The following is a 288358-nucleotide window of genomic DNA, read 5'->3' on the forward strand; positions in this document are numbered from 1 at the left end:
AGGGAGACGCAAGAGGGAGGGGATATGGGGATATATGTATACCTATAGCTGATTCACTTTGTTATAAAGCAGAAACTAACACACCATTGTAAAGCAATTATACTCCAATAAAGATGTTAAAAATATTGTAAATCAACTATATTTCAGTAAAAATTAATTAAAAAAAAGAAAAAAACACAAAACAAGATGTGACCATTCTAAAAGCAGAATGTGGTACAAGAAGTGTGCCATGGGGACTGGGAGGGGAGCGACGACTTCTGGCTTCCTGGGGATGGCATCGCTTGAGAAAGACCGTGGGAGACGGCCGGGCAGGTGTAGATGTGGAAAGAACGTTCTGGGTGGAGGGGGCAGTGTGGGCAGAGCCCAGGGTGGCAGGTGGCCCTGCTGCATGGAGGGCAGAGCAGACCAAGAGCCCCAAGAGAGCAGATGGTAGGAGCTGGGTAGGTTGCTGGGAGGCGAGGCGGGGCTGCAGGCAGCATGGGGGGCGGAGGAGGGCATCCCGCTGTGGTCACAGGACCCGAGCAGCCCCAGGAGGAAGGACCAGAGACCCCACCCCTGCTCCCCACTCTCCTGCCTCTCCATCCACTGGGACTCACGTTGGCCACTGTCCGTCGGGGACGCACCATCTGCCCCCGGCTCAGGAGTCACACGGGCCACCCTTCCTGCAGGGCCCTTGCTCACCTGCTGTGCGTACTTCACCTCAGAGGAAAACCTCCGCTCCCCTGATCAAATGGGGTTGAGGTGCGACAGGATCCCAGGCACTTAGCAAAGAAGGGAAAGCGGGGTTCATGAGGTACTGTGAAATTAACCTTTGAAAGGGCTTTGGGAGACAGGAAACCACGACTCAGCTCTTGTACTTGGCACTTTGATAATTTTGACCTTGTGACCATATCTTGATAACAGACGTGCCTGTGAGAGACATCAGATTCGAGTATTTTCATGGCTTACTAATCTAATGCCATTGATCATAGCATGTGTTTCATGGATTGTGAAGAAATTAACTATTCCAAAGCTGAGATAAACCTTAATGTGATGGATTTAGTGATGAATTTTGGATACTTCTTTATGACTGTTTTTCATTAAAGATTGACATGATACATACTGAAGGAAGTCCAGACATAGCAGGGTGACTGGATATACTCACATGTATCTATGTATATATCCAAGGGCCAACACCGTAGTCTTGAAATACTATTACTCACTAAAAAGAACCGGAGCTCCGTAGAGAAACAGCTGATCTGGGCCTGGACGTTTACCAGATGACCCGAGGACATTTCGTCACACCACTAATGATGGAGCCAAATTAAGGAGGCGTCCACTGACCAAAGAAGGGACAATATGATCCCCCAAATACCATAACTGCAATGGATCGAAACACAACACATATGTTTAAATCCATGAGCTCTCAATGAAACTAAAAAAAATTAAATGGTACCACTGGAGGATGCTAATGAATAATTCATTATTTTGAAAACTAGTAAACAAAGGGAGGACATCAAATATTTATCCCACCTTTCCAATATAAACTATACCCTGGGCAGCCAGATACGATATGAGGAAATTCCCTTTTTATAGAATTAGAATAGGACCACGTTCCAACCCTAAATGTATTAGTGTATCTCGACACGGAGCAACGGCAGCCGTTACCGTGACAAAGATGGACAGTCAGACATTCCCTGTCTTCTGACCTGACAGGTAGAAGAGGCACCTCGGAAGTGGTCTTGCCTTCCCCCAGTAGAGCAGAATCTGATCACAGCCCCAGATCTGGTTACAATTTACAGGAAACACAGAGGAGTGTTGGACTAACCACTGGAATGCAACTGGGAAAATCTCCAAAGTGGGAGACCCTGTAGATCAATGACTGTCTCCTAAACAAATAATAAGGAAAAAAGAAAGAAGAAACGCAGTGAGACAAACTGATTGAAATAGACTGAAGACACATTTCAGCCAAACACAGCATGGGGAGCCTTATTCTGGTCCTGGCTCGAGCAAATTTTATTTTTTAAACTGAAAAAATATATTTATTTATGACCTCCATAAGTCAGATACATGACATTAAATGAGACAATTAGAAATTGTCGGGGCTTCCCTGGTGGCGCAGTGGTTGAGAATCTGCCTGCCAATGCAGGGGACACGGGTTCGAGCCCTGGTCTGGGAAGATCCCACATGCCGCGGAGCAACTAAGCCCGTGAGCCACAACTACTGAGCCTGCGCGTCTGGAGCCTGTGCTCCGCAACAAGAGAGGCCGCGATAATGAGAAGCCCGCGCACCGCGATGAAGAGTGGCCCCCGCTCGCTGCAACTAGAGAAAGCCCTCGCACAGAAACGAAGACCCAACACAGCCAAAAATTAATTAATTAATTAATTAATTTTTTAAAAAAGAAAAAGAAATTGTCAACAATGGCTAGGTATTTTATGATATTAAGGAATTATTGTTACATTTTTAGGTGTGACGGTATGTAATCGTCATTTAAAAAAACATGATTCCTTAAATGTTAAAGATCCACACCTGGAATATTTACATGTGAAAATATGTGACAGTTGAGATTTGCTTGGGGACAGGAGGTGGGAGGTTGGGAGGGATAGACAAGATCCTTATGAAGTGCCAGTTGTTGAAGTTGGGTGGCGGGTACATGAGGGTTCATTATACTATTCTGTCCACATTTACATGTTCATGTAATTTAAAAAATAAAACATGTACACATATATGTACACTCTCAGATTCTTAGAGAATAAAATCACTACTATTGCTGAAAAACCAAAGATTTTCTGCTTCTACCTGCAGCGTTTCCACGTGCACACACACCACACACACACGTAAATGTATGTCCCTGCCAACGTCCGTAAGGATATGTATTCGAGGATAGCTATTCTAATTGCTTTCCCTGCTGAACAAGAAAATGCATTCTGGAGCCACTGATTAAAAACATGAAGTGAACTGAAAATTATGCTGTAAAGTTTAGGAAACTTTCAGAGGTTACATTTGACAAACCGGGATCTTGCCTTTAACAATGACAGGAAGCCGCACAGAAATACCACGTTTCATCTGGTGTGGGTCTTTATCTTATCTTGACAGATTATTGCTGGTTAAATTGTAGTGCTGACTTAAAGGCAGGACTCTTCAAGGGAGTCAGAAATTAAGGCTTCACCAAATGGTAATAAAGCTATTAAAAATGCAAACAGAAAACAGCGACACTGTACAGGTTAGACAGCTAATCCAAACTAGCAGTTTAAAAAGCAGAGCAATTACACTTTTATTTAAATGCAAGGAATATGAGCAAGAATAGAATGAGCAGCCTTGTTTAAATGCATTCTTTTGAATATTTATTAGAAATAATACATGTAGTTAAGCCACTTATCTGATTTCAGTGAATAAGTAAAATGCAAAAGATCAATTTTCATAATTATACCAAAGAAGTCTGTCTTTCATAAAAATCTCATTAATAACACCATTATTACTGAAAAAATATCTCGGTATTATTATTGTTATTCTAATTATCAGCAAAATGCTACTGATAATGTTGTCATAAAATTCCCTTTTAGTATCCTATTAAGAGAGATAGTCTAAGTAGTGGTTTAAGTTAAATCTAGACCCTAAGTGGCATTATGAAAATCTTCTTTGTGTATTTGGTTAAAATACATTATGTGTATGATTACAGAAATTACCACGAGTTTGGCAAACAGGACTGTATGTTCACTTATGTCTGTGTTGGGCGCGTGGTCCCCGAGCCCACGGATCCCACACGCAGGCCTCCCAGATGCCTCCGACTTGGAGAGAAGGTGGGGTGTTCTTGGAAGTCATGACATTGAGCATCTTTCCATGAAATAGTCTTACTTATTAGCCAAGATCGAATATTACTTTGGAGAGTTCACGTATTATTTCTACTTTCGCTCCTTAACGATAATCCACCTGTGCTTACTGAACATCCACCTTTAGAAGCAGCTCTTGCTTTTCCTAGTTTGAGAATCCATCGTGCCTTTGGCCTGGATGTCGGGGAAACGACTCCACTCCTCTGGGCCTCCGTTTCCGTCTCAGGGAAACGGTACCCTAGAAGCAGGACCTCCATGACCCTTTGATTCCTGATTGTTTAGCTCAACGTCAAACAATGGTTGCCTGAATCTTTGGCAAATATTGCTGCAACAAAAAAGACAAAACAAAACAAAAAGCATCTCGAGACTTCTCTTTGTGTAATGAGCTCTATGAAGAATAAAAGGATTTGAAGCAAAATTAACTCTGCAGTTATTGTTGGGACTTTGTTCCTAGTTCCAATAAAAAAAAAAAAAAAAGATTCAGCAAACTCAAGTGTCTTTGTTTAAGCAGCGTGTTTTCCTCCTAACCTACTCAACCCAATAATCTCATGCACAGGCTATAGATAGCCCCGAAAATGTGCAGGACTGCTTGCATTGTGGAAGTTAAATTTCTCTTCTTACTAGACTTATGAAGATGTGAGCAAGGCCTTTTTGAAAATGATACAGATGACTGAATAAACAAACCAAATAAATCCTCTTTTTAAAATTGAACTATAGTTGATTTACAATGTTGTGTTAGTTTCAGGTGTACAGCAAAGTGATCCAGTTATACATACATATATTTTTTGTTTTCAGATTCTCTTCCCTTATAGGTTATTATAAAATATTGAACAGAGTTCCCTGTGCTGTACAGTAGAACCTTGTGGTTTATCTATTTTATATGTAGTAATGTGTATCTGCTAATCCCAAACTCCTAATTTATCCCTCCCCCCCTTTCCCCTTTGGTAACCAAAAGTTTGTTTTCTATGTCTGTGGTAAACCCTCTTATTTTAATACCTGTTTGTGAGCATATCTGAATATCTTTGTGCTGCTGTGACTAAAGGTTGTGAATACTTAAAGCATTTAAATGGTAAGCCTACTGAGCAAATTAATGGTAACATAGTTCTTTGAACTGGAGGAAGTAATGCTTTTTTGACAATGTAAATGAGTGGAAGAAGCCACAATAAAATAAAAAGCTTGTTTTTACCTTTAGCTCAAAGCTGAAAACCTAAAGAAATTTTGGAAGACGAAAGCACGAGGCCAATCCAGGCCCCGGCCTGCCTTTCGTGATCATCCCAGAATTATCTCCATCCTTAAGCAGAAGGCCCCCTTGGCCAATGGCTGTGACGCCTCCACTCCCCTCTCCAGGGAAGAAGTTCCAGCTCTGCTGCCAGACTGATGCCAGGGCCATCCTCGGGGCACGAGCTGCCCCAGGAGGTGGGCCAGGGGCTTCCCTCATTTCAGTGGGACAGGAGGTTTCAGGTGTAATTCCACACCGTGGAGGGCAACCTGCCACCCAGACAGCCCTCCTCCGGCATCCCCAAAGGACGCCTCTGGCCACTGCCTGTGCACCTCCAAGAACAGACCTGCTGACAGTTGGGGTAGAACGTTCTGCACTAAACCAAGTGAAGCTGCATCTTAACTCTTACCTAGGGATTGTAGCTCAGCCTTTCCAAGCTATAAAAATTCAAACTTTGTTCCTACGTGAGGGACTCGAAACCTCTGAAGACGGTTATTATGATGCTCAAGGTTTTCTGTTTCTTGTGCTAAACTCCCCAGTTGCATCTCCCATCTTTGATGTGATCTGGTGTGATGTTCTCACCACATTCATTGCCCTGCTCTGCAAAGATTCAACTCGTCCCAGTGCCTTTCAATTTGATCCCATTCAACTGAGTCTCTGCTGTGTGCCAGACACAATGCACAGTGATGGACTGACTGAGATGGGGGAGGGGGGGAGAAGGAAAAGGAGAAAGAGAGGAAGGGGAGAGGGGGAGGGGGATGGGGAGGAGGAGGAGAAGGAGAAGAAGGGGAAGGGGAGGGAAGGAAGGAAGGAAGGAAGGAAGGAAGGAAGGAAAGGAGGGAGGAGAAAAGCAGAGTTCCTGGCAACAGGATGGATTCCAGGACAAGGGAAGTTCAGGGTAGAGAAGGATCTTACCTGGAGGCGGGTCCAGGCGTCAAGAAAATCTATCTGAGGAAAATTCCCTTAAGCCAAGACCTGGTGATCAGACAAAGGGAAGTGGAGTTTGATAATCCAGCGGGAGGACCGAGGGCAGAGAGTCCACCCTCCTGGGAAGTTCCCTCCAGCTCTGGCGAATTTGCCAACCCCCAGGGCAGGTGAGCAACTGGGCAGATGTTTGGCCCAAGGGAGCCCAGGAAGGTGCAAGGCAGGCAGGCTGGGCAGAATTAGCTCAGAAACATCAAATTTAAATTAAACTTAGAGGCACTTCCCTGGTGGCACAGTGGTTAAGAATCCGCCTTCCAAAGCAGGGGACGCGGGTTCGATCCCTGGTCGGGGAACTAAGATCCCCCTGCTGCGGGGCTCAACTACAGAGCTCACACCCTGGAGCCCAAGCGCCACAACTGGAGAGAAGCCCGCACGCAGCAACGAAGAGCCCATGAGCCGCAGTGAAAGATCCCGCATGCCTCAATGAAGACCCCGCGTGCCACAACTAAGACACGACGCAGCCAAAAACATAAATAAAATAAAATAAATAAATAAAATAAATTTAGAGCATAGTTAAAAAAAAAAAAGAATCCACACATCCCATTTGCCTTGGTACATATACTTTCTACAGCCCTCTCTTTTTTAATTTTTATTTTTTATTTTAGGGGAAATGTATGTTCAGCATCAAAGAAGTAAAAATTATAGTTCTCAACCCTGAAAAAAAAAAAGAAGAAGCATCTCTGGCTGCAGTATGAAGGATAATCTGAGTGAGCAAATCAGGTTGGGGCAGAGTGATGGAGAGGTACTGTCAAGCTTAAGAGACATTTGAAATAGTTTTCCTAAAATATTTCTGTAAAACTTTAGCCATGTTATGGGTTAAATGGGCTTTGATAGGCTTACCTGGGACCCTAGTTTCACCGTTTAACATTATTTCCGTGAAAAGTATTCTAAGGTGCTGACAACTAATGTAGAATTGCACTTGGGGTACAACCTGTTTGGAAGCTGAGCACTGCTTACACGCCCACCCTGGCAATGCTCAGAGCAGAGGGCTCTTCTCCTTGGTACAAGCCAGGTCTCTCTTGGACCCGGATCAAGGGCGGATCCTTTCCTCAGCTGACCAAAAACCTCTAGGACAGTTTCCCAGCTGGGAGCTTTGGGACAGAGTTTGTGAATGCTGCACAGGGGCCAGTCGTGGTAAGACCTGAGCTGGTTCCCATGACTCTCAAAGTTAACCAACAAAAAGGGACAGAAAAGCTAATGCCTGGAGATGGTCTCCCCAAAAAATTTTTTTAAAAGCCCTGATGTTAGTCCAGCTAGGAAGGTAGGTCTTGTCTCATCATGGGTGTTCTCCAGTCTTAAGGAAGAACTCAAGGGTCCAGCCTGTGTGACTGAGATCACGTAGCCTGCAGTGAGGGACCAGTATTTTATTTTTAATTTCCAGTCTGTCATGGAATGACACTTTTGTAAAACGTAATAAAAACAAATTACTGTAACTGAGCAGGACCCTGTGGGGCTTTCCCAGGAGAGACCCCTTTCCACCACCACCTGCCTCTTGTTTGCAGGAAAGCTTTAGCTTCCTAGGCCTTTTCCAGGTTCCAAAGAGCAAATTTAACTAGAGAAGTGAGAAAATTCAGAACCAAAGGAAAACAGTCAAGCAAAACAAAATAATAATAGTTTAGCGATAAAACAAAGTCAAGGACTTTTAGTTCCTCCTCAAGGGCTGTAGATAGTATCCTGAGCCATAGCCTTGAGCCGTTTTGCAGATACTAACTCCCTTGCCCCCCACCAAGGGGAAGAAGTTAACTGCATGCTGACCACCGGCACATAGACCCCAGACTGGTTGGAACCAGAGGTTGATGACTGAGATGCCTGAAACTTCCCCATTACCTCACCATCAGTCAGAGAATTGTGCACGAGCTGATCAAGCACCATGTGACCCTCTCCCTTCATTTGCCTTTAAAATCCCTTCCCTGAAAGCCATTGGGAGCTCGGGTCTTTTGAGCACGAGCTGCCCGTTCTCCTTGCTTGGTCCCATGTGGGGAGCCTGCAGTAAACACTGCACTTCCTTCACCACAACCCAGTGTCAGTAGATTGGCTTTGCTGTAGACCCAAGTTTGGTGTGATAACATTACTAAAAAAGTGAAATAAAAATAACCATCAGGATACAAGCTGATTTTTTAAAATTGTGAGGCTCAGCAGACACAGCATTACTTGTGAAATTGCTACAAAAGTCCCTAAATTCTCACTCTGCAAGCCAGCCCTCTCCTCCCAGACATGGTCACCCATCTGTGGGTCGGCTGCTCGACCGCATTGGGGTTGGAGACGGTGTGGATTCCAACCTGCCTGTAAAACTAGTGCAACAGCCTGACGCACACTGGACGCTGTGTGGAGCCATAGTAGTTGGTTCGTTTTCCTTTTGCTGTGTTTCCCAGAAATGGACGTGACGTTGTGGTCATTTTAGATCCAAAAACCAAGGCTTCAGGGTCCTTCTTCTTTGGGGGGAACATTGTTATTCCTGAAAACAAGCGGTTCCTGGGACATTCAGGGAAAAGGGAGAAAACGGTTGTATCTTAAGTCGCAGAGTGGTCTTCTGAGGGATGAATCAGGATGTACACACGGTACCGGTGACAATGCAGGTTTCCCCATCCCAGCCGGTAGGCGTGAACCCCTGGGGATGAAGTCACGATTTCATCAGCCACGAGATGCCTTAGTTATCCTCACGTCCACCCGTGCAGTGGAAACAGGCCTAGGGAGGCTCTTCTCTCCCTCTTCACTGGGGCTCCACTTGGTTTTCTGTTCGTCCAAACACCTACCATGCGGCCCCTGCATCTCGACAGAAGCCCGAGAACAGGTTCCCTGGCAACACCGTGAACACTGGCTAGGTTTCTAGAACCAAGCAGAGATCTGGAATTCTTGCAGCATTTTGCGGGCAGCGGGCAGAGGCTTCCTCCCCTGGGGCTGAGCCCACGTCCTGGGGTGACCCTGGCTCTGGCCTGGCAGCCTCACCTGCTCCTTCCTATGTGGTTATTTGTGAAGGGATGTGCGGAATCAATTGGATTTTCTTTTCAAAGAAAGGACCTACTGACAAAAGTGACGCTAATGAGTGTCATTAAGGCAGAAGTGCTGTGTTCTCCGCGGCCACCGAGCCAGCCCTCAGGACCAGGAAAAGCCCAGGCTGTAAACAGTCCAGTGTCTCCATGGCAACAGGCAGTCAACGTTTAAATTTTCAGTGTGTAAAGGAGGTAATTACTTTCTTCTTTACATTTGTATAGTTTATAATCGCAATAATGCTGCCCCCACCCCCAGGTTGGACAACTCCGGTGATTAATGACCAACTGGCCATTTGCATTTACTTTTCTCCTTAAGGGCCTTTGATTTCCCTTCAGGGTTTTGAACTCCTCTGGTCACTTGCTAACTGCCAGAAAATGTCCTCCTCGTGGGTCACGACGGCCACCCCAGGCTTGGTTTTAAAACAAAGGCAAATGGACCAGCATCTCTTGCTGTGTGGCCCCAGGCTGGTCAGTTAGAGGCGCTGTTTCACTCCCATCCTGTGTGTGTTTATGCAGATGGATCTGGGCATTTGAGGAGCAGTGTGTGAGGATGTTGGTGGCACAACAGGTATGTGCTTGTAAGGACCCGTTCTGTTTAATGCCACGGCACTCAGGCTCCATCATTGAGTACAGTTCTCTGTGTTCTACAAATGAAAACAGCAATACCTCCCTCCATTCACTCACCGTCCGTGCAGGGGTTTAAGCTTTATTTATAACACAAGAAACATTTATCCATCACCAGCCAGGGTATGTGCACTAGGTGATGCACGATTACAGAGTTCCTTTTTGTCCTTATCGGAAACGCATCATGCCTTTGCTACGTACCAACGTCTTTGCTTTGGGCTGCGCACAGGATGTGTTAAAGTCCGTTGAAAGGGACAGGTGTAGACGGCAACTCATGCCACAGAGCACGCTAATGAAGCAGCGGTGAGGCACCTCGAGGGTATCTAGATATGCCAGCGTCTTTGTCGTCTGCAACCACGGCACGGGCAGCAAGAGGACAGCACCGCCCACTGAATGTCTGACTGCACAGGTGCTCTTTAAGCATCTAAATGATGAGGCATTTGCCTGCGCTCAGGGCAAACCTCACGGTGGTTAAAATAGGCAGCACTCGATACAGAGCTCGAGACACTGAACAGATGCAGGGAGCACACAATTCTCCGTCGTGTGTGAGCACAGGGTTTGGTGTAGCTGGTGGTTTGTGGAGGGGGAGAAATTTGTAACCCCGAAAGGACATCTGCTGTGGCTTTGAGATGTGAGGGCCCCTGATGACGCAGGCCCCGGGTCTGGACATGTCTGGGGACCTGGTTTTGGGTGGGTTCATGTCGCCATCGCTTAGTACTGGAGGATCTTGGATAACACGCGCCTGCCTGTAGTGGGTGCTGAGGGATTTTTAATCTACTCAGTAAAGCCCTCTCTTTGGTTGTAGCAGTCCTGAGATCCCAACAGAGTGTCGTGCGCATGAGTACATCTGCTGCTTTTACTTTTAACTCATTCAGTGTGTGTCGTGTGCCACGTGTAAGGACTTCAAATGTCAATCGTACAAGTGGTAGGTGTCTAGGTGTCCAGCACGTGTGGCCAGCTGTCCGGCAGTGTGTCTGATGCCCTCATTCTGGAAGGTGGGGCCGTGACTCGACCATGACCTCTGTGTGGCTCACAGGACGGGAAGGCCCGGGTCCACCTGTCTGAGCTGGACTTGCTGGACGGCACGCTGATGGCTTTGCCCCGTCCCTTCACGATTCACCAAGGCTCATGGCTCAGAAAGCCACGGTGGGAAAGGAAGGGTGTGCGAGTCACTGCAGCCGGGAGCCCACTCCCCGTGCGGCTGCTCAGCTTCCGGCCGCCTCGCTGGCCCAGCCTTCTGTCCTGCCTCCTGCTTGCCCTTCAGGGTCAGTCGCTCTGTGTGTTCCGTCCCCGCCCTGCGGTGAGGAACCGCAGTTGCCGCCAGGCCGCAGCCGCTCGGATGTCTGTCCTCCCAGCTCTCTACACACGTGACAACCCTCAAGCGCTGTACTCTAGAAGCAGTTCAAACCACCCTCATGCTCTCTTGGCCGGAGAACGGGTCCCTCTGCCACGTAGGAGGCGGTGTTTTGCTTCTTTGGCCCACGAGCATTGTCAGGCACCTGCCACATGCCGCGCCTGGCCCCGGGGGGTGAGCCTGTGTTGTCCCCTGCACACGGCAGTCAGACTCCAGGGGCGTCCACGGCAAGTGACACCAAGGCCGTGTCCCCTGCTAGGTGGCCTCTGCAGAGGTGACACTGAAGGCAAGTCCCAGTCGTGGACAGAGCACCCTGGGCTGAGGGACCAGCAAATGCAGAGGCCCGGAGGCTAAGCCAGAGTGACCTGGACTGACCAGGGTTGGGGGTGGTGTGGGCAGGACCCTGGAGACCGCGGTCGGGGGAGGGTCTCACAGAGGAAGTGTCCTGATGTCACCAGTCATCTTCAAGGTTCTCTGATGCTCTATGGGGACCAGAGGGGACACAGGCAAGGAGGGAGGGGAGATGAGTGTGGAGATGGTGGTGTGGGCAGGTGAGAGGGGGGATGGAGGGGATGGGGGTGGGGATGAGGGGGAGGGAGATGGAGGGATGGGGGATGGAGGGGGATGGGGATGGAGGGGGATGGGGATGGAGGGGGATGGAGGATGGAGGGGGAGGGGGATGGAGGGGGGATGGAGGGGGAGGGGGATGGAGGGGGATGGGGATGGAGAGGGATGGAGGATGGAGGGGGATGGAGGATGAGGGGGATGGAAGATGGAGGGGGATGGGGATAGAGGGGGATGGGGGAAGGAGGGGGATGGGGGTAGGACAGGGGGTGGGGGATGGAGGGGTGGAGGTAAGTTGGGAGCCCTGGCCTCGGGCCCGAGTGGGGTGGGTAGGGAAGCCCTGACTGGGCTCATGCTGGCCAGGCACCACGCTGAGTATCTGGGCCCGTGGGGGTCACCAGCCCTGGAAGGAGCAGCTGCACTGAACGTGATTTGATCTGATGTTAAAAAGATGCCTGGTGACCTCGCAGTGTTGTGAACAGCAACTATCACTCTCCTACAGACAACACAAGTGGCAGTTAATTGCAGTTCTAGAGTGACTCATACACTAGTTTTTACCCCAATATTCCCCTAACTGCCATGATATACTTTGAAAATGCATGTGGAGGAAAGAATGATCAGATGTGGGTCGCTATCACTTGACCGAAAAGAGTCACATGCAGGGCCCCACCTCCTTTCTGCTCTGGGGGGTTGTCTGCAGATAAAAGCCCCGCCCTCCATGTACCAACCCTCCTTCAAAGGTGTCCTGGTAAATTTCTGTGGCCCAGTTTCCAAGAACTTAATTAACTTTGTTCCGTCTAACCAAGAATGGAGCAAGTAAAAGGAACGGCCTTTAAAGGAGCTTTTCTCTCAGCCCAAATTGTAGGTGAGCTTTTTAATTAATTGAACAATTTAACTAAAACAGATGATTTCAGTTAATACGAGGCAGGAATTTCTGGTGAGTTTTTCTGTATTATCTGTGTGTCATCGGGATCACGTTGGCACTTTCTATTTGATTTTAACCATTACTCACCTTTTTTGAGTCTCTTATTTTGTACTATGCCCCCTGCAGACGCCTCACCCACTTCCTTGCAGGTTGTTTGCTGTTGACTAGTGGCTGCCACTAACACAATATTCCTCCCCAAAGCTCACACCTATGGCTTCACACCCCTTTCGCTTCCCAGATAAAAGAGGGCATTGCAACCTTTATTTCTATTCAGGGCCTTATTTACTTCTATTTGTAAAGTGTGTTTTTAGGATCTGTATAGCATGTTCTTCTATTTAAAAGAAAACTTCAGAGAATAACTAAACAGAAAGAACAGGTTTCAGGCAGGTTTGCTGTCGAGAAATGGGGAAAAGGAATCTATTTGGAGACAAGGAAAAGAGGAAGGAGGAGGAGGGAAGGAAGGGAGGGAGGGAGGAAGGAAGGAAGGAAGGAAGGAAGGGAGCAGAGTGTAGCAGCGGGGCGTGGAGGGGCTGAGAAGGGGTCCTCCAGGGCTGGGGCAGCCGAGTGCTGGAGGGAAGAGCCTCTCCATCCAGCTTCAGGAAGAACCTGAGGTCCGGCTCAGGGAAACAACTATGAAAGCCCCCTGCCCCAGAAGCAATCAGGGCATTGACTCTTCAGGCAGCTGGGAAGAAAGGAGAGTGAAATGGATGGGAAGACCCCAGCTGCTTGAAGAGCTCGGAGCTCTGTCCTGTCACCTGGCCAGCTGGAGCCCAAGAGGTCTCTTCATCAGGACCCCGTTTGGGGCATGGAGACCAAGGGAGCCCTCTGGTCAGAAGGGCCTCCGACCCTTTGATGATCCCTTAGATGCCAGTCAGCAGCTAATGCACCCAAGGGACCGATTACCAAGGGGAGAGGGGAATCTGACCAACACTGTGAACCAACTTGACCTTGACATTCGTAGAGCGTTCCACACAGGACATTCACCAAGACAAACCACATTGCATGCCGTTAAACAAACCTTAACCATTTTAAAGAATTGAAGTCATAGATATTATATTGTTTGAAATAATGGAATGAAGAAGGAAGTCAATAACAAAAAGATACCTGGAAAATCCACAATGTTTTGGATATTAAACAACACATTTCTAAATAACGCATAGGTCAATGAGAAAGTATCAAGGAAACTTAGAAAATATTTATTTGCTGAATAAAAATTAAAACACAAAATATCAGAATTAGAGGGATGTAGCTAGAGCAGTGCTTAGGAAAAAATAGATTTAAATGTTTACATTTGAAAATAAATAATGTCTCAAATCAAGAAGACTCTAGCTAGAAAAATAAGAACAAACTAAACTGGGTTTAGCAAAGAATTATTAGATACAACATCAAAAGTATAATCCACAAAGGAAAATTAATAAATTGGTCTTTATCAAAATTAAAAATGTTGTTCTGCCCAGGTCATGCTTGAGAGAATCAAAATACAAGGTGCAGATTAGGAAAAATATTTGTAAATCACATGTCTGGCAAAGGACTTATATATAGAATACGTAAAGTACTCTCAAAACTCAACAATAAGAAATCAAGCAGCCCGATAATAAAACTGCCAAAACATTTGAACACATTTTTACCAAAGAAAATACGTGGATGGCAAATAAGCACATGAAATAAGTGTTCCATACCATTCGTCATTAGGGAAATGCAAATTAAAACCACAGTGAGATACCACTCTATTTAACAGACTTAGTATTCGTGTTAAACAGATTAAAAAATTCAGTTACTAAGTGTCCATGAGGATATGGAGTCTCTGGAATTCTCATGTAAACTGGTTCAGGCATTCTGGAAGACAGTTCAGAAATTTCTTATCAACAGTCTTACCATAAGAACTAGCAGCCCTATTCCCTTGTATTTGTATTTGCCCAAATGAAATGAAAACCGGTGTTCACAAAAACAAACAAAAAACAAAAACACTTTCACACATGCTTTTAGTAGCTTTTTTGGTAATTGCCCCAAACTGTAAAGAACCCACGTGACCCTCGAGTGGGAATGGAGACTCAAACTGCTTCCTCCAGACGATGGAAACCTAGTCAGCAAACCAACGGAACAAGCGCCCTGGGCTCACAGTTACACGGGTGACCTCAACTGTGCGTGCCAAGTGAAGGAAGCCAGGCCAAAGCCCGCATTCGGTGTGATTCCATTTGCGTGACATCAGTTCTGGAGAAGGCAGAACTGCAGGGTCAGAGGACAGAGCAGTGGTTGCCTGTGCTGAATGCAGGGTCGGGGCTGACAGCAAAGGGAGTCTGAGAGAATTTGACGGGGGGGCGGAGTGGTAATGATGGAACTGTTTCGTCTTTTAATTGTGGTCATGGTTACATAGTACTTTGCATTTGTCAAAACGTACAGGACGTGCATTAAAACCAGTGAATTTTAGTGTGTATGAAGTTTTTAAATGTTTTAATAAAAAGAGTGTATATTAAAAATTGACTTGTTCTTCCCATAAAAAATTTAAACATGATTTAAAGAACAAAACAAAGCTAAAACTTAAAAGAAGGGATAATGACCTACGTCCTTATCCAGAGATAACTACAATGGACATTTTGGTGGATTTCTTCGTATTTTTCTATGGCTGCGTAGTCCTAGTTTTTGATTTTTGTCTTTAGGTTGTCATGGATGTCGTCCAGAGTCAGCCTCTTGGAGGCTCTAAGTTCTCTTTCCTTCTAGGATAAAACTGAGGTGTCTTGTGTCCCCATCCACCTTGGCCCATCACACCCTTCCTTCACTTTCCGGGTGTCTTCACACAGCGGGTGTTTCTCCCGTTCACATTTGCCCCAGGGTCCTTCTTGACAATAATTCTTCATCCTCACTCAGCAGCTTGAGGTCAAGGGCCAGCCTCAACTTGAACTGCATTTCCCACAGTGATGTTCCCTTTTTCCCTCTTCCTCCCCGAAGCCAGGCACACGGACGCTGTGCGCATCAGACTTTCTGAAGGTTTAGTGTCCCAGAGCTTTCTTTTTTGGGTATTTCCAATGTTTTCTGGTTTATAATAACACCTCTATAAATATCTGTGGCTCTGAATCTGTATCTGTATCTAAAAGTCTCCCTTTGGAGTAGACTGTGTACAGCGTAGGGAAGGATTTGAAACTGAACATTAAGTATCACCTCCTCAAGCATCACTGGCCATTTTTCCCATGAGGAACCTCCCAGCCAAGCCTTCGGATGGCATCAGCCCCACTGTCGTCTTGACGATGACTCAGGAGAGACCCTGCCCAGAGCCACGGCGTGGAGGGCTTCCCAAGTGGTTGATTCACAGAGCCCGAGAGGATGGGTGTTTGCTGCTAAGTTTGGAGTGGTTTGTTACACAGCAATTGACAGCTAGTGCAGCGCTCAGCAAAGCAGGACAGTGAGCCATGGGCTTATCACCTGTGAGTGAGATACTCTTACTTTTGACAATGTGAGATATGAAATGCAAGCTTGGGAGAAAAAGACTCTTCTGCTATGTCCAGTACTGAAATACATGGGAAACTAAGACAATTAAGAAAATTTGACGTGGTAACTAAAGTAATCAGGTGACCCACGTCATCACCAGGAGAATGGAAGTCCTCCGTTTCAAAACCTGCTAACTCCTAGGAAACGGATGAAAGCGTTCAGTACAAAAGTATGCTCTTGGGTATAAAGAAAAGTCTTTATTCTAAGGAGTGACTAAGGATTATTGTTAACACTCCATTTTGGTTTTAAAAGTCATGTTCATTGATATGTATATAAACAGTGAATAATAACCTAAGGGTTGAAAAAGATGATTTTTTTTTGAAGTCCCTAACTGGATTGAAAGAAATAAATTATTCCATACATTATGAACCTTAATGTGAAGTTCTCAAATAACGGTGTTGCAGCTTAACCAGAGATATTACATTGGCAGATGTCCTGTGGGCACACAGAACCCTGTGGACAGGGGAGAAGGACGAGCTGTGGCTGGGATGGAAAAGGTGATTCCAGAAGGAAAGAACTCCATCCTCTGCACCGTCTTAAAATTCTGTCCTTGTGTCCTTGGTTTCAGCACAGCGCACACTCTGTTTTGCTGGGAGGGCCTTGTGCATCAGGGCGGGGCCTGTCTCGGTTCCCTGGGGTCTCCAGTGGCCCAAGCTCTGCTCCTGTTCCCAGAAACGACAGGATTTTGAAGACCTGGCTCCTGTAAGTGTCACTCATGGGACATACAGTCTCCAAACAGGTTTACCTGTCTCCCTCCTTCTCCCATGTGATGCTCTCTTCTGTGATCAAAAATGTTTAAGGAGAAAAAGACTCCTGATTTCACGGCACACACACTCATGCCCCATAGAACAGAGCTTGCGTTTTTAAATCTGCACCAAAAAAGCAGTCGTTCATTATATTAGTCATTTCTTCCAGCTATTTCCCAAAATAGTTGCAGAATGAGTCTGGTACTTCTTAATTCAAATAACCAAGCCCAGCAGTAATTATACTGTATTTCCACGTACCTTGATAAATTGAGCATGATCACAAAGCAGTTTTATGGCCGTTTTCCCTTAAACAACTGTTTTCATGAAATCTGAAAATGACTATAATTAATCTTTGTATTTGGGAATTTCTGGAACATCCCTGAGCAATTATCTCCAACACCATTTCTCTGAGAACAGAATGATGGCTCAGTTTGTCAACGCAAGCAGAGCTGGAGAAGAAGCAAACGCTGCTTATGCCCCAGAAGAGCAACAAGTCAGCGAGCGTCTCCGCGTCACTGGCTCCGTTCACGTCACACACGCCGATCCCGTGAACACCCCGTTCGTCCACCTACCACGCAAAGACGGCGAAGTTGGAACCGTCCAGAGCTGCATCGGTGAGCTTCCGCTGAACACAAAATATCACATCTCCCTTGGTCAGGAAAGCTCTTTGCAACCAGACTCGGAGCTTTTGGCTCAAGACTTTAAATTGGGGATGTTACAGCTCTTGTCATCAGATCGTCTAGCTACAGACCGGGTGCTGACCAGTCCGTACGCATGGCAAGGCCAAGGGCCTTGGGCCGTGTATGAAGGCCACAGGAAGGCCTCACCTTTCTAGGAGTGTGGACCAGCCGTACTGTCTACAGCACAGACACCTGCCCCTGCCCTGCACTTCCCAGAAGGGCTCCTCATGCTGGCGTCGGGCGGCCCACGTCCGTCTGGGTCTAGAGCAACTGTGCTTAAAGCACGACCGGGGCTCCCAGAGGATCCCGCCATCCCATGGCATGGGGAGAACCATTTATACTGTTCACAGTCATTTATTTATTCAGCCAATCCTGAAAGATGGTCTTTTTTCTAAAGAATGAAATTCAGGGATGGTAAAAATAAAAATAAAAATGTTCACAAGTCGTGCCAGTCAATCCCTGGAACAGCCTCTGATTTTAAAGGGAGAAGCTGGTCTTCACCGTGTCCAGTTGGAGGCAGGGACACTGGGACCGCGGTGAGGAAGGGGGCGGCCCTCGTTGGCACCCCTGCCCTGGGCTCAGCCCCTCACCGCCTCTGCTCGGTCCCAGAAACGGCCAGTGCTCTGCGGACCCTGAGGGGAGCGAACCCCGCTCCTGCAGATATTGGCTTCGTCCTCGCCTGCCCCCCCCCAGCTCTTCCCTCCCCGCTCCCACAGCCAAGTCCAGCTCAGGCCGGCACCGTCCTCAGTGCTGAAGACACAAGTCAGAGGCAGGGCTCCTGTGCCAGAGGGGTGAGAGGGACAGAGAAATGGACCCATGACTGCAGTGTACCGTTACAAGCTCTAGCTGAGAAATACCCTCAGGGAGCTTGGAGGAGCCTCTCGGGCCCTGGGGCTGGAGGGGACCGAACGGTCCTGCAGAAGGACACGGGCTCCGGGCACCGAGCGCCCTGTGGGAGGATCAGGCCGGGGAGCCCGTTCCCAGTGGCTGAGCGGGCTGGCGCTGCTCCCCGAAGGCCCTGATGGCACTGAGTCTTCGTATCCAAATTGCTCAGTTTGAAACGTGTCTACGTGAATCTATTTAGCACCCTGTCTCCTGCTCAGTGGTGCGTTCACTATATGAGGAGTTTTTATTTTGCTTCTCATTTATTATTGTTCATATTCAAATTCCAAGCATATGATTTCACCCTGAGAGTGCTGAGGAGGGCAGGAGTGAAAGGGGGACAGTCTGTCATCCCCAGCGGGAGCTGTTATCTGAACCGGCCCAGCGGCCTTGCTTCCCAACCCCTCTGGGGCCGGGCCGCGTGGCCGGCGGCCGCTGGTCTCACAGCTGTGAGCCCGAGAGCTCCGGGGGTCTGCGGGGGACGCCCCCGGCTGCCGAGCCCATTAGGGCCCCTGAGGTCGTCCCGGCCTCGAGAGCAATCTGGGCACAGGGCAGCATCGGATCGCCCCCGACAGCCCCCTGACAGCCCCCTGATTGGGGCTCGTCGGCCCAGCAGGGCTCCAGGAGCTGAGAGTAAAACACGCCTGAGCCTCTGTGTCACCCCAGGGGCGTCGCAGGGTCCGGGACCTGAGTGGCAGCACCATCGCTGCCTTAGTTTAGGATAATTGCAAGGTGGGATCCAGCTACGCCGCTGCGGCTTTGAATCTAATCTCCTCCCGGACTGATTGGCAATCACGCTGCCGCGCGTCGGTCGGTGCAATCAGATCTGAAATCATCTCCATCCCAACCGCTGCCGGCACCGAGGCCTCTCTTCCTGCGGCCGGTGCAGCGGCCTGCCAGCCCGAGAAGTGGGGACGGGGAGGCAGGCTGCAAACTCAGGCCCTGGACCGAGTGCGGTTGAGAGACGACAAAGTGGGAGGGTCGGGACCCCAGCTGTAACTGGCTGGGTCCGTGGGAAAATGAAAAAAAAAAAACAAAACTGAGAAGGAAACTTGAAAATTCAAACCAAGTGGAGAGCTGGGCCCACTGGGTGTTGCTTTTGTATACAAAGAGTCTCCTTGTCACCCTTCTGTACGGCACGTGGATAAGGGGTGGCCGGGGGCCCTCCCACCTGCACCCGGCGGTGCCTGCTGATGCCCCCCCGCCCCCGCACCAGAGGCCTGGCTCTGTCTGCTCTCCCCGGAGCTTGCACCGTGTGAACGGAAGTGACGGATGCGCAGGGGAGGCTCCTGGGACACCAGCCAGGGCCCCCGGCCCCTACTCCCCTGGGAGGCTGCAGGACTGGGGGCCGGAGGGATGGAGGGGCGTCCACTCCCCTGGCTGTGGCCCTGGCTCGCGACTCTTCATACCACCGCCTGCCCCGGGTTGGCTTGGTGACACGGCCTCCTTTGTGCCTTTGGGCCTGGGAGTGAGAAGGGCTAAGGGGTCATGATTCCCGAGACCCACGCCGCAAGCCCCAGGCCGTGCTGGCCCCCAGCGCCCCCAGCCCACGGGCTGTTCTCTGGTGGAGGAGGTGCCTGGCCCCCCAGGCGCGTGTGGGGAGGGGTAGAGGGCCGGTTCCCCTGCAGGGCTTGTTCACGGGGGCGGCTCCGCCCCGAAGGACCACACACGGGGACCTGCCCAGCAGACAGCTCCCTGGGAGCTCTGGACCCAGAAGCCCAAAATCAAAGGTCGGCAGGGCCAGGCCGCCCTGAAGTCCCCATGGGAGGTCCTTCTGCCTCTTCCTAGACTCTGGCTCCTGCTGTCCGTTTTCGCCCTCCCTTAGCTCCTAGACCTATCCCTCCCATCCCTGCCTCAACTTCCCGAGGCCTCTTCCTTCTCTGTCCTTCTTATAAGGACGCCCTACCCCAGTGTGACCTCATCTCAGCTAAGTGCCTCTGCTACGACCCCATGTCCAAATTAGGTCGCGTTAGAGGTTCTGGGGGTCAGGGCTACAGCATGTCTTTTAGGGACACAATCCAACCCCTAGTGGGGCTGTCCGGCCAGTCGGGCCTTCCCAAAGCCCGGGCTCCCATTCCTCTGCTCTCTGCACACATCAGGCCTCCATCACCCAATGCCCAATGCGGTGTGACCAGAGTGCAGTGTCCTCTTTGTTTCAGGGCTGTTCCTGACCCCCCGTCCCATCGTACAAATTAAGGATGTGACATAATTTTCTCAAAGTGTGTGTTAACCTTTAAGTCTTGGATATTTCAAGGGCCACTTTAACAAGATTTAAAGTGGAAATAATTTTCCAGACCAGAATAAGGAACATACTGAGATTCTCTTAGATGCTCTGTAGCTTCATTTTCGTTTCTTTGATGCTTTTAAATTGACAGGAAACGACATCTATAAATATTTAAGCATTAGTTATGTGTTTGTATCTTTATTAACAACTTTTAATTAAAGGCTCATTATAGCGGGAGAAGCACTTTATATTTTATCAACGTTGGCAAACCAATTATTTATTATTATTTTTTTTAATCAAAAAGTGCCTGGGAAACTATCTTCACCCAACAAACCTTGCACGTGTAGCCTGCTTGCCTTTAGTGCACAGGCTGTCCCTTGCCTTGCTCAGCCGCCTCTCCGCTGCCCCGTCCTCCACGGGCATTTTCCGTGGGTCCCGGTCATCACGCCGACTCCCCTAAGATGCCCTGGGGCCTGGCTGCCCAAGGCCCGGCCTCCGTCCCGCCTTCGCCTGTGCCCAACAGTGTGAGGAACACACATGAGCTGGCCTCCTCGTGTGGCCTCTAAATGCTGCCCAGCTGCTTCCAGTGCTGCCTGGACTTGCGTTTGCCTGGTCCATTCACCCCCCAGCTGCTCCTGATTCTGTCTGGCCTTTATCTTCATCCTGCCCTCGGGCACCTACTCTTCCCGCCTTCCTTCAACAGATACCCGTGAGCACCTACTATGTACCTGGCCTTGTTCTAGGCACTGAGGATATTGCAACAATCCACACGGCGAGGCCCACGTCCCGGAGGCTGACATTCTGGGTGGGGAGACAGTCATCAGAATGAACCAGGCGTACTTTGGGGTGTCCCGTGATGGAAGCGCCATGGAGACCAACAAAGAAGAAACAAGGATGGGAGGGGGGCGGATCCAGAAAAGGCAGCCCTGACAAGATGGCCTTTGAGCAAAGAGCTGCCTGAGATAGGAAGTGAGGCTGCCTAAGGGAGAGGAAGCAGCTAAGCCAGGGCCCTGAGGGGGACCAGTGTGGCGGTCACTCCGGCCAAAAGGGACTAACCAGAGAGGAGTGTGATTCCAAGATGCGACCAGAGAGGTAGCAAGGGGCCAGACGGTGGTCCACGCACAGCCGGAAAGGGGCAGCCGTCCTGCTCCGTGAATCAGAGGTTGGCTGCTCTCCACCCGCTCTGATCCCTCTGTCTCTGTCTCTGATTGTCTCTCTGTCTCTCTGTGTGTGGCTCCCTGGCTCTCTTTCTCTGGCTCTCCGTCTCTTTCTGTCTCTGTCTCAGATTCTTGTCAAGGACAGTTCGATTCTCACGGACCCAGGAGCAATCAAGCAAAGCCGTTTAGAACCCTAACTGTCCCCAAACAGCCACAAACCCAGACGTGCCCACAAAGCCCTCACGTCTCCTCCAGCTCAAAACCATTCACTGGGTCCTCCTCACGCAGAGAATCAGGTCTCCGCTCGCTCCCTGCTGCCAAGGCCGCCGTGCCCAGCCGGACCCCTGCCCAACATCCTCACCTCCTCTTCATGCGCTGTTCTGCTCCGACCGAAGTCAGGGATGCCCCGCCCAAGGACGCTTGAACACCCCCAGCTCCTTGTGCCCCGGGATGGTACCTTCCACTCGGCTCCCCCAGGTGTGCTCTTGTTCCAAGATCCTGAGCAAGTCCCACCTCCCTCCGGGAGCTTTCCTGACCACCCACCCCAGCTGCTCCTCCTCCACGATGCCCCTGGGCACAGGCCGCTGGCACCTCCTGACACCACTTCCTCTTTGTCAATGCCCTTCCCCGCCTAGAATGCCTTTCCCTCCCCCTCGTCTTTCTCCAGGACTGAGGTCCCTGGACACCGTGATGTCAGCAGGCACAGATGCCCACGGAACGGCCACATTGTGCGCTACTCAACTGTTCACGTGCTCTTCCCGCAAGGTTGAGAATTTCTTAAGAGCGTGAATCATAACCATTATCTCTTGTAGTTTTGTCTCTTGCACTTTGTAAAGTACCAGACAGATAATAGATACCTAACAAATACCTATTGAGTTGAACTCTTACCCCGCTGCTGTCGCCTTTCTTCTGAGAAGGACTCTGTTACTATTGCTGCTTGTGAAGGTTTGTTAGTTTTTGCAGACTAGAAATGCATCAGACCTTCAGAAAGATGCGCTCATGGGCTGAGCCTGGAGAGTCCTTCCCTCCCTTTGTTCCATCTTTTCTCCTCAAGAGAGGACATGAAACAGAAGCTTCCAAAAGCCACAAACCCAGGGCATGCTCAGACCCAGGAGGAAGGAGGTGTGAGGGGGGGTCTGGGTCGTGGTCGGGAAGGATGCTACCCCATCCTCCGGTCTCACAAGATGTGGCTTCCCTGGAGCAGCTCCAAAGGGACCACAGACGTGCTCTTCTTCAGAGCGGACAGGGCGCCACTGGAAGGGCGTCTGCTGCTCTGCAGACACGACCCTGGCGCTGGGCACATGGGGGTCTGGAAGGATGACAGCCAGCAGGCGTGTGAAAGGCCAGCCAGACACAATGCCCAAGGGACAGCGAGCCTGTCAGGCGAACCAATCCCCCAAACGCTAAGGTCAAATCATCCCAACGGGAGCTTCTGAGACTCAGGTAAGGAGGGTGAAATATTAAGGGCCACATTTGTCCCTGTGACCCCATCTTCCCATGGACACGAGTGGCCCTGGCATCTGGAGCGCTCTGGTGGCCAAAGCACAGATGCTGGGCTTTCTAAACAGACCCCGGGACCAAGAACACGTCGGGATGGGGGTCCTGTCAGTTCACCCCGACATTCACCCCAGACCCACGGGCAGACCTGGGTGGTCTTCAGCCCTCATTTTCCTGTGAAATTTACTACCCTAAATTTTGAAGAATTCTTTATTCCGGACCTCAGACTCCGATTTATTTTGCTTTTCTATTTTTGTTTCGGCAGCTGTTTTTCCAGAGTTCCTCTCTGCCCACAGCTGCTGCTTGCTGCGGTTTTTGAACGACCACGATGTTCTTCGGCAAAGCACTCACTTTCCTATTAGAACGCAATCAGGAATTTTCGGGTTTAGGCCGCTGGATTTTCTCCTTGGTTTTATCTCATTACAGTTTATTGCATGCCTGAGCCAGTGCGTTTGCATTAGAAATGAAATTTAAACCCGAAGATAAAGGCTACCACAGATATCGCCACCCAGAAATACATTCTAAATACAGTCAATTTTAAAAGGGGTGGCATCGTCTAGTTGTTAGACTAGTCTGTGTCTATTTTTGAAATACATTTTCTAACAGCCATTCTGTTAATCATACCAAATTATCAACGTATTAAGTATCTTTTGTGTTAATAAATAGGGTATAATGGTAACAGAAAGGACAAGTCAGTGACCTTTGATAAAAGAACCATGACCAAGGATCGGATAAATGTAGCACCGCCAACCCCCAGAAAGTGGCTACAGAGGCTGACTGGGGAAAATAAACTGAGTTATGCTACTGACTTCAGCAAATGTGGTTTCTGTGCGAAGGTCTCAAGAACCTTCTTTTCCAACCCTTGGTGTTTTGGTCTCGTCCTAAGGAATTTCATCAGTATCAATAGCAGTTATCAGAAAGAAAGAATGTGTGAAGTTAAACAGTGAAGAGGCAGGAAGGGGCCCGCCCACAATGATTCTTGGGTGTCACTCTCCGGGACCCCCTCCATCCCAGAACGCAGTAAACTGTCCAGACAATGTGCCCCTGAATTTGATAAACTTTGGGCTTTCTATGGAACATATCTTGAGGAAAAGAACAATGACCCCACCGGCAACGGATGGGTGTGCAAACCATCATGGCTGGCTTAGAATTCTAGAAACTTTAGAAATGCCTGCTTTCCCATACAAGTTGCCTAACTTGCAAAAACCTTCACAATTTGCTTACGGCCATATTAAAATCTAGATAAGACCCCTCATTTACGAGCAGGCGCCATTGCTTTCTTATCTGCTTTTGAGACATGTTGTAATAAGTCTTGTATTTTTTTTTTTGGTCTGTAGTGCTTTTTCAATCACTGTAGCTGACACCAGATCATTTCAACACAAGGGACATATCGCATTAGCCCTGTATGAACGTTGACCTAATTTTGTTAATCTTAGATTATTTATCCAGAATATCTTGCCCGTGAATATTTGAAAATGTATAACCATTATAGTCTTTAGGGGAAAAAAGAAAAATGGGAGCATCAATGAAAGTGTTGTCTCCAGTTTTATAACATGATGAAGCACATGAGGCCACACAACACACAGATTAAATAAGCCAAAGAGTGGATTCACTGGGACCTTTGCTGGCACATAGAATTCCCACAGTGCCAGTCTGGGCACCATGAGCCTGAGCCTCTATGCTTGTTTATCATAGTTTGTTCTTTTACTTTGAGGTGATTCTGAAAAAGTACAAGAAGAGTGGAGTTGACAGTAAGTGGCTAAATTCTGAATTCTGGCACTTCACTTCCTACAGTTATCTCAGTAAATTTAATGAGAGCAAACATGAGTCATCTCAGAAATAAACAACCTCACCTATTAATAAATACACCATCCTACACATCCTAAGTGAGATTACTTGAGTTTCTAATGGGATGTTGATGGCTCTTTAGCAGGCTACATGCTAAATTTTCAGTTATTTCCTTGGAAACTCTGAAAAAAAAACCAGGCAGTCCAATTAAAGAATTTAAATTTCTATTATTTTCTTATTAATTGAGCACAAGCCTTGAATAACAAGAATGACATTTTCCAAGGAATTAGTACAAAGAATAAACCATTTCAATGAGCTTACCCACAAAAACCTTGATCATTTTGGGTATTCTACAACATTTTCTTTTCCCCTTAGTTAAATTTAATTTAGCCAAAAATAGAACAGTAAATGAACATACTAATATTGAGTAACAGAAAGGTTCTTTTTATGATAAAAACGAATTTTTAATTTTATCCAAAATTATCATGAGATACTTCCAGTTACTGGTGACATAGACCCATCTCACATTTTTGCTGAATTGTTTTTTCACTACATATATAACTCTGAAGATAAATATGTAAAAAATATAATGTGTGTAGAGCAAATATATAGGCATGCAGACTTTTCATATTACAGTTATACTGAATTTATTATAAACAATATTCTTGGAGCATTCTCCTATCTCTTGCTGTCATTAAAAGATGAAATACAATTTCTAAGTTTTATAACTTTAGTTTTAGAACTCTTGTCTCTAAAGTGTTAAAGTAGACTATTTTGAAAAATCTTATTTAAAATTTAAAAAGCTTGCAAGCAGTTTATTGTAGTCTCCTCGACCAAGGTGTGACTTCACAGATTTTTAAACCTATGGGTCAATCATAAAAAAAAAATCTGGAAGGAATTTCCTTCCTGCTTAGTAGAAAGCATTTTCACTGGGTGTAAATTCCAGCTCAAGCTTTCTGTGTTGTTTGTTTTGTTTGGGGTTGCAGTGGTGGTGGGTGGTGGTGGTAATACCTGGCAGGGGGAAAAAATAAAGCAGATAAGTACCAAAATGCTGACCTGAAATTTCAAAATAGCAGGAAAGGGTTTGCTTCAACCTGTGTAGACCTCAGCGGATAACCTGCTGTAATTTACATCTCATCACCACCCAACATTCGTAGCACGATTCTTCCAAAGTTACTTGAGAGTTCATTTCAGATTGCTGACTGAGATCACAATACAGTAATTAGGCGGGATTAAAGTTAAAATGGAAAGAAAATGAATCAAGCAATAAAATACAATGCGTGATGCCACCCCACCCCCACCACGAGTTCTCATGAAAGAGAAGAAGCTTGGAGAATACGTTATGTATTCTAGAGTTACAACTGCAACTCTAGCACAGGTGGTCCTGCGCCGCCTCCTGCTGAACCACAGGCCCAGCTCCTTCTGCCATTTTTGCTTTTCCTCTTCCACTTCCTGAAGGATGCCTGGGAAAGTCAGAGGCTGCTCTGCAGTAATACAACGCAAGCCACACACAGGAGCCATGTAACTCAGGCTGAATTTCCCAACAGCTACATTTTTTACAAGTAAAAAGAAGCAAGTGAAATTAATGTCAAGAATGTATTTTATTTTACCTACTATATCAAAAATATAAACATTTCAACATGAAAACAATATTTTAAAACCATTAGTGAGGTATTCTGCATGCTTTCTTTCACACCACGTCTTTAAAGCCCGGTGTGCGGTGTGCACTCAGCATGTCTCCACCTGGACTGGCCACGTGCGAGGTGCCCAGAAGCCACATGGCCCGTGGCTACCCTGTTGGATCAGAGCAGTCTAAGCAGCAGCCCAGGGAAACACCTTGGGGTAAAGTGAATTTGGACACAAACAAAGTGATGTCTCAACCCACTCTAGCTGGGGATGGGAATCCGGCTCTGAGAGCTCAGAGGAAAAGGGACGGAAATAAACTGCCCGGTCCCTCACTGCTGTGTTTGTTGAGTTCCTACAAGGATTAGCTCACTCGTGCCGTGTGTACCTGGCAGAGCTGTGTGACTTCTCCCCCCAGCCACCAGCCACCCCCAGAATCAGCCAGTCTGTGACTGTGGGACCCCAGGGTGTGTGTGTGTGTGGTGTGTGTGTGTGTGTGTGTGTGTGTGTGTGTGTGTGTGTGTGTGCGCGCGCGCCTGCAACTCAGGTGTGAGTGAGCATGCATGTGGTCCTGGGTAGCATGTGTGTGTATGAAGGAGACTCTGGGCGATTGTGAGGGTGGTGAGTGCACAGTGTGTGTGGGTGTATGAGTGTGTAAGAATGTGCATGGCGCGTGTGAGTGAGAGCCGAAGACGGCGTCAAGGGCAGGACCAGGCTCCCCAACTCTGTGGACCTGGCCCAGCGGGCCCTGGAGCCGCCTCTGCCGGGAGGCCCCCCACCTCCCCTCAAACTTGACCAGGGCCACCACCTCCAGCCACGCGAGGGCCCCTTCAGGGCTTCAGCAAACGTGTTTTGGACGCCCACCATGAACCAGGTGCTGTCCACACCCTGGAGAGACACTGGTGATCCAACCCGGCAAAAACCCCACTTCCCTGGAGCTGGCGGTGTCCTCCGCCAGTGGTCCGGTCCGGGGAGCCCCCTCTGGCCTCGGCCCCGCCCCAGCCGGGCTGGTCCCGCTGCACTGGGCGCCAGGGCGGGCGCGGGAGGGGCCCGGCGGGCTTGGGGGGTTAGTGGGAGGGGAGGGGGTGTCCCAGGCACGAAGAGACTTGGAAGAGCAACTGTAGGGTCCAGGCCAAACGCATACAATTTTCCGGGGGAGAAAAAAAGAGTGTTCTAGTCCAATTCCCTCCAAGGTGTCCGCACTTGGGCAGAGCCCCCTATAGCGTTTCCGTGGGGGGCGATCGCAGCCTCCACCTGCACCCCGCCCCCCACCAAACAAGACACAGCCTCTGGGGGCTTTTCTCCATCTATTTCCCTGTCCTCCTCGCCGTGTTTGCAAAACCTTTATTTGGTTGACTCCCCGTCCAATCCTCCCCGCCCAGCTGGTCAGGAGAGTGGAAGGCGCCGGCCGGCCTAGGGCCCGGGGGCGACCTCGGCCCCCCGCCGCTCGGCCTCCGCCGTAATCCTCAGCTCCGGGCTACGAATTGGCCTGGTGGCTTTCTCCGTGTTGACTGCCTTTTCCTGGGGACAATTTCCAGCCCACGGATGAGAGAGAGGAGAGCGGGCACGGAATCCTGTTGAGAACAGCAGGGCAGGTTGACACCGACCGCTGGGCCGCGCGTGAGGAGCGGAAAGCTGCCTCGACCTGCGCCCTGGGGCCTCCGGGAGCACAGCCCCGCGTGGTCCCCGCGTCCCCACGTGCCCGCACCCGACCCGCCCGCGCCGCAGGTGAGCCCAGGGCGTCCCTCCGCCGGCCCGTTTCAGGAAAACAAGGTCACCCTGGAAGATGGGGGGCGGGGGCGCGAGGCGATGGAGAGGGAGGAGCGTCGGCGGTCGGGGGTGGGACAGGCACACCGGTCCCTAAGACGCGTGTCGCGTGGGCGCCCAGAGTCACGAGCCGTTTGTAGCGGCGCCAAGGGGCGTCCCCTCGTGTAACCACCTTGTCGCTTTAGGGCGCACAGTGGCCCTAACAGGCATTGTTTTGAGTTCAATCTGAAGAAAATAACTTCCAAACCTCACACTGGTGTTATCAGGAGAGCAGAAGATGGGGTTTTGTTAAATTCACTCCATTTGTTACTTTGGTTGCTCTCAGGAATTTAAAACTTTCAAGCAACACTTAAGAGAAAAAGTGGAAAGGTCGACATCTCAGAGTCGCTTCAGTCACACGTCCAAGCTCAGAGCTCCAAGGACGGGGGGGTTTAAAGTCCTCAAATCCACCAGAAAGAGGAAATGACATGAGCGGTTGTCACTTGCAAAACTCCCCCCCCCTCCCTTTGCTCCCCCCAACAGAAGGGGATCTGGAGTTTGCAACTTGTCACGGAGAAGAGAAGCCTTCGCTGAGGAGGCTGCTAATGAATTCGGATTGTATAGTTTTCAAAATCTGATGTTTTGCAATGATGACATTAGTGTGGCAACCGAGGGTCCGAGAGGACACGCCTGCGCAGCTGCTCAGCGCTTTGAAACGCTCAAGACAATGGGGCCAGTGTTCCCGGCGCTGCGCCTCTGCGCTGCATTTGCATAGTCTGTTCTGCCTGATTGACCACCGGGGCTGTCGCGGGGATCAGCTTTGTTCCCGGATCACTTCGAGATGCCCCGGATGACAAGGCTCAGGTGAGAGGCTAAGTGGGACGTTCCCGACCGCCGCACAAAAAGCAGCCTGGGAAACCCGCCTGGGCCGCCGCCGCCGACCTCAGAGTGGATTTACTTGCTTGCTTTTAAAGACCTCATCAAGCTGCTGGAGAGGAAAGGGAAGGCGTAAGGATTTCAACAGTACTTTACCACGCCTTATTCGGGGAGGGGGTAATTTGGAGTCCCCCTTTATCTAAAAATCCATTGATTTCATGGCACTTCGTTTCCCTGTATTCTTTCACTCTAGAATTTTAAGAGTTTTGCTGCCAAAAGGGAAACAAATAGTTCCATTCCGTGTGGCCAAAAACTGTCACCAGTTGAGACTGACTTTGCTCTTTTCCGGAAACACCATTTTGAAAAGTTGCGATGGTGGTCCCTTGGCCAGCCCACCTGAGTTGCAGCAGTGAGTGGAATCCAATGGTTTGCTTCCAAGCGACCAGCCACACCAAGTGCTTGGGTTCAGAAGTCGATCGTTTGCACTTCATCCTGCACATGGCGGTCACGCGCTGATCACTGCCACCGCCGCTGCTCGGATTTCATCTGAACTGATGTTCTGACTTCAGGTCAAAGGCAAAATCTTTGCCACTCAAGTGCCTCTTCCCCCGAGGCCTCAAATCCATCTGCCACCGTGTTTTCCCCCTAACACAGGAGCGCCCGGGGGCTGCGGCAGTGGGACGTGTTTCCACACCCAAGATCTTCTCTCCCGGGGATTTCAACCTCAGGGCGTGTAAATATTGCCTATAATTTGCAGAGATGGGGATCCCAGAGGAGGGGTATCGTGGGGGGAGGGACTTAAAGCAGAACGGGTGGGTGGGGCAGGGGATGAAGCTGGAGGAACCCAGGCCAAGAGAGGGAGAACCTTTTCTGCAGAAGAAGGAGCGGAGGGCATCCTTTTACCCAGGTCGAAAGACCTGATTCTGGCGCTGACAGCTCCTGGGCTGCGTGGAGCCTGAGGCCGCGTCGGGATTCGCGAGGGCCTGCCGAGGCCCCGCTGGGCCCCCCGCCGCCCCGCCCCGCAGCCCTGCCGGTCGCCCTCACCCCTGCCCCCGCCCTTCCTCTGCCTCCTGCTCCCCCCGCGCCACCCACGCGCGCACAAGCAAGTGCTGGGTCAGGCGCCCTACAGCCGCGCACGTGGGCACCAACCCCCGGGCCACCGGGTCCCGGGCAGTAGCCGGAATGGCCGGCACGAGGGCCCGCAGGCGCGGGGGAGGCGTTTTCCTGTCCCCACCCGCGTTCGCTGCGCATTACAGCGACGCTCATCTCGGGAATATAACGATTAATCCAGCCGCAGGTTTCCAGATAAGTGATTGTGATGGAGATTGTTGGCGAGAAAATAGACAATTATCCGCTGTTGGCTTTACATAAAGATCGCATTAACTCAAATTAGTTATTAGACAAAAGAGCGTCGGCGCGCGCGCCCTGCCCGCGGGGACCCCCGGGCGCAGCCGGGTCCAGCGCGCGGCCGACCGGGCCGAGGCCAACGGGACGCGGGGCGAGGGGGTGCGCACGAGGGGGACCCCCGCCCCACGCAAGGGCTGTAACGCTGCGCTCGCCGGGTCGCAGCGCCCGGCTGCCCGAGAGCCGCCGGCGCGCCAGCTCCGCCCCCCAGCTCCGCCCGCGTCCCCCCACCCCCGCGCCCCGCTCCCGGGCCCTCCTCTCACGCGCGTTCCCCGCGGCGCTGCCCTTCTCTCTCCGCCGCCCGCGGCCCTGGTTTTCTGTCCTCCAGCGCAGCCGGGGACGTCACTCATCCCCCGAGGGGGGCCGGCCCTCCTCCCGCCGTGGAGTCCGACTCGCGGCGCGGGCATCCTCGGCCACGCGGAGCGCGCTCCGACGGGGCGGCCCGGTGACCCGCCATCCTGACTCCCCGCGCGGACGCTGTCCCTGCCACCTTACGGCGTCGGGGTCGCCCTACGCGGGACCCGGCTGCCACGAGGACAGATGGGAAAGGCGGGCTGGGGGAGAAAGGGCGCAGAGTGACCCTCGGAGGTGACGGTCGGTGGCCTGGGGGAGTGGCCGGGCCCCGCAGCGCCAGGCTGGGACAGAGACAGGGCGGTGCGGTCTGGACGCTGGTTGAACAAAGGTTGGGCGCCGTCCACACACCGGGCTGCATCCTCTGTCCCTACTGGTGTTGACCCGGGCCTGTCCGAGCACGGATTTCACTGGCGCCGTCGGTGCAAATGCACAAGGCGCGGGCGGCCAGCGTCCCAGCCCAGCCGCAGGCCCGTCGGGGTGCCCACAGCCGCCGGCTCTCCCTCGCGAGCTGGCCTTCCGGGCCCCCAGGGTCCCCGGGCCCCGCTGAATAGGGCGTATAATGACCCCCGGTTCCCAAGGCAGGCTTTCTGCTGCCTGGTGCGCTTGGATTTGTGTGGTCCAAGCCTTTCCCAGCTTGTCCCATTCTGTCACCGGGATAAGGGGCTCCCTCGGCTCGTTTGCACCTGCGTCGCTTTTGGCTCCTTCAGGAATGCGCTGAAGCTTGTAATCAGCTTTGTGAAGCCATTGAGTGCACGGCTGAGTGAAACTTCCAAAGCTCGAGGAGAACTGGCCCGCTGAATAGCAGCCAGCATGGGGCTGCTCTCCAAGCCAACGGGCTGCCAAATTCCAGCAGAGCCCCTCACAATCGCTCCGCGCGGGCGCGCCGCTTCCCCACACTGAGAAAAGTGAGAAAAGAAAAGCGAAAATCCCAGTCACCGAGCTTGACCGTTTGTTCCCAGATTAATGGCAAACGGCTCCCTCTCACCGCCCCGCCCCCCCCCCCCAACTTAGCTCACCGATTCAGGAAATATGACACAGGGAGTTACTAATAACTCCTCATCTGATTTCACACTTCGGGCTGGAGTTTCCCCCAGCTCCGGTACCCGAGTCCCAAGTGCGCCTGAGCCTCGGGCTGGGCATTTGCTGGCTCTTGGCTTCGTACCGTCCTGGAGTGGGGACTTAGGTGGAGCCACGCCGAAGGGTCCCCGCCTCGGGAAAGGAAAACAACTCGGTCCTGTTTCTTCTCTAGGCCCGCTCGCCCCATTCATCAGGACCCCCGGCCCCCTTGGGTGGATTGCAGTGGCTTTGGAAGGGAGGACGATTCGGGGAAAGCAAAGCAGAACTGCCCCGACATCAGTGTGGGGGAGATGTATTTGCCTATTTCTGGACGGATACCAGGACTCGAGGCGCGGGCAGCCTGGAGCCGCGGCTGCCACCTACGGCTGTGTTCAAGGCTGCCGTTCCAGCATGACAGGCGTCCTCCGAGCCACTGGTCCTACAGAGAGTGCAGTTCCTTAGACGAGGGCCTCCCCAGAGCCTGCTCGCAGGCCTCGGTCCCTCTCTCCCTCTCAAGTGAGGGAACGAGGTTCCAGTCTGGCTCCCTCCAAAAAAGGAAATCCTTGGCAGCCAATAGATGGGCCGTGCTGCAGACGACAAACCCGTCCTCCTCCGAGTCGGACTTCCCAGCATCCGTAACCGTCAGCTGGTCGGGGCGGGCCTCTTCCTTTGTGTTGTTACTCGGGGGCTCCGTGTTAGAACAGGGCCTGGCACACGGGAAACACTCGGGACACATTCCTTGCACGAACGTTGTCCAGTTTTGACTCTGGACTCCAAGCCTGGAAGCGGGTCTTCTGAAATGTGGGATCCTTTCTTTCTCCCCGTCGTGCCTGAGGCCCTAACAGACAACACTTGCAGAAAGCGAAGTGCAGGCACGTCACAGTAAACACTCTTCACAACTGCTGCGAGTCTCTTTAGCTGATGAATTCTTTGCACAAGGACTTAGCCTTTCTCGTCTGCAAGCGCCAACGTTTTGAAGATTTGATCTGGATTTCCATTGCTTCCGGGAATCATCACCGCAGGACTGTAGGGTTTTCTCCTGCCGCAGCACCTTGATTTTGTGGGTGTATCCGAGTGCCTGACTGCGGCTCTGGACCAGAAAGAGTCCCCTGGTGGATGGAAGGGCTTAATGAGTCTCCTTAAACACCTAACTATTACAAAGCGCGGGGAGAATAACCTTAACAGGCAGAGCAGGGAGAGAAAGCTCCCCGTGTGGATGCCCGGGGACAGGTCTTGGTTACACTCTTATGAGACACGGCGGTTGGGGGGGGGGAAGACTTCTCCCGTTTATACAAGTTGACGTGCCTAAGGAGCTGTAACGTGTCAGCCCCAGGAAAGGGGGTGGTGGCGCTGATTGTGAAAAAGGCAGTTTGAGGGGGCAGACTGTTCTCATAGGGGTCAAGTGACCGCCCAGGGTACCCAGGGCACCACGGCTGGCATCAGCAGCGATGATAAGAAAATCAGTGAATGCTTTGTCCTGTTTTAAAATGCATCCGATCGTCTGTTTAAGAGAAGATAATCCTCCCGTTCATCCAGTTCTGAACCCCCAAAGTGGCCTGTGAGAGAATCTGGGGCTCAGAGGGCAGTTAGTGTCTCTCCAGGCCAAGGCTTTGTAGCAGCTAAAACGCTGAGTCATCCCAAGCCACGCCGCCCTTTCTGACATTTCAAGTTTCACGCTTTATTACAAAGTTGGTTGTGTAGTTTTCGGCAGCATTTCTCCTTCGAACCATTCTCGGGAGCGAGTTGGGAGGCGATGCAGTAATTCAGAAATTAGTGAAATTTTATTCTTGGTGGGGTGTTGGATTAAGAGGCTGGGAGAGTGTGATGCGAGGCAACGTGTAATTGCATGATAAGGCTCTCACGAGGAATTTATTGGCCAAGTTGCTATTTCTATTCCTTCCTAATCGCATCGAGCACATTCATTCTCTGCAATCCGTCTCCATAATCTTCCGCGGCACAACAGCAGCCGATAGAAGCATGCATGTTTGGAGAGAAGAGAAAATATGCAGAAGTGTGATAAACTGATGCTAATTATCCATATTTAGGACACCGAGTGCAGAAGATCAAGGCTTACAAATAACGAACCACAGCCAGTGATGATGGCTTCTGCGTGTGGAGTATGTTGGAGGGGCCCAGATAAGGGTTTCACGGGCAGGAGAGATTTATTGGTCAAAGGGTTCACCTTCCACTTTTCCACTTTTATATAGCAGTAAATTATTTAGGCTAAATTCACCAGAACATTACTCTTTTATTTGGCCGTGTGCCATGACTTGCTCTTTCTTTCTGGCCTTTGAATACAAATCCTTGTAGTGTAACATCAGTTGATAAGGGACAAATAATTGAAGTAATAGGTAATTCCCTTTAAATCGGATGTATAGGACGGTGAGGTAATGCTCCCAGGAAGAGCAAGACGAGGGAAAGCGCAGAGGGCTGCAAGTAGAGCAGTATCATCTCTGCCAGAAAAAAATGAACACGGACGCTCACTATATGCCCGTGTGTCCACATCTCTGTGTCCCACAGGCCAGCAAGCTTGTGCATAGAGGCTGGTGCTGGGGCACAGAGGCGATAGGTCCATTTTTCCTGTCTGGAATCCTTATCATTTAAAAATTTAGAAGTCAAAACAAATTCTTTCTCTTCTCTCTTACTGTCCCCACATCACCTCAGACTGACCTAGTAGTTAAGATTGGCTCCCAGGGATTCCCTGGTGGCGCAGTGGTTAAGAATCCGCCTGCCGATGCAGGGGACACGGGTTCGAGCCCTGGTCCGGGAAGATCCCACATACCACGGAGCAACTAAGCCCGTGTGCCACAACTACTGAGCCTGTGCTCTAGAGCCCGCGAGCCACAACTACTGAGCCTGTGTGCCACAACTACTGAAGCTCGCGCACCTAGAGCCCGTGCTCCACAAAAAGAGAAGCCACCGCAATGAGAAGCCAGCACACCACAACCAAGAGTAGCCCCCACTCGCCGCAACTAGAGAAAGCCTGCACACAGCAACGAAGACCCAATGCAGCCAAAAATAAATAAATAAAATAAATAAATTTATAAAGAAAAAGAAAAAAAAAAAAAGGATTGGCTCCCAATCCTCCCCAAGACTTCTGGCTCCGAGAAAAGACGCAGAAAGACTTTGGGCTGGAACTATCGCGTGACATGGCTGTGGGCTCAGTGGTAGAGATTTTCCTGCATTACAATAATTGCCTTGTAAAGGTTCCAGAAAACAAGCACAAGTGTAGCTTAGTATTTTGATGCACAATTTGTGGGCTCATCTTGAAATTTAAAATATTAACTAAATCCCATTCAGTGGCACTAACTTTGATTTTTCTTTTTTGACTCATCATCAGCTTGGGTACCAATTGGGAAACTGGCCTCCTTCCTTCATCCTTTGAGAGTCTTCTAGAGTTTTCATTGGGAAATTTTTCAGTTGGTGCTGGACCACCTCTGGTCCAAGGCAATAAGGCCCCTCTGTCAAATGCACAGAGCGATCTAGTGCGAACCACTTATTCTAAATACAAGACTTTTTAGAATAAAAAGAGCCATGCTGAAATTTGGGCATGTAATTTATAATCTCTGTGTAAGGAAGTGTTCAGGAAGAATAGCTGATCCTTGACCACATGGATAAGAAATTATCTGTAGGTTACGACCACTCACATGCACTTTTTCTTTTCAACAAGACTAAGATGCCAGTTACTGTAAGATGCATCTTTATTTTACAAGCCACTGTGAATGAAAAAACTCTGCCACTTATAATTGTGAGCTGTCACTGAGGGTAATGGTGCACTTAGATTCCAGAGATGATAAAACTAAAAATGTGTGTCTTAGAACCAAGAAAACGTGGTGTGCACAGTTGTGTTAGTCAAATAATGAATTTGTACCATTTTGCCCCAAATATTTTCACAATTATCCATTATTCTATAGAAATTAACTTTCTTAAAATGAATGGATGTGTTAAAATAATATGCAGTCAACACAGGCAACAATTAATCTACAGTTCTATATAGTTTAAAAATGTAGAATCAAGATGGTTATCCATTCAATTCACCAAAGAAGAACAAAAAAAGAGAAAAAAGACAAATGTTCTTTCATCAGTAATACTCTAGTCATTGAGGCTAAATATGTAGGTTGCTGGCATTTCTAGAAATTACCTATGCTAGAGAAAAAACCCAGTTCTTCAATTTATTTGATGCATGCAGATTCCAAAAAATCAATGTGTTACTTCACATACGTACATGTCCTGCTAAAGTAAAGTGACGAACCGAGTCTGGTTTCATTTGGTTGGGTTGGGTGTTGGTTCTAGAGGCTGTTAATCTGGATAATTTGTTTCCCAGGATCAGCTTTTCTTCCCGAATTACAGAATTTTTACTGAAGTGATCCGAATAGTGTCTAAACTCTTTGCCCTACATATGCTCTCCTGTCCTCAAAGCCCCCTTCTTCCCTAACAACCAGTAATCCATCCACGGAAATTAGTGATTATAATGAAAACAGGATTAAATTCAGAGACAAACCAACAACTATTTTTAAGCTAACCAGTTAAGTGCAAGGAACTAGTTAAACTGCGTATCAGTTTGAAGGTAATTTTAAAATTTAATTTCTTTTTAAGATTAAATTCAGTGTTTTTTAAAATGAGCCTGCGTTCATACACTTGGACGGTGGCAGATTTTCACCCCACTGGCAGTGGGACTTGGCAGAATGTGGAAGAGTAAAAAAGGGGGAAAAGTTACCCAAACAACAGACCTAGGAATTCTGAACGTGGCTGCTGTCCTTGATGCGCCCTTCTGGGCTGCAGGGTGTGTGTGTGTGTGTGTGTGTGTGTGTGTGTGTGTGTGTGTGTGTGTGTGCGCGCGCGCGTGCGTGCGTCCCACGTGTGTGTGCCTGGCAGGTAAGGGAGCAAACGTGGAAGGTGGGGACGCCAGGAAGAAGACAGGGGAAGCGGGAGGTATTGCAGCCCCGGGTTAGTGTCCTTCTGGAGACCAGCTCGGTCCTTCCTCAGAGCTCAGGATGACAACGCCAGGTGTGAATGTGAGCTCCGTGCCCAACTCCCACTATTGGTGGAAAAGGCGAGTGGTTAGTTTGGTGCATGGCTATGCTCTCTTACTCCTTCTCCCCAGAACCTTCCCCCCACCCTGTATCAACCGACATCAAATATATATTCAGTGCATGCAAACTTCACTAGGCAGCTCTGTCCGAAATACCTCGCCGCCACCGAGCCTCCCAATAAAGCAGAAGAAGAATGGCTTTGTGTGCTCGTCTTCTGGAGTCGCACTCCCGGACCACTTTCTCGGGGGCGTTGCAGCCCCTTTACAAATGTCTCTGAGCTGGATTCCTATCTGCGGGTAGTATATATTGAGGTATCTGAAATAAACACAGAACTCCAATTATTGTTTGCCTGTGGACTCGTTAGCAAGATGATTACGGGATAGCGTAAATACGCTTGGCATGTTGAAACGTACTTTCAGCTCCAACGACTTCAAATAGCTTCTAAGTAAAACAGATAAACAGAATAATGGTGGGATTTATTTGGAATTATTCATTATGAGGCGACCCGAGCCGTGACATTTCCAATCACGTCTTAATTGTCTTTTTAGGAGCAGGAAGGGTTTCCGTATCTCGACACATACCTCACCCTGGGCCCCAGGCAGTCTCTCTCTGCCTCGTTCTACAGCTCCCGGAGCTGATGGGATGCTGGGGGTCTTTTGTGGATCATGCAGAGTTTGCTCTGGTTTCTACACGTTAAAAGTGAAATAAATACCCAGGCTGACTGTCCTAGATTATGATCTCTGAGTTGATGTGTTAAATGAGCCCGTTGCTTTAAAGGTTCTAAATGACAAGATTTTTACTATTACAAGTAATTTATAGCTATTTCCTGTTTGACATGACAGATCCTCATGGAGAAGTCCAAATTTGTCTGCTTGACATACATTTATTTTAACACTTTCCCCTTCTCCAAATTCTAGCGTGTATTAACTACTGTTTTCCTAGGTGTCAATTTGCACCTGTGGGGTCTACCTCTTGAGGCTTCAATGAGGTCCCGGGCCTCCCCTCCAGATGGCTGCCTGCATTTCAGCAGCTAATGTGGGTGATTACTGCATATTTACTGTAATTTATAAAAATCGCAGGAAATGACATTTTTATTAGTCACTGACTCCACCATCACCAGCTGCAAATGGATGTTACGCATACAAATCCGTTTTTTAAAAACTGTTCTTCCCAAATCACAAGCTACCGGGCACTGTGCTGTTTTACCCTCACTGCCTTCCCTTCTTCCGTCTTCCTAAGAATCCTCTCCCCTTTTCAGAGTTGAAAACCACACAGAAGGCGTCAGCCTGGGGATCTGGACCCAGGCTGCTGTGACTCCAAAGTGTGGCGTTAACCGCTGCCTGGAAGCAGCTGGCACCAGGAGGAAGTGACCTGAGAACCACGCGGAGGGAGAGCCGTGACCTTGGACGGGGCGAGAGGGAGGGGGGACAGGGGCCCAGCGGGGTGTACCCTCCGAGGTGTGTCAGGCACCCACGTGCCCAGCACTTACCGCCACTAACGAGCCTCAGAACAGAGAGGCAGGTGCTTTCATGTCCGTTTCAAACAGGGAAACTAAGGCTCAGGGGACACGGCTAATACACGGGGACGCTCACATCTTAACTTACATCCGCACAACCGAGATGCTCCAGGCTGCCCACCACGCCCCCCTCGGTGCGACCTCTGAGGGCTGAGGAGAGACACGAGGCCCGAGCGCCGGACGCGGATGAGAGACGGTGGACGAGACACTGGTGAGAGATGTGCGTGAGACGTTGCTGAAGCGCATGCAGGCTGCGAGCATAGGAACTACCCCGAGGGGCAGCTCTGCTTTAGAGAAGCCGCTAAGTCATCAGAAGGGAAGGAAAGGGTGTATGGGGGTTGAACCGCTTAGGGGGGCAATTGAAGGGCCAGGGTCGCAGCTCTTCAAATGGAAGAGGAACCCAGCCAGGCTGGTGCACAAAGGGAAGCCTGAGGGGCTTGGAGGGCCCAGCTATTTTTCGGATGAGCCCCGTGAGCGTGTGCGGATGGACCGAAACACAGCACAGATCCTCCCGTTGGACCAGGGGTTCGAGCAGGATACGGGCATTTCAAGCCCAGGATGGGGGGGGTGACAGCTGTGTTGGAAGGTCATGAAGACCAAGGGAAGAGAGGGGACGTGTCCTGTTGTGGGTGGGATGTGGTTCAGTGCAAAGGGCATTTCAGAGTCGGGCGCTCCCATCCCGCAGATCACCCTGCGCCTCGAACAGGAGAGAAGCGAACATGGGAGCGTGTGGGGGAGAGGGTCAGAGGGAGACCAAGACAGAGAGAGTCAGAGGGGGAAAGGGGGGAGGAGGGAAGAGGGAGAGAGGGAGGGGAGGAAACGGGGAAGTCAGACAGGGAGACGGGGGGAGAGCTTGGTGGGTAGGGATGTGTTGTGACTTACGGGCCTAAGTCAGGGGTATCTCATGGTAAACATTTTTTCTTTACTACTCTGGCTGCTACCAAAGATCTAATGAACAAGCCCCCTGCTTTGGGGGAACTAAGAGTCAGGTTTCACAAATACTTGCTGAGGGCCAACAATGTCTCAATCTTTCAGGAATGTTTCCCTCTTTAGTTCTCAAAACAATTCTTCCAGTGAGGTATCATTTTTGCCTTTTTTTTTTTTTTTTTTTTTTTTTTGCCATCTGCCTTATGAAGAAACTGAGGCTCAGAGGAATGGAGAACGGACCCAGCTAGTAAGCGGCGCAGCCAGTGTCTGAACTAGACCATCGAACTTAAACTTGGTGGCCCCTCCGACACCACAGCTGCGGCTGCAGGATTTGTTTACGTGTGTATATCACAGCACAACCCAGGGTGGAGTCTCACCAAACACCAGCATGTGTGAGATGGAGATTACGGGTGCACGGGAGGAGAAACGGCCATCACTGAGGTTGGGACAACTGGACAGGAGCCCAGATCACCCTCTGCATCTCCCGGGATGGTCCACGACAGGAGGCCTTAACTGTTCTGTGACATCAGCCCAGTTTCCCTCTGGGTGAAGCCCACAAACCCCTTCTCAGGATAATGTTTTTAAATGTATAAAAAGGAACTTACTCATTGTTTGGAAAATTGGTAAACAAGGGGAAAGAATCTAGAGTGTGTATTCCATCTTTCTATACTAACTGTATCACTGGGTAACCGAACAGTTGATGAGGCATATTTTTTTCTTGAAGAAATATTACAGATAATAAATTACAAGAATGATGGAGTTAAAATAAAGCATTGTGCAACTCCTCCTTAACTAATGGATCTAAGTATTGAAAACCAATGGCTTCCTTCTGCCCCCAAACCTGATGGCATCAGGCCTCTAGATGAACTCTCAGTTGACAGGAAACACAGAGGAAAGAGGGACGTGATAAACTATGACCCGGGCATGCAACCCACAACCCAGATGGGGAAACTCTGCAGGATAAACAACCTCTCCCCTTTTTTAACTTCAAGAAATAAATTGCAAGAAGAGAGAAGAGATGAAGGCAGAATCTAGAAATTACGAGACTTAAAAGACATATCAACTAATTAAAAGTGTGAACCTATTTGAATTCTAATTTAAAAAAAATTTTTTATAAGCTAACACTTATGGATGCTTAGAAACTTGAACACTGATGGGCTATTTGATGCTATTTAAGGATGTGTTGGTATTATGGTTACCAACCATAATACCAATGGTATTACGGTATTATGGTAAATGGTATTATGATTATACTTCAAGAAAAAGACCTTATATTTTAGAAGTACATACTGAAATAGTTACAGATGAAATTATATGACATCTAGGGTTTACTACAAGATAATGTAGCATTGGAAAGGATTTGGGGGTATAGTTGGCTGATGGGTATGTGCGCTTCTATATATCATTTAATCTACTTTTATGTATGTTCCAAGTCCGCCACAATAAAAGGTTAAAACTAAGATTTAAGATTACCAAGGAAACAACTCATATTGAAATGCAAATATCAGAATATATTTTTAAAATATTTTGTGATATAGTAATAATTTTCCTCCATAATGCACTAAGTAACAAGTTCTGTGGCAGGTCCAAAAACGACTGCAATTTCAGAGTGGTTGGGAGCATACATGATATTTTGAAATATTTGTAACAAGTGTACCGTGACATGAAAATACTGATTATTTCAGTTGGTGACAAGGTCATAGGGAATGCTGATACTCCTGTGGTTTGTGGACTTACATTCATAACCAAAGGAAATGCTCAATTTCAGTTAAAGGCTAATAAAAATAAAGCTGACTATTTTTCTGTCCAAGTTCAATGGACATTCTGAGTTTTCCCCATGGAGTTCTTTGGCCCCAGGTTAGCGTGGTGGACCAGGTTAATGGCCGTGTTCTCAAGGTGTGGGAGTGTTCTGAGGTGAATACCGCGATGTTTTCTGGATTAGAGCCAGGCCATGTCTGACGTGGGGATTGGAACTGATTTTAAAATCCTGGTTCTTAGCTGCTTGAGACACTCATGGATCTGTCTTGGCTTCCTCTTTTTCTAGGAGCCATGGGGACCCTTGCTTCAGACAAGTTGGGAATCTCAGCATTTCTTCTTTCCTCCCCCGATGGAAAAATGGCCAAATTAACATTCCACATTCAAGGGACCACTTAGGGATCAGCTGTCACGATACAGAAACACATTCCTAAAATGTTAGAATAAAAAGAGAACTTGAGGACAATTTACCACAACCCTTGCATCTGCAGGTAGGAGCAGTGGTACTCAGACAGATGAGCTCTCTGGTCCAGAGGCCCCCAGACTCGCCCAGTTCATGGTGCCCTTCGTGTCTCGGGCAAGATCCCACAGCAGCTTCGTCCAAAAGAAATACTTAAGTGTTTGTTTATTAAGAAGTTAGGTTCAGGGCTTCCCTGGTGGCGCAGTGGTTGAGAATCTGCCTGCCAATGCAGGGGACACGGGTTCGAGCCCTGGTCTGGGAAGATCCCACATGCCATGGAGCAACTAGGCCCGTGAGCCACAATTACTGAGCCTGCGCGTCTGGAGCCTGTGCTCCACAACAAGAGAGGCTGCGATAGTGAGAGGCCTGCGCACCACAATGAAGAGTGGCCCCCGCTTGCCACAACTAGAGAAAGCCCTTGCACATAAACGAAGACGCAACACAGCCATAAATAAATAAATTAAAAAAAAAAAAAAGTTAGTTAAAAATTTTTATGTACTAACAACTCTGTAGCCAATTGAAAAAAGTAATACATGTCAGTTGAAGAAAAAAAGTGATATTTTAATTACATTCTTAAATAACTATACTGTATTACTAAAGGCATGTGTGTCTGCTACTGGAATCAGATTTAGCTGCCATCACCTTCATTTCATGTTCTACACTGATTTTTCTGTGGGACTTTGCTTTTTTTTTTTTTTTTTTTTTTTTAATAAATTTATTTATTTATTTATTTATTTTTGGCTGTGTTGGGTCTTCGTTGCTGCACGGGGGCTTTCTCTAATTGCGGCGAGCCGGGACTACTCTTTTGGGGTGGCTTCTCTTTGTTGCGGAGCACAGGCTCTAGGCGTGCGGCTTCAGTAGTTGTGGCACGAGGGCTCAGTAGTTGTGGCTCACGGGCTCTAGAGCACAGGCTCAGTAGTTGTGGCTCACGGGCTTAGTTGCTCCACGGCATGTGGGAATCTTCCCGGACTAGGGCTTGAACCCGTGTCCCCTGCATTGGCAGGCAGATTCTTAACCACTGCGCCACCAGGGAAGTCCCCCAGGGACTTTGCTTTTTTAAAAAACCAGTTTGCATTTTCTTAATTTATTTATTTTTACCACGGTGTATCCATTTAATGGTATAGTACAATACAAGGGGGGCCCACATGGAACAAGGCAGTCCTGCTGAGCTGCAGAGATGCAGATTGGAGAGTAGGACCAAAGAGAGAGCTGGAGGGTAGGATATAAGGAGTGCCTGGAAATCTACACAGATGTCCCCTGAGTCCTTGACTGAACACTTGGCTCTGCCTGCAAAAGGCAAGGTGCTGACAAAGCAGGCAAACTACCAAGGAGAAGTGAGCTGAGTGGAAAGCCCAGAACTCATGTGGGGCTGGGAAACAGTGCAGTAGTATGGAGAGACCTCATTGAACACACCAAGCACTCAACTGACTTCCCAAAAGAGATATGCCTTAAGAACAGGGTTACTCTAGCCCAAGAGTAAAGACTACTGCAGGCGTGCCCTAACAAAGCTTAAAAACAAGACTTAAAAGATCAAGCTGAAGTGCCTCAGAATTAAACGTAATTCTCTTTAAATGAAGGCAGTCATGTTTGGACATTCAACAAAGGGGCATCTACTAGCCCAGCATACAATAAAAAATCACCAGACACATAAAGAAGAAAAAGTGAGAAAAATATGAGTAGGAGAAAAATCAGTTAAAAATAAAAAAGACCTGAAATGGCAGACATGATGGACTTTAATATGATCAAAATAAGCAGTTTGAAGGATTTAAATAAAAATATGAACATAGTGTGGAAACAGATGGGGAATATCAATAGAGAAGTAAAAATGATTGAAAAAGAACACATGGAAATTCTAGTACAGAAAAACACAATCTAAAATGAAATATTTGCATTCATCTGTAAATTCTCCAATCAAAATATCTGTCTTGTTCATAAACTTAATAAAGTATACAAAAATGTATTGTCTCTATAAACAAAGTACAATATTAGACGAGTAATACTAGGTTTTACTCCAGCAGCTTTTCGGCAAGGAAGTCAAGGAACTTTATGAACATATCCAGCTACCCTTTAATCAACTGGGCACCACTGGACACCGTTTTCACTCTCTAAGAGAGCACTGTTTAATCACTTTCTGCGATAATGGAAGCAATCAATATCTGCACTGTTCAGTATGGTAGCCACTAGCCACAGGTAACTACTTAAATTCATTTTAATTAAAAACCGTGCTCCTCAGTCGTCAGATTTTCAGGGACTCAGCACAGCTCTAATCTCTTAAGGAGGGTATTTATGTCCTCACACTCAATTTTGTTAAAATCTAATTTTTTGTATGTTAAAGGAATTAATTCAACTTCCTAGGCTTAGAATAACTCAGTGAATCCATTTATGCCCTGTAGTAGTTTATGCCCTGGGGAAATTCAAGTGGAAATTGTTTTCTCATTTTATTGTGGTATATCTGTGCCCTATATATGCTATAATATATACATGTCCAGATTATATAAGGACTATCCAAGTAGTCCCAGTATCAATCATAATGCCATTTTGTCTTTGTGTGTGTGTGTGTGTGTACATAATGTACTGGTGAGGAGGAAGACACAGTTATATTTAAGTGTAGCTGTAAATGTGTATTTTGAGAAGACAAAATATTTTCCTTATTTATTCTTTATCCAAATTCTGAACCTTATAAAATAGCCTGCCATAAAGTGCATTTTTGAGGGTTTGATTTGTAGGCTCCTGAACCCATTCCCTGTTTTATGTTCGAGAATTGTATATACTTTTTTGTTGAGATGAATGAATTAATACCTTAATAAAACCTGTGTGTATTTTCCTTTTTCTCAGCGTTTCTGAATAGGGCCCAGGAATCACTTAATAATTTTGTGAAATGGTCTTTCCATGGCAACTCTTTGGCTATCTCTAACGAGCTGGTAGATCAAAGTCCATGTTTGTGGAATAAATGGAATAATTACCCTAAATATCTGTTACATAATAGCTCTCAGATCATGCAGCTCACTGGGGAATCACACAGGGCTGGGGGGGGGGCGGGCATGGTCTCCTTGTCACCTTAGTCTCAATGGGTGGCTGACCTCGTCATTACTGGTCATTACTGTTCGTGGTGGTGGTGGGGTGGTGGTTGTCATTGTAGTTTCACTTTTCTAAGGATTCGAAGAAGGACTCTTTGCAGAAATGCTTCCAGATTCTGACTTAGTTGCAGTTCTCTCCTCCTCGGTCTGCTCAGGGGTGCAAGGGCTCCCATCATCTCAATAGGAATTACATTCCCTTTCCTTTCCCCATGTCAAATGGATAAAGTCCTCAGATTGAAAAGGGAAATGATGGGGTCACAGGTAACTTTAAACCATAACAGAAAACTAAAAACAATCACAACCGGTACTGGGGCATTTCATCTTTTGAAATAAGAACCCCACCGACCAGGAACTTCTCAGTGAGCATTCACAGTTGTCTAAAACTGTGAATCTAGGGGCAGAGATGAGAAAATGCAGGAAATCAGTATATTCGAAACCTTTTTTCATGTCTAGATGCCCATACCTCTAATGTACACCATAATTGTCTCCTAAAGAGTTCAGGAAAAATGGATTTCATCGAATGTATTTTGACTTTGCAGAATTCCACTCTTACCTCTTAACTCTTCTTATGTGAATCCATTTGACTGTGCTCAAAACTCAGTGTTCAGTACGATAGTGTCACTTGATGTTGGAACAAGAAAGAGGTTTGAGGAGCTAAATCTAGCTCTGCTTTCCTATAAGAAGCCAACATAGGGAGGCAAAGCAGAAAAAGAGAGAATTCTGTGAGACAAGACAGCGTGTCCAACACCTGAAAAAAGAGAAAATTCCAATATCTTTAGCAATGTGAAACCGCAAGCCAAGGAAGGAAAACTGCAGAGGTATTCTTTAGGATTCTAATAAGGGAGTATTGTCACTAATTGGGAGCCAAGAGATCAATGTAACTGAATAAGGAGTCCAAAGGTAGGCCCAAACATATACAGTTAATTGATTTTCAACAAAGGTACAAAAGCAATCTAATGGGGAAAGAATAATCTTTTCAAAAAATGATATTAGAACAATTGAGTAACCACATGCAAAAAATATTAACCTTTACCTCACACCACATACAAAAGTTATGCTCAAATGCATCACAGACCTAAATGTGAGAGGTAAAACTATAGAATGTTAGAGCATTATTCAATAGAACTTTCTTGACGAAGGAAATATACTTTGTCTGTATTTCCCAAAATAATAACCACATATGACTGTCGAGCATTTGAAATGTGGCTACTGTGACTGAGGAACAAAGTTTTAAAAAATTAATTTTATTTGATGTTAAATTCAAATAGCCATTTTTAGGCAGTGGCTACTTCATTGGGCAATGCGTTTCCAGAAGAAATCATGAGAGAAAATCTTAATGACCTTGAGTTTGGCAAAGATTCCTTAAATACAACACAAAGTGCATGAACTATATGAAAGAAAAACAAAATCAATAAACTGAACTTCATCAAAACTTAAAACTTTTCTTCTTCAAAAGATATCGTTGAGAAGATGAAGAGGCAAGCCACAGATTGAGAAAATATTTGCAAGACAGTGATCTGACTTGTGTCTGGAATATATAGAATTACCAAAATTCAATAATACAAAAAAATAATAAAAATGGGCAAAATGTTTTAATAGACAATTCTCCAAAGAAGGTATATATTTGGATGGCTAGTAAGTACCTGGAAGGATGCTCGACATGATTCGTCATCAGGGGAAGGCAAATTAAAGCCACATGGGATCCTACCACACACCCAGTAGTACGGCTAACAATGAAAAGCAAGTGTTGATGTGGATGTGGAGCAACTGGAACTCTCATACACGCTCGCAAATTCCTGATATGTTTAATCTTGCAAATTATAGTGTCAAAGGTGTTTATGATAGTGATGTAGAGTATGGAAGGAATTTGTGGTAAGAACAGAGAAAACTAAGTGTATGAATAACAAGAACTCTTGCAAAACAAGACCATTAATAACTTCAGGGGAAACAAAAATTTTGAACGAAAGGAAATATAATCGTAGTTTACCACTCTGCTCAGCCATGAGCAGTACTTCCATGTTCAGACTAAGGTATACCCTGAATATTTAACAGAAACAATGACATACCTACTTTGGGAAAGAGGGAAGTGGGGAAGAATGTAAAAGAATGTGGAAGCTTTATACTTGCTAATGAATAAGGTCCAAATAGATAACGTCTAAAATTAATAAATCAAGAATAAGCAATATAAAACTATAATTCAGAAATACGGAGATAAACAGTGGGAAAAACAGCCAAAAGGCTTATAACAGGTCGCTGCTGGGGAATGGCCCTGAGAGCTGGGGATGCCTGAAACTAGGGGGGGGGGCTACTTTCCTTATAAGCCTTATAATACTGTTTGCCTTTAAAAAGTACAATGTTCAGCAAAACTATGGAGACAGTGAAAAGATCAGCGGTTTCCAGGGGAGGATGAATAGGGGGAGAACAGGGGATTTGGGGGGCTGTTTGATACTATAATGGTGGATACATGACATTACGCCTTTGCCCAAACCCACAGATGTGCAACACCTAGTGTGTGCAAACGTAAAACTGTGGACTCTGGGTGATAATGATGTGTCAGTGTAGGATCACCAATGGCAACAAATGTACCATCTGGCGGGGATGTTGATGGTGTGGAAAGCTGTGCATGCTGGGAGGAGGGGGTACATGAGAACTCCCTGTACTTTCCACTCAGTATTACTGGGAACCTAAAACTGCTCTAAAAATAAAGTCTATTAAAACTGTTCCTATGTACTATATTAATTATAAATATTAGAATCTGTCAGCACTGGATTTTTGTCCTGAATTTTATGCTCATTAATGATATGCCCTTTTGTAGATAACTTAACCTCTCAGGTTCTTAACCTATAAAAAGGGGGAAATATAATAATTATAAATTGGAGATGTAGTGAGGATTAAATGAGATTATATATGTGAACTTCAATAGTGATTAATCTCTTTATACATTGCATTCTTCGCAAAGAGATAAAGATGGCGTACAAAGATGCATTTAATATAGCAAGATAAAGTGAATTAAAAATAAGTAAGAAAAATAAGTCTGGCACCCAGGAATTGTTCACTTTTCTTTCTCCTGTAATTGAAGCAACACGTTTTGGGTAAATTTCATGAGTTCCTGTGCCCGCTACATGCTGCCTTAAAGTGGCTTCAGTAAATTCTCTCTACTATGCTTTTACGTAAATGATTAGGTCAAGATGGACTCCTGCTTGGTTGTATTAAAAGGTCCTATTTACAAATAGCTTTTGGGGATAATTGCACATAGAATATTTGAAAGCCCGCAAGACTAAACTATTCAATTTTCTAGTAAACCAGGGCCCTCAGAATGTGCACTATTCACTAGGCAAGAAAATTTATTGGTGTCATGATCAAAAGAGTGAATGTTATGGCTTGAATGGTGTCCCCAAGAAGAGGCTGGCATCCTAATGTGACCTTATTTGGAAATAGGCTCTTTGCAGACAAACAAGTTAAGATGACGGTGTCGGTGTGTGTGGTGTCCTTGTAAAGGGCAAATTTGGATACAAAGACACACAGGGAGAACTCCAGGTGAAGATGAAGGCAGAGATCGGGTGATGCTTCTTCAAGCCAAGGGACGGCAAGGATGCCAGCACACCACAGAAAGCGGGGGTGGGGGGGTGGGGGTGGTACCTGGGACAGACCCTCCCTCACGGCCTCAGAGGGAACCAGCTTGCTGGCACCTTGATGTCTGACTTCTGGCCTCCAGACCATGAGGCAATACATTTCTGTTGTTTGAAGCCACGCGGTCTGAGGCACTTTGTACGGCAGCCCCGGGAGAAGATGTACGACAAGAGGGACTATTTAGTACACAGGAAGGTTAAAAAGGGTTCCTTGCTTAAAAGAATCCGACCCGAGTAAAGGACGTGATCTAACAGTTGCACCCCATCTCTGATCCTGGCACCATGCACAGTACACAGCGCTTCTCTGAGGCAGGGGTTGGAGGGCTCCTTGCAAACTCTTGTCTTTTTAATACTTTGCTCTTTCCAATGTGACCCCTCTCTGACCCCCTCTGCTTTGGGTCCACTTCCAGCTTCTGGGTAACCCCTCGTTCCTAAGCATTTTCTTAATGCTCCGTGTATTTCTTGGGCTGAATTACGTTCTCCACTTGTTCCCATGTTCTACTCACTGTCATGAATACATCCAACCGAAATATTTCAATCACGTCCAGTTCAAGCGCAATTGTATGTTTATAACAGAATCCTGGCTTCCATGGGCGAGAGGTTGTGTAGGAGTATTTTTATAGTGAGCTTCAAAAGCCCCTCACGTATGTCCCCTGAGCTGGGTGAAAGCAGCATGGAAGCCTGAAGTCCTTCCTCTGTGGCTCAGCACACAGCTGGTCACAGGCGATCTGCCTTCCTGCCCTGCCGGCTTCCTTTCCTCATTGCTGTCCCGAACTTTCCTCGGTCTTTCTCAACTTCCTCAACAAAACAAAAATAAGAAAAATGAATTTTAAAATAATAAAAAAACTTTAGAAGAAAGTAGTTTAACATGCATACTTGAGAGTTCTCTCTTTCAAAGGGAGCGTGTTCTCCTATTCATAGATATTGAACAAGCCTATAAGATAAAAATAATTATTTGACAAAATAAAAATGGTAATCAAATGTTTGGATTTCAGAGTGACGGTAATGACTCATACTGACGCCCTCTGCTTTTTGAACTGCCGCCTTCAGACACTGAATTGACCCGCCCCTTCCAACATTATCACGTGCTGTTAAGGCCACGGCGGCTAGGATGATGGTTACGTGCAGGCGTGTTCCTTGTACGTTGTCCCCAACACCCAGGACTATAGACATTGTGTCACCATGTGGTTTACAAAGAGAAAAGAAAATCCTGTACAAAGATAGAAAAAATGTCCTGGGACAGAATAGTTGACACTAAGGTGAATTAAATAGAGAAATAAAATCCAGGGCGACTCTTAAAGCAGTCTTGTCCTTGGTCAAAACTAGTAGACTAAGCATCTTTTTAAAAAGTTGATAGAAATCCTGGTGCTGGGAGCACTTACAACGAAAACAGACAACAAGCTGATGAACATGTTTCAGCAAGTTTTTGCATATGTTTACATGTTTGTAGTTTACCATCTCTAATTCTCTCTGAGTTGCATGGATTTAAATTTGGTTATGTTAATCTGAGGAAGATATTAATGTAAAACCTTTCTTCTCATTTAAAAAAAGGATAAATCATTTATATTACTCTTTCAAACTGAGATTACTAGCAGAAATGTATTCTCAGTTTTAAAAAATGTGAAATTTGGATAACAAGCTAAATTACCCACTTACTAAGGGAAATTATACAAAATTCTCAAAATAATTAAACCAATACTTTATTATCTAAATGAATACATCACCTGTAGTAACTATTTGCAGAAAAATAAGATTGTATTTAAAGTCGCAGCTCAAATTAAATGATGCCATTGTAGTGACATAATATAAGCAAAAATAGATCATTTAAAATCAATCTACAAGCTGCAAATTCAATGCCAACTTGAATCGTGCACGTTTTTACCATACCCTTAGTATTCTGATAATTTTTTACTGTGCCCCAGGCCAAAAGAAATATCTAACAGTTCCATTTGTTAAGTAGCTATGTAACAATATATATTTATATCTGACAACTTAGCAGCCATTTTTTAAAAATTACATGAATTGGATGAAAAAAATAATACTTTTACTTCATTCCCTGACTAACCACCGTTGCTGAGTAAGGCTCAGCTGTACGAGGTCCCCTCTGCACAGCTTCTCTGACCTTGGAATCACGTGGTCCCCAACACCTCACTCCTGACCTACCTTACGTCTCCCACGGGAATTGCTTTTGACACAGCAACTGCCAAAAACCCAATTTCATGAAGATATGATGTCATCAAGAGGGATTCAGCTACAAGCAAATGTTGAGACTGGGAGCTACCATAAGGTACAGCTCCCAGGGCATCTGACCAAAGTCCAGCACTGCTGTGTTTCCCCCCAAATTCACAAGTATCCTGAGCTGTCTCTCTGAGTTCTGTGACACCCCTGGGAAAGCACAGGGCGGGGACAAGGCTGGGACAGGTTATCTGGCACTGCCCTACTACCCAGTGGAGCTGCCACGTGCTTTCCTCTGCTGCCACCATCATTCTAACTGTAAGAAATCAACGTCCAGTTTTATACATTTCAACCATACAAGCAAGTTACACAGTCCAATTCACACTAGAACGAGGAGCATTACAAAGAAGGATAATAAGGCAGCATCCGGAGACAGACCTGGCTGGGACTAACTGTCAACCTATTTCCACATCAAGGTCACCACCTTCAGACTTATACCCCTCGCGCTCCCTGCTAGATTTCTTGATGGTTCTACGATTAAAGCGGAAGAGGTGAATTCCCACCCTGTGCCTCTTCACAGTGCCTCTCGCAGTCTAAGAGGGTGGCCCCTTTCCCCTGCCCGCCTCCTCTGTCCAGGTGCCTGAACCATCTCTGCACCAGAGCTGGCTTCATCCTTATGGTCCTGGGAGGAAACTTACCTTAATATCACATGAAACAGAGGGGCTTGGTACCACACCGCACCGTATGATACAGTATAACACAACACAGCACAACTGTAACACTTCACTGGCAAACCAAAGCTCCTTGCACCCCCATGTGTCAGATTATGGAGCAGGTCTTGGGGAATCGAGAGTTGGAAAACAAGCTCCCGCAGTCCAACAGTCCCTTGGTTTGGGGCTTATGTACACAAGCTCTGGGGTCCACTCGCCCAGCCACAGGAGGAGGCCCGCGTGCCACTCTCAGCACCGGACTCTGCTTTCCTGTCTCCTTAATCACCACCAGGACTATAGCCAGGGAAGCACGCCGCGCCCAGGGCTCCGGGATATGCGCCAGGCACTGTGCTAAGCCCCAAGGTGCCTGCTCCCTGCACCGTTCCCTGGGGGTGCGCGGGGGTCCTCCAGGCGGAAGCAGGACGGCTCCTCTGGGCTGGTCCTTGACAGCAGCTTCCCAGCAGCCCCCCGAAGCCCCTGCATCTGCTCCGCTGTATGGATTCAGTTCAGTAAATGGCTGTTGGTCCCCACAAGGTGCCTGGAACTGTGCTGATGCTTGAAATCAAACTTTAGGACAAATGAACGGATCAAGCCAGACACCGAGCCTGTTCTCCAGGAGGCTGGGGGCTACTGGGCATGCTAGGTGACATGCGGTCTCTGCCCGGGGGCGCGTCTGCTCCCCGGAAGGTGTTCTAGCAAAGGCAGGCCTTCATCTGCACGAATCTGCAGGTGGCCCAGGCTTCGCAGAGACTGCACAGGGAAGCGGGAAGGGCCGACCCCGTTCTGGTCAAGATTTTAAAAAATCCTAAAGTGAAGACTTCGCCTTAAAATGTTGTAAATGTGCTACTTTCCTCAAACCTGATTTAATATAACTGTTAAAAATTCATAACTGTTTCAAATTCATTTAAAACTTAAGCTGTTTAAATTTATATTGAACTTGAAGCTTATAGATTGATTTAAATTATCTATTTTTAATGCAAATGCATGATTACATTTGAGCTGTGACTTTAAAGGCAATTTTAGTTTTCTGCAAATAGTTGCTACAGGTGATGTATTTATTTTAGACAATAAAGTACGGTTTAATTATTTTAAGCCTTTTACATAATTTCCTTTAGTAAGTGTAGAAATTAGTTTCTTATCCAAATTTTGTAGTCAATGTTTTAAAATTGAGAGTATATTTCTTGTAGTAATCTCAGATTGAAAGACTAAAATAAATGATTTATTTTTTAAATGAGAAGAAAGGTTTTACATTAATGTCTTCCTCAGATTAGCATAACCAAATTTAAATCCATGCAACTCAGAGAGAATTAGAGATGGTAAACTACGAACATGTAAACTCATATGCAAGGACTCGCTAAAACAAGTTCATCAGCTTGTTGTCTATTTTCGTTGTAAATGCTCCCAGCACCAGGATTTCTATCAACTTTTTAAAAAGATGCTTAGTCTACTAGTTTTGACCAAGGACAAGACTGCTTTAAGAGTCACCCTGGATTTTATTTCTCTATTTCATTTCATTCACTGTAACATAAACATTTCTACTCCAGCCCTTCCCTCCTTCCTTCCTTCCCTTCCCTCCTTCCTTCCTTCAATTCCTTCCTTCCCTTCCTCCCTTCCTTCCTAGTACAGGATTTTCTTTTCTCTGTGTATGTAAATCACGTGGTGACATTATGTCTATAGTTCTGGGTGTTGGGGGCAGTGTACGAGGAACACGCATGTAATCATAATAACCACAGCAATTACATTTATAATATGCAATAATGATCAAAACAAGAGAGTTTAAGAAACTCTTCCCTGCCCACTGTTCACAGGGGCCTGATTATCTGGACTGACATCCTTATCCATTAGAATGATGAACGATTTAGACAACAAAGAGTGTCATCTTCTCCAAAAGCTACAGTTAAAATGCATAGGTTACCAGATTTCCTGAATGATGCCCTGCGTCCTGAAATTAGCTAAAAACCCTATTGGAATTCCTGTATTATCAAGATAGCTTTGATTCTTTCTAGAGAATATTTTCTCTCATTTTACCCTACTTAAAATTTATTTTCTTGCATGTTACTGAAATAGATACGGATTTCTTCCATTACCACACTTTTATCTAGGTCTGTATCTATAAATACAATGAATGCTATCTTTATTATGATCTGCAGTAACAGTCACATGCGTCATGCGGAACCCTGTGCTTTCTAGGTTAAACATTGCTGATACATGATAGCTTATTCTGTTTACAACAGCAGCCTCTCTATTTGTCCAACCTCTTCCTCTCAAAGACACTTAAAGTACTTAATGTATCAAGGTTTTTGTTTTTTTTTTTTAGACAAGATACTCCCGTTTTACAGATGACAACATAGAGAAACTTGATAGTTAAATAATATTGTGTTATTATGATTACAATTACGATATATTCAACAAAACCCATTTATTCCATCTCACATGTACTATTAAATGCCCTTCTCCTACTTTCAAATACCATTAAAATAACGCTCAACTATTTATGTGAATGTTTTGGCCCACACTGCATTCACGAGGGCTGTGCAGACCTGGTCTACGTAAATACAAATTAGTTTGGTAAAATCAGAGATTGATAAGGCACAACGTGACTTTGCTTCGTCCTTTAATCGCCCATCTTTAAAACAAAGATGCGGGTGTGGAGTCCGCCTCCTGTGTCTTCCTGACTGCCCTCCAGGAGAGGCCCAGTGCATCCACAGGCAGCCAGGACGGCCGGTCCAAAAATGGAAAATAAACTCAGTAAATCGGTCAGTCCTCTCTACTTACAAGATTCTACTAACAGAGCTTAAATTTTTTCTTCTCCCGCTAATTTAATTTTTTCAAAAATCATCTAAACTGAACAATTAAGTGAGAGTACTTTATAAATAATAAACTGCTACTCAAATTTAAGTGATCTAGACACGGTCTTAATAGCTACTTACCATAAAATTGTTGGGGCCCGTGTCCTATCACGGGTCTCCCGAGAGCCCTGCTGGACCTGCCTCAGCATCTTCTGGAGGGTGCCTAGGAGAGGGCCAGGTCCCTTGGAACCTCAGGAGCAGCCTGCCCGGGGCGCTCGGTCTGAGAACCTGCGTTTGTCACAAGCTCTCCTGGTGTCCTGTGCACCCAGATGAGAGGCCGCTGCCCTCGTGAACCTCTAAGTCTAAATCTTTGCCAACTCAAAGCCGATCTGGAGCAGCCATTCGCTGAAAAACAAAGCCGTGACCAGACCTACTCTGCTCAAAGTTATTCCAACCTTCCTCCACGCAAAAAAAAAAAAAAAAAGAAAAGAAAAAGAAAGAAAAAAAAGAAAAGAAATACAGTGTGTGTGCACGCTCCGTGGGAGGACCCCACCAGACTCAGCTTCCAGCCGAGCTTTCACTTACTCTGAGGAGCCTTCCCTGACCCCCCAAGATGGGCATGCACAGTCTGTCCCACAACTGTGGCCCTCAGTGTCACACTCTTTCATGTGATGACCAGGCTCACCCGCTGGGCAGTGAGGCCCGTCATGTCCACCACTGCATTCTCAGCACCTGCGCACAGGCCACACATACAGCAGGTGCTCAGACAGTAACGCGGACCCACCATGGACTTGTAATCAATGTCTGCTGGGCAGATGGACCAATGACGTGATGATCGTCAGGTAACTCTCAAGAGAAACCGTTATTAATACGATGGAGGGGACACTGGTTTGTATAATTATCACTGTTTCCCACCCAGGCCACACTTGGCAACTGACGTCACAATTCCCCACGTAATCCCTGCCTGAACGGACACAGGCTTACGTGTCAAATCACCATTTCTTGGGAGGTTACTATTTGCTGGGCACAGCATACTCTTAGATCCTTAATCCCGACTACATCCTTCTGAGGTTGGCTTGATGATTTCTGTTTCACATGTGAGAAGATGGACTCAGAGGTAAAGACAGTTACCCAGGACATGGGGCTGCTATGTGACCAGCCATGATTCAACTTCAGTTCTGACTCCAAATCTTGCATCCTTTCCCATCTTGCTGGACAAGGCTCAACAGAGATTAGAAACAATATAAACATCATCTCACCTCACCGTGATTCTTCCTTTTCTTTGAGCACAGGTGTGTCATTTCTCCCTGAGGTGAACATGCAAATGGCCAGTTTTTAGAAGGATAAATGTCCCCCCCCTTCAGTTCAATTGCTAACACAAAGAACAAAGCTCCTGCTTTTTCATCTGTGTGGATATTCATGCTAAATTGCCTGCTGAAGTCTGGGCTTTCCCACATATCTAAATTTCCCCCTATAGTATGGATGACTTAAAAGCATGAGGTTTCTAAATCCTTTCCCAGGTTACAACATGCTCACCTGGATTTCCTCCTGTTCTGTTGCTTAGAAATAAAAAAGAGAAGTTGGCTTCTGCTTGGAATGTCTTCAGGCCGACCTTACTCTGCTACCATACTGTTTATAGGTGTTCTGTACCTATGAGGCTCTGTGCCCTATGCGTTCCAGTTTTCCTCCTGTGAAACCCGAGGTCAGTCTTTTCGATGCTAAGATTCTCATCCCCATGTCTGTGAGCGCGGAGGACTATTGCTGCCACTAGATACCGTCTCTACTTAGCGTTTCCGGGGTGCGCAGAGAGAGAACAATGTCTGGGTGATAACTCTTGTCAGTCCCCCCATTGTCAAACCCAATCTTACATTCCTCCACACTCTCACAATATTTCCCCATTGGGAACATGCCTGACATTGCAATTTCTCAAAACTGCAGCTCTGCAGTGAATGCCTAATTCCTGAAACTGCAAAATCTAACAAAAGCTGATTTTTTCCACTGATTTGACTGGCTGACTATTTCGAGGCTTTGCATGTGATGCCCTGCTGTTCTTCACAAACAGCGTCTTTAACGTCCCCACGCGGTCGTTCTGAAGTGGCTGTGGGCAATGAAGTCCTTGCGAGGGACCTGCGGGGCGTTCAGACTCACTCACAATGTCCGGCCTTCCTGCCACAGACAAAATTTCCCCATAGGTTACCTTTAGCAATTCAGGAGTAGCAATCGGTTACTTGCTTTGAACCCGGAACCCACTCACCAGGAGAGCCCAGTGTTACCCAGGGCGGCTGTGCAAACACATCAGCGCACGTGGAGGTATCTGTTTGCGGTGTTTTAAAAACTGCTTTCTCTCCCTCTCTCTCTGGTGTTGGTGTTTTCACATTTAAAGATGAAAAGCCAATTTAGAGGAAAATATGGCAATTCTGTTTTGTTTTCACTATCAAAATAGATGATCTTTTTCTATCTTTGGATATACCACTAGTTTGGGTGCTTTATCTATTTTTCATATTTGTTAAAGCCCCTCGTGCTGTTACTGCAGCGCAAGTTCCCAGCTTGACTGGCGAGGAGGACAATTGTATCCTCTTCCTTCCTTCTCCCCTGACCCCCGACCCGATCCCTCACCGCAAACTCCAGTTTTCCTGACTTGCCAGATGAGCCGTGGGGATTTCGCTCCCCATGAGCTACGCCGGATTATCACCCAGATTAGCGCCTCATTCCCCCGCCCTGATGGAGAATGGGGTCTGGCGACAAGCAGCCTGAATGTATTCCATCGCCCACCCCCCAGTACTGCCCCCCACCCCCTTCCACACACGAGGTTTGCAGGAGCCCAGGTCGGGCAGCGATTCCTGCAGAGCCTGGGGAAAATCGGAAAGGCAGGGCGCCCGAGGACCTGGTCTTTCAGCTTTGGTCTCTCATGCACACACAACTGCCTCGGCAGGACGGGCCTCTCCGGCCTTCTCCGCCCAGGCTCGCGTGCGGAGGAGCAGCCGGAGGCGGCCCAGGAAGTGGAGCCGGGCGCTCTGGTGGCGGAGAAGGACTCGGATGGGCCCGCAGTCCGCCCTGCGGTTGCCGTCGCCTCGGCGCGGGCCTCCCGTCTCCCCGCCCCCAACTTGTTGCGGCCGAGCCGGGAGACGGCCTGTTCCGCTCGCTGACTGTAAAAGGGTTTGACTTGCAGCTGACCCCGGGTCAGGACTTTCTCTGCACTAATCCCGCTCTCTTTAGACACAAAACACGCTGCCCTCTTCCCTCGCATCAGTCATCTTAATCCCCCCCGGCGGCTGACACCCCGCGCGGCCCCCGGGCCCCGGCTGCACCCGAGTGGGCTGGGGGTGGACGCCCGGGACCCCACGCCCCTCCCGCGCCGAGCCCGCGGGGACGCGGCGGAGCGGACGGGGGACGGGCCGCCCCCGGCACCTGCCGACCCCGACCCGGACTCCGGGGGAGCGTCCCGGGCCGGGCCGCGGGGGGAGGCGGGACGCGGCGAGAAGAGACAAAGGAAAGGCCGGGAGCGCAGGGCAGGAAAGCGGAGGAGACGGAGCGGGAGGGGCGGTAGAGGGGAGGGGGAGAGCGAGGCTAACGGGACGGGAAGGGACGGCTGGGGAGCTGCCGAGAGAGAAGTGAGCGGGAGGAGAGGCGGGGGCCGGGCCGCGAACCCGGCGGGAGGAGGGCGACGGCGGGCGGCCGCCCCCGCCCGGAGGGGACCGGGACCCGCACGCCGGGCGCAGGGTGCCGCCCGCCGCCGACGCTGCCGGGTTCCCGCGGGCGGGCGGAGCGGGGACCTGGCGGGCGCGCAGCTGGGGAGGAAGGGCCGGGAAGGAGGGGGGCGGCGGGGAGGGGAGGGGAGGGAGGGAGGGGCAGGGGAGGGAGGAAGAGCTCCGCGCCCCCCGCGGGGCCTCGCCTTCGGGCTGGGGGAGGCGGGCTGGGGGCCGGGAGTGGGGGCCGAGGGTGAGGGGTCGCAGGTCCCCTCCTCCAGGGCTCGGCCTCCGCGCGCGCGCGCGCCGTCCCCGCGCCGCCCCGACCCTGCGGGGCTGGGGGGCGGGGACCCGGGCCCACCTCCCTCGGCTCCTCGCTCCGGGGGGCCCGCGCCTCCTCAACCCCTCCCCTCCCGGCCCGGCCTTTCAATCCCGCCAACTAGTCACGCTGGGAAAAGGGCTGCGTCAAGGCCAAGTCTGCTTTTCACTTGAAGTTTCCAAGGAATCAAACCTATTATTACGTTCTGCCGCCGATGTTTCTGGAGCCTCTGCCCCGCGGGCCGGTCTGCGGAAGCAGGGGAGGGGACGCGGGCGAGCGGGGTCGGGGTCGCCCCGGAGCGCGCCTTTCCGGGGCCCGCAGCCCGGGAGGGGTTTCTCGAATTAGCTGGAACTTTTCGGAGACAGAAATCTGCGTTGGCCGGTCTTTGTCGGGAAAATGAAACGCGCGAATACGCGTGTTGTTCTTCTCCCACATGCAGGATTTTAATAGACCTATCAGTCACCGCCGCCCGACGCGCATCTGCACATCAGGCGCGCTCTACGCGCTACCCGTTTTGAAATTAATTCACTTCTCCAGCTACCGGTGGGTTTCTTTGGCGGGGAGGAGAGAGTAGGGTCAAAGTCTTAACAACAACGAAAGGGGCCTGTGAGTTTAAAAAAAAAAAGGGGGCGGGGGGCGGAGGACAAAAACGAGCAAAAAATTCCTCCAGCAAACAAACCGTGCTACCCTCAGCCTGGAGAGCCGGGCGGCGCACAGAGGCCGGTTCCTGAGCTCCCGCGGTCGTCCCGGCACGAAGTTGTGCAAACTTTGCACAAGGCCACCAAAGACTGTCCGCGCTCTCCACACGGTTATCATACAAAATTGGAATAAGCGATAGAAGTACCGCTCTGGGATCTGGAAGTGGATGAGGCCATCACAGTATAATGATGGTCACATAACATTTCAGTTCGTGAATAGGGTGAGGGGTACCTCGGCAAGAACGGAATTCACAGTTGAGTGAGGCGTCTCAGGAGCCTTTTGGAATATTCTCCCCGCGAATTTAAATCGAAGAAACAGCGCTGGAATGATAAGATCTCAATCCTGAAGGATGAATCCTAGCTAATTTCTACTCCCCCATCCCAGGTTGTTTCAAAATTGAATCATTAAAGAATTTATATTTGCTTTTCTTCACATTGTTCTAGTCAACAAAACAAAATTGCTGGATTTCAGGAGTTCCTCTTTTAAGATCTTCCTGGGTTTTTAACAAAGTGGCTTGGGCCACCTGGCATTGACTATTTCTGCTGACTCTGTATGAGACACATAGGGGAAAATGCCACACTATAAGTCCACCTTCCAGGAAATCGACAGCCAGCTCTGCCGAGAGTCCCCCGCATCCTGCTAAACTTTTTATAGTCAGAAACATTTCAGGTGTTACCCACATTACTAATATTGTTATGCCAATAGTCGAGCATAGATACAAGTTTGGTTACACATATATTCGAGCACAACCTCACATCTGCCTGCCACCTTAGTAAGTGCAGGGAGATGCTGCAAGAGCCAGACGGAGTCCACTGAACTCCGTATATTTCAGAGTAAATGAGGCCTGCACCTTAGGCTGCATGTGGAGTTCACAGAACATCACAGAATTTCCTCTCCCAGAGGGGATTGTGTGTGGCATTTATTCCCAGACTATCTCACTATCTGAAGATGCTGTTCTGCTCAGCAGTCCCTATGTATCCAAACACATCAGATTGCTAAAGCAAAAAAAAAAAAAAAAAAAAAAAGAGAGAGAGAGAGAGAGAGAGAGGGAAAAGAAAAAAGAGGGAGACTTTATTATCTTGTTAGAAAGAAGCAATTGACGTCGTTCTTGAAATTTCTGCAATCACCTTAAGGAATGAGTGGTTGAAGCAAAATTATCAAAGTGACTCCAAAAATTACACATGTCAATTGTCAGGTGAGCATTTTACTTAAAGCTATTCTCCAGCACAGCCTGAATGTAGTTCTCATTAACCTGCTAGCATAGGCCCATGTTTGGAAGGATAGTCTATACTCATTCCAGTACCAAAAAAAAAAAAAAAAAAAAAAAGATGTTCAGAAAATGAGGGGTTGATGAAATCAACATATTTCCATCTGGCCTAAAAGTTTGTTCTTTTCAAAAATATTTCATCTTTATGCTGTGACTAATGTCAAAACGTATTTGCTACAGTATAACTTTTAAATGCAATATTTAATGCTGTCAGATTACTTGAAGACAAAGTTTTACAGAAAACTTTAAAATCCAGAAAATAACTGCAATGTACCAATAAACACCTAGAAAAAATATAATTAAAAAATTTAAAGCATCAAACAACCTCAGATCTCATTAGGAATAATAAACACCGCATTTTGCGTTCACATCGACTAGCAACTTGCATCCCAGTGTCACGGCGGGGCATGTGGGGGCGGTCGGTTCTGTGTGTGTGAAAATCCAACAAAATTATTTTGTCCCTTTCCAAGGAGAAATATACCAGAGGGAGGGGCTGAGGACAGACGGAGGGGCCTCGGTTGCAGTACATTTTAGTTTAGAGAGTGCGTTTCCTTGCGCCAAATTCAGAAAATTCCACTCGAAATCTTGTTAACTGCCCGGGAGTCGGGGGCCCCCGCGCCCCCGCCGTGGTCTCTGTCATCCATCCTTGGCCTGGTCCCGCCATTGGGGTCTTCTCTCCTCCCTCCTCCGCCCCAAACTGCACTCAGGTCCCGGGCCAGCTGCAAGAGGCAAAGCCCGAAACCAGGGATCGCAAAGCCCGCCGGCAGCGGCCGGCAGCTAAAAACTACACACCCAACGGCCGGACTACAAAACTAAATTTTTTTGGGGGGGGGGCAATTATTTCTCGTTCCGTAATAACACTGTAAACGCTACAAAATAATCTACCGATTTTAACTTCCCTCCGTTCCTCTGAATGCAGCTCCATGAAAACCGTACCCTCTCCCCTGGGGTTCCCTCAGTTTTAGTTCATGCTGATAATTTTTTTTCTCCTTAGTCAGATTTACTGATTGTGTTTTGAGCTCATAAAACATGAATCTAAATTTAGCACGTTTCAAGTTTAGGGGGAAAAACCGGACTTCTCTCTCTCAAATTTATTGACTCAAAGCTCGATGCATTTTCAGGGTGGAGGTTCCTTTACCGTTTCGAGAAGAAAAGCTTTTCAGGAAACTATGTACATAATCTGACTCCTCCTGCCCACACCGCAAGGCCTCCAATAAAAACTTCACAACGCGTTTACATGAAATAATACAAAACAAAAAACCGGAAATGCTCAGATACAGAAAGTTTTACAAAACCCAGAATAACGCTGCCGTCTGAAAGGGGTACAGGTGGGGATCTCTTGGTATAAGTTAACCAACCAAGCCCCCAAGGCGGTAACGACCACCAAAAGCGTGTGTTTGGCTCTGGCTCACTACACCGATAACAAATGAGAGCAGCTCCCCGCGTCGCCGGCACCCGACGCCGTCAGGAGGCGATGCGGGCGGAGGGCGGGCGCGCGGCCGGGATCGAAAAAAGCTGGCGTCGCCTCTCGCTTGGTTTGGTCTCTGTGTCCCCTCGAGCAAAGAAAACGCTTTCTGCCTCCGCGGGTGATAAATACTGTACAAAAAGTCTCAAGAAAACACCGAAGTTCAGTCTCAAACGCACAACGGTCCCGCCTAGCGGTCCCCAGGAGCTCCCGGTTAGGGGGGCCGGGTGTCACCTGGTGCTCGGCGCCAGTGTTTGCCTGTTTACGAGAACGTGGAAACGTCTGTACAAAAGCCAGGCGGCGCGTCGCCGGCCGCAGGGCCCCCCGCGTCCCTAGATGTGCGTCAGGGGCACCGTGCCGTTGACGCCCGCGCCCGCGCCCTGGTAGTGCTGCGGCAGCGAGTGCAGCCGGCTCTGCGCCGCGGCTGCGGCCGCCGCCGCCGGGTCGCCGCCCTCGCCGGCCGGCAAGTACATGCTGATCATCTCGCGCAGGTCCCCGGGGCACGGCGCCCGCGAGTGCGCCGGGGCCGGCGGGCTGCCGCTCGGCTCCGACTTGACGAGCGAGCCGAGCGCGCCCAGGGCGCCCGACGACGCGGCCGCCGCCGCCGCCGCCGCCGCCACGGCCGAGTTCTGGTGCGCGCCGCCCGCGGCGGCGGCGGCGGCCGCGGCGCCGTAGGGGAGGCCGCCGTAGCCCGAGGGCGAGGCGCTCATGTAGCCCTGCGAGTTGGAGATGGGGCTGTACTGCAGCGCGCCCATGTCGTAGCGGTGCATGGGCTGCGGGTTGTGCGGGTGCGCGTGCGGGTGGTGCGGGTGCGGGTGCGCCGGGTGCGCGTGCGGGTGCGCGCCGCCCGCGCCCGGATGTTGCCCGTAGGCCAGCTGCGCCTCCTGCATCATGGCCGCGGCCGCCGCCGCCGCCGCCACCGAGCCGGGGTAGGCGCCGTTGGCCCAGCCGTTGACGTGCGCGTAGCCGCCGGCCGCCGCGCCGCCCGGGCTCTCGAGGCGCTGGCCCACGGCCGCCGCGCCCACACCCACGCCCACGCCCATGGCCACGGCCGCACCGCCGCCGCCCGCGCCTGCCGCCAGCAGCCCGCCGGCCAGCGAGTACTTGTCCTTCTTGAGCAGCGTCTTGGTCTTGCGGCGCGGCCGGTACTTGTAGTCCGGGTGCTCCTTCATGTGCAGCGCGCGCAGCCGCTTGGCCTCGTCGATGAAAGGCCGCTTCTCGGCTTCGGACATGACCTTCCACTCGGCGCCCAGGCGCTTGCTGATCTCCGAGTTGTGCATCTTGGGGTTCTCCTGGGCCATCTTGCGCCGCTGTCCGCGGGACCACACCATGAAGGCGTTCATGGGCCGCTTCACCCGGTCCTGGTTGGCCTTGGCTCCCGCGCCGCCGCCGCCGCCGCCCCCGCCCGCCCCGGCCGGGCCCGACAGGTTCGTGGGGGCCTGGGCGCCGCCGGGCGAGTGCAGGTCGGTCTCCATCATCATGCTGTACATCGGGGCGGCTCGCGGGTTCACCGGCACCGCGAGGAGGGGGCCTGGAGCATAGACAGCCGGGGGGCGGGGGGGACGGAGAGGGGCTCAGACGGAACGAGACGTGGGTCGCGGGGAGAGGTCCTGGCAGAGAGAAGAATGGGGAGAGGTGGAGGCGACAGCAACAAAAAAGAGGCAAAAACACACGCACTTAGCGCCGGTCCGGCTCACAGGTGGAAAGTTTCTCTGCAGCACAAACCACTTGCCAAAGAGGCCGAGGGCCGGGATCGCCGTCGCCGCCGCAGCCGGGTCGCCCTCGGCGGAGCGGTGCAAACAGGTTCAGTCGCGGCCAAGTTGCAGCTCCACTTTCCGGGACGCGAGCGGTAAGCGGGGCCGGGCCCGGCCCGGGGCTCGCCGCCGCCGCCTCGCCCGCCCGCCGCCGGAGCCTCCTTCCTCCTGCGCTCGGTCCTCGGCGGCCTCCAACTCCGGGGCTGCAACTTCTAGCAGCGCGGCGTGCCGCGTGCGCTGGGCATGTGCCGGTCCCAGGTGCCCGTGGGGAGCGAGCCGCAGAGGGGGGAGCGGGGGGGGGGCGGGGGGCGCTCACGGTGCCGCCGGGGAGGGGGGCCGGGGGCAGCTGAGGGAGGGCAGGCGCGCAGAGAGGGCCAGAAAGCAGGGCGGCCGAGCCAGGGATGGGCTGCCCGCTGCCTGCCCGGGGCCGTGCGCTCGGAGCGGAGGCGCACGCGGGGCCGGCGGCGCGCGGGGCCCAGCAGCCATACGCCCGGCCCGGGCTGCCATTAAATGAGCGCGCCGCGGCCAATGGGAGCCGGCGGCGGCGGTGATTTGCATGGCGCGCTGGCGAGTGACGTGGGGAGGGAGTAGAGGCGCCGGGCGCGGGCGGCGGAGCGGGGAGGAGGGGGAGGAAGGAGGGGGAGCGGGGGCAGGAAGGAGGGGGGGGAGGAGGCCCGGGAGGGGGTCACAGCCACGCTGCTTCCTGAGCGCGCGCGGCGGCGGCGAACCCCGAGCTCACCCTCCTTGCCTCTCCCCGCCCGCGCGCTCCGAACGATTAACGATTGGGTTTAAAAGCGAAGACGAAGAAAGAATCCTGCGGGGCGGGGGGGTGGTGGCGGGGGAATGCAGCCCGGAGCCTTGTTTAAAAGAGCGCAAAGGAGACCCGGCTCCTCCTCTGCTCCCCTGCCAGCCAACTCTGCGCCTGCTGGGAAGGGGAAAGTTGGAGGCCGAGGCGGCATCCTCGCCCTCTGCTCGGCCCGAGGGCTGGAAAGCAAGGGCGCGCCCTTGGGAGCAAGGGAGACCGTCCTAGGTACACAACCGGAAATCCCCCCTCTCCCCGCACCCCGCGGGCTCTCTTGCGAGGCCTGGACAGCTCAGCCCCCCTCCCTCCCACGGTTGCACGCTTCCCCGCCGCTGTGCTGAAGTTCTCCAGTGCCCCCTCTCGTAGGCCAGGCCTCCGAGGTCCAGGCCATGATAATCCCGTAACGGGGAAGCACTTGTGTCGGGCTCGGCTCCACAGCTGCTTTTAGCCTTAGCCCCGAACTCTTATTTTGGAGGCGGGGGGTCTTTTAATGAGCCTAGGGGTTGTAATCACGTGCTCTTCTCAATTTGGCTTCTTCCTCCTAAAAAGGAATTTCTGGGAAGGTTGAAAACAACAAGATCTATCTGGAATCTAGTTACTCAACGACAGTTGAAAAAGTTTGTTGAAATCGCAAAAGAATGATCTAGCCCACGCTCTCTTGGAGCGAATCTTCCACAAGCCGTTTGCCTAAGAACTGCGAAAACTCCGTGAACGGAGTGGGGCCCACCTGAACCCGAATCGAAAAAGTGAGGCCTCGGGACCGAGCGACAGATGCTGTTTTCCTGCATTATGCAAACGAGAGGCCTGTTTCCTGGAACGATTAAGGCATAGACCTGCGGTTACAATTCTTAAACCTTGAAGGATTCTCAATACCGGGAAGTACAAGAGATTTCCAAGCCCATTCTCAAACACCACTGCGCTCACGCTGCCGGTACAATCCCAGTGGAATGAAAGTGGCCCAAAGACTTGCAGAAAATTCCTGAGAGTCCAAGCATCCCTCCAGAGTCCTCATGGAGTAACGGGGGCGTCTCTGTGCGCCGCAGAGGGAGGTGTTTAGGAGATTCCTGGTGGGTAAAGTGGAGCCTGACCAAAGCGGCCCGGCTGACCATACTGTAGTAGAAATAAACATATAATGATGATGATGGTCATTACAAGAGGAGTAATAGTGATGTTTAAGTGTGTTGGTCAGTGAATACATGACGCCTCTTCCCTTTCCCCCTCTATTTAAAAAAAAAAATGCTGCCGTTGTGAATTTCCTGACCCTACTGCTTGTCCAAGGTACAGGAATAATGCTTTCTTTCCTCTCAATTACTATGATTATTACTGTAGGCTTTTTTTTTTTTTTTATTGCAGGGTTGCTACAGTATGCAGTGCAAGAGCAAATTGGTCTCTGCAGATTAAACTGCTTTCATTTCAGGCCATTCAGCATTTAATAGTGAACTCATCAAATAATATATAATTATATTAGAAAGGAAACGTCATTTCATATTTATTTTTCACTAAAAATCTAGGTTATAAACTTGGTTTTCAACTGCCTTCTTATTTCACCAGTCGAGTTTGTTAAACCTTTTGATTTGTTTCAGGCACTACCTCCAAATATCAGTTACATTGTGAATGAACAAAAAAAGAACAAGAATACTGTTTACGAATGCTACAGATCTGTTTCTCCTTTGATAATTTAGGAGGCAATGGGTGTGCCGTGTGATCCAGTGTGTTATGGAAAGTCAGCAAGACTGAAATAAAGGAAATGGTTTACAAATTATAAACTATATTATACACTTAGCAATTGAAAGATTTCTTTCCTCTGCTTTTCAATTTAGATTTTAAAATAAATAGCCTAAGCCCCCCTGAAAATGCTTTGTGTGAATCAGGCTTGGCACATTCTTTTCCATATCAATGGAGCAATTTATTTTATAAACACCCTGCTCTCCAGTGCACACTGCAGGAAGGCTTTATGCTTTGGGGAGCTTGGATAGCTGACTTTGAAATGGTCTGGTTTCTTTCTACCATAGTCCTGAAAATTGTTTCCAAATACAAAGTTACCCTTGTTTTGCAGAGCATCTAAATAGGGGGTAAATGGTTTAGCCTTGTGTGAGATCGTGCTAGTGTTCAGCGTTCGGGGCGCTCTCCATAAGCCCTTCTTAGTGACGAGGTGTTCCCTGGGCCCTCGCGGGTGCACACACTATGGGTGTCCAAGTGCATCAGTATTAAACCCGAGCTGCAGGTGTAACTTGTTGCCAAGCGATAGATGATTGGCAGCCGCCGCCTGTGCCAGTCAGGCAGTGGCAGGGCGCTGCTTGCCAGACCTCTCAGTGCCTTCCATCCTGGCTCGGAGATTGTGGAGCACGATATTAACTCCTGCCGGCGATGGCTTCTAGGAGCCTCAATGCCTTGCTCCTTGTGACTCCCCCCACCCTCAGCCACTCTTTAAAAAGAGAAAATCGTTCAAAACGGCTTGAAAAACACCTCCTCTCCCCGATTCTCTGTTTCTCCCTCCTGCCCCCCACCAGGTTGGCAGGGACCTTCTTTACGCGGAGGACTTTCTCCAAGGCCAGGCACTGGAGAATCTGAAGACAGACTACACTAGGTCCTAGTAACATCAGAGCCCAGACCCCCAGCAAAGGATTCGTTCACTGTTGAGTGACCACATTTGCTCTCTTGGCAGCTCAGAAACTTCATTGTGCCTCTTTGTTCAAAGCGCCAAAGAGAAGATCAACTTAGAAATGTGCATAAGTAAAGATGCTTTCTGTTCTTTTATTTAACTTGTAGGCATGATCCTCAAAGAAAATTCAGATCCAAGCCATCATTGGAGGAAATTATATACACACACCTTGCATATGTATGCATACATGTGTACCCACAGAATATATGCATGTGTATATACATATGAATATACACAGAATATATACACATGTTTATATCCATGTGTATACACAGAATATATGCATGTGTATAAACATACATATGCACACACAGAATATATGCACATGTTTACATACATGTGTGTACACAGAATATATGTACATATGCATACATATAAATATATGTATACACACAGGACATATACATATATGCATACATATACATACTGGTGCACACGATATAGGCACACCTGTATATACCATGTATACCACAGAATATAGGCATACAGATACATACAGGTGTGTACACAAAGCATATATGCATATATCTTTATGTGCTGTATTTAGGCAACTATACAAGAGCCCTTGACTTTCAAATAACTTGAGTTCTGGACTTTAAATCTAACCCCAGTAGCTTATACTGCCTGTATGGAGTGACTGAAACTTCTTTGGCGTTTGCTTTTCCCCTCCCCTTGGCTGCGCTCAGGAGAATTGTGGGAAGCACAGACGGTTACTGTGGACAGCAACCCCGGCCCTAGCAATCTGTAAATGAAAGCTAGCTTTCAGGCACACAGAGGTGACCTTCTGTACCAGTGCCCGTCTCAAGCTCCAAGAAGCAGAGAGATGGACAGATTAGGGGTTCCAGAGGACAATCAAAGGTCACTCTGGGGAAGCGAAGAAGACCAATACTCTCCCGTCTTCCGAGGCCCTGGCGCAGACGGCCTGTCTTGATGACACCCTCCGGGGGATGTGCCCAGACCTCCGCCTGCGGCCCTCCCGTAGTTCAGCCCCAGCGGCTTCCCGAGGCCCCTGAGGACGGAGGCCACGTGTAGGCGCTTCCGTAGACCGCCCAGGGCGTAGTCCAAAGGACTGAAACCAGAGTTCCAAGAGGCAAACCACGACGGAGCCGCCAGTTCCTAGGCAGGACTTTGGGGAAAGAAAGGAGCGATCTGAGGAGAGCAAGGAAGAGAAGGCGGAAAGAAAGCGCGGGAAAGAAAAGGAAAGAAGAGAAAGATAGTTCAATTGGAAGAGGCGTCCGAGGTCATCTCGGCCAACAGGAGGCGCAGACGGAGAAGAGGCGGAGACGCGCGCGTGTGGGAGGGGACCGCGGCGCCGGGCGGCGTGCTGGCCGGAGGGGACCTCGCGGGGATGCGGTGGGGGGCGGGGAACCGGCCCGGGCGCGCGCCCCGACCCCGGCCCCGGCCCCGCGCGCGTCTGCTTGGACCTGGCCGCCGCGCGGGCCGCGATCGCCGTCTGCTGGCCGCCGCCGCCCTCGCCGTCCGGGCGGAGCTCCGGGGCCTCGGGCCGGCGCTCCCCAGCCACACGCCGGGCTCCGGGGCTCGGCGCGCGCGCGTTCGGGGGTTTGCGCGCCGGAGCGCGCGGGCGGCGGGCTGGGGGTCGTGTGGGCGCTCGTCTCTCCCGGTGCCCGGACGCTCTCGGTCCCCCCTCTGCTCCCTGACACGGCGACCTTGACCCCACTGTTGCCAAGGCCAAGGAGCCAAAGTAACCGAAAAGTTTTTTTTGTTGGCTCGTTTTTGTGTTAAAGGGGAAAAAACAGTCGTGGGAAAGGGGGAAAGAGAGGAAGGAGAAGGGAAAGAGAATCGCTGCCGATATGGAGCTTCGAGCGACTTCGGTCATCACAGAGCAGGAGGTCTTTGTAGCGGCTCGGAGCGTGCAAGGCCCCTTCCTCTCCTTCAACTAGAAGCGTGGGGTTTGGAGGGCTGTCCCAGGACCGTCTACAGGAAAAAGGAAATAAAGCCCATCCCCTCGAAGCCAAGCAAGACTCTGTCTCCAGCGATCGGCGTGGAGATCCGTCAATTCACAGCGAAGATCAAACAACCCTGCGTGTGAGCGCGCGCGCGCTGTTTGTGCCTCTGGCGCTCTGGGTGAAAGCGTTTGGAGAATCTCTGGGAGCTTTCGAGTAGGGGCTCACCCTGTGCGCAGTACTCACACATATAATTCAAATTTCACAGCTGACCTGCTCTGAAAACCTCAATCAGCTTCTAATTGAAGGGAAAACAAAATATTGCTTCCCTACAGCAGAGCTAACGATTTAATCATTATATCAGACATTATAGCTTTTAATTAGGCTAATGCTGATACTGTATGGAAAGAGATAATTCAACACAGTTCTTGATGAATTCTGTAATTGGGTTAACGGCGGAGCAGTTGGGGGAGAGCCGTCAATATTCAAGCCGCGTCTGTAGCCACCAGGTTTATGAATGAACGGGAGAAGACAAGGGGAGGAAAACACTGGGACCCGAGGGGAGCCTCGCGCCCTCCGCCCGGGCGAGCTGCGGGCGCTCTGGAGGGAGGGCGGCCGCGGGGTGCCGGGCGCCCAGGCCTCCCCGCCAGCTCGGCTCCTCCTGCCGCTCGCCTGCCCGGCGCTTCTTTTGCGGGAAACTTTCCGAGAAGAATCTCAGCCAGGCCTGTCTACTGTCCCGTCCGCTTGGGCGCTGGGGTCTCCTCGAGGGTGCCCACCCTGCCCAAACCAACTGGGGCGGAGGGCTGGGCCGAGCGCGGCTTCAGCGCGCACTTCTATTGGGTGGCCGCTGAAGGCGGGAGTCTGCCCCGGCTCCCACCCCGCCCCGCTGCGGCAGGGCGCAGGGCCACCGGCCCAGGGCAGCCCTCGCCGGTCCCTGGAGCTGGAGGTGGGGTGAGCGCGTGGGGAGCCAGGCGCCTATGGGCGCCGCAGGCTGCCCGCATTCTCTGTGCCCGCCGATTACGCAGGGCTGGGCGGGAAAGTGGTTCGAGTGGGAACCCCGGCTAGCGCTCAGTGGCCTGGCCCGGTTGGCCCTGGCGAAGCCGCTGCCCGACCCTGGGCAGAGGAAGATGGGCGCAAGCCGGGCCGCGTCCCTTCCTGGACCATCGCTGAAGGCCCCAGGAAGGAGAGGAAGGGAAAAAGCCGTTAGACTCGCCTGCAGGAAGCGAACTGGGCGAGGCGACGTCGCCGACCCCCTCCCCACCCCGCCTGGCCGGCCCGAGCCTGGGCTCAACGCGGTTTCAGGGTCACCCGGGAATCCCGCTCGGCGGCCGGGCTGTCCAGCCTCTCCTCCCCGGGGCGCGAGTCGGGCGGGAGCCGAGGCAGAGCCCTCCTTCTGCCTCCCAGATTTCTAGGACTCGCGAAAGTTGCGCTCAAGGCGAGGAATCCGCGGAGCTGAGACGACGATGCCAGAGCACACGGTTTAGGAGCCTTGGATTTTAGGGAGAAAATGCCGGAACCTCTAAAATTTGCATGGGCTTTTCAGAAAGCCACCTGAGCCGCGCCTTCTGTGCTTTGAACCCAAATGGTTTGAGTGCAATTTTTATGTACTTTTTATATTTCTGCAACACCCCATTCTAATTTTTTCTTACTCCTTGGCTTAACTACACCAGTGCAATATTCTCCTTCAAGATAAATATACCGTATTGTGATTCATCCTTGTCTTATTTTGTCAGTAATTACCACAGAATTAAATGGGTCACTGCTAAAGTTTCATTTACACAACCTCCGGTAATTAACAGTTTGAATACACCTTTTTACGTTGTACAAAAGTTGTAATTTTCTAACGCGTGTAGATTTTACTGGTAAAGAATGCTTGTGTTCAATGTGATAATGAGAATACAAAGCTCCTCGTCTGAGCAGGAGGTGTGCTTGGCTTCTTCCAAAGCTCCGGTGAAGACTCAGCAAAGATCAGACTTTGCCGAATGGGGGGCCTTCCTAACTGTTCAAATTAAAATTTGCAGAAATAAAGGCCTGTGAATACAGTACATCTGATTAAGCTAACTTCGAAAGCCAACATCCTTGGCAGAAACCGATCCAGCCTCTGCAGTTAAACAGACAAGCCTGGCAGGCCCCATCCAAGTGTGTGTGGGGGGGAGGGTTTGACCCTGGAGGCTGCCATAAGGTTCGTTCCGAAAAGATCAAAAATAGTGCCTCAGGGCCATGCAGTGCCCCGGTCAAGTCCAGGCCGGCCAAGGACCACGAGCTGTATGCAGGAAAGAGCCACGGTTATGAGTAAACATGGCCCTTTCTCATATTCTCTCTCATTAGCCCCCAAATAGAAAAGGCATCACTCACAAGAGGAGACAAGTCATAAGGAATTTCTATATGAAAAGAAATAAAGTGAAATCAGAGATGCTTTTTCGTACAGGCCATCCCTGTTATTGTAAATTAGATTAGCTACACAGGCTTCAATATAAACATGACACGAGGTTCACATGAGTGAAAAGACCATCCACTCCAATCTCTCCTTTCATCGAAGCATCTCACATAAATTACATCTTGTCCTTTAATACACTTTTCAATAAGATTAAAACATCACTTATGACACAATTTCAAGCCCTTTCAGTTGCTTACTTCAGAAAACAGCAAACAGAGAAGCGGGTCAGTCAAAATCTTCAGGCAGTGGGGTTGGGCTCCAAAGGCAGCACCAGGGCCCTGTGCTCTGAGCTAAGAGAGGCCCCCTGGCTACATTTCAGTGCCATTTTCTCACCCCATAGAGACAGAGCCAGCCATCCTGCAAGGGGAAATTAGGTTTCCCTCTCGTTGGGTGGAGGTCTGGTGACTATCTGGGTGCACGGGTCTTTTGGAGAACACACTTGTATTATTCTTTCTTAGATATTTGGGGTGGCAGGAGGGATGGGGAAGGACCTGCAGCCCAGCCCCAAGGGTCTCCAGGGACCTCCCCCCACTCAGAACAGTAACCAGTTTGGGAATTGGGCACCATCAAAATAAGATGGAGGGAGGTTTGGCGTGAGAGAGAGAGAGAGAGGAGGAAGGGAGAAAGAGAGTGCACCCTATTTCAAAGGTAAATATTTGACCCCTAAATCTGAGTGAGGAAAAAGTGGGTGAACACAGTGGGGTTTTCTACAAAACTGGCTAGTGGGAGATTTCCACCCCTCCATCTGGCTGCTGGGGACCACCTCTCCCTTTATGGACCGACCGTTCCTGGACGGGCACCCTGGGGCACTGGTGAGTGGTCCCAAAGGACAAAGGACCCCATCAAGCAGCAGAGGAGGAGTGTTAGGGTTTCAGGGCAGGAGCTCTGCGTTTTCTTAGGTTTCATCGAACATGGTGTCCAGCCCTCACGACAACAGGCGCGTGTGCTCCTGCAGGAGACCCTCGTTACCACCGGCCTTTCCCCGTGCCTGACCCTCTGCTTTCGCCCAGGGCGGCGGCGCTTGGGGCACCGCCCCGCGCCAGGGTCCCGGCGGCCTCCTTCTCCTCGTGCGCGGGGAGGTCGGCTCCAGCAAGTCTACCTGGCCGCAGTTCCCGCAGGTTCCTTGAGAGACGCCCCCTCCTTCTGATCCCAAGGCTGCCCGCTCCCTCCGGCTGCTCTCATCACACGCCAGCCTCGGCCTTTCGCTCTGTCCTCTCTGGTGATAACGAGGACCGGAACACAAGGCCGCCTGGAGGTTTTCTGTCGCCCTCAAGGAGCAAGTGTGGCGTTCTCTGGCCTGCCAGCGCTCAGGCCACTCGCCCGGCCTGCGTCGCCCCGTCCATGAAAGACGCTGCTGGGACAGGAACGCTGGGAGCACCGCAGGGAGGTGGGGTGGGGCGCAGTTCCTCTCCGCGTGGGCGCTGCCCTTAACTCTGGTTCGCAGCCACGGTGGGGGCGCGTCGGGGGCGTTCCCCCCTCTGCCGCGGGTTCTGAGGACAGAACCCCTCCCTCCTCGACCCTAGCGGAGGGAGAAGCCCCCGAGACGGCCGCCTGGGCAGCCCTGCCGCGGGGCTGAGGGTCTCTGAGCCAACTGGGCACCCTCGGTGCAGACCCCCGCGCACCCGCCTTCACAAAGGAGCTTCCAGAACGCCGGCCCCGGAGCGCTCCGGGAAATCGATGCGGAAAAGCGGGCTTTTAATGGGTTAATTGACTGGCGGCCGCTATCGTGTTCAAACACCCGTTTCTTGCACGGAGAGGCCGCCAGCCCCGTCCTGTGCCCGGTCGATGGCTGCCTGGCCGGCCCCTCCCGGCCGCTGGTTTCCAGCGCCAGCCACCGCCGAAAATCCATTTCACCTTTGAAACTTCGCCACCGCACCTCTCAGCGGGCGGCTCAAACCGGGGAAATAGAGCGCGGAGGCGGGCGGCCCGCGCACGCGGGTGGGGAGACTCCCAGCTGCGCGCGGGGAGGACCGAGGCGCGCGTCGTGTGGAACCGTGAAGCCGAGCGGGTGCCATTTCGCTGGAGGAGGGAGGACGCGCCGAGGGGGTGGGCGACCGCGCGGGGGGGGGGTCACCCCTACCTAAAGCGGCCCACCGGGCAGGCGGGGCTGTAGGGCACCCTGGACCCCACCTTGGGGCGCGCTGCCCTAGCCAGCAGGACGGAGGCGGCGGCCGCGCCCGCGGGGCTCCCGGCCAGGCGCCCAGTCTAGGGGCGCTCGCCGCGGGTCCAGGGATCCCGGTCCACTGATTTTGAGTGTGTGTATGTGTGTGTGTGTGTGTGGCAGTATTAACAGTCAAGACCGTCGGTCAGTCAAAGTTAAATTGATTCTTTGCCCAAAACACCTCTCACTAAATGGCACACGCTCGACATGTTCATTTTTAAAACGTAATTTCGACCCGCGGCTTTAGTTCCCAGCGCTGCCGGGCGCGCTGCCGAGAGCCGGAGTCGGCTCGGCCAAGGGCAAGGGCGCTGCGCCGGGAGCCCGGGCCTCGGCGGGGCGGGGGCGCGCGGGCAGGAGGAAAAGGGGAGCCTGCGGACGCGAACCTTCCCCCCAAAACCGACTGGCTCGACCTCCCTACCCCCTCCCCGCAAAAGGCGACCTGGAGTGAAACAGAGTCTCGGCCCCTTGGGCGGCGGCCAATCCAAAAAGCCGAGGAGGAGGGAGGAGTGAACGCACAGATAAGAAAATGACCAACGTGGCCGGCGCGCGGGTCCGAGTCCGCCCGCGGCGGTCAGCGAAGCTCCCCACCTCTGCTCGACCGGGGACGGAAGCTGGGGGACGCTCTACGCCCCCCGCCCCCGGAAGGTCGCCTAGGGCCCCCGCGCCACCCCCTCCCCGAGCCCCTCCCGCCCCCTTCCCCGGCTCGGGGCGCGCGGCAGCCCGCGCGCAAGTTGGAGACACACTTACAGTTAGTTCCTTCGCCGGCTGCAGCGGGGCCCCGGAGCGGGTCCGGCTCAGCGCCGCCCCGGCGCTCGGCCCCGGGCACCTCCCCAACCCGGCGTCGCGGGGCCCGCCCGCTCCTCACGCCGCGCGCCGCTGCCCAGGGACCCCAGCCCGGCCGGCTCCGGCGGCGCCGCACGGCGGACGCGGGCGCCACGCGCACGCACACTCACACGCGCACACTCACGCGCGCCCCGCTCGCACACTCGCTGCACACGCACACGCCGCTCCTCGCCTCGCGCGCCCTCCCGGACACGCACGCTGCCGGCGGGAGAGACCAGAAAATGAAATTTATTACTGATGGAAAAGACTTTAAAGACAATTTCAAGTTATTGTTTCTCCCTGGAAAAAGGGGGATCCCTCCACATAATGAAACGTCTTTTGTGTGGCGCCGAACAATACCAAACAAGTATTCTAATAAATAGCCACTTTTTTGTTCCTACTCGACAGTGAATAGAATCGAGCAGTTGGTTCGCCAGCAGCTGCGACGCCGTTCGGAGCGGGAGGTGGAGCCGCGCCCCCCTGCGCTCCGCGGATCCTCCGTCGCCCCCAGCCCCGGCCCGGCCCGGCCTCAGAGATCGGGCCCAATAAAGCTGCCCCGGCCGGCAAGTCCCCCTTCTCTCCTGCACCCGCCCCCCACCCCCGCCCCGTAAAATAGTTGTCACTCCTGTCATCACGCAGGCTACCGAGTTCCGCCTCGAACCGCTCTCCGGGTCCCTTCCCGACCTCGGGGGGAGGATGTCAGCCCCGCACCCGCAGTCGCGAGTCACCTGGACCCCTTACAAGGGTCTCAGCGCCGCCCCCTCGCTCCCCGCCACGTCCTCGCTCCGGGCTCTCTCCTCTCGGGCCGAGCTTCAGCTTTGTTCTCCCGCCCAGGGGACACCTTGGCCTTGCTTTTATTTTTTTTACTTATTGTTTGTTTTGTTTTGCTCTGCTACAGGCTTTTAACCTCCACCCCCCTACCCCCTACCCCCCGCCAAACAACTGGGCAGCTGCTGAACCAGAGACTGTGTCGAAGGTTTAGTGTTGTGGACACAAAACTCTCCAGGTAAAAAGTGGCGGCGGCCGGGAGGCTGGCGTTCCCGGGGCGCACGGCCGGTGGGGAACCCTGCGGGGCTTCGCGGCCACCCCAGGGCGCCGGCCCTCGCTGCGCCCAGACTCCCTCTGCAGGCGGAGGCCCCGGCCTCCCCCAGAGGACCGAGCTGTCCACCCGGCAGAGCACGAGGAGAAAACCTTCCGAGGAGGCGCCTGGGCTGGAGCCATCCCTCTCCACGTCTCTCTCCCATCTCTCTCTAGCATTGTGCTTCTAGCACCCTCTGAGAGCCTCTCTGGAAATGTATCAAAAGTAAAGTAACTGCCTTTCTGAAAATGATGACCCTACCTTTTCCCAAAGGACTTATGACCCCCCCCCCACCAGAAGAAACGATATTTACCAGCATAAAAAAAAAAAAAAGGCGTACAAGTACAGCACATTTGAACATCTTAAGTGCTTGGCAGCCCTGAGTCTTCCAGGGGGTAAGGCGTGTGTACTTATCGATATATCTTGGACAAATGTATGATAATTTTTTTTTCATTGCTCACAGCTGCAGTTTTCAGGAGGTCCTTGTCTGCCGGGCACAAATTGTGGAGAAAAAACCCCACATGACTTTACTCAATGGACCTTAATCTAGAGAAACACTGTGTCATTTGCAAATTATTTCTTAATCGGACTAAGCTATTTAGAGGTGCAGTGAGAGGAGGCAGTGTTTTAGAAATCACCAAAGAGCTCAGCGTTAACTAGGATGCTGGTCCCTCAAAGGCACATTGGTGTAACTGTCAAATGCAAAATAAAGCATTGCTTTACTCGGGGATTATTATTATTATTATTATTATTTGCAGTCTACTTTTGAGGAACTGTATTCCCTTGGAGTTTAAGGTAATTTAGTTCTGTCATCGGAGATGTCGGTAACAGCAGGAAGATAGAGTTTGGTCCTTGACAGTTTTTAAAAACCAGGTTTGTGCAGGAATCTCATGCTGGGGAAGGAGGAGCGGGCCGGAACTGGACCCGTTCCAGCAGACACCCTGAAAGCGTTCTCTTTTTGGAGGGAAAATGGAAACATTTTGGAATCCAGATTTAAAACTTTGACTTATATTTTACATGTTAAATCACTGAAAGATTGGGTACAACACTGCATAAAGCTTCAAAACCTGCAAATATTTGAATGGTTTTGTAAGCAAGCAGCTGCCAGTCATCTGGCTTTGACAGGCTGCCACAATTTTGTCACTTAATAGTGGGTGTTAGGCTAAGTGCAAAACACTCTGGCAAACAGATGTCAAATCCATATCTCATATCAAGGGGCTTGTGAAGTGGAGTTTTAACCCACATCTAGGCCTGGAGCGCGAGAGCCCGTGTGGACACGAGGGGCACAGCGCCGGGAACGCGAGCGCTCGGAAAGTCGTGGCCGAGCCCTGGGCTCCGGCGACCTAGGAATTCAGTAAACACGGAGACCGCCTCTCTCGCCCAGGCAGCGGAGGAGCAGCGGTGGGGGAGATGCGAGGTGCCTGCCTGGGGAAGGACTGAGCCAGCTCCCTACCCCACCTCGGGGTCTGTCCTCCTCCAGCCGAGCGACCCCTCCCCGCCCCCGCTGGTGGCAGCTTTGCAGATCCCAGGGCACCAGGAGGGGACAGAGAGCGCAGCTCCGCTCCTCCGGCCTCCCCAGGTGCCCAGGCCTCTACCCAGAGAACTTGGCCTCTGGCAGCACGCCTTCCCCGTGGCCTCAATAGTGAGACTGGGGGTAGCTCCCCAGGAAAAGACCCGCTATCGCAGCAGAACCGGCTGGCACCGCTGAGGCCCGCCCATCTGTCCGCGGCCACGCCAGTCCACAGTGAGGCCCAGAGCCGGAGCAGAGGGCAGCGGGTCCAGCCGCTTCATTCCGATGGCCCCAAGTCTGGGTGCCTGGGTCGGAATTGGTTGTTCCTCATAGCTGGGGCCCAGGGATGGGCCTGAAAGACGCTCGGGGTCCTCCCACAGCGAGGAGGGAGGATGGAGGGGCAACAGAGCATCTTCTTTGTTCTGGGGCCCCAGAGGAGGGCCTGGGCAGACCCCTTTCTCTCCCAAGTAGTCTCCCCCCCCCAAAGCCTGGAGTGCCCCTTCAATCCGGTGGTACGCAAGCTCCTAAAGAAATGGCCCCCATTTCTCTCACAGCACCCAAGAACCCGGGTACTTCTAGTCCTGAGCGCCAGTAATGCTTGGGCGCCGCTGCTGGGCACCACGTCCCGCACACTGCTCTCCGGTAAATCAGGGTAACGGGAAGGATAATTCTGCAGGAAGAGTATTTCCGCGTGCTCGCTCAGAGCCTTAGTCATGCTTGAAATGTCTTCCCAATGTATCACCTCTTGGTGATACCTAACTTGTACACAAAATGCAAATGTTGACAAGGTCACATCCATTCCCTAATGCTGCAAGGTAACGCCTGTGTCACAACAGATGACTACTTGTTAGATTTTTATAATATAGAGCAGTTGACTCACTGCTTCACCCACATTGCTCCTTTCTTTTGTATAACCATCCTGCCAACTCTTCATTTTTAGAACTTATTCTTGAACCTCGAAGGCCAAAATAGAAATTTTTGATTATACTACAAAGTGTGACGAAAGGCAAATGTCAGTATGAAGATTAAGAAAGTTCTCAGGGCTCCCCATGAAAGAAAGTGACTTCTCAGCCTCACAGATTCCCTCAAGATAGGCATTTCAAAAAGTGTGTCTCTGTATGGCGACAGATGGCAACTAGGCTTATCATGGTCATCACTCTGAAATGTATAAAAAAATCCAATCACTATGTTGTGCAACAGAAACTAACATAGCATTGTAGGTCAATTATACTTCAAAAACAAACCAACAAACAAACTCAGAGAAAAAGAGATCAGATTTGTGGTTACCAGAGGAAGGGGAAGGGGGAATTGGAGGAAGGTTGTCACAAGGTACAAACTTCCAGTTATAAGATAAATAAGTACAATAATTTGTGATTAATTATAATCACATTATTAATAATTGATATATATAATTAGCACTGCTGTTTGTTATATACAAAGGTTGTTGAGAGTAAATCCTGAGTTCTCATCACAAGGAAAAAATATTTTTTTCTATTTCTTTACTGTTGTGTCTCTATGAGATGATAGTGATCATTCCATGATGTATCTAAGTCAAATCACTATGCTGTGCACCTTAATCTTATATAGTGCTGTATGCCAATTATATCTCAACAAAACTGGGGAAAAAGTGGCTAGACTATTCAGGCTACTATCTACTTTATAATAAACAGAGATCAAAACACTAATTTGCCTTACTATAAAAGCAGCGCCTGAGACACATTCTTAGTTTCCATGAATGCACACACCGCTAATACGTGCTTGAAATAAGTCCCTTACTTTTTTCTTATATTCTCATTGATGGGATGGAATTAAAACATAATTTAATGCCCTCCACCCCAGTCCTCTTTAAAATATACAGAACAAATATTTTACCGGGATGGAACTTTTGGGATAACTAAAGCTTCCTGTATCCATTAATTTTAATTATATTTTAATGGAAAACCAGAGGTGTTAACTTTTTAAAAGCTGTTTTCCCAGGTCTATAGGATTAATTCTAAATGTACAAAAATGAAATTTCTGACTAGAGAGTTCGCTATTTTCACAACCTACCTGCAAAAATAGTTGTTCAGGTAAGAATATTTCATAAGAGAATCACCCGAAGCCTTTAGAACATTCCAGTGTGCAGGCCCCCTCCCAGACCAGCTGACCCAATCTCTTGAAGAACTTGTCAGCATTTTCAAAAAGGCCTCAAAGTGTTTCTGATTGGAATTCAGAGAATCCCTGGCTTAACCTAGTATTTCTAAGAGATTACTTGAAACTCACCTAGAAACCATATTGTCTTGCAATTATAATGAATTATTTTCCAATTTTATGGAAGAATTACAATGTCAAAGCTTTTACGGCAGCCCATGTGGACACGGCTGTGTAGATTCCCACATGCTGACATGGAACACGCCTGCGTACGGGTGTGTCCCATTTATATATAATGCACCATGATTGAGCAGCTCACATCTACTCCACAGGGTCCTGGCTGGTCTTCGGGAAAGGCAGGGGGTGGGGGAGGTAGAGAAGGGACAGGGGGAGATGATTCCAGTGGAAGGAGGGAGAAAGAGGGCTTCATCCAGAAGGACACTGCCGTCACCGCAGGGGGCACTCCAGAAGATGAGGCAACTTGCAAACATCACAGTTAGCGGTGGTTTCCACATTGTTAGTCAGCCGCTCAAAAACATCCTTTAAGTTCTAGCTACCCATTCTTTACTGAAGGTAACTATTTCACACTCATGGTAATATTTTTCTATGCCTTTTTTATCTAGGGATTTAAACTGAACCAACTGTTGAGCCATAAAATAATGCATTTTTGCTGATTTGTTGAACGTCCATATTCATGTTGAACGAGGCATAAGCATGCCCTGTTCTCTCCGATTGTCAACCTTCATAGTAAACTAGGTGCATTAACTGAACCCCAGGTTGTTGGACAGGAAGACAGTTTGAATGTAAGACTGTAGCAGAGTTGATGAGGGCCAGTCTTTCATTCTATTCCTGTCCTTTAATATAGAAGCACAGCTGTAATGATTGGAAGACTTCACCTGTCGGTGGAGAAGAACATGAATAATTGTCCTTAAAAGGAGGAGGAGGGGGGTGGGGGAGGGATGGAGTGGGAGTTTGGGGTTAGTAGATGCCAACTATTACATACAGGATGGATAAACAACAAGGTCCTACTGCAGAGCACAGGGAACTATATTCAATATCCTGGGATAAACCACAATGGAAGAGAATATGAAAAAGAATGTATATATGTGTATAACTGAGTCACTTTGCTGTACAGCAGAAATTAACACAACATTGTAAATCAACTATACTTCAATGAAAAAATAAATTAAAAAAAAAGAGGGGCAGCTTGCTGGTGCTTACATACGTATGTACACACACAACTGCACCTCTGAATACAGAGCTTTCTCTCTGTGAATATATATGCAGAGAGATAGAAGTAAAGACCTTCTCAGTAATTAACTAATTCACAATTTAAACAAATCTCCTTTGAAAAGGTAAAATAACCTCATAAAGTTCCTAATATTTGTGGTCTGCTTGCTTCCTAGGTGACGAGCACACAGGAGCCTAGAAGAGCTTCCAGCCTTGGTGTAGCGGGGTCCAGAGAAAAGGTCACAGCCTGGGAGGGGTTGGCCCCACAGCCGGTGCAGGGAAGTGCGTTTACGACGAAGCATCTGTGACGTGGACATCAGGGCAAGACTGCCTGCCAGGGAGCCTGGCTTCATTCTGCTGCTCCCTGCCCTGTGACCTCGAGCTGGTCTCTGAGCTTCTCCAATCCTGGCTCCTAGTCCGTAGAGCGGAGACGTTAACTCCCACTTACAGGATTATTGTGACAACTGCAGTGGCTGCCGCTGACTGCCCTGGTCGGGGAGTGCTGGACAGAGTGAGGTCCGGCCAAACGACATCTACTTCTCCAAGGAAAACGCCACCAGTCTGACCAGTGCAGCACCTGACGTGCTGCCCACCGTCTCCCAGACACAAGCGCTTGTGTTCGGGAACCCGGGGCTCTGACAACCTGGACATTTCAGTGTTTTCATCTGAAAACCTGAGATGAACGCTCCTCCCCCTGCGACCTGTGATGAAAACGTGGAGCTGTCACTTGCCGTCTTGTGATCAAATCGTCTCCTTTGGGAAACGGTGACCAAATCTTAACTTCATATTTCCTCCACTGATGACGGCTTATTTGTTGACTTGACTCCGCTGGGATACTCAGGGCGACCCCTGCTTCATAAACGGTAGGTTTTGGAGATCTTACTCCTTCTTCGTTTGGGGAGATTTTCTGTTTCAGAACTTCATCCAGTCGTTAAAAATATCTGTACTGATCTCCTACGATGCGCGGGGCACCACGCTAATCCCGCGGGTGTGGCCGTGCATGAAAGCAGGCAAGAGTGTAAGTCCTCCTGCCGGGAGCACGTTTGCAGGTTTGGGGAGACCTAGGCCATCCTTCTGGGACAGCCCCATCAGTCTTTCTTGACGTTTCTCCCTTTCATCTGGTGTACACTTCTTAAAGCTCTGTTTTCATGTTTGTTTCTGGTGATGTATTTCTTTTCCTCCTTTCCTTTTAGGTCTGTGGTCACACAGTGAAAGTGAGGATTCCATGGAAGAAAATGTCCATAGGATTTTCCTCTGGTTTTGAATCTACATGATGCCAAAGCCTCTGAACAATTCTGTCTAAATTTCAGTTAAATTGTTGCTGTGCTTTCAACGCAGGCAAATGCCCGATTCTGCCGCGGGGCCGTCACTTCACTTCTCTGGGACCTTGATTTTTCAAGCTTAAAAGTAAGGCAGAACTAACGCTTTATGATTCTAGAATTGAATATTCTGTTGTAGTTTAAACCTCCAGGGATTAAGTTTTTGATCTGCGAAGTGGGTACAAAAATGTACTAGTCTCACTGGCCCATTAGTGTTCAAAGAGGAATTCCAAAGCTTCTAAAGATGCCAACTGCTTGTCATGACCGTGCGTTTCCACGCTTGCCCCTTGTTAGGGGGCAATATCTGGGCAGGTGAAGGGGCATAGTGACAGCCCTTTTGAGATGTGTGCTTCCTGCTATTTGAATTTTGCAGCTCTGGCAGAGGACTGAGTATTAGGAACTCAAAGAGTGATTTCATAAAGAAAAAAGAGTGTAGTTTATACCAAAATGGAATAAACCCCCTTTTGAGTAACAACAATCTGCATAAATGCTTTAAGAAAGCCTATAATTATGATAAAAATGTTGCTCAAAGTTAAAATTATGAAGCAATCAAGATTTATAAACAGTCTCTCATCGACTTTTAATCATTCTTTCTTTTTTATATACAAACTGTACACAATATATGGTTGCAATATATCATACTATACATTTTATTTTCAGTAATTTAGCTGAGTAAAATATATGTGAGGTGACATTGAGGAACTAGGTTATATATGCACATGATTATGGGTGTATAGCTGCCTACATCTCACACACACACACACACACACACACTGAGACAGTTATGCATCTTTTTGGCTAGTATCTTACACAGAAAAGATGCATGCTTTTACTGTATCAGAGTATCTTTACAATTTTAATTAACACAGCTCCTTTTGCAATAGTTTGAAAAAGTATGACATGCATATGAGTATTCATTTATTTCTGCCAAAAGAAATTATTTTAATAACTGGATGATTGAAGCCAAAACTGACCAGATTGACCAGTATTTGTCTATATTGGGCAAAAACTGCCTAATGTGAGTGGATGGTCACCACGCAAATTTGGTGACCGTGTGAATGGCTGACCTGCAATATGAGTTTGCAGATACTGTGTTTGGAAGTTTCTCTTCAATGATTTTAAAATGTTTAAGCTTCAATCACAGCATGAAACGGAAGGGTAACCTTGACAGCAATAGACATTTGTTAACTGGCGTCTTCTGTCAGGGATCCAAAGACAATTCTGGAAATATTTCCAATAATTGTAAAAGTGATTTTCCTGTAGGCCATCCTTATCTCCTTTGACATTCTTAACGCCTAACATCTACTTCGTCTTTGTCTTAACATTTAACCTCCAGAAAACTAGCCTGCTGCATTTAATTCCAGTGTTTTCCCTCGTTTGGTTCTCGCTACAGCTAACTACACCTGTAAGAGTACAAAGAACCAACTCGCAAAATCAAAAGGGTTTTTTAGGTAGGATTTCATTGTCTGAATGTTTGAAAGGGAAGGATTAACTACGGAAACGTTATCATCTCAATAAATACTGACCTACAGCACATCGGCTCTTCTGAGGCGAACATCCTCAGCTGGGCTTTACATCCTCTAAAAGGTACATTCGTTCTTGCTCTCTTGGAAGACTCAGCCATGACAGACATGTCAGGACCAGTTAGCTACACTTAACAACACAATTCTGAATCTGATCTTACTCAAAACATTTCCATGATGCTCCATTTCTCTGAAGATACGATCTCATATTGTTAACAAAGCCCCTGCCTGCTTTTCCACATCACCTTGGGTTGCTGTCCCCAGACACCAAGGCCCAGCCTCAGGAGACTTCCATTCCTGCCCTGGGGACCTCTTCTCACAATCTTTCCTTGGTTCTCATATGTTCCTTTATCTCATATTTCTTCCCTCAAACTTTTGTCTGGCCTACCCAGCACTCAAGTCACTTGCTTGAAGATGCTTTCTTTCCTGATCTAAATTAGGGTAGTCTGTTCTATCTTAAACATACAACACCTATCACAACTTGAACCACAAATTTATTTCTATGATTATTTGTTTAAGATCCATTTTCCCCCATAGACTGTAAACATCTTGAGGGCAAGGATCATGTCATTTGTTCAGCCCTGTATTTCTAATGCCTCCTACATTGTAGACACTCAAGTAATATTTGTTGAATAGGTAAAAATAAACAACAACGGCCGGCTGCCTATGATGGAGAAACCATACTGGATTGTTCTTCAGCCACAAACAACTGTAAAATCTGACAAAATATGAGGCAATTGTCTTGCAGCAGCAGGTAACAGGCATCACAAGGTCATGATCTCTAACAGCAGGAAGCTCATGAGGTAAGCCCCATGGCCTGGCTCTCTTCCTGGGAACACTTTCCTGGCCATGGTGCAGAGGGTGGGGACCTAAAGACAGCAGGATGGTCTCTCTGAGTCGAGAAAGCAGAAATCAGAGTTCTGGGTACCTGAAGCAGCTGGAATCTGCAGGGTAGAACATCAGAGAAGAGAGAGCCATGCAACAAGAGGGCCCCAGAAGTCCTGTGGGGGCTAAGGCCAGGCTGTCCACACACAAGGTAGGATTAACCAAGGCTTATCAGATAGAAGCTGGTGGGGGACTGAGAGTGAAACGGTAACCAGAAGCTGAGCAGTGCAGACACTGCCAGGGGGATGGGTCTCATTAATATCAAACCAACACCTGCGGCATCCAGAGGAGACACCAGAGGGATGGCCTTAGGGTGAGGAGCACATGCTTGGGTACGATTTGCCCTAGTCCAGCCCTAACAAACCTAATGCCAAGCCCTGTAAAGATCCACAGGGGAAGCAAATATATGTTGAAGGTTAAGTCTGGCCAAGTTAGAGGGACTTCAGAAAAACTTTGGACTTCTACATATGCACCAACAAACCACGGACCCAAGTTCATGGTGGTCATCCGGTGACTGATCTGCTTGCCGTCATGAGTCAATACGGAGAAGAGGAAGGTAACAGAACCCAGTCTCCACAGTGTACTATCTACAATCTCTATGTAGATCCACAGTCTATATCTGCGATTATTTTGCCATGAACACCTGCCCCTGGGGTTCTTCTCATGTGGACGGGCAGGGACTGCAAGGTGGCTATGTGCAGGTCTCTAATCTTTAGCTCCCACAATCCTTCAGCTCTTGGGGCTGTCTTCTTTATATTCCAATCAATTATTATAATCATTCCCTTGAAATACTCTCAGCCTCCTGGCTCCATTCTTTTTTCACTAACTCTACTATGGCCAAACCACAATCTTAGTTAAAGTGAACTCTTCACACTGCACACCTTCAACTGAACAGCTGTGTATGGTTGGAGGAAACAGACAGACAATCACTAGACATATTGGGAAACAGGACAATGAGACCTACAGTCAAGGGAAAAAGCAGTCAATAGAAACCGTCCCGAGATGACCCAGATGGTGCACTTTGCAAAGATTTCATAAACATGTTCAAAGAACCAAAGGACAATATGGTATTAATAAGTGAACAGATTGGGAATCTCAGCAAAGATTTGGAAATTCTAAAGAAGAATCAAATGGAAATTATGAACTTAAAACTACAAGGAACTTATACTGCAAAAGTAACTGCAAAGAAAAATTCATAAGATAGGCTTACAGCAGGTAGGAAATATTAGAAGGAAGAGTAATTAATTTGAAGACATCAACAAAAATGATCCAACCTGAAGAACAGAGAGAGAAAAATTAAAGAAAAATCAGCAGAGCCTCAGGGACATGTGGACATTATCAAGTGGTCTAATATACATATAATTGGAGGTCAGAAGGGGAAGCAGGCGATACTGAGGCATAAACATGTTTTTGAAGAAATAATGGCCCGATACCTGCCTAATTTGACAAAAAACATGACCTATAGATCCAGGAAGCTCATCAAACTCCCAGAAAGATAAAGACAAAAACAACCATATCTAGGCACATTGTAGTTAAACTGCTGAAACCAAAGATAAAGGGAAAATCTTGAAATTAGCTGGAGAAAAAGGACACATGTATAGGATTATAAATGGACTCTTCAGGAAATACAGTGGGGACCAGAAAAAGAAGGAAAGGTACCTTTAAAATGATGAAAGAAAAACCAACAACAACACTACCAACCCACAGTTATTCCATACGAAGCAAAAATATCCTTCAAAAGAAGGTTGAAAGGAGACGCTTTCACATAATTGAATGCTGACAGTATTTACAACCAACAGACCTGCACTATAAAAACTGCTAAAGGACACTCTATGGAGTGAAAGGACATGAAACCTGGTAGAAACTAGCATCTACAGGAAGAAGTGAAGAGCCACAGACGTGTGAAATGTTTTCTTTTTTTCTCATAATTTACTTAGAAGATAACTCAGTGTTTAAAAAGTAAGTCTGCAACTTTAGCATTAATGTAGCATTAACAGCTCCATATGGAGATTGAATCCATATCTTTGGCTTCACTAATTCCAACAAACTGAATGCTTACTTCCAGATAAAGCAAAAAAGAAAAAGAAAACAAAACAACACAACACAATGTTGTGAGTAATAATGTTTGATTACAAAGTGAACTGAAGTATTGGGAGTTTGTGAATTTTCAGAATATTTTGCCAACAGTGAGTTTTAAAGCCAATCCTATCAGATTTCTTGAAGATGAAACACCTCTTACCTTCTAGTCAGAAACTAGGCTGTGCTGACGAATTACTGTGTTCTTTTAAGATACAATAAGTATTCTACCTGCATTGTGTTGTTGGCTTGTTTCTCTGCCTGTCTCTTGATCTCCTCAAGAGTGCTTCCTTCATTAAAGACAAGGGACAGGATACTGAGTGAAGAATCTGGCCCATTTTTACAAACTGAGCTTTGATTGCAACATAAATTGAGTAATCTTTCATAGTGCTGCCCAAGGGCATTTGGGATAATTTCTCCTCATAAGAGGTACATGGGGAGACATTAGAGCTGGATCTCTATGCATAATGATAAATAAGGATGCTTTCCTTTTGAGAATAAAAAAAAAATAGCCAAACACCCACTGAAAGACTCTTTCCCACCCTTCCCTCTCTTCCCTTCTCTTCTTGTCTTCACTCCCTCCTTCCTCTCTCTCTCCTCCTCCTCCTTCTTCTCTCTTTCCTCTTCTTCTTTCTCTCCCTCTCCCCCCTTCCTCCTTCTGTCCGTCTGTCTTTATCTTTCCTCTGTCTCTCTCTCTCTCATTGGATACTGGCCACGCACTTTTTTTTTTTTCTGTAATAGAAGATGATTTTCTAGGTTTAGTTATGAGCCCTCTATTTTAAGTGAATTACACTCTGGAATAAAGAAAGCACGCTGTGTCACACTGGACTTAGGATTTTGAAAAAAGAAAATCTTTCATTGATTAGGATAAATATAGTATTGCCTGTGAGGACATCTAGTTTTCATCTTTCCCTATTTATTTTCTTTGCCACTTGACATAAAAACACAGTTTTGTTTTACTGTCTTTATAAATGTGAAGGTACAACACACACACACACACACACACGGCGATCTCACTCCCTTCTGATGACATATACACTTACCAAGGTCTTTTCTTTGAGGTTCCATGGGGCGCTCTCTCAAAAACTGTTGAAGCTCTGCATATCAATAAAAAGTCTGAAAAAGTGTGTTTCATATGCCAGTTTGATAGTCGTTTGTAGTGTTAAAATATAATAGTAAAAGAGCAGTGCTAAGCAAAAAGCCTTATCTAATTTTATAGACAAATTTACTTATGTTTTAAAATAATTAGACTATTATTGAACTTTTTTTATTGGTACAATTACTGGATTTTTCCGACATCTCCTATATGTGATTCAAAAACTACCTTTCTTAACTTTGTATCTTGAAAATGAAACACCCCCTGACCACAGCATGGATATCACCTGGGAGCTTGTTAGAAGTGCAGCAACTCAGGTCCCATCCCAGACCTACTGAAGCAGGATCTGCATTTTCAAAGGACCCCTTTAAAAGGAAGTGCCACTCTACAACATTTCAGATTTGCCTATTAGATTGATGTTTACTGGAATAGTTTCATAGAATAAGATACTGTCATGTACTTCTTTTGAGGCAACCTCATGCAATCAGTCCCCAAACAGAAGTTAATAAGAATTTTTAATTATTGTTTCTGATACTTTTCTGGAATTTGTTTTAAATTCAGTGTGTTGAACAAAAGATTGTTTTATATTTTAAAATAATGATTAAAAAGTGCATTATAATGTTCCTCTAAGATAACTCAGGAGCCATTTGGGGGTTAGATTATTTCAAATCTTAGTTTAGTATCTAAGTAGTTAATTATTTAATATCTAGTTACTTATCACCCCATGCTGCTTTGTACTTGTTAAAATATAAACTATTTTTCATGATTTAAAAAATGTAAACTTGTTTTCCATCTTATATACTTCCTAAAATAAATGTACATTTGTGTTATAACTCCTCCATCATCTAGACACTGAGAGAAGGAAAAGGAGCGTTGAAATGAAGTGAATATCCACGAAATGCCATTATGAGTTGGGAAGCAGAGAACTGGGGGTTACAGTTAAAGACCAGGGACAATCAGCCTCTAAATTAATTTTACCTCTCTTCTCTCTGGATTTCTTAAGCCATTATTTACAAGCTGTCAAATTTTATGGTTGAAGTAATTTGTATAAAATATGCAGTGAAAGCATATTTTATCCATTGATTTCTTGGCTGTTCATTGTTGCCACTCATCTCCTGAAGAACTCTTTTTTTTGCTGCACGAAGCATAGATTAAAATATCAGTTTTCAATCCTGACTCAAATGTGGAGACAAAGAAAATGGGCCACGAAGTTAGGAGGGCCTGGGTCTAAATCACGCTCTGCCCTTGACTAATTGTGTGTTCTCAGTCAAGTTATCCCATGTCTCTGAGCCACAACTTCTTCATTTAAAAATGTAGATAATAATAACATAACATCAGAGATAGTTGTAGTGACAATAAATGACTTAACACATGTGAAGCTCTATCACTTGGCAAATTTTTGATGGGCTTTGAGAGAAAGTGGGTTTTTTTTTTTGATGGAAATTTTTGTAAGTGCAACTTTATCTATACTTGAGTTTCTTATTGAAAGAACTGCCACCTCCAGTAAATGGCAGACTAGATAATTTGCTATAATATTATGATATTATAAAAGCAAATATAATTTTATAAGATTATAAAAGCAAATATAATAACTAATATAATTCACTATAGTAACTATATAACTTGCTATGTCCTACAGAGGATAACCCAACAAGGTGGGAAAAATGTAAAATAAACAAAATCAATTTTTTAAAGCATCAAAGAATTAACAAGATAGTGAGAGATTACTGGACCAAAATCTGAGAGGGGGCTGGAACCCAGAGACAGACCGGGCAGGAAAGGCCTCTTTGGATCTCATGGGCAATGACTGATCAGAAAGCCATGGCTGAAACTTGAACTATGCTTCTGGTGGCCTCACAGAGCCGAGGGAAAAAGCTGGACTTCGGGGCTTACCAAACTGGAGACTTTGACAAAGGAACCCCCACTTCGGGCTGGCATCCCTGAGGGACTTCACCGCAGGAGAAAGGACAATGTAGACAGTCTTCCCACAGTTCTGCAGCCCCGTTTCATACCAGCAAGGTGGCCAAGAAAACCTCAAGCTTTGCACTTGGTTTAAGGTGGTCCCAGACTGCTACCCTCCCCAGTGAGCTACAGAAGCAAATAAAGATCTTCCCTAAAGGAAGACAGCACCATCCTAGGCCTCGGATGATTTCCTCAGATGCTTAAAGCAGCAACAACAACACTGTGTCCAGCACACAGTCAAAGATAACCAGACACAAGAGGCAACAACACCATGACTGAGAAGGAGCAGAGACAAGAGACACCAAAAACAGAACCACAGTGACTCCAGATACTAAAGTTATTAGATGTGGTCTAGATGATAATTATATTTACTGTTTTAAGAGATAAAGTCAAGCTCAAAAAATGGGCAGGGAATTGGAAACTACAAAAAGTGAAAAAGAAATTTTTTGGAATTCAGAAGAAAAAAATATAAAAACTCAATTAAGAACCCACTGGGTAGATTTACGACAAATGAGACTCAAGAGAGAATCAGTGAACTGGCAGATAGAAGTAATCAAAAAATCATCATGAACAAACTACCAAAGAAAAACACAGAAGCAAAAGCTCTATGTCTCTTACCTTTACTTCTGTGTTTTTCATCTGTAGTTTGCTTTCAGTCAGACTGGGCCTTGGGTCAGGGGAATGAGACCCTTACCCCTGGCACAAAATTTAAGAAGGTGCCCAAACTCCTAGTTATCAGGACAAATAATAGCTCCTGACTGAGAGAGCCTACAGATTTGGCTTTCCCCAGCAATGCCAGTGGAAGCAGGCATTTCCAGAGTGTTCAGGCAATAATATAGTTCATCAAACCTGAAAACCCACTTAGCTTGGGAATTTTTATAAATTTATTTATTTTGTTTATTTATTTTTGGCTGTATTGGCTCTTTATTGCTGTGCACGGGGTTTCTCTAGTTGTGGCGAGCGGGGGCTGCTCTTCATTGCGGTGCGTGGGCTTCTCATTGCGGTGGCTTCTCTTGTTGCGGAGCATGGGTTCTAGGCCCATGGGCTTCAGTAGTGGGAATTTTAAAAAATTAACCTTGACGAAAATTTAAGTGATATAACAGCATTAAAAAATTCAGAGGATTAGAGGAAAGAAAAGAAACACTTAATTCTACCACTCTGAATACCGATCATTTTACGTGTTCCTTTCTAACCTTTGTTCACACGCACGTGACTTTACGTGCTTATAAGAGTGGGACCTGCAGCCACGAACCTATGTGCTCACTCCCACGTGGGGGCTGGGACAGCTCCCTTTTCTCCCCCGGGACGGCTGACGTGGGACAGTATATCCATGTCCAGGGGCTGTTGGGACAAAGTACCACACACTGGGTGGCTTGGAACAACAGAAATGTACTGTCTCACTGTCCTGGAGGCCAGAAGTCTGAAGCCAAGGTGCCAACAGGGCCTTGCCTCTCGGAGGCTCTGGGTGGACTCCTTCCTGCCTCTTCCAGCTTCCGGGCAGCTGGCAGTTCTGGGCGTTTCTGGGCATGCCGCTGCATCAGCCCAGTCTCTGTCTCCTCTGTTACATGGTCTTCTCCCCTCTGTGTCTGTCTTCGCCTCTTGTCCTCTCGGTAGAAGGACACCAGTCATGTTGGATTAGGGCCCTTCCTGCTCCAGTATGACCTCATCTAATCATACCTCCAAAAGCTGTTTCCAAATAAGGTCACATGCTCAGGTCCTGGGAGTTAGTTAGACTTCAACATGTCCTTTGTGGGACATGATTCAATCCATAACAGAGGCTCAACCAGCAAAGGCAGCAAGACCGAGTCAGGGAGGTGGCGACACTGGTGTGACAGGCCACGGGGACAGGGCCTTCCTCTCCAGCTTTCCTTTACAAATGTCACGTGTGACCTCCTAGGAAGCCCTTTTCTATTCACCTAATAAATCTCCTTGTTGGGCTGGAGAATTTTTCACTGTTAAGCTGGACTCTAGTGGCTCAGCTTCTCAAGAAATAAAAAAAGTATGCTGATTTCACTTATTTTTTGTCCAATCCTATTGTTTTTCAGACAGAAAGTATATCTCCGCCCCCGGCATCAGCCTAGATTAACCCCGCATGTTGTGTTAATAGTTCTAAGGACCCAGCGGGACTTTGGCCGGGGTTTGACACGTACTCAGTTGAATCTCGTGCATCTTTCTGAGGACGCTCCCGGGCAAATCAGTGGCCGTAAAAAGACAACGATTTGGTCCTTCTTAAAAGGTTAAAGGTATTAACATAGCAAAAGGTTGAACGTCTTTCCAAGGAATAGTTGTGCATTTTAGTCAAAGTATGCTCTATGTTTCCATGCATCTCTACAGTTTGTTTGAGATTTACATTTTCTTCTGCAGAAGTGAGCACTTGTCAATTACCCACTGAGGGGGTGCTGTGATAGAGAGGTTTTTTTCTCAATAATCGCCCGAATAAAACCACTTATGCAAAACGCCATTTCTGATGCATGTGTACAAAGCAGGCAGCACGCTTGGAAAGGAGCACCGGGGTCAGTGTCTCTGCCCCATGGGATTAGGTTTGCGTTTGCATAATTTCAGTCCATATCAAAGTTATTTAGGTGCAGAAGATGAAGTCTCTTTCCAGGGAGCATAAAGCCATTGAAATAAATGAAATAAACCAACTTTCAGCTCTGCATTGTGGTGGCAGAGGCGTGGGGCTGCGAGGCGGCCGGTGCCAGGACACAGGCTCACGTTCACAACTTGCGGTCCAGCGGTGACCGTGGAACAAGAGGAGGCCCAGCAACCTGCGTGACTTCAAGTCTGCAAATCCCTTTCCGAGATGCGAGAGCCAGGGAACAGCAGGTTCATTCCCACACGTTTCGAGGTAAAGAAATACAGAAGGGAAACCACACACCCCCCCAAATCCCTCTGGCAGCTCGGTTCCCCCCGCGTCCCCCCGCCGGCACTCGTGATTACAGGGCACGGAAATAAATCCTGCTTATTACGTATGGGCACCCGCGGGGCGGCCTTGGGATGACTGAAGGTACTTTCCAGACGTCGATGCTCAGATTCATCCTACGTAGCTTTATTTCTCTGTTTTCTTTCTGTGCTGATGGCAACGTCCTGTGACTGACTGTGACCACCAGCCCCTGTGGCTACTTAGCCCTCAACCTGTGAGGAAGCAACTGAGCTCCTGAAGCTTTCATTTCCTTCAACTTAAAGACCCACGTAGAGCTGCCGCGGTGACCTCTGCAGGTGCAGATGCACCAAGGCCGGGTGCGTTCCCATCTTTGTGACGGAGCTCCCTAGCAGGGAAAAGATGTATTTTATATTTCCTCCAAAGCCATGCTTGAGACACCTGTAGTGATCATTATTCTCATGAAGGAAATGCTTGCGTTTGTAGCATTGTTCCTATTTTACCGTAGAAACAAGAGATTGGCTTAAGATCTGGGAGAATGAATGGATTTATTTTTCTCCGCTGAGGGTTATTGGAGTGAAAGTAGCTCGGGTTTTCACTGATTCAACACATAGTTATCGAGAGCTACTTACCAGTCAGTAATCTGGGTTCTGGAGGTGTAGCCGGGGAAACAGACAAGAAACTAACAGATAAGAGGATTACATGCCGCTGCTAAATGGTGGTCCACGCTTTGGGGAAAATAAAGCAGAGTTAAGGGGAGAAGGATTCTAGGTTGGTCAGGGCGGGTCTCGGGGATAAGATGACACTCGAGCAGAACTTTCTGGAAGAGCGAGCATCGTGAACAGAAGCCGCAATGGGAGAGAGCTTGGGGTCGTCAAGGAATCACAGGAGCCAGTTTCCTGGAGCAGAAAGAGTGGGGAGAGCGGTCAGGTCTGCGGGAGCGTCTGCTTGAATCTCGAGCGAGTCGGGAGGCGGTTGGAGGCTCCTGAGCAGGAGAGTGTAGACTCTGTCCTCCCGAGGCCGGGGACACGGAGTGGCCGCCAGGGCAGCACCTGGGGAACACCCACGAGAGTGCGTGGCGGGCTCTCAGCCAAGGACCCTCGGACCCTAACGTGTCGGCCAGAGGACTGTGCCCGTGGTGCCTGGGTGACCAGGCGAGTTCCTTAACTTCTTGGCTTTGGTTTTCTCATCTGAATAAATGGACGATCTCCTTGTTGTGAGAGTCACACGGGCTCCGACGCGCATCAATAAATAGCACCCTTTTGCTGTTGTCTTAACAGAACAAGCCTGTTCTCCAAGAATAAATGCAAAGATTAGATGATGTTTGGTGACAATGATCTGACAGTCACTAGATCTTGGGCCTTGGGAAGCTCTCTGTTTGGTTCTCAGGTTTTTATCAGTGGAATAAATATTTGGGCAAGACCAGAAGAGCTGTGAGGTCTGCTTCAGACACGCTGTGCCCCAGAGGGAGGGGCCTGGGACAGTGGGCTCAGAGCAGGGGGGAGGCCGCCTCAGGGCCCTGCAGACAAGGAGGACCATCTGGAGGCGAGGGAGACTGGGGCGGGGGGGACAGATGGGACCCGCATGCGAAGCTCAAGGACTAGGGTGTTGGGAGGGGAACTGGGGCGTCCACCAGGCTGAGAAGGACTGGCTCCTGGCTCTGGGTGGGCGGCTGGCAGAGGGCTCCTTCCCTCCGTGTGAGCAGGGCTTTCCACCAAGATGCAGATGCCGAACATAGGGACAAACACAGGCTGCTTCAACGCTGCTCTGCTCCCCAGGACCTGATGCGGAGAAAAGTGCTGGATCCTTATCAAAGCGGGATCGGTCACTGCCTCCTGCCCTTCCAGGCAGTTTCCCCGAGGGCCTGTGGTTCCCAGGAAACTGGGTCTCCTTCCACAGGAGAAGGACAGTTCCACGGCGGGGCCCGGGGCCACAGTGGCCTCGCAGACCCAAGGGCCTGTCCTGTGGTCATGGCCTGTCCTGGACACCCGGCCACACGTGGTCCTGCTTTATCACCAGTGACCAGACCGCCAGAGACCAGCCTCCAAATAACTCACCAATCCCTGAAAATACACATGGCTGAAAGTCACTGCTTAGATTTCAAGGACTCTCATAAGGCCTGGGCTAAGACAGCTCCTTCCAGGTGCACTCAGGTTTCTACCCCAGGCCAACGGACTTCCTTAGATGGCAGGTAGTGACCAAACAGTGAAAAAGGAAAAAGTGAGTATTTGCTCAGAGCCTCAGACCCCATGAGGAGATGGTCCAGGGGGGCACCTTGAAGTCAACTGGAGGAATGAATGCGCTTGGGTTTGGACTTTTGGGGAACAATGAAACCCCGACTGCAGTGAGGGATCAGGTTGTATGCCAGAGGCTGTATCCAACCAGAATACTAACCTGTGACACCAAATTCTGTCGCTGGTGGGAGTGTGAGATTCCCACGGACTCCAGCGAGAGCAGGCGTCAGGGCAGCAGGAAACCCTCCGGGCAGGCAGCACCGAACTGCGCCAGCTGGCCTCTCTCCATTTGGGGTCAGAACCTCAGAAACGACTCCTGGTTTCGCTCTTTGTTTTGATGGGTCACGGGGACCACTCCAGAGGAGAACGCAGCAGGGGTGGTGGAAGGGAGAGGGCAGGGTCTGGCTGACGCACCAAACAACCGTGGAGTGAGGGGGCCTCCCTGACGGTCCAGTGGTCACGACTCCGCATTCCCAGGGCAGACGGCATGGGTTCGATCCGCGGCTGGGGAACTAGATCCTGCATGCGGGCGGCCCCCACCGTCCCCAAAACAGAAAAACTCAAAACACCGCGCAGTGAGAGGGAGGCCGCTTGTGGTCCAGCGCCGTCGGGAGGGGCGGATGCTGGACCCTTTGTGAGTATCCTGGTGTTGCCGCAACTGGAATTTGAATCCGTAGGACTTAAGGCCTGTTTGCTCACTCATGTTGCTGAAGGATCCAGATGGAGCGTCAGGAAGAACCAAGTCCCCTGTTCTTCGGGACGTTCCAGGTCGAGCTACACGGAGACTCTGCTCATCAGGCAGAGGGTCGGACACGGTGGGACGTGGTACCCCCCACGAGTCTCATCCCCTCCTCTCCTGGGAGGCAGGCAGCTCACCCCTCCCGACCTCTTTGCAGCTGGGACCCTGAATGTCGACCACATTTCCCACCAAGGGGCTCTGACTGGGGCATGGCGGAAGGAACCCATCTTCTTGCTGCTGGACCACTTCCTGCTTCCTAGAAAGCTGCACGGGCGGGACGCCCCCAGCCGGACTGCCGTGTCCATGCGCTCGTCTGTGCAGCATGTGGAGTGGGGTTTGTGATGGAGGCCGTGGCGGGAACATCCAGCCTTAGGTTGTCACCGGCTTTGCGGGTTGAGAGGCCTCGGTGCGGCCCTGAGGTCAGGCGGCTTCCCCATCCTGGCAGAGTGTCCTTGACCCCGGGGTTCTGGGGGCACCTGATCCCTCATTTTCATGACTGTGACGAAGGTTGCTGGGAGGCCACCTCTCCAGGGTCCACGGGTCCTGCCTGGAGGTCCAGCCTGGAGCCCTTCTACCAGCCCTGCGACTGAAGCCTCTCAGCTCTCTTATGGGGCCCAGAACGGTTTCTGTTTCTTTCGCTAAACCATCACTGATAAATCTCATCGCCCCCTGGGAAGGTTAGGTTTGTTGTTGTTCGTTCACTGATTCATTTGCTCTTTTATTTGACAGATACGAACACTGAACATCCGTGACTTGCAGGCACTTTCCTAAGCTCTGAGGATGTAAAGATAAATAAGACTCCATCTTTAAGGAGATGACAATCTAGGGATAGACAGACAGAGCACTATAATAAAACCGATCGTGGGCAAAGAGGGAAGCAGGGCTCCTACGGAGAGTGTGGGTGGAAGGTGGGCTGCAGGGAGGTTCCGGGAACTATCACAGGAGAAAAACAGAAAACCGGCTCCTGACCTCAATGAGCTTATAAGCTAAAAAGAATCAAAGTGCAGCCCATCACAGACACAAAGACATTTACAAAGCGGCACAAAGGTAAGTGAGAGCAGTAACGATGGGGGACCCGCAGGAGGACGAGGAAGTTTCCGAAGGCTCCGTGGAGAAGGTAACGTTTGCTGGAGCATCCAGGGGAAGAAGGTGGGGGTGGCGGTGAGGGAAAAAGGAAGCTGCGGGGGCCGTTATGTCATCCCGGGCAGTCAAGGCGCCTTTTTATCAGCCCCTTGTCACGGGGTCACGGCTGCACCGCCAGAGCCCCACGCTGCCCAGCTGCCGGGATCCTGCGACCACGAGGGTCTCTCCTTCTGCTTCATTCGATGACGGTGCAAGTGTCCAGATTCGGATCCCGGGAGAGGCGGCTGAGCGGCCTCTGAGGTTCTTCCCAGATGTGGCCCCTCATCTCTTGTTTCCTCTGACCCCAATTCACACCGTCCCTCGACCCTCAAAGCAAGCCCACGTGCCTTCCTGGACCAGCCCCATGCGTCCGTCCCCTCCCTGCATCTCCGCGGCAGCCCCAGCGCAGAGCACTTAGCTCCAGACTGACTGCTGTGTGTTTTCACTGTCCTGTGTGCTCTGACCCTGCAAGGACAGGGCTTTCTCCACCACGCTTTCATCAGAACCCTGCCTGGCTTGTGAGGCCCACACATGTGGGGATGGCCAGGTGCAGCAATGACTCAACCACTCGGCCACCAGTCACTCCACGGACATTTATCGAGGACCCACCACCACGGGCAAAGTGAGCAGGGTGAGAGCCACCCAGGAAATAGCTGCATGAAGCTGAATGAGAAATTCCCTCCCCGCGAGAAGGGGCGGCCTGGCGCAGTCAGCAGAGAGTAAACGAGGAAATTCCAGGGGGCCGGGGTGCAGGGGTGACACCGGGTGCCATGAGACACGGACGGGGCATCTAGCGTGGAAGGCGGGGGCAGGAGCTAAGGTGAGGGAAGCTGGTGCAGGTGACCATGCGACCTTCACCCCAGGGATGCTCACAGCGGGGGGTGACCACCGCAGGGGACAGGCGCGGGCTTAGGGCACCAGCTCTGCATGTTTGGAAGCAGACCAGTGACCCATGTTGGAACCTCGTCCTGGAGCAGGAAGGGCCCCCTCCACGGGTGGGCAGAGGGGAAGCGGGAGGAGAGGCAGGGGGGCGAGGGAGGAGCGGAGGCCCGGCGGCCTCCCTCCTTCGGTCTCCGGGACCGGGGTCCTCCTGCGGGGACGTGCTCATTTCCTGCCCCTGCCTCCCGGGGAGTGGGGGGACGTGCACCCACCCAGAACAGCCCTGCCCGGAGCCGGGAGCCGGGCCTGTGGACGAGGGGTAAGATGGCAGCAGGCCGGCCTGCCCTGGGGTCAGGGAGGGTCTGCTTTAGGTGGAGGCGCTCACATCACCGGTTCACCTGGGACCGGGTCTGTCTCAGACGGGATCATGCTCTCTGTCACTCACCACTGAGGTTACAACTGGCAGCATCTCACAAGGTCTTCAATGATGCCACACATTAAGGACAAAATTGCCCCACCACCCTGTCTCCTCTTCCTCCACTGGCTCTCCGTCCTCGGGTGGGGACGCGAGAGGTTCCTGCCGCCCAAGCCCCGTAAACCTTTCCCTAACGTGAACCGGCAGGACCTCCCACCTGCTCCTGGGCAGGGCTGGAAGGGGACGGAAGATGGAGAAATGGTCCCAGTCCTGGAGAATGCCCAAGGCTGCTGCCCAAAGGCACATGCACGGGGCGCTTCGTGCAGGAAGCTCCCCGGGAGTGCTGGCCGCCTTCCTTCGTGCACGGGGAGCCTCGGTCTCTTGTGTTGATCCCGGGCTCCGTAGGGTCAGCAGGCAGAGGAGGAGGGACGGACGGCGGAAGGCGTGGAGCCGGCAGCCCAGCGTGACAGCTGACGAAGCCCTGCACGTCCCTCCCAGGTCCCGTGGGACAGAGGCTGCGGGCGGAGCGGCTGGACTCCCTCACGGGGCTGGGCTGGAGGCCCATCAATGCGCCACGTGGTCTGCAGCGCGGCCCTTCGCTTGCACTCTGACTTCGTTTGAAACTCGGCGGGTGCGAAAGCATGTCAATCCGATCTTCTTCCCGAGAACAAGGCCTTTGCTGACAGGTGTAGAAAGCTAACCTGCGTGAGAGAATAAAATACTCCCTGATAGACGGGGGTGCCGGGGGCCAAGTTTGGGTCCTTAGGAGCTCTGGAAAATTCCACATCCTGACTGTGAAAACGTAGCTCAGTAGAAAGCTCACCTCCATCTCTCTGCCACCTGCCCCGGCCTGGGGGAGGGGGCAGTGTCCTGCGCACACAGAGGGGAGCCTGGAGTCCGCCGTCGCCCCTCTCCCGCTCCTGTCCCCTCTGCCCAGGTGAGGGCAGAGGGACCTGCCTCCCAGGTGTGAACCAGCAGGTGTCGGAGTCCGGGAACCCGTCCGCGCTTTTTCAAGGACATTTGAGCAGAGCCCTGGTGGCTGTGAAGGATGCGTGGGGCACTGCGGCCGCACACTCACACCCCCGGCTCTCCTCGCAGGTTCCCATGGCGACGGCATCCGTGGCTCCTGGTCCAGTTACTGGGCAGCGCTGGCGGGACCCGGCGGGGGAGAGGGGGAGCTGAGCTCCTGGACGGGGCCGAGGGGCAGCCCAGGATGCAGAGGAAAGACGCACTCGGGTTTGCTGGGAGAACCGCTGTGGAATGAAGCTTTCGAATATGAGGGACGGTATTTTTCAGTCCGCCCCTCCCTCAGGTTACGCCAACAACGCAGTTTGGGGCAGAAGCCATCTTTATCTGCAGTAGCTTCTGTACTTTGTTAGCTCGTACTTTTCCCCTAAACTGTTTTCTCTCTTCAAAAAAGCAACGAGACTCTTCTCATTTATCTGGGAAAGTCGCATCAAAAGAGCATGTTTCTTCATGGGTTTTGAGGGAATTCAGCTGGATGTCCTCTGGCTTCCGTGACAGCTGCCTGGGCCCTGCTGCCTTTGCAGCAGGGGAGGTCCGCCCCGTACTGGGCACCCTTCACAGTAAAGTTTGGAAGGTGGTCGACAAGGACCTTTTTGGCACAGAAATGAAGTGATTCTTGTGGCTGGAGAGACTGCGTCATCTGTGAGCTGAGAGGTGCCCCGAGGCTACACTCACCAGGGACTTTAGGGAAGCAGGGGTGGGAGGAAAGAGGGTAGATTAAAACCCAGAATTCTGGTCCTCCTGGGGGGGTGAACCAACATGGTGATAGTCCCCGCAGACCATTATCTACATGCCAAGCATCTTACATGGATTTTCTTTGTGCCCCAACTTTGGAAAATGGTCAAACTTGCAGAGAAGTTGAAAGAGTAACAGCATAAGGGCTTTACATTCACCGATGGTTCACATTTCCCCGTCTGCCTCTGTGTGTGTGTGTGTGTGTGCCTCTGTGTGTGTGTGTGCGTGTGCACAGTTCTGTCTTGTTCTCGTTTGTCACTAAATCCCTGGGCGAGTTGCAGACTCGCGGGTCCCCCACCCAGCGCTCCACATTGATCAGGGACGAGGACGTCCTCCTGCAAATCGCTGACACTGGGACCAACCCAAGCGACGCACCCTTGACTCAGTGTCCACACCTAGTCACACAGCTCATACACAATGTCCCCAACTGTCCCCAGACAAGATCACACATCGCATGAACTTGCCCCGGTACCTCTGTTTCCTTTTAGTTTGAGCTGTTCCCTCATGATACTGTCATCTTTGAAGAGTTCAGGTCAGTTGTCTTGTTTATACACCTGAAAATCAGTATCCATCATAGATACAAACAAATCAAAGAATAAATAGAAGAAAGACCCTCGTTTGTCATCACAAAAGAACGGTGGCAGCAGCAGCCACGACAAAGACAAAAAGTAGAAAAAGTAGAAACAAAAAAGTAGAAACAAACTCAAGAAGCAAGAGTACTGGCCGTGAGGGAAGCTTTAAGACAGAGTTGAAGAACAGAAAGACCCAGTTGGTTGAATAAAAAGTCTCAACACCTCAATGCTTGTTAAGCCAAACAAGTTAATTTCAAAGTTCATAAGAAAAAATAAGTAACAGCTGGGAAATACTGAAAAGAAGAGCGATGAAGGGGCCCCAGCCCAGCGGGACAGGAACATGAGGCCTCAGAGTTAAGCAGCATGAAGACGAGGCTGGGAGAGCCAGACATGCAGGTGGCACAGGGACCAGGTGCAGAGACGGCAACTCAGATGTGAAGAGAGTGACGGCTCATGTCCAGGAGAAGGTGTGTTTTCCAGTAAACAGTGTTGGGGGAACTGCAGAACCAACTGTAAAAACGCATTTGGGTTCACATATCATGCCATTCACTGGAAGAGACTCCAAATGGACCAAAAAATTAAATGTAAACAAAAGAAACCATGCAAATGCTAGAATAAATCATGGACAAGGTTCTTTATAGCCTGGGCTGGGGAGAATGAATTAAGGCTCATAAATTCAACAGTAGTTAAGAGAAATGCAACTTATATCACAAAGGACCACTTTCCCTACTATGTAAGGTATTACAAATCATTAAGAAAAAGACCACAGACCTGGAAGAAAAATGGGCAAAGGAAACGAACAAGTTGGGCCACAGAAAAGGGAAAGCAAACGGCCCCTAAGTGATGAGAAGCTCAGCTACTGAGATGCCGTATTTCACTAACAAGCGCGACACACATCCAGAATTCGGTCGGCAGGCGCTGCGGGCTGGGAGAGCCGCACACACGCTGTTGGGGAGGGCAGGTGAGGGCGAGTCAGCAGCACCTGTGAACGTTTCAGATGTCGTCCTGCCTCTGGGAATTTACCCTAACGATATACCTCCCCGCGTGTAAAATGTAGGCAAAGGGTTATTCATCGCAGCACCGTGCAGATTAGCCAGTGATTGGAAACTAAGTGTTCATCAGTAAGAGATGGATTGAAGATTATAAATAAAACACGGAGCTGTAACGGTGAACGAGGACCCTCTCTGCTGGGACCAGGGAGGTGTCTGCGGTCCTGCTCCAGCCGGGGTGCAGGGTGCCTCTGAGGGACACAGCAGTGAAGGCAAAAGGGCAAGAAGGACCCTTCAGGGTGAGGGGTCACGTGGGCGCGTCCTGTGCAGACATTCAGAGCTGCGCCCCTACAATCAGGCGACCTGAGGCCTATGCATGGTTCACCTCAATAAAAAAACAGAAAATCATCTTCCCACTCATGCTCTCCATCCTGGCAGAGCCCTCTCCCCTTCTCGTTTATTATCTTAACATTTTGCTTTGAAACAATGACTGATTCACAGAAGGCTGCAAAGACATGTATAGGTCGGTCCCTTGCATAACTGCTGCACAGTATCAATTGCAGGAGTTTGACAGTGATCAGGTCCACAGAGTTCTCAGTTTTCTCCTGTTCTACACATCCGTGTGTATACACGTACGTGTGTGTGTACGCGCACGCAGCTCTGTGCAGCACTATCCCCTGTGCAGCTTCCTGTAAGCGCCACCCCGTCGAGATCCGAGATCCGTAACGCGGTCTCTCAGGAGCCCCCCTCCCACGCCGACCCCTCTCCCCTTCCCTGGTCCTGGAAACAGGCATCTTCTCTCCAGCGCTACGACTGGCTCACCTCAGGAACGTCCTGCAAGCGGAACGCCCCGCACCTGACCTTTCTTCCTCAGCCTAATGCCCTGGAGGAGCGTCCAGTTGACTCCTTTCCGCCGGGGGCCATGCTCCAGGGCTCGGGGACCGGCTTGTTTCACCGTCGCCCATGGGGGCACCTTTGGACAGCCTCCGGCTTCAGCGACGGTGAATCAGCGGCCACCCACGCGTGTGCACAGACTCTGCGTGACGTCGGGATGAACGCCCGAGGGCGGGTGCACTGGCTGGGTGGTGTGGTGAGCCCGTTTCTACTGTGTTCGAGCCACTGTACATACTGGGGTCTGTTTGGTGTGAGTGCTGCAACCTCTTTGCTCCCGTTTACACGGCACGGGGGTTCGCAGAACCTGAGGATGCGCACAGGCAGCCGTGGCGCTTTGCGAGCACGGCTCTTTCCAGGCTCGACGGCGAGCTGGCTGTGAGTGAGCCCCACGGGTGCCGAGTCCAGAGAGAGGACCCCTTCGCGTACTGACCTAGGTGTGCCTAGGCGTGGGACACTCAGGACCTGCTGGTACCAAGCAGGTGTCAGAGGGCTGCCTCTCCCAGGTTGTCAGCGACCAAGCGAAGTGGGTCTCTTGACTACGTCCCTTGCAAGCAGCTTGTTGCGTGACGACCTCTGTAAAGACCCTATTTCCAAACACAGTTACATCCTGAGGTCCTGGGAGTTGGGGCTTCAACACAGGAATTTGGGGGCCACGATTCAACCCATACTGCCTTGGCCTCCTCTTCCCAGCACAAGAAGGATGTCTGCTGGTTGTCAAGCCAGGCTCTCCTGTGCTGGCCCCTCACGCCTGACGTGAAGGTGGTAATGTCTCTGAGCTGCATCCCTGCTTCGCCACAGACCCTGTGTGCAGCCACCAGACAGGGGAGCATTTTTCTTTAATAACGCTGGTGAGCTAGTTACCTCTGGACAGGGCCTTTCTTTTCCAAATCAATAAGCATTTCTTAAATACTTATAAGTGACTAGGGTCACTGTTGAGAAGCTACATGATACAGAAAAGTAGGAAAGGACAAAACCACTTTCATCCTACACTTAAAGATAATTACTGCAAACACATAAATTATTTTCTTCCATTATGTATACTGGATTGTATTTTCTTTCTACAGTTGTAATCATACTTTGAGTTATATATTTTTTAAAACTATAGAATTCATATCATCAGAATTAGTTGTGAATTAACCCCACTTTTTAGGCCTATAGAAAGACCTGGATCACATCAAGTGCCCAATGAATATAAACTACACAGTTTCCATCTACTTACGTGCAAAATACCTTAGAAACTAGGTTTTTATTTTCACCAACGGCACTGACTCGGCCTCCACATTTGCTTCCCTCTTGTGATCACCTGTTCTCAGATTTCCTTTCTCAACTGTGCAAATTAACATACTCCACGTGCCCAAAGGTCATGTTTAACAATGTTCACATCTTACAGAAGATATTCACCAAAGTTTACTTTTTACTTCGGATTTGCTTCAGTAACATTTCCTTCCACTGAAGGATTCCACTGAATCCTTCCCATCATCTCCCCACCGGCAGAGGTGCCCACGTGGGACCCCGTCATGATAAACTCCGCAGGTGGTGCATTACCTCCGTTTTACAGATGAGAACCCCGAGGCTCAGGAGGCATCAAGGACCTGCTGAGGCCGCACAGTTAGGGCAGCACGGTGCTGGCGTCTGAACGCCCATCCGAGACACTGCAAAGCCAAGTCCCCTCCTGTTGTCCATGCCACCGCTGCCTGAGACAAGCGGGGCCCTGCTTGCCTCTCTGAACACACAGTGAGAGAGGAGAGCAATGCTAAACCATTTTGCATTTCACGCCAAACGCGGGGTCACCAGGGAGGAGGTCTGGACCTTCACACGCAGCCCCGTCTGCATCCTGATGCCCTGCGCACATGCGCACATGCACTCCGCTCAGGTGCCGGGCACGGTACTGCTCCAGCATCGTGGACCCGCCCGATGGTGCGCAGCCAACCTGACTCTTTCCATTATTGTAAGTTCGCTCATTTAAAACAAAGCAAAATGGGGATTTGACGCAGGACTTCAACAGGACTGGGGGAAACAGAGACTTCACTCTTGGAGTGCACACACAAAGTAGTGTGCACATCGGGACCCAGGGGAAGGAGCAGTGACCCCATAGAGACTGAACCAGACCTACCTGCTAGTGTTGGAGGGTCTCCTGCAGAGGTGGGGGGTGGCTGTGGCTCACTGCGGGGACAAGGACACTGGCAGCAGAAGTTCTGGGAAGTACTCCTTGGTGTGAGCCCTCCTGGAGTCCGCCATTAGCCCCACCAAAGAGCCCGGATAGGCTCCAGTGCTGGGTCACCTCAGGCCAAACAACCAACAGGGAGGGGACTCTTCCCCACCCATCAGCAGACAAATGGATTAAAGTTTTACTGAGCTCTGCCCACCAGAGCAACACCCAGCTCTACCTACCACCAGTTCTTCCCATCAGGAAGCTTGCACAAGCCTCTTAGATAGCCTCATCCACCAGAGGGCAGACAGCAGAAGCAAGAAGAACTACAATCCTGCAGCCTGTGGAATGAAAACCACATTCACAGAAAGATAGACAAAATGAAAAGGCAGAGGACTATGAACCAGATGAAGGAACAAGATAAAACCCCAGAAAAACAACTAAAATGAAGTGGAGATAGGCAACCTTCCAGAAAAAGAATTCAGAATAATGATAGTGAAGATGATCCAGGACCTCGGAAAAAGAATGGAGGCAAAGATCGAGAAGATGCAAAAAATGTTTAACAAAGACCTAGAAGAATTAAAGAACAAACACCTAGATGAATTAAAGAACAAACAAACAGAGATGAACAATACAATAACTGAAATGAAAAATAAACTAGAAGGAATCAATAGCAGAAAAACTGAGGCAGAAGAACGGTTAAGTGACTGGGAAGACACAATGGTAGAATTCACTGTCGCGGAACAGAATAAAGAAAAAAGAATGAAAAGAAATGAAGACAGCCTAAGAGACCTATGGGACAACATTAAACACAACAACATTCACACTATAGGGGTCCCAGAAGGAGAAGAGAGAGAGAAAATTCCCAAGAAAATAAAGATCAGAGCAGAAATAAATGAAATAGAAACAAAACAATAGCAAAGATCAATAAAACTAAAAGCTGGTTCTTTGAGAAGATAAACAAAATTGATAAACCTTTAGCCAGACTCATCAAGAAAAAGAGGGAGAGGACTCAAATCAATAAAATTAGAAATGAAAAAGGAGAAGTTACAACGGACACCGCAGAATTACAAAGCATCATAAGAGACTACTACAAGCAACTCTATGTCAATAAAATGGACAACCTGGAAGAAATGGACAAATTCTTAGAAAGGCATAATCTTCCAAGACCGAACCAGGAAGAAATAGAAAATATGAACAGACCAATCACAAGTAATGAAATTGAAACTGTGATTAAAAATCTTCCAACAAACAAAAGTCCAGGACCAGATGGCTTCACAGGTGAATTCTATCAAACATTTAGAGAGGAGTTAACACCCATCCTTCTCAAACTCTTCCAAAAAATTGCAGAGGAAGGAACACTCCCAAACTCATTCTATGAGGCCACCATCACCCTGATACCAAAACCAGACAAAGATACTACAAAAAAAGAAAATTACAGACCAATATCACTGATGAATATAGATGCAAAAATCCTCAACAAAATACCAGCAAACAGAATCCAACAACACGTTAAAAGGATCATACACCACGATCAAGGGGGATTTATCCCAGGGATGCAAGGATTCTTCAATATACACAAATCCATCGATGTGATGCACCATATTAACAAACTGAAGAATAAAAATCATATGATCATCTCAATAGGTGCAGAAAAAGCTTTTGACAAAATTCAACACCCATTTATGATAAAACTCTCCAGAAAGTGGGCATAGAGGGAACCTACCTCAACATAATGAAGGCCATATATGACAAACCTGCAGCAAACATCATTCTCAATGGTGAAAAACTGAAAGCATTTCCTCTAAGATCACTAACAAGACAAGGATGTCCACTCTCGCCACTATTATTCAACATAGTTTTGGAAGTCCTAGCCACGGCAATCAGAGAAGAAAAAGAAATAAAAGGAATACAAATTGTTAAAGAAGTAAAACTGTCACTGTTTGCAGATGACATGATACTATACATAGAGAATCCTAAAGATGCCACCAGAAAACTACTAGACTAATCAATGATTCTGGTAAAGTTGCAGGATACAAAATTAATGCACAGAAATCTCTTGCATTCCTATACACTAACAATGAAAGATCAGAAAGAGAAATTAAGGAAACAATCCAATTCACCATTGCAACAAAAAGAATAAAATACCTAGGAATAAACCTACCTAAGGAGGTAAAAGACCTATACTCAGAAAACTATAAGACACTGATGAAAGAAATCAAAGATGACACAAACAGATGGAGAGATATACCATGTTCTTGGATTGGAAGAATCAATATTGTGAAAATGACTATACTACCCAAGACAATCTACAGATTCAATCCAATCCCTATCAAATTACCAATGGCATTTTTTACAGAACTAGAACAAAAAAAAAATCTTAAAATTTATATGGAGACACAAAAGACCCCACATAGCCAAAGCAATCTTAAGGGAAAAAAACGGGGCTGGAGCAATCAGACTTCCTGACTTCAGACTATACTACAAAGCTACAGTAATCAAGACAATATGGTACTGGCACAAAAACAGAAATATAGATCAATGGAACAGGATAGAAAGCCCAGAGATAAACTCATGCACCTATGGTCAACTAGTCTATGACAAAGGAAGCAAGGATATACAATGGAGAAAAGACAGTCTCTTCAATAAGTGATGCTGGGAAAACTGGACAGCTACATGTAAAAGAATGAAATTAGAACACTCCCTAACACCATACGCAAAAATAAACTCAAAATGGATTAAAGACCTAAATGTAAGACCAGACACTATAAAACTCTTAGAGGAAAACACGGGAAGAACACTCTTTGACATAAATCACAGAAAGATCTTTTTTGATCCACCTCCTAGAGAAATGGGAATAAAAACAAAAATAAAGAAATGGGACCTAATAAAACTTAAAAGCTTTTGCACAGCAGAGGAAACTACAAACAAGACAAAAAGACAACCCTCAGAATGGGAGACAATATTTGCAAACGAATCAACGGACAAAGGATTAATCTCCAAAATATATAAACAGCTCATGCAGCTCAATATTAAAAAAACAAACAACCCAATCAAAAAATGGGCAGAAGACCTAAATAGACATTTCTCCAAAGAAGACATACAGATGGCCAAGAGGCACAAGAAAAGCTGCTCAACATCACTAATCATTAGAGAAATGCAAATCAAAACTACAATGAGGTATCACCTCACACCGGTTAGAATGGGCATCATCAGAAAATCTACAAACAATAAATGCTGGAGAGGGTGTGGAGAAAAGGGAACCCTCTTGCACTGTTGGTGGGCATGTAAGTCGATATAGTCACTATGGAGTACAGTATGGAGGTTCCTTAAAAAACTAAAAATAGAATTACCATATGACCTAGCAATCCCATTACTGGGCATATACCCAGAGAAAACCATAATTCAAAAAGACACATGCACCCCAATGTTCATTGCCGCACTATTTACAATAGCCAGGTCATGGAAGCAACCTAAATGCCCATCATTGGATGAATGGATAAAGAAGATGTGGTACATATATACAATGGAATATTACTCAGCCATAAAAAGGAACGAAATTGGGTCATTTGTAGAGACGTGGATGGACTTAGAGACCTTCATACAGAGTGAAGTTAGTCAGAAAGAGAAAAACAAATATCGTATATTAATGCATATATGTGGAATACAAAACAAATATCGTATATTAACGCATATATGTGGAAACAAATATCGTATATTACGCATATATATGGTACAGATGAACTGGTTTGCAAGGCAGAAATAGAGACACAGATGTAGAGAACAAACGTATGGACACCAAGTGGGGCAAGCGTGGCGGGGATGGTGGTGGGATGAATTGGGAGATTGGGACTGACATATATACACTAATATGTATAAACTAGATAACTAATAAGAACCTGCTGTATAAAAAAATAATAAAATAAATAAAGCAAAATGACTAGAAAAGAGAATAAATCAGTCCATGTATGCCTATAAAAAAACCTTGAGGACTTGATTGTCTTTTTAACAGAACAGATGGCTGGTGACCATGGAGTCAATATTAACACATTTCAGAATTTCAGCCCAACTCCAGGCAGGGAGAGATGGGTAGCTGTGCAGAGAAACACAGAAGGGGTATTTTAAGGAATCCATATATTCCTGAAGTTTAGGTCCAAGAGGAGGCTGATCTGAAATGAGCTGAGACAAGAAGATAATGGTTTTGTCCACACGCCACAGAAGGTAAACGTTTCGGGAAGAAACCAGATCAAACCAGACAGGATGGCGGTGGCTAAGGGTGTGGGTTCTGAGAAAGGCCGCCTGGTCTGATGCGGCCTACAGCGCTTGTTGGCTGTGTGGCCCCAGGTGAGTTATTCACCTCCTGTATCTCTGCCCCTTTCCCTGTGAAGTGCCGGTGGTCCTGACAGATGCCAGTGGGGCTGTGAGTAGCACAGTCCCCACCAGGACATGTACGGGCCTCTGGCATCGTAGGGGCGCCACAGAGGTCACCCCTACCGGCCAGCTGCAGCCCAGGGCACTGGTGCTGCGCGTCTGTGACAGATCCGGGTTCACCTGAGGACACAGCCCATCAAAGTGCTTCCTGGACCAAACAAAAAGCCTGAATCTGATTAAGTCTCTAGGCCTGCGCTTTTAAAAAGTATGTAAAATTAAATTACTCAGCATGAAAGTAGACTAAATATTCAGTTCCTCAGCGGCACCAGCCACGTTTCCAGGGCTCAGGAGCCACACGTGGCTGGTGGCGGCTGCAGGAGGTAGCGCTGATGCAGAACAATCCCGTCTTTGCAGAAAGTTCCACTGGGCAGCCTTGTTCTGGAAAAGACGATCAGTTTACGGAAAAGCCAGGAGACGGAGAATCATGCCGAGGCCACCAGCAAAATACAGACTATGGGAAATTTTACAGGACAAAGGACTTAGTTTCTTCAGTAAATAAGCGGCAAGAGTGTAAAGGAGACAAGAAGAACAGTTTTCAGACCAGAAAAGATGTGAGAAGCACATTGGCCACACACAGTGTAGAGGCTCTGGGTTTTGATTTTGAACAAACCAATTGCAAAAAAAGACACTGATGAGACAATAAGTGAATTTTGAACATTGCCTGAATATTTGATAGTATTGAATTCTGTCAATTTAAAAAACACTAAAAAAATCAGTATCAATAAAATATGCACACTGTGAACTTTTCCTTCTAACGGTTTTTAAGTACATAGTTCAGTGGCATTGAATACATTCACGTGATTGTACAACCACCACTGCTATCTACCTCCAGAACTGTTTCATCTTGCAACGCTGAAACTCTGTCCCCACTACACAGTAACCCTCCGGTCCCCTGTGCCCCCAGTTCTTGGCCCCCACCATCGCCTTCTTGACTCCAAGAGTTTGACTACGCCAGGTTCTTCACGTAAGTGGAATCATGTAGTATTTGTCCTTTTGTGACTGGCTCATTTAACTTAGCGTAATGTCTTCAAGGTTCATTCATGTTGCAGGGTGTGTCAGAATTTTCTTCTTTTTAAGGCTGAATAATATTCCATCGTGAGGATGGACCACATTTAACTTGAGTTGTTTCCACCTTTTGGCTACTGTGCATAATGCTGCTATGAACATGGGTGTACAAATATTTCTTCAAGATGGTGCTTTCAATTCTTTTGGTTAGGTACCCAGAAGTGGAATTGCTATTTTTAGCTTTTTGAGGAACTACCATATTGTTTCCTAGAGCGGCTCTACCAATTTACATTCCCACCAACAATGCACAAGGGCTCCAATTTCTCCATATCCTTGCCAGTACTTGTTATTTTCTCTTTTTTAAAAAAAAATCTTTTATAATAGCCATACTAATGGGTTATTACCCATATTATTACCAATGAAGTGATATGATGTCCAGGATGGGCTTTATAATAACGCAGGGAGTAAGAAGTGGGAGGGGGTCAGGTGAATGACCAAATGTCAATAATTATCCTGGGTGAGAGGCTCGGGGGTTCATTATACTAGTCTCTCTACTTTAGGATAGGTTTGAAATTTTTGACAATAAAAAGTTTAAAAAAAGATCGGAAGTGCATGTTCTCTCTGTAGCAGACCCGGTTCCTGCCCACAGGTCACAAAGGCGCCCATGATCACGGCGCCAGGGCTGTCTCCCCAGGTGATCCATGGGGACTTTTGTGGGGTGCCAGCCCTCAAGGACATGGTTATAGAGCAAAAGGACCGATCTCACCCTTTCCTCAGCAGCCCGTAGTAATGGCTTCTGAGTAAAATATCTTATTTACCAGCTCTTTCAAAGCCCCAGGGCGGGGAGCAAATACGGTCACTTTGAGAAGTGATGTGCTGGACCACATTCATCTTCTCTGCTCTGGCCCCATCGTCCTGATGGAGGGATTTTGGAACCCCATTTTCTGATGCTGTTTGTCTGCAGGGTGTACAGTGGACAGATCAGCTGGAATAGCACCAGCCTGGTGCGAGAACCTGTGTCCTCGCCCGGCCCCCCTCCCTCTCCCCCAGGGGGAACCCAGGCGTCAGCTCATCCACTTGCTTCAGTGATATTCTGTGGCACAGTGATTACAAAAGGAGAATCAGGATTCACACCTGACGCTTTCCAAAGGCAACAAGAAGAAAAATTACTACCGTTTATTGAGCACTTACTATTTACCAGGCCCCATTCATGGACCACTTCATTCAATTCATCCTCACAAGAGTCCAATGAGGTAGGTATTATCATTATGCCCATTTTACAGAAGGGGAAACAAAGGCTCAGAGAAGTTAAGTAATTTCCCCCAAATCACACAGCTAAGGGTAGCTAAGTAGAGCTGAGATTCAAATGCAGGTTGTCTGTCTCTTCCTAACAATACAAATCTGTGTAATGAATCATCCTCTTGCATTTAGTTTTTTGGGTTATTTGGACCTTAACTCTTTAGATATAAAAATATATACTCTGTATAGGCTTTTGGAGGTTTTCCTAGTTTTCTTGCCTATAATTTTCATTTTTCCTCTCATTTCCCACATTATATTGTTTCTTTCACACCACACACATCATGAAATACACACATGGCTCCCTAGATGTCCTCCTACATGTATGACACTGAAAAAGACCACGTCAAGAAGCTCCCGGGTCCCGGTAGTTCTGCCGGACCACACGTGCAGGGCTGGTGCACGGGGGTGTGCAAACCCGACGGGGTGTTAGCTCCTACAGCAGCAAGTGTGAAGATTTCTCTCATCAGTAACTTTCCTGAAGGAAAAACTCCTTTTTATCCCGAACCTGCCACCCAATCCTGCTAATTGGACACAGCCCGGTGTCTATTCTGGAGCAAAGGTAATGAAATCAGGCAACAAATGGCCAGGTGGGCGGGACGTTGTGTTGGTGGCTGGTTTTCTTTGCTATATATATTCTAATTAGATTTAGCACAATTATAAAATAACCACCCTTATGGGTAAAATGTGACACCACCATACATACAATTTACCATGCATCAGTGACATAAAAAAACACATGGTAAATACATTATAATTATTGGTAATTATAAGATAAATCAGAGACAGTTCTCTCTTTCCAAGTGTTCATTTCACTGTAAAAGGTTTAATAAATAATTATATTGCAGTTATGTAGTCCCCTTAATGGTTTATTCGATAGTAATAAAGTAATCAGCAACTGGTCTAAACAAGACTTAAAAACACCTTGCAAATGTATTTTCTGTATAAACTAGTTATGAAATGTCAATATTCTTAAAATATCAATACACATTAGCAAAGCGTTCATTTTCCATTTTTAGATCTATCCCATTTTGTTCCCAAAAAAGCGTATTAAAGACACTTGTAATCAGATGCACAACCTTTAAAACAAATGAGCTGAGAGTTGCTGTCTTTGGCGTCAATCCGAGGCTCATAATACTGTACATTTTCAGTCTTGTTTTGCTTTTGCCTGAATTGAAGCCAAAAAGCTTTCAAAAAAAACCTGCGTTCACCAAAAACAGAGTAAACTGCCAAGGCATAAACTGAATTCTAAAGATTAAGTGCAGCTCTAGCCATTGTTAGCTTGTATTGTCTTAGTTTGCTTAAAAAAATGGATTTATTGTCTGAAATGAGGATCGCCTGCATACTAACATTTTACGGATTTTACCCGTTTTACCAATATGACATTTTTTCTTACTTTCGAAGATTTTTGTTAAGCTATTTTGTTTTCTGTAGGATGCATGTCACATTCTTATTTTTTTAAAACTGAATATTTTAATGAAAATTACCTGCAATTATACTGCGATTCACGTACTCTTCCCTGCGCCATCCCCAGTGGGGTCAAGGGCATGGAAGTAGGAGGAACACGTCCAGGAGAGAAGCCCACTGATTTCTCAAACCAGCGGTGCGCCGGTGCGGGTCTAGACCCTCATCTCTATTCGTTCTTCACGTGCGATTTGCTGGATACAGTCTCTCAAACTGAAGATGCTAGTTGCTCTTTATGACTTAACATGCTGTCTCTTTGTAGGTAAAGCTCTCCAAGTACATCACAGATTTTGGCCACTTCGATGGCTAAAGATACCACCCCCATCGCCCGGGCTTGGGTTGTTTTTAATGTGTTCCTGGAGTCCCCATACATTTCTAGTAAAACAACTGCTTTTTGTTTTGGCCCTTACATAGCATCTAATTTAGCAATTTTTAAAATGTGGTACACAGTCACCTGGGGAACCCTAAAACCTTTATAAAGGGTCCCAAGGTCCAGAGTGTTTTCGTGAACCTGCCAAGGTGTTCTTGACCTTCTCCCCGTGTGGATACTTGCACTGATGGTGCAGAGTCTGCGGTGGCCAAACTGCTGGGGTCTGAGCCCAAATCAAAGCAGCGGCTCCCACCTGTGCCCGTTGTCACGGGGAACTTCAAGGCCATGTATTCACAGGAAATAATAATGGTAATAATTAATAATGCCAGCCGTTCGTAAGAAATGCCTTGACGATGCTGTATAAGTGACTATTTTAACGCTCAGCCCTTGAGCATACGTCTCTTCCGCGCTCTGTGTGATGGGATGGGAAGCGCGGTGCTGGTCTTGCAAGGACACCATGACCTTGGCCGAGATGAGCTAGACCAGCCGCTCTTCTCCCTCACTGAGCGCTGTCTTTACTCGAAAGAACCCCCGACAAACAAGCTATGACATCGAGACTTGAATATCTGGGGAAAGTGAAAGAAGCAGTCCGTTAATTCAAGGGAAATGATTGGCAGCATTTGTTGTCAATGATAACATTCGATTTTTGAAATGAAAACTCAAATTTCTGAAAACTTGCCTCTATGAGTTTAATTTTCAACTTAAAGCCTAATTCTTAAAGGCTTTTTGTTGCTGAAGTTGGTGGTGATATTAACGAGTGTGATTTTTGGATCTATTAATGGTATAATGAAACTTGTCAACTGCATGACTCCATGAGCCAATATTTTCCAAATAACCAGTGCATGATGTCACAAAACCACAAATGGGTATAAGACTCATTCAAGCACAGGATAAACCAGTGGATTTAAATATAAAATACGACCAAATGTTCATTGACCTGTTTTCAGATTCAGTGCAATTAACCTATAGGATACGAATGCCTGTCACATTTTGGTGTAGTGCCAAAGAAGAATGCCCACAATTAGTTAAAATTAAAACACTCTTCCCTTTTCCAAGTACACATCTGCGTGAGGTCCTATTTGCTTTACCCACTTCGACCAAAACACACAGAAGCAGACTGAATGCTGAAGCAGGTATGAAAACTCACCTGTCTTCTCTTAAGCCAGATTTTTTTAAGTTTACTTTTTAAACTTTTTATTTATTTATTTTTTGGCCGCGCCGTGCGGCTTACGGGATCTTAGTTTCCCCGACCAGGGATCAAACCCGGGCCCTCTGCAGTGGAAGCTCGGAGTCCTAACCACTGGACCGCCAGGGAAGTCCCAACCTGGATTTAAAATAATGTACCCTTTCCACCAAACTGCCTTTTTCTCTTGAAAATATAGGTATTTTTCACAAGAATAGGTTAAAAAGTAATGTTTATTTATTATCACTGTTATATTGTATATTATAGTTATTTTTAAATAAATTAATACTTTCTAAAAATTCTCAGTGTTACTTTGTAATGTGATGAGTATTTATAGGTGTAACTCACACAGACAGGTCTTCTACATTTTCTAAGAGGGCACTGTGCCCTGGGGACCAAAATATTTAAGAACTGTTGCTCCGAAACTATTGTGTGATGGTCCCCCAAACCTAATGTCGCTGCAAGTGTACTTTCCTTTCTTGATATTGAGGCTGGTGAAGAATTAAATTAATTGGGAACCAACTTCAATTTCTCGTATTTCCAGTGCAGAAAAGAATGTTTAAAATACACTGCATTTTGTTATGTCATAACCATCAGAGTGATGGCAGCTCAATTTCAGTCTTGGGTTGGCCACCCAGAACATCAGCTAGAGTGTCCACGTTGGATAAAATTAAAACTAATTTTAGTGAAAGATTACAATAATGTTTCATCAAAATTAGTTGGCAGGGTGGGAGCTGTAAGCAAGTGAAAAAGAGGAGACCCTACGGAAAAGGGAATCTCTTTCTTACTCTTTATCTGCACAGGTGTTGGGTTTCTAGAATTGGCCCACGGTCCCGGGACCATTTCCTGACACCAGCTAAGCAGACTAGCCCTGGGGTTGATGTATCGCACCCTGGTCTTGGCTTCATTTACAGAAAAAGGTAAAAGTTGCCTCAATGAACACTGGATCATTGAAACACTGAGATCCTTGAAACTCTCAGTTCTTAGCAAAACAAAACAATGCATATCAACTAAAAACTATTTTGTTACACTTGAATGCATACGTAGACATGCATATCCATAAACAGACACACTTGAAATCACACAGGCAATTTAAGAGTATTATAGAAGTGTATGATTTTGCAAGACTTTACTTTTGCTGTAGTAAAACTTGAACTCAGCACAGATTAGTAAGAAAGAAAAAAACAATCAAAAAAGTGAGGAAATCTCTCCAGGGCATAAATACCTTCATTCCATTTGAATTCTATTCACTGTTCAGGCCTCAAGTTCTGTACATGTTTTCAGAGTGTGTTTCTGATAGAATGCTCTTAAAAATGAAAATGTTTTAGTGCTCCTGCCGAGTTCATAATTTTCAAATGTTAATAATCTTGCTAATTTTAGCTCACAAATTCTTTATACTTCATAGGATTTCCCTTTTCACCAAGGTCTTCCCACGTGTTCTAAGTTAATTCTCTGATGTTTTATAGTGATTAAAAAATGACTCAATAATTTCATCCTGACAGAGCTAAAGCAATCAGAGGTTAAAATTTTTCAGAAGCATGTTGTCAATAGACCTCTAACCCTGGGGCACGTGAAATCTAAGTCTTTAGGTCTGGGTAGCTATGGCCTAGATTAAGTAAAAAACGTGGAGAAAACGGTCTTGTTCTTCCAAACACAGGCAGGACAGGCCATGTGAGGCTGGAGACTCACAGAGGGTGGACAGCACGTGGGGAGCTGTGCCCACAAACACAGGCCTGTTTGGATGTGTTTGTAAAGGGGTGTCCTTGAAAATAAAGAACTACTAACAGTTACTACCCTTCCTTCAGGTATAAAATCCAAATAAAGGCTTGAAGATGTTGCCACGTGCTGAAGGCAAAGGTGTGAAGGTGTGGAATTAATCTGGGCTGCGGGCTGTTGTTCCCCATGGGAAAGCCCTACGATATTCCACCGAGCGCGGGTGTGTGTGTGTAATTCTGAGTGCTTTCTCATTTAGACAAATGCTACTCTTGAAAGAGTATCTGAGAGTAAATGCACATAGTTTATGTACCACTTGGGGTAAGAAACAGAGAAATTTTAATTTATTCAGTTCTGTATAGTTTGGTGACAGCTCATTTCAAAATCCAATTTAGCTGGGGTTCATATTTTACAAAACTGCAATCTGTGCCTTAGGAAGAAAATCGGACAAATGCATAGTGGAGGAATAACATCCAAAATTAACCTAATCTCTTGTGGAGGAAAGAGAACCCTCGTGCACTGTTGGTGGGAATGTAAGTTGGTGCAGCCACTGTGGAAAACAGTATGGAGGTTCCTCAAAATACTAAAAGTAGAACTACCATATACGACCCAGCAACTCCACTCCTGGGTATTCTTCCGAAGGAAACGAAAACACTAATTCAAAAAGATACATGCACTCCAAGGTTCATAGCAGCATTATTTCCAATTGCCAAGATATGGAAGCAACCTAAGTGTCCATCAACAGATGAATGAAGAAGATGTGGTACGTATATACAATGGAATATTACTCAGCCATAAAAAAGAACGAAATTTTGCCATTTGCAGCAACATGGATGGATTTGGAGGGTATGATGCTTAGTGAGATAAGACAGAGAAAGACAAGTACTGTATGTTATCACTTATACGTGGAATCTAAAAAATAAAACAAACTAATGAATATAACGAAACAGAAACAGACTCACAGATATAGAGAACAAGCTCGTGGTTACCGGCGGGGGGTGGGGGGGAGGGAAGAGGGGAGGGACACTGCCCTGCGGTGGCCTCTCTGTTTACAAAGGCGGGTGGGGAGGAGTGGAGGCTGCTGGCTGTGACGCTCACCTGCTCCTGCATCCTGGACACGGTGGGGGGAGAAACGAACAGCTGGGGTCGGACAGGGAAGGAAGGTGAGAGGGCACTACCAGGTCCAAGAAGAAATAGAAGTCGTAGCATTGGCTTCAAGCCAGTAGAGTCGGTATTGGGAGAGGCCTGTTTTAAATGAAGGCAATGTCATTTGCCATATTCATACATTATCTGTGTATAATGGATTAGTAGACGATTTCCAAATGAAAGATGACTCATAAAATAAAAAATAAAGCTCTCAATAAAGGCAACTTGAAATACTGTCTTTTCTGGAAGTCTAAATTCTTCTCTTTTTTTTTTTAACATCTTTATTGGAGTATAATTGCTTTACAATGGTGTGTTAGTTTCTGCTGTATAGCAAAGTGAATCAGCTATACGTATACATATATCCCCATATCCCCTCCCTCTTGCGTCTCCCTCCCACCCTCCCTATCCCACCCCTCTAGGTGGTCACAAAAGCACCGAGCTGATCTCCCTGTGCTATGCGGCTGCTTCCCACTAGCTATCTATTTTACATTTGGTAGTGTATATATGTCCATGCCACTCTCTCACTTCGTCCCAGCTTACCCTTCCCTCTCCCCGTGTCCTCAAGTCCATTCTCTATGTCTGCGTCTTTATTCCTGTCCTGCCCTACTTTCTTCAGAACCAGTTTTTTTCCTTTAGATTCCATATATATGTGTTAGCATACGGTATTTGTTTTTCTCTTTCTGACTTACTTCACTCTGTATGACATACTCTAGGTCCATCCACCTCACTGCAAATAACTCAATTTCATTTCTCTTTATGGCTGTGTAACATTCCACTGTATATATGTGCCACATCTTCTTTATCCATTCATCTGTCAATGGACACTTAGGTTGCTTCCATGTCCTGGCTATTGTAAATAGAGCTGCAATGAACATTGTGGTACATGACTCTTTTTGAATTATGGTTTTCTCAGGGTATATGTCCAGTAGTGGGATTGCTGGGTCGTATGTAGTTCTATTTTTAGTTTTTTAAGGAACCTCCATACTGTTCTCCATAGTGGCTGTAAGGAAGTCTAATACCTTAAAACCAACTCCTTTTGATCAAATATGGCTTATGATAAATAAGCAAATCTTACCAAGTCTTAAATAAAAAGCAATTTGGATTTCCTAAGAAATTGTAGAAAACCAAGATATAATGATGTGTCCAGTATAAAATTTATTACTTGGGTCACAAAGGAAAAAAAATGCAATAGTATACTAATTATAGAAGATTTTCTTTATAACTTTATGTCACCAGAAGAAATTGATTCCGTAGTGGAGAGACAGGCATAACGTTTAAACATTTATACGTATCAAAAAATAGGAACTGTATTTAATGTATAAACTAAAGCCACCTTGGTTTATCTGTAACTGGGTTTAGGCGAATACACCATAAATATAAAGAAACACATTAAATAGGGAAAGGAAAGAACAAAAATATCTGTGCGTAAGATACACAGAAATACATCAAGGTCAGGGTTTTTTCAGCTACACACTATACACAGTTAAGTGGAAGAAAACGAAATGACATCGCTGCAGCCAGACGCTGTGAAAATAGTACTTACAAGTGTTAGCAGCAGTCAGTATACGTTAATACCCTCGCCCGTCACTTAATTACATCACCCTTTAAGACAGCCGTATAATGTAATTAGAGATCTGAACAGTTCACAGCCAGATCACTTAAAGTAACACTGTTAATGGGCTCTAGAAGTTCTCCCTTTAATATTGCCAATGTTATAACTTCTAATTACCTTAATAATTAGGGCTCTGTCACTCACGATTGAGGTAACAGCTCCTAACACTAATGGGTATTGGAGCTCTGGTGCGAGGCATGTTTTGATGTTCTCATCTAGTTGCTTAGGGTCGGAGGGAGCTATTTGCCCTTGGAAACCTGGCGGTTGCTATGAGGTGGCCTGGGCATCCTTACCAGCTGCTTTAATGCTGCCTCTGCCACTGCTGTTTTCATTCAAGAGCGAATGTAGAAACTCTATTCACTAAAGACCACTCATGAAATGCAAATGTGGCACCTATGGATGAAATTTTCTGAATTTCAATTGCCCCCGTTGCTAGAACTGCAAAATAACAGTATAAACTTGGATGTCAAATCAACCGGGATTGAAATTAAAAGGCACCAAAATTTCTTTTATGTACGGTTAGGATCTGCTGCTAATTGACAAAGGTGAGAGATTTGAAAGTCAATGGGGGAAAATGAGAAGGACCTTGCTGCTCTGTTGAGAGCTGCACGGGAGTGTGCGGATAGGCGTGGTGTGCCCGGTAATTTTACATAAATCTATTGGAACAGGACAGAAAAAAAGGCGGGGAAGAACATTTGGGGGATAAAAATTGTATTCATAATACTGACTTTAAACAAAAAGTATGGTTCTCACAGCAGTGATCTAAGAAGATATTCCTTTAGCACTGGTGCCTGGTCCGCATAAAGGGGTCAAGGCCGCCTCGAGTGCCGTCCCGGCCATGGGTGGGCTCCCTTCCCCAGAGCCAAGTCTCTGTCTCTGGTAGAGGCACTTAGGCTCTGCGATCTCACATGGCTGTCATTTACATGCTCACATCTGCCCTCCCGACTGTAAGTCCTCTGAAGATAGTTGCAAACCTTAGGCATCTGTGGGTCTCTAGTGTTTAGCTGGTGCCTTTCACAGAAACAGGCAACAAAGTGTATGGTGAATGAATAAAGTGACCAACAGCTGGATAGATCAGCAAAAAAAACCCAAAAAACTGTGACAAGCTTGATGAGGACGTAACACCAACACGTTCACTGAGAAGTACGTTTATGATTTATTCCCTCACTTTGAGTATTTTCTTCTACTTAAAAGGTGATCAGCAGAAATTAACTTACTTCATCCTAGAACCACACGTATATTGTACAGCTGGGCTTCTGTGCAGACCTCAAAGGGACGTGGCCAGACTCTAAAGATACAGACACAGAAGAAGCTGTTGCCCTTTTGCGATTGTCACCCTTGTAGTGATGACGGGGTAGCCTTCCTGCATCCTTCCCACTCAAGACAGCCTAGAGCCCAGATGTTCCCAAACTTGGTTCAAAGATGGTGCCCTGTGAAGGCAGGCTGCTCCTTGCAGCCCAGGTTGTCTGGAATTCCAGCCTATGAATCTGGAAAACCCAGAAAATGCTACAGCCTATCCAACTTTTCATGCCATCTAATTTAATCTTCCCTACATCCCTCCAAGAAGGGCTTTCCCATTCTCGCTTTTCAACCGCACCAAGTGGTGACTTGAGCCCTGCTCTAGTTTATTCCAAATGCTACAGTGTGACATGGGGGTCTTAAAAATCATGGTGCTGTGCAGAATTGCACAGTGCAAAACACAGAGCTTTATGGGGAAAAAGGGTCTAGGGATACACGCTCAAGACACGTCATCAGTGACACATTAAAAAAGAAGATGGGAGCTCGACAAAACAGTAACACATTGTTTCGCTTGTTAAATAGTTACGAAATACATAAATACTACAATCGATATGGGTGAGGAGCTGGTGGGTTCTGGGGGTGGGTGTACGTGTGCATTTTGTGTATTCCTACGAGACCCCCTTCTGCTGGATGGGGGTTTTGTGTTCCCCTAATGTTTCCTGCAGAGGAAATCACGCAGCAGCAAACACCAAATTGACATTATGCTCAATGCATCAACTGTGCTACAGCCAGCCCTCAGGGTCAAAGCCAGCCTTGCAGGAAGCCTGCCCCATACGCTCTGAATTTCCCCGCCCGCGTCCTCGTGTCTGAGCGGCGCTCTATCGCTGGCAGACGCATCCACACACACCTCCTGGGATGCTGTGGGAGCTCTGGGAGGCCGAGTGTCGACACCCCCAGGGAACACCCGGGAGCGGAGACGTTCGCGACCATTCCACAGGTTCCTCAGCTGGCAAGCGGCAGACTCAGGACCGGAATCCGCCTCTCCCACCGCAGCCTGCGGAATCTCCCTATCAGCCCCACAGCGCTTGAGAAAAAACAGCCGGCAAAAACCTGATCTGATGATTTGTAGACAACGGAAGATCAAAACTTTGAGAACATGAGTCCACGGAGAAAAGAAAGCCGTGCGCGGCGTTTACTGAGCAGCGCTGTGAGCTTTTCACAAGGCGGGTGTGTGTGTGTGTTCACCTGACCTCCTGCCTTTGCTTACACTCACGAGAGGAGTGAGGAACGTACAGAGGAGAAGCCCTGCCTCTGCTGGCACACCTGGGGCAGACCCCCGCTACCCTGCTGCAGCCGTGGGGCGCCTTAGCCTTGCGACACCTAGGGGCCCCTGGGCTCAGGACTGGAGAGCATCTGCCCTGGGGCAGCGGGGAGGGGAGGGAAGACTTGAATCAGCTCCCGGAGTCAAGGCCAAGGCGGTTCCTTGGGTCGAGACCGCACATTTAGGTGATGGTGAAATATTAACGTGGAAATGACAAGCTACCCATCAGGAATGGGGGTTTCTGAGTCTGGGACAAAGACCAGAAGCCCGAGATGGGCTCTTAGGAGACCTGCGTTTCACAGGTGGGGAAAGGGACAGTAGTGAAGGAGGAAGGGGAGCTGGGCCAGTCATCACCCGCCTCCAATGCGACGCAGTGGTGTTTGAATTTATTACAGCAACGTCATATTTACAAAGGGCATGGCGTTCACTGGCCATGATTCTATTTCCACAGCCTTTTCCATGCTCCTCCCAACACTGTGTCATGCATGGCTCGTAATTCTCAGGTCAGGCCGGAACTGGGACCACCTCTGAGTTCACCTAAATGGAGACTATGGAATGGGTGACCTGCTTGGAAAAATCCGGGGTGAAAGTGTCCTGGACCCACGGGCACAGATCTTCCCTGAGGTCCAGTGCCTGCGTGACTACTGAGCTTCTCACACAAACAAAAACACCCCTCTTTGCAGACTTGGGGAAGCTCACGTGCCCAAGTGTGGGAAGAAGGGACGAAGTGAGTGCGTTTTCTCCAGGCTTTGGTGTTGGTTCTTAGCCATGTGGTCCTCGTGTGTCCCTGCCTCACATACTTGGTTTATAAAAAATACATGTATGCCCCAACTCGCCACGCGATTATTTTCTGTAGGGCAGCAACTGTTTTCATGCTTTTTTCACTGCATTGCATCGTCTGGCTCACAGGTGCCCAGTGAACATTTGCTGATTGACTTGCTGACTGATTCATCCCTTTGTATTGAAGGACAACGCTGGAGGGATGGGTCCGTGGACATCCCAGACGTCGTCTTCCCACCTGTGTCCACTTGAATCTCAGAGCCCCAGCATCTAAAGCCACACTGGGACAGTCTGTCTTTTAGGTGATTCTGCCACTGGGACATACAGCTGGCCCCAGATTTCTCCTCCAAATAACCAGGCCTCCCTCCTCCCAGCCTGCGCTCCGGGCTGGAGCCCTGCCTGATCTGCTTCTCGGGAATCTCCACATTTGCCACGTTAAGAACCTTGCAGAGAGACCGCAGCCATGCTGAAGCACCTGGGGCTCTCTGCTGCCACCCATCTCTCTGCCCATGTTGGGGGCAGTGATGGCCACGGATGTGACTTCAATGCAGGTGTCATTCCCCAGGTATTACTTCTGGGTGGTGATTTTTCCCCTTTGCCATTTATTAATCGGTCAGAGGTTCTGATACGCGATGAAGATAAACAGTGCTTCAGGGATGGGCGTGGTGCTTGCGGACGGCATCTGGGCTGTACCGGTGGCTGCCCTGTGAGCCCACGGGTGCCAGGCACCCAACCCAGGAATGGGTCACCCGGGGACTCAGGAACTCACGTGCAACCAGCCGTCCACTCAGGGATCACCCAGGGGCAGCAGCCGGCTGTGCTTTTAGAACCTGCCGGAGTCCATATGATTTCACGTGCTTTTGTAGGCTCGGTGAATTCAGGGCGCTGAATAAGGATGTACATGCCCTTTTCTTGTGGTCTGGATGTGAAGGAAGGAAAGAGCGGCTGGACCGATGGCTGCTGGGAAAGCCTGACTGTCAAGCTTGGGTGCCTGGGAGGCGAGTTCGGTGCTCACCTCGTTAGACAGCCCGAGCCTGCCTTGTATTTGAAAGCTTCCCACTGAGAATCCCTCGGACGGTGTGTGAGCTGCCGTCATTTCTGAACATGTGAATGGACAACAGCAGGAAAATCTGGGTCATGCTCTTTGACACTTGCTTTGATGACAATTATTAGTTGTTTTAAAACCCTTTACTGCAAGTCTCAGTGACCATCCCTGTGCCAGCCTCTTTCTGTGACCAAAGATTTTGTCCCAGCTGAGTGTTCCCAGCCTTGTGACTCCTGTTGGGACCAAAAGATGGTTGTGAGAAGCAGCATGTGGACGCCTGGAGTGCAGGCTGGACAGGGCAGTTTTCTTCCGGGGGCCACGAGCCGGCTGGTCCACGGAGACCTGGGCGGAGACTGGGTCCGGCAGCGGGGTGTCCGGCGAGGTTATTGCTCCAGAGGGGGTGCTGAACTGCCACCACGGGGAGAGCGACACTGGACCCATGATCAGATTCCTTTTAAACCTTCTTCTTGTGCAACCCCGGGGACTGCTCTTCTTTTAGAGAAGAAGAGCGTGACTCTCTGGCAAGGGGTGTGTCCAGCTTTTGTCCGGAGGAGGGACTGGCTGACCTCTGACACAAGGAGCTTTGATGACAGCCTAGACTGGCACGGACTGAGCACCTGCCGCGTGTTGGGCCCTGCACTGCCTTCGTTATGTGTGTCGTCTCACGTGCTCCTCGGGGCACCCTCGACACAGGTACTACTCGTCCCCATTTTACAGATGAGAAAGACGAGGCGTAGAGAGATTAATAACTTGCCCAAGGTCACAGGGCCAGGAGACGGCAGAACAGGAGCTGCAGGAAGCTCAGGGGAAGGGAAACCCTGACTTGCCCCTGTGCACCAGCTCCTTTGACCTGGAGGATGCACACCTACGTCTTCCCTCTTCAGCTACATTAGAAATCCTACATCTCTAGTCTTCACGCACGTTTGAGAGAGATAGGAGGTTTAATTAATGAAGACATTGGTTGGGCCCTCAAATGACCCAGTTTGATCTGCCCTTGAATCAGTTTTTTCCTCGTAAATAAGGATATAGTTAAAGATTTATAAGTCTAGTTTCATCACAGAGTAGCAGTGAGAGTAATTAGGAAAGCGGGAACCTAAGACTTGAGGTAGGGACACTGTAACATACACAGACCAGTGAGAGGCAAGTCCATTGTCCCTTTTGGTCCAAGATGAAGAATGCAATTGCCTTCTTTATTGAAGTATGTAGGTTTATATAAAATGATGAAAATTCAGCAAGCTAATAGTAACTTGAAGCCCATGGTGGCTTGGGGTATTTTTTTCCCATCAGTTATTTTCAGGACAGGATCACTCAGAGTGAGCTTAGGTTCGAGAAGATGATAAAATTCCATCTCAGTGGTTTCAACTCCATTACTCTGCCTGTAGGATATTTGGTCCTGCCACACTGGAAGGATGAACAGTCAAGAGTCTGGTCTCTCTGACCGAGAATGCTTTGCCCACAGACTTCTCACCTTGGGACATAATTCTGGAAAACCCACGGTTATCATGAGAGCCAAGGAAGATAATTCTGGAAGGATGAATGCTTCCTCTTATTATTTTTAGCCTCCTTGGATGGTGCCCTCGGGTAGTCTACAGAGGACATCACGGCGAGCCTTGCCCCTGAGGTGGAGAAGTTATCCCCAACTGCTGCTTCTTAAAGAACGGACGGCCAGGAAATTCGGGAGGCGTATTTTTAATAGGAAACACATCAGTCTCAGATGAATGAGTGTGTACTATTCCCTGGGGCTTTCGGACTAAATGCAGACTTTAATAATTAATTACTTCTGTTATGATTCTACCTTTGGATCTACATCAAACAAACATATAGCAATGATTATGCTTTCATTTAATCCATGAGTTCTTGGAAAACCGATGATCATCATTTCTTTCTCATACACTTTTGCCTGTAAAACAGGGCCGGAGATAAAAATTGTTCTTCCTTTGTGGTAAACATGTATTTAGCACCTAATGACACAATTTCCTTTTACATACAATTTTAGTGCACTGATTTTTCTGAAAGCCATTGCGAAGCTGCCTCTGAGTTAAAGACAGAAACCACTGACCCTGCAGGTAACAGGATGGGGAGCCTCTGTAGGGCAGCAGGGCCTTTGTCCCCACCCACCAGGTCGTTAAAGGCGACATGCCCCTTGTGGTCTGGCACACGTGCAGAGCCGTCTTCTGGAAAGCAGCTCATTGTGGTGATAATTTTTCGCCAAGGCTAAAAAATGAGGGATGTAGGTGGGTGTGAGTGTGAAGCAAAGGGTATCCAGAGACCCTGAACTCCCTCTCACCCCAAATGTCTCCTCCATTCACCTGCCACAGGGTCTGAAGGGGCCTCCATGGCTCAAGTGCGGGTGAGTTACCCCTTGAAGCCCAGTTTCCTCGTCGGTAACTGCGAGTAATGCAGTACCTGCTTCAGAAAGCCATGGCGAGAATTAAAGGAGAGAACATGGGATTTCCTAAGTTCGCTAAATTGTTAGAAATAACAAAGATGCTTTTGGAAAATATGTATTTCGCAGCCCTTCCTATAGGGATGTTAATTTAAAAGGCCTGGGGCAGTGTAGGAAAGGTGAGGATATGTATGTTTAATAAGCACCGCAGGACAGTTCCAGGATCGAGGACGTAACAGAGAAGGAGCTCTCGGCACAGCAAGTCCTCAGGCGTCTGTTAACACGGACACAGGCTTGGCCTAGTCCTTGCCGGACACACAGCGGGAGGTCAAGTGTTCTCTCTGGGTGGGGAGCTCGTCCCCAGGGGATGGGCCTCGGCAAGGCGAGGTTCAGATGAGGGAACGTTGGTGGGAAAACTTCACATGACGGGGCTCCCAGGGAAGGAGGGTAAGACCGGGGTGGGCTGGGGAAACCTCGGAGTGCCAGGTGGGCCCTGATCTATAGGTGCTGCCAGGGCGGACAGACCGCTCAGTGAGAGCTAGGAAGTACTGGGGCCAAGCTTGCTTGCCGCCCCCAAATCCTACCACCCACGCCAGACCGGGACAGTCATTGCCCTTCCCACCCGGAGCCGCGGTTCTCACCCTGGCGGCCCACCGGCACCGCTGGGGCCCTTCACCGCATGGGGGACCTCCACCCCAAAGGGTGTGGCTTAACGGCCCGGGCCAGGGCCGGGGTCTGCCATTGCTTAAAAAGCTGCCCTGGGCTTCCGCAGGGGGGAGCATCTCAGGTGCAAACTTCCGCCGCCGACCTCCTTCCCCAGCGCCATCCCTCGCTCTCCCGGGGATCTGGGCGCTACATGCTACGCATGTCCAGTCTCTAATTCTACTGAGACCGCCAGCAAGGTGGAGTCCCTTAGTCAGAAATACGGCGAGGTGGCCAGCTCACTCCAGGGAGAAAGTAACAACAAACCCCCAAGCATTCTCGTGATAAAGCAGAGGCTGGAACAGCAGCCACTGTCGTCAAGTTTACAGGACAAGCCTCAGGCCCCTTCAGCTTCGGGGCTGTTCAAATGGCACCAAAGAACCGTATGTTCTCTGTGAGATTCACCGTTTCTGAGCGGAATGCCTCCTGCTCTTTCACGGGTTGAGTTGTACCTCTCCGAAACTCATCCATGGACGTCCTGAGCCCCGGTCCAAAACACATCCATGGACGTCCTGAGCCCCGGTCTGAAACTCATCCATTGACGTACTGAGCCCCGGTCCAAAACTCATCCATGGATGTCCTGAGCCCCGGTCCAAAATTCATACATTGACGTCCTGAGCCCCAGGACCTCAGAATGGGACCTTATTTGGAAAATGGGTCTTTGCTGATGTCATGAGTTAAGATGAGGTCCTACTGGAGCCGGGCGGACCTTCGTGGGATGTAACTGGTGTCCTTTCAAGAAGAGTCACAGAGACGCAGGCGCAGGGAGAAGACTGCCGGCATGCGAGGACGGAGACAGAGATGGGGTCCTGCAACCAAGGATCGCAGGGGGAGAGCCGGGCACATCCGCCCTCGCGGCCTCAGGAGGAACCAGCCCTGCCCCTGCACCCGCATCTCGGACCTCCAGCCTCCAGGACAGGGAGACCACACATTCCCGTTGCTTAAGCCGCCCCGTCTGTGGTGCTTTGTTACAGTCGCCCCGGTAAAGGAACTTGTGCTCTCACCCACCGCCTATCTTTATTTATAATTTTCTTTTCCTCAAATCTTTCCTCTTTGGTCAACCCAGAAAAGTAAGAAGACTGACACTGTGGCTGAATAGTGGGCTCGCTTGACCACTTTGGGCTGAAGGTAAAACGGTTCCATGAAATGCTTTTTTGTGGATCTGAATATGAATAATGAGTTTGAAGATGTTTTCTTTCCAATGACCGTAGGGATAGCCAAGCAACAGCAGCTGTGGCCAGTGGACGACAGCTGACGGTGCTGGGGGGGTGGTGGTGTTAGAGGCTGTGTGTGTGTGTGTGTGTGTGTGTGTGTGTGTGTGTGTGTGTGAATCGATGTGCGTACGCACGCAGGCACACATCCCACGTTACATAAAATGTGTAGCGTATAAATCTGTATGTTTCATACATGTCACCCAGCGCAACTATTAAACCCTTACATGACCCCTGTAACAAAGCTATCATTAGGTCCTCATTTTACCAATGAGTGAAACACAGAGAAAAAAGAGAAATTGAGTAACCTGGTCTGGGCACGCCAGGCAGAAGCTCTCTAAGTGGTGGCGACAATCCCCATGAGAGACTGGATCTTCTTCTCCGGCCCTGAGCTCTGTGATGCCAAGAGCACACGACACCAGAGCAGGATGGGCTGGGCGGGGAGCGGATTCAGCCCTGGTGGTTTGCAGATAAGGGCCCGGCGGCCAGCAGGGGCCAAGACCCAGGTCAGCTCTGCCCGGGCTCTTCCTGCTGTGTGGGCTCCTCTGATTACCTGGGGAAACCTCACTTCTGAGACTGGTTAGGAAAACAGAGGGAGGAGCCAGATGCATGTGACAGTTAGATGCGAATTTTCCAGATGAACAGCTGAGCATGCCTGAGAAAGCAGTTAAGACTTCTCTTCCCTTCCACTCCGTTCCAGTCCAATCCCTTTGTCCTATTCTGTGACCACCATGAAAGGGTCAGCCCCTTCTGATTAAATGCTGTTGGGCATTTATCTATGAGCACCTGTTCACTCTACCCCAACGGCAATCACCTTGAACCACCTCGGAACCCCCGCGAATTCCTTGGTGTCAGGGCTTCAGTCAGGAGGGCACAGCACAGGCAGCCCTTCCCGTCTCCTCCCGATCCCCCCAGCTTGGAGCTCCTCTGGGCTTACGTGCTGGGACTGGTGATTGGTGGGTAATCAGATAAGAAGGTTCCAGTAGGGAATAAAAAAAAAAAAATTCAGATCTATACCCGAGCCTTTTAATGTGACTCATGTACCTATTTGATGTAGGGCCAAAGCTGCTGCTGAGGGGTTTTCATAGTCTTTTTTTCTCACATAGAAAACATCTATCCATAGTGCATCTCTTGTGTTTCTTTAAAGTGAAACAATTAATTAAAACCACTTGTGAAGCAACCTGAATGTCGATTCTTAGGTTTCAATGATTTTCCCCTGATAACTGACACTGATCTCACCCACAGGTAATTCTACATTTCTAAAAACAACTGTTTTTATCTAGTCTTTCCGAAATCCTCAATTTCCATAGGAAAAAAACCCCCAATTCTTTATGGTTTTTTGCACTCATATTTCAGTGGCTCACATATTTAGTTAAATTAAAAAATGACAACAGCAATTGCAAGTGGCATAAAAAGATGTCGGAGCAAATCAGGCACATCTGGTAGGAGTAGGAGCTGAGTGTGTGCTGTACCGTGGGAAGGAAGAGGGTTTGGGGGGAAGTTGGTTAAGTTGAGGTGGGTGCATAGGGCTCACTCTGGCTGCTGATGCCCCTGGAGGCCAACCCCATTCCCCTCTAAACTTTTAGATACCGCCTCTCCTTCACTTCATCCCATGCAAGGATGGCAGTGGGAGGATGGGGAGAGGCAGGTCAAAGGGCACAGACTTTTGGTATAAGATGAATAAGGTCTGAGCATCTAATGTAACACAGTTGATAACACTGTGTTATAATGAAATTTGCTAAGGGAGTTGAACTTAAATGTTCTCACCAAAAAAAAAAAAAAAGGATAAATATGTGAGGTGATGCATGATAATAAACTAGGTGGGGGAATCCTTCCACATTTTATAGGTATATCAAGTCACCATGATGAACACTTAAAATATATTACAATTTTATGTGTCAATTATGCCCCCGTAAAACTGACAAAAGATGGCAGTGGATAGCAGGAATGTTAGCTCCCTTCTCTGTGCCAGTGGAAAAATAAAAAGTCACTAACACATCTTGATGTTTCTTCACTCCTTATTCATTTCGTTCTTCCCTGAATATTAATCCTTGAACAGAGTCAGACAATCTTAATTCCGGATATGAATTACGCCACCAAGAATTCTTGTCAAGGCCAAGCAAGACTTTAATCATGGATCATTTTGGGGAAACAACAAATGTCTTCACTAGAGTTTCTGATACTTTATTTGACAGGAAATGCTCAACTTGAACTTGAGGAATGAGCATAAAGCTCACTAAATTAGAATGTAAAATCCACGGTCATTGGTAAATCCAAGGGCTGAAGCATGAAGTCACTGACCAGTGCGTTCCATAATCTGTCACTCACACTGATGGGGCCCCACGGACCTCTGCCTCTTTCTTTTCTCTTTTTCTTCTGTTGTTGTAAAATACATATAACATAAGATTTGCCATTTTAACCATTTGTAAGTGTACAATCCAGTGGCTTTGTACAATTAATGACTTTCCCACTGTTGTGAGAGTATCATCATATCTATTTCCCAAACTTTTCCATCACCCCAAAAAGAAACTTGGTACCCAGTAAGTAATAACCCCCATTCTCCCTGCCCCATATCCCCCATCTCCTTTTTGGCTTTCGGTTTGGGCAAACCAGCATATGTTTTCCTTTTTTGCATATCTTGATGTGACCACATATTTAACCAAGAAATATATGCTCCTTGTTTTTTGGATGTTAACACCAAAGCACATTCATTGTACATGTAGGTCTTATACAATAAGTGAATTCATGAAAATTATCTATCTAGAGTCATTTAAATCAAATAATGTTATAAATTATCTGGTAAAAATAGAGTTGGGTGAGAGATGGGCATGATATAGGAGATAATTCATAGTTTAAAGATACTGTATGTAATTTGCAAATTTAGATTTTACATCTTGGATTTTCCTAAAGCAAAATTCATATATATCATCCCCAAACTTTTATATCTAGGAAAAATCATCATCATTTTCCTTGGGTAGAGAAACACTTTATTTTAAAACCAATAAGTATATTTGACAAATTTCAGCTCAGTTAAATATACTGCCACCTTAAATTCTTTCTACTTCAGTAGATTTCCTCAAGTTATGCCGGCACTTTCATGATAGCTCCGCACTATTCAAGACTGATTTATTCTGGGTAGGAGAAAATTCCTGCCTGAACCCTCCACAAATATTAGAAATCTGAGATGATCAAATAAATGCCAATGAAAAAAAAATAAATGTTTCTGGAATTGTACTAGCTGTTATCAAAACAATAACAGCAGTGATAAATGTTTTAGAGATTGAGCACCAGGGATTTTTAAGACATTCATTACATGCCAATCTCTGTAAGCCACGTGGAATAAATGCAAACATCCTTAAAAGCAAATAAATACGTTTAAAAGTATAATTTCTCTTAGCCTGTGTACTGATTTTTCAAAATATTTCTGGCAAAATACAATTCCGTATCAACATGTATGTATTCCATCAGACTTCAGAAGGAAAAGGGATACCGGTGCTCTTTATCACCGGGAAGACACCAGGGTGGCCATAATCCCGAAATGACTCCAAGGTGACAACAGCGGAGTCTCCGAGGCCCAGAAATGGCTGGGATGCCGGGAGCAGAGAGTGTGTTTCCAGAGTATAATCCGACCGATACAGTGTTCTTTGCAAAAGGCTGTGAGGTCTTGGCCTAATAAGCATAATCTCATTACACTGCAAATAAAAGTTTCCTATTTATCTCCAGATTTCAAATGAATCTAATAAGGCTTATGATACAGTCACCCAATACCCTAATCATATTTCTGCCTATCTAAAAGCAATCAGTAATTGTGTTACAGCAGACCGTGCCGACAATACCTCTGACACAGAAAGGAGAATGAGAGCCCAGCTGTACTAATTAAATTAAATGCTAGGCTGATGGAATACATTTGCCGAAGCCGGGAGAGTATGGGTGCAGAATTAATAAGCATTACGGCTTAGAGCGGGAGATGATATCATAATGGAGACGAGGTTTTGATGTTGAGAGTCTCATTCAGATTCAATGCACCATAATGCACGGACCTGACAGCTGCTTAGAGAGCTGCAGGCCTTGAACAAATTGCACAGGAACTTTCTCGTTTTTAGGCTCCTCGCTGGGCACACAACGTCTCGCACCACCCCTGCGGCCTGCACACCGCCCGGGCAGTCCTGCGGGGAGGCGGCCACAGCCAGCCTCCCTCTCCTGGCCCAGCTCGCCCTCTCTCCCCGGCCCTGCGACTCTCCTGTCCATCCGTCTACACCCGCTTCGGATCACAATACTGGTGTTTCCGCGACACAACGGGCGGGCAAGGGATGGTTTTAGGATGAGGTTTTCCTACGAGACATCTCCCCGGTTCTCCTAGGAAAACCCGGGGCTCCCAGCGAGCGAGGCACGAATGGGTCACCCAGTCGAGTGGCTGGGCTACGGGAGCTCGGGACCGGGGGCAGCGCGCGATCGGGGACGGCCCCTCGGCTGAGCCGGGGCCGCCAGTGCCAGCGCAGCACAATCTCCTGCTCATAAATGAGCTGCGCTATCTCGCCGGCTGCGGTGCCGAGGCTGCCGTGCCAGCTGGCCGGCCAGGACTCATTATCATGAGAATTTTGACAGGATATTAAATTTACTAATCCTGAACTTTCCGGACTGACCCTAACTGGGAACAGACAATGCTGATGTCTGCTGGGAAAACACTCTGTTTTCTTTCTTCCTGCCGCCTTTCCTCCTACGATCCCTCGTGTGTCCTCTGCCACCCCCAATACCCACCACAACACCTAGTCTCTCTCAAGCGCCACCAACCCCCAGGCTGCTCGTCCCTTGTGACGCGCACACTCCCTCCTGCAGGTGATCCGAAGAGGGCACCACGGCCCTCCCTCCATGGCTTGTGTCTGGAAATACCAACTATGCAGGGCCCTTGGGGCCTGAACAGATTGCCTGGAACCCTAGGTAACTGGTGGGATTGGAGGAGGATGTGATGGGGCGTCCACGATTTCATACCGTTCCACGTCACGCAGGTGACTTTGACACACGTGGACCAACCAGTGTGCTGGACGTGGATTACATGCCATCCTGCATGGAGGCACGCTCACAAGTGAAGGCGCGCGTGCACACGTGTGCACACACACGTGCACACGTGTGCACACACACGCACACACGCTCCCTTGTCCCGGTATCAGTCTGCGCTGCCTGAGTCACCTGTAGTTCACCTGAAATCCACCCAGGAATACTCAGCTCCACGCTGATGCCATCTGCTAAAACTTCGGAAGGCCCAGCACACGCTCATTTTGTCTGGAGTTCCCTGCCTCTCGATCTGCACATCCTCACGCCCCACTCTTGCAAGCGGGCACCGCACATATGTTGTGATAGCAACTGTTACTTTTTGTTTATTCCATCTATAAATAAACGACATCAGAGCCTAGAAATATTTTTAGAAAGTTTCGGGTATCGCAGCAGAATCCGGCATCTCGCCCATTCATAAGCTCTCTGTGCTCCAGAAAAACAAAACGCACCACAGATTTCCACTGACATTCTGCCAGTGTGATCTCTAAATAATTCAGCACTAAAATCTGGTCAGCTCTCCCACCTCCCCGAAAAACTCCTGCACACACAGAGCCAATTAAGTTGCTGAAAACAGCAGATCTCCACTGATACTCTACAGATAAAGCTGACCATTAAATCGCAATTTAACATCCTAGGCAGCAGGAGCTGCTGACAGCCTCTAAAGCTTGTAATCTCATTTAACCCCCTCCTGTCAGGAGCAGGCCCACCCCTTTAGCATAATGCCGCCAAATTAGACCTGACATGGCAACAAGAGAAAGAAAAACCTCTTTAGCTTAAAAGTCAGGCCACAGTGGGCAACCCTGACCTTCAGCGTCCCCTCTCACCCACACGGTTCTCCAGGGACTCCGGAGACATTTACGCTGAGTGAGGAGGGGAGAGGAGGACAGAGGGGGTGGAGCGGGGGCCCGGCCACAAGGCACTTGGATTTCCCTGGGGGCAAATTACAGAGAATTTTCCGAGACAATGGAAGGAAATTTCACCTGGGCTTTTTCAAGTCTTTCTTTGGTAATAAAAGATGAACCCCGATGGTTCTGGTCAAACGCCTCTGGCTCAATATTTCCCTTTGCCTGCGGTGGCCTCTGACTTCGCAGCCAGGGGACGCCTCTGTTGGAACACAGAGTTCCCACCCCAGGCCCGAGACACCGTGCATTTTCAATGAGGTCATCTTAGCTGGTGGCTGGAGGCTTCAAAGCGTCCCCCGTGACTGGCATTTACTGGCTCTGTTTTCATAAGGAATCTGGCCGCCTCTGAGGCCCCCGACAACAAGCTCTCTGGACTCTGTCTTTTCCACCAATTCCTGTTATTTTGTTGAGTGGGGGGGGAGGGGCAAAAGGGGGCGTGGGGTCTGTAGGGTCCCAGCACAGACGCTGGAAGGTGACTTTTTCACCATTCATGGCAATTTTCCCAAGTCAAGCCAGAGCTGCTTTTAAACACCTACACCACAGTTTGTGTCCAACAATCACAAACCCAGATTTTTAACCAAACGCCCCCGAGGCACGCTCTATTTCAAAGTAAATTTGTGTCTTTAAAAATAAATCAGTTGTTAATTTAAAAGAGCTTCCTTCCCAAGTATAAAGTAAAAATTTTTTGTTTTTCTCCTCCTGCAAAAATAAAAATGTTTCCAGGCCAAAAGTCAGGGGGACGCCTTCCAAAGATGGCATTCATGTCTCCAGTGCATCTTGGGACCTTGAAAAGACCCAAACCAATCCCACACTCAAAAATCCTATCCTCTATTCTTCCCATGCTTGAATTTCAAAAATAGATTGGGACTGTACAGACCCAAAACTGCTCAAAGTCAAGGTAGAGTTTAAGAGAGAGAGAGAAACAGAGACAGAGACAGAGAGGAAGCTTCTGCCACACCTGTCCCTCACTGCCCCTCTTTAGGAAGCAGTTCAGCAAACGTATGAATAAATCAAGCCTTCCAGAAAGAAGAGGAAAGCCAAGATGCTTGCAAGAGGGAAGCTTCTGGACCTCCCAGAGAGGTCAGCTGGTCAGCTGCTCAAGCTGGCGGAGCCCCCAGCCTGCCCCTCTCTCCTGTGACTCACCTGGTCCTGCTCCCAGGGGCCACCCAGCAGGAAGGAGCTCTCGGCAGCTCTGGAACCGCAGCCTCTCTGCCGGTCCGTTCCCTGCTGCAGGCGCTGGCCCTGGGGTGCTGCTGGCCAGCTCAAACCCTCCAGCCCCCCAACTTTTTTCCCACTAAAGTTAGCTGAAATGGCTCGCAGAAACCACCTCAATGTTTATTTCGACTTCCCGGGGCTGCACTGGAGCGAAGTCCTGCCTGCCCGAGCCTTTCTGCAATGGAGTGGTTTATTTAATTTGTCAGTATAATGGGAGCGGCTGAATGAGAGACAGAGAATGCAGTGTGGTATAAAAGAAACAAAGGCTAAAAGTACCACTATTTTGATTCCCTTTTTAAAATTACTTCCAAAGTGTGGTATCTATTGTGAAGAATAATGCTGAACAAAGCACAGTGTCTTGGCAATATTCACAGGGCTTATTCACGCACAGCCAGTTCTGTCTGTACATTCAGAGGTAGAATACACTTATAAATGATGTATTGGAAGGACTATAGCTTCTATTGTGTCCCCAGTGTAAACAAAAAGGCAGACGGGAGCTGAATGGCATCTGGGCAGCCGGGCCACGCTGGATGCTACCATCCCCCCGTTCTGGGAGGGAAAACCGAAATCAGCAAAACCCACTGGAGTCCATGTGACGAAGGCCAGCCCAGGAGCGTCCCCACCTTCTCCCCTTCATACACCGCCCCCGATTCGGGCGCGGCGGGACCTCCAGAAGGTTCGCTCGGGCCGCACCGGCCGGGGGTGTGCCCCGCCACCTACACTCCCAGGTGACCTTTCTGACCATTTCCAGACTCTTCCTCTCGGAGGACACTGGTCTCCCCCATTGAGAACAGTTTCCATACGTTCCAGCAAACTCAACGACGGCCTCCACGTGCCCTGCGCGGGGGTCTGGAGGGGCTTGTGGCGGGCGGCCTGCCCCACGCTCTGTGTGCTGGCCGGCAGGGCTGCTGTTTCATCTGCCTGCTTGGCAGCTAAGTGTTGCTTTAGTAAAGTGACTCCACTACCTCTGTGAAAAAAGGGGCTGCTGGTTATAAACTGTAAACGTCTACGTCCCCTGCCAATTGGAGGAAAAAGCACCTTTGAATATTAAGCTTTCTTCCGGTAAGATATTTTTACCCACTCACGCCAACGGGGAAAGACGACTCAGTGCTTTAGCTGCGGTTCTTATCCGGGTGCAGGGGCGGGTGTAGGGGTACAGTGCCCTGGAACCCCGCAGCCAGGCCGCCTATGCCCGACCCTGGGCTATGTCTCTGGCTGTCACCCCTCTCCAGATGTCCCCTTTCAGGAGGGAGCCACGCGCCTGCTCAGAACTGGGCTGTGCCGGCAAAGAAGGATGCTTTTTGGCACTGTAAGTTGCTGCTTTTCTGCACAGAATGGCTGCTGTGGCCCCGGGTGGAGAAGCACAGCCGACACGGCCTTGCGTGCGTCACGGGCACAGGAGCGGATGGCGGTCACGACGAGCTGGGACGCGCGCGGGGCCCGTGGGGTCCTGGAGGGGCCCCCAACCTCGCGGTGCACAAATGGAGGAGGCCCGCTCTCGGGGGCTGGGGGCTCCCAAGGCCACGTGGGCGGTGCCGAGCGGGGGGCGTGGAGGCCGTGTGGGCCCTGCCGCCCCGGGCCATCCCCCCTCAGTTTACTGGGTGTCCGGCTCCGCACTTGACTTTCCATCCCGATTCAGCGACTTACTGCCTCTTATCTCAGGCTGAAAAACACAGATCACACCTCTAGCTAGTTTGCAATCCTTTTTGAAATAGACATTTTTTTTCTTTAAATTTAAGACTGGAGGTTTGTACCTCTGACCACCTTCACCCATGTCACCCCACTGCACTCATCACCTCTGGAAACCACCGATCTGCTCTCTGTTTCTCTGAGTTCAGTTTTCTCAGATTCCACATATGAGATCAATCACACAGAATTTGTCTTTGTCTGACTTACTTTACTCAGCATAGTGTCCTCAAGGCCCATTCATGTTGCTGCGAATGGTAGGATTTCCTTCCTTTATATCACTGGAAATATCCCCCTCTCTCTCTCTCTGTGTACCTGTATTTGTATCTATATATCTAGAGTGGAATATTATTATATAGTGGAATATATATAATATATACTATTTATACTGGAATATATAGCAGAATATATATTATAGATATATACTACTATATATATAAATTATATAATATGTAATATTATATATAATAAATATATGTATTATATAATATATGCTATATATAGTAGAATATAGGTAGTGGAATATATATTATATATTATATATAGCAAAATATATACAATATATAAAATATTATGCATAGTGGAATATATAAAGTGGATATATATTATATATAATACACGATATTATATATAGTGGAATATATACAGTGAGATATATGTAATATATATTATTATATATAGTGAATATATATAATATATAATATGTAGTGGAATATATATATATATAGTAGAATATACACAGTTCACATATTTTTTATCCATTCATCATCGACATTTAGGTTGTTTCTGTATCTTGGCTATTGTGAATAATGCTGCAATGAACATGGTGATACAGGTATTTTTCCAATGTCCTGTTTTCATTTCTTTTGGATAAACGCTCAGACGTGGAGTTGCAGGATCACATGGCAATTCTATTTTGAATTGTTGAGGAACCTCCACACTGTGCCTCACAGTGGCTGCACCAATTTGCACTCCCACCTACAGGGCACAAGGGTTCCTTTTTCACCATGTCCTCACCAACACTTGTTGTCTCCTGTCTTTTTGCTAACAGCCTCTTTTTCCGTGCTTTAAGGGTCCACTGGCCCTTTGCCTGTCCAGCGTGTCCCGGCCTCACTGCCAGCGTGTCCTCAGCTTGGGATGAGCCTTTGCATCACATTCATGCTCCAGAAGCATCTCCCTTGGCAGAGCCAGGAAACCATGTGAATTCCAATAATGCCCGAAACACAGTGACCTGCTGCTGTGTTTTTGTGATTTGGATTTTGTAGTGGGGCATTTGTAAAGACCTCTTTTAAAAATATTTATTTCCCATGATAGAAACAGAAATAGTTTTATCAGTGCATAGATTCTAAAATTGGGATTCTTTGAATGACTTTGAAGTTAACATTTCGACAGATTCTGGAGAGTTCTACACTTACAAAGATCACAAAACTGAGATCTTGGTGAAGTAGTCTAAACTTCTATTCAAGAAAAAATGAAAAAATCATGAAATGTGTTGACAACTGCAAGTAGACAATAAAACACAATTGAAGTGGTGAGTCCTAGATTCCAGCCTGGCTGTGATGGGACCCTGTCCAGCGTCTCTGAGCCTCCATTTCTTTAACCTGGGAAACGGAGACAGTGAGAGTTGAAATAATGAACAGAGTGGTCGACGGGAAAAAATTTAGGACTGCTGGGCCAGAGACTGAAAACAGTTCTCATGTGACCCCTGCTTGTGATGTCATGGCAGGACATATGTTGCTAGTACTTCTCTGAAGTTGAAACACTTTCCGTTTTTATAAAAATGACTGCAGTGGTGTCTATGTGGCCAGAAAGACTGGTTGATGAAATCCGTGCTGGTTTTATCGGGAGCCCAGGGGGCACCGGGGTCGTCCTGGCATTTAACGTTTTCATTTCTCAGTAGAGCAAACTGAGCCCAGAGCGTGTGGGTCTCGGAAGCTCGTAGAACAACAGAACCTGGTAGGAATCTGAGAAATCAACTGATCTAATGTTCCCATTTTACAGAGCGAAAATTGAGATTCAAAGAAATTTGGCTTTTTCAAGATTAGTTAGTTGACAGATTGGGATAAGGTCTCAGATCTGTTAAGCCACTCATGTATCAATACTTTAAAAAATTTAAAAAATTAAAAAAAATTGTGGTCCATGAAAAGCAGTAGTAAACGATATTAATATCATTACTTTTGGTGTATAGACACTCCAGTAAACATCCCCTGTTGTCTACAGGAGCTTTCCATTGTGTACACAAGAGTCTCAGTCCTTCAATGACTCAGTAATGAATGGTGGAGTGAGCAGGGACTCAGAGACTCCATGGTTTGGGGAATGCTTTGTCGTTGTGAACTCCTCGCTGTGTGATAATAAAGTCACGGGTACCACCGGGCAGGTGCCTGTGCTCCGGTGACGTCAGGTCTCACAGGACCACTGACGGCAGCACAAACGGGCGCCCTAACCCGCGGCAAGGAAAACAGGCTCAGCTTCGGGATGGTTCCTCACCCGTAGAAAGAGGCTCATCCATTTATTTCCTCAGTGCTTGGAACAGAACAGACTGCTGTGGGCCACAAAAATGCCTAATTTCAAGTGTTCTGCTCAGCTGGCAAATGATAAGTGGGTCGGTCCAAGATTTAGCGGATGGCGCATCAGCTGGGGGTTAGGAAGTGCGTTTAGATCACACTTCAGGTTTTGGGGACCCAATCTGGTCTCTCAATTCTCCAACTTTAAAATGGTCTTGATATCACTTATATGTGGAATCTAAAATATGACGCAAATGAACCTATTTATGAAACAGAAACAGAATCATGGACATAGAGAACAGACTGGTGGTTGCCAAGGGGGAGGGGGTTGGTGGAGGGATGGAGTTGGAGGCTGGGGTTAGTAGATGTAAGCTTTTATATATAGGATGGATAAACAACAAGGTCTTGCTGTAGAGCACAGGGGACTATATTCAATATCTTGGGATAAACCATAAGGGAAAAGAAAGTGAAAGAATGTATATGTATGTAGAACTGAATCACTTTGCTGTATAGCAGAAATGAACACAACATTGTATATCAACTATACTTCAGTAAAAAAGAACTGTAGAAAAAATAAAATGGTCTTGACAATTTATGTATATCTACTTCTACACCCTCAACTTCACGTGTTTCCTAAAGACATGAAAGTCCCCATAATATGTTTAATCAGTCGTGACATTGGGGAGGGTAAATTAGAACTGCATACTCATTTTAGGCTCTTAGGAAGAAAAGTGCTGTATAAATTCCAGGTAATTCTAGTCTACGTTGGAAGGGGCATCCCCTGAGGCTGGCATGAGGTCGTTGCACACAACCCTCTTCTCCCGGTTAATCCGTTTAATCTTAGGTGTCTCACAGTCTCTTATTCAACTACTTTACATTATAGTCCCATCTAAACAGAATATTAGGAGTCTGACCATTACACTCTGATTTTTCACACATGACATTGAAGAATCTGAATTTTTACAACACATGCACAAGAGGTAGAATTTAGCTTAATAGCTAAATACCTTCCAATTTTGAAAGTCCCTTCAAGAGCTGATTGCACCATGATGTAGTTCTTGAATTCCATTTTCCATTCTTGGGTGCTGGTACGTCCAGATTCTCAAACAATTGGTTCTGCTTCCTATGGAAAAGTAACTAAATTCATATTATGAGCAGAGGAGTGCCTGCTTTCCTGGATTGAATTTACAGCAAGCCTATTTAAAAAAAAAATCAGTTCTCCAGTCTTTAATTTTTTTTCAGCTGTTCTTTCTCCTTTTCTTTTCTTTTTTTTCATATGCTTTAAAATTCCTTGCCGTCTTCCTCCCGAACTGCACAATGTCAAAAGCTCTCTGTTCTAATCCTCTCCTGGCCGCCTCAATTAATCACTTTATTACAGAACTTGGCGATTTGCCCTCTCACGGCCCACAAGCATATCCCCGGCTTCGCTGCTCGCTCCCCTTCGCCATCAAGTCCTTCCCCTCGCAGCTCTCCAGTTCCATCTTCACTGTCGTGCAGTTCTCCGTTTCACGTTCATTTATTCTCTCAGCCTCCTTCAAGCCCACTGGTTCTTTCACTGACTCGGCAAATCCTGCCACACGGCTGCTCGGGCCTTGCCTGCCCCGTGGGGACGGGGTCTTCTGCATGCAGAGCAGGGGCTGTGCTGTGGGCACTTCCAGAGCCCTCACTGTGCCAGGCAGGGCGCTGGGTCCGGCTCCGTGGGCCTCTTCACGGAAGCCTCTGGAACGCCACGGAAAGTGGCTTCTCGCCCATCTGATGCCGGAGGGGAGGTGGCTGAGCCCCGCTGAGCCCGAGGTGGTCGTGGCCTGCACTGGCCCTCGGAGTGTTCTCCATCTGCTGACCAACCCTGCGAACTTGACCGTGCCCTGCCCGCGACAGGTGGGAAGAACCACAGCTCCGAGGTGCCAGCAGGCCTGGCCCGGCCCGTGGGGTCTGCTCCTCCTCTGTGACACAGGCAACTCCGATCTCTTCATGATGTCACCAGGGTCCTGGGCGGCCCCGGGAGGGGGACGTCCCGGATGCCAGCTCTCCGGTCATCACTGCTGTCACCCACGTCATCCCCAAGACGGGGCCAGATCTACTCACAAGTAACAAGCTTAGTTTCAACAGAACAATTGGTAGGTAAAATGCTAATGAAAGTTTTTGGATGTAAAGCCAACTATTTGAACACGAAATAATTGATGTTTTATGATAATGTGTTTTTCCTAAAGGTCTATCTTAAAACTAACTTCCCACCTTATTATATAGCCAAGTAAGAAAATTTCTGATACCTATTTATTTAATTGCCCGAAAACACAGGCGTCTTCTAAAATAACAGTTATCCTCTGAGTTGAGCAAATAAGTACTAAACATCAGCCGCTCCGCGGGGGACTTGGTCCTGAAACAACCTGAGGAAAAGCCCTGTGTATCGTTGATGGTAAGCTGTAAACACCAAAACACAAGGCCTTTGCCCATTGGTGTGCTGCAGGAAGCAAAGGCAGTCAGGAAAAGACAATTCCTCCCTTTCTTGGGCCCAACTGGGCGCTGAAGCCTTTCAAGGCTCACCATCACGTGCTATTATTTCCAGTAAGGTGAAGCTGGCACACGGAGATAAAGCGCCGTGCCAGGAGGTGGCCCTAATATCCTCCCTTCTCCTCGTGGTCCCCCCGGCCTGGCTCCATCCCTCAGGTAACTGGCCCTGTGCGCCCGGCCTCGGCAGAGCTGGGCAGGTGGCAGCTGAAACCCCCAGGGCAGAGCCGCTGGCACCAAGTGGCCACTGAGACGTGAAATCCAGCTGACTGTGCGTGAGTGCAAAGCGCACATCAGATGTTGAAGATTTACTATGAAAAAAGAATGTGATGTTAAAAACTTTAATGAATAAACTTTATTTTCTGGAGCAGTTTTAGGCTCACAGCAAAACTGAAGAAAGGTCCAGAGATTTCGCCTACACCCCTTGCCCCTCCCCGCGGGGCCTCCTGCATAATCAACAACCCCCACTGCAGCGGGGCACCTGTTAGAAGTGACGAACCCCGACGACATGTCATCACCACCCGGACTCCACGGTTTACATCAGCGTTCGCTCTTGGTGGGAACATTCTACAGTTTGGGACAAACGTGTAACGTCACGTGGCCACCGTCAGTGTCTCGCACACAAGAGTCTCACTGCCCTAAATCCCCTGTGCTCTGCCCACTCATCCCTCCTGCTCCCTAACTCCTGGCAACCACCCATCTTTTTACTGACCCGGAGTTCTGCCTTTTCCAGGATGTCATATTGCTGGAATCATACGGTGTGTAGCCTTTTCAAGACTGGCTTTTTTCACTTAGTCATATGCCTTTAAGTTCGCTCCATGTCTTTCTGTGGCTTGAAGGCTCATTTCTTTTTGGTGCTGAATGAGCTTCCACTGTCTGGATGCACCAGCTTATTTACGCATCGTCTACTGAAGGGCATCTCGGTTGCTTCCAAGGTTTGGTGACTATGAGTAAGTCTGCCAGAGACATCTGTGTGTTGGTTTCTCTGTGGCTGTAGATTTTCAACTCATCTGAGTAAATACCAAAGAGCATGATTGCGGGATAGAAAAAAGTGTATTTTTAATATACTGGATTAAATAAAGTATATTATTAAAATTACTTTTCCTTATTTCTTCTTACTTTTAAAAAACGTGGTCACTAGAAACATTTAAACTCACACATGTGGCTCACGTTACCTTTCTAGCTGACCGATGGCCTGGAGACCCCAGGGGGTTGTACGTGGGAAAGGCTGTTTCCAGGATGCGCCCCAAGCCTGTGGATACTGAGTCTCTGGGTTTTGGGAGGTGTGTCCTGAGGTCCGTCACGCAGTCGGAGCGAAAGTGGCGGGGGAGAAGCCGAGCTTGGCTTTGCACATGCAGTCCCTGCAGGAGGCGCGTCAGCAGGGCTGGTCATTGCGCCCTTGACTTGTGCCTGAGCGTCCAAGCTCACATGTGAACCCCCAGCCCTGACCTGCTCTGCTCTTCTGCCCACCCGCTTTGGTGGCTTCAGGCTTGGGGATACATCTCAGCTGGAAAAGCCGTGCCTTTGATACAGTCACCAGGAGCAGAACATACAATTCTTTGGCAACGGAGAGCCGGCACTTAGAGGGGTATTTAGTACACGGTGCTGGCTGGGGGGCGGTTCCCAGCCCAGCAGGCCTGAGCTCTGAGTTCACCGCTGTTCCGAAGGCACCCAGGACCCATGGACCCAAAACTCAGCGGGAGTCTCTCCTCGTTGCGGCCACGCCGTGCTCCCCAACTGGCTTGCTGGACGCCAGCGCCTGGGGAACCTCACTTTGCTGGGGCAACGGGCATATTCGGACACCCGACTTATTTTTTTCTGTGGGTGAAAGAGTGAGGTTAAAACTTGTAAAAGCCTTAGGAGAGCGATTCCTGGTGAGAACTTGATCCAGGGAGTCACACAGAGTGGTCAACACTCCCCATCAGGGAGTGCTGAGCCAAGAACAATGAACAAAACCCAGACGGACGCAGCCAAGGACCTTGAGCCAAGCTGGACCAGCGAGAGGAGAGCTCGCGGGGCCCCGGGAAGTGTGCAGTCCCAGGCCCGCCCTGGCTCTGTTGCAGCAGATGGGGCTGGTCTGGATCCTGCTGGGGGTCCAATGCGGATTGTTGTCTGCAGTTGCAGGAACCCATGTGCAGAAGTGTGAACACACACAGAGAAGGCAGCTACTCTGCAGCAGAGTGACAAAGTGGGAACACAGGGTGTCGTAGAGTCTTCACTGAGGCCTGAGGGACACGAGGGGATTCGGCCGGCCCTTTGGCACTGGAAGGCCACTAAGATCTGGGGACACCCTGAGCTGAGAGCGCGTGTTCCCGGCGGGGCAAGCAGGGCAGGATGCAGCCCACCCGTGAGTGCACGTGAGCCCAGCAGCTACGGGGACTCAGGAGGCCGAGGTCATCCAGCAGAGGGTCACCAGGGGCAGTGCAGCTGTGACGCCATCGAGAACGACCACAAGCCCACAGTCGGCAGAAGGGCCCGGGAATGCGCGTCCACAGCTTTATTACAGGGGTCACTGGGCCACGCACACCGACGTACAAAGGAAGGGTCATAACGTTGCCTTTTACAGGGGTTTCTCGGGTTGAAAAGTGCCCCATGGTCCCGCTCGCAGGTGGAATAACCATTACCTGTTGAATCTCCCCCTCCCGCCCTTCACCGGGCACTGGCTGGGCCCCTCCGGGGCAGGCTCTGCCCCAGGCCCTGGGCAGTTTGGGGTCAACCGCACAGGCCTGGGTACTGTGCCCGGTGCACGCGTGTGGGGCCAGGTGCTGGGCGGGGGGCACACAGGTGAACGTGGCAGGACGTGCAGGTCAGGTGGGCGTGCAGGTGAGCGCCTGCGGCTGTGCGGAGACGTTGCTGGAGGGAGGGGCTGACGCACAGCCGCCCTCCCACCCCCGGCTGGAGATGCCCCAGGGGACACAACCAGCCCAGGAGGGATGCAGTCCTTCCCTGGGAGGCCCAGGAGGTGGCGGAGCCGTCAGGACTGGATGAGCGTTCTGTGCAGGCACAGGTGTCGTCTGGGGGTGGAGGAAGGAACGACACTTATTTTGCTTTATTCTGTAACCTTCGGAGGTCCACCAGAGTCCTTCTATATTACATGGACATTTACTTCTTTATTGCCTCATTCAGCAAAGGACTTGAGGCGGCTTGAAAGGAACCACAAATCTGAGAAGATTAAAGAAGTAGTGAAGGAGTCGGGGTAAGGGAAAGTCGTAAGCCTGAGCGGATTAGCGCCCAGAAATGCCCACCAGCTCGTCTGGGGGTGTTCATGGGAGGGAGCAGGTTGGGCTCTGAGTTTCCTGGAGGAGCAGGGTTCTTCCCGAGAGAGCGACGGCTTATTCAGGAGAAGTCTTGAATTCTCAGGCCTGAGAAGGGTTCATGGACCCTCCTGAGGAAGACCTCTGTGACACGGGGGAGGAAAATAGTTGCTTATTTGGATTTTTGCTTATAAGTAATTAATCATTTGTTTAAAAAGTGTAAAAATCCAGGGTCCTTCCTTGTGCCGGCTCAATCTAAGAGGGATGGTAATACTTTCGTGACAGTACTTAGCGTGATCCTGACACCCACTGGAACCCCCAACGCCCAGCGAAGTCTGAGCCTGAGTCTAACTCCAGAAGCACGAGGATAAACTCCTACGGTTCCATTCACGACGACCTACCCTGCAGGGCTGAAGCAAGTTTCCGCCTGTGAGGGATGGTGTTTCGGCTCGAGTGACATGGGGGATGGCCGTGGGCAGTGGCGGGTTCAATTCGGGCACGTGAGACGGAGGAGAACATGGGGGGCACACGTGCAGGTGCAGAGGCAGCTGGGCAGGGCGCCCTTTTGCTCCTTGCACGAAAGCTCCTTACGTTCTAGCAGGGGACCTGTGCCTGTACCCACGGATGAGAAGCTCGGGAGGAAGACGAGGGCTCCAGAGAGGGGCTTGAGGGCCACTGGCCCAGAGAAAGGAGTGAAAGCCAGGACGTGGACCGAGAGACTGGGAAAGAGTAACTGGAGCAAGACGGGTGCAGAGAAGCACGGGCGTGGACCCAGGATGAGAGCCCCGCAAGGCACGGTGATAAAGCATGGCAGGAGATGCAGGAAGAAGACCTAATGTACCGGAGAAATCGACAACGGTAGGCTTGGGTGGGGGGATAACCAGTAAGGTGAGGGCAGAAATGTGTCCACTGAGTTTAGCAAAAATCAGATGGGAGGTGTAAACCATTTTACCCAACAGGAGGCTCCCAGAGGGGTTCATTTCTTAAAGTTTAGTCATTAAAAAATGGAAACATATAAAAAAGAAAAATAGCCTATTATCCCAACCATATAAAAATAATTCATACACATGACACGAAAATGCAAACATTACAGAAAAGTACAGAATAAACAGTAAAAATCCCTCACAGCCACCCTAATTCCCCACAAATTCCTAGTTCTCCCAACAACTAATTATTGATAGTTTCTTGTGTTCTCTTTCAGAAGAAAATAAAAGGGTAAAGGCAGTCTCTTTATTCTTTTATCCATCCATCCATCCATCCATCCATCCATCCATCCATCCATCTATCCATTCATCTACAGCATCACTCTGTCTCTTCTCATCTCTCAATTCATCAATACACCTATGTACACCCACCCCACCATCCTTCCATCCACCCATCCATCCATCACCCATCCATCCACCATCCATCTATGCCAGGTTTAATTTTAATAAACGATCAAGGAGTTTTTAAGGTTTCAAGAAAGGGTCACAGTCAGAGTTGGTCATTCTTTCACAGGCTTGTCCTCTACCTGGTTATTCTGAGCTCCGCCTTCTCCAACAAGACAAAGTCTCAGTAGCAAATACACACAGATCATCTTCTCAACTCTCCTCCCTCACTATGTTTTAAGAGTTAAGACTATGTTGGCTGGGACTGGGATTATTCCTCAAGAATTTTTGATCTGAAGGTAGCTTTATGAAAAATCATGAGTAGAATTTCTAGTTGGCAACCTATATTTGTGTGGAATCCTCAAATGCATGAAAACAGGACCCTGCAGCTTCCCTGGTTGTGAGAGTTTCACCTGAGCACAGGTGGTAACGTCAGGGTGAGTCCTGACTTTTTAGATCCAAACCTTGCGGGGCTCCACAAGGCAGGGCGGTTGTGTTCCATGGGGGAGTCACGGCACACACACCTGAGTGTAGACACAAACTGACCAACAGGAGGAAGAGTAGGAGGCCATTTGAACAGGTTTCGGTTCTGCAAAGTAAGTGGACGAATATCAACCGGGTTGAGACCCAGGTGCAGGTCTAGATTTTATGGGGCCTAAACTTCTAGCGTTCGGGGGTCCTCTTTCATAGACACGTAAACAATCGCAGACATAAAATTATAAATTGAAAGTTGGCCCAGAGCCTCAGAAGGGCCTGTGGAAGTGAGGGGCCCGAACCTCACGTTTCCATAGCTTCGTGTGTGTCAGCCTAAGCCAGGGCCTGAGCCCGACGCTCAGACATCATGGGTGGTTGTAGGTTACAGCAGGGCTCCTCGATCGGAGTTTGCCAGTGTCTGGAGATTGTTTTGTTTGTCCCAACTGGGGGGCCAAAGGGGTGCTACGGGCATCCAGTGGGTAGAGGCCAGGGATGCGGCTAAACATCCCATAATGCACAGGACGGCCCCCAGAACAAGGGGTTATCTGACCCCAAATGTCCATAGTGTCAAGATTGAGAAGGCCCGAGTTTAGCTAGAGATCCGCTTGTACAGAACACCGAGCCGCCTGTCTACCAGCTCACCCCCTGGGGCTCACAGCTTCGCCGATGGGCTGCACCCACAGACTCGGCGCCGTCAAATGGATGAATACAGTGGGCTGTGCTGGTCAGTGCCGCCCCCAACCGGATCGCAAGCCCCACTGGATCGCTCCCTCCCAGAGCTCTTAGACCCACGCGGGCTCCACAGCGTGACTGGCTCAGGGCGTTGTCTGCACCTCAGGACACTCGTGTGCGTCCTTTGCGCTCAGCTACCAAGTAACATTTACATCTGCTGCCTCCACACTAAATTAATATATTTTAATGCTTATACCCATAAATCATTCACTTCAAAATCCTCATCTTTTATGAATAAGTTCATCATTTTCATTCACATTTTGTCACAAAAATTAGGAGTTTCGCTTTTCGAAAATTCCATCCTCCACTTGTCTTTTATGTGTGGCAAGATAGTAAACCAGCAGATTAGCTTTTCTTTCATCACAGCCGAGGAGGACGAGCTAGAACGTAACACAATCAAAACAAATTGCTTAGGAAAATAATTCCTTTATTTAAAGGAATTACCAATAAGCAGGCGGCTTTCATAGGAAACAAAAACTGTCATGGAGCTAGCCAGGGTCGGGGAACGCCGAGTCTGAATTATACTCTCTTCTGCACAGTTGCTGTTCCAAATTATAGCAATACTCACATCTTGTGAATGACTTCGAAAGTGGGGTAAGATAAACACCATGGAAAAACCGGCTGCTCCTAACATCACTTTACAAGTGTGGCACCAAAAGAAAACCATCTCTGCCTCGTGTCTGATGGCCGGCACTTGCTCAGTGGATGCAGCACGACGTGGCCAAGCGTGGCCGTGTGCCACGTGCACCCACTGACACCACTTCTCAGGGAGTATTTTCCCCCAGGCGGTGTACACTTATTTTCTGCAAAAACAATCAGACTAGCCAGTTGTTAAGATAGTTTTCATCGTATAAGCATTCCTGAATGAAATGTTCTTATCTTGCTTCTACAACACCAAGTGTAAGCAGTACTGCAAAATAAAGGGCATCCAAGTGGTGCTTTGACGAATTTAGAATATCTAATGCAAATTGAGATTTCATGTAATTTTTTTTTTTTTTTACAAAAAACCCCATTTGAAAATAAATGAAAGCAAAAGCTTGAAACTAATTTATCTGTTTGCTGTCTTTAGATCATTTCCACTGTATGAATAAAGGAAAGAGGTAAATTAAAGTTATCCCAGGATATTACTCGTAAGAGGTTAAAGTATGTTCTAATGGGCGGATTAATTCTGCGGGGAAATAACATTAAATCTTTCTGAAGCCTTGAAATTTCTCAAAAACATTCTTACTGCTTTCTTGCAACAGATGGAGTCATCTGGCTAGATAATCTGGCATCTTAAATAACTTTGCACTTACGGCCCGTCAGTTTGATCTTCCAAGGTTAACTGATTATTTCAACAAGAATTCTTGCCAGAAAAGATCTGAGTGCTTACATCTTTTCATTAATTCATGCTATTTGGTGAGAAGGTGAACAATAAGAAGGGGCGGCTTGATTTAACGCTTTCATTACTGGGTCTCCAAAGGAGGAGCAGGTGTGGGGCACAGCTTTCCTGGGTCAAACTGCGGCTCTATTTACAGAACCAAAACAAATTAGCACCGCTTCCTCCCTCCCCGAGTCCGGGTTTCTGGAGGACGGGTGTGTGTGCTCGCTCGTAACCCAAGTGGCTGGTTTCACCTGGACTCGGCCTGCAGCGCCGACCGCTGGCGCCGGACACGCCGCCCGGGGCTCCTGGCGAGGACTCGCTCCCGCAGAAATCAGGGATCCGTCACCGACATCCTTCTTTCCAGAGGCCCAGCCAGGACACTGACGATCATCCCGTCACACAAACGGCGCCACGACCCATCGGCTGAACCGCAGAACCTGGCCGGACGTCAGGGTTTCTTTTTCACGGGCATTAAAATTGTGCAGGCATTCATGCTTCTTAGCAAGAGAAGAAGCAGCCCCAAACCCTCCTAGGCTGAGAAAGAACGTGCGTTTATCTGAACCGCCTCCATGGCACTGCAGTTCTGTTTCTGAACACGACCACTTTGAATCCCCAGGGCCCAGAGGGCCTGGAGATCCGGGGCTCCTTCTCTGGCCTTTCCCAGACCTCCACCAGGTACACGGCCACGGACTGCGCCCACCTTGTCCTCTTTTGCCCACTCAGGCTTAAAGAGAACCGGAAAACCCACCCTTTCTTTTTTTTCCTTTTCTTTTTTTGGCGGCACCGCACGGCTTGCGGAATCTTGGTTCCCCGACCAGGGATCGAACTCGTGTTCCCTGCAGTGGAAGCGCGGAGTCTTAGCCGCTGGACCGCCAGGCAAGTCCTAAGTCCGGCCTTTTCTGCTCATGGTTTGGGGCCTGCAGCCTCCTCTCCGTCCTCCGCTCACCCCATGACGGCTCACTGCGGCGGGGGCGGCGGCGGGGGGGGGGGTCCCGCTTCCCGGGGGCGCTGGCACCGCCCCAGTGCCAGGGGCAGGAGGCGGGGCCGGAGCCGCGGGGAGGCTGCACAGGCGCCTGCAGGCTGGCAGGGCCGCCCTGCCCTCCCTCCACGCTTCCAAATGGAATTGGAATTGGAAGGAGAAGGCCACAGCTTTATTTACATAACACAAGAGATATAACGATCAACAAGCATTAATCATGATCATTACCCAAATCATACAAAATGACGCTGCTGACCGCTTCCGCAGCACATCCGTTACTTTCTGTTCCTTTTCTTTCCCTCTTGGAAAGAGGGGAAAACGACAACATCGTCAGGGCAATCTGGGGTCCCCCCCCGTCGAAACGTGTGTAAATTAAACACACGCGAAGCGCTCGCTATGTGGGAAATGAGCGCAGAAAACACGGAGGCCCGAGCGTCCCTGCGCTTGCCCCGCCGCCGAGACCCGACAGGTATTATTGCCCTCGGGAGAATGATTTAAGCCCCGTAGGGATGCCGGTGTCCGGGAATGTCAGGGGGCTGTGATTAGACAAGTTTAATTAGGATCTACCCTGCTGCTCCTAACAAGCGTTTAATTAACTGTGAGGCAGGGTAATTAGCTCTCGATGGAGCCTGATTTCCTTCCTCACCTTCTGCTGACACTGGTGCTGCCCCGAGGCGCCCCGCAGGCTGACAGTGTAATGGATAACGTCGTCAGGAAGCCGAGATCACGGCTGAGTCTAAAAAAAGCCCAGCCCAGCGATGAAGATAAAAGCCTCAGGAACAGCAACCCTCGGTCCGGGTCCTGGGAGTCACAGGAGGCCAAGGAGCCCACAGGCAGACGGAGGTGCCTTTCAGGAGGGGAGGGAACCGCCCCAGAAACAAAGCCAGCCCACCCTCCGTCCCTGCCCGGCCCACCCTCTGGGGAGGTTCAGAGCTTGGGTTCCATCTTGTCGTCCCAAATGGACGTCCCGTAGAGGCTCTGGCCCGATGCCCGCCTGTCGTGGTGATGCAAAGAACCAGAGGGCTTTGCCCAGACGCCGGCAACCCCAGCGCCTCCTCCCGTTCTCGGAGACCTGCATTTCCAAACTCCCGGCCGTGGACTTGCTCGTGAGTCCTCTGAGATCTGTTAAAAATAACGGGCTCCCTACGGCAATGCAACCGCCAAGCCTGGGGGCTGGAAGGGTTGAACATGCCCCCCGGTAATTACACGAAAGGCTTAATACCCACGTCCAGCTTCAAAAGCACATGGGCTGCACAAGGGAATCGTCTCATGTCTGCACACCCACGTGCCCAGCAGCAAACTCACTCCAGCCAAAAGGTGGAAGCAGCCCGTGTCCGTCAACAGATGATGGATAAGCACAGTGTGGTCCATCCATGCAGTGGGGTACTACTCAGCCTTAGAAAGGACGGAGATCCCGACACCTGCTACCACACGGGTGAGCCTTGAGGACAGGATGCTCAACGGAATAAGCCAGTTGCAGAAGGACAAATACTACCTGAGTCCGCTTCTACGAGGGACCTACAGTCGTCAACTTCATAGAGACAAAAAGTGGACGGTGGGTCCCAGGCGCTGGGGAGTTAGCGTTGAGTGGATGCAGAGTTTCAGTTTGGGAAAAGTTCTGGAGATGGTGTTGATGGCTGCACAGTACAGTTGACCCTTGACCCACACGGGGGATTGGGGCGCCAACCTTCTGCACAGTAGAAAATCCCAGTATCATGCCAGTATAACTCCGTGTACACGGTTCCTCCATATACGTGGTTCCACACCTGCAGATTCAACCCAGCCCCGAACGCGTGGGGCTGTAGCGTCTACTTTTGAAAAAAATCTGCGTGTAAGTGGACACATGCAGCTTAAACCCACGTTGTTCAAGGGTCAACTATAATGTTAATGTACTTAATGTCACTGAATCATACACTTAAAAATGGTTACCTACACGTTTTATGTTATGCACATTTTACCGCAAAATAAAAAGGGAATTGGTTCTTAATTGTTTGCAGTCTGGGCCCAGTGGCCTGAGGGTTTTCTGTTACTTCCTTCCAGAAAAGGCTCAGATGTCCTCCAGACCAAGGCCAGACCTTCCTATCTGAGCTTTAGAAAGGCTTGGCTCTGAAGCCCTACCTTTCAATACTTGATATGTTGATTGTTACGGGTTATCATGGGACAAGGGATCTGGGATCTGTCTTGGAATCTTGGGGGTGTGTCTGGGCCACCGGCCCCTTAAGACGAGACACACATATTGTGTCATCCAGAGCCCGCGAGGGCCTTGGAGAAGGAAGCAGCACCTTGGTTCTGCCCACCCATGCACCCAGCCCCAGTCACCCCCAGTTGCTTTTTCTGAGCCGACCAAGCCAGAGGCACACAGGCAGGACCACACTCACTAGTTGGTGTCCCTGCTGTGCCGGGGCTGAGTACCGTCAGCACAGCCCTGGACGCTCTAGTGACCAGACAGGCAGGTTCCCGTTCTCCCGGAGGGAGAGCTCGATGGGCATGATACAGAATGACAGATGCTGAGAACGGCTACACCGGAAAACCAGGCAGGGAAGCCTGGGGGGAGGGGTGTTCCAATCTAACTGGAGGTCATCAGAAAGGCCCCCTCCAGACGAGGGTGTCGGGCCTGGTGGGCGTCTGGGAAACGGTGCTACGGGCAGAGGGAGAGGCAGGTGCAAAGGCCCTGAGGTCGGGAGACCTGCCCAAAGCTCACGAAGCAGGAGTCAGAACTCGGCCGCAGGTATCTCTGCTCCCACAGCACCGGGAGCCCCATGATACCGAGCCGCACACACTCAAGCCCAGGGGTAACTGCCAGCCTCCCTTCCACCCCTCCTCAATCTCCCTGGGGGGTGGCGGGGAGCTTTCTATCAGCAGCGCTTTCTTCTTCAGGGCGAGATTTTGATCCTGAATCACACGCAGAGCTCCCTGAGGATGCATTCGGTCTTGTCCGTCAGTTTCACCGCAGTGAGAAAGACAGAAAGAATCAAGGACCTCTTCCGAAAGTGCAGATAACACGTGCGTGGATCCTCAGGTGAAACGTTCTTGAATTGCCTGAGCCACAATCACGTGCATTTCCACTAACAAGTTATTTCTTAATTGTTTCTGTAAGAGCATTATTAATTTTTTAAACTGACCGGGAAACAGAAACAGTTAAATTGTGAGCTCCTTCAGGGCCGGCGACCCGGACGCGGTGACACCAGGTGCCATCCAGGTGGCAGCCGTGTGGGCACGCTCACCTGGGCAGTGGAGCTGCCTTCTGTTCCTGTGCAACCAGCCCCCGTAACTGCCACCTCAGCCGTCCCTCCCCAAGCTGCAAAGTGACACCCACAGTCAAACCTTAAAGAACTGGGGCTCATACACTTGAAAATTATGACCAAGTGCTTCTTGGAGAAAGAGTCAAACCACAGAAAAACAAAATAAAGCACGAACAAAAAGCCCCCGAGTGGTTTCGGGGCCTCACTGCCGTCCTGGCTTCTCCTCCTGCCCGGGGCTCCCATTTCTTCCCGTCCCCTCTCTAATGTCACCTCACTCACGGCCTGTCCCCTCCCCTGCTTTGGTTTTCTTCTTGGCGCTCCCGTCCTGGCCTCTATTATGGGTTTTTTGTGTATTTGGCTCTGGCCCCCAGTTCCCGCGGGAGGGCAGGGCGTCTGCTTTGCTTACTGTTTCCTCTGTTCGTCCAGACATGCGATCAATAGCTATTAAACGAGTAAAGAATGTGTAACTCCCCACAATGACATCAGGGATTTGAAAACAGGAACAAATCAAAACTAGGAACATCCTTGGTGTGTCCCGAGAATGTTCCAGCGGGAACTGATGTTGGGAGGAACGACCGCGAGTATTGGAAATACTCAGTTTAATTGATGATTGACTGCACGTTGAGTGTCCTCATTCCATCCCACAATCACAAGCTCTTGTAAAAGGGGGGCCACGAAGAGGCTGAACAGATCAGGTGGCCTTCAGTGCCCATGTCTGTCTGGACCCTGGTGTGCGTCAGTTCTGAAGCCCCCCTCCCAGGGCTGGTGCCCACCCCGCGCCGCTGAGCGCGCCAGGTCCTTTTGCCCCCCTCGCTTTCCCGGGAGAAGGGCTTTGCCTTTGCGCGGGTGGGCAGGACGGCGAGGCCCGTGGGGACCAGAGGGGCAGGGACCCCGGCTTTGCAGCCTTCCTCTTATGAGCGGAGCGCTGGGGGCCACAGACCCTGTCCTGCCTTCTTCTTGGTGAAAGGGGCATCGAAAGAGGAAGAACCCCAAGAAAACTACGCAGAGAAATGTGGCTGATTCCCAGCGAAAATGCAGTTTACCTTGAGGGCGTCTGCAGTTCCAACGCACGGGTCACGTGGGTGTCGTCCAGGCCCCTCCGGCCCAGGCACCAGCCTCACCTTCCTCTTAGGGCGTAAACCACACTACGCGGGAGGGGCTGTTTATTTCCGTTCATTTCACCCTGGTCACCTCCAGAATCCCTCGGAGCTTCTGAAGCTCTCCAGGCCACTTGCTGAGCTGGCTGACGCCACGCTGCTGCCCGCTGGACCCCTCTCCACCCGCACAGCTGGCCGGCCTCCACTGGGCTGGGAAGGGCAACCAGGAGCCCCCCGTTAGCCCACACCCGCACCACCGCCATCTCCAGGGACTCAGGCGCCGCCGTCTGCCCCTCCCAAGCGCAAAGCTCACTGGCCCTGGAGGTGGTGAGGGGCCTTCGGGCGGCCGTCTCGCCCTCCCTGCTCCTCCTCGGTTCCCTCCTCTGTTGCCTCGGTTCCACATGCTCTCCCCCTCCCGGCTCCTCCCCCTTCCACATCGTGGCTGGAAAGGTGGATCTTCCTGAAACAGCGGTCCTGGCGCATTGCATCCTTGCTCTGTGATCCTCAGTGGCCGCCCTTGAGCCAAAACCAAGTCGGCGCCGCTTCAGGCTGGGTCCCTCCCGAGGCTGATCCAGGGACAGGCTGAGTGCAGGCGTCACTGGGGAGGTGGCCCAGGGGACGCAGAGCAGGCAGCGGAGGGCACCGTGGGGGAAGAGAAGGGAGGCGGCTCTGTGCCCGTGAGCAGGGGGCTCAGTCCTCGAGGGCCCCGGGAGGTGGCTGGGTGCCCTCAGAGCTGTCCCACCCGAAGGCTGAGCGGGTCGGGTGCTTGTCCCCTGCGTACGGGGAATCGTCTGGGGTGTCGGTCTGCTCTGAGTAGTGGACACCGTCTCGCTGCCAGAAGACAGCCCTGGGCAGAGCTCCGGGGGCTTGTGGAGGAAAGCCTCAGCTGGTAAGGAGACCGGAGAACCCCGTCTCTCTGCCTCGGCGCTGGAGACCCTCCACCCCTCTGCCCCCTGGACCACTCTCGTTCCGAGTCTTCCTGACCCTCTCTGAAGGTCGCCGAGCTTTGATCAGGACGCTTCCCTTTCTAGGAAAGGCTCTTCACGCCTGGTGACCGACTCAGCCCTGTAAGACGTGGCTCCCGTGTGCCCTTCCCCGTAAACCTGGGTGTCATCCCTCAGGCGACTCAGCCTCCCTGGCGACCTCACGGCTCACACCACCTTACGGGCTGTCTCCTGGCGCCGCCACTGCCCCTCTCGTTCCTGCCGTGCCTGGTCCCCCAGCGTGTGGACTGCTCCAGTTACAGACAGGCCTGCTAATCACCAAGCTCTCAGCGCCGGAACGTAACAGCCTTGCACCACAGGGACCGATAACTTAGCTCCTACTGCGGAATTTACGACATGCGGATGTGGGCAGATGACAACTTATATGAAAATTTATACACACGTGTTCCTTTCAGATTTTTTAAAATCCCATTTTAAATGCACAAGGAGGAGCTTACTCTGTAAAGAAAAGTGGTGGGAAACATTTACATACTGAAAGGTATAACCACTCCTCTCCCCCACTGAACTTTTTTGCAAATTTGGATTTCTGAATTCCAGGCTTATTTGAAGCAGATACATTTGCATGTCACCCGAGAAGGGCTGGCCAGTGGGACATGGTGCAATGTTTTCCAATAAAATGCAATTATTATGACTGCCACGCAGCAAACACTGGAATAATGCAGGCTCGAGGGGCCGCTGTTCCTTTTGCAGCGTCGGAAAGGATCTTTAGCAACAGTGGTTCGCGATGTAACGCTGCCTTGTTCTCAACCCCGGTGCGTTAGAAACACTCAGCCACGCGGTCTGAGAAAGCACAGGCAACATTCTAATCGCTCGTGTCCGAGGAGAAGCAGCCGCGTTCTCGCGGTGGGACGCCGCCCATGGTTGCGCTAAGCGCTCCCGTTCACGCCTCTTCTCAACAAGATCACGGAGACGGACTGAAGTGGAAAACCGGAGCCATGGAAAGCGGCTACAAAGTGATTTCCAGAAGACTCTTTCCAATAAAGCCTGCTCTTGCCAAGGCTGTTGATGGCCAAGGAGCCGAGGGCCAGTCAGGGCCCCACGCCCGCCCCACCCAGACGGCCGCCCCGGCTGGCCCTGTCTACCTTACCTGGGGTCAGGTGAGGAGAGTGGCTACAGACATAGTCAAATCTGCCAGGGCTTGGAGGGTCTGCGAACTGACTCAAGTAAACCAGAAAGATGGCAACAGTTTCATCCCTCTTACACAGACGCACCCAATCACAAAACGGCAAAACCTGCGATACGGGAAACCTTTTAAACGCCAGCTAGTCGTCAAGCACGTATGTCACCCCGACAGCGCTCTGCGCTGTGATGCACTTGGATGGTTACTCACTGCTAGCTGGTCTAGAGCTGCCCAGGGACCCAAGGTGAGGAGGGCAGGTGGTTTCCACCCTGGGTTCTCAGAGATGCTCCAAGGGCCGGGGTGATGCAGGCGGACAGCTGTTTCCCCGCCCCCTGCACTGTTACCTGTTTTACATGCTGGGCTGCAAAGTGTGATTCCCCTTGAAATCCCTGATCTGTCCAACTCCTCTTACTTAAAATAAATTTTATTGAAGTATAGTTAATTTACAATGTTGTGTTACTTTCAAGTGTACAGCAACGTGAGTCAGCTATATATATATATACATACATATCTATTCTTTTTCAGATTCTTTTCCATTATAGGTTATTATAAGATATTGACTACAGTTCCCTGTGCTCTATACAGTAGTTTACCTATTTTATATATAGTAGTGTGTAAAAACTCCTCGTATTTTTAAAGATAATAAAAGCAAGACAAAAGGCTCGTGTGGCTTGATGAGGGTCACCTCTGTCCTCCAGATGGTGGGCAGCACAGATGTGTTAGTTGGCTTGGGCTGCCCCAACAGAGCACCAAAACAGGGCCGATTAAAACAAAAGGAATTTATTATCTCTCAGCCTGGAGGCAGAAGTCCGAGATCAAGGTGTCCGCAGACTGGTTCTTTCCGAGGAGGGTCTGCTCCAGGCCTCTCCGCCGGCTCCTGGTGGTTCCCGAAGATCCTGTAGATCCTTGTAGAAGCATCACCTGTCTCTGCCTCTATCTATAGCTGGCGTTCTCCCTGTGTGCAACTGTGTCCAAACTTCCTCTTTCTCTGAGGACTCCACGTGTAACGGATTAGGATTAGGATTTATAAGGACACCCCGTCATAATGGACTGATGGATGACCTCAACTTGACCGTCTGCTGTCACTCGATTCCAAATAAGGTCGCCTTCCCAAGTGCTGGGGGTGAGCACTTCCACACCTTCATGGGGACACGATTCAGCTGCCCACAACCGCAGGCTGGAACACAGGTCCCGCCTCCCAGGGGATCTGTTTCCATTCCCCAGAGGACAGCTTCCAAGAGGCTACAGGTTTGCAAGTTATTTCAAAATAAGAACTGACGACTGCAGTTTCACTTTTGATACTCTTTGGTTTCTCCAGATTCTCTCCTCTTGAAACGCCAAGATCCCCAGGGCCCCGCAGATCCCTGGGCTGATGGGGAGCTGGGGGGGCACCCCACAGCCTGGAGGAGTGAGCGGTGTGGTGGCACTCACGCCCTCTGCAGCATCACCAGAGATGGTCGCGAAGCCAGCCGTGGAGGGGACCCTGGAGGAAGCTCCCGGTGACATGCAGGTGGAAGGACTGGGAAAACGGTGGGAAAACGGCAGAAATCAGTGCCAGGATTTGGCCCAGCTGTCCCCGGGCGGTGCTGGCTGAGGGCAGGGGAGATCTCGGCGTTAGCAGCCGTGGCGCGGGCAGACCTCCCGTGTTTGCTGTAATGAGGTCACTTCCATCCTCTCTCGCTTCGTCTTCTCTGAGACTCACAGATTGTTCTGAAAACTGCCTGACCCTCTGACACTTATCTAAACTGAGCGATGATAATACGGGACATCCGCGGTGTACTTGTTGAATCTGCTCGTGAATGAAGCCGTCTCAGGATCCGACTCATTCACGTGATCACCTTCTCTAGGCTTTGCCTTTTGAAATCCCGGCAATTTTATCACATTTTCCTTCACATCAGACCATTAAAAAAGGGTAAAACCTCATCTGAAGTGAGCTGTGTTAGAAACAGACCCTGCAGTCGTTACTGTGAGGCTTGTGGCCCTCGTGAGGGAAGACGATGACGCTGGGAATACACAAAGGAAAAAAAGAAGAGATGGGAAAACTCTTTTCTAAAAAGGTGAGCATGTCCCATGTTTTGTAGGGGCCTTAGTTGTAGATTTCCAGGTGGTAACTGGACTCCCCCTCAGCTGAGGGCCCGGCGGGGCTGGCCGTGGGGCGTGAGGCTTGCTGCCGGGCACCTCCGTCCTCTGCCCAGTTTTCCTTTCATGCATCTTCCTTAGTCTGCAGCCAGGATTCTCTGAGCAATAAATAGCTCTGATTATTTTTTAAAAAGAAAATGCAAATACACACGATGGTGCGTGCATGGTCCACATACAGTGGGAGCAGCCTCTAATCTTTACTCCATTCGACGCTCCGGTGCGCTGGGTACAACCCGTAAAAACAAACGGAACTCTGAGCAGGTCCAGCAAATATGCTTCTGTGAGGTGAGCAAGCAGACGCACACCCAGAGAGTAGCGGGCGGAATAAAGGGGAAGAGATTCTTTATCGGTCCCAGGATGGGGGGCTGCTGAGGTGAAGACAGGCATGAGGCTCTGTGGCTGGGTCTACCCACCGGCCGGGCTGCACACACACTGCACGGCACTAAACCCCATACACACTCTGGTGACTCGTAGGTTGGTAGGTTGACTTACAACAAAAAGGATGACACTAGGGCACTATGGGACTTATTTTAGGGAAGCAAGTTGCCTTCCGTTATTTCTTCAACGGCACAGTGCAAATATGGCTGCCCCCAGGGAGGGGCTGGTGGCCGAGGGCGGATTGGGAGAAGACTTTTTTTTTGGTCCCCAAAGATATATATTTTTTAATTCAAAAATAGTTGATTTTCCATGTTGTGTTGGTTTCAGGTGTACAGCAAAGTGATTCAGTGTTGTTCATATATATATATATATATATATATATATATATATATATATATATATATATATATATACTTTTTCAGATTCTTTTCCATTATAGGTTATTATAAGATTTTGAACATAGTTCCCTGTGCTATACAGTATATCCTTGTTGATTACCCATTTCATATATAGTACTGTGTATATGTTAATCTCAAACTCCTAATTTATCCCCCTCCCCCTTTCCCCTTCGGTAACCATTAGTTTGTTCTCTTTGTCTGCGAGTCTATTTCTATATTGTAAATAAGTTCATTTGTGTCCTATGTTAGATTCCACATGTAAGGGACACCATACGGCATTTGTCTTTCTCTGTCTGACTCACTTCACTTAGGACGAGCATCTCTAGGTCCGTCCAGAATACTCCATGTTCGGCTACCAGGCAGCCCTCGCCTGCTCAGTGGAGCAGGGGCACGAAGACCACCACGGAAGCTGAAACCAGGAAAAGCGATCCTCGAAATCAACTGGGGGAAACTGCACTTGCTCAGTGGCCATTAAAAATTCTTGTCAAACCATTAAAAACTCTCTTACCGTCAGTTATAAATACACAGGAAATGAAAAACAGTATGAGTTTTCTAATATTTCACTAATATTTATTCCATGTGCTATAATTTAAAACAATAGAAACACTGAGAATTTAAAGTGTTTTAATCCTTTGTGAAACTTTTATCAAGAGTAGTTGGGGGGCTTCCCTGGTGGCGCAGTGGTTGAGAATCCGCCTGCCAATGCAGGGGACACGGGTTCGAGCCCTGGTCTGGGAAGATCCCACATGCCGCGGAGCAACTGGGCCCGTGAGCCACAACTACTGAGCCTGCGCGTCTGGAGCCTGTGCTCCGCAACAGGAGAGGCCGCGACAGTGAGAGGCCCGCGCACCGCGATGAAGAGTGGGCCCCACTTGCTGCAACTAGAGAAAGCCCTCGCACAGAAACGAAGACCCAACACAGCCATAAATAAATAAATAAATAAATAAATTTTTTTAAAAAAAGGAGCATAATTTCCTCTCAAGAGTGAGGAATATATTCCAAACTAAAAAAAAAAAAAGAGTAGCTGGAACGGTGCTTGCCTTTTCCTCCCTGTATAATTTCACATCGTGGTGAGCACATTTTTCCCTGCCTTGGAGAACTGTTATGCTCCTTCCTAAGTTTGCTTCCAGCACTTTGTTCTCCGCACTGTCAATGCCACGAGGTGCCTCTGGGGTTCCCTGCCGTGAAGCGCTTTGCTGGCGTCGCTTCCTCTGGGGCAGCGTCCCCCTTTCCGTCACAACCACTTTGCTCACTCGTGTCCGTGAGCTGCGTCACTGCGCTCCCGCGGCCGCGCATCCCAAGCGTCCCAAGCAGCGCGGTGTCCACGTCCCCACGGGGCTGCTGTCGCCTAAGGCCTTGTTTACGCTCAGTCTGAACTTCACTTCCATCCTCACCGCTGTGGAGTTCTTCGCCGCTCCCCCATCTCCGCGGGCCAATTCCCTCTTTGAATTTTCCGTTTTTGGAAAAGGGCCCGTGGGTTTCTCACTGGGACACCAGGAAGCGGCACGGCTGCCCCCCTCCCCCGCTGTCTGTGCACGAGGTGGGGGGCACAGACTGGGAGGAAGCGAGGCGGCTGTCACCTGTCACTGCCCGCGCGGAGCCAGCCGTGAGGCGCGCACTTCACGGTTAACACACCACCGAGACTGAAACTCGAGCCACGCAGTGGAGGGGAAACTGAATTCGCACTGATCAGAGCTCGACAGAGGACGGGCCATAGAGACCCAGAGATCACACAGAACGTGTGTGTGTGTGTGTGAGTGTGTGTGTGTGTGTGTGTGTGTGTGTGTGTGTGTGTGTGTGTGTGTGGAGAGAAAGAAGAGAGGAAAGGAGAAACAGAATTAACGTACTTCCTGGGGGGCCATTGTTGTGAATTTCTCTTTTTCACCAGGTATATATGTCTGTCTGTTTTTTCCCCCTGGGCAACAAGCATATCCTAGTTCTACAATCAGAAAAAAATCCTATTAATAAACATGTATATGATAAATTATTTTGCAAAGATTTGCATCAGTCCTTGAAAGAAAAAGAGCGCTCAGGGTTAGCTCTCAGCTACCTGATCATCCAAACAAGCAGCACAGCCGTTTGTGGCTCTGAAGCCATTTGAGGTGACAGAAGAGACCGTGTGCGTGCGTGTGTGCACACTCGAGGGAGCGTGGCGTGTGCACCGTGTGTCCAGAAGCTTCGAGAACGCAGGGGCTGTGTCCCTCGACCCCGCCACTGGATTACCACCTGCAGTTCTGACCACAGCCCCAGACCATCTGTACTGCCATTCACTTAATATTTGTCTGCGACTTCAAACTGGGTCACTTTTCTGTATTTAGTTAAGACATGATACTCCTGAAATCACGGGTATGATTGTTAGTTTGGATTTTTTTCCTAGTACAGATTAGAATAAATTTATGACCATTAAAATAAACCCGTTCCTTTCGGTTCCAGCTAAAATCTCTGCCAGGGTGGGAAATACATGCTGACCCCGTGGGTAGCACCGCAGAAGTGAGGGCGGGTAGCAGGTGGGGTGCGCTGCAGGGCAGGTGCGCTCCAGCGACATGGGCTATGGGCACGCGGGTCCCAGGCGAGCCAGGCCCTCCTGGGCCCATGGCCCTGAGGCCCCGTCCGGGCAGTAAACCCTAATGAACAGAAGTGCTTGGGAAAATGGTGTATCTGGGGCAGATTTTAGACTTTTTCCTGATCAATACACTTAACCCGAATATGAATTTTGGTTTTGAGAAACGCTATTAGAAGTCTTTGTGAAATGTGTGAGAATATTTTTCTGCCTTTGTGAGTATAGAAAAGGAGACACCATTTGATCTTTCTTTGCCGATTCTGGATTTTGCAATTCTGTGAGTCACTGCCCTGGATGTTAATTCTCATTATAAAATGCTACAAATGCCTGTATATATATATATATAAAATGAGTGTATATATATGAGGTAGAAGATACCGCTATATTTTCCTTTATACTTAGAAAAAGTAAATGCCTGGTGTCTGCAATGGATACGGTGGCCGGGCGTTGTTTTAAAATCTTGCTGCTCCAAGTGCGGCCTGGCCCAGCAGTGCGGGTGTCGCCTGGGATCTCGTGAGAAATGCAGAGCCCCAGGCCTCCCCCAGGCCCGCCAAAGCGGCACCTGCATCATGACATCCCCGGGCGTTCTGCACGGACACTCTAGTTTGAAAAGCTCTCCTGTGGGGACTTCCCTGGTGGCGCAGTGGTTAAGAATCTGCCTGCCAATTCCGGGGACACAGGTTCGAGCCCTGCTCTGGGAAGATCCCACATGCCGCGGAGCAACTAAGCCCGTGCGCCACAACTACTGAGCCTGCTCTCTAGAGCCCGCGAGCCACAACTACTGAGCCTGCATGATGCAACTACTGAAGCCCACGCGCCTAGAGCCTGTGCTCCACAACAAGAGAAGCCACCACAATGAGAATCCCACGCACCACAATGAAGAGTAGCCCCCGCTCGCCGCAACTTGAGAAAGCCCACACGCAGCAACGAAGACCCAACGCAGCCAAAAATTAAATCAATAAATAAATTTATATAAAAAAAAAAGAAAAGCTCTCCTGTGAAATACACTAGAAAACAATTGTAGCAGGAGAAGGAAGATGAAACACAACCGCGAAATATGAATAACTGTAGGAGCTGGACGAAAGGTATGTGAGTTTTATTGTACTGTTCTCTCTACAAATTGTGATGCATAAATCCCTACCATCATCTCATTCGCTTCCTACTGATCTATCACTGCTAAAAGTCAATTTCCCCGATAAAAAAAATCAATCCTTTTCCCCATCTAAAATTACAGTTTTTTTCAGGCATATCATTCTGGTTAACCCAAATTTTATTGTGCATTAAACCTAATACACCTGTGAAATACTCACTGAAATGACTGGGGATGGAGGATGTCAAAAAAAAAAAGAGAACAAATACAACCCACTTTAAAAATGAATAATAAGGTCTGGCATTGTGAATTGTAAAAAGCATGTGAAAGGGCTTTCCTCTTATTTCCTTATTTAGCAAATACCTCTGTAGCACTCACTGTGTGCAAGGTCCTTCCTAAGGAATTTGTAGATATGAATCCATCTAATTCATCTGGGCTCCACAAGGACCCTGTGAGGGAGGCACCTTACAAACGTGCGGGATTCCTGGGCCTGCTTCCAGGGGCGCTAGCCTGACCTTGCACAGGGCCCTGGGCCTGGCAGCCCACGGCCCAGGAGGTGCCACGCGGCCGGAGAGGGGCCTCCCTTGCCCCCCCAGGGCGGGTCGGGAGCTAATGTCAGAGATTCGGGGGTGATTGCTCCGCAGACCGAGCCGGGCCAGCCCCGGTCACCGGCCAACGTACTGACTCGGGGCGTCCAGTTAAATCCGCCAAACACACAGCTCAGGGGAAGTGAGCTGCAATTGGTGGAATTAAGGAAAGTTTAGAATGTACTTCTCACCACTCCCTCTCCTCACTCTTGTCCCCAGAGAAGAGGCCAAGATGGGCTAGAGCTGGCGACTGGGGAGCCCGGCCCGCCTCGCTTGTCTGTAAGACTCAGGGCTGGACCAGCGCCCATTTCCACGACATGCAGACACTGAGCTCAGCTCGGGAGCCAAGGGAACCTTAGTGGGTCTGATGAGGTCCCGGCCACACTTCCAGGACTGAAGACATGGAAACGCCTCCTTAAAGGACGGGACTCAAGACGGCGAGGGGCAGGTTGGGACACGCCCAGCACAGCTGGGCAGTCACATATTTTCACTGTTAACACTCCTTCTCATTTTCACTCCTAGGCGTTCACGCTACGGACACTCTACGCGTATCCTGCCCTCGGAGGATGTTCACCGCGGCGCTGTTTGTAACAATTGGAAATGACTCATTGCAAAAAAAAGTTGGAAGTAACTCAAATGTCCCTCAGCAACACACTGGTTAAAAAATAAACAACAAACCCATTGGTAAGAGGAAATATGTGCATCTACTGAAAAGAATAAAGTGGATCCATTTGTGCTGACAGAGAAAGACATGATTTGTTAAGCGAAAAATCAAGTTGGAAAACTGGATAAAGAATGTGATTCCATTTTTGTTTAAAAAAATGATAAGCTAGGGTAATAACTAAATAGAAAAAAAAAGGCCGAAGGCATTTGCATGAGGCTGTCGACAGCCATGATCCTAGGATACGAGCCGGCAGGGAGTATCCACATGCGGGGGGAAGAGCGCTTCTGCAACACTTAATTCTACGACCTATCCGAGGGATCTTATAATCCACATTTTCCTCTGTTTGTAAAAAACATGATGGTGTTTGCTTCAGAGAGCAAAATCAATGTGTAGGAGAGACAAGTGCCTGAGGGGAAAATCAGGGGTGAAGGAGGGAAAAGACTTGGAGTTTAGAGCTCTGTTCACCACGTAGGGCTGTAGTTCATAACACAAGTTACAAATAACGGGAAACAACCTGCTGGTGTTTTAATTTGCATGCCTTACTCAACGTGACCTTTCTTTACTCTCCTTAATTTATTTCAATGACAGAAATAATTAACGAAGAAGAATTTTCTTCCCCCCTGCCCCCTTTCCTCCCTCCCTTCCTTCCTTCCTCTTTCCTTCCTTCTTCCTTCCTCCTTCGCTTCTTTGCTTCTTTCTAAGATAGAGCCTCCTATGCCTGGTGGCCCCTGTCAATTCAAAAATGGCAGCAAAGAAGGAAATGGAAATAAACTCTGCGCTGAAGGACGCCCTCCCTGTGATGGGCCCTGGGATCACGTGTGGCCCATGGGGTGGTGTAGACACTGCATTTGAGGTTCACCAGAGTGAGCCCTGGTCTTGGCTGGAGCGGCTCGCCGGGCGCGACACCTGCTCGCGCTGGTCCCAACTCAGAGGCTGCCATGGCGGAGACAGACTGCAGGAGCCCCCGGCTTGGGGGCTGACGCTGACCTGGGGCTGCTGGCAGGGGCTGGGTCTCCTGCTGGGTGCTGAGACCACCCACCCCAAGCCTTTCCTGAGACGGCCTCTCCTCTGCTCCTAGGGTGACAGCCCACCTCTTCACCGTCCTGCCAGTGAGTGGTCTCTGGGCGAGTGCTTTCCTTGGCTGTGGGGAGGAAAGCCCACCCTCCGTGGATGTGGAGGCTGGAAGGGACCAGCCCAGCAGCTGGTCCATGATGGGGGCACCTCGACCAGAGGCTTTGACCGCAAGACATTTCTCTCCTCTGAGCTCTGTGCTGCTTCCCAGGGGATAGGCCATAGCCTAAGGCACTGGTTTAAAACTGGAACCAGATGCTGTAATCTAGGACTATTTTCCCTATTTGGTTTACATGGAAGTTTAAGAGAAATCAATAAGAAAGTGAAAACACAAATAAAATCCTTTCTGAGTCTTAAGAAGCAGCATATGGCAAGTAGGTAGATGTTTCAAAAAACAAAGCACCCCAAGGGTGTTATTCCTGTGCAAGGGACAGGAGCAGAAATACCATTTCCTACAAAGCATGCTTCTTGGGACACCAGGTGATGATTCCAGAAGAAATAAACCTGAGTGTGAGCTTGTTACCCCTGGGTTGGGATTTGGATGGTGCCGCCTTGCAACATTATACTACAATCAAATGTAGCAAATTCTATAACCAGCAATTTCAAATTGTGCATTCCAAATTGATATATTCTACACAAATAAAAGGATCTGATTTTGGGCTTTGAAATCAGCCGCCTGCCTTCTGTTTGCCGTACAATGCCATCTGACTTCTTAAAAAGCTCAGTGCCTTTTTTCCCTCCTGCACCTGCTTAGCTGCAAAAGTGTCAGCATCTCGTCTCAGACGGTTCTGTGTGACGCGGGAGCTGCGATCACCTGACAGCAGCAGGGGAAGCGAGGTGCCCACGGGCCCTGCAGCGCCAGAGGTCATGGGACCCAACGGCCCCGGGGCCTCGGCACCGCCACAGAGGGAAGGCCTGTTCCCCTCGCTCCCCTGACCCACCTGGGAGCCCAAGGCCAGGGATGTTGAGAGCAGAAGCTGCAGGTAGAGCAGCTATTCCTGACTGACAGGAGGGCCTGGATCCCTCCCAGGACCTAGCGTTCCTCCTGTTTATGCAAAGATTCCTCAGAAGGAATTCGCATTTGAAGTCAGCATCACAGAGAGGTGAGTAGATTACTCACGTGACCAGACAGTATTGTGAAGTACCAGTCAGGTCATCAGTCTGTGTGACCTCAGGAAAGTTGCTTGAGTTCTCTGACCCTCCATTCCCCCAACCTGGGTCGTTCACAGCCCTTCCTTCCTAGGGTTGTGAAAACTGTACCATGAAATACATGTCCAGTTGAGGCGGGAGATAGATAGGCCCCAGGCTGAGCAGCTGCAAGGGTCTCCTGCTGACACTTCGAGATAAGGTACCAGCAGGAGCATCGGGCCCTGATTAAGTGAAAGACAAAGTGACCACAACTTCCTCATTCCTGTGGTCTCGGGGATTCCCCGCCCGATGCATGCTCAGAAGAGGCCCTTAGTCTAGGGGAGGGACCAAAGGAGGGAGGAGACGCCAGCCCATAATATGTCCTGCCAACCTCCCAGACACCCTTGCACTGGAATCCATCTTGGCTGAGAGGTGCGCACACCCACCAGGAAGGACGCTGAGTCAGACCAGATATGGGCACAAGAGAGATGAGTGGCCAGAGACAACCTGGGAAACTGGCCCCACGTAAGCAACCTAAGCCGCCCCTACTGCATGCAGCTCACGCTGAGTACGTGTTCTCCCACACGTACTTCACTTCTAATAAACGCTGTCTCTATTTCACAATCTCGGTCTTTCTACTGAATTCGTTCTCCAAAGAAGACAAGGACCGAGGTCCCTCTTCCAGCCGTTCCACCGCCAGAACCAGAGTGCTTGGAACAGTGCCTGGCACAAAGGTGAGGTGCTGCCGCCAGGACCACTGTCCCCCGTTACCATCACAGGCATCTTCCTTAAGAGGTTATATGTTTTAGAGACCTCAGCCTTAGTCCAGATCCTTCTTTATCTCCTGTCTTCGTGAAAGCTGATTTGCTAAATATTTTAATCCGCCGTGTCTAGTACATGCTGGGTGCTCAGAAATATGTTAAATGCTGAATGAATGAGCAAGCATGCGTGCCTGAAAATACAGTAAAAATAAAGATTACATTCTCGAAGGACAAGGTTGTGCACTTTAGCGACCCAGGGAGGCTTAAGCAGCAGCTGTTTTGATGGGAAGTGATCGCTCTTGGGTCTCCCCACCGTTCTCCGGGGTGGGAACAGCCCTGCCGAGTGACCTGCAGGGGACGGACTGGAGCCATGGAGGCCTGGTGACACCACAGACCCCGGGTCCACCTCACGCCAGAGGTGTGAGCACGGCTGCGGGGGTAATCGTGGAAATGGGACACTGACATTTCAATGTTAGTAAAGGAGCAGTTATTTGTGATTTTAGTCGTATTATCACAAATCACTTGCTTCCAAAATAACATTTTTGAATGCTTTCTCTGCCCCTTTCCAAAAATGTAGAAAACATAAAACAGTACTCATGACTCCCTAATAGGGGGTCACACCTGTCTCCTGCTGCACTCCGCTTCCAGAAATACTGCTTATTTTTATGGTTACACCTTTTTGCTTATTTTGAATTCCGGCAGAATGCCTTTGAGTTCAAGAGAACCTTGCCTGCCTGAGCTGAAGTACAGAGCTATTCGATGACTTCTATTCCAGAATGAAATGTGAGGAAAGTCTAACTATTTCCTCTCCTGTAGCTGTGAGAGTTACATAAAAGGATTTATGTTTAAAAATATTATCCCCCCCCCCAGTGTAAATCTTTGCCACGGAGGAAGGTTTCCGGGCCTGGAGTGGGTCGTGGAAATCTTCAATGTGTGCGTTCATGAGGAAAGGTCGTATCTGACTTTAAAAGTCTTTCCTGTGGCACAGGCCCTGAGTCAATATGCGGTGGGTGGGATCAATTGAATTGATCCCACGTCCAGGGATCCCTGGCAGCTGTTTTGTAAATCAGCTTCTGGGGAGGAAGGCGGGTCTACAGAGATGCCTTCTCCTTCCCTTCCCCATGAGTGGTGGCCACGCTGCTCTTTCTAGATTAGAAGCTGCCACTGGGGGGCAGTGAAAATGGAAAGGGGGCACCCCAACCAAGGTGGCAGTAGCGTGGCCGCTGCATGGAGAGCTCAGACCCAGACCCTAGTGCTGCTCCGAGGCCAGCGGGGCTCTGTCTGGGGGCCGCTACAATGTGTCCGGAAGATTCCGGGAGAGGAGGCTCCATCCAGGTCCACAGAGCAGCTTCGCCAGGCGCTTGTTAGAAATGCACATTCTCGGGCCACACCCCCGACCCACTGAATCAGAGACCATGGCGGTCCAGCCCGGCCTCTGTGTTTCAACGAGTCCTGCAGGGAAATCTCATTCACGCTCAGGTGTGCGTACTTTCATTCATCTCCTTTCAGTGAGGAAAGCTTTCGTTTTGTTTCATTTAAATAATTATGTGGAGGAGAGGGGCTGGGGTTGCCGGGGGAAGGTTCCCCCGACCCTCACTCCGGTGAAGCCTGCTCTGGGCTGCCGGCTGGGTCTGCCTGTCTTCTCTCAGCCGTGCCTCTACCTGCCTTCCTCTGTGGGTCACATGCAAGACACAGGTGGTTCTGGTTTTTCCTGATCTTTCTATGCAACCCACAGGGGAGGATTCAAACAAATCTTTAGTATCAAGATGTCAAGGGAAGCCAAGATCCGCCAAGAAGGCTTTTATTGCATATGTTTGGCTGCTGAAGTGTCACACGAGGCTAAATGTTCACAAGAGGAAGATACGATTAGTCATTCAAGGCCAAATTCGCGGCTAAGGCTCCCCCTTCTAGCTCATCTGAAAGTGTCCCCAGGCTTGCCATAGGAGGTGGGTTGCTATGGTGATGTAGGAGATGAGACAGAATTTGGAAAAAGACTACAAAATGTTCCAAGAGAAGAAAGGCTTCTTACTATTTAAAAACAGTCGGTCTGAATATAGGCAGGTGCCTTTCGTTGCCTGTTTCCCATAACGTAGATGTCCTCGTAACACAAATCAAAATTTCCTAATTTTTAAGACAAAGCAGTATCTTATTTTACAATGTAACTCAGGACCCCAAAAGATCAAAACCACAGAAACAAAGGTCTTTGTCCTCGCACATCCCTCATTACGAGCCAACTCCTGACACAATTTCGCTGTCTGCACACGTATTTGAGAAACTGATTTAACGGATGCGATTTGCTAACTGCTGTTGCAGACGCCCAAGGTCTGGGCTGCTCTGGGCCTCATGTGTCACAGCGGATAGTAGGATCTCAGTGTTTCCAAGGACTGTCACTCAATAAGCACGAAATTACATTTAATCACAAATATAATGTAAATGAATGTAATCAGGTAATTAGAATGTGTAGTGGCATGATATTTACAACACGGAGCAGTGCGCTTATAATGTTGTGTAAAATTATGTTAAAAATTCTTATTGAACTTTGTAATAAAAAGGCAGTGTTCAGAGAAAGCAGATGATTTTAAAGTTCAACATCTTGATCGCTTCAACATTTCATTTATGAAATGCTGTGTTTAGCCAATACTTTTAACAATTTGCTAAATATGTTTTGTAAAAATCAAACAATTTCATAGTTAGTGGAGTGCTAAAAAAGCCCTAGGATCCATTCTCTTGGCTGCATATAGCTCAAACAGCTGAAACCATTTTAAGAAGATGCTTCATTATAAATCATTGAAAATAGGAATTCAGAACAGAATTGCTGACACAATCCTTTCTTCCAAATGAGGGCCTGAAGTACCACCGGGTTCCTGATGTGACCGAATGACAAGATCCGACGTGCCTGCTCGGGCAGAAGTGACGCAGGCAGCTCTGCTCAGCGAGGGCCAGCTATGCAGCGTGATCTGGTTGCTTCCAAGTGACGTGACCCAACAGGAGCTGCACCAGCTTTTCCAAGTGTGTCTGTGTAAACGTCCTGATGTTGTGCGGTGGCTTTCAAGGTGCTTCCAGGAGCTTGGGGCTGTGCTGGGGCCCCTGGTCTGCAGCAGCCCTGAGTCCCTCAGTCAGAGCACCTGTGCCCCCATCTGCTCCTTTGGGGAAAGAGTGCTGATGCTGACGCTGATGCAACCTTTGGAAATCGCTGGTATTTGGAGGAAGCGTCACCAGGTTAGGGCAGGATCGGGGCCAACGCTGGGCTGATGAAGGCAGGACTGGGGGTCCTCGGACAGGACAGGGGCTGAGCGCACCCCGAAGGGAGAGAGGCTGGTTGGCACAGCCAGGAAGAAGCACACGCTGCAGGCCAGCTGAGAAGTGCAGGCCCGCAGGGCAGAGCAGAACCGCTGAAGGTCCAAGGCTACAACCCTCTGTGTGTCTCTGTATCTTGAATTCAGAGAAAACCATACAGGATGAGGTATTAACACAAGCTGACTATAAATGAAGTCACAGTTTTTCTGATAATCATCAGGTAAGTCTCCAAATGATTTGGTTCTCCTCCTTCGGGGTGTTTGATTGAAGTTTACTTCCCCAGCCCCTGGGAGTTAGGGATGGCCACGTGACTTGTTTTGGTCACTGTAGTTGAGTAGAGGGGATGTGTGTATTTAATGCCTGTGTGTGAACCCACTTTCCCTTCCCAGCTGTAGTGATTGTAAGCCCACACTGAGGACCCCCTCCGCCAAGTGCGCTGAGTGCCTGTGATGAGCAGACCCCCAGCCCTGCCCCCGGTCCAGCCTGAACATGAAACATGAAGTCCTCCTGTGCCGGTGCTGAGACTTAGAGCTGTCTGTTACGATAGCTTAACTGAGCCTCCCTGACTAATGCAGATGGTGTATCCGGTTCTGACGGACCTGACAAGGAGAACTGGATTTTCTAATTAACGTGTGTGACGAACATTTGCAGTAAATTGCATAAGCTAAATTCTGTAGCTTCAATACACAATGTATTAGAAGACATATCCAGTGCAACTACTTAAACATATGTTACGCAAATTTAAATGTCATCTTAAAAATGGAAGAGTGGGCACAGAGTTTTTCAAAAGTGTTAGTAGCATATGAACAAGGAAGTTGAAAGACCCCTGGACAGTCCTGGTCTGGAGAATCAAGAACCAGGAGCACAGGCCCAAAGCTGTTTTGGGTGGAACTGTGCCCCCAAATTCCTGTGTTGAAGTCCCCACTCCCAGTGCCTCAGAAGGTGACCTTATCTGGAAACAGGGTCATTGCAGACATAACTAGTTAAGATGAGGTCGTGCTGGAGTAGGTGGCCTGTGACCCAATGTGACAGGTGCCCTTAGACACCCAGAGTCTGGTTCTGAGGCCAAGACCCTTCCGCCTGGTCAGGCCCCTTATGTGTCCTGGGGAAGCTGGCCCACGTTTGACTAGACAACCATTTCTGTGTAACTCACATTCCCATAAAAAGGAAGAAAGACCTGCCCATGTTGATTCAGTACGTGCTCAGTCAAGGCGGGAGCCATCTGCCAACACATTTCTTGGGTTCCACGGAGGGTAACCCCACACGAGCCCGTCAGCATTTAGGAAGGGAGCCTCTGGGTCTGACTGGCCTTCGCGTTGGATTAACAACAATACAAATGCACAGGCTCCATGCGCAGTTGGCAGGACCTGTGAGGGTCCTGAAGCCCTGGTGGGTGGAGATAGCAGCCCCTGTGCGATACCTGGGCTCGCTGAGGGCCAGAGGCAGGGGGCTCCTTGGCAGGATCTGTGAGACTGCCATCATGCATTAAGTGCTTACGTTAGTCTTTACGGTACTTATGCCCAGGACCCTGGGGCCCCAAGACGCAGTCTGTTCCTAACATCACAGCCTGCTGAGCGGGGTCGGGACTCACTTTGACCCCGAACCCCCACGATAACACCAGGCCACACTGTCTCCCCGGAAGCAGTGGAGACTATCCGTTAACAGGAGAACAGGAGAGGGGCAGCCTGCGCCAGCCTCAGGGGACAGGGCCCCATGGGGGAGGGAGCCAGGGAGCTATCCCAGGCCGGAGGCTCTGCTGGGCCTTGGCCCCCTCGCCTGCGCGTCCCGGCCGGGCCGAGGGGCCTCCGACAGCAGCCGGCTTTGTTCCCACCGTCCGTCCTCAGCTGCGGGTGGTGCCCTCGGCCCAGGTCTGGTTTCAGCAGGTGCCAGGGCCGCGGGCACGGGAACAGAGGCGCATTCATTGTAACGCGCGGCCGCCCCAGCGCCGCCCATCCAAGTGCAGCCAGGCCTCCCCGTCCGCTCGGGCGCGGTCCTGCCGGGCACAATGATTTATTCATGTCTCCACGAAGATGAGTATCACGTGGGGCTCATTACATGATGGATTTCAGCTCCTCTGAATGAGCGCGCTGCCGCGTGGGACTCGTCGGAGGCTCGGGCCCTGGGAACGGACACCTAACACCGAGGCTTCGTGGGAACCGTCCCCGGGGCGCCCGCCTGGTTGGCTGGGAGGTGCAGCGGCGAGGCCCGGGCCCGGCTCTGAGCGTCCGGCCGCAGGGACACCTGGTCTCGTGGGACTCCAGCCACAGAAGGCATCTCCCCAGCTCTGGAGGCCCTGCTCTCCGCTTGGCCAGGCCTGTCTCCAATGCTGGACAGTGGGGAGGGCGCCGGGGGCAGGGGGGAGGCAGGGCCACTGCTCTGAGGTGGCACGGCTGTGGCCCAGGAGGGTCTGCCCAGTAGCTGGTGCCCGAGGAGGGAAGGGGACCCCAGGACGGGCAGTGTGACGTGCTGGTGGGGGAAAAGGACCGGGAAACCGTGACTCCTGAGCTTTGAAACTGTTCACAAACAGGACAGGAAGTATTTATCAAAAAAAGACTCTCCAGTCTTCCCAAGGGCACTCGGGTGAACAGAGTGAGTCAGTCAGGAAGGCGGGGGCAGGATAACACTCCTGTGATGTGGGGGGCAGCGGACGAGGAGATTTCTGCTCAGAAACGGGCGAGCCCCGGGCCGCACAGGGCAGGGACAGGCCCCCTTGGGAGGGGCGTGGCTCTGTCCCCTCCCCCCTTGTCTGTGTCACTCACACCGTGGGAACCGTGACCCCGCCCTGAGGACAGCTGTGATGGTAAAGACCCCCAGGGCGGGGCCAGGTGCGCGGGGTGCCCCAGCAGTGGTGCTGTCATTGTCACGAGGGCAGGGCGCCAGGTGGAGGCCTGGCTGAGTCCTTCGTGTGCGTTCCGTCCAGGAGAACCCCCTGTCCCCTGTCCCTGCAAACGGCCTCAGGGCTCCGTCTGCGCAGAGAGTGGGAGCCTGACGGGTGGTCCTCAAAAGCCATCAGGCCTGCAGACGTTCTAAGTGGCCCCAAATGTGCAACAACCCTGGTTAATCTATTTGTGGATTTTCCAACATTGATAAGAGTTCATAAGCATCTCTTGGGAGTTGCCCCAAGCACAGACCACCCTGAACATGAAAGAAACAGATGTAGAGTCAGTTTGCACGGGATTTAAATAATTTCACTCTCAAACTGAGTCTAAATGTCTTTGCTGGTTTGCCATTAAGCTCCCTGTGGGTTTTTTAAAATGTCTCCCATAGGTGTTTGGTTTTATTCCCAGGCACTAATTTATGTGTAAGGCTTAACTTTATATCAAACTGGACAAGTGACATCCTCAGTGTTCTATAAATTCACAATTGGAAATGTGACGGTTGAACATAATTCTACGACGCAGCCAAGTTGCTACCTAAGAGTGTTGGGTGGGCACAGGGTCCTCAGCGGTGCCGAGTGGGCATCGGAGGAGCCCAGTTCCCTGACGTGAGGGGTCTGACGTGGGCTCAGATCCACTGGTGAGGGATCCTCCAGCCCAGCCAGGCCCAGGACCACTGGGAGGGGACGGAGCCAGAGAGATGCTCGCGCTTGGTGATGACGGGCAGGGACGCTCAGGCCGGGGGCGCCAGTGGTTGTGTGTCGGGTCCAAGCTGCCTCTCCTTGCACATCCCTCCTGCTCCTTACTGCCACCTGCGTCTGCGGGGCTGGGAGTGTGGCGGGAGGGCAGTGCTCCCTCCTGGTTTCCCACAAGAGGACATGAAGATGCCATCCACACCAGCTTCGCTGGTGGCAGGGCTGGGACTCCTGAAACCAAGCCGAATCGATTTCCTGTTTAACTTTGTGTACGTCTATACCTCCGTCTCATTCCAGTAAGATATAAGTTTACGATGGCTTGCGTAGATACAAAGGGAAAAATCAGCGCGAGGAAAATGAGTCCAACGGGAAATGAGAAAAAAATTTAAAACCCGATAAAGCCAGAACTCAAATAAATATACCAAGTTGCATGGTGAGGACCAATGCCCTTGCTAGAAGCAGGTCACATGCTTACTTCCAAGCCTTCTAGCAACTCCTGCAAAGAGGGAGGCCAGAATCAAATCCATCAGTAAAGTAAAAACAGGCCACTTGCCTGGGAGAAATACTAATATTTTAGTCCTAAATCCAGAAATATGGCCCCTGAAGGTTCTTATAAAGGCGGTAATGAGCGACGTCCTCCACATCGTTACTGTAAATACAGGGACACAGCTCACGGCTGTGTCATGAGAAAGACACGGAAACCCACAGGGACATGCAGGAAAATCACCCGTCCCGAAGCGCTGACATGACACGGCTCAGGTAGGAGGTCAGTCCAAGGCCACAGAGAAGAGCTCTCCTCCACGGACAGTAAGGGCGGTGGGTCAGGAGGGGCTTTGCTGCATTTGGACGTGGCTATCATGGGTCTGCAGGCCGTGGTAGGGGCGAGGGTGCTAAGCCCGTTCTGCAAGTTGAGGAGCTGATGGGAACACGAGCTCAGATTTATCTCCACCCACGTGGTCCACAGGTAGGACCGGCATCCGTCTTACGTGGCTGGCGTCCTGCCCCGGAACTCAGTGGAGGGCCGCTTATTTCCTGAAGACGAGCTTGGCCCGGGAACATCTCCCAGCAAGTGTGATTCGACGTTCACCTCGGCCATGAGACACACAGTGAGGCACAGCGGGGCTGGGGAATCTATGTTCTCCAAGTCGAGCGCATTACACAGCAGAAGCCCAGGGAACTGTGAACGCCAACGAACTGCCGGGAAGGGGGGCGTGCAACAGCCACAAGCTCGGACTCGGCTTTGGGGGGAGGAGGGTGGTGGCCCCTTCCGGCAGCGGTGAGGCCGCGGGGCTGCCGTCAGGTGGACCCCAGCTCTGGACACCCGGGCAGGGCCACGTGCTCTCACCCACACGTTCGCCTTTCTATCGCGGGGGCCCATCTCAACCCCAGCAATGTACCCAGTCATTGGAGGGGAACTGAAAACCTTTGCCCTTTTAAACATTTCCCTTGGAAACTGTAATCTACGGAACGGCTGCCCTCTGACCCCAGCTCCAGAGTCGCGGTCACAGGCAGGCCCATACGAGGCCCCACAGCCCGTGTGCCCCCGTCCTGCAGGGGAGGACTTGGCCAGCAGCTGGAGAAACCCATTTCCTTGGTCTATGTGCTCGGTGGCCCTGGTGGCCCCAAATTAGCCCTACAAAGGCAGGAGGGTGTAAACCAGGGCAGCTGTTCCTGTTTGTTGGTTTGTTTTCCTACTTAGAGTGACCGTGACCTAGCCGCGTCCTCCCTCCTGCCTGTGCTCTGAAGGGTGGCTGCATGGGGCATGGGGAGCAGGTGGAGATGTGACCCTGCAGAGAAGGGGGAGCCCCCTGGAAACAGGCCCGAGCCCTTCCTAACTCACGGTTCTGTCCTGACGGCAGTCTTGTCTATAAGAGTCGGGGCAGCAGGAGGACGGGGTATGTCTGCGCGAGGGCAGCTAACCCCGGGCCTCTCTCCACTTCCCCAGAGTGAGTCTTAGAAAGTGGATCCTGAAAAAGGGCTGAGAAATCCTCTTTCAAGTATCCCTGGGGCTGCTTCAGGGGCCCCCGTGGGATCAGGCCTCTAGACCCCTTTTTCCATGGAAGGCGCTCCCATCCCTTATATCGCCCCCCATCCCCGCCCTGGGGTACACTGCTGGGTTTCCTGCTGCCGTAATAAAAACAACCAGAAGGGAGGGGATATGGGGATATATGTATACGTATAGCTGATTCACTCTGTTACAAAGCAGAAACTAACACAACATTGTAAAGCAATGATACTCCAATAAAGATGTTAAAAAGAAAACAAAAAAACAAACAGAAAAGAGAGGGAAATAGAAGCAGTGGGGAAGGGGAAGAAAAAGATGCATTTTTTCAATCATAAAAAGAGTTGAAGGTTATAAGGATGCTGACAATTAGGAGAAAGAGCATGGTATCAAGAGAAAAAATTGCAAGGAATAAAGCAAACATCACAACGAGAGGTAAACATCTCAGTGAAGTTGAAAGGTAAAACAGGTAAATTTAAAAATCAGTGATAAAAGGCCAGAGCCAGTTAGCTGAACAGTTTAGAACGTAAGAGCTAAAACAACAACAAGGTGGAGGAGAGAGGCCAGGAGAGGAGACCGTGAACCCGCAGGCGGCTGAGGGGCTGGAGTGAGATGTGGGTAATATTTATGAAATATTTAGAGGAAAACATTTTTAAAAGAAAAGAAGGCAATTAATTTGGAGATGAGAAAGGAGAAAGACCGGGACGGACAAGGAACAGGAGACCAGAAGGCGGGGCCGAGGGTCTTTACAAATCTGGGAGTCTGGCAGCCCTTGGGGGGGGCGTGTGCTCCCTCTGATGCAGAGATGGCTTTGGGGACAGAAGCTAGGGAAGCAGAAGGACACAGGCCTGCTCGGCTCCTCTGCCTTCTTTCGCAGAGGATGCGCCCCTCTCGGGTCTCTGTTGGGATGGGATGGCACCCATCAGCGCCCACTCAAACTCAGTCGTGCTGGGGGGCGTCCACAAGCAGATTCCAGGCTGTCCTGGAGGAACACACCAGGCCAATGTTCTCACCCCACCTTCTCCCTGATCAGACAGAGCAAATATAGGTGACATATTTTCTAGCTTTTTCTAAGTGCATCCAGTCTAATTTCCCAATCTTACAGATTCCATATTCCAACCCTTGTGACCTAAATAACTGAAGAACTGGTAAACTGTACTAAGCAGGTGTTCACTTTTAGCTCAAATCAAACCAACAAGTTCATATCAGATGCCCAACAGGCAATACTCTGTTTTTGGTGAAGTCCACAAAAGCTCCATGGAGTCGAAATGTGTCTTCACCTGTAAAGTTGAGCCAGTAACCTGCCCAGTTCCCCCACAGGTTACGCTGAGCAGCTGGGAGGTGATTTTGTGTAAAAGCCTGTGTCTGGTTACAGGGACGTGCCCTGACCATCAGGAATCATGGCTATTGCTGAAGCAACAGCTGTCATAACAGAATGCAGAGCTTCTACAGAAGGACCACAGAAGAGGGAGGAAAATGCCCTAAAACCTTCATAGAGAAAAGGAGCATTTTATTCTCAAATTACTGCTGCTGGCAGCAAGAAGCTTCGTATAAATTACGGTTCAACTTCCCAGGCGGTGTTCCCACCACTGCACTGTATGTATAGTGCATAACTGCTGTGCTGAGATGGGCAGGTCACCCAGCCAAGGACCTGGCTGTGAAGAATGAACTTGGCTGGGAGCCTGGGTGGGGCTGTGGGGAGGGGAGATGAAGGAGAGGAGGAGGAGGAGGAGGAGGAGGAGGAGGAGGGGGAGGGGGAGGAGGGGGAGGATGGGGAGGGAGAGTAGGAGGGGAGAGGGAGGAGGGGAGGAGGAGGAGGAGGAGAAGGGGGAGGGGGAGGAGGGGGAGGATGGGGAGGAGGAGGAGGAGGAGGGGAAGGAGGGGAGGGGGAAGGGGAGGGGAAGGCACGGAAGCGAAGAGGAGACACAGATGGGAGAAGCTGTGACCACCACGATCTATGCGGGGGCGGGTGGGGGGCTGAAGGGGCCAGCTCTCCCTGCAGAGCTGAAGGAGCCTCCGTGGCAGCTCCTCTGCCCCCAAGGGTATCACAGGGTACAGCCCTGTGTATGCAGATCCCTGCAGTTGGGCGCCTGGGTCTGATCAAGGGGGTACTGAGTATAGAGGTTTGCAGAGCAAGTTCCTGGGGAATCAATTTGCTGCAATTTCCAACCCACTTTCAATGCTCATTGCAGTGTAGTCCCCCCGAACCTTCAGTGAGGGGCCATTGGATCTGGTCAGACACCGGAGAGGCAGTGATGAGGGGGCAGGGGCTGCGTGTCATGGAGGGCGGGGCCCTGTCTTAACACACACCTGTGTGTAACAGCCTCCTAAGAACCAAGAGGCCAGGAGTACAAAGTCTGCAAATCAACCAGTTTACCCTTCGCCAGAAAGACTGGAGGAAGAAAAAGATGGAAGGCAAGATGTTGGCTAAACATGTGGAGATCAGGGTGTAAGAAGGACAGGGCTGAGTGTGCAGGAAGTTAGAGTCTAAGCTCAGGGGGACAGGGAAGAACCCATGCAGGATTCCACAAACATGCTCGATCCCGGAGGCCCTAATGATTCCCCTTGTCTGGGGTGGGTCCTAACCCCACACCCTGAGCCTTGCTGGTGCCATTCAAGGCTGCAACACAGCATTACCAACGTTGCCCTTCCGGTGTGTGATCCCAGGATGTGCAGCCTCTACCGGCACCCTCTCAGCCAGGCCCCAGTGCCATAGAGACCCTATGAATGGCACCACCTTACTGGCCGAAGGGACATCAAAACTGACAGCGCCGTTCTCAGATCAGTGATTCAGAATAAGATCATGTCTAAGCTGAGGTAGAGCATCTTACTCTGAATCAGGTTAAAAAGGAACGGTATGTAGGCACTAGGTAAAAACCGAATGCCGAATGCAGAGGTTGCCGACTTAGAAACGTTCGGAACCAAACGACAAGGCAGACATACAAGCGAAGGTGCCCAGGCGTGGTCCTCCCCCCTCAGGCTGGGGGTCCAGCCACAGCCCAGGCTGCTGCTGAGCCTGTGCTCGCCGAGGACCTTCTCCCGAGAGGAGGGGACAAGTTCAAGGGTCACTACCTGTGCCCACAGACAAGCGTCCTCAGGTCCCCCACTGGATGGGACTGTGCCGGACGCCAGCACAGTCTTGTATGGCAGGCCAGGGGATTTCCTGGTCATCCACCGTGAGACCAGTTTTTCCTTCATCCGGGAAAAGCTGGGCTTGATCGGCTGCTATGTTTTATTAGGTTTTACTATTATTTAGGTGTGGTAAGGCCAGCGGATCAGGAGACAACTGCCACTGAAAAGATTTTGATGCTCTCAGATGGCAAGAGAAAGGGGTGCATTACAGCATGCAGGGCCATGTGGGGGGCACCAGGGCAGTCAGAAGGCAGAGGGAGGGGAGACATGGGCAGAAGCGTTTACTGCGGTCTCCAGGGAGGGACCGGGTGAGGCGGGGTGGGCAGGCTTCGGACCGGCTGGTGTGAGTAACTCCAGAGGGTTCTGGGGTGCAGGGCTGCCCCCAGTTGTCTGCCTGTCAGACCTGCCCTGGGGGACTAGGGCAGGCGGACAGTGGTGCCCCCAAGAGTGAGAGCTGAGAGAGGAGTTGGAGGCGGGGGTTTAATCAGCCCCTCAGGACGGGGAGCTGACCAGCCCCCAGCCAGCACCTCACAGTCGCGTCAAGACACCACTGAAAAAACTCTATCACCTGCTGAGAAATCAGAAGACCTGGTTGGTTCATTCCTCAAAGAGAATGTGTGTGTATATGTGCATATACATCTATGTGTAAAATAAATATAGTGTGTGCATCTTGTATTTCATGTGTATTTCTCATACTATGTATTATATAATAGTTATGTATATAGTGAGAACGTTCTCTGTAGATATATATATAGAGAGAATGCTCTCTCTCTACATATATAGAAAGCATATTTTATATATAATATATATTTTGTATATGACTCACATGTAATATAAAGCACGAGAAATGTCTGTAAAATGGTTATGCCCTGCTGTGAGACGGGATGGGCCCTTGCCACTTCGTGAGACTGAAGGCATCTCCATCTCACAGCAGACTGGGAGGTCCTCCCTGACATCTCTGGGCCGTGATGAGGGGCCGGTCCTTTGCCCAGGAGGCAGCGCTGGATGACTGTGCGGAGTTCGTCCTCCGGCCCTGAGACATGGTGGCGGCGCGACTTCACCCTTCCAACTTCTGAAACGGAAAGGACCCCTAGGAGCGGGGCTCAGAACCAGGACAAGGGCTGTTTACTACCCAATTTAATCTGGGGTGGAAAATGGAGGGGGCTCTGCGGATAAAAAAAGACTGCCATTTTTTAAACTGGCATTCGACGCCTGGAGGTGGAGTGCCCTCCCTCTGCCTCGCGGGCCAGTCAAGCCGGGTGCTAAGGAGAAGGGCGGCCTCCAGCCGCAGCCAGCACTCTCCCCGACACGGTCCCCGCGAGGAAGGAGCGTGGAGTAGTTCCTGAGGACGCTGTTGGGGACGGTGTCTTCGTGAGCGCTCAGAAGACCACGAAGTCGTTAACTCCAGCCTGGCGCGATGCCTCGTCGGGCCCTGCAGGCCCCTCAGCCGCTCAGCACAGACAAAGGCCCGCGATGGTCATCCCGGCACTAAGGAGGGAGCTTCCTGGGGTCAAGGGCAGCCTCACGAAGGGGGCGAGTGCTGCCTTCAGGACACCGCTTGTCCCTTGATAAGGCAGGGCTGAGGCCCCCAGCAGAGGCCCCACGGACACAATGCGAGCGGGCAGTGGGTGGGGCTGGAGCTCAGGCCCCGGCTCCCCCAGGGGTCCCCCCCCGGGAGCTCCTGCCCCATCTGGGCCCCGGGAGCCTGTCCCTCTCAGGCGCTGGCTCAGGCGCTCCCTGCATCCGCCGCCCCCCGGCCAGAGGAGACGGTGATGACGTAGGGTGTGGACCCACCGCAGGCCCAAGGATGGGATCTGCAGAGGAGACGCGCTCAGCCTGACCCACCATGTGCTGCCCCTCCCTGGAGACCCCGGGGCCGCCTTCCCCTCACCACCATCTCCTGCGGGGCACCCCGGGGTCCCGGCTCCTCAGGGTTCTGGCCTCCGGGGGCACGGTGCACACAGAGCAAGGGGCTCCCTGCGTCCCTGGGTGAGGCCACCACCCAGTCTGCACTTGCTGTGCCAGGGGCCACTTGTCAACTCGCCAGTGACTGACGTCAGGAAAGCCCTCTCCCTTCGGGGGAGTCTCCTGTCCTCTTACTGTGGTGCAGGGGCGCATCCAGAAGCAGAGGGGCTCGTCCCTTAGAATTTCTAGTGAGAAATGGGGTCAAGAACCAGGCACCCACCCATGCCTTCCCGATAGCTTCTTCTCAAAGCCAGAGAGCAAAGGTGACGTCTTTCCCCTCCAGCTCCACCGGCACGTGGCTGCACTTGCGCCTGTAACGGGGATCAGCTTAGGAGCACTTATTGGGCACCAACTGTATGCACCACAGCAGCTCTCAGAGCGAAGAAGATGGCTGTCGGTCCTGAGGGTTTGCATCCCGGCAGGGGAGGTAGATCTAGCGCCCTAAGGCCAGCACCACGCGGACCAGGGCTCCGGGGGGACTAGCAAGTGCTCTGGGGAAAGGCACGACTCAGTGAACTGCTTGGCTGGGGGGTGGGGGGGGGAGAGGAGGGGAAGGAGGTAATGCAGGAGGTTAGCCTCGAGAGCCCAGTAGGATTTTGTACACCAGCTGGGCAGTGGATGCTTTCTGACTGATTGAGCAAGGGGGGGTCACAGGTGTTGGAATATTTAAGACCTGAATCCACGCTTCCCATCTCGAGTTGGAATGTGGACTCCAAAGCATTTCCATTTTCCTGCATAAATCCCAGGAGAGCCAGAGACGGGCTCGGTGCTCACCAAACACTTCCCGTCTCCACCCTGGGCCTCGGACGGCCTTTGTCTCCCAGCCGCCCCGTGGCCCAGGCACCCTGCGGACGGAGCTCCGGCCAGTGCGCCCTGGACGGCTGCACAGGGCCGGACCCGCCTCACCCGGGATAACCACATACTGCACTGTGGGAGGAGGGCAAAACCGAGCTGCTGTGACGTCAAGCCGCTGAAACGCTGGGGCTGCTAATAAGCTCTTCACTTACATGACTGTTCACCAGCCAGGAGTGAGAAAGACAGGGGTAAGGAGCGGGGAGAAGGCAGATCCCGAACCACAGCGCTGCCTCTTTCCTGCCCGTCCAGTGTCCGCACCCGGGAACCTGCTGTGGACCAGAGAGCAGCCTGCGGGGGACGGACGCGTGGCTCCCACCTGGGCCGCAGGAAGGTCACCCCTCTCTGGACTCACAGAGGTGGGGGGCTGGCTGTTTGCTGGGTGAAGGGTGGAGCTGATGGAGGACAAGCCTCAATGTGCAGGCGGCTTCGGAGAACAGCAGCATTGCGCCATCCAGATGCGGTCAGGCTGCCAGTGGAACTGATGCCCACGGAAGAGCGGATGCCTCCACACACCAGCAGCGGAAGACGCTGACCCCTAACACACGCCACTTCTGGGGCCCGTCCACTGCGTCGGCAGCAGCGTCCAGCTCCCCGCCGGCCCGCGTCAGTGCAGAGGGTATTTCACGGCGGGGTATTCAAAGCGCTCCTGCAGGCAAACCTGCGCGCCAGGGCTGTGAGCTGGGTTGGCAGGAAAAGCGCTAAAGCTACTTGTGGAGTGGAGTGAAGCGGTGGCCGATGGGGGGTGGCGAGGACGGGGGTGCGGGCAGGGCCGCCGGCCGGAGATGTCGGGCTCCGCGGGGCTCCCGGCGGGAAGAGGGCTGGGGGCGTGACCTGATCGCGCTGCCCCACAGGTGCTCATTGGGGCATCATTTCCAAACACCGCAGAAAACAGGGCTAAGTTTCCACAGACACAGAGACGGGCTGTAAAGCCTGTGGTCCCCTGACTGCTGCGGAAAAGATCCTCTCCTCTTTAAACAGCAGCCATCTGTAGATTTTTTCATGACAAACTCTGTTTTCCACGCAGGTTAATTGACTTGGAGTCTCTGTCCTGCTTTTTATCGCATTGTTTCAGATCAGCTGCTTTACTTCCAAACTTTCACCCAGGGGCGAGAAGAACGGCTCTGAAACGGTCATTGGCTGGACGGGCGCCCGTTCTAGGCTCCACCTTCTCCTTCCTTGTCCCAGGCCGTGGTCTCCGCCTGCACCTTCCACTCTCCTGCTCCCAGGGTCCAGGTGGGTCCTTTCCACTCCTGCCCCCCGCCATGCCCTCCCCACTCAGGTGCCATCAGTCCTGCCGTTTCCCCAGCAACACGCTGAGGGTCTCAAGATACTTCATTGCATTCGCACACCGAACACTTCCCGTCACATTCATGGCTTCTCTGCGGTCCTATTAACCTGGATTTTATAACCCAACCAGCATGAAATTCTGTTTTCCATGAATTGCTATAAAGCTAGCACAGCCCTTTCCGAACTCGGGGACCCGGCATTTGGTCAGTGGCTCATATAAAGTCCGATAGGACTAACAAATCTGCAGAAAACACACCGCTAGGAGAGACGTGTACTGAGACCAGTGTCAGATGTGAGGGTTACCAATGAAAAATACCACAAGTATGCTCATTGTAAACATCATATCACTGAGAGTAAAGAGACGTGATTTGCTAAGAGTGTGGGTAGCTGGCACGTATATTAGTTGAGGTCCACTTGGAAGCCTCCAGCCGGGGCTCCATGACTCTATATTCACTCTCTTTCAACGCAGGGCCTGCCTGAATGAATCTGAAGGTGACCGAGACAGGATCACTAACACACGCATGACTGATGACAAAATCAAGATTCAAAATCCTCACGACGGGTGGGAGCCCTGGCGTGGACCTTGGAGAGCTGAGCACCTCGCAAGAGCTGACGTGCAATCCTCCTCCCCACTCCTCACTCAGTGACGGCATGTCAGTGGCTGGAACTCGGCAGTGCATGGACGTGGATGCATGGACACAGATGCATGGACCTGGGTGCATGGACGTGGGTGCATGGACATAGGTGCATGGATGCATGACACAGACGCATGGATGTGGATGCATGGGCATGGGTGCATGAACGTGAATGCATAGACATGGATGCACGGACACCATGGAAACGGGTACCCTATAGATCAGGGCTCCCCCCACCCCACCAAGAGCCAGCTGTAAGGCACTTAGCAAGCATGCCGCCGACTAAAACCTTCTATATCCTTAATTCAAGTGAGCTGTTTTACCGGTTCTGGTTCTCATTTGAAATCCCTATAGGATGGCCTGTCCCACAACCTACTTTGGGAACCGGTTCTGGTTCTCGTTTGAAATCCCTATAGGATGGCCTGTCCCACAACCTACTTTGGGAACCGGTTCTGGTTCTCGTTTGAAATCCCTATAGGATGGCCTGTCCCACAACTTACTTTGGGAACCGGTTCTGGTTCTCGTTTGAAATCCCTATAGGATGGCCTGTCCCACAACCTACTTTGGGAACCGGTTCTGGTTCTCGTTTGAAATCCCTATAGGATGGCCTGTCCCACAACCTACTTTGGGAACCGGTTCTGGTTCTCGTTTGAAATCCCTATAGGATGGCCTGTCCCACAACCGACTTTGGGAACCGGTTCTGGTTCTCGTTTGAAATCCCTATAGGATGGCCTGTCCCACAACCGACTTTGGGAACCGGTTCTGGTTCTCGTTTGAAATCCCTATAGGATGGCCTGTCCCACAACCGACTTTGGGAACCGGTTCTGGTTCTCGTTTGAAATCCCTATAGGATGGCCTGTCCCACAACCGACTTTGGGAACCGGTTCTGGTTCTCGTTTGAAATCCCTATAGGATGGCCTGTCCCACAACCTACTTTGGGAACCGGTTCTGGTTCTCGTTTGAAATCCCTATAGGATGGCCTGTCCCACAACCTACTTTGGGAACCGGTTCTGGTTCTCGTTTGAAATCCCTATAGGATGGCCTGTCCCACAACCTACTTTGGGAACCGGTTCTGGTTCTCGTTTGAAATCCCTATAGGATGGCCTGTCCCACAACCTACTTTGGGAACCGGTTCTGGTTCTCGTTTGAAATCCCTATAGGATGGCCTGTCCCACAACCTACTTTGGGAACCGGTTCTGGTTCTCGTTTGAAATTCCTATAGGATGGCCTGTCCCACAACTGACTTTGGGAACCGGTTCTGGTTCTCATTTGAAATTCCTATAGGATGGCCTGTCCCACAACTGACTTTGGGAACCGGTTCTGGTTCTCATTTGAAATTCCTATAGGATGGCCTGTCCCACAACTGACTTTGGGGTCTGATACGTGTCTGAGTGCCTCGCCTTGTCCCTGTAGGTCTGCTGAAGTAACAACGTGTCCGGCAGCTCTGGAGCAATCCCACCCATCCTGCTTCTTCCCTCCCCAAGCCAGCACTTGACGCTTTGAACCCAAAGCTGCACCTTGTCCTTATTCCTCTCAAATGACTTTCTATTGGTTCTCTAGAATGTTCCATCCCTTCTCAGCTTTATGGTCTTGGGTAGTCACATAACGTTTCCAAGCCTCATCAGAATAATTACTTATAAATGTGAATAATAATATAATTTCAAATTATGGTTGGGAGGTTAAAATTACACACAAATATAAAAATTATTTGTGTTTAGTAGTTACCCGTGGTTTTTAGAGTTAACTAATCAATCTCCCCTAAAATACATTAGAGTATCACATTAAATTCAAAGGTGAGAGACAGCGTAAATAAAATACAGTTCAAGATTCTGACAAATGAAGTTTATCTGAACAGCCATTAAAAATTTAGACCAAATGGGTTGATATGTGTCTTAGCGCATGCAGAAATGATTATTTATAGATAGCTGTAGAGAGAGTTTACCTGGTGGACCCTGTTATAAAGTTTGCTAGCACCTTAAGTACAGGCATGGTAGGGTTTGGACTGTCCTTGACTCTCGGGCCTGTGACGATGTAGTGATGGTGGTGATGACGCCAGCTGACGTTTATTAAGCGTCTACTATGTAAACCATAGGCAGTGGACACTCTGATTCCTACTTGATATTCACTTTCTAGTTTAATCGTCATAACTTGCTGTAATTGTTGTGTAATAAGGAATTGGCCTGGTGTTGTCCCGGGAGCCTGGGAGGTAACACGAGTGTCTCTGTTAAGCACATCGGCCCCCGGATGATGAGGAGGAGGAGGAGGATGTGACTCAGGGTGGGGTGGCCGCGCCAGCAAAGCTGACCGCACGACGTCAGCCCGAACTTTGATCTCTACGAGAGGAGGCTGGCTGAGACCCTCCATAGGGTTGAGTTCAATCACGCCTATGTAGAGACCCAGAAAAAACTCTGGACAAGACCACATCCACGTGCCAGGAGGGTGAGGCCCCCAATTCCACGGGAGACGGCGCTGGGGCCACCCAGACCTCGCCAGTGCTCCTCTTCCCTTGGCTGGTCCTGACTCGTGTCCTTGATAATGAAATTATAATGGTAGAAACAGCACTCTCCTGAGTTCTGTGAGTCACTGCACTGAAGAGGTCACGGGAACGCCGCGGTTTACAGCTAGTGGTCAGAAGTGGGGTGGCCTGAGGACCCCAGGCTCGGGGCTTGAGGCTGGAGCGCACTGCCGCCCGCCAGCGGGAGCCCCAAGCTGATGAGAAAGCAGAGACCGGGGAGGCCAGACAGTGAGCACCAGACCCCCTCTGAGTTTGTGACACGGCTGACCCGAGCCCACACTGCGGGGACACATGTATTCTGGGGAAGTGGCATCTCCTCCAGACCACACTGGGCGTGCAGACCGGGAAAAGGATGAGAAGAGAGCTTTCCACACGAGGACACAGCCCAGCGGTGGGAGAAGGTTCACACTTGCTTGGCGATCAAGGGCCTCTTTAGCTGAAGGTGCAGGGGCGCACAGGCCAAATTAGATGAGGTTTCCCACCTCATCCCCAAATAATAAAAACAGGAGGTCTCAGTAGACACAGGAATGTTCAAGAAAAAATATATATACAACAAGCTGGCACAGATGTCCTATCTGGTGTGCAGGAGAGCTCCGGGGGCAACCGCACATGCAGGTTTTTGATCTTTTCCCCTTTCTGCTCCTACAAGTGTGTTTCCTGAGCTGCCTGGTGGCCCCATATGGGTTTTCTCGTGCTGGGCTGAGTGAAAGGGATTTGTTTATTTTTATTCACATCCCATTGATATAGGCAGATGCATACGTTGAGCTTTAACTCAAAAAGTGCCCACGGATGCGACCGACACGTTTTAACCCGGGGACTGAACAGAAATATTGCCACGGCTGGATCTGCCCGCTCTTGAACTGCTTATTACAGCCCCAGAGAACCTGATATTAAGCTGCTCTTTGAGTCTCATCCAGGCATAATGCGCGCCTCGGCTGAAAGGCTGGCATGGAAAGAAGATGCACACAGGGTGTAATCACAGCCATTACCGGAGCCGTCAGGGCAGCCAAACCTGCACTTTCCGCCGTCAGCCGCAAGCAGCTCGCTGAAAGGACCGATCAGACACCAGGCCTGGCCCTCGGAGCGCATCCAACGGCAGAGGGACCCGAGAGCCAGCCACTCCCGCAGGGGACGGGGCACTGGCCCCGCCGAAGGGCTGCCGCTCAGCGTTGGTCCGAAAAGGTCGGCGTTTCAGGGGACGCCGAGGATGCGGTGTCAGAAAGCTGTCGCCACTCACTAGCCCCTCCCGGGCGGGCACCTGCAGGAAGGGGACACGGCCCCCAGCCCTCCCTCGGGAGCGTGACCCCCTAGTCTGGGGCCCCAGGGCCTCCAGTCACCACCTGGTCCTTCCCATGGGGCTGCAGCCCCAGCCCTGCTGTCCGGAACCCACCGAAAAGGCCCCAGAAAGTTCACGCCTGGAAAGAAGAGGTGCCCTTCAGGTAACAGAGGTGGACCAGGCAGAGAGCAGCTTTGGCTCCCCTGTCTTTATGGGAAAACCCAGGCCCGGTGACTCCTGAGTCTGTGGATGGGACGTGGCCTGGATCAGGCACCGTGCGGGCTGGACTTCACACTCACCCCAGAGGCACGGGATGCAGCCCCGCGAGGATGGTTTGACCTTTTCAGAGCGATGCCCTAGATGGAGGTGACTTAGCCACCTCCTTCTTGAAGGAGGACGTCGCTCTAGCCAGCTGTCTCCCAGGCAGTGTCCCACAGGCCGCTGTCCAGGGAAGCTGAAGGTTTCTGAGCGCCAGGCTGACGTGGGGTCAGAATGGGTGCGTTTTTAAATAAGGCATCCGTGAGCGGTGGAAATAAAAAACAAGCCCTAATGGCAGCTCCGGATTTAACCAGTTAAGAAGGAAAACCCTATAATAACGATGGTGGTCACTTGGACAGATCAGTTAGTGTAACAAGAGCAGCCTGGCCGTGGTGCAGCCCCTCACAGGTGATTCGTGGGATGGAGGGGGCACGGGGGAGGGCCTGAGTTGCCTGGGTGGGATGTTAATGGATTTTATTACGTTTGCAGTATTTGCTCACCTAGCAATTGTCCTTGGCCCCAGACTGAATCTCACATATGCCATCTTCTCTCCTTTTTCATTCTTTTCCTTGCAGAACGGTACGTGAGCTTTTGAATGCTCGTCTGCCTCTGTCAAAGGCCGTCAAAGCGGACATCTGCACTTGGATATTAACCCACAGGGTGTGTGGCGGGGTTTCTGGCGGGGTGGCAGCATGAAGCCGGTTGGTCGGCGTGGCTCAGCCTGCGGCCCGAGGTTCTCCCAGAGCGTTCAGTGACCCCCTTGTGCGCTGGAGGGTCCAGAGCTCTTGAATGATCCAGCGGACGGGATGAGGGGCCCTGGTCAGCCCCCGGGCAGTCAGCAACCTCGTGCCAGCCCTGCACCTCGTGATCAGTGGGGATTTGTCCAAAGATTCCCACATGAAAGCCAGCTCTTTCCTGTCTGAAACTGTCCAGCTTTCAGTTTTAAATCCAGCAAATGTATCTATGGGAATTACCTTTTTATATGCCTGTTTGGCTTTTGGGATGCAATTTTTATATTATTTAAAATGTAGGCTTAGGAAGACGAATCTCGACATTGTAGAATTAGTGTCTGCCTTCAAGGCACTGGCGTCCCCAGGACTCCTGCGCCCACCTGGGTCCTCCTGCTGAGGTTCTGAGAGGCTCCGGGAAGTGAGGGCTTTGCCTGGCGTCACCCAGCTGGCAAGTTTCAGTGCCTGTGACCACACCTTCCTGGAGGTTGGCTCTGGAGCCGCGACTCTGAGTCACTGTGGTTTATGGCTTTCAAGCTGGAGCATTGCCTTCTCTGCCAGAACGTGTGGGAGAAGCCATGTTAGGCTGTTTTTACGCAACGTGAAACGATTTCTTCTTTCATGAAGTCTAGGAGCCCTTGAAGAGAAGGCGCAGCCCACAGGAACAGCCACCGGGCCCAGGCTGCCTTCCCCTTTGTCCTCCTAACTCTCCCGGGCTGTTCTGTAAAGCCCTCAGCCCCTCGGCTCCCGTCCTTCCTCTTCCTTCCCCGTGCCCACTGTCTACTCTCCCCTGCCAGCCACGCACGCTGCTTCCTCCATCCCCACCGGGCCTCGCCGGTCCACTGCCGACCCTCTCCTTCTCCCCAGGGCTCTGCGGCGCTGGCCTCCTGGCTCCCCCGGGTGCCTCCTGGGTGGCCACATCTCCCCCCACGCCCTGGCTGTCGCAGCCCCTTCGCCCTCAGGGCTGAGTGCCCACCTCGGATCTCCTCCCTCCACAGACCCCGAGGCTGCCCGCCGTGCGCCTGGTGAATTAACCACGTGGATGCTGTTATCCCATGAGAGCGCCGCCCTGCGTTCCGGGCCCCTGGGACGCCCACCTGCCCTCTGGACACCCCATGTGGACGCCACGGAGCCATCCTGGCCGGTCCCAAGCGCCGGCTCCGACCCAGCTGGACCCCACAGAGCTTTCCTACTCGCCTGCCTCTAACCTCCTACTTTTAAGAATCACCGTGTCATGTTACTTTTATCCGCTGAATTCCTCTTGCAGGCAGCTCCTCCTGTGCATGTCCTCCCTCGTCAGGAGACAGGGATCTCTGTCCCTCCCAGGGCAGGGACCAGTCCCTGTGCCACAGACTTGGTTACGGGGGTCATAGGAGATGCTCAGCACAGGCACCACGTGTGAACACAGAGGCGGCTCAGACAGCACCCAGCTCTCTACCTGCAGCTGGGGCGGGGCTGCGGGCACACAGGGGCAGCACTACTGCCAGGTGGGCTCGGTCATCGCTGGCACTTCCCGTTGAGGAAACAGGCACAGAGAGGGGCAAGGGTCTGCCTTGAGTGCCAGGGAGTGCCCATCGGACCCCAGAACCCGGGCTTCACACCGCTCTGGACGTCAGGACACCCAGGACGCAGGGTGCAGGTGTCGCCATGCACTGGTCTCGGCATCCTCGTGGGCTCTGGGCATCCGACTTTCGCCGACTAAGGCCCACCTGGGCTCCCGGCACCAGACGGGGGCCTGCTTCCGCCCAAGTTGACTGTTCACTAATCACGCTCCCCTTTGCCTCCTCCAGATTCCAAATACTGAAAGGGGTGGGTATGTGGGAGAAACAGAAATGAAGTAGGGAGCGTCCTGCCCTCCATGAAGGGGCTGCTCTCTGGCTGTTTTGAGGACCCTGTGTAAACAAGTCCCTTCCCCAGGCCGTGCAGGAGTCTGACCGCCTCGATGAGATGACCCCACGTGGCTAAAAATAATGACCCTCGTTAGCACATTCAAAGCAGTGGCTCGAAATCGCCCACGACCAGCTGAAGGCTGGGCTGGCGGCGGGGCCTGGGGCGGCCTTCCTCCCCGGCGGCTCCCGGGAGGTCGGGACCAGCTTTCTCCCAGGGGCAGGGGCTGCCCTCCGCGGGAAGAACATGTTCTCATTCTAATTACGCTGGTAATTAGAGCTCAGGTCTTTGAACCTCAACCAAGGAGCTACCCCTCTCCAGGGAGTCAAATGATACGAGGCTGGGCCTGAAGCTTTGCTGCTGGCTTGAGTCTGCTTGTTGCTCCTGTGAAGGGATCTTTAAAAACCTAGGTATTGATTTGTTTGTTTGTTTGTTTTGTCCTGCCTTGCCGTAAACTGCTGGTGGCCGATCACTACTCTGCCCCGTGTACCCTGAGCCTGGGGCGGAGAGCTCCTCTCCCTCATGGACTGAGCTGGCGGCCCACAAGCTCTGGCTCTTCTTTATCCCACTGGGGCCTGGCTCTGAGGAATGAACGAGGCAAAGACGCCGAGTGGGGGTACACGGGTGGGTTTTGTCTTGAGGGCTCTGCTTCCCTGTGTGCATTTGAATAAGGGTGAGTCTCAGATTTGGCAACAAATTCTTTCATATCAAAAATTTCAAAAATAAAATGAGCCATATAATCCGGCTGACTTACAAAGTGATTTCTACAAAATGAACTGTAGCTTTGACTACATGCCAGAGGAAACCCTCTCAAACCTTGCCTGTGTCACAAGAATGAATTAGTCCGCATCGAGGGCTGAGTCTAAATGGGTATTCAGGCTGTGAACAAACTGTGGAAAGCTCTGGGCACAGAAATCCAATCTCCTGCCGTCACTGCTGAAACTTCCACTGACAGCACCCTGCAAGCTCAGTGTGTGTGGGGCACGTTGGTGACAGAAATGACAGAGGCCTCGGCACCCCCCAGTGATGGCGCATGTGCCCACCCCTGTCCCTTGAATACTGGGATGCCTGTGTCAACCACTGTAAGTCACGTACAACGTGGACTCAAGGGATGACAAAGGGGTCTTGTTCCTTGTCTTAAAGTCCTTATTCCACTGAAAAAATAATAATTCATATTTAAGATGATGACATTATGTCCATTTTCTGTAAGACCTAAGCTATTGAAGTTCTTTGGCCAAACCTTTTAAAAGAAACAAAAGCTTCCAAAAATGCTTCTCGACAGAAGGAATGAACAAACCTACAGGTGGAAAAATTAACCTGAAAATAAGAACTTCACCTAGCTAAACATCGGTGAGAGACTGAATCCCGACCAGAACAGTGAGAACACTCAGCCTGGCCCCTCAGCAAAGACATGGAGACACACTGGTTCCAGGCATCTAGGGAAACTTTTGTCTAATGGTGAGCTGACCACTGAGCTAACTGAGCAAAGACCTCAGGGGTCACACATGACATAAAACACGGACTTGACAGAATTAGTTCAGGGAATTTACTAAACAAAGGCAACATCAACAAACGCTGAGGGGAGAGAATCTGATTCCCAGAGTTGATGTGTTGTATTACATAAAATGTCCAGTTTTCAACAAAAAATTATGAGATGTGCAGAGAAACTAGAAAGTATGGCTAATAAACAGGGAAACAAGTAATCAATAGAAGCTGCCCCTGAGGAAGCCCAGACACTGGACTTTCCAAGGCTTTAGACCAGCTATTTAAAATATGTTCAGTGAACTAAAGAGAAGTATGAGGACAGTGTCTCACCCAATAGAAAATATCATAGAGGGAGAAATTACTAAAAAAAAAAAAAAAAGAACCAAATAGAAATTCTGGAGCTGAAAACTACAATAACTAAAATTTAAAAATTCATTAGAAAGGCTTAACAGTAGATTTGAGCAGGAAAAACAGCCAATGAAGTCAAAGATGTATCAATTGAGATTATCCATTCTGAGAAACAGAGCAGAGAGAATGAAGAAAAATAAAGAGAGCCTCAAAAACCTCACAGAGGCCACTAACATACACATAATGCAAGTCTCAGAACGACGGAAGAAATGGAAAGGGGAAGAAAGAATATTTGAAGAAACAATGGCAGAAACCTTCCCAAACAGAATGAAGACATTAATCTATACATCCAAGGAGCTCATCAAACTCCAAGTAAGATAAACTCAAAGAGATTCACACACCGATACACACCCTGCAGAAAGACAGAGAACCATGACAGCAGGAAGGTAGCAGTGACTTGTCACATGGAACGACCCTTCCTAAGGTAACAGCTGGTTTCTCATCAGAAACCATGGAGACAGAAGGCAGTGGGAGGACATTTCCAAACTGCAGATAGAAAAACCCCGGTCAACCAAGAATTCTATATCCAGCAAAACTATCCTTTAAAATGAAGGAGAGACAAACAAAAACCAAGAGAGTCTGTTGCTAGCAGACCTGCCCTACAAGAAATACTAGAGTCCCTTGGACTAAAATGCAAGGATATTAGACAGCAACTCAAATCCACACAATGGCATAAAAACACCAGTAAAGGTAGCTACATAGATAAATATAAAAGACTATAAAAGTATGTTTTAACTCTTTTTTTCCTATCTGGTTTAAAAGAAAATAGCATAAACAATTATAAATCTGTGGTGATGGCAGATGTAAATCCTACCTTATCAGGAATTACATAAAATATGAATGGATTAAACACTCGAGTCAAAAGGCAGAGATCAGCAGAATAGACAAAAATAACATGATCCAACTCTGTGTTGTTTGCAAGAGATATACTTTATATCCAAAGACACAAATAAGCTGAAACTAAAAGAATAGAAAAAGGTACACCATGGAAACAGTAACCAAAAAAGCAGTGGAGTGGCTACACTACTATCAGACAAAATAGGCTGTAAGGTAAAATTGTTACTAGACACAAAGTAGGATATTTTATAATGATAGAAGTGTCAATCTATCAAGAAGATATAAATAATATGCACCAAAACCAGAGAATAAATTAAAGGAAGCAGTAAATCATAGAACTGAAGAGAAAAAAGTTAACAATAATAGCTGGAGATTACAACTCCCCACTTTCAATAATGGATAGAACAACTGGACAAAAGATTGATAAAGAAATAATAGACCTGAACAATACTATAAGCCAACTAGACTTGCCCAACACCTATGGAACATTGCACCCAACAATGGCCGGACAGACATTCTTCTCAAGTGAACATGGAACATTCTCCAGTATATACAACATGTTTGGCCATAGATTTCAGTAAAGTCTCAATACATTTAAAAGGATTAAAATCATAAAGAATATGTTTTCTGATCACAACAGAATGAAACTAGACATCAGTATCAAAAGGAAATTTGGGGATTCACAAACATGTGGAAACTTATCTACACTCACCTAAATAATCAACCAGTCAAAGAAGAAACCATAAGGGAAATTAGGAAATACTTTGAGAAGAATGAAAACAAAAACACAACATACTAAAACTTATGGGATATTCCTGAGGAACTGTTTTCCAGAGTGGCTGCAACACTTTCCACTCTCACCAGTGAAATATTAAGTTACCAGTTTCTCCACGTCTTCGTCAACACGTTATTACATGTCTTTTTTATTATACACACCTAGAGGATGGGAGTGGTATTTCATTGTGGATTTGATTTGCATTTCTCTGATGACTAATGATGTTGAGTATGTCTTCAGGTGCTTATTGGTCATTTGTATATCTTCTTTGGAGAAATTCTATTCAGATCCTTTGCTCATTCTTTAATTAGGTTATTTGTCTTTTTATTGTTGAGTTACAAGAGCACTTTACATATTTGGTCACTAGACCCTTATCAGCTATATAATTTGAAAATATTTTCTTCCATTCTGTAGGTTATCTTTTCACTTTCTTGGCCTTGTCCTTTGAACCACAAAAGTTTGTTTGTTAGAATCTCTCCGACAATATCAAGCGTTGGTGGGGATGCAGAGCAACTGGAACTCTCATACGTTGCTGGTGGGAATGTAAGATGGTTCAGCCCAGTTGGAAAATGGCTCAACAGTTTCTAATTATGTTAAACGCACACTCACCATGTGACCTAGCAGGCCCACTCCTGGGTATTTATCCAAGTGAAATGAAAACATACATTTTCATAAGGACCTATACACTAATGTTTACAGTAGCTTTACTCATAATTGCCAAATAGTAGAAACCACCCAAATGTTCTCCATCTGGGGAACGGGTAACAAAGTGTGATTTCACATACAATGGAACCCTAAAGAGCACAAATAGACCAGACAACGTGAATGGATCTCAAGAGCTTCGTGGTGACGAAAGCAGTCAGTCTCAAAAGGTTGCATGTTGTACTATTCTCTTTATTCAGAAAAAGGAAAGCGATGGGGATGGAGGACAGATCAATACTTGCCAGGGAGGAAGGGTGAGGTGAGGTTGTGACCTCAAAGCTGTAGCTCAAGACAGTTTTGAGGGTGATGAAGCCTTTCTGTATCTTGATTGTGGTTGTGACTACAAGGGCTCCAGACACTGGTCAAGACACACATATCTTTATGCCCAAAAGAATGAGCTTTACCAAATGTACATTAAAACTAAATTTTTAAAAAACTAAGGAAAAGAAAATATTCGGAGATGAACAGTGACCCAGCGATCAACAAATTGTTCAAACATTTAATTATTTTTCTTAGGCTATCTCACTCATTAAGATGTTATCTCCTCAATGGCAGTAATCAGCTGTTATTAATCTGCGAGGGCCTGAATCTAATGTATTGGCTGACCCAGAGCAGGTACTAGTGTGCTGAATGAATTTTATTGTTCTTCTTGATTAGTTTTGACCCCCATGGTTTCTTGATGGCTGCAGTGATTATATTTGATCTCATGATGAACCTATACATGTAAGAAAGTTGGTGTGCATTTTTAACTGGAGATAATAGTGTCAATGTGGTTTGTATTTATCCTATTGTGTAGTCAGAGTCTCTTCCCATTGATTCATGTTGTTGCTGTTATTATTACATACAATATCATGAGGTTATTTTTCCAGATGTGATACTATCTTTATTGAATCTGTTATGATTTGAACTATACTACTTCTCATTATTGTCTGAGTTATTAGGTGTCTGTAAGCTCTCATGTTACTTTTGTTTGGCCAGCACTAATTAGATACTGCATAATAACCATTTTCATATTGCCAGTGCAATAAGCTGCATTTCACAATTGTAGGAACTGCTGTGCTTGGAGATATTTTATAAATATTAGCATGAACAGCAAAGCTTGGTGTAGGTCTTACTCCTTTATCTTCACCAATGTCGGTGATCATAGCACATTGGCTGTCTCTCATTGGCTGAAGCATTTTTTTTTTTAAGTTTTTATTTATTTATTTATTTATTTATTTATTTTTGCTGTGTTGGGTCTTCGTTTCTATGCAAGGGCTTTCTCCAGCTGCGGCGAGCGGGGGCCACTCTTCATCGCGGTGCGCGGGCCTCTCACTATCGCGGCCTCTCTTGTTGCGGAGCACGGGCTCCAGACGCGCAGGCTCAGTAGTTGTGGCTCACGGGCCGAGTTGCTCCGCGGCATGTGGGATCTTCCCGGACCAGGGCCCGAACCCGTGTCCCCCGCATTGGCAGGCAGATTCTCAACCGCTGCGCCACCAAGGAAGCCCCAGGCTGAAGCATTTTGTTCCCCGACCTCCGACTCTCTGGACAGAAGAACTTACGCAGCGCTGCCTCTGAGTGCCAGGTGGTAGCAGGGCAGCGTCACCTCTCTCCGGGCGTCAGTGAGAGTTTCACGATGGGGACCCGGTGTTGCTGGATCATCTCTGTTACGGCTGAACATCTGTGTTCCCCTAAAATCTGTATAGCGCAGCTCTAAACTCCAGACGGTATCTGGAGGCTTTGAGACGTGATCAGGTTTAGGTGAGGTCGTGAGAGTGGTGCCCCCGTGACGATATTTGTGCCCTTAGAAGAGAAGGAAGATGTCTCTCTCTGCACACACTGGAGAAAAGGCTGTGAGGGACACAGTGAGAAGGTGGTGTCTGCAAGCCCGGAAGAGGTTCTCACCAGGAACTGAATGTACTGGCACCTTGATCTTGGACTCCCAGCCTCCAGAAAGGTGAGCAACAAAGGTTGTTTAAGCCACGTGGTCTACGGTGTTTTGTTACCTCAGCCCGGACAGACTAAGTGAACAGTATAGAGTACGTGGGGGTGAGGTGGGAGTCTGTGTTTCCTCTGCTGCCAGAAACCCGTGTTTTTGCAGGTGAGCCCATCTGGGCTCTTGCAGGGGGTGGGGGGCATGAAGCGCCCCCGTGGACACAGGCGGGCAGAAGGCAGAGGGGCGTCCGCAGTCGTTGTGAGGCTGAGACGCCTGTGACGGGGCAGAGCTGAGCCCAAACGTGACCCTGAGGCTGCTGTCCCGTGAGGGCTGGCTGGCTGGGTGGCTTCAGCGGCAGGGAGCTGCCCCAGATGCTCAGCTCCTAGCTCCAGAGTAATCCGGAAACGTCCCAGGTAAATGAGGTAAATGCCGATATCCTCCCCCAGGTTGCTCTGCAGTTCCCTTTGTCCTGCTGCACAAGAGGCCACATCCCTGGGAGCTCGGAGCTCGGGCCTGGGCCTCAGGTCCCCGCCCTGCTCTGGTGGGGTACATCAGTCACAGAATGATTTGGCCCAGGCCAGGGTGATGGGCCAATGATAGAGACCAAATCGTGATCCAGGGCAGTCTTGTTTAGCCTTTGAAATGTTGGAAAGCATATTTTTCTGAATTTGAATCCATCACAAGCCCCGTCACTCCCTAAGACCTTGAGTTGGGCCTCCTTCACCCTGACTGCATTTCAGTCTAAGACGCCTTTAGACTGTAGGACACAATAAATTATGTACCCTTATGAATAAAAAATAGATTACGACACACTATGGATCATAGAGTGTGTCTGGTTTTCATATGGACTCAGATGTTAAAAAAAAAAAAAAAAAAAAAAAAGCATCTTAGAAGTAATGAGATACAGGCTTGGTTGGCTGAGCCCTGGTCATCCTTTTGGTTTGTGATCCCCGCTCGGGGCCTGCAGATGTTTGGACCCCGTTCCCCAGACGGCATCACCTGGCCCGCGCAGTACCGTGTTCATGGGTGGCAAAGAATAGACATCTTTTAGGAAGTGGAATCCATGTCCGATTCTCCTGAATTTCAAGGAGAGAATACTTCATGGAACTGCTAGTGTGTCTAGAATTTTAAGTTGTGGGAATTTCACCCTCTGAAAGACCAGGGATGCTCACTGGGGCAGAGGCGTGTGTGGGGGACTGACCAGAAGCACCTGGGGCCCTTTGCAAATGACAGAGGCCACCCGCTGCAAGCGACGCCGATGTGTGTCCTCAACTGGACCCAGAGCTGCTGCCCTCAGGTCAGTTCTGACATGTCCCAAGAGACCAGACGTGGCAGGCAAGCAGACCAAGCACCCCCGAAGGGCTTTAGTGGTTTCATTTTACAAATGATGATCTCCCTGCTAAATCCATGGCCACTTCTTCTGTGATCTTCTCACCGGGCTGGCACGTGGCCCTGGCCACCCCTTTCCTCTCCCTTTCCAGGCCCCAGAGCTACGGCCCTCACACTTCCAACCACGTCTACGGTCGCGGTGCCTACGCTTTACTGTGAAACCTTGACTCTCTTCTGTAAGCCAGCCTGGACGGGCTGCTGCCTCTGGACACGGTGACCACCACCTGCCCAGCTGCCCTCTTGTCCCCAGATGCGGCTCTTCTGGTCCCGGGACAGGTGATGCCCTTGTCCTTCACCCAATCAACCAAACTAGAGAACTGAGCCATCCTTGATTCTTCCCTGTCCTTAATCCCACATGTTCAACTATGATCAACTATGCTGTGAATCTGAACCCCAAATAGCTTTGTAATCCAGAGACGGGCCCACGAACTCCCTGAAACTGTAGGTCCTCTAATTGTATGCTACGATGTTGCAGGTTTTAGGAAGTATGTGGTGGTGTGTGTGTGTGTGCGTGCACACAATTTTTTTTTTCTGGCGAGAGGATGTTTTAGTGTAGTTTTTGGTAAATTGGACGGACTACCAAAGGATCTGTAACCATGCTTTAGCATTTGGACCGTGTATCATTGAGTCAGCCTTGCTTATACAGAAGGAGTTAACATTTATCACCGATGATCATTTTCTCTGATTTTTGCGGACACTTTTCTCTTGGCTGGAAATCCTTTTTCGATGTTCATCCACCTTTTCTGGGTCTTCCCTCAACGGGTGTTGTCACATGTTCTCTGGGCCCCTCCCCCGACCCCTCACAGACATAGCTGTCGCCTTCTCAGGGCAGGAACACCAGACACTGTCCATCTGGAAAGGTCATAAATGCAGGTAGAGGAGGGAAGTTGCAGCATTTCTACAGCTGCAAAAAAAAGTAAGCCTGCTGATGAGGCTGGAAAATAAATGCCTAATCCGTGTAAAGTTGCCAAAAAAAGAGAAAAGCATATTGAGCCAAAGAGAAAAGAGGCAGGAACATGACGAAAATTGAGGTTTTAAGGTGACAATTCTGTGCCACTTTCCAGTGGCGCCCACTGAGGCTCTCAGAGAAGACTTTGCCTTTGTGGGAGCTTTGGCTGGTCTTTGACCCGCGGGTTCCGATTCTGTCAGGCCCGGAGCGAATGACAGGGTGCATGCGTCAGAAGTCATCGAAAGATGTGTCTCCCAGGGCCCTGGGGCTCCAGCCTCGTCGGGCTCAGGAGAAGGTGGGAGGCATGGTTGCTGGTGGTGACTCTTCGCCTCCCCTTTGTCCTCACCCTCGGCACGGGACTTTGTCCGTCTTCCCCTCGGAAGTGGGGTGAACTTCCCTGCCCTGTATTGAGGGCTCCATCACTTATTTGCTTTGGCCAGAGGTTGAGGGCAGATGAGAGGCAAGCGGGAGTTGAAGTGAGCCTGGGTGATAAATCTCCTGCTTCTCTGCCGTTGCCAAGGAGAGCACGCCCTGAGCGGCCTGAGAGACACGAGGACAGACAGGGCCCAACCTGCGGTGATAAGCCTGGCCCCGCGGAACCCAGACAGGATCAGCCAGTCCCCGCCCAGCCTGCACACGCGTGAGTGGGGCTGGCGAGGCTGCAAACTCAGACAGGACGCGATGCTGCCGTCTGGAGGTGGAATTCCCCTTCTCTAGGAAAACTCAGTCTTTGCTCTGACAGCCATCAGCTGATGGGACGAGGCCCACCAAGTTATCGAGGGCAATCTCCTTTATTTAAAGTCGGCCGATTGTGGATGTTAGCTGTATCTACAAAATGCCTTCACAGTAGCACCCAGATTTGTGTTTGATTGAATAACTCGGTAGCAGGGCCTGCCTAATCATCATAGTGAGTGTAAATGATTGTTGCTTTAAGCCACTGAGGTTGGGGTGGTTTGTTACTCAGCACTGTAGGACCAACAGCTGACTGATACATAAGATAAAAACAAATTGGGACTGAAGGCTGTAGAATTATGTCACTGCCACACAATACACTAGTGCTAGGATGTGATGTTTGGTTGCTGCATTTTGGGTACCTGATCTGCTCTCAGCACACACAGCCAGATGAAATAAGTGCCACACTATGAAGCGGAACAGATAGCAGGGATCAGTCATTCACAGCAATGATGACAAACAGCCCTTCGTAACAATTATCTAGTTAAAACACCATTAACAATTAATGACATACATCACAGAACTTATTGAACCCATTAAAGACTAATTTCCTGGCTATAAAAATATGGCATTAAGAATTTATGGGTCATTACCTTTTATCCTGGAATGAAATGCTGCTGACGGAACCCTTAGAAACTGCTGAAAACAATGACTCATTAAAGCCACATGAAATTAAATGATACGGCTTAGCAAAAAAGAAAGAAAAGAATCCAAGCAAAGTTTGAAAATGTTTTCTTGAGGAGGAGCACTCACTTTGCATGACACTGAATGGATAGAGATTATATTTTCAAACAAGATTAAGATCTACAATTAATCAAACGAAGTAATTTTAATGTGCAATAAAATCTTCTTTTTGGAAAAATGTATTAGATCATGACTGATAAAAATTCTGATCATGATTAATCACCGCCAGGTATTTTGGAACACTATTAAGGAGAGCGTAACAATGATAACATTAATTAATTCCTCTAAAGGGTTTTAAAATATAATATGATGTAACAGCTGTTGCAGCTTTAAAAATGATTATTTCTTTTCCGCCCTGCAACCAAAATTTGTCAGTCAGAAATCAACCTAATTTCACTGCAATTTCCAATTTATTACTCTGTAATGAGACCAGCTTAATAGTGATGAGCCTCTTGTTTTCTAAGAGACCATATGCACGTTTGCAAATTTCCCAGCCTGGGACATATGGCACGTGCCCGCTTCCTGCTCACACGCGACCCTTGGGTCTGGTCAGAGGGACACGAACCCCACAGATTGCCCGTGCCGGTGTTCAGATTCTGGTTCTGGAGAGTGGTCAGGCAAAACCAGCCCAAACTCTTTGTCAGAATAGTATTGAGCTGCGAGTCCATTTTTATATCAAAGAAACAGAATCGTAAAGCTTAAGAGTTAGAAAAGATCAAGTCCAAACCACTTGATTTATAAAGAAACTGAGTCTCAGATAAGGTAAGTGAGTTGCCCAGGGTCTCACAGCCTTCGATGGCAGAAGCAGAATGAAAGTCCAAGTCTGGTAAGTCCTTGTCCAGGGCTTCCATTAGAAGCACTATTTCCTGGCTCCCAGGTGAAGGAGCTGCTCCTTTTGCTTTGGTAGGGTTGACCTGAGCGCCCAGGGAGGCCACACCGCCGGGCTCCTCCAGACAAGTACTAAGACAGCTTTCAGATATTCCTCAAAGAGAAAACACTGGCAACATCAATCGCCAGCCCCTCTCCTAAGGGCCTTTGGGTACCATGTACTTACGGTGCTGAGTACTGCTTTATAGCTACTTAATTTTTTTTTTTTTTTAAGCCTTCTTACTGGCAAGTGACTGAAACAGTTTACAGGGCGCAAAAGTGGCAGAAAGGCTCCCCACTGCGCACACACGATCTTCACCTGCACGTCTGCCAGACTGGAGGAGGCCTCTCCAGGCTGACTTGAGCCCTTTCCAGGGCGCAGGAGACTGCCAGGGTTCCAGAGAGCCGCCTTCTTCAGGGCATCCAGACAAGTCGCTTCCAGACCCTCTCACAACGTGTAAGATTGCCATTTTGTCTGCGCCTCATGGCATCCAAGGAAATCTGCAAGACTGCTGTCGTCAGCGGGACAATTCCGAAGGTAGTCATAAAATTATGAAGCACCAACTTTGGTTCCTTACAAATTGGCTTTACAATATCATGGAGTCTGGGGTTGGTAGATGCAAACTACTACATTTAGAATGGATAAACAACAAGGTCCTAATGTAGAGCACAGGGAACTATATCCAATCTCCTGGGATAAACCATAACGGAAAAGAATATAAAAAAAGAACGTATATGTAACTGAGTCACTTTGCTGTACAGCAGAGATTGACACAACATTGCAAATCAACTGTTCTTCAATTAAAAAAATTAAAATGTTTTCAGATGTTAGGCACTAAATAAAAAACCAATGTTCACGTCACCTCGTAGGTTGTGAGGCGGGGCTCCGACTCTCTCTTTCCCTCTTGTGTTTTCTACAGAAACAGAGTGTGGGGAAGGCTGCATACAATCTATAATCCTTAATGACTCTGCACGAACTTGACAACAAAGAAGTAAATTTTCTTCTAGAGGTGGAACCATTTGTTTTCACTTGGCTTTAATTTTTTCTAGACCTAATTGTGATTATTAATATATATTCTTGCCTTCAAGGTTTCATTCTAGTTGTTGAACTAAATAAGTGCCAAATCATAAAAACAGCCCAGTAAATAAAAAGGTGACAAATTCATAGCTGTTCTGAGAAGAATTATCAGTGCGCCCATATTATATATTACAATATGTGCCCAAACTAATTTATACCCAGAGGACTATTAACTGAATTTCCTGTGAAACATTCTGATTCTGTGTCTTAAAAACGTCGTCTAGTAACACGTGTTGTTGTCGAATCCCCAGGGCACCTTTCAAATGAGCTCATATTTGGGGACTGGTGGACATGATGACCTCGTGGGCGACGCTAGGAAACGAGCTGCAGAAGCTCTTCTCCGTGTCTCAAGGACGGCTCAGCGGACACGGTGGATTTAGGGCATACGGACATTGCGGAAGCAAACCTTCATCCTCAAACCGAGAGGTAGGCAGGGTTACACTAGCTTGACCGTAGACCATATTAAATCCACCGAACAGTGTGTTACCACACCTTGGGTGACTGGATTCTTTATCTTTCCAATGTTTTTCCTCAAGGAAAAGCGTGACAGCAGATCTGGACATTTGTGATGGGCATATTCCCCGATTTTCCATTTCCTGACGCTCACACACCTCTGCATTCCCAAAAGCAAGCGGTAAATTGTGTGTGGCCCAAACTGAGACCACTCACTCGAGCTCTCACTGTGTGAGCACGGGACCAGAGTCACTTACGGAAGGGTCGTCTGGCTGAAAGCCCCCACTTTCCTGGAGCCACCTCTTCGCCTTCATCACCAGCACTAGCGGGTGGCATCCTTCCTGGGACGCCGTTCGTGAAGGAACACGGCGTTAGTCAGCGATGCTGCCGGAGATGGGGGTGGAGGGGCCTCGCCCCCATGCTTTCTTTTGGGCCTTATAATGCTTGAGATTCAAACTAGTGCCTGAATAATAGGCAAAACCGGATCTCTGCAGCCTTGCCCGTTATCCAGAACTGTTTTGCTCACCTCTGAGAAGGACCCTCAAAGCACAAACTTGCCCACGTGGAGTTTGCTCAGTTCGTCCCTGGAGCCCCCAGAATTAAGTGAGCCCCGAGCGAATCTTTACCACGCTGGGTATTGAGCCTGCCTGCGCTTCCTTTAGGCTGTGTCTCTCGTTCTCTCCTCTTACCTTACACACTGTCTGAGACACTGAGTTACTCGGTGTCTGAGAAACAGAAGCATCTTTAGCAGCCTTCATTCCCTCAGCAGATCCTGGTCCCCAGTGAATCCCAAACGACTGGCGCATGCGTTTTCACCAACGAGGAAAAACATCGCGAGAACAAAAGGAGGCAAAATGTCCAAGAATCAATGCAGCAGGCAGGATGTATTATGAAGGGAACATGGTGGTTTCAGAAAAAAACCATCTATCTTAAGAACTTTTTCTTCTTTTCTTAACACGGTCCCATTGTCCCTAATTCCAGCAGAGTTTAATCACCTCTGATGCTTTTGCCCAGAAAGATATTTACAGGCATTCATCTCTGTCGTTAGCCTTGATAATTAGTCTTTGTACAATTCAGGGAAATCCTATCTAGCTCTTTAAATCTCTACTCATAAACCGTAAATCAAACCGTCCCACCAACCCCCTTAATCATTGCTTTCCCTTTCTCTACAACTCCTCCCATTCCCCTGCATCTTTCTGACTCCAACACTTTCCTCAAGAATTTACAAAGACCTGGAGAGCCAAAGCCACCAAGGCTGGGCTTCCAAGGGGCCGTGATGGGAAACCTGGCTTTATCCCTTCACCCTAAGGCGGCCCAATCTCGCAGTGACGACACCGAGCCACTTCAGTCATGTGTGTGAGTGCGTGTTGTTTGTTTGCAGTAACTCAGATACTCCTGTCCACTCTCTCCAAAATTAAATTACATTTAAAGGTCACATCATGACTCAAAATTTGCTTGGAAATTGTGGGATCTGCATAGTGGGAGTCGGGTGGCCTTGAGTGCCCTCCCCTCTCTCCCGGCTCCGTTACCTTTGGACCCTCTTGGAGCCATGGCACCCAGCCTTTTGTTCTCCTGCTTCTGGACCCTCTGCAGACTTCTGTCTTTTTGTTATGGGGATGACGTACAAGCCATTAGAGAAGCTTCTTTTCCGTTAGAATGGAACATAGCCCCACTCTGCTGGATTGGATTTGAGGGCTACTCTCAGTCTAAAAAGATTTTTAGGATATTTTAACGCTTTCACTGAATTGGGCACCGTCTTGACTCCCTTCAAGCTTTGGGAAGATATCACCTCATTAGCTACATTGAAAAATGGAGAGACTGAATATATACAGTCATGGCCAGACCATAAACAAAGATAGAACTCTGACCCACAACCTGCAAGCAAGCTGCCCGGGAAACCAACCTCTCGTGGACAGCAGCCGGCCCAGGAGGCAGCCGCTGTAAGCCAGCCTTGCAGGAAGCCAGCCTCTGCCTATAGGTCAGCTGGGTAGGAAGTTGACCACTATCTCTGGTAACCATCCAGCAAGCCAAACAACACCCCACATGGCAACAGCGCCAAACGGCCAGGGCTTCATCAGTAACGGACCGCTTCCCTAGCTCTCGTCCCTGCTTCCAACTCAGGACCAACCAGAGAAAGTCAGGTGTGCTCCCCTACCCATCACACGGGACGCCGGCTCGAGCTGCCCCCGGTCACCCGGGACAACAGCCTCCCTCAGGGCACCCGGAGCCCTCCCTTTTCCACCGTGATTTCTCCCTCTCTGCCTGCCTTCAGTCTCTGCCATACACAGGTGATGGCGGCCAGCTCCCGGCCCCAGTGAGCTCCGAATGAACACTTGACTTGCTTTCATCTGGGCGGTCTCCGTTTATTTCCACGAAGCCCTCTTTCCGCTTGGGCTGCTCCTACAGACCACTGCTTGCGAGGCGGCGGGGTGGGGGCCGGATGACGGAGTCCCTGTGACTCTAGGTGAGCAGCTCCGGACAGAAGTGGTTATACGGCTCATACCTGCCCCGCCTCAGTCACATTCCTGGACAGAAAGGGATTTATTCACCACTTAAGCGCACGGAAGACAGAGCTACCAGGGCCCAGGCGAGAACCATTTCACTTGAACCGAATGACTGCAGTCATTCCACAAAATACACAGACCTCTCCCCAACTTCTTTGCAGCTGGTGAAACTTTTTAGGGATGTGGGGGCTCAACGACAACCCCAAGCCCGTGATTTTGACCAACGTGACTCCTCACTCTGCATGACAAGGACACTCGGGACCGTGACACTGCAGGCTCACAACCGGTGCACAGACAACTGTGACATTTCAGATTTCCTGGGAAAACAGCAGTTACACATGCAGATTCAAACCTGCAGCATCTGGCCGTCTTTCACACGAGCAGAACCCCCGGCACGCAGCCCTCACGTCAACTGGCCGTTCTTACTCTGCACGTATGGTGATAGCTCGGCTGTGGAACTCTCCACCGCAGTCAGAAGGGTTGCGATTTCAGGGCTGCGCGAAGCTCTAGAGATCATGGAATCCAACCCACTCGCTTCAAATGAGAAGGTGACGGACAGCCCGAGCAGACACAGCTGCTTGGTGGCAGGTCTGTGATCAGAGCCCCGCCCACGGCCCTTTCCACACCACGACAGCCGACCATGAGTTCACTCAAAGTACTTTTACCTGGCCTTTCCCACCGTGTCTGTTTCCTCTAACTCTTACTGCACTGTTACTGGCAATCAGGCATCTTGGAGGAACTTTGCGGCTGTAGCTCTCTTGACCTCACACATCACACGCTGGTGTTCTCTTTGGTGCCTCGATGCTCAAAGTGAGGCCCGCGGGCCAGCGGCCTCGGCGTCACCTGGAAGCTTGTGAAAAAGGCAGACTCTTGGGAGTCATCCCAGATCCGCTGGCCCAGAGTCTGCAGATCCACGAGATGCCCAGGAATTGTGCGGGTGTACTACAGTTGGAGAAGTGCCGATCTAGACAATTCTTTTCTTCATTTTCTATCAGATTTTAGAAATTTTGCCTGGTCTTTCCAACCTCTAAGCACCCAGAAAGTCAGAGTAGTCTTCGTAGCAGATGGCGATTGGGAGGTACCCACGCAGCAGGCATCTCCACCCAAGGACCAGGCGTGGCCAAGCGCACCCACTCCATGGGGCGTATCTCACCTGGTCAGTTCAGTCAGCACACCGGCACCCTCTTCTCTCTCCTCGGAACGTTCCGAGGCATTAGCATTGTGAAGAATTGGAAAAATACAGAAACGTGAAGCAAGACTGAAAGCCCCTGAGCCCTCGCCCGTCTCGGTCACATTCCTGGCCGCGGACACAACAAGGATTCATCATGTGGTGTTTCGGGAACAGCCTTCAGACACATCCATCTTGCTAGAAGCCCTGAACAAGAGCCTAGTGTGGACTCCGCAGGAAGTTAGGCAGAAGAGTCTGGGGGAGGGCCCGAGCCCGCAGCGGGCGTGGTGGGAGGGTCCTACCGGGATGGCCAATGCTATGTGTCAACATGACGGCACGCGGGCTGCACCGGGTGCATCTGTGGCTGCGTTTCCGGGTGAGGTTAGCACTCGACTGGGGACTCGGTGACGCGCACGCCCTTCCCAATGTGGGTGGGCGTCATCCAATCCTCTGAGGGCTCGGCCGCAACCAAAGGCAGAGGAAGGAAGAACGTATCCCTCTTCTGCCCGACGACTGGAGCTGAGACGTCGGTCTTCTGCCTGTGGACAGGGAACAGCACCGCCGGCCCCCCTGGTTCTCAGGCTCGCAGCCTGTGGGACCTCTCAGCCTCCATAATCCCGAGAGCCAATTCCTCATAGATACAAGTCTCTGTATATCTCTCTACCAGCTAGCTACCTAAAGATCTTTAGGTCTTTTGCTCTGTGCCCACGTCTGGCTATAGAAAATTGTATAATTTGCCTACACTAACTGTTGACATTTTTAGCGCCTCGCTTTTCACCTTGTGGGAGATGAACAGTTATATACCTCTCCAGGCCTCTCCAGGCACAAATATGCACATAAATAGTTGGGTATTTTGTATAAATCGTATTATGGCATGCTTACTTTCTTGAGGCTTTCCTTTTTAACTTAAAAATATACCTTAGCATATGAATCTTAACTGCATTTTTCAGTTGAGTTCTTCCCAATTGAAATATGTACCTATAATACCTGGGAAGGGGTCTTTCAGTGCAGGACTTTGTGACAACCAACAGATGTGTGGATTCCTCTGCTTCTTTACATGCGGCAAACGCTCCCAGAGCCGCGAACCCTCCCAGGGGAGCGGGACCAAGGGCGCAGCGACGGGGGAAGCAGCGTGAGGGCCCGCTCTGCTGTCCACCAGCTTCCTGACTGCACGCCAGTGTTTGAGTCTTTGTGAGCTTCTGTCTCCTCGTCTGCACAGCTGGCACCCACAGCGCAGGTACCGAGGGCACTGCAGGAGACGACGTATATCAAGGGTCGAGCCCCGTGGTAAGAGCCAGTGCACGTGCTCGTAACTGCTATGTGTCGTGGCTGGAAAACCGGCGCAGCTCTTAACCAGGCGCCGCGTCTGTCCTGGTCCTGCTGGAGGGCCTTGCTCATCTCCAGCCTCCACGCCATCCACGTCTCTGTCCTGGAGGGAGCAGCGAGGCGTCACCTGGCTTTCCAATGATTGTCAAGAATTCTTAATCTCTTCGTGGGTGACTTTTCGAAGCTTGCGTGGAGTGTACTTCTGCAGCTTGAGGTTTCCCAGTTCCTCATTCACTCGGGCGTCAGCCAGGCCGTCGGAAGGACCCCGCAGGGTCTTGCTTTCAGCAGCGCCGTGGGGCTGCCCATCTCGTGGGCAGTCTAGCTCAGCTCCACACTGCTAACTCTGGGATGCTCTTAGAAAAACCTAATCATCCCGAGAATGTGCTTAACTTTCAACAAACGATCTATAACGGTCAAGGCAAAGTCCACAAAGTGAGGCTCTCTGGGTGGGTGGCAGGAACACAGGTGGCAGCCTAGAAGTGGCCCGCCTCCGGGCTGACCAGTGGGCAGAACTGCCTTCCTGTCTGTCTGAGCTCGTGTGCGGCTGGATGACGGAAGGGGAGCCCTCACCCTCAGGTTTATTCTTCAGGCTGCCCACCTCAGAGTCCCCAAGCAGAGTGCAATCCTGTTTCGGGTCCCCTGAGCTCCCCCAGAGAAAGTTGACCTGGAGTGTTTACACTTCTCTCCCTCAGTGGGCTCCGAGCTCCAGCGTGTCTCCCAAACACTCTGAGACGACACCCCTCAGGGGGCCTCCATCCACACAACTTCTGCGTCTCTCGCCTTTAGTGGCTAAGAGCCAGCAAACACCGCAAGATAAAAAGAGCCCACACTTCTTATACTTCCCTTCCCCTGGGCTCTGGGCTCCTCCAGCCACAACTGTCTTGGTCACTCTGAGCCCCACGGGGAGTCTCTCTAAAGCCATGAAACTTCCAGAAGCCCTCCGCAGATCCCCAGCCCCTTGGCCGCTAATATCTGCAAAGATTTCCCATTTCTTGGTCAGTGGTGCTTGTTGGTCAGGAAAGGTCTTGGAGCTGAGGCCGTGCAGAACGGGGAGCTCCCCTCTGGAGCCTCCGGTCTCTCAGGACCCTGGCCCTCGTGTCTAGGCTGCCTGACAGCTCTCCACGCCTTCAAGCACACTTTAAAACAAGTTTATTACGTTCTCCTTCTTGATGGGAAGAGCATCTAGGAGAACATAGCGTGAAGGTGGTCTGCTTCACGCTGACCTGTCATAAGAGGAAGCAGCAGCCCCGAAACCAAACCTTTTACCTCTTACAGTGCTATTGGTACAATGAACAGCAAACTTAATTTTCTTAGAAAAGGGAAAAGATGCAAGATCATGGAACGTAAGCAGGAAGAATCTGGGCTAAATTACACTAAAAATCTCATAGTTTGAGGCACAGATGCTGAACTCCCACCTGGAACTGTTCTCTACTACGAACTGGGAGCGTCTGAAACACTCCAGTCAGAAGGCCCAGGAGCAAAGCGGCCCCACCGAAGAGGAAGCGTGGGTGGGGGACCTTTTCCAGTTTCTATTCTTTCCGACGCAGAGGCATCTTCCTAGGAAATACGATAATCCTGCTGCAAGCGAGACACGGGAACACGAGTAGAGAACCTAAACCCGGCTCCATTGTGTGCCGAGTGGCGGCTGGGCAACCACAGAGCTGCACTGAAAGAGAACGGCTTCCGGGGCACGGCTTCCCACCTCCCGGCATCTCCCTCTCCCCACAACCGTTAGGTCACCAAGCAAGTGATACAATTTTTAATCAAACGGTTTACCAGCTTGAGAGCAGAGAACGGGGTTTTATGAGAAGCATGCAGGTGAGCAAGGAAGGCATTTAAGGATAACCTGCAGGGCAGGTACCAGGCGGACGCAAACCTCTCCCGAAGCAAATGCAAGTGTACAGAAAACAAGGCGGAGCAAAACCTTCCTGTGACATCTGTGGAATATTGACCTGCACAAAAGGGATAAGCCTAATAGTTGAGGGAGAAGACTAGCAGAGTTTTGAACAAGATTAACTACAGAAAAAAGAAGGAAATCTCACACACTCGCCTTGCACTCTCCATGACATATAAGGACAACGTGAAGTCTGTGAACTTGAGCTAAAGATGAGACGATGAGATAGCCAGCTAGATTAGATAGTAGCTGACACATTTATGGAAAGAATGCCGTGAAAGGAATACTGTCACAGCGAAATTTCAAACAGTGTTGGAATACAGAATGCAGAGATGAAGCTGTAGCAAACTGGATCAGCAATGGGGGATGAAAGGAAAGAGATAAAGAGATAAAGAAGTGAAATCAGTAAGAGGGAAACGGGTTCAGAATGCACACCACAGAGGTTAAACAGACGAACAACTGGCATTTCTGAAGAAGAGAACAGAATAAGTGAAAGAGATATGAGTCAAAGCTAATTTAAGAAAACGCTTCTGAGCTGAAGACCTGAATCTGTAGTTTTAAATGATACACCCTACTCCAAGTAAACAAATAAAAGGAATACTCACAACTAGATACATCCGAGTAAAATATTTAATTCCCAAGCATAAAAATCACTATATTCAGTCAAGTAGATATTTATAAAATGTTCAAAGGAAAAAAACATCAGGCTGGTTTCAACGTAGATACAAGAAAGCAGTTACTACAGGATTCTGATATTTAACGGCTGGGAATCGAGAATTCTTTGTCCAGCTGAGTTACTGTTCTTTTGTGAAGGTAACAGAAAGATATTCATACTTGAGAATTCCAGAAGTATATCACTACATATTGTTCCTAAAAAATTCCTCAAATACATAGATTAGCTCACTAAAAGAAGACTCTAGCTAATAACTCAAGGATAGAGATGTTCTAATATACAAGGAATGGTGGGAAATACTGAATCCATTTATGCTTAGGATTACATGCCAGCAACTTACATAACTGTAGTTCTCCTGAAACTGATTCGTAAATTAAATGCAATACTGATCTTAATTTTGGCTGCATTTTTTTGAGGAAGACAAAATGTTTCTTGATTAAAAGACATTTTTAGGAAACTAGGAACAGAAGTAGATTTCTTCTAATAATGACTGACTGCATCAGACCATGAAGTCAGTGGTGAGAAGAATAAAAGTGTCCTGGTGGAATCGAAGGGAAGACAGGATGTCTCCTCTCCTCAGTGTGATTTAAGGAGATGCAGTGTTACCCTTATTTGCAGAAAATGTGAGTGTCTACTTAGAAACCTAGAAGAATCAACTAAAACCTATTAGAATAAAGACAAACACATTGACTGCAAAGTGGGTAAAATATGAATGTTTCATTTATAGAAAAGAACGGAAATAGCTTTTTATTGTGATAAGAAACATGTAATTTACTATGTTAACCAGTTTTAAGGGTACAGTTCAGTATGCAAATAGCTTTAATACATGAAAAGAAGCTCAACTTTACTATAATAAGAGAAAAACAAGTTGAAACTACACAGAAACCATTTTTCACTTCTGAGGCAGGCAGAGATTAAAAAGCGTGATATCGGGCATTGAAGAGAGCTGGTGTGAGTGAAAACTCCCTCCACTTCACAGAAGGCAACACGGCAATAATTAGGAACAATACAGGTGTGTCTTCCCTTTGACCTAGAAATTCCACTGCCAGGAACTTCCTCAGAGATGCTCAGAAGTGTGAAAAATGATGTTATTTCCCACAAAGGCGTTTGAAATGGCAAAAGATTGGGAAAAGAATGGACTGGCTAAACACACTGTGGCAAAAACACTTGCCGAAATTGAGTAGCAGATGCAGAAATGAGGGCTGGAAAGAGGGCTGCTCCTACCCTAACGGCAAGAAAAAGCCCCAAATTTACAAATGTGACTTTTGTTCAGCCCATCAGAGTGCTAAGCTTGCAGGTCAACTAACTGGTCTGAAATGTAAGGAAAGTCAGGCGTCTCCTAGAAGAGATGAGATGTGAGCTTCAACTCACGTGGGTCAGAGCACAGAAAGAAGATGGGGCTCCCCAGGGGTGAGACGGGTGAGAAGAATTCAGCTAAAGTTTTAACCAAGTGCCCTAGGCTGAGTGTGGGTTAATGCAAGAGTATAAAACCCACGGGAGTCATGGACACAGGGGACTTGCCCCTGCCCGGGCCTCTTCTCCATATACCTTCACTGGGTTCTCGTGAGGAAGACTGAGGGGAGGGGAGGGAACCAGACAGAACCCCCTTGTGGGGTGGGCTGGAGGAGGGCGCAGAGCCCCACCTGGAGCCTTCCCCACTACAGACAAGAGCTGCAATTCTCGGCGGGTGCGGGGGAAGAAGAGCAAACCCTGCCTCTCCCACTGGGAGACAAAAACCCACTGGGGCGGAGGGAGGGAAAAGGAAGACTCCCTACCCCTGGGTGAGGGGCAGGAAGCCATCCTGGGTCTGGGTAAGAAAGAATTAGTGAACTGCAACATAGATCTGAAAACATTATTCAGACTGCAGCACAGAGAAACAAAGAGATAGAAACTTTAAAAAAAAATTAAAAGCCAAAGAGGCTCTCATTTAGGATGACATATATATAATCTACAATCTCAGAGGGAAAACAGAGAATAAGACTGGGTCAGGATGAATCTGAAGATATAATAGCTGAGATTTTCCAGAATTGACAGAAGATACCACCCTGCAGATGAAAGAATCCCATGATGCAAAGCATAATAAGTACAGAGAAATCCATACCTAGATACAGCATAACAAAACAAGGGGGCAAGAAAAACAAGAAAATGTCTTAAAAGCACTCACTGAGACAGGACAGACTATGTTCAAAGGAGTGACTGCCAGCTAACTCATTGGCAACAACAGACACCGGGAAACTGGAATTCTATGTTCCATGTGCTGATAGCAAACAACCAACAACCTCAAATACTATACCCAGCAAAACTATCTTTTGAGTGCAGAGGGAAAATAAAGGCACTTTTAGAAAAACATTAAATAAGTGTTTGATGTCACACAGAAGGAACTAGTCTGAAATAAAAGATGGGCTAGAGAACACAAAGTGTGGTAAATAAGTGGAGAAATCCAAATAAACACTGATGATATTAAAGCATTAGTAATTATGTCTGACTTTAAAAAGAAAATAATAGAGGCAGGATTGAAACCACTGGCAGCAATAGTGTACAAGTCAGGATGAAAGGGAGGCAGTTAACGTGTTCTAAGTTCTAAAGGCACCAGCAGAGGGTAAAGCTATTGACTAATTCAGACAGCGATGCATTAATTATTCTTGTGTTAATAACTATGATAACTACAAAAAGAATAGAATTGGTAACTACCACATCAGTAGAGGGAGAAAATCAAATCAGAAGAAATATACAATAAATCTAAAACAATCCAAGTACGAAAATAAAAGGAAACATAAAACAGGTGTGCATTATTACTGTAATGCTGCACAACAAATTACCCCAAACTTAGCCCCTTAAAACACACGCCATCTCCCAGGTTCTCTGGGCCAGGAGTCTGGGTGTGGGCTAGCGGGGTCCTCTGCTTGGGGTCTCAGCAGGCCGAAACCATGATGTCGGCTGGGGCTGCCATTGCATGTGAGGCTGGGGTCCTTTTCCAAGCTCCCTGCTTGTTGGGAGAACTGAGTGCCCTGAGGTTCCAGGACTGCAGCCCCGTTGCTTTCTGTGTGTTGGCTGTGATTCCCTTAGCTCCTGGGCCCGTGGGCCTCCCTTCTCAGGGTCAGATGAGGGTCTTGTATACGTAACCTACTCCACTCACAGCTATCCAGGCTGTGTTCAACACAGGGAGGAATCTTGGGGGGACATTTAGAATAATGCCTACCACAAGGTGGGATAAATACAAAGTATAAAATAAGGGGCCAAATACAAACTTATAACTATCAGATATTACAATAAAATATCATTACATCTAAGTATAAGATGAGGAAAGAGGTTTATTCCCTTCAGTTTTTCTTTTTGCATCATTACTTTTCTTACACATGTGATCCAGTGAATAATCCACATCCATATCTTGTATTTTGGTCATTTTACAAATACGGAATCTGACAATTTCCATACTGTCAAATAGTTGCAAGAAATTCCAACAGATTTATGCATCACAATTTATCAAATCATTTTCCTATTGCCTTTTTACCAATTTTTGTCTATTACCAATGGATTTTCATGTATGTTATTTAGTTTTTCCTTAGGAAAAATTCCTGAGAGTGGAATTAGTGGATCAAAGGTTATTTTGGTGAGAGTCATTTTGGTGACTCTTAAAACATACAGGCAAAATTCCCTATTGAAAATGTTCACGCCTGCAATGATGTGTGAAGAAAGTACCAGTTTTGCTGCAACCTTGAGTGTCTTGGCAATGATCACTTTCATCAGAAAATAATTGTTTCATACTTTAAAATAATATTTTATCAACTGAACAGGAATTCACAGAATTAGAAAAATGATAAGTGGTTCTCAAGACGTAGGAGGTTTTACTCTCCCCTTTTAGAAAAGTCAGCCATGGTCTGAGCTCCCAGAGATGTACCTGCTCTGCCCCTGTGCTCCTGACATGGGGACACCGGGCTGGGGGCTGCACTAGGGGGCTGTGAGACTCCTCACCTCCTGCCAGAGCCTGGGCACAGCCCGTGTGTGTGTGTGTGTGTGTGTGCGTGTGTGTGCGCACGCACAGGGGGTACCTCGTCTTCACACCCTTCCAACCCGACGGCACCAGCGGAGCCCTGAGGCACACCTTGGAGACCACCCCTCCCTGTGCCCGCAGGGTTCATCTTCTTCAGGAAAAAGCCACCAGTTGGTTTCGATCTACAACCCTGTCCCCTGTCCTTCCAGAAGGTCTGTTTTGCGCGTTGCCCAAGGCAGTGTCGGCCACCCATAGATGCCCAGCCCCCGAGGCACAGTTCCTCTCATCCATCTCCTTATTCTTTCCCAGATCCCCAAACCCAGGTTAATTCAAGCTTTTCACTCTACATTGCGATACTTTCTAAACCAGCTGAATTCAACTTATAACTTTTCTGACCCCAATTTTCCTAATTTTAACAATTCTTTTATTGTTTATTTTTCAGCACCTCCCCACCTATTTTTAATCATGACACAAAAATGCAACAAATTGGGGCTAGTCCCTTCTGAATCTAGGTCTCCTCATCGGAAAAATTATGAGATTTCAAGGCATAGAAAATGGCAGTAACAGTCCACGAATTCCGGAGGTGAAATCCCCATCCGCCACGAACACACGACTGCCTTACGGAAGCAAGCGTTTCACGGGACCTTCCCAGCCCTCCCTGACGGAGCGCCCATCTCCCAGCAGAGCTAGGAAGCGCGCGTCCCTGCTTACCTGACGGAGGACCAACCGCTCCGGTGGGCGTGCGCTGCTCGCGTATCCTCATCCGAGGGGTACGTGTGTCTTCGGAGGCCGTCACCTCCTCTCTTAGATGACTGCCGTTTGTAATCCAAATCCAAAGTGACCTTGGTTGACTTGGCTGACGTGCTGATCTGGGTTAGTTGTTCCTGGGTGGAGAGGTTGATACGGAAGCCAGCGAGATTCAGCTGTGTGTAGTCACTGGGATTTAAGGACATGTTTTCTGTTTGCTCTGGATTTTAGCAGGAGAGACAGGAGTCCTCAAGAATCCAACAGTCTAAGAGCCAGCCAGGGGTAGGACCGGCCTTCTTCAGGGAGTGCAGCTCAGTGTGGGCCCCAAACCCCGAACCTGAAGGCGTCAGCCCAGATAACGGGAGAAGAAAACAGGGGCTCCACGCAGAGTCAGGGCGGGGGGAGGGAAAGACGTGGCTAAGCGCTCGAGAGCAGCTGGCCGGGCTGTCCCTCCCGGAACGGTCCTCCGAGCGCACCTGGCGTCGTCCCTTCATCACATCCTCTAGGTTCCCATCTCTTCCTGTACCGGACGGCCACTGAGGAATTGCACGTTGAGTAACGGTCCACGTTTTCATGACATCTGTTCCTTCGTACAATTGTCTGTCCCTTTTGTGCAAACAGGCTCTCGACCCCTGTCACGCAGTTAGTTCCAACCTGGTGTATATCTAATTCCCTCCCAGTCATGCTCCACGGACAGATCCAGCAACGTCAGAACGTCCCAGGCAGGGTCTTGCCTTCCAAGGCCGCGGGAGTCTGTGCGTCGCTGGCGGCTTCCTCGGGTGGAGGTGCTCGGATCGACCTCAGGGCTCTCGTCCCCGGGGGCTCTGTCTCTGCCCAGAGCCGGAAACTTCCAGAGCCTCTCATGTGCCTCCCCTCCCCAGACCCTGGCTCTCACAGCGTTTCAGGGAAAGACCTTCCCCAACATCTGTCCCCATGTCCCTTTCGGGGTCTTCAGAAGACTGCAGATCATTTTGGTGAGAGAACAACTTCTTTACAAAGATGCCTCTAATAACCTAATAACCTAGCTATTGACAAACACATCATTTTTGATTTAAAGGAAAAAGGTTTTTTCAGAGATGATTTTAGATCTGGCATTTCATCCCGAAGGAGGCCAGACCTGCTTCTGCAAACTAAACAGACTTGGCGAGCTAATTTCTTCTCCCTCGTATTTGCCACCATGTAAACCGTGACCCTGGTCCTAAAGTGCCTTCCATGGGTCCTGGGATCTCAGACGCACGTGGCTACAGCTGCTCTAAGTCCTCCAGGGAGGGCAGAAGGGAGTCCCCTCTACCAGGTCAGGCAGTGCTTGAAAACATGGACTGAATGAGCCCTTTGAGGTGGCTTTGCCCTTTCAGGCTGTATCTGATCGGTCTTTGTCTCTGCCTTCCTTAAATAAACAAGTAAAGGGCAGAGAACAAAGCACCACAATGAAGGGGAGGGATGCCCAGCCACCAGCCAACCTTGCCCTTGGGAGCTGCAGGGGTGCTGCCCGTGCGGAGCCCGGTGCATGGAGAGCCCTTCTGGGGCGCGTGATGCAGTCTGACGAACGCGGGGCGGAAAGCGAACGAAGGCTGGGTTTTTGAGAGCGTGGGGTGCACTCGGAGATGGTCAACCTCACCCCAAAATGGGCTGGAACCAGGGCACGCTGGGCGTGAAGAAGTCGAAGCCGGGCGAGCTTTCGGGCTGAAATCGGGAAGCTCGGGGCCGCTGGCGCACAGCGCCCGCCCTGCGGGTGCGCCCAGGGGGACCAAAGGCGGATGCGGAGTTGATGCTCCTGTTTCTTGAAGACGTAGACCTGACGGGGGGCGCGTGCGCGCTGAGCCTTGGAGGACCGCGCAGCTTTGCGGGAGCCGCCGAGCGGGCGCTCGGGTGCGAGTCGGGCAGCGGCCAGCGGGGGCCCGCCGGGCCGGGCACGGCGATCGCGGAGCGCAGGCGGAGGGCAGGGCCTGCGGAGTGAAGAGCAAGCTGCGGTCAGTGTCAGGAAGCATTCCGGACGGCACGTCCAGTTCCTGCTTTAAAGGAGGGTAAGCGGACAGTGGCACCGGCCGTCCCCCCACCCCACCCCGGGGCAGAGGCCTTACAGAGTGCGGGCCACACCTGGGCCACACTGCCCAGGCCTCAGAGGCACAGAGGAGCTGATGTCACTGAAGCTTTCGGGGCTGCCACAGCCTCTGCTCAGATCCACAACAGAGATGAACACAATCTGGGCAGGGCTGCAGAAATCCGCAGCCGGAGAGGGAAGGCTGTTGTCTGGGCAACTCTGTGGAACGTCTCTAAAACTAAGAAGAGCTCAAGAAACGCAAGAGAAAAATATGGCACAAGTGTCATTGTTTTGAAGAAGATCTGGCATGACTATCCGCCAACTTCACCACCTAGAAGCAGAACGTACAACTATTAAAAGGGACACTGAAGAAGCTGCCCCATGCGGTAGAGCAACAAGAACGATAAAACACGTGGACATAATCTACAAGAAAACTTTAAATGCTCCTGAGGCCATGAAGTGAGCGTGAACAAATGAAAAGTAAAGTGCGTTGCTTTAAATAAGACGATGTGTAAATCACAGAGATGCACTTTCTAAGTTAATCTATACGTTTAATGTGACTGCAATAAGAACACTAGAGGATTCTTTTTTGGGGGGGAGAAATAAGATATGCTGATTCATATGAAAAAATAAACACCTAAGACTAGCTAGGAATATTATTCAAAAAAAACAAGAAGGGTGATAAGTCCTAGTAGATAGCCAAACATACCACAAAGACACAGTAACTGAACACTGCAGCCTTAGTACCTAAATTGGCAGATCCCTGACAGCTTTGAGAGTCTAGACATAGACCCAAAATACATATAGGAATTTAGTATCTGATAAAGATGACATTTTAAATAAGTGAGAGAAAGATGGATCATTTAAATAGCATTAAATAACCAGTGTTGAAATAACTGGGTAGCCAATGGTCCCACCCTTAACCAGGTTAAATTCTAAGTAGATAAAAATTTTAGACATAATAAATAAAATAAAACTAACAGAATAAACCACAGGATTTTTTAAAGGATAATATCAAATTAAGGGCTTTGTAACTGACAAACATTGGTAAAAGATTGATCACCCTGACGTTACAAATATATAACATTTATGAACAAAGCTCCCACCCACAAAGAAAATGAAGACAGAGGCCCAACTGGGCGCAATACTTGCAACTTTTATCAGAAAAAAGTTAATTTCCTTAAGATATAAAGAGCTCTTACAAATCAATAAAAAAAGATTTCCAGCGCAATGGGAAATGTTCAGAGTCCACAAGTGGTTAAGTCACAGAAAAGGAAACATAAATGTTTCTTCCACATTTGAAGACATGCTAAGCCTCACTCAGAGAAATACTGACTACAGGCCAGAATCATTTCACCCCTCAAACTGGAAAGGTGCCGAGAAGGGTGCAGAGGAACCAGAACGCTCCTACAATCTGGTGGGCGCGTAAATCAGTACAACCTCTATGGAGAGCAACTGGGCAACGGACTTTAAAATGGAAAATGCCTGTAAACTTCTAACAGCGACTTCACTCTTAGAAATGTGTCCTCCAGGCATCCTGTGCAGCCTATTCATTTTTTGTTATTTCACAATATTGGGAAGCTGAGTCAACAGCAGAGAATTAAAATTCATCCATCCAAGAGAATTAATCCATGTCATCAGGAAAGAAAACGAAGGGTCTCTTTACGGATCCTGGCACGGCTCGGCTTTGAAACGAAAACTCAGGCCAGACATAACGTATCATCATATGCCATCACTTGCGTATAAAAAGGAAGAAAAGAATAAAAAATATGTTCATTTGCTTGCACATGTTACACATTCACGAAATACCTCTGAAAGGAGACGTAAGAAAATTAGAACATTGGAAACACGCAGGGAGAGGAAGTGTGGCTGGAACAGAGCTGAGGTTGAAAGGATTAGTTTACTGTCCACCATTAAAAAAATAAGTAAGATTTACAGTGAATAAGGGCAGTACTTCATACAGAACTGATTTTTACTTTGAATTTTGAACTAGGTACTTCCATATTCAGCCGCCACCCTCAAGATCCCTCTTTCGTCTCTTTTACACTTCCTTATGTTTCTTGAGTAGTTATGTCTTGTTCCACAGACCATATGCTTTTGAGGAATGGAATTCAGTCTTGCTGACCCTTGCAGCGTGTCTATTTCACAACACCTGGAATGCTGGCACTGACTGGCTAGCCCTTGGTACCTGATGAAATGTCACTGAAGGAAGGGTTTAACTCTTTCTCTGTCTTCTTGTTTTAAGTGGCTGGTTTACTCAGATGAGCCGCCCACGAAGGTGATGTCACATCAAGGCCAGTAGTCGGCGATTTACCCCGAGCTGATGTGCTCCCCATGGGACGTGGGGACTCGGCCAGGCACTGGGGGCAGGGGGGATGATCAGTGGATATTTCTTCATCTGAATTAATCTCCTACAACCTTAGTGGTGATTTTGCCTGGATGGAAAACTTTAAAATGATCTGGCGAAGTTTGCTCAGGCCGCCTGAGAGCATGGCCTGACATCAACGGCTGAGAAGTCCTGTTTGTTTTCACCGTCTTTGTGTCTCTGGTCAGGATCTCTGGGAATATCTGATGCAGCGCTGGGGTAACTGCATGGCTCGGGGCAGGGGCGGTGGCTGCAGTGGAAGATGCTTCTCCAGAAATGACCTTCGTAAACAAAGCTTCGCCTCCGATCTCCGTTGTACTCCCTGGCCGAATCGGGGCCTGGTCGAGCACCTCGGCGTGTGCAGTGGCCAGTCCCGCCCTCGGTCATTCCCTTGGTTCTGCTCTGTCTCCCTGAAGTCAGGTGTGGCCATGTGACCAGGCTTGGCCAGTGACATGTGATGACGTGGCAGGTGCCACTTCTGGCCTGTGGGGCTGCTGTGAACCCCCCTTCTCCTCGCGTGAGCCACGGTCCCCGAGACATTTCAGGGGAGCCCTGCTGACCAGCTCCGCAGAAAACAATGATGGGGAGCAGAGCCCCCCAACCCAGGATGGACACGTAGCGTGAACAAAACACACGCTTGTCTTGGCAGGAGCCATGGCGTGTGGGGCTGTTCTCACGGAGTCCCGCGTCCTATCCCAAAGTGAAGGCTGCCGAGTCACCTGCGCAGGTGTCGCCTCATGGCGGTCGGGGCCCTCGGGGGGCACCCCATGTGACGCCCCGGTGGGTGTTTGGTGACAGCTTGGAAGGCAGACTGTGCACTGACTCGACCTGCAGCTTTGGGAGGCAGGGCCAGAAAGAAGGTAGCTCTGGAGAACTGACTGCTCTCGGCGCCCGGCCCACCAGGCCCGGCTGATGGAAATCGGGAGAGAAGGGGGCACCCCACACCAGGCGCCTCTGCCCAGCCCCACGCTCAGGGACGCAGGCTGGCAGCACGAAGCCCGCCCCGCTGGGAGTGTCTGCACCCCGGAAGCTGGCAAACGCTGCGAAGCAGCGACCCCAGTCCTGGCTAGACGTTCAACAGGTCCCGGCGCAGCTCCGGTCCAAGCCCGACCAGCAGGCGGTGAGGCCAGAGTGGGGTGCCAGCGGGGGCAGACGGAGGCGGGCGGGGGCTGGAGGTCTGCCCTCCGCCGCCTCTCACTGGCTTTGTGCCCCCCCCTCCTCCGCACGGCACCCTTGCGCCCCCATCCCCACGCGCCTCCCCACTGAGTCTGCCCACTGCCTCCCCGCCCAGGCCGCTGTGGAGGCGCTGGAGGCCCCCTGTGGCTGTGCCCGGCTGCTGCGCTGTGTGACTGTCGTCACCCCGTGGGCCGGAGCCTCTGCAGGGCAGGCTGTGCTCAGGAGCTCGGGAGGCCCACGCTTGGAGCGCACGTGGGACGGCCCTGCTTCTGCAAACGGCACTCTAACGGGCGGCCCACTGATGACTCCTGGTGAGCGACTTTCCTGCAGCCAATGTAATAACAGTCCAGTCTCCTCCCTGAGTCTCCTTATTAGCTGCAATTTTATGAATTTAAAGTCTCGTTAGCGTGGCCGATCACCGCACTGTTACACCGTGCCATGCGGTCTCTGATTTACCAAACGTCTTTGCCACAGAGATCTTCCTAACAGACACGCTTCTATGCTTCCTCCTAAGTCCCTTAAAGGCTCTCCTTCAGATGATTACAAAGCCATTGTCATACCCCCCTAAGAAGGCTGTGAAAGACAACAGTCACCTGTTCAGGGGTTTGTTCTGAGAAGGAGGCTGAAATTAACTCTTTAAACACCCACTTCTCTTTTTAAAAAAATTAACAGAATCACGATTTTGGGCTGGGAACAGGGCTGCAATATTTCCCAGTCCTCCTCACAAGCGTGTGGGCCTGGGACCAAGTTTTTCTCATGAAATGTAAGCAGAAGTTACGTGTTGCATGAGACTTCTCCTCAGCCTCTTTGGAAGGGAAGGAGTATGGCTTTTTTCCTTCCCTCCTCCAGCCTGCTGCTTGGAACACGGATCTGATGGTCGGAGCACCAACAGCCATTTTGAACCATGAGAGGAGGGGCCTCCCCCTAGCGACGGTAAAGCAGAATCTGGAAAGAGTTTGATTCCTACCTATATCCACCATACATACCAGTCTGGGTTATTCAGCGCTGCACTTCTTTTCTTTTCTTTCTTTCTTTTTTATTATTTTAATTTTAACTTTTGGGTCTCTGTTACTTGGCACTCAACCTCATCATAACGGATAAGTACTTTTTCTAACGAATGTATTACTAGTTCCCTCCCCAAAGGCTAATTGTTTACCTCGGGCTGTTTATTAAATTAATACCAATTCCCATTTCTTGCCAGCTGAATGCTGCGTTGGTAGACTGGGCTTCTCTGAACCTCAGGCGTACAAAGCATCTCCTAAGGGAGTCCTGATGGGCAGGGCCAATCTTGCTCCTTGAAGGGTCCAGCTTCTGTACCCGCTTCCCTTGCTTGGGCATCACTCTCATGACACGTGGAAAAAGGCCTGTAAATCAATGAACCTTCACACTGGCGTCATTAGAGCTGAAGTGAAGACTTTTGGGCAAATCTCGGTCAACACTGGGGGAACGTGAGGGAGGTAGGTAATTCTGCTCAGGATTGCACGGCTGGCGCGCGACCGAGGAGCCTAGATGGAGCCCAGCATCAGGACCACGGCCAGTGCTGAGGCCGTGCCCTCCTGCCTTCACACAGGGTGGAAAGACGCTAACCTTCTGGGTTCTTCAGCCACGTATCAGTGTGTTTAGAGTTATTAAGTCTGCTACCAAGTCTTCCTGTTTTACTGGTGGGCATTTGATTTCTTCCGGTCCTGCTCATTTAATTAGCCCCAAATGCATCGTGCTTTTAGTAACCTTTTTCTCAAATAATGCTCAGTAATTTCAGTTGGGTTTTCATGGACTGAAACGAGGAGTAGTAATTGCCCGTTTTTTTTTTTTTTTCCTCCAAAATAGAGCTTTCTGGCTTTTGCGGTCAATCTGGCTCATATTCATTCCATATTTTTACAAACTCCAGGGAAGGACTGAGCTGGGGTGGGGGTCTGAGGGCTGGGAGAGTTAGGGAGCAGGTGCTCACGTGAGGACGAGATGATGACTCAGAGGGACCTGTTTTCACGTGGCCTTTTGCGAAAGAACAGGACGTGCCCTCCTGAGCCCCATGGTTCAAGCTTGTTGGGTGCACTTCACAGTCTCAGCCCAGGCAAGGGTCTCTTCAGAGACAGATGTTCTTCCTCCAGTGGCTGAGAAGAAGGAAAACGCTGGAGCCCACTGACTACACCAGCATTTGCTGCCGGTGAAAGGGGCTTACGAGTAGCACATGCTCAAAATCCTCAGGTTCTGCTTGGGCAGGGCTTCCCACGGGGCGTCGTATCAGCTACCTGCTGCCGTGTAACAAATTACCCCGAACGACGACGTGTGTTATGGATCAGTTTCTGCGGTTCGGCTGCTCAGATGCCGCCTCACTGGGTGGGCTGGCTCAGGATCCCCCAAAGGCTGCCATGGAGGACTGGCCCGGGCTGCGGTCATCTCATGGCAGGATGGAAGAAGGACAGGCTTCCCCGCTCAGCTGCATGGCTGTCGGCAGGACTCGGCTCACACGGGCTGCTGCACCGAGAGCCTCGGTCCCGGGGGCTGCTCTTCTGCACACAGCCTCTCTGCAGAGCAGCCCAGGGGGAGCCCGGGAGTGAGGGCAAGAGGGGGCCTCACTGCCCTGTGACCTAACCTTGTGTCAGCGCCTCCCGAGCAGACACCTCGAGCCCTGCCTGCTGCCTCTGGGCCCTAGACTGTCTCTAACTGATCGCTTGCTGTAGCCCATTGGGCTTCTGGTAGGCATTTTCCATTTAACACAGCCGAAGCAGAACTCCGGATCCCAGAGACACTCCTGATGTCCCCATGAAACCTGGCTTTCTACCCATTTTCTTATGCACGTAAGTAGAAAGGTGTATATATCTATGTCACAAATAAGAACAGTTAAATTTATAACAAAATTCATTTCCTTTTCAGGGTTGGTGGTGGGAGACTCATGTTGTAGCATCTAGGTACTTGAATCACTTTTATTTTAAAACCAAACTGACGTCAGATGTAAGTAATCAGTGAAATGTAAGTATTATTTTTCTCAATGCTGTTTACAAAACAACGACAGCCTCAGGCTTTGGGCTGATTCACCCATTTGCACAGGCAGTTACTTCGGGGCTGATGCCGGCCTTCCCACAACATGTATGTGTTTGTTTGCAGAAGCCAATCCGTCCCTCTCATTTATCACATCCCTGGGTAGCGGCAGACGCTCTTCCTCTAAATATCAGCCCCCGACACCCTTGAGATTCCTTCTCCACCAAGAGGCCGTGCTCTTTCCGAGGCTCGCCCACAGGGAAGAGTGAGCCCATTTCAAGGACCAGATCGTTACTGTGCAGAAGCTCTTAGAACTTAATCAGGAGGAGACACGGGGACCCTCTCATCCCTCGAGTGAGGGAGGGTCTGGGCACTCTGCACGGAGCGTCTCCCAAATGTAAACAGAAGGGCCAGCACGTTTTGAACTCCCAGAAACACGCCCCCCCCCCCCCACTGCCTCCCGGACAAGTTCCACACACTGCCCGCGTCTGGGCTGCATCTGCTCCCTGCTAATGGAAACTGGAGATGCGTTGGCGGGGGCCTGGGGGGTGCCATCGATCAAGCTCGCTGATGTCTCCGCTCCCGCCGCCCTGGGAGTGTGATGAGCGCGTCGTACCTGGCGGCTCCGGGTGCGGGCGTGTGGAGGCCGAGCGCGGCTGGGGGCACGGGCCCTGCACCGGCCCGCCCGCCGCGGAGGACACGAGCAGCACCGGGCTATTTAGCAAGATAAGTGTTGCCTGCGAGGGTTCCAGCCGGCCACTTGTGCACATCCCAGGAGCAGCGGGGCTCCTTATCTCGTCTGGACTTAATAAAGGAGAAATAATGCAGGCTCTGGAGCCTTCTACGCTGTGTCTCCCCCACTAATCCTGTTTCCATTTTCTGCTTCGTATCGTGGACACAGAAAACAGCCTCATGAATTTAACGCTGCTTGTTTCCCCTCGTGAGGACGCGGGGAGGCTCACAAAGACACCTTCCGGCTTCAATGGGGTTTAAAAGGCTTCCGTGTCTCACTGTCCTCGTGGCCTTTAGGGTTCAGTGCATGCTTGTGAAAAAAATAATGTTATTAATACAGAAAATACGTTTCCAGTGGTTTTCCTTCCACTGTTTAGACAGTGATGAAGCGCAGGCAGCGAGGAAAAGCTTTCTCTGGGGAACCGCTCAGTTCTCGGACGTGAAGCAGACACGAGAGGCATCTCTGCTCAAGACCCAGAGAGGAAACTGAGGCCCAGGTGGCCCTGGCCGCACCTGCTCCCAGGGAAGTGGGACCAGCACCCCCCCGCCCGCCCGTCCGCCCGCCAACTGTCTCCTCTAAGACGCCGGGTCCTGACCGAGCTGTCAGACCATCCAGTTATACTTACTCAACAGCAGTCTGATGTTCGTGCAAGATAACTGGAGCCCCTCCCCCCATGATCAGATGACACGTGAAGAGTACAGAAGCGGTAGAAAGGTTTATATCTTTAAGCAGCATTTAGGTATTTTAAATTTCCCGCAGTAAGTGGCAAAGGGTGAGCAGAGTTTAAAGCAGTTTGTTGGTCTAAGAGCTCATCTTCAGCCCCTTTGGCAAAACATTTATGGAGCAGAGTTAAAATAATTTCAATTGATCAAAAGTCAGATTTTAAAAGGTAAAATATTACCTTTTATTCCCCCAAATACTGCCTTCACACTAAAATACTGAGAACGAAAGTTCTGAGCTTCTGGCCTCTCCTCTCCTTTTAGTCAGTGGAGCTGTCTACGCAGACTTCAGAGGGGGTCCGGGCCGGACTCTGGGCCCTTGGCCGCCCTGGGCAGCTTGCATCCTGCCTCGGTCCCCGGTCTGTACAAAGAGTGAGTCTACCCCATGGAGGTCAGAATCCAGCGCTCTCTGAAATGCCCAGCACGGATGAGACGGGTTAGAACCGTCTCTAATGGAGCCATAATGACGAGGAGGACTGTCCGTGATCGCTCGGTGACAACAGTCCAGGTTCTGTTATCAAGTTACCGTCAAGGAATCCAAGCACCGTATTCAACAGCTTTGTACCCGAGGCCAGGCTGAGGGCTACATCACGTAAATGTGAGCTGTTGGCAACGTGCAGAACACACAGGGTGCACCCAGGGGAAAAGCAAAGAACGCGGATATGGGCTGAGCCACCTGGTTGGGACCCTGCTGTGCACGGGGGCGGGGGCTTTGGTGCGCGGACGGGAGAGGCTCCCGGGCCACCACATGAAGTTGTCCAGAACACAAACAGCAGGATTGAGCTTGGGGCTCACTTTAACAGGCCTTCCCAAGATGCTGGAAGTACAAAGACCCCTGATTCGAGAGGTAGAGATTGTCACGGAGCCAATGACCCGAGGCCGTGGGTCCTTCCCGGCTCGCCGGCACTCAGGCCACGGCTCTCTGTGTCCGTCGGGCAGCTGGTCCCCGAGCCTCTCGGACTGGCAGCCGGGAGGAGGCCCGAATCGCCCGCTCAGAAGCAGGCACTTAGGACCCACCTCCACTTGCCCTCCCTCTGCATCTGCCTTGATGTTTTGCATTTGTTTGCGGCTTGCATCTGCTTGCAGACAATGAGCAGCAATTTTAAACCTGTTTAGCACGCATTTAACCCAGATACTTCTTTTGTGACCATTTCACTTGCATCTGGGGTTCAGTGCGAAGAGGTTGAGAGGAACAAAGCGAGAGCAAAATGGCATCAGCCAGCAGCTGCAGGGAGGCACAGCCCGGCACAGCCATGCGCGGCGCGCCCGCTTTCAGAGGCCCTGCCACCAAGGGCGTGTGCCGGCTCGCTCTGCGGACTGGGCAGCGTGGTGCCAGGTGTGCGCTGGCCGTGAACTGCCCCACCTGGGACTTGCGGGGCGAGAATCTAGGAAGTCATGGAAGTAAAGGGAACCCTCCTCCCCCCGTGGTTCGGGCCCCGTGGGGACGGGGACACTTCTCCCCGGTGCTGACGAATGACCCCGCTGGCCAGCAGGTAACCGCCCTCTGGGGCTGCCAACCAATGGTCCCAAGGCCCGTGGGCTAAACAAGAGACAGGGAGGTCCCCGAGGGAGCTGGCCCACTGTGGCCTGAAAGGATTCCTCACTTCTCACACACGGTCCTTACAGCACACACATGGCCGTTGACAGGCACTTGGGGTGTTTCCGTATCTTGGCCATTGTGAATAAAGCTGCAGCGAACATGGGAGAGCAGATATCGTTTCGACACCTTGTTTTCATTTCCTTTGGATTCATACCCAGAAGGGAGTATTATGCAGCCACGAGAAAGAAGGCGATCCTGCACTTTGCAACAACACGGACGGACCTCGAGGGCACTGTGCTAAGTGAGAAAAGCCAGAGAGAGACAGACAAACTCTGTATGATCTCACTTACAGGTGGAATTTTAAAAAACTGAATTCATAACAGCAGAGAACAGAATGGTGGTTACCAGGGGCTGGGGGTGGAGGAACTGGAGAGATGCTGCTCAAAGGGTTCAAAGTCGCAACTAGAAGGTAAGTGAGTCCTGGGGACCTAGCGCCCAGCAGGGTGACTACATCAACGGTACTGCGCTATGACCTTCAAAGTTGCCAACAGACTAGATCGTAAATGTTCTCACCACAAAGAAGAAAGGATAATTACGTGGCGGCGTGAGAGACCAGTTAGTTAACACTATGGTGGTATCATTGCCATACATAAATGTATCAAATCGACACACTGTACACCTTAAACTTACACAATGTTCTGTATCAAATCGACACATTGTACACCTTAAACTTATACAATGTTCTATGTCAATCACATCTCAGGAAAACACACACACACACACACATACACACACACACACACACACACAATCAAACATACACACTATTCCAAGTCATTGTTTGTTCTGATCTTAGTGTTTCCTAAAAGCAGGGAACTGATGATGGAAAACCGGGTAGTTGAAGGAAACATTCAATTTCTTGCTTTCCATTCTCTGTGCCATCCTAGCGCAATCACACCACAGCCTAGACCTGCGGGAGCCTCTGACGGCCCTCAGGGCTGGGACTCACTGGAAGGAAGGGGGTTTGGGGTCTAAGCAGCTGTCACACCGTGCTCACATGTAGGTGGATCCTGCACGGACACCGTCCCGTCATGGGCTGGGGTCTGCTCTGCGCACCGGTCCTGGTCCCACAGACACTGCTGGGGAACTCCCTCTTGTCCCGGAACAGGGCTGTGGGGTCTCGGGGGCTCTGAACAGTTCATGGGGTCTCAGAGTCAGAGCACTTTTTCAAGCCAGATTTGAAAGCATATTCATATAAAATCTGGTTCTTCTCTCTCAAGGCATCAAAGACAAAGATTTTTACAGTCATAGAAGTTATGTCACCTTGCTTGACACGGCCGTGTGCTCCTACACACAAGGCGGACTGAACGGAGGTGGGGGACTGTAGCAGACCCCGCCTGCGTGGCGAGGCGACGATCAGATACACGGGGTCTCACGCGCCATCGGCAGAACTGCGTGCGGTGCCGGGAACGTGCGTCAGCCCGGCTGCGACGTGGCCGCTGTGCCGGTGGCTGGTGTGAATGAAGACCCACGTTTTCATTTTCTTTGGGTTGAAATCATTTCAATCCAACTTTTCAATTTTAAAAGCCACACGTGGCTAGTGGCTACCACACTGGACAACACCAATTAGGGTCTTTTCTGTGTCTTCGTTGCTACATACACAGCAACCCGCCACAGACATAAGAAAACTTATGTAGAAAAAAACAAATAGCCACACAATTGTAGCATCTACACTCGGGAAAATAACTTTTATAAGTCGAAAATTTAATTCTTATTCTGTACATTTTGTTTTCTTTTTCATTGATATAGCATGAAAACTGTCCCTAGAAAACTGGGATGAGAGAAACAAAATCCCCCTCAATCAACTCATTACATTTGCTGATGTCCTTAGGGGAGAGTTTCTAATTTAGCTGTTATTTATTGATAATTTCGATGTTGTTTCTTTTAAGAGGCTACCCTATGGAACAATGACACATGCATATTTTTTCAGAAGCCACAGACCAACGTTAAGGCAATTAGCAATATTTTTATCCTTTAAAAAATGAAATAACAAGTCAGGTTTTCGAAAAAAAAATTTTGAGATGAATATTTAAAAAATAAAATTTATTTTTAAGTTTGCATATATGATTAAAATAACCAATTGTTGCAGTAAATTGTGTTTATTAAAAAAAATTAGTGTTTTGCTCACCACTTTATCCATAGCCCTTGGCATGGAAAGAATCCAGTAAATATTTGCTGTGATACTATAGCATTATTTGCAGCTGATGTTGGCACTTTCATCTATTGTGATTGTTAATGTACCGATTTCTGCATCTGTGAAGTGAAAGTTATCATAGGACTTTCCCTCGGGGCGGCTGTAAGATTAGATGAATGAACAGACAGAAGGCGAACTGATATCGTTGGTATAGCCGAGATCACCTCCCTGCCCACTAGACTCTGCCTCTGGTTGGCTGCAGGGTGCGTCCGTGGTGGGCATCTTGTTGCACCATCCACAGCTGTCTTGCACCACTGCGTTTCAATGTGGCTGTGGAACTGATGCACGATTTAGTCTGGTGCTAGAGTGCAAAAAGGGCCCCGCTTCCGTGTTGGGTTGCTCTGCGCTCGTTTGGACCTTGGTAGCTGTTTGCAAGGTGAGACAACGGGCTGGCTCCTCCCCATGCCTTTAGCGGGAAGAGGAGCACAGCCTCGCCAGCTGCCAGACTTCTGCAAACAAGCACATGATCCTCGTGACCTCTCAGCCGCGCCTGCGAGCCAGAGGACACGCTCAGACTCTGACCCTGCTTCCATACTTTGTGTGGTGTATGAGGCTTGTTTAAAATGGCACAAGGATGAAGCCCACCAAATATTGGGGTCCAAGCACGTCACAGTACTAAGGACAGAGCCCACGGGGCAAAGCCAAGAGAAGCTTTTCTCAGACAGTGTTCAGACCAACCACGTTAACAACCACGAGATGCTACTTTTTCCCTCGTGCTCTTAGACAACAACGACTCCTTAAGAATAGGTTTCTTAAGAAAGGCTAAGAGACAGAGGTCTTTCTTGGAAACACTGCTCAATAATAAGATAATAAAATGTTTGAATGCCAGTGTCACCTAAGGCTGATAATAACATATCTCATACTTTTCTTATTTTATTTTTTGCAGACCAGACAGATTAAATTAAACTGGCTCTTTGCTCAACAATATGAGACGCATTGTTATAAAAGCTCCTGCTCCTTCAACGGAATGACCGGCTCAAGGGTGAGCGGGCGGTCATTCACTTCCTGGGTCCTCCTCCAGGAGCTGATGGAAAGCCCAGTCTCCACGGAGCGGAGGAAAGAGGGGAGTTGTGCCTGTTTGGAGTGATGTCAGGAACACCGGCGATTCTGAAACTGTAAACAGTGAGCGAGCCGGGAGCCAGGGCCCACGTGACCAAGGATGCTGCCGGGCCAGCTGGGCGGGAACCGTGCAGCCAAGACCTCGCAGCCCCGAGGACGCCGCTGCCCCCAGTTCTAACACCAGCGAGACAGCATTTACATGCGTCCCGGCCAAGACTTCAAGTTAACAAACTGTTTAAAAACATCTTCACTTCTCATTGGTAAACACCGTGTCTACTAATATATATTGAGAAAATTAGTGTTTTCATGCAACGTTTTCTGGTACATTACCTAAACTCAATGTGCAAGTCACACTCAGCGTTTCACTGCCAGCAGCATCGGATTGCAATGTTTCACCACCAACTATGGGCGTCACAGCAATAACTTGACAGGCGATAAAAAGAGAATAAAGCTCTTTGGTGCAATTTTTATAGTCTGTTCTCCACAGTCTCAGTCATTGGAGTGGAAGAAATGAAGACGTACAATTTAACCAGTATGTTTACGTGCATCCCACAGATATTTTTCTTGGGAGATTAATTGAATTACACCTATAAAATACTTACATTGTATACTTATCAGTCCTTAGATGGTTTCGAACAATTAGGAGAATATGTTTTCATTAGTAATAAAAGATAACTACCACTGCTGAGCTACGCTGCGCCACAGCCTATGAACAGAATGCACTCTAGTAATTTCTGTAAATGTGCTCTTTTGTGACACCATGTAACGCATAACTTCACTGAAGTACGTTAACTCCAAAATCTCAAATTCTAAATATAAAGTGACCCTGTATCAAAACCCTGTACCTTATGCACTGTCACGGTAATACACAAATGTAGCAATAGAAAAAGCAGTGGATTTGGTGGGGTGAAAAATGACCTGGGTGTTTTCCTTAGTTCTGCTGTCATAAGCTGTGTGATGTCGGGTTCGCTCAGAGAAGATGGAACCATTCAATCTGAGAAATTCCCTTCACCGCTGACGGATGGGAGCTTCGTTTTCACACGTATTTTAAGAAAAGAAGATGTTCCAGTTAGTCTTTCCTTTTGTAAACTTGGGCTCCCAGAAGTGTCCTGTGACCCCAGACAGCAAAGGTGTCTCCTGGGCGGTCCCCTTCGGAGGCGATGCAATGGGACCCACCCTCATCCTTGCAGGAAACCACACTGCTCTGAGTGCAACAAAGAACCTGCAGCTTAGAGAAAAAGACAGGACGTTGCGTGGGTGAGGCACCTCTCAACACCGCACTTTCTCCCAGGTCCCCAGCGCTGGCCTTGAACTCTGCCCCTTAACTCTCGGACCCAAGGTGGGCTCGGGACCCTGGCTCCAGGATGGAGAAAAAGTGCAGGAGTGAGCCTGGGGGTGGTGCAGCCAGCTGACCTGGCTCGCAGGATGCTGCAGACTCACGGTCTCCAGAGTCACCCCTGCGATGCTCCCGAAGGTGGGTGACCGCTCTCTCAGGACCGGAAAGCTGAGGCTTTGGTGTTAACCTTGGCCGTGAACTTCCGGGCACAGCAGTGACCACGTGTGGTCAGTATCCGGCGTGAGTGGTCACTGGCTTCACTGAGCATCCCATTTAGGCTCTGGCTGGCAGAGAGGTTCAGAGTTATCTCCACGGTGACACATCCTGACCCCCAGGCACGGCCGCTGCAGACCCTAGACGCTGGTGTCTGGACGAGGCCACGTCCCAGCAGCCCCGAGCTAGGCCTCTTGTGCGGACGCCCGCGTGAGTGCCCTGGCTGTGGACAGTCAGCTCTGATCGAAAACCACATGCTTTACCAAGGTCCAGAGGACCCCAGATGCCACGCACTGAGGCTGCACATGCAGAGAGAACCACGGACGGGAGGGTCAAGCCGGGGTGAGGATTCCGCTTTCTGACCCTGCGGATGGCAGGGGGGCGGGGAGGCCCAGGTTCCTACTCTGTTTACCGCGAGTGGACAAAAGCCAAGCTCATGCCCGGCCTGCAGCTGAGGAATGTGTGGACACCTGTGACTCCTGCCCGCTGTCCCCGGCCCCACGGCAGCCTGGGCGGCAGTTTCCCGAGCACGAGAGAAGCAAAGCAGCTTCTCTGGATCCCACCTGAGACCCGCAGGATCAGGGCTGAGGTGGGGGGGGCCTCAGCGTGAGGATGTGGCCTCGGAGGGGGAGGGGAGGCATTTCACCCGGGGAGGGAGTCCGCCCACGCCTGTTTCGTATGCATTTCCTGTCGTGCTGTTTTTGACGAGGGCCTAGCTTTTCTTTTGTGTCTGGAACCAAACTGACACAGATGCTCAAGGAACCGAAACCCACTGCAGACAGGAAGCGGGTTGCGCAGTCCTGCCCAGCCGGGTCCGCGCCCGGAGCCCACGGTCCTCTCCAGAGACGTCGGTGGCTGGGACATGCCTGGGACAGGCCCTGCCCCTCGGGGCTTGTTCCCTCATTGGAGAACTCGGGCAGGGGCTTGGGACACTAGACTTGGTTTGAACAAAGATGCCACCCTGTGAAGAGGTCACATGATTTCTAGGGTACCCTGCCCCTGTAACATCCATGACCCCCGAGAATGGCCACATGATACCCGTGAGCCGGCAGGAATGGCCCAGGACAAGGCAGGTCGGGCCGCCAGGGACGAAGGCCCAGGGGACCCACGGACCCCCAGGTCCCCCCCAGGAGGCACACCTCCTAGCGAGGGGTGTCTGCTGGGTCCCAGCACCTCCTGCTCCACCCACTGCGGGCCTGTCTGTGTTTGCTCAAGGTCGGGCCCATGTAGCCAGGAGAAGAGAGAAGGGGAGTCCTTGTCTGACACACGAGACCAATTCAAACCTCAGTCAGGCTAGTTGGGATTCCCCACCCCGGCAGTGAAAGCTCTGGATGGCTTCCGGATTTGCATTTCAGGCCCAGTTCTGGGTCACTGCGCCACGGGAGACGTTGGCCACTTTTCGTGTGTGAATGATCTCGGGCAATAAGAAACCTGTCCCTCCTGCCTCATACTGGCCTCAGCCTTCTCCAGGGGGCTGGGAGACACGAGGGCCCCACCTGCTTCCCCGCTGGCCTTCCTGGTCCTGCTTTCCCACTTGCACACCGGTGTCTCCCGTCTGACCCGCTTCGAGATCGAGGGATGGATCTGCCCCTGGACCCCCTCTGCCAGCCTGGCTTCCAGCTGCCTCACTTATGCTAAGTCAATTAATCCTCATACATCTGTTTTCCAGCTTCTAAAATTTTGCTCTTATTGTCTTTTCCCCATTTTTCTGCCCTGTGAGCTTGTGTCATTTTGCGGAGGCTTAAGGAGAGAGTGGAGGGTGGGTAAATATGAATATATGAGTTAAGCCCCCTGTTTAATTTAGGACTTGTCAGGTGTGCATATGACTTGGATAAAACAGAGGAGCTATTCCACCCCCCTCTCCCTCCCTGATATCAAAAAGGAAAGAAAAAAGGAAGGTCCTCGTGTTCTGGGCTGGGGACGCACCTCAGAAAGCGCTGGTTGGAGGCCCCGCCCTGGCAGCCCTGATTCCAGGGACCCGAGGTTACATCCACGGAGCACCGGGGTGATGGCTTCCAGGCTCTAGACTGACCCCCTGGGTCCTCTGAGCATCCACAGAGGGAACCTCACGCTCTCCCCGCCCCGGTGGTCCATCGAGATGTTCCTTCTAGATGCACAGGGCACACCAGGGCCACGGGACTGGGGACACGGCACAGGCCTCGGCCGGAGACCAGGGCGGAAGGAGAAGTGACGAAGCAACGCATGCCTCGAGAAAGGACGCTTTGAAGCTGATGTGCAAAGACTGGACAGAACACCGCTGCGCTGGTCTCTCTGGAGGAAGGGCTTGGGCTGCTTCCCTGATGCCACATCCCCGAGGCCCCGGCTCCAATTGAGCGAGTGTCTTCCCATTGAAAACTTCAAGGTTTAATGACCCAAAGAATAGAAATTGATGAGAAAAGACATGCCACCCCTAATTTCAAAACATATTTGTCATTATGATCATTAATCCTTCTAAAACCGTCTCCCTCGGGGAGGAAAAGCCGAGTTGGAAAAATCGCGGTTCTTCATCTTGGCCACCCGACGCTCTGCTCCTTCACGGGTCCGCGGCCGGGGGTCGGGCCCTCGCCCGGAGGGGCGGTCCTGCCGGAGCCACAGCGCACGCGGATGGCGCCCCCGTGGGGTGTCCCCGCGGGGCGTGGGCGGATGCCCCGCTCTCAGGTTCACCCGCACTCAGCCCAGCCCCTCTTCACAGAGGCCCCCTGCGCTGCCGGCTCCCCAGGGGCTGGGTCCCCTCCTCCTCCCGATACCCTGGCCCACGGACTCGGGCCCAGGCCCCTGCTTGTGCCCCGTGCCCCTGCGCCCCCCTGCTGGCCCCCTCTCTCCTCTCTTCCTGCCCTCTGGGGCCCTAGGGCTGTGCTCGGGCCTCTGTCCTTTGAGGACCAGCCTTGGCCATGGGGCCGGCCCTCCCAGCCCCCAGCCTCTCAGGCTCAGCTCCCTCCCCGTTTCCTCTGCTGGATCTGGAATTATGCGGATGCCTCCTTTCAGCTTCTCCTGTGCTCCTGGGCAAGGCCAGTAACTGAGCAGCCATCCACGAAAGGAAAGCTTCCCGGTGATGGACTGAAGAGCAGATCTTCAGGCCTCCGGTCGGTGCCCCCAGAGCCCGCTGTGCAGGGTCTCCAAGATGGAGAGAAGACCCCAGGCCGCCCCCATGGTGCTCGGTCCGGGGAGACGGGCACAGACGCGTGGAGAGAGGGACGGTGTCCAGGGCAATTTAACCTCTAGATGATCCCAGGTCCATCTCTCTTGTAGCAAATACCCGATTTCATACTGAAAAAACTCGGCTGAACTGGACCAGAGCACGGTCCCTGCGAAGAGGCAGACTCGTGCCCCAGTGGACAGAGAATACATGATGCCCCAGGCCTCAGGGGACGGGGGGACAGAGGGAGCAGGGGGTAGACTGAGGCGGGGGTGGTGCTACTGATGCTGAAGAGGGATGGTTCCAGGAGGAAAATGGAAGAAACAGAGCGGGGCGGGGGGGGGGATGCGGAGTCAGCCCGTAAATCAGCAGGGAGCCACGGAGAGACCAGGGTCTGCAGACTTAGGGAACTCCAGAGAGAAGAGCCCGCCAAGAGAGTCAGGGAAAAGCCTGCGGGACGAGAACAAAGAGAAAAACCCCAAAGCCTTCAGAAGTAAAGAACAAATACACCACAAAGGAGGAAGCACCAAACCGGCAGCAAGTCCTCCTCTGGAGCACGGCAGGCCAGGAGATGATGGGAGAGAATTACAGACAATGCGGGACGCGTGCTGTCCCAGAATCCCACGGCGCTGGGTGTCGACGGGAAGGAAGGATGGTTGCAGGTATTCAGGGAGCCTCCCCGGGGACATCCCCGAGGAAGGGGCCTCGGGGTGAGCCGGCAAACGAGCAGAGAAACACACACAGGTGCGCGTAAGCGAGGGCGATAATTCATCCGGGAATGAGAAACACAGGTGCTAAAGACATATTTTTGAAATTGAAGAGACCTACCACAGGCACAGCCTTCTGTACCCTGAGCTAAAAGTATCAGATCTACAAATCTAGGAGTTCCACCGCGGGCTAGGGTAGGGTAGGTGGAAGTCCTGCCATCGAAGGGGCTGCGTACGGACGGGGAGGGGGCAGAGAGCAGACAGGAAGTCCTCTGGGTCCCACGGCCCTGAGATGAGAGAGGTGTGCGGGTCACCAGGGAGAGAAGATAACGTTCACAGAAGCAGGGACCGTCAGGCTGCATCAATCGACAGCGCCCAGGCTACGTCCTGTGCACAGGAAACCTGCCTAAAATAGTTCAATAAAGGAAGGCTGAAAATAAAGGAATGAGTGGAGATACCAGGTAAATGCAAGGCAAAAAACCAAACCAAACCAAAAACAAGAAAGGGGAGTGCAATGGCAGTGTCCGTGTCGGGTAAGGACAAACCGAAGGCGAAGAACAGCATTAAGTCGGAAAAGAACGGACAGTGAGTTACAAGGGGCGCCACCTACAAAGCGGATATAAAAACACGTACGTGACCCCGGGGCTCACGCCCAAGTACACGCAGAGGTAGAGGGCGGCAAGGCCCAGCACAGACTTGCGCCTCCGTCTCTCTGTCTCACTGGCTTTCCAGAAAGCACCGGGGAATTATTTGCTGACAAGTAGGAATAAATGAGTGACTTCAGATAAAGGTGATTAATGTTCAGGCACTTTTCTACCAAGAGTCGAGCAGACTGGGGGCTAACATTGGCCTTCCATGGGGGAGAAAGGAGTTTGCAACTTATCACGAGGAAGTTTCCTGCAGAATCATGGAAACAACCCTCTCTGTCCCTGTGATGTCCCGCATTATCACGGAAACAACCCTCTCTGTCCCTGCGACGTCCCTGCGTGAGGCCGGGGCCACTTCCCTCGAGCCAGCGGAATGAGTTGCTTGTCCAGGGCTTTCTTAGTGTGCGCGCGGCATAGTGGCTCGTAGGGGTGACTCAGTTTTCCCTTCTCCACCAACATTTCTGGCTGAGATGTGGCCGAAGGGGCCTGGACACAGGCTGCCTGGGACGCAGTGGCCACCAGCTGTGGGGACAGGGCGAGTTGCTCCCCTTCTTGATCTGTGAAATGGGAATATGGGAGGAGCTACTTCAGAAGGCGGTTGAGGGGACTAGTGAGCGGGTGAGCCCGGCCCCTGGCACGCACGGCGGGTACAGATGACCGTGAACTGTCGTCAGTGGCGCGTGGGCAGGCGAGCAGGAATGAAGGAGGTGGCTGCAGGTCGGGGGGCGTGTGTGTGTCCGTGTTGTCCCAGCGGCAGCTCAGGCTTCAGAGATGAACAGTTTGCAAGGGGAATTATCTTGTTGACTCACGCCCTCAGGTCAGGACGGCGAGGCTCAGCGACCTTCCTTCTGGATGGCCTCACGGTCCACAGGAAAAGAACAAAGGGTTGTATTTCCAAGATGAGTTTTTCTCAGAGAAATCTAAGCCTTCTAATTCACCTGCTGTTTGAATCAAGAACAGGCAGCATCAGCCTCAGGCGAGAAGCAGAATAAATACTAGAACGCGCCCCGCCTCCTCCATGTGGTCATCAACAAGGGGCCTAGTGAATCAGCGAACGGAAATGGGGGTGGAGCTGGGTGGACGTGAAGGGAATGGGGGGGGAGGCTTCTGCCCTCCGGGCTGGAGCCCCCCCCAGGGGCTGAGTCATCTCCCCAGGGAGGCGGCTGAGACCCAGACTTTCCCTGAGGGCAGGACGGCGTTCCGTCCCAGGCTGACCTGGATTTGCTATCGGTTCTAGAAATCTCTGTGGTCCTGGCAGGTTATTCAAAGATTCTGAGCTTTGGTTTCCTCCAATAAAACAAAAATACCAATAGCTGCGTCCCAGGCTTGGGAATCAGCTGCTCTGACGGAGGTGAGGTGCCCAGCACACGAACGACTCAGTGGACGGTGATGGTGGTGATGGCCAAAGCTGCCATTGTGGAGCTGACGGGCAGGCCCCAGCCCACTGCCCTTTGCTCGGGGCCGGGTCTTTCTTGGGGAAGGGGGAAGGGGATGAGTGGAAAAGCTCTGAGGGCGAGGAGGGGTCACAGGCGGGGGTTCAGGACACTGTCACCTGCTCCCAGGTGCCTGCTGGCCCCATCCTACCTGGACACTGTCCCTGCAGAGGGCCTTGGGCCCAGAAGACCCCTGCCTCCCCTGCCGTGCGACAGTACAATGGTGCCACCATCAAATGACAATTCCTCCGTGAAGGGAAGGGCCCAGGTGCTGGGCAGGAAAATCTGGCTTCGTTGTGGAAATGCCTATTTCTCTCCAGGTAAAGGATGGTAGACTCAGGCTCCTTCATTATACTGAAAACTCTTTAATGCCACATGGGCGGCAAAGCGTGTGAAAAGCCAGTCTCTGCACAGTTTCCGAGAGCCCGCTTTAAAAACGGACTTCTCGGAGGCACCACCGGTCCCCGACTGCATGCAGGGCGCCTGGGTACTCACTTCGCACTTTGAGAAGAGCAGGCTTCACAGAGAATGACGTGCAGTATTTATAAGTTTCACAGCAGTTTGCCTGGTGGGATGGCTCACACGCCCCCATCTTCACTGACCCCTGTTTTCTCCTTCTTTCTACATTCATCTTCAAAACAAACCCAAGGCGAGACCAGAAATCCTGCTCCCCATACAAGGCAAGCAAAATAAAATAAGGAGCAGACCCTCTGTCCGTGGAGCTGAGGTGCCGAGTACCCTGCCCTCTGTCTTGGTGGTCCCGAGAATGGGGGCTCTTTGCAGAGATGCCCAGGCCGCCACGACTCCTGCATCTCCTCGCCAGGTGCCCGGAGACGCTGAGCTGCAGGGTGGACGGGTGGCATCTGGGAGGGAGCCTGCGGGGGGGGAACTGGACCCACCGTGCAGGTGAGGGAGCCGGTGTTGGGGGGAGGCGTCCAAAGCCACCGTTCGGCCTGAAGGCCGTTTCTGCATCCCGTGTGCGTCCTTTTGACATGATGCGTCTGGGCCGCGAAACGTTACAAGCATCACTTTCACGTCCCCCAGCACGTCCTGCCTGCAGTACCGTGAACGTCCGTGGTGCCTGCAGGGCTGCGCCGACCAGCTCTGCCTCTGGGGAGGACGTGGATTTAGGCGCAGCGGCTGGGAACGCCCGCAGCCCTGCTCCTGGTGTGCCTGGAGGATCTCGCGAACTTCAGGCGACCTTCTTTTCTGTGAGCAGCGCTTGGTCTCCACCGCAGGGTGCCGGCCCCGAGGAGGTGAGGCTTCCTTCCTCTTGCAGAAGTGCCCGCCGCCCAGTGAGAAGCTGGACAGGCCGCAGGGCATCGCACAGCCAGACCGGCCGGAGCCGGGGAGCCGAGGAAGGAGGCCCGAGTCAGCTCCGGGGTTGGCTCCCCTCCCCAGGACCGGCCTTCGGGGTCTTCTTCCCCCTTCCGGCAGGCGGAGGCGGCGGCTGGGAGAGGCTGGGATTCAGGAGTTGGCAGCCCCAGTAGGCTCGGCATGGAAGTGTTGGTCAGCTTCAACCCGGAGGCTGACAGGGGCCGGAAGTTAGGTGGGGGGACCCCTCTGTGTCTCCGCCCGGAGCTCAGGGGACCACGTTTCCCAGGCTCCCTTGGCTGTGGCTTCCGGGCCGCTGGGCCGCTGGGGAGCCCCGGGGAGCAGCTGGGCAGAGGCGGGGGGGCTCTTCCTGGGCCCACGCGCCCTACATGCCCTCCTGGGAAGCCGCCCGGCTGTGGCTGCACCCCAGGATCGGGGATTCTGCCCCTGTGGAGAGTCCGGCTCTGGGGCCTTCCTAACACGTAAGGTGACCTGCCCTCTGCGATGAGTTGTCTGCCGGCCTGACCCTCCCGCCCAGACCTTACTCGGAAGCAGGTGGGCGGGCAGGTGGAAGCAGTTAAGATGAAGTCCTTAGGGTGGGCCCTCTCCCAACCAGTGGTGTCCTGAGAGGGAACACGGAGCGGGACACCCACAGAGGGAAGAGGGAAGCTGCCACGAGGCCGCGGTACTGCGTCTGCAAGCCAAGGGCAGCCACCCCCCAGGAGCCGGGCAGGGGCCCGGCACAGGCTCCGGGGCAGCCGGCCCTGCGGACACCTGGCCTGGACTGCGGCTCCAGAAGCAGACGAAGCCAGCGGTCTGTGATGTCTAAGCGGCCCGGTCTGTGCCGGCGGCTCCGGCAGCCCCAGGAGGCACCGCAGTGGTGGTTCGGGCCCAGGAAGTGTTAATGGTTTGACCCGTGTCAACCCCTCTGCCCGCGCTCAGGCCCACGGGTCACACTCAGCGTGTGCACCCGAGCAGATTCCTAACCTACTCTGCGCCTTTCTGCTTGTTTGGTTTCGTTTTTAATTTTGTTTTGCTTTTTGTTAACACGCGGGAGAGCAGTGACAGCTCCGAGACAGGGCTGCCTGAGCCCCGGCTGCCTCGTTGGTGTCACGTGCTTGTCGGTGGCCCTGCAGAAGCTCTGGTTTCCACGGTGGCCAGACCAGCAGCCTGGGCGTCACCGGGGAGCTGGTGAGGGCTGCGGACCCCGAGTCAGAAACCCCGGCGGGGCCGGGGCTCAGCATCCCGTGTCTTAACACGGCCTCTGGGCAATTCTGAGGCGGCCCAAGTTTGTGGGCTGCTTAGAGTAAGTTCTCAGCGAGTCTTGGGACTCTAGTTGGTGCCAGCTGCACACCGCTGTAGAGCACAGGGAACTCTATTCAACGCCCTGGGATAAACCACCGTGGAAAAGAGTATAAAAAAGAATATATATGTGTATAACTGAGTCACTTTGCTGTACAGCAGAAATTAACACAACATTGTAAATCGACTATACTTCAAGTAAAGAATGTATTTTTAAAAAGACTCCAAAGAAGCAGAGAAGCGGTCAGAGCCTTGACTCCCAGGGCGTCCGTGTCTCCCTGCTGGAGTCCAAGGAGGGTGAGGCCTGGGTGCCAACGCCCCACCCCCGGGCCCCTTTCCTCCGAGGCTGTGAGGTTCCTGCCCTGGAGGGTCCCTGAGACCCCTCCCCAGCCGGCAGCACAGGGCTCAGCGTCGTTCAGGTCTCAGACTTCCAACCGGTGTAACCTGCAAAAGGACAGAGGCCAGGTCGCCAAGCGGGTGTCCAGCCCATCCTCGCGGGGACTGACCAGAGATGATATTTAGAGCAGCCTGGCCTCGTCCAGGTGCCGGCACTTCAAAAACCAGAATGAACTCAGGACGCTGCCCTCAGACACTTCTGGAGAGCGCAGACTTTGAAATGTCATCCACCCAGAATCCAGTGCACATCACGGGGATGTATTTATGGAGACCGTCACGTTTTAGATGAAAGCATTTCATATACCATGCTCACCGTAATGTCATCAAAGCAGGAAGCACTCAGTCTGAATTAGCCGTTTTGGTGTATTATCCTAATAGAGTATTATTTTTAAACTACCACAATATTTTAATTACGTTCTCAGCATGAATCATCATGTACCTGAGTGAAAAAGCACTTCTGACTCCAATCGCACGCTGCAGTCCCATGACACGGGCCATGAACGTGAGCTCCGAAGCGGGCTGACAGCCCAGTGATCACCCGCTGCCCCGCCCAGGACACCAACCTCGTGAGACGGGCCTGGTTTCCTCCCAGCAGCTTCCCTCCCTCCCTCCCTCCCTCGTTTTCATCCCACGCTCTGCATTAAGCTCCCAGCACACACCGGCGAGTCTTCCCGACTCCAGGGATGCCCACAAGACCCCCCATCCTCATGCAGCATGTGTTCTAGCACGAGAAGCGCGCTCTCACCCACAGAGAAGCACCGGCACAGTTGGCCGGACGGCCACACGTGCGGTGTGGGCCCCAGTGGGGCTGGCCCGGCTGGAGGGGCCCCCCGGGGCAGGGCTTCGCTCTTCTGGGCATCAGGACGCCCACGTCCCCGTCCCCGCCCCACGCACCAAGGTCTCCAGAACTGCTCCACCAAAATGCGCTCGAGTGGGTCCTGGAACACTCGGGGTGGGAGCGCGACGCTCTCCTGCGTGGTCCCCCCCGTCCCCCCATCGGTGGGTGAACCCCAAGGCACCTAAGGCCACGTGTCTGCACACAAAGCGGTCGTTGGCTCTTCAAAGAGCCGGGAGGCAACAGCCCGTATCATTCAGCCGTCACCCCGGCCAATCACCTGCGTCTCCTGGGCGGATCCCGCCCGACAGGCGAGCCAGGCTCTCTCGTGCGTTTCTGGCCGCGCAGGGCCCTGGGGGGCCTCAAGGGCGGTGCGTCCTCGTCATCGCTGCAAGTGCAGCCACCAAAGCCTGCTGCTCTTCCCGGAGGGGCCACCCCGAGCAAGGGCTTCCCTCCTCCCAGGGGGCCTTAATGCAGGCAGGCAGGCCGGGGGCGCAGGGCTAGGCCGCCCGGCAGCACCTGTCACCCTGTCACCCCTCCGCTCACGCCAGCTTCCCCTCCCCCACAGGAGGGGTGATGCGAAACTGTCGGTCGGCTGCAAGGACGTCACAACAGCCTCCCAAACCTTGTCAGGGAGGAGGGCCCTCGCCAGGGCAGTGGCCCTCGGACTCTTCGCTGAGCCCCCTGTTCCCAGCGGAGGTACAAGGTGGGGCTCATGATCTCTCAGGGTCTCTCAGCGTTGAAGTCCCTGAGTCCCGTGGTTCCTCCAGGCTGGGGATGACAATCACGTGGAGTCTGTGTGTTTCTTGGGCGGCGGGCAGAGAGGGAGAGGCACGGAGGATGGGGATGGCGGGAGCGTCACGAAGGCCCGCTTCACTGGGCGGCCTACAGCTTCCAAACCAGCCCGACCACAGGTGCGGCAGGAGAAATCTCCGCAGTCAGGCCCGGGCGTCAAGGCTGGGAGGGAGCTCTGCATTCGCCGTGCGGATGCGGGGAGCACATGACCCCTGACCTCTCCTCCTCGCCGCCTCCCCTTCTCCAAGGGGCGTTCTGTACCTGGGGTCTCCGAGCGTGTGGGGTGACATGAGCACAGAGGTCGCTGAATAGGGGTGACGTGAATGCCTTATTAATTAGAGCAGAGCCGTGGTGAGGGTTCCTGAGACGCGCGGGCAATTCCAAGAAATAGAAATCACCGGCGTTGGTCCTCTCCACTCTCTCTTTTTTTAAATTAAATTAAATTTAATTTAATTTTATACAGCAGGTTCTTATTAGTTATCTATTTTATACATATTAGTGTATACATGTCCATCCCAATCTCCCAATTCCTCTCCACTCTCTTTTCTCTTTCCTTTCAGCTTTCCAATCGAGGAGGCCACTTCCGGGAACTGCGAGGCTCTGGCAAAGCTGAGCTGTGCCTCCTGGGGTCCCCTGTCTGCAGAGCTGCCCCCCCCCGTGCACCCCACCCCTCTTCTCTACCCGACCCCCACTGGGGGCCAGACAGCCGACTCACCTCCCGACATGACGTCTCTAGCGCCTCCCCCAGGAGCATTCAGAAAGTCCATCTGCTAGCAGAGCGAGGACCTGGAGGCACAGAGGGTCCGTCGGGCCCTGGGATGCTGCGATGCTCCCAGGTGTGACCGCTGGCCTGCCCCTCGGCCACGCCCCCTAGAGACCCCGCCTCCGAGGTCAGAATCCCAAGGCGCCCCTGCAGCCTCAGCCTTGCACTTGCTGCTTTAAATGGGTAGTGAAGGATAAGGAGCGTCTGAGGGTGTGGACCCTGCAGGGAGAGCGCCTGGGCTCACATCCCGACTCCACCCCACGCCACGCAGCCTTCAGGTACCCGCACTTCCCCCAGCGTCAGCACCTGCACATAAATAAACGGGGCGAAAGGGGCCCAGGGGAAGGGCCTGGGGTCTCTCCTTTGGGCCTGGTGTGAGTTTTATCACCCAACAGCCCTGCTCTGAGGTTTCAGACAGACACTGGGGACTGGACAGCCACCCAGGGACTCAGAATGAAGAATCGGAGCACAGCAGGACTTTGGGAGGGGCAGGAGGCGGGGCCCTGTCGTGGAGGAGGCCGGCCGGCTTCCTGGAGCTCCTGGGTCCTGGTGCCCAAGCCCATCTTTCCCGGTCCCCGGCGGGGGTCTGTGCGCCCCTGCTAATCTCCACCCCTGCTGCCCAGGCCTCCGGCCGGGTTTGCCTGGAGAGAGCTGAGTGAGGTCTGGGGCCACACAGTAGCCGAGTCTCAGAGAGGGTAAGTAACAGGCTCAGTACACGGCCAGTAAGCACAGGCTGGGTATCCACACCAAGACTGATTCGTGATTACACCAAGAGCCCAACCAAAAAATGGACAGAAGACCTGAATAGACATTTCTCCAAAGAAGACATACAGATGGCCTACAGGCACATGAGAAGATGCTCAACACTGCTAATTATTAGAGCAAGCAAATCAAAACTGCAATGAGGTATCACCTCACACCGGTCAGAATGGCCATCATCAAAAAATCTACAAACAATAAATGCTGGAGGGGGAGTGGAGAAAAGGGAACCCTCTTGCACTGTTGGTGGGAATGTAAATTGATGCAGCCACTATGGAGAACAGTATGGAGGTTCCTTAAAAAACTAAAAATAGAACTACCATACGACACAGCAATCCCACTACTGGGCATACATCTGGAAAAAACGAAAACACTAATTTGAAAAGATACATGCACCCCAATGTTCACAGTAGCTCTATTCACAATAGCCACGATATGGAAGCGACCTAAGTGCCTATCAACAGATTAATGGATAAAGGAGATATGGTATATATACAATGGAATATTACTCAGCCATAAGAAAGAATGAAATATTGTCATCTGCAGCAATATGGATGGACCTAGAGAATATTATACTTAGTGAAGTAAGTCAAAGACAAATACAGTATGATATCACTTATATGTGGAATCTAAAAAATAATACAAGCAACTGTATATGCAAAACAGAAAACACAGATATAGAAAACAAACCAATGGTTACCAAGTGGAAGAAGGAAGGGGGAGGGGCAAATTAGGGGTATGGGATTAAGAGATACAAACTACTATATATAAAATAGATAAGAAACAAAGATATATTGTACAGCACAGGGAATTATAGCCATTATCTTATAATAACTTTTTTTTATTGTAATAACTTTTAATGGACTATAATCTGTAAAAATACTGAATCACTATGCTGTAAACCTGAAACCAATATAATATTGTAAATCACCTATACTTCAATAATAAAAAAAACAAACTGATGTGATTATTTTGCTACTTCGCCAACAGAACCATCGTATCTTTAAATTTCCACAAGGCAGCTTAGGTCTTCAAATATATATATATAGGGCTTCCCTGGTGGTGCAGTGGTTGAGAATCTGCCTGCCAATGCAGGGGACATGGGTTCGAGCCCTGGTCTGGGAAGATCCCACATGCCGTGAAGCAGCTAAGCCCGTGTGCCACAACTACTGAGCCTGCGCGTCTGGAGCCCGTGCTCTGCAACAAGAGAGGCTGCGATAGTGAGAGGCCCGCACACCGCGATGAAGAGTGGCCCCTGCTTGCCGCAACTAGAGAAAGCCCTCGCACAGAAACGAAGACCCAACACAGCCCAAAAATAAATTAATTAATTAATAAAAAAATATATATATATAGTTGAAAAAGAAAACTGTACAAGATTTATATGAAGAAAATTAAAATACTACAGGAGGACCTAAAATAAGACAAATAAACAGAAAGCATCCTAGGGTAAGTAGATTCGATGACAGGAAGACTGAGAGCATAAGGTGGTCAGTTCTCCATGAGATAATCTGTACGATTTAATGCACTTAATGCAATACCACCTTTCAAAAAAGCCCACGCAGGATTTTCTGAACTAAATACACTGATTCTGAATTTCACATGGAAAAGTAAACTATCAAGAATAGTCAGAGAGTTTTTAAAAATTAAAAGTAATAAAGAAATCATTAAGTTCTCCATGTTGAACATTAAAACATATTTTGAAAGCTACAGTAATCAAACAGTGTGGTACAGGTATGAAAATAGACAAAAGGATCAAAAAAGAAAGTCCAGAAACAGAATCAAATGTATACGGGATTTATTATGTGATAAAGATAGCACTTCAAGTAAGTGTAGAAAGAGAAATTTTGACAATGAATAATGTTGGCCTAATTGGAGGGAAAAAAAAAAGCTGGATTTCTACTTCGCACTATTCCAAACAAATTCCAGATGGAATTATATACACGTGAAAAATGACACTATCAGAGTTTCCATTCCTAAGATCTCTTTGTCCAGTCTTACAAAAAAGACTGGGAGGAAAATGTCATAGAATTTTTTTCAAAATCAGAGTGAGAAAAAAAATGTCATGAGACCCAGAATCCATAAAAGAAAAGATTGCTGCTACATACAATTCCCCCCACTTTTTGAACAGTTTGTTGAGGTGTATTTTACGTGCAATAAACCCACATACAAAAAGTGTACAATCTGATAGCTTAACATGCGTGTGCACCTGTGAAACCATCGCCATGGTGAAGACAATTCACGTCCACCGACCCCAGTCACGCCCAGAGTCTCCACCTGCCCTCATCACCCACCCCTCCAACCTCTCCCAGCAACCACTGACCTGCTGTCTGTCACCAAAGGGTGGTCTGCATTTTCCAGAACGTTGTGTAATCAGAACCGTACAGTGTATATACTCTGTCTGGTTTCTCTCACTCCTAGAATTATTCTGGGATGTATCCGTATTGTTGTGCGTATTGTCGGTTTGTTCCTTTGTATTCCTGAATAATACCCTACTGTATGGCTGCACCAGAAAATGCTTATCCATTCGTCTGTTGATAGGCGTTTGGGCCCTTTTCCACTTGGGCTAGAAAACAGAGCTGCTGTGCACACGGCGTGCAAGTTGTTGGAGGGCAGGTGTGTCCACTTCTCCTAGAGGACGCCTAGGACTGGGATGGCTGGGTCATACGGTAAGTTGTTTGACGTTTGAAGGCAACTGCCCAAGTGTCTTCCACAGTGGCTGCACCATTTCACGTTCCCACCAGCAACTGGTGGGGGGGGATTTCAATTTCTCCACAACCTCACCAACACCTGTCACTGACAACGGCATCCTCAGGGGTGTGCAGTGGTATCTCACTGTGGTTTTGAGTTGCATCTCCCTGTGATTAATGGTGTTGTACGTCTTTTCACAAGCTCATTGGCCATTTGTATCTCTTCTTTGGTGAAATGTCTATTCACATCTTTTGCCCATTTTTTAAATTGAGTTATTGTCTTTTTTATTATTGAGTTCTAAAAGTTTCTTATATATTCTCGATGCAAATCCTTTATCCTTTATATGATTTGCAAATATGTCCTCCCAGTCTGTGACTTGACTTTCCGTCATCTTAACAGTGCCCGGAGCGGAAGTTCTTAATTTTGATTACGTTCAATTTATCACTTTTGTCTTTTATAGATCATGCTTTTGGTGTCATGCTTAAGAAGTCTTTGCCTCCTCACCTTACACAAAAAATTTGAAAAAAATTCTGAATCACAAAAAGGAATAAGAACAAAGAGAAAAGACAAATGACTAAGTGGATCAAAATATTTGAACTCGTAAGGTGCTAATTTGTCTAGTAGATAAAGAACTTCTACAAATCAATAAGCAGAAGACCAGCAATCTAGTAGAATAAATGGCACAGATACAAGCAGACAGAACATAGAGAATGAAACACAAATGCCTCTTGCACATAAAACTCCCAACTGCTCATAAAAAGAGAAATGCAAATTAAAACTAGAGTGAGATACCACTGTTTCCCTCTCGGGTTGGCAAAGATCAAAAAGTGGGATAAATCCTACGGAGAGCAATTTGGCAATTTCCTATCAAAAATACATATGCTTTTCGACCCACAAATTGCACTACAAGAAATTTATCTTTTATATGTATTGACTCAAGTGTAAAATACGTATGCTCAAAGACATCTACTGCAGCATTAGATACTGTGTAAAATATTGAAAATAATCAATCAACAGCAAATTGATTAAGTAATCTATGGTAATCCATACGCTCAAACGATGGGATATTGTTGGAGAGTCCTCCTTTTTTCCTGGGTCCATCGTTCATTGTGGGGTGAGCTCCATTCCTGAGCTCCACCCCCAAAACGCAAAAAAGGAAGGGGCTGGGCTTCACAAGTTGACAAACCAGAGAACTTACTTTTCAGGAGGTATTTTTTTGTGTGTCTTTTAAATTCTGTGCATTCAAGAAAAAAAAAAAAAGAAAAGAAGAAAGAAAAAAAGGAGAGAAAGAAAGAAACACAATGGAAATCAGCATGGAAATAGTTCGTTCATTGTGAGCTAGTAAATTAAAGAAATATACAATTTATTGAGCACGTACTTATGCCAGGCAATTTCTTTTAAACCTTACAACAACCCTGAAATAAATGTTGCTCTTGTTTATGGTTCTGGGGCCCAGGTTCAGAAAGGTGACACGTTTGTCCCAGGTGGCCTGGGCAGGAGAGGCTGACAAGGAAGTTCAGCTTCAGACGCCTTGAAAATACAGAGCAAGTGTTGTTTGCATGTGGTTCCCTAATGCCTACGGCAGACTCTGGCCCTAACGGCTGCTCAGTCATCACCAGGCTGATGGAGCCCTCTCATTGTGTAGTTTGCCAGCTCTAAGAGAAGTCCCTTCAGTCACCTCCTGCTCTTGTAAACACACCAGGAGGTGTTATAACAAAGCTCCCAAGCATATTAATCCCAAATTATCTAACTGCCTGATTTGCCAGAATTAATCCAAACTCCTACTGTGGTGAAGGGGATGGAGCTCAGGTGCCGAGGAGCGAGTGTGGGCCCAGAGGCGAGGATGCCCCAGATATGCGGCCTATTCCCCAGGAGCGCACACATCTTCGGCTCCAGAGTTTGTTCCTTTGATAGGACTTGTTACAAGGAAATCTTCTGATACCTACTCTTTGAGCCCCGGTTCACACGGAGACTGAAACAAAGCTCCTCGCTGTTTATTATTTACATTAGCAGGTAGTAGATGGTGTGCAGACTGTCACCCGCAAGCGAAGGACAAGCAGAGAGTTTGCAGCTGGCTCCCCGGGTCCCCAACTCTCCTGCCAGAAGGGGGTCTGAGATCAGAGGGGGACCTCATGGGGGGGTTTCTGCAGGCCACATCAGAGGGAGTGGCTCAGGACGGGCACCCTCTCCTCACTGCCTTCAAGGAGGGAGAGCTGGCATCCAGGAGGGTGTTTGGGCACAACTCAGATGTCTCGTTTCGTTTCTCCTTCTCAATAAGCAACATCTATTGCCTGGAAATGTTTGTTTCGCTCAGAAACCTACAGCTGCACCGGCTCCTGACCCTTCTAGCTGCTGCCCATCAGTAACTGCACTTGTCACACCGACGTGGGACCCTGACCCCCGCCCCGCCAGCCATACCGGCCCCCCGCACCCCTCCTCTCTCACCTCCCGCCCGTGGCCGCGAACCTCAACTCCAGAAATTATTGCTGCACATGAATCATTTTTTAATGTTTGGTTTAATACATACAGATTCTTTAAACAATAAAAATAAATCAGCAAACAGCATCACAATCTGGAAATCTCTTTCTTAACATAGAAAACGGTTTCTTAATGGCACAGGGAAAAGAACTCAACAGCAAGCTTGACAACATAATTAGAAGATTGTTCCCGGGAAGGGAAGAGCATTCTTCATACAGCTCTTCCTACTCTCAATAAGATTATTCTCCCTGAATAGCTAATCAGCTTTTCCCAGCTCCCCAAACCGTGTGCTTGGAGCTGCGCTCACGGCGCTCCTTCCTTACTAAGTGGCAAACAGTGACACCTCGGAAAGGGAAATGTAAAGCATTAACCGAATGTGAGCAAACAGCGCGATGGAGGCTGTGGATGGAGAGATCCCTGGTAGATTAGCGGCAATTTAGGAAGATGGTACTGTCACACCTGGGTTGACAAGGGCTGACAGGGTTTGTTGATCTCTGCTCCCGTCTCAAATTTGAGTGTCACGTTTCAACAGAAACGAGAGGAGAGGAAAAACAGCCCTTTTGGGAGTCAGCGGTGAGGTACCTGGAACAAAGGAACCACAGGGGCGCCTGGGGGCAGCGGCTGGGCTCCGGTGCCCGTCCCTGCGGGGTCTCCGGCCGAGGGGGAGGGTGGAGAGGAAAGAACCAGACAGGGGTGGGCTGGCCCTGGGGCTTCCTGGGGTAAATCCCCTCTCCAGGCGCCCAGCCCTTTCCCTGCTCTGGTTACGGCACCGCTGCCCTCTCTGGGGTTCTCGTAGGGGCTGCGCTTCAGGATGGAAGATGCAGAGACCCCCGAGGATACTTGGCAGAGTGAGGTTGTCTGAAAAGCCACGGGGCGAGAGGGCCCCGAGCACAGCGCCCGGGCCTGGCGGGAGGACAGAGCGAGCGGCACGGCTGCCCACCCCAGGCCGCTGACCCCACGCAGGGCCTGCAGAGCCCCCAGCAGTGCCCTGAAGGAGCCCCCAGCCCGCCTGCAGAGCTCAGAGCACTAAGATCATAGATTCTTGTTCCTTCCAGCTCGTGGACACACATCCTTCCACGCACGGACCTTGGGAGCTACCAGAGCACCTCCGTCTGCTTCATGGCCGAGGCGATGGCTGGGGAGGGACGCCCTGACATGGTCACTCCGCAGAGAGGGCAGCCCCGGAGCCAGCCCCGGTGACCCTCGCTCCCCAAACCCCACGGAGGAGCAGGGAGGGTCTCCAGCTCCCTTTCCCCTGTAACTGAGGACGTACATATCGGCTGACAGACAGGTAGCATAGGGTAGGCGCTTCCAGAATGCTGAGCCAGCACAGGGAGGGCAGCCCTGCAGAGGATCCTACCCTCGACCGAGCCGAGAAATGCTGCAAAGCGAGGTGCACAGTCTCAAACCGCTGCGGCCTTCGATGCTGGACGCCACAGCACAGCACCGAACCTCTCCTAAGACAAATGACTGGTTCTCAGCATCCTTTGGTCGAGATGCTTGCTGGGAGTTTCTACTGAAACAAGCCTCACCTGGCAGAGAGACGCACTTCTCCTGTGTGTCCAGGAGGGAAGGGCCAGCGTGAGCCCAAGCAGCATGGACACCTACCCCGCATTTAAGTCAGACGTTTCCTGGGCGCTCGCAGAGCGGAGGTCACGCAGGCAGCCAGGGTAGGTGCCTCCTTTCCGCCGTGTGCCCATTCATTGTCCGGCGGCTGTTCGCGGCGGGCATGAGGGTCCCAAGCGTCCCTGGGGGAGAGGCAGGGCTCGTGAGCCCCCAGCCGGTTTCTGCAGCCCTTCCTGTGCCCAGAACCAGAGGGGAGGGACCGGGTCCCCGCCCCAAGGCGCAGCGGGAAGAGGGGCCAGTGTCAGGCTCTGAGGACGGGCTTGATCTCACCAGCAGAGGGGGGGGCCACCTCCACCAGAAATGAACCGACATCCCAGGCCTCTGGATGCGACAGCTGACGTCCCCCTCGGTGTCCTGAAGAGGGGAAGCAGTTCATTTGCCAGGACGTTCATTAGCATCAGAACCAGCAAATGGAAACACCTTCTCTCCTGTCCCGTGCATTTACCTTCGGCCACTGCTTGCCTCCCTAGGTCCTCCGGTTTACCTGTAAACACACATCTCTCCATGTTTTCCAACGGCTTCACCTTTCCTTTTCGGCCCTAGGCCCCGACAGAGCATCATTTTTCCCTTGTACCCTAGAGGGTTTCCCACTATATTTCTTACAGTTACCCACTGATCCTTCTTCTTCCATCAAGAAACTTCGCACTTCACAGCTGAGCAGGCTGGGGGCACGATCCCCGCACGTTCCCGGCGCCGCTCAGCCCTCTGACCATGCACGTCCATCCTATAAAGCTTCCACTAACACTGTCTACCCAGCACGATACAGCCCTACACACTAGTTCCGCGTCTGGTTTTTCCTGTAACTAACTCTCTCTCCTCACTTTCTCATTGGAGGCTCCTCTGATGCAAAGCCCAAGCTCCTCCTTTGCCTCCATTTCTCCTTCTCCCATTCCTGCCCACAGCACTTCGCCATGTTCCAGCATTTTCTCACGCTGTTCCCAACGGTCTGAAAGCCTCCCGTTTCAGAGGGAATGGAATTATGCCCTTTGTGTAACTGATGCAAATTAAGCTTCCTCCTCCGTGAAATATTCGTCTGGAAAGTCCAAGGAGTAGCTTTCCAATTCTTTTTGGATGTTACCTTCTTCCATCCGGTAAAAGCCTTTGTTTGGATGAGATGACCTTTGCTTATTCTGAGTCTCTAGAAAGAGAAGGCGTCTAGGCTGAAATCTCTAACGACACCCCTGACTCAGGAGATAAAATCAGGCAGGACCACAGTGTCAGTCTGAGAAGCAACACTGTTCTGTCCGAGAACAGCCTCGAAACACACGCTTATCACTTCATTTTCTTTTATACCAACTGAAATCAGATTTCTCATTGGAGGGAGAATTTACCAGATTATCAGATTATACTGAAAGCACACAGGAAAAGTTTGTCTTATTCTATGAGACAAGGTGTACCCAGCATCATGGCCTGTCTAACGAGTCTCTCCATATTTGGGCCAAATGTGAAGGAATGCAAGCTTTTCAACTTACAGCAAACGAGCTGAATCCAAGCCACTCGTTGATGAAGTCAACCATCAACAGTGTGATAGCTTTAACTGAGATCCATAGACCTAGGAAAAAGGTCACCACACATGCAGGCTGGTGATAAACTTGAATTTAGATTTTAACTTAGATTCCAAATGGTGACGTCATCATTCTTCTTACAGAAGATGATTTTGTTGAGAAAATAAAGCAGTGGGACAAGTTCTAAGTCCTGTTTATTTTCATGTCTCAGTTTGAACGTTGACCTTGGAAATAAGAGGCATTCCAAGGGCTGGAGAGGCCGGGCCTTACCTTCCAATGCTTACGCCACCCCTTGGCTGGTGGAAGGGCAGCTTTAAAGATGATCAGAGCATGGGGGGCGTCAGCTTGAATCAAGTCTATGGTGACGGGCTCATCTGTGAAGAAACCACTCACTCAGATGACCAAACAGATCAACTAAGTGGTCCCCAGTAGACACCGCACCATCAGCTTCCTTTTCACACCTGTCACAAATGTTCTCTGCAACTGAAGATGACAACATAATCGCCAAATGTAGAGCCAATTCCTGATTATATGTCTCCAGCAAAACTGGAACAAATCACTGAAAGTGGCAGATCATCTAAGAATCCGAACTTTAAGAAAACTATCAGTGCCTTCCAAGGAAAACATCCTGAGTGTCCAGACTGAGAAGGCTGAGTTTCACTTTCTCGTGTTTAGTACAAAGAAGATGTCCAAGAGAAAAAGTCCAGCGGCACCTCCAAGATGAGGCTGTCAGATCTGCAGGGACAGCCCTGCACTAAGGGTGTGAACTTCGAGGACTTAACTTCTCTAGACCTCAGATGGGGGCCCACCCTGTGCCGGCGAGCAGGGAAGGAATTTTTAGGTCTGAAGCTAAACAACGTGCCACAAAAGCGCCTTTTCAGCTCAGACGGTGGAGACTGAAAGTGAGGTGATGAGGAGGGATGAGGAACTGGGAAAACCCACCAGCTGGACACCCTGCTCTCCAGGTGGCCGAGGTTGACGAATCTTCAGCAAGTTAATTGTTCGGTAGGAAACATTTGGTCTGCGAGGAGAGTAGCTCAGTTACCACACAAAAGGATGGCTTGATTTTGTGCACTTAACACAAATCTCCAGGGAAAATGCATCTCATCCACTGGCTTCGCCAATTTTCACCAGCCGCTTATGATTCCCCCACCCCAACCTATTTTCCATGATTTCTGTCCTGTGAAATAATCATGACACCCTCACTGGAGTGTGGCCTGGTGGGAAATGAAGGCTCACCACTGAGCCTGTGTAGACAGGCTGGTGGCAGCCTCTGCGGTATCGGGGTCCCTGGAGCCAGGACCCGGGCCCAACAGTACCCGAGGTGCAGGCGACTGTTGGAGCTCAATTAAAAGCAGCCTCCCGATCAAGTTACCGGGAAATTGTTAGCCGGGTGGAAAAAAGTTTAACTTCTGGATTCCTAATCCAGTCGTGTGTTTTGAAATGGAAATGGAAGGTAACACACCGACACGCACAGAGCGTTGGCGCTCCCTAACCAGGCCGCCGCTCCTCCCTGCTTCTCAGCCTCACGTGAGTCCGAGACTTGGGCGACCCGCTGGGGGGCCGAGGCTGCCGCCTGGCAGGGCACACGCACCCCTGGGGCCTGCTCTCGGGCTAAGCTTTCTACCATCCTGTGCCAAAGACCTGAGCTTGGGGAGTTGCCTATTTTAGGCTAAACTGTAGAGAATAGAAGTTGAAAAGGCCGAGTTTCCTAGGAAGCACGTCTGAGACGGACTGAGGCAGAGGACGCTGCCCTGCCCGGAGAGCCTCTGTCCAGCCGTGTCCGCCGTGGGCACACTGTGTGATTTGAGGGGCAACGGGAAGGTCCTTTTCACAAAAAGGGACCCGTCCCACCTCCTTCCGGATTATTGAGACCCTGTCATCAAAGAGCCACACCTCTGACTTACATAAGATCTTCGTCCCTGTTAAAAATCAAACTTCCTTTCTCCTGAGAAGAATCATTAACACATTAATCTGAAAGATTTTCAGAATCTTTCTGGAAGACAGACTATCTTGGGGGAAAAGAAAGAAAAAACAAAAAGTCTAGGTTCCTAAGACTGGGGAGTGGAGGTTAGGAGAAGGGGCCGTGGTCTCCCCAAAAGATGAAAAAAGAGTTAACTTTTTAAGAGAATCGCCCCCGTCCCAGGTACGCAGGCCTCAGCCAGGATGCACCCCTTTCCTGAACAAGCATCCGCAGGGAGAACGCCCTCCATGCTTCTGCCAATGTCCTGGGCAACCTTCAGATGCTGCCTCGGGCACAGCTCGCCACCTCCTCTGCTCCGCTTTTCCTGTTCTCTCCAATGGGACCCCACGTCCGCCGAGTCCCGCAGGGCACCGTGTGTCTGTGCCTCTCCTGTGTTTATTTGAATCTGGGCAAGAACGGTTCCGCTCACCTTGTGGCCCGTCCAGGACCTGCTGCTTTGGAGCAGAGCCTCGGGATATTTGTTGAATCACATCCTTAGTTGGTTGATAAAACCAACGGCTGGAAACGCTCACAATGTTCGGCAGTCAAAATAGTAATTATTAACTTTACCGTGAGGTACTCGGCCAACGTAATTAAGTAATAATTACCTCATTTGTATGATTACCACCATGAAAGGATAAACCCTGCATCAGCACATGGAGCGTTTTCAGCCCCAGTCAATTTTAGGGCTACGGCAACCCTGAGTGGACTCAGTGCGGTGTCGCAGGAGTGGGTTTGGGGCAGAATAACAGAGCCGCCCAGCCTGGGAGGCAGCGCAGGGACAGAGAAAAGGCGCGGACTTCGCAACACTGGCTCCGTTCATCTCCCGTTTCCTCGTACGTAAAATGCCGGGAGGCCACCTATTCCACTGCTCCTGGGAGGCCAGGGTGAGGCCACGCGCGTGGGTCCAGCGCCGGGAGCGGACACGCAGGGTCCCGAGTGTCCTGGGGCGGCTGTGACACAGCACCACAAACTGGGTGGCTTCAAACCACGGACATTTATTGTCTCACAGCCTGGAGGCCAGAGTCCAAAGTCAAGGTGTCACCTTCCCCCGAGGCTCCGGAGGAGACGTCTTCCCGCCTCTTCCGCCTGCAGGTGTGGGCCGTCCTCCTCAGCAGCCAGGGGTCATCTTCTCCGTGTCTTCACGTCGTCTTCCTTCTCCGTGTGTCTGTCTCTGTGTCCAAATTTCCCCTTTTTATAAAGACACTGGTCATGACTACCTCTGTTAACGACCCTACTGCCAAACAAGGTCACATTCACAGGTACTGGAGTTAGAACCGGGGCGTACCTTTTGGGGACACAGTTCAGTCCGTGACAGTTGGCTTCTCGACCCACATTAATGACATTCTCCCTCCCCAGCCCCACTGTGTACCACGACGTCAGATTACATCAGCTGTTCTCAAACTTTTGGGCCTCACACCCCTTTACGCTATTAAAAATTACTGAAAAACAAAAAGAGCTCTTGTTTCTGTGGATTATATGTATTGATATTTACCATGCTAGAGATTAAAAATAGGAAAGTGTTTACTTTAATTAATTACTTTAACCCATTTAAAAATAACTATAATAAACCCAATACACATTCATACAAATAACACATTTTTACGAAAATAGTATATTTTCCAAAAAAAGTCAGTGAGAAGAGTAGCACTGTTCTATATTTTTGCAAATTCTTTGATGTCTTGGCTGAAGAGGACAGCTGGGTTCTCCTATTTCTGTGTTCGGTCTGTTGCTGTGTGTTGTTTTGTTGAAATATGCGGAGAAAATTCAGCCTCGAGCAGATGCGTTGCTGGAGAAGTGAGAAGTGTTTGAATAGCCTTTTAAGAGAGTTGTGGATGTGCTTCTTCGCTACTCCACCAAGATTCCACCACGGTAGTGTCTTAACGGTTAGTTATGGAATCTGAAGCCATATCAATAAACTTTCTACTCTATTACTTTAACATCTGTTGGTCTGTTTTGCCCTCTGAATGCGTGATTTTCTATCTCGAACACTCCTTTTGGATATTACTGTTGCACTAGAATTGTGCAGATCTTCCAAATGCTGGCAAATTTTATTAGACAGTATTTTAAAAAATCACGTTTGTTAATACCACCACAATTCTCAGCAGAAAAGTCTTTAAGTCCTGGAACACTTCAAGCTCACAGTGGTGGGTATTAGTTTTCCAAAATTCTGATTTCACTTGAACATTCAATTTTTCTTATTGTCAATAAGTACTGTCAGTTATTTTCCTTGAAGTGATGTTTTGAGAAAATGTCTGCCTAATGCCCACGTCTGAGTAAGTACTGTTTTTCCACTAAACATTCCTTCAGGCAAAAATGAGGCTCCACACAAAATGGGGTTGGTCGGGGTGCAAGCTGCGCTTTTCCTGGAGACGACGTGGCCCTTCGGATAGGCTTCGTGCCCACCCCGTGCTTCGTCACAGGGTACCGAAAACACCTGGACAAAGGGTCAAGATCTAATAGGATGCAAGCTCCTTACTGCTTTATCCAGAACATTCTTGAGTGGAACTGGCTTCCTTCCCTGCATGTGCATGGTGCTCAAGGAGCCAAGGTTACCGCTGGGCGCCGCTGCCTTGCTCCCAGCCGCAGCCCAGCAGTTTCACCCGCTGTCGGCGAAACTGCGGACGTGAGCAAGGCACCTGACGTCATCCGCCTTTTCTGTCGCTCACAGCAAGTTACCAGGCTGGGCATCCTCATCAGGGCACGTGTGCCATCCCAGGGACCCCGCGGCTGGGAGTCGGCAGGGCTGACGGCACCCTCTGCGCAGCTGCGGTCCGGGTGTCAGCTGGGGCTCTTCCAAATCACTCAGGTTGTAGGTGAGCTCAGCTTCTCGTGGATGTAACACTACGGTCCTGGTCTTCTTGCTTGCTCTCAGCCAGGGACCACTCCCAGCTCCCAGAGGCCGCGCCTCTGCAGACCGTTCCGGTCACGGCTGTTCGCTTTCTCTCTCTGAGAGCAGCTGAGAAAGTCTGCTTTCAAAAAGGGCTCACAAGATTAGGCCGGGCTCACAAGATTAGGCCAGGCCCACGAAAGATAATCTCTTTAATTAACTCAGTGTCAACTCACTTGGGGCCTTGATCATGTCTGTCACATCCCTTTTGCCTTATACTGTGACATAATCTCATCACATTCCTTGGTTCCTCCTTCCCCACCCTCGATTGCAAGGTGTGTACAGCAGGGAGGGGGAGGGACCCCCATCCTAGAACTCTACCTACCGCCCTTGTCTCAGTACTAACGTCAGGGCCAGCTGCACAACTGCGAGATGAAAATGTGCGGCCCCTTGCTTAAAAATCATTATGAGTTTGAAGACTCCAAGGGCAAGTCATTGGACCAGGGTGCAACCCTTCTCAGCACAGGCCCGGGAAGCTGGCCCTGATTTGTTGTGCAAATGGTTCTGATCTGTGGACACTCTGCTAGCTCTGGGAGCCCCCCAGGCATCCGCAGACCGTACTGGAGCCCCATTGAGTACAAGCATCTCAACCACGGCCTATGGGGAAATTTGTCTGACCCTAGTCATGCAGACAATCTAAGAATTTTCCAGCAGGAGTGTTTCCAGAAGTCCCTTCTTATTTTTCGTACAGCTCAGAACAGTTTCCCCCGAGACCACACACACACACACACACACACACACACACACACGCGCGCGCGCGCGTGCGCTCCAGTGATTCCATCACACAGGCCGTCCAGGCTTATGTCTCCCACCCATAGATTCCAGAAACCTGCCACTGTGCCAGCACCTGCACTTCTAGGACAACTTACTCACTGGGCCTGCAGTTCCCCGTGACCCCAGGGACAGAGCGTGACCATAACTGCTGTGCTAGGGAGGATTTTTATGTAAAATGGACTTTTAGGAAACCCACATGACTCCTGTGAAGGAAGTCATTCCATCTTCAGAGAAAGCCTTCAGAACTAGAAGTCGACTCTGCCCCCCAGAACCCCAGACCTCTGCGTAGCGGTCAGTCCCTTCCTGGGAGCCCGAGCCCACCTCCCCTTTATGCTGAGGGCCTGGGGGCTTCTCATCTTCCAGTGGAAGGAGCTTGTTTTCTGTAGCGGCGCTTGGATCCTTTGGGTGACTCTGGGGCACGCGGAGTTCTCAGGCTTTGTCCTTAAGTGCCACATTTAGCGATACAGCGTGGACTCAATTTGCTGAATTTCTAAGCTTTCTCTGGCTCACTCGAAGCTGGCAGGGGGCACAGCCAGCACTTGAGTGCCACCTGCTTCTACCCACGTAAGTGTGGTTTAGGTACTGATGTAGGTAACGGGGTTGAACCTTCAAATGTGATTCTGGGGCTTCTTCTCTGGAGATCACCTAATTTTTAAACAAGGGCTATTTTCACCTGGAAGCCTGAAAAATCATTCTACAGCCAATATCCCCACTATGGCCACATATACCTCTGCAGGCTCCAGGGAAAGCAGCCAGCGGAATTCTGGTCAAATCCTCCCTGGTCGCCCCCAGCCCTTGCTCCCCTCCAAAGCATCCACCACATTGCAGCTGGTGATCTTTTGATAAGGCACACAGGCTGCCAGGCCGCTCTCCTGACTAAGGCCCCTCACCGGGTCTCCACTGCACTTTCCATAAGCATTTATGGAGAAACATGCACCGTTCCAGCCACTAGGGTGGCATCTGTGAACAAAACAGAGAAACTCCTGCCTAATAGAGACAACATTCAGAGGGAAGTCAGACACTGAATGAAAACTAAGGAAATCAGAGAGAGGAGAAATATTTTGGGACAGGCGGCTCAGGCTGCAGGAGTCCTGGGCAAGTTGCCCGACAAGCGGGGTGGCGGGCTCTCACCGAGCGGTGCCTTTGAGCAAGGACAGGGGAGGTGAGGGAGTGAGCCCGGGGGTGTCTGCAGGGATGCTCGGGGCACTGGGATGGCAGGTGCAAAGCAAAGGTGGAGCCCACTCAGCCCCGGAGGAGCGGGCACGGAGCAGGGGGCGCAGCGGTGACGGAAGCTGCAGTCCACAGGGCCCGGAGGAGCTGAGCGCTTCGGCTTCACGCCAGGGCGGGGGTCGGGCCCCTCGTCTCCTGCCACTGTCCTTCTCCCTCCTTCCACCAGCCTGGACTTGCAGTTCTCAGCAGCCTTCCACAAGTGGTTCTCTCTTTCTGGAATTTTCTAGCCCTCCTATGGCTCATGCTCTGTGTCACTGCCTCAGGACGGCCTTCCCTACGCTCACCCCACTGAGGTCGGGCCCCGTGCACCTCTTCTCAGGCCCTGGTCCAGCCACACTTGCTGGATGAATGGGTGGATTAGTGCATGAATGTGATACTTTGTGTAACGTCCGTCTTCCTCGCTAGGCCTTAAGCTCTACGGAGGGAGGGTCTGCCCCATCCACGTCTGTCCCTCCAGAACTTGGGGTTCTGGGGGTTCAGGATGGAAATCAGGTGGTGCTGACAGGTGTTGACTGATCAACCCATGTTGGTTGATGGTGGACCCAACACCTGAAGGGCCTCGCGTAGGGTACTGGTCACCTGGATTGGAAAGGAGCGGGTGCGTTTGGTTTTTTAAATATTTTATTTATTTGTTTATTTACTTATTTATATTTTGGCTGCGTCGGGTCTTAGTTGTGGCATGTGGGATCTTTTCGTTGCGGCGCGCGGGCTTCTCTCTGTGGCGCTTGGGCTCAGTAGTTGTGGCGCGCGGGCTTAGTTGCCCTGCGGCATGTGGGACCTTAGTTCCCCGACCAGGGATCGAACCCACGTCCCCTGCGTTGGAAGGCAGATTCTTAACCACTGGACCGCCAGGGAAGTCCCTGCATTTGGGTTTTTAGACTTGCTTCCCTGTGAGGGATCGAGAGGGGCCTTAGACAGGGAAAGGTGCCCTCTTCGCACATTAACACCAAGGTCAGCTCTCTTTAATCGTAATATGTACTGGCCCGTGAGGAGGTCTGCAACAGTGGAAACTAAATTCGGACTCCTTCGCTTTGTACCGCTTACGAGTCCAGAGCATCGAACAGGCTACTCGAGGCCTCTCGTCTGGAAACACCTCCTCTCTGGAGTGAAGCTGACGATGGTCCCTGCGCTCCTTCATCGCCCCGTCTCTCCTCCCCAGGATTGTTGGCGGAGGAGATGTGATAAAATGCTACAAGGTCGGGAGTAGGTCGGTAAACTCCAGAAAGCTGCTAATTATATACGAGCAGGAGATATCTACAGCACTTGTACTCTGTTTCCACCCACAAATTATGTGCAACAATACAACTGCCGTTAGGAAGAAACTGTATACTGATACCTGCCACTGTGATTCAAGAGTGAGATGACTCTGAACCGAACACAACGGCACACACGTCTCGGAAACACCCCCCGCCCACACACGCATCAGCACCCAAGTCCCGCCCACAGCGCTGTCTTTCTACTGTTCCTGTGGAAATGACCTCTTCTCTTTCTTTGCTCGCATGTACCTGGGTTGCCGGTCCACCTGGGCTGTGGTGGGAGCTCCCTGGGGAGACACACCTTGTTGGTTACGTTCATTCCTCATTCCCAGCACGGAAAACTCATTAAAATAGGTGGGATAAATGGATTGCCAAATAGAATGGTATAACGTTTTGCAGATTTATCTTTAATTCGCATAACTGTAAAGCCCCAACATGAGTGACTGAACTACATGTCAGAGAAAAAGGTGAGTATCAAGAAAATATCCCTAAGACTAGTTTTATGGTGTGTGTGAATAAATGAATGAGCACCGTACAACGAGATTATGGAAAGGCGTATGTGGCATTAAATGCACATCATTTCCTTCTAGAAGGTACTTAATGAGATCAATGTATATTTATTTATAGTTAAGGACCATTCCCTAGACTCCTGCCTGTTTTTAGCGAACGAAAGATCATTTCAGAGCGTGTGGTGTGTACCTCATAAGCACTATTCATGAGAGGTAGTTCTTTAAAAGGATGAAATCACAGCAAGTGATATAAATAAATAATTGAATACATTATTAAATTAGGGAGGAGAGACAGCTCTCCCATGCAGAGGAATGTGGAACAATCTGTGCAATTCATGCAGCTGCTTCACCCACATGGGGCAGAGCATCACTCCCCTCCCTCAGCCCGGGCTGCGCAGACGGCTTCCTTCCCAAGAGGACAGATGGCAACACGGAAGAAGTCACTCGAGTAGGAAAACCTGGCCAACACACCTCAGCCAGGTGAACAAGGTCAACACCCACAGAATCAGTTCAGGTTGCCAGACTCCACCCTGATGTGATGGATGAGAATCAGAGGCACGGACTGGAGGATTCACCTTTTAAGGGATAAACTAAAGGTAGTATTGGGGAGGTTAGGGTAGGAAGACAGACCCTGTGTGTCCCCAGGCCCCCCGCCCAGCTCTGGGGCCTTGGGTGGCCTTTGTAGAGTCCGGCTCAGCATTCCAACCCCGACCACTCATGCTTGTCCCTCGGAAGTTTAAGCCTGTCGATTTTGCAGGCAGAAAGATGAGACCTAATCTATTTAAATGAGAGAAAAAACATGTTTTCCTACATTCTGGATAATTCACCTTCAAAAAACGATACACAGAGACGATGTTAAAAGCAAGAGTGTCTTACACTCCAATGAAGACGTGCAGAACGATCTGTCATGTACAACTGGCTCCAAATCATCCCTCCCGAGACAAGTTTTTAAAAACTCTCTGAATGTACTCAGGGTAGAAAGAGAAAAGACTACCCAATAATCACGTTTTATGTGACTGTGAGTGGGGTCCTTTCCAGCTTCTTCATTCAAAAGGGGCCTAACACAAGCCCATAAAGAAATCTGAATATGCACCGAGGAAACGACCAGCAGCCCGTTCTCACCTCCCTGCCTCGGCTAACCTTAAATTACGACCTTTCCAGGCAGACTTCAGAATCCTTTTGCTATGTGCAGCTTCGACGGTAAGGGGCTTTAAATACCGTTATTTTTTCCACGTACCGGACCTTACGCATTACTCTTCAGGCCAGGAACGGCTTAAAATCGCACAGAGCAAGCACGCTCACCAATAGCTCAGTGGGAGGCTGAGTGTAAGTAGCTGCCAATCACTGGGCCCGAGCCATTGTGAGCCCAGACAGCGCTAACAACACCCGGATGGGGTCCCCATCACTCTCCTTGTTCGGCTGGGCTTGGAGCAAGGGTGGGTGGGGGGGGGGGGGGCTGGAACCCAAACACAGAGCAGAGGCGGCGCTGGAGGCCCAGGCCGCGGGGAGGTGCCTGGAGGCCTGGCAGCCCCTGCGGCGGGCGCTGCTCCCTGTATCCCCCCCCAGGTGTCTGCCGGGGACGAGGCTCCCTGGGGCCGTGGCAAACAGGGCAGCCCAATGCTGGCAGGTGCGCCCTGGGGGATCGGCCCAGGGACAGGCCTACCTGTGTGCGGGCCACGTGGGTTTAATGCCCTTGTCTGAGCGGCCAGCAGTCCCCGGGCCACGGCTGGCTGCTGCGAGGCCGGCCGTTTGTTCTCTGGTTCATCCACAGAGGCACTGTCGGTCCAGCCAGCTCCCCCGGCAGTTTTCGTTCGGAACCTGGGGTCGCCCGACTTCACTTCACAGAAACTGGCAGGGCTGTGAGGCAGGGCCAGCCGGTCAGTGACAACGACGTGCCGGCCCCTGTGTGCGGGCAGCAGTTCACGCAAATTTAGTAACCGCAGCACATGGCTGTGAGGTGCACACCGTGTCCCGCTGTCCCCACTGGGCCGCTGGGGGGACAGCATCCACCGCAAACACACATGGCGTGTGACCACAGAGGAGATCAGAATTCCCTCCTTCCCTGTGACGACACTGGCAACGCCGGCGGTCACTCTCTACCGGAAATGACATCCGTCATCCGGGCTGCCACCCCGAGTAGGTACCCTGAAACCAGAAGAAGAATCTGGAGAGAATGGAGAGGGTGAATGGTGTGGGCGCCCCCCAGCTCCGAGCAGAACGGCTGTGGGAGGGTGTTCAGGACAAGCGGAAGCTGAGACCTGATGGGATAAAGGAAGTGTGGGGGAGGGCACGGAGGTCACCACAGAGCCCGGCCCGGCTCCCGGCACCAGGACACTGACAATGGGAAGAGGACCTACGACAAGCAAGACGAGACACCCCACGTGCTGCGTTTTCTCTGGGTGAACACATGAAGGAAATCAGCTCCCCCACGGCCTGAATGGGTGAGAAATACATATGGATTCTGAAAGGCTTTGGGAAGTTCATGAGTGATGGAGTAATAACCCGCTACCCAAACAACTGCAGCAACAACTAAAACGTTCCTCCCATGGAGGCGGCCCCTTTTCTAGGCGGTCAGTGTTCAGCATCGGGAAGAGTCTCCCCGGGACGTCTATGCACGGATGGTGGGAGCTAGGGTAGCCGCTCCAGTGGCATCCTCAAAGTCGCCCAGCCCTTGTCCTTTGACTGCCTCACTCTGTGGACAAACACGTCTTGAAGCTCCCGAGCTGGATGGAAGGAGGTGAGGGAAACAAAGTCCATCCTCACGGGGCTTCTGTCCCAGAGCCGGGCTGGTCGATTTGGCAGCCGTAAGCCATGAGCTTAAATTGGAGTTTATTACATTTCAACTAGGTTAAGAATCCATCCCTTATCTTCACTAGCTCACTCTAAGTGTTCACTTGCCAGTGGGTAACATAGTGAACGGCACACAAGAGAGAGCGTTTCTGTAATCACAGGAAGTCCTCCCAGACAGCGCTATTCTGAGTGTATGTGTGTGTGTGCAGGTGTAGGTGTGATGTGTTGTGTACTGTGCATGTTTGTGCACGTGTATGTGTGTTGATGTGTGTGTGAGGAAAAGCAGAAAAGCGGTTGACAAGCTTACCTGTGACTTGGGCTGAGCAGAGAGAAGAAAGAAAAACATGCCATCTTTCGAGGGATGGAAAGTAGGAATGTAATTTAGCTACAAATGCAGTGGTCTGCCCCCTGCCCCCATCACTGCCCTCATCACGTGAGTGCCAGGAAATGAGGATTTAGAAGGTGCAGCCGGGCTCACTGTATTTCCCAGACAGTCATATCACGTCTGGATGACTTCTAGGCGCCAATGTCACTGCGGACGCTGGGATGCATAGGGAAAAAGCCCCTCAGCCGGGCGCTGGACTCGCAGATTTGGGTTCGCACGTGCCAGGTGAAGGACCCTTCTCCTAGGTAACGCCCTCCAACATCACCTGTCATCGTGACCCTGAGTGAACCCAGCCTGGCCTCGGCCAGGGGCTCGGACAAGCTCCCTGGGTTCACAGCCGCTTCCTTGTCTTGCAAGGTTAAGCACGGCTGGTGCAGTTCTGCGTCTTACTGCTTATTCTGGGTCTAAAGTAACAACTTAACATAATTGTGACACCTCCAAAACAAGAAATATGCTGCCTCTTGTTTTATCAGATTATCACTAATTAATCTAGCTACAGACACTGCACAAGCAACCGAATCAGGAGGCTGGGACAGACAGCTGTCTGTTCTACCTGCCAGCTGGCAGTTTACCAAGGAGAGCTCAACTTTCGGCAACGCGGAAAACAATCGGAGAAATCTCCACGCTCTGCAAATGGTTTTCACCCCCAGCCCCCAGGCGAGCCATTTCCTGTGATCACTTTCTTGTTAAGTTCCAACCAAACACACACATACAAGCACCCGCCGCCCCCCCCACCCCCGCCAAAATCCACACATGGGCACATGCACCCAGACACACACGTTGCCATGGGAAAAAGTACAGTTTCATTCATATAATGTCATCTATTCATTGCTTTTATGCCTCAGATGTGGCCCTGGGAAAACTTATCTGCATTAACAGAACAGATAATGATTCTAAAATAGCAATCCTGGGAAAAGACGGCACACACACTCCTGAATGCTTCCTGCAGTTTTCTTCTCCTTCTTCGCCCTCAGCATATGTCGCTGGTCCCTCTTGCTTTGGCGTTAAATAGCGTTTGCTCTTCTCCGTTTGCACCTAAGACTGCAGAGACACGTCTCGTCCTCCTACGGGGGCCACATGTGGTGTCAACACTAACACCACGCTGGGGAACTGTGTCTGTTCTGGAGCCAGAGGACGCTGGTTCAAATCCTGACTTTGTCGTTACTCTCTGTGTGACCTTCGGAAAATGACTTAGCCTCCTGGGACCTCAGCTTCCTTGTCTGTTGATCAGGGATGACGGTGATGCAGATTTCCTAGACTTGTGGCAAGGATTACATGAGCTAACAGATGCGAAGCAAGAGATGGGTTCTTGGCTCAGTAACGGTGCAACAAGTATGCCTGTTACTATTAGTTAGGATGGAGACTTGACCTTACATTTTTTATATCAAGGTTGCTTAGCAGTTGTACTGAATTTATATCAGATTGCTTTCAAATTATTTTTATTCAGCTTTAAGCACGTTACCTATTTTTTCTGATTTTGTCTGCAATCTGAATATTAAATTACCTGTCCAGCTCCTGTCTCCATGTACTATCACACCATGTTTCAAACATGCCAAACTGCAGGTTCAAACACCGACACAGGCTTTTCTCTCTGCCTGGAAAGACTTCCCAAGCCTTCCCTGCCTTAAAATCCAGTTCTAAGGTGACTTCCTTGGTGAAATGATCTCTGAGGAGCTCATGCAGATGGGAGAGCTCCTTCTGAAATGTTCCAGAATGTGTTCAAGCTGCTTTTTCACCACAAACCATGCGCACATCACATGCATATCATACCAATTTACATGTATTTATTCGTCTCGACTGGGAACCCCTGAAGCAAGAACAGTGTGGATGCCACAGCGGACACCTAGGAAATGTTCTGAGCGACTGACCTGGAAAAGCAAAGCTCAGAGCAAGCATGGCAGTAGCCAATTGCTGATACTGTGAGTAAGTCAGTCAGCCTAGGAAAGGCCCAAAGGCTTCCAGCCTCGCCCTGACACACCTTCCAGCGTCTTACAGCACCCTGGGCTGCCTGCCTAGCTTTCCAAATGCGGCATCCCATAAAACACGGTCATTACCTAGATATCTGTACATTTCCAGGGACGTGCAGAGAGGTCTTCAAGCCCCCCGCAGGGAACAGAACATGGGACCAGGTCAGAATTTGTCAACTGCTGACAACGAAGCTAATAAGAACTGGCATCAAACAGGAACAATTAACCACATGCAGAGGGAACCTGCCTCAAGGGATGAGTTTGCACGTGGGCTGTTTGTTGACTTACTTATCTTCAAACCTTTACTGAGTACCTAGGTTTCAGGCCCTTTGCCTAGTCCAGGGGAGAGGATGGAGCCAGGAGGCGGCCCGGCTCCTGCCTATGGAAACCACAGTCTGTTGAAAAATTTACCCCGTTCCCTTATCCCTTATCTGCACTTCTGGGTCCAAGACATTCTGAAAATTGAAGTTTTGCCATAGTTGTCTGTGGTTCATTGGGTGGCAGGTGACGGGCTACGAGCTCATGGGGCAGCAGGACCTTGGCTGAACCACGTGGGGCTATGTATGGTCTTTACCCACTAAGTGCGAATAGTGATCCTTTTTTAAAAAATTTTTGGCTACACCACAGGGCATGCGGGATCTTAATTCCTTCCCTGACCAGGGATCGAACCCGTGCCCCCTGCAGTGGAAGCTGGGAGTCCTAACCACTGGACCACCAGGGAAGTCCCCAACAGTGATACATTTTAGTATAGAAAGACTAATGTGTTTGATTACAAAACGCTGCCCAGGTGCGGTGCTATGTATGTGTACATATATGGATGTATTATTCTGAAATCTAAAAATTCCGCACTCTAAAACACACCTGCCTCCAAGGGTTTTAGCAAAAAGGCTGGTGGACCTGGAGCTGAGTCCTGTTTGGGGGACATCTATGAGGGACGCCAGAGGGTGATGGGGGTGAGACAGCCCCAGGAGAGTCAAGGTAACAGGAAGAGGGTCACAGGAGTGCGCCTGTCGGAGAGTGGGTGCCACCTGAGGGGCTGCACTTGCACACGCTCTGGCTGGGTGGCAGGAACAAGGCCGCTGGAGGCTTTGCAGAAACCACCGCAGCTCGGCTCCTCCCTGAAAGCTCCCCTCGTGGCTGGTTGACGGGGCAGCTCTTCCCACTGAGAGGCTGAAACCACAGCCCCCGCCTGGAGCATGGACTGGCCTTAGCCCTGACCTGGGCAGAAGTGACCCTGAGCCAGTCCCCCGGGCAAGGACCCCAGGCCCTTGTGTGCTTCTCCCCTCACCCTTGACCTTCCGCCCAAATCCTTGTGAACTGCCAGACCAGCTGGCTGGTGGCTGAGAGGCCGTGTCAGCCCGTGTGTCCCAGCCAAGGTTCCAGGCGTGGGAGAGAGCAGGTCGGACCACAGCTGACCACAGCCCATGAGAGAGGGAGTCACGACCAGGGACCTTCCGCCCACCCCACCGAAACCGCCAAACTGCGGAACTCCAAGCGAAATAAATACGTTGGGGGTAGCTACTAAGTTTGGGGGTGCCTAGTAGGTGCTAATGGTACAGGGGGATAGGAAAGGGGCAGCCGAAGAGAAGAAGCTGCCAGGGCCCCATCAGCGCTATCCCAGCAAGGACACCTTCCACCGAAGGTATGACAACACCTGCGCTGGCCTCCCGGGTCCCACCCACTTCTGACGGCAGAGAGCGCCGTGCTTGTCAGAATCCCAGGACATCGTTGCTCCTCAGTCTGGGGCTAAAACGGCTGTCCGTTCACTGGAGTAGAATTCCTTGCGATTCCTCTGAGAGACATGAGGCTGGGGTTTTCTCTGTGTATCCGATTACCAGGTTTAATCAGGACAGAGAAACTGAATGGCTGTAAACTGTCCCACAAGAAGATGTTCCCAGGCCAGGGACCACCGGTCCCAGGGGAGGTAGATAGCCCATCGCTGGGACAGACACACACGGCTTTGTTTCCACTCTGACTCTTCTGTCTGGGGCCTGAAATGGTTAGTCCCCTGGAAACTTTCCCTTCGCCTCGCATTGCAGGCTGGGGTGTAGTTTCACACAAGACAGCGCATTAGGGAGAACAAGGCTGTGTCCCTCCAGCGGCTTGTTCTGGACGCCTGGGCCATCTAGCGCTACTGCTAAGACAAAGGTCCAGGCTAAGGCTGGGGGGAGGTCACCTGCACTTCCCGTGTCCCTGCAACAGGACCCCTGGGGGTTTCACCTGCACTTCCTGTGTCCCTGCGGCAGGACCCCTGGGTGTTTCACCTGCACTTCCCGTGTCCCTGCGGCAGGACCCCTGGGTGTTTCACCTGCACTTCCCGTGTCCCTGCACCAGGACCCCTGGGTGTTTCACCTGCACTTCCCGTGTCCCTGCAGCTGGACCCCTGGGGGTTTCACCTGCACTTCCTGTGTCCCTGCAACAGGACCCCTGGGGGTTTCACCTGCACTCCCTGTGCCCCTGCAGCAGGACCCCTGGGGGTTTCACCTGCACCTCCCGTGTCCCTGCAGCTGGACCCCTGGGGGTTTCACCTGCACCTCCCGTGTCCCTGCAGCAGGAGCCCTGGGGGTTTCACCTGCACTCCCTGTGCCCCTGGGAAGCATCTTAGTCTGCTATGTGTGGTCAGGCAGTGCCCGGTGTCCTCCGGAGCTGTCTCTGTGTTGCCACCATGAAGAAACTGAAGTTCAGCCGTTTCCTCACCTTGCTATGCGGAGGTGCTCACTCCGTGGTACCCCTGTAGGCAGTGCTGGCCTTGCCATTTAACTGCTTGTGTGGCTTTGACAAGCTGCCTAATGTCTCCATGCCTCTGAATTCTCATCTTGTGACAGGAATAATAACAGCAAGTATTTGCTAGGGTCTTGTAAGGATTCAAGGCCATTAAGTAAACTCTGAGAGCAGAGGTTTTGTCTATTTTGTTCACTACTGTATATCCCCAGGCACTCAGGCAGGGCCTGGCACATAGTAGGAGGTCAACAAATAGCATATTAATCAGTATGGTATATATATTATGGTTATTGTACCTGGAATATATTAATAAACATATAGGTGTGTGCGGTCTCACGCATGTGCGAGGCTGGCTGCTGTCAGCATTCAGTAAATATTAGCTGCTGTTCTTCCTACTATTACTATCATTAGCCACTTTGCCTCCTGTACAGGGTTGCCGTGAGGATGTGTAAAACACATGCGTGTTTTCGTACTCTGCCGAGAAATATTCTGAGGTCAAGGAGGAAAAGCAGTCCACAAATATGAATTATCATTGTCGAGCTCAATTCCATATTTCAAAATCCTACTTCTGAGCACATCATTTACTCAGGCGTGTAGTAAGGCTTTCCTTTTGGACGGAATGACCTGGAAATGAGCACCTGACCCAAGGAAACGGGCAGATTATACACCGCGTGGGGCATCGTGGCGGCTCCTGGATTTCCCAAGGTGAGTGAGCAGTGTGTTTAGTGCGTGTCAGATGTCTCACTGTCCCAGTTCTTCTTGCTCCAACGCAGGGAAAACCTGTTCAATTCGTTTCCCCAAGTCCTTCTCCAACCACGAGAGTGTTGAGAGGCTTATGAAGCCCAGGAGGAAGCCCTCTGCTGCCTTGCTGTCTTCCGTGCTGGCTTCTTCCACCCCTCAAGTCCCAGGTCAAAGGCGGCCCTTGGCAGCCCTTCCTGCTCGTCCCACTGAGAGCACTACGTCGGGCTCCTGCTGGGCAACTCTGAGCCGCATCCCCAGCCTTCTCAGCAGCCCCGAGCTGCCCCATCTCCAGTCCCCTCTCTCTGGGTCCTTGTCTGTCCTGAGGGCAGGGCTCTGCAGCATCCTGGACACCCCAGTGTCGCCTTGTCTAGAGCAGGACCTGGCATGGACTGGGTCTGCGGACAGATGTTTAGTGGATGCCCAGAGATCAAGTACGAAGGCAACCCAATACTGCACAGGACTTGCAACAGGCCTCGAAGAACCGGGCTTGGAATTAAATGAAAAGCATTCCTCTCAAAGGGATCCCGACAGCCTCCACCGCAGGGCTTCCCTGGCATGTCCCTGGCACATAAAAATGACAATATTTGGATGGCAGGCTGGCATGAAGAGCTGAGGTCCCCGGCCACCACTGCAGCTGCTTGGGGCCCGCCTGGCCACTGCAGGGGCTGGGGACTCCTTCTGTGCACCTGCAGCCATCTGTGGCCCTGTCACCCGGGCTGCAAAGCTCGGTGGTGCTCCAATCCCTTCAGCTCAGGGGCTGTAAAGCTGAGGCACAGAAAGTGGGGTCGCTTCCCCAGGCAGACAGTGACTAGCCTTGTACGAACTGCTGTATGTTCTGCTTGATGAACGGGACACGGGAGAGTCAGGGGTGACAAGAAGTAGTTGATGGCACTCTGGGAAGACCCTGGGCTAAGGGGCCACAGCGATGGTGACTCAGGCCCTGTTCTGAGGGGCCTGGTTCACTTAATGGTCCTCACAGCGAGCTCCCTTGACCACTGTGCTGATGGTGGAAGTGTTACGGAGATCCTGGCCCGTGACGACGGCAAGGTGCACGTGTATGAGCCTGCAAGTTCACGGGGGGAAACACGGAAAGTCAAGCCATGAAGTCTTGGCCGGAGCCGGATGCAGACCAGAAACAGAGAATCTAGACCCCCTGGACCTGTTACAATGAGCGGTGTAGCCGGGACCACAACAGGCTCAGCGAGAAGAGTCAAACGCTTATTTTTAAGATCCCGACAGCCAGGCACACAGCAGTTAAGCGGCTGCAACTTGGCCTCGGGGTCTCACGGAGTCGCCCCTGAGGACGCCAGCTCTGTAGGAGGAACCCTCGAGTTAGCTGGGTCCCACGTGAGGGTCTCCATGGTCGTATTATTCTATTAAGCCGTCTAAGGGCTGCAGCAGTAAAGCTGTGTTCAGATGCAGGTGTCCAGTCACCTGGAATCAGGGTCTCCCAGTGGAGGGAAGAAAAGCAAGTCTGAACTTTAATTCTAAGCAAGTCAAGGGCAAGTGAGCTTCTCTCTCTCTTGCTGGCCCAGAGAGTCTCAGGAAGGTCATCCAAGAAAGTGTCCTCATTCTGGATCTGGGTCCTCGAATTCGAGCAACTGAAAACCGGAGAGCCAGCTACTGCAGGCTGAATTGTGTCCCCAAAAGACAGGTGGAGTCCTGACCCCCGGACCTCAGAATACAGCCTATTTGGAAAGAGGGTCTTTGCAGATGTCACTAGTTAAGATGGGTCACTCTGGAGCTGGGCGGGCCCTCATCTGATATGACTGGTGTCCTCAAAGAAGAGACACAGGGACGCAGATGCTGGGAGGAGACGTCCCGTGTGGAGAGAGACAGGGTGAGGCTCCAAGAGCCAAGGAACTTGGGCCACCACCGGGAGGGACTCGGGTAGAAAAGAACATCTCAACATCACCCTCGTGTGTCCAACAAGTCGTAGGGTCACTCAGAATCTTGGGGTAAAGTCTCGGCAAATTCACGACAGGGAGGGAAGCCTGCTTGCTTTTCTCATGGCCTTGGCTGGGAATAATGATTTTATCCCATTTGAACAGTGGCAAGGTCAAGACATGATTATTTTCTGGGAAATCAATAAACTTTGCTGTGCATTTACAGCCTTTATAAGCAATTTAATCGCAGGTCACATGCATTGATTCATCTGGTTCTTGGGTTCTACAAACTCTGTGACTGTCCAGGGCTGCAAAACCATTATGACACCCAGACATGATTATCCTGACAAAGAGTCACTCCAGAGCACTGTATATTACCATTTTATCACTGTTTCCCTGGAATAGTCACATGCCTTTAAAAACTAGATATTCAACTTAGAAAAGCATTACCCTGGCATTTATTTGTTCTAATATATACGGGAACATATGTAGTATGCCAGGCATACAAGAAATCCGGTTCATAAACTTGTTATTCGTGCGCTGTAACTGAAGTGTTACTTTCCAAGTTGTTAGAATGAAGATACAGTTAACAATAAAATTAATCTAAATATAATTTAATATTTCTTTAATGATTCAGAAGTCTCTTCAGAACTTGCCACCCCTTGGCGTTATCAATATGCTCATCAATATAATTATACTCTACATATGAATAAAACTCCCAACAAATTGGAGTTTCAGCTATTGGATTACTAAATCCACCATTGTTTTTTTTTTCCCCTAATGTAGCTCAAGAAGTGTTAGTAAAAGTAGCCACTAGAAATTGTTTACTCCACAGCTCGGTTACATACTTAAACTTATTTTCAAGGCTTAAAAATGACAGAAACAGAGTTGAAGACAAAATGTGAAGAGAATATGGTCTTTGGGGGCTGGGTGAGACAGTCTCTGGGTGGAAAATGTCATAAGATTCCACTAAGACGTCATGCAATTTCTTTAAACGAAGTTTCTCTAGGGAAAGCATAAACGGAAGGAGCCCCAAATAATGAGGCTCTTGCTTCCTTTCTGACTACGACGTTGCCTTGCTGTTCTTCTAAGACAAGTTGTTAGGTGACCTTAGTGCACCTTTATCTGCAATAAATACGCTACGAAACCTCAGGGGATGCTCGCAGGGGACCAGTCCGTAGCGCTGGGCCCTGAAAGGCTGCTCTCCACTGACTGTTGGTTGGTCATCACCGCGCCCAGCATCTTGCCCCCCGATCGTTGTCGCAGGGCCCCCAGGAAGCTCGTTTCCCCGGGGGCCTGACTGCTGCAGTAACCAAGCTGGATGTAAAGTGTTTGGCCCCGTTTCCCATCCTCCTCTATGTAATAAGATGTGTCATGTTTCCCAGGGGTGGCCCTGGGGTGAGGGTTTTAGAAATCCATTACAGCTTTAACGGGGTGAACCGTGTAAGCAAGTTCCAGGGCTGCCTCTGAAAGACACAGCTCTCCTCATGCCTTCATGGAGAAGGGCCCTGCATGCGGAATTAACGGTGAGGTCGGGGGACGCCTGCGGGGCCCTCGGGTGCCCTGCCTGAGCCTTGGATGCGGCACCCAGGCCTCTGATAGCCGATCCAGCACTGCCTGAAAGGGCAAGACAATTAAACCTCCGTAAGTTTATGGAGCACTTTGAGGAAGAAAAGCACTATATAAATGCTAAGTATTATTATTACATAGAAGAAGGAAGGGTAAAAATGATGAACGCTGAGAGAGAAATCCCTGCAAGATATAAAGTACCAGGGCAGAGCAGAATGAGAACATTCTCTCATACTGAAGTTTAAAAAGTCAAAAAAAAAAAAAAAAATAGGTGAGAAAGCCAGGCTCAGAAATGAGAGGAAGGCTCCAGGAAGTATTAAGATAAATTATGCAATTTAATGAAACCTGATAGAGCCAGAGGTCATCAAGAGACAATAGGGCCTCTGAAACATGGCAATGATAATTAATTCCTAAAAAAATCAATTAATATTTTCTCTCATCATTCACAAAGGAGGCTGGAGCAGAGGAGGGTAATGCACACATTTCCCCCAGGAGGAGCAAGGACAGTGAGAAAATCAGCATCGTGTCAACACGGAAGATGCGGAAACCAGTGCCTTCGAGGGGCCAAAGCAACATCCATCCCCAGATCCTGCAGGGAAAGACCAGGGAGACTGAAACGTGATGCTTTCAGAAATAATTAGGAAATCTATTTTATATTTAGGGCTTCATGAGAAAGATAAGGAACATGGACCCTTTCTATTTCCTAGTAGACAGAAATGATTTGGGCTATGCTATCCCGTAAAGATGGTGCACTCAGAGAATCAGAAACACACACACACACAGGCACACGCACACACACAGGCACACGCACACACACAGCAACATACTGGCGCCGAGCTCTGGGGCATCTGCTCAATGATATTCTTGCTGCAGCTAAGAGTCGTCTTAGGGAAACTGACCATCTTCACCTGCTAACAGGAAACAAAGGGCAATTGGGATGTTCCTAGGACACCTTGTTTAGTGCTTTACCACACAGAATAGTGCTTAACAAACTTTTCTGTTGGTTTGTTTTGAAGACATGCAAAGAGAGGGGAAAACAGAAGAGACTAGACTTGGGAACGCCCGCCCTTCGCACATTATAAAATGCTCGCGTAGAGTCACTCTGTGCGCTCGAGGTAGGTGATGCGGGGCAGACGCAGGGTCCAAGCAGAAGGAAAAACAGACTCAACTGGATGCTCCGGGGCCACCGTGATCGAAGCGCGGGCGGGACTGGTCTAGTCCGAGGGGAGAAGACGCGCAGGATGGTGAGAACACCGTAATGAAACTCACTGCATGGGGCCGGCGGACAAAGACGGAGGTGAAAAGTCAGCGTCTCTCGAGGGGATGGTCCCGAGTCGGGGAAGCGGGGAGCGCAATTAAGGAGAGAAAAATGAAAGGGAATGAGATGAGGGTGTAAACTGTGAAAGGGCATGTGGCCAAAATAATGACAGGCATGCGGTGGCCCTGAATGGGACCGAGGAGGGAGATAACGCTCAGAACTGTTATCAGGGGTTTAAAGACCACCGGATCCAGCAGCAGGGGGCTCTGTAACTAAAAACACTGGAGGACATGACTCCAGCCGCCTTGCTGCGGACGGTACCACAGTGGACACCGTGCGCTCAGCTCAAATCCCTCTGTCCTCAAAGGCATATCGTGGAAAGGAAGGAAGGGAAACAGAGGGTGAGCAGGTCGGCAGGCAGAGGGTCGGGGCCAGGAGCGCGAGTGCTGAGGAAAGGAGGAGGTTGAGAGAGATCCCCACTGGGAAAGTGAGGGGCTTTGATTTGTATTTAATTTGCACACAAATCATGCCCTTTTTGGGATACCGATCCTTAGCAGCAGAGGGTCCTGCTGCCCGTGCCAGAGAGATGGGGCTGCCGTTTTTGTCCCATTTGTCTCTGGCAATGTGGCATTTGCGTCCGTGTCCTGGCCCTCCCGCTGGAGGGGCCCGGGCTCCCCCAGAGGGGAGCGGGCAGGGGCACGGATGCCCACGGATGCCCAAGCGGAGTGGGAAGTGGGCCTCCTGTGTGTGGCTCCTTCAGAAAACAGCAGGGCTGGCCAGCCGCCTGGGATCCTTGACTCTTTGCTGCAGCAGCAATCTGAGAGCAGGACGACAAAGTCTCCTGCAGGCCCACAAAGGAGCCTATAATCCAGAAGCGCGGTCGCCAGCCCCATGGCTCCTGGGAACTGGCTCCTTCCTCACAGAAAGGATCCACCGTGTGTTTACACCGGTCTGGGAGCCCATCCTGTCGGCATAACTGTTGCTAAACTGGATCTGCTTTTGACACTTTGTCGTTTCGTTTTTGCCAGTTTATCATTTTCTTTTTGTCAGCTTTGTCATTTCTCGGTTGTCACTGTTTCCATCCTCCCGGGCGCCCCTTCCTTCCTTCCTTCCTCCCTCCCTCCCTCCCTTCCTTTCCTTCCCTCCTTCCCACTTACTTACCTACTTCTATTTCCTTCTTTTAAGATCTGTACATATCAGAAGTGAAAACCCACCATATTCATGCTCCCCAGTGCAACTAATCACTGTGAAATAGATTTTGCCAAGTATTTCACCCAAAGATCCAGTCCTCTGCTTCGAATGATGTTTACGGGGTGTTTCAGGGGTGAGACCTATGGTGCCTTCCCCCACACAGTCCTGCTCTGTCCTGACCTGGGAAAAAACCTGAAACGGGCAAGGGTACGTCTAAGAGCTAATCTGGTGCTAGAAACTTCTGGCTATGCTTAGTCCTACACATGCCGGTCAACCTCACCTGGTGTAGTCCCAGGGGGCCCAGCCCATGGTCAGGAGACCAGTGAGGAGACACCCCCAGTCGGATGGCGGCCGAGCCCCGTCACAGAGAAGGGGGGAGGGGAGGTTGTCAGGGCCCCCCAGGAGGACTCGGGGCCTGTGCGGCCCCGACGAGAACTCCCCAGGGCCAGGGTACAGCTCAGTCACACCCCACGGGAGTAGGACACAGAATGGGGTCCCGATTCAGGCTTGCAACAGGTGGTCCAGGACCGGGGAGGGGCGGAGGTCAGATGCCGAGTACTGGAGGAGTTCACGAGCTCGGGGAATCGGTGCCTACAGAGCCCAGGTCCTCCTCCCCGGGCAGCCGGGCCCTGGTTCCCATCTGTGGGGGAAGCTTTCCTACACTCAGGGGAGCAGGGCTGGGGGACCAGGTGCCTTCATCCCCTGCTGGGAGGGGAAAGCGTGAGCTGGACCGGCCTCAGGCAACTGGCGCGGCCGCAGGACCACAGGATGGGCCAAAGGCCTCCGTCTCCCCGCCCCCTGACGGCCCCCGCCCTCCACGGCGACCCGCGAGTCGGGAGACCAGCATCCTTCCGGGGGCAGTTCCCCCACCCTCCCTCCTGAAGCCCAGCCTCTGAGCCTGGTGCTATCCTGGCGTCTGCGTGCTGGCCCTTGTCTGCCTCACAGCCTGAGGGGTCTGGGAGGCCGGACCATGGGGGAGGCCCCCCAGGACCTTCCCGTGTTTCATCCCAAGACCCATGACTCCGGAGTCTCGGCTCTCAGGGGTCCTGTGGGATCCATCGGCTCCCACCTCTCACATGCAGAGCCCGAAGCCCTGCTGGCCCGGAGCTGTGGCCTCGTCCCATCGCCACACGGCCTTGCTTGTCCCTGCCCAGGACCCCAGAGGGGTCCTGCTAACCGAGGGACGACGGCCTCTCCAGCCCTGTGTCCCGCCTGGACCGTCACGGTGCGCCGTGCAGACACTGAGCAGGGGCACCGCCTGCCGCTAGACTTGCCGCCCGTCGCTCCGTGAAGGGCCACTCGCCCCCAGACCCTCAAACCTGTTACTCCAACTGCAATCAGCCCCGGATGCTCCAAGGTGCCGAGCCAGTGCTGGAACCCCACCTTCCAGGAGCCTCCTGTGACCAGGATAACATGACAGTCTCTGCTGCTCGGAGCCGCCCAAGACAAAAGGGAAGCAGCTGAGGGATGCCCACCGCGCGGGCAGCTGGTGACCCTCTGCTCCCCAGCCCTCTCTCCATCTTGACCCTACACGTGCAAACCGCTGACGCTATGCTCTGGGGCCACAGGCCAGGGAAAGCCCAACTGTCCAACACCACAGTGAACAGGAGCTTAAGGAAGTAAAACTAAGGATGATGCTTGCTTGCGGGGCCAGCAAGGCCTACGGCAGGAAAAGTTGGGTTTCAGCTCACTCGAGAAAAACTGACTTCGTCTAAACGTTTCCTGGACTTTGAAGGAGGAGACAACGTTGGAATAATTTGGAGACTCTCCTCTGTGATGCGGCCCCGTTTTGAGTACCACTATTTATGCTGCAGTCATTCTGAACCGTGAATAGTTAAATTTGGGTGTTGAAACGGTGAGCAACTCAATTCTCTTGACTGTCATTTTCTAGCTTCAGACAAGCTGCTGATGCGGATGTGGGAAACAAACATAGTTGGAGGCGGAACCACTGGGGCCGAATGCCCCTGCCAGGAGGGCCGCTGCTCCTACTGAGACGGCACCCGGAGAACGACGTCAGAGAGCTCCAAACCCGCAGGACCGCTGGAAAAGGCGTCAAACTTTGCACGGAACTTCCAGATGATGTAGAGCCTCGAGGTTCAAAGACATCCTTTCAAAGGAGACATGCCAAAGGGCTGGGGAGAAATTTAAATATTTCCTCAGAATGGAGACAAGTGCACTTGGGTTTGGGAAGCCTGAAGGGGTGGCAGCAAACCTCGAGAGACACAGCTCCAGCAGCAAGTGACACTGAAGTCAGACTGCAGGTGCCAGAACAAGGAAGTTCCCTACGTCAGACCGCGTGTGCGTGTGTACACGTGTTCCACAAGACAGAGCTGCTGAAACGTATATGAAGTGCGTGAGGGCACCCAAAGCGATTGTCACTGCGTGTCTCAGCTGGCACATTCCCTTCCTCCCTCTGATTTACCATCTTGTTTTGTTTGCCATGAGCCAGAGCAGAAAGCTGTGTGTTTGGTGTAGCCATCACCACTTGGCTTCTGGCTACCAAATATTTGATCATTTCTATTCCAAAATGAGTTGGGCAACATTCATTCACAGATGCTATTTGCAACAGATAATTAAATCTTAACAGAGAGACAGAATGGCCCTTTCAAAACAATCACAGGGATGCTTGAACATGAAACCTTCTTCTGTTTTATCGCAGGATACAAAATGATTTGGGGGACTGTGGATTGATCAAGGGGCAGAACAGAAAGATGAGGGGTTGAGCTGTACAGACCCCACAGGCAGCGGTTTAAGCTCCAGGACACGGTTATCTGCGCACGTCCTTCCACTCGCCCCCTCGTCCAAGTGTCCGAGGAGCGGGTGGGCCGTGAGGCTTGCCCTCAGTCGGCACGCGCTCATCTCGCGGTTACTGCCTGCTTGCTAAGTGCGAGACGTGGTAAAATCAGATCACTTTCACATAAGGAGCAGAAGAAAAATCTAGTTAGAAGAAATAACGTGAACATCAAAATGCTGTTAGCAGCTCTTGATTTAAAGCAAGAAAAACAATGACGAGGCCCCTGTCCCTGCATTAGTGCAAGTGACTTTCTGAAGCTTTTCTGTCTTGAACAATAGGGAGTCAGAGACTCGGAACACAAGTCAGCAAAGGGGTCTGGACAGAACCCCCGAGTGCTGGGGCTCAGGTTTGCTGCTCTAAGGCTCTATCTGCTGATTTAATGTGGATGCGTGAAAGGATTCTAGTGGCCAGCTGATGGTTCTTATACATGTGCTGAGCTGCTCCACAAACAGAGCCACGCAAGAAAGACCAGGAAACAAGACGACCGGCACCGCCTCCCATGATCTCGAAACCCCATTGGACGCGAGCAGAGGCCGGCCAGCGTGTGGTTCTCTCTGGGCGGGCCCCTACCTAATGCTCACTCTGCCTGCAACAGAACCCAAATCTCTCTCCATTCACTCCTTTCTTCCTCCCTCCCTCCCTCCCTCCCTCCCTTCCTTCCACAAATACACTGAGCCTGAACTACATGCCAGGCTCTGTTCTGAGCACTTGGGCCCCGTGAGTGCAAAGCAAAGCCTCCATCCTTCGTGGATGCTATGCTCTAATTGGAAGGACTAGAGAGCCAGCCCTGAGCAAAACTTCCTTCTCTGTATTCTATATTCTCTATATTTTATACTCTATGTTGGATGTAGACCAAGCATCTGCTAGAAAGCATCACCGGTGGAAGAGCCTACAGGTGGGTGGCTGCAGGGGGATGAGATTTTATATGGGGCCAGGGTAGGCTTCACACTTTTGTTAGGTGTTTGAGTTTAAACTTCAGTTTCACAAATACCCTTCCTTGTCTAACAGTTGTTAGACCTGTTTATACCCCGCAGCCCCTTTGTGCAGAGACCAGCCCATTCTCGGGGCTGGAAAGCCCACCTCGCTCCCCCCTCTTCCCTCTGGGCAGGAGGCCGATCTAGACCAGCAAGCTTCCCAGGACCCCAAGTGTTGGCCCGTCCTGCACCGGCCATGTGTCCACTGGGGTCGCTGTCCCTGCCCTCCTGACGGGGCCGAGTCTCCTCAACTTCAGCCCCACACACGAGGTTTCATAAAGCCTCACCTTCAGATAACATGTAGCACTGGCGGCCTGGAAATCCCCGCTGCCCCCCACAAAGGTTCTAGGCCCTTCCCAGTCTTGCACAAGACGCAGAGAGCGCGCCCGGCCCCCTTCCCAACCCTGCTGTCCAGCCACACCTTCCAGAGACCCTTCCTAGCTGTGTGTTTTCAGAAGCACATCCTTCTCCCCTCCAAGGCCGTCATATTTCTAGGGTCGGGATGCTTGGGTAGAGGGGCCTCCCATGAGGCCGTGTTTTGCCACTGGCTCCCCAGCAGGGCTGATGTCCGCTCGTCTGGGTGAAGACTGCCTGCTCGGTGGGTCCTGTGTCTCCCCCCACCAACACGCCCCTTTGTTCAGGGTGGCAAGGGTCCCGTATGTAACCCAACGGCTGGTGTTTCTACATCCACTGCCTTTGTTCCCTGGGAGTAGCCCCCTGAGGGCAGGACCCTGCTGAGACCCCAAGACGCCCCATAGCACGGGGCTTGTGTCCTCCAGGGAGCAGACACTCACGCGTGCAGGAATGAGCCTTGGCTCCTGCACATGGCGTGGGGCATGTCCAGAGAGCATTTTCTGGAATGAAGGATAATTACTTGTTAACTGCAGCCGTGATCCAGCCCTCGGGTTCTTCAGCTCGGCCCCAGGTGGTTCTGGGGCTCCTCTTGTGTAACCTGCCTGGATCTCTAAGAACAGATAAGCTATTATCCACAGGGCTCAGCATTGTTTCTGCCAAGGGGAAGAATCCATTAAGTTGCCTTTGAAATCTCTATCCTGCTCCTATCTGCATGCATTAGCATATTTTATGATTTAAATCTAATTATCAGGGTTTTCCAAGCGATGAAACTGAAAGTGATCCTAGTCGAGCACTTTAACAGAGCCAGAAGAAAAGGAAGAAAAATAGCCGAATTTGATGAAAAGCTTTCACACAGGATGCATCTAAACTGAAGAAAGATCAGAAATTGAAAGACGAAGTGAAGGCAACCAGCTCAGTCATTACTGATAGGAAGCTCCCGGGATCTGCCTCGCGTCGTGCTCTCACTGATGACAAAACCCCTGAATTTCCTGAAACAATCCCAGAGACGCTCATGGGACCACGAAGCCTTCACAGTTAAATACGGCCGTGTCTCCCAGAGACGGGTAACACTTTCCGAACATAGCACGTTTCTTTCCATCAGAGACTTCTTAAAAGCAAGCGTTCCTGAGCCCTCTCGGCAAAGGGTCTGTGAAATGTTCTCAGTGGCCCAGGAGTCAGCTGGTTCGGTGCCAACCTGGTTTGTGTCACTGAATCTAGTGGTCAGTGAATTAGTTCCCTAGGGCTGTACTGAAAATGTTAGCTTTAAACGACAGAAGTGCATTTTCTCACGGTCTGGAGGCCAGAAGTCCAGGACCGGCGTGTCGGCAGGGTGGGCTCCCCGGAGGCTGTGATGGAGACTGCTCCTGGCCCCTCCCCAGCTTCTGGTGGCCCCGGACACTCCTTGGCTTGTAGGTGACCGTCTTCTGCCTGTGTCTTCACATCGTCTGCCTTCTGTGTGTGTCGGTCTCTGTTCAGACTTCCTTCTTTAGGCGGCAGCGGTCCTACTGGATCAGGGCCACCCTAACGCTGCACCTTCACTCATCCTCCCAGACCCTATTTCCAGGTAAGCGCGCACTCACAGGCACTGGGAGGTGAGAACTTCGACACAATCGGGGGACACAATTCAACCCCTAGGGGTCAATTAAGCTTCATATGGTTGGCTCGACCAGTCAAGTTTCACCCTAAAAGTCTACGCAGATGGTTATTATAACCAGACTCAACGAAACCCCTCCTTAGGAAATTTTCACCAAGAGGTGTGGCTTCCCATAGATTCCTAACCTGAAATTACCATCCAGACAGGAAGAGCAATCGGCTGCCATGTGATAGCATTTAGAAAACAAAAGGAACGGCCTCAGCCCCCTGAAATTTGGAGGAAATGTGATTTCTAGATGCCGGGTTCTTTCAGTTAATAAATCCTCCTATTTTAAAGTTTAAAAGTATAAAGTAGAAACGATCTTACAGCCCGCCCATCACACCTTCCTCCACAAGCTGGTAAAGACTTTGGCTAAATTCCTCAGGGAGAGTGGAAGGAGTAAAGGGAGAGGTGGGACAATCACACAGTCCGAAGGGTCCTGAAGGTGACCTCAGAGCAGAGCCTGCAGAGTGAGGGGCGGGGCACCCAGGGTGGCCCGGGGCACCTTAACCTTGACCCGCCTCAGCTTACTCAGCCCTAAAGTGACGGCATTCTGTCCTCCCCCAGCTCCGGGCTCCCCCCAGACGCCCCACTTGCTGATTCCTGGTCTGCAGCATCAGAGAGCAGCTAAAGTATCCACCCTCCCAGCTGCGCACCACGGAATCAACTACAGCCACGTATCAGAAAATGCTTTGTAAACGATGAAGAATTCGGAAGTACAATTCTGCCGAGAGACGGCCCTTTTCACAGGAGAAAACTAAATTACGAATTTAAATGAGAGCTGCGCATCATGGAAAAGGCATTTCTGTCTGTACCGAGCGCTGACCGCCCGGAGAAGCCCCGCACATAAGACGCTGAAAGCGTTCCATCGGTGACGTCTCGGAATGAAGCGTCCCTGGGCTGCACTTTGCTCTGCTGGCTTGGTGGACACCTCCAGAATCCAGCCCCACCTTTATTTGCTGTCTGGGGACGTGGCCTGAGCCCTTTAAGAGTCCGCGGGCCAGCTGGGCCCTGAGTGAGGGCGGCCCCGTCCACCAGCCTGGGTCCCGCCCACAAGGCTGCACACGCCTGCGGCCCCCACGGCATCACCATCTACCGCCCGCCTTGTTTGCCAGTCGCTTCCTCCCCGCCCCGCCCCGCCCCGCCCCAGAGCGTCCTGCCACCCCTACTGGTGAGAGGCCAGCCTGGCTCACGCGGCTCTCTCCATTCAGCCTCTGGGACCCGCAGGTGCGCCCCAATGCACCCGTCACGGCGCTGGTTTCCCGCGGCTCTGCTCTCTCCTCGAGGACAGGCCCTGCGTCATTCACTGGGTCCCGCTACCCCGGCCCCGGCCCAGCATCTGGCCTCCTGGCCGACCCCCACGCACGTGGATGAACGGGACTCCCAGACGCCCGGCTCTGAGCAGGGTGCTGACCGCGGCCGCCCGGACCAGCGCACCCTCTTGGAGGCCGGGACAGGCGCAGAGCCGGCCCTGCGCCCGAGGTCTGAAGGTGGGGCAGGGCCTCCCCACGCCCCGGAAGGAGGGAGTCACTTTTCTGTTGCTGCTTTGTTCTCTGAGGAGCAGAACTCCCAGTGATGGAGTCGGGAAGGGCGCTCCCCCCGCCCCCGGGTTCTGTTTTTAGCCCGTGCTTCGGGATCTGAGATTCCATGGTGATGGGAGCCACAGAAATAGACAGAAGATCCACTGCCAGAAAGGCCTGCGTCTGTGCTCCCTGCACAGGAGGGAAAGGCCTCGAGCTGGAGGCTGCAAAATGCTTTCCCACGTGATTCTGAAAACAGAGAGAACACGCTGGGACCACAGCGTTTTAACCCACCCGAGCGTCAGATGGATGTAACAGCAGCTCTAGGCCACTGAGGGCAGAGGGAAGGGGCAGGGTGGTAATTACGCCCATCACCTCCTGAAAGGCCTCACAACTTCTCCCTCGGGAGCCTCTGAGCAGTGCAGCCAACGGCCCCCAGGAAGGTGCAAGGAATCCCGTCTGCTGCATTGAGGATGTTACTGGGTTGCAAACGGTGTCTCCGAATCTGCCTGCGTCTTGTGACGAAAGCCCTGAGCACTGGCCATCCTATGACCCGGGTGCCACACACTGACCTCCATCCCCCACCCCCGCCCCCCAACGCTCAAGGCTGGTCTTCACCAGGCAGTGGCGTCTACACACACAGGGTCACTCTACCACCGGAGGTCAAGGGCAAAGGACTGACCCCACCTCTTTCCACATAACCCATTTGACCACACACTTTTGCCGTATTCTACTCTGAAAACTGGGCCTCCAAGATTCAACACCTAAGTAAGAAAGTTGCAAACAACATTATAAATGTGAGTAACTCTTCTCGGCATCGGGGCGGTTGTCCTGAGAGGTGACTGCCCTGGGGACCTGTCTCCGCACTCACCGTAAGCCCCCACGGCGAGTAACGTTAGCTTCTTTCCACAGATGGGCGCCAGGAGGAAAGAGGCTGAAGGACTGTCTGAGAACTCATGTGCAGAAGTGACAGAGGCAGATCCATACCTGTGTCTGCCCGTCGCCTTCCACCCCAAGGCCAGTCCCAAGTCCCAGCGCCTCTGCTCCGGCGAGCAGTTTGTTTGAGCCCCGTGTAAGGAGGTCAAGGTGCCCTGAGCTGAGCAAATGTCCCTGCAGCTGGTCAGAAGCAGGGCAGAGGGGCTTTGCTCCACTAGGGCCCGGGTTTCCTCACCAGCTGGGTCCGCCCCCAGATGAGAGGTCTCCCCACCAGGATGGGTCTCCCCCAACGGGTCTCAGTGGCTGCATGGCTGAGAACCGGACAAGCTCGCACTGGCAGACCTTGGGAGCCCAGCCTGGAAAGGATTTTCTCTGCAATTTGAGGGAGTTCCTGATTCACTGTGCTCAAATTCCAGCACTGACTTAAGAAGGGAAGGAAGGGGTAAAGGAAGCCAAAATGTTTTTTCTTACATGACTCTTCATGTAAAACTTTCTTTTGGAACAAACAACTCCAGTGGGCACAGTCGAAACAATCCTGTACAAATGCAGCAATTTGGGGACAATGGCCTTGGGTTTTACACGGTTACAGGCACCCAGCAGGCTGGGCCACCAGGCCACTCGTGGGAGGCATTTTGTTGGACGTCCAACCTGATTATCACATTTATTAACACAATCAAATGCTCTACTTGGACACAACCCACTTTTACCTTCTTTATAAAAACCCGTGAATAGAAATACCAACGTGGTCAATTATCACCCAGGGAGCAGCTCCAGCTTTATGGATTGGTAATGCAACTGCTTTCAATCGTCGAGCCACGTGACAGATAACAATGATAGATTAAACAGCTCAACTAGAGGCTGCATATTATAACGGCATTTAAGTTAAGCTTTACATCAATATCTGCTTCTCTGGACTTCCTTCCAATAGTTTAGCACCACCAGATTAGCCAGGGCGAGTAAAGGAGAAGCGTGAGCCCCACGTTCAGAAGGTCCCAGGATGGAGCACTGGTTCTTCTTCCTCGGCTGGTCCAGGTCTCATTTCGCCCCACAGGATGTCATACCACATCCTTGACCTATTTTGAACTTGGAGTTCTTGCTCATATTGGCTCTATAATGACGCGACGTATTTGGAGATTAAAGACATGGGTTTGAGTTCGGCTTATTTGGGAAAAGGATCTCCTAAGCCCCAGTTTCCTCATCTAGAGGGCAGCGCCTGCTCTGTCTGCCTCAAAGCACGCATATGGGAATCTTCTAAGCAAATTGTAAACGGATCAGAGGGAACAGTTATCAGTGGAGCGATGAATAAAGTGACGAACTGACCTGATAAATCGCTGTGTGCCCCAAAATATCAGTTCTTGTCCCAGATAAACATTTTTTGGTCGGTGACCAGATAATAAAAGAACATAGACAGATGTTAACCCTGAAAATGGAAAACTGAAATTTGCCAGAAACTTGAGTTGCTGAGGTCTATAAACTAGAGGTATATTTGCAATACCTCTCAGCAGAAGATGTTTCCCAACTAAAGACTGACCATGCCATAATACTGACCTCTGATCTCTGCTGCAGACCAGGGGCCTTCTGGAACGGAAGACGAAATTAGTCAATGTGGCAAATTCTAGAAGTGTTCTGGGGCAGTGGAAAGAAAACAGTACAGTTCCACTTTAATAACTGCATAACATATGCATTTATTCCATTACTTTTAAACTCCACGGCACCTTTCTAGAATACAGTGCTCATTTATGAGGTACACAGCAAAAGGTCCCGCAGAAATGCTTAGGGCTCACGTAGGAGGGTTCAAAGCAGTATTGAACACTTGGAAAATGATGCCTGGACGGAGGCAAGAGAGGAAACGGGATCACACATCTGGGGAGGAGACGGCCGGGAGGCGGTGTTTGGTCTTCACGTTTCGCCCGTACTGTGGACTAGAAGATGGTCGCCAGGGGTCCCCCTCATATGACTTCATTCACTAGTCGCCATTCACCTCTGGGCCCCGTGGTGCCCGAGACAGGGCATTGTCACGTGGGCGCCCTGTGAATGTTCTTCTGGACAGAGTGGCTGTTTGAGGTTATCTATAAAGAATATTCTCACGTCAGTGAAATGCTTAAAATTGAAATGGAATATGAAGAGATCTTTTTCATAAGAAGAGACTGTCGTCCACCTCGGGTAATTTAAGTGGGACGATATCTGCAGATAGGGATGAGATGGTGACCTCCTGAGGTCCCTTGCAACCCAAGATTCCATCACAGTTTATATGCTTTCCACACCAAAAGCAATAATCCATGTGTGAGACACTCTTAGAACATCTTAGAACAAAATCTGAGCAAAACAACCTCAGAATCTTCGTTATCCTGTGTCTTCCTTTTTTTTTAAACAACACATGAATTACAGTCGCCCCAGAGAAAGGCTTGCGTGTCAGGAGACGGACATCTCACTGGACACAGTGCTTCTGACACTCAGCACCAACTCTCCTGACACCTTATTTTTTGCTGTAGCAAAATATACACGACACAAAAGGTAACGTCGTCACCATTTCTAAGTTCACAGCTCAGTCAGTGGCATGAAGCACATTCACACTGCTCTGCAACCATCACCAGCATCACCTCCAGAACGTTCTCATCTTCCCAAACTGAAGCTCTGTCCCCATTAAACACTCACTGCCCATCCCCCTCCCCCAGCCCCTGCTCACCACGATTCTACTTTCGTTCTCCATGAGTCTGACTATTTCAGGTACTTCCTGTCAGTGGAATCGTACAATAGCTGTCCTTTTGTCTCTGGCTTGTTTCACTGAGCGTCGTATTTTCAAGGGTCACCCGTGCTGCAGCATGGGCTGGAGTTTTATTCCTTTTTAAGGATGCGGTGTTCCATTGCGTGTATATACATACCGCTTTTTCTTTATTTGCTCATCTGTTGATGGCCTCTTGGGCTTTTTCTATCTTTTGGCCATTGTGAATAATGCTCCCAGAGACCAATTGGTGTACCAATATTTGTCTGCATCCCTACTTTCAGTTCTTTTGGGTACAGGCACATCTTGGAGATAATGTGGGTTCACTTCCAGATTGTGAAATAAATCAAGTATCATAATAAAGCGAGTCACATGAATTTTTTTTTGTTTCCCCGTTCATACAAAAGTGATGTCTACACTATACTGTAGTCTATTAAGTGTGCAATAGCATTAGGTCTAAAAAAACAGTGTACATACCTTAACTTACTTTGTTACTAAAGAATGCTAACCATCACCTGACAACACAGGGCTGCCACAAACTTTCCATTTGTAAAAATGCAGTATCTGTGAAGGGCAATCAAACAAAGCACTGTAAAACGCTGTATTCTGAACATTAACCCCTTATCGGACATATGATTTGCAAATATTTTCCCCCCTCCTGGGGTCTGCCTTTTCATTCTGAGAAAGTGAGTCCCTTGATGCAATTTTGATGAAGGCCGATGTATCTGTTTTCCCTTTTGCTGACTGTGAATCGTGATATTTTAAGGGCAGGATGTGGCTGAATCTCTCCTGCAGCGAACCCTGAGCTGTTCCAAGTGTGATGGACAGCTGAGAACCGTGAGATACACAGGGCAGGGTGGTCACTGAATACACGCATGCGCACGGCGAGTGCCCCGCCAACCAGAAGCCGGACCGCTTCCTGGTGGAGCCAGCGGGGCCCCTGAGTGTCCACACAGAGGAGCCGCGGGGAAGGCGAGATGCCATCGGGGCGCAGGTGGCCCTTCGCCGGCTGCAGCTGCTGAGGGTCTGCTCGCCTGCTATTAACAGGCAACCTCTCCAGCAGCAGGCTGTCCCCATAAGCGTGGTTTCAGAACCTTTTCCCTTCTCCTACCCAATCGCCACCCCGTGCCGGGGCAGGGCTGCATCAACTGCCCAACTTACAAGACTGTAGCCCTAAGAGCTTAGTTCTGTGAATGTATTTGGCAAACTAACCACAAGGCACCATCTTTACGTCAGGTTTTGAATAATTCGACCAGCGGAAGAAAGAGCCCAGGGCAGCACTTCTCGAAAGCGACCCCTTCCCAACCGTTTCACCTGCAGGGGTCGTGTCCTTCTCACACCGTATCTCCAAATTGGGAGGATTTCTGAGCTGATAGAGGAAAAGTTCTTGTAGTGTTGGTTTCAGAATGCGTAACTTGGTCATTATCAGATTCTTTCTTAGCATTTAATGTAAAGCCGCCTTACTTAATTAAAGCAGTGCACATTTAGCACCTGGCCCAAGTGCTGTAAGAGGTAACTCGAAGAACAACACTACTAAAACCGTAACAAGATAGCAGCAGAATTCCGATCGACCCAGGCCGCCCTATCAAAGACAAATAAACCCACCCCATGTGAGCCCAGGGGGATGCAGAGGCAACAGAGGAACCGACGTCCAGAAAGGAGGAGGTCAGCATCGGGGCACACAAGGCAGAAGGGGCCTGTGTGCTGTGTAGGGACGAGAAGAAGGAGCTTCTCAGAGCCGGGAAGCTACCCAATCATCCCATTAACCGACCATCATCCTGCATGGACAGCTAACGAAAATATAACAGCAAAAGAACACGAAGCCAACTGCACCACAGACACAGGTCAACCGTGAATAAAACCACACTGCGTGGAGTTACAGCACCGCGAGGGCGTGACCCGAGTGCCACGCGGGGTCAGTGCTGGGGTGCGAGGGGGTCCACGTGAAGACAGCCAGAAGAGCAGGACTCGAGTCGTCTCAACATGGACATCCTTGCCCTTCTCCGGATTATCAAGGTGTGACGCCCGTTCCCGATAAAGACAGCCTTCTCACGAGACGGGCGAGACGCCTCAGCGGCCGGGGCCTCGCTGAAACTTCCGGCTGCCCTGGTCCATTTGCTCACCGCCTTCTTGGGGTCACCTCGCCTGGACCCCTGGCACAGCTCCTTGGGCACATACGCCTGGAGTCTGCGGGTCCCAGTAGGTCACCCATTCCCAGAAGGGATCGTACTGGAAGCTTCCGTGAGTATCCTCCCTCTGGCATCGGGCCTCCCCATCCACGGCGGCTCAGTGGGTGCTGACTGAATGAATAAGTGAAGGCTGAATTGGGTTGGTGCACGCAGCACCCCTTTCACACTGTGGTCTTGGAGGAGCTCAACATTTTCAGGTGATAACTTCATGCTCACAGCTGTGAAACCAAGTAAAGAACAAACTGCTTTGAAAAAAAATTTAAAGGAAATACTAGTGAATGAAGATCAGTTTTCTCTAGACCATTCTATCAAATAGGAGATGAGGATGGTGTCATCTACTTTCTCGTTGTAGTGAATATCCAGAAATACGGTACTTGGAGGGAGAAGAGAGTTAGTGAATCAGACAAGCGTGGCTTTCTGGTTGCTGAGGGTCATGAAGACAGCCACAGGGGACACAAGCGTGGGGTCTTGCGGGGCATCGCTGTTGGGCTGTAGACGGTCTTTAAACTCAGCTCAAGATCCGGAAGTGTCGGAAAGTGCTGCCTGGTCCTCCTGAAAAGATGCACCTGGACAGTCCCCAAGACCCAGCCCGGAAGGGAGAGTCAGAGCTGGGATCCTACAAGGACGGTTGGCTCAGGGGCCCTACCCTTGGAGGCATCTTCAGGCTGGTCTAGCAAGGTCGCAGATACTGTCCTAGCTCTGTGGGCGGAGCTGGGTGGACGCAGTGAGGGCTGGGTCGGGAGCAGAGGGGAGGGAAGGAGAGAGGAGGGGTGCCGGCTGTCCGGCACCCCCCCCGCGCTCTGCGGCCCTGCCAGGAGCTGCCCAGCTGGCTGTGCAGAGGACATCAACCCAGAGACGGTTCTCTGCTGCGAAAGAAAGTAGGAGAGGCTGGGGGTTCCTGCTGGGGGCCGACCCCTGTCTGTCTCCTCACCTCCTCTGCCCTCTTCCCTCCCTGGCAGGTCACTGATTCTCAGCCGACAAACGCTGAGTGTCCACTCGGCCTGTCCTCACGGAACCGCAGGAAAATCTCCAGGATACGGTCAGGAAAGAAAAATCACATGATACTAATTTGAACATTACAACCTGGGCTGGGGCTTTTGGAAAATTAAGAGGATAAAAAGTTCTAGAAACTGGTAAAGTGTGGCTCTGTGCATTTGTTTCATTCCTCTAGCACCTTGATGTTCAAAGCGTGGTCCAGCACCACCTGGGAGCTGGTGAGAAAGGCAGGCCTGGCCCCCTTCGACCTCCTGACCCCTCTGCAATCTAAAAGACCCTCAGGGGAATCAGACACATGTACGTCTGAGAAGCACTGTTCTAGGACAGCCACAGGTTTTACACATTGTGCAAGGCCAGGACGACAGTCTGAGGAAACACGAGATGCCTGTATTCCTCACCAGACACGCATAGAGGAGAAAACAAGAGAAGCCCGAAAACAACCGCTGATTGACCTGTGGAATGTCCAAACACAACAGACTGTAGGTTGGAACAGAAAGAGAGAGTAAATATCGGAGTGGCATCGTCTGAAATATGAAGATGTTTAATGGAATACATTCGTTTCAGAGACAAGAGTTAGTTCAAGCCGTTCCAATGAACCTAACTATTTCTGGGGGCAATAATGAAATTAAAGCAGTTGGCTCTTAAGAAAGGAATGAGGGAACCAAATGC

At 50.1% G+C, this 288358-nt stretch overlaps 2 protein-coding genes and 1 long non-coding RNA gene across 7 annotated transcripts in view; all 3 read right to left on the bottom strand.

Annotated features, from left to right (window-relative positions):
- Positions 1 to 23564: 23564 nt before the first annotated feature.
- Positions 23565 to 215532, bottom strand: LOC309647517 (uncharacterized protein). Of its 5 annotated transcripts, none has more exons than XR_014256104.1 (3): positions 55316 to 56666; positions 37174 to 37333; positions 23565 to 26473 (listed from the first exon to the last, which is right to left on the bottom strand). XR_014256104.1 is itself a non-coding variant. In XM_082434939.1 (3 exons), the coding sequence occupies exons 1-3, from the start codon at positions 213846 to 213848 to the stop codon at positions 36934 to 36936; spliced, it is 492 nt and encodes a 163-aa protein (XP_082291065.1). In that variant the 5' UTR covers positions 213849 to 215532; the 3' UTR covers positions 36542 to 36933. The 5 variants fall into 5 exon arrangements, 1 of the variants encoding a protein (XP_082291065.1); XR_014256105.1 differs by lacking the exon at positions 55316 to 56666 and adding an exon at positions 45307 to 48321 and having other exon boundaries at positions 23565 to 25937; XR_014256106.1 differs by lacking the exon at positions 55316 to 56666 and adding an exon at positions 45307 to 48321.
- On the bottom strand, positions 59812 to 63503 carry SOX1 (SRY-box transcription factor 1). The gene has a single exon (XM_082435253.1). The coding sequence runs from the start codon at positions 62980 to 62982 to the stop codon at positions 61825 to 61827; it is 1158 nt and encodes a 385-aa protein (XP_082291379.1). The 5' UTR covers positions 62983 to 63503; the 3' UTR covers positions 59812 to 61824.
- Positions 215533 to 283442: 67910 nt separating the features above from the next.
- The window catches only part of LOC309647526, a 10657-nt gene continuing 5741 nt past the window's right edge, over positions 283443 to 288358 (bottom strand). The window contains exon 2 of the long non-coding RNA XR_014256144.1: positions 283443 to 283851. This is a non-coding gene — a long non-coding RNA (uncharacterized lncRNA). The remainder of the gene's footprint in view (positions 283852 to 288358) is intronic.

Source organism: Balaenoptera physalus (assembly GCF_965194825.1).
Source record: "Balaenoptera physalus genome assembly, chromosome: 18".
Taxonomy (NCBI): Eukaryota; Metazoa; Chordata; class Mammalia; order Artiodactyla; family Balaenopteridae; genus Balaenoptera; species Balaenoptera physalus.

What these genes read in the sequence shown, in the direction of transcription:
- SOX1 (XM_082435253.1), bottom strand. Translation starts at nt 62,982, where the DNA reads ATGTACAGCATGATGATGGAGACCGACCTGCACTCGCCCGGCGGCGCC.
- LOC309647517 (XM_082434939.1), bottom strand. Translation starts at nt 213,848, where the DNA reads ATGTCCTTAAATCCCAGTGACTACACACAGCTGAATCTCGCTGGCTTC. An exon ending in AGCGGTTGGTCCTCCGTCAG is followed by an intron (nt 37,334 to 213,606) that starts GTAAGCAGGGAC and finishes TGTTTATTTCAG; the next exon opens with ATACCTCAATATATACTACC. An exon ending in GGAGGCTCGGTGGCGGCGAG is followed by an intron (nt 37,024 to 37,173) that starts GTATTTCGGACA and finishes TTCCACCAATAG; the next exon opens with TGGGAGTTGGGCACGGAGCT.